At 38.2% G+C, this 227265-nt stretch overlaps 9 protein-coding genes and 2 long non-coding RNA genes across 20 annotated transcripts; 4 read left to right on the forward strand and 7 right to left on the reverse strand.

Annotated features, from left to right (window-relative positions):
• Nucleotides 1–18941: 18941 nt before the first annotated feature.
• LOC309473947 (protein unc-50 homolog) lies at nucleotides 18942–25742 on the forward strand. 2 transcript variants are annotated; one of them, XM_082136235.1, is made up of 6 exons: nucleotides 18942–19077; nucleotides 20334–20611; nucleotides 20689–20809; nucleotides 23517–23653; nucleotides 23738–23845; nucleotides 25286–25742. In XM_082136235.1, the coding sequence occupies exons 2-6, from the start codon at nucleotides 20338–20340 to the stop codon at nucleotides 25420–25422; spliced, it is 777 nt and encodes a 258-aa protein (XP_081992361.1). In that variant the 5' UTR covers nucleotides 18942–19077; nucleotides 20334–20337; the 3' UTR covers nucleotides 25423–25742. The 2 variants fall into 2 exon arrangements, with proteins under 2 accessions (XP_081992361.1, XP_081992362.1); XM_082136236.1 differs by having other exon boundaries at nucleotides 20337–20611.
• Nucleotides 25743–26094: 352 nt separating this feature from the next.
• Nucleotides 26095–40677, forward strand: slc25a12 (solute carrier family 25 member 12). Its single transcript, XM_082136142.1, has 18 exons — nucleotides 26095–26140; nucleotides 26909–26962; nucleotides 28036–28181; nucleotides 28874–28989; nucleotides 29428–29567; nucleotides 30710–30856; nucleotides 30930–31068; nucleotides 31168–31261; nucleotides 31928–32012; nucleotides 33514–33598; nucleotides 34530–34688; nucleotides 34798–34850; nucleotides 34942–35022; nucleotides 35097–35237; nucleotides 35371–35509; nucleotides 36541–36699; nucleotides 36777–36867; nucleotides 39754–40677. The coding sequence occupies exons 1-18, from the start codon at nucleotides 26129–26131 to the stop codon at nucleotides 39959–39961; spliced, it is 2049 nt and encodes a 682-aa protein (XP_081992268.1). The 5' UTR covers nucleotides 26095–26128; the 3' UTR covers nucleotides 39962–40677.
• A 2027-nt stretch (nucleotides 40678–42704) lies between these two features.
• dync1i2b (dynein, cytoplasmic 1, intermediate chain 2b) lies at nucleotides 42705–62095 on the reverse strand. 4 transcript variants are annotated; one of them, XM_082136146.1, is made up of 17 exons: nucleotides 61959–62095; nucleotides 57876–57984; nucleotides 57553–57667; nucleotides 56053–56143; nucleotides 54103–54162; nucleotides 52818–52933; nucleotides 52662–52748; nucleotides 52394–52556; nucleotides 52210–52309; nucleotides 51331–51456; nucleotides 50375–50521; nucleotides 50165–50278; nucleotides 46925–47058; nucleotides 46692–46836; nucleotides 45233–45373; nucleotides 45038–45163; nucleotides 42705–43969 (listed from the first exon to the last, which is right to left on the reverse strand). In XM_082136146.1, exons 2-17 carry the CDS (start codon nucleotides 57981–57983, stop codon nucleotides 43856–43858), a joined length of 1887 nt encoding a protein of 628 aa, XP_081992272.1. In that variant the 5' UTR covers nucleotide 57984; nucleotides 61959–62095; the 3' UTR covers nucleotides 42705–43855. The 4 variants fall into 4 exon arrangements, with proteins under 4 accessions (XP_081992272.1, XP_081992271.1, XP_081992274.1 ...); XM_082136145.1 differs by having other exon boundaries at nucleotides 56053–56194; XM_082136148.1 differs by lacking the exon at nucleotides 54103–54162.
• A 6992-nt stretch (nucleotides 62096–69087) lies between these two features.
• On the forward strand, nucleotides 69088–98126 carry tlk1b (tousled-like kinase 1b). 2 transcript variants are annotated; one of them, XM_082136132.1, is made up of 22 exons: nucleotides 69089–69404; nucleotides 74694–74812; nucleotides 76674–76745; nucleotides 76872–76910; nucleotides 78386–78461; nucleotides 78696–78739; nucleotides 78940–79029; nucleotides 79112–79198; nucleotides 83603–83695; nucleotides 83816–83926; nucleotides 84016–84152; nucleotides 88479–88664; nucleotides 88986–89052; nucleotides 89671–89768; nucleotides 90246–90327; nucleotides 91310–91401; nucleotides 91478–91567; nucleotides 91661–91830; nucleotides 93635–93770; nucleotides 95296–95407; nucleotides 95496–95603; nucleotides 96312–98126. In XM_082136132.1, the coding sequence occupies exons 1-22, from the start codon at nucleotides 69269–69271 to the stop codon at nucleotides 96474–96476; spliced, it is 2310 nt and encodes a 769-aa protein (XP_081992258.1). In that variant the 5' UTR covers nucleotides 69089–69268; the 3' UTR covers nucleotides 96477–98126. The 2 variants fall into 2 exon arrangements, with proteins under 2 accessions (XP_081992257.1, XP_081992258.1); XM_082136131.1 differs by having other exon boundaries at nucleotides 69088–69404; nucleotides 76674–76910.
• Nucleotides 98127–102558: 4432 nt separating this feature from the next.
• On the reverse strand, nucleotides 102559–110207 carry gorasp2 (golgi reassembly stacking protein 2). Its single transcript, XM_082137474.1, has 10 exons — nucleotides 109857–110207; nucleotides 109154–109234; nucleotides 108473–108676; nucleotides 108143–108229; nucleotides 105832–105962; nucleotides 105620–105752; nucleotides 105415–105538; nucleotides 105234–105320; nucleotides 105002–105133; nucleotides 102559–103375 (listed from the first exon to the last, which is right to left on the reverse strand). Exons 1-10 carry the CDS (start codon nucleotides 109917–109919, stop codon nucleotides 103116–103118), a joined length of 1302 nt encoding a protein of 433 aa, XP_081993600.1. The 5' UTR covers nucleotides 109920–110207; the 3' UTR covers nucleotides 102559–103115.
• Nucleotides 110208–110528: 321 nt separating this feature from the next.
• On the reverse strand, nucleotides 110529–114381 carry LOC309473912 (uncharacterized protein). The gene is made up of 3 exons (XM_082136173.1): nucleotides 113508–114381; nucleotides 112555–112696; nucleotides 110529–111961 (listed from the first exon to the last, which is right to left on the reverse strand). Exons 1-3 carry the CDS (start codon nucleotides 114074–114076, stop codon nucleotides 111200–111202), a joined length of 1473 nt encoding a protein of 490 aa, XP_081992299.1. The 5' UTR covers nucleotides 114077–114381; the 3' UTR covers nucleotides 110529–111199.
• A 1329-nt stretch (nucleotides 114382–115710) lies between these two features.
• gad1b (glutamate decarboxylase 1b) lies at nucleotides 115711–140191 on the reverse strand. Of its 2 annotated transcripts, XM_082136158.1 has the most exons (17): nucleotides 139853–140188; nucleotides 138676–138803; nucleotides 136855–136917; nucleotides 134240–134383; nucleotides 132742–132984; nucleotides 132296–132386; nucleotides 124071–124183; nucleotides 123733–123848; nucleotides 123496–123575; nucleotides 123310–123364; nucleotides 122956–123072; nucleotides 122781–122845; nucleotides 122603–122681; nucleotides 120904–121053; nucleotides 118391–118498; nucleotides 118202–118291; nucleotides 115711–118120 (listed from the first exon to the last, which is right to left on the reverse strand). In XM_082136158.1, exons 2-17 carry the CDS (start codon nucleotides 138749–138751, stop codon nucleotides 117947–117949), a joined length of 1764 nt encoding a protein of 587 aa, XP_081992284.1. In that variant the 5' UTR covers nucleotides 138752–138803; nucleotides 139853–140188; the 3' UTR covers nucleotides 115711–117946. The 2 variants fall into 2 exon arrangements, with proteins under 2 accessions (XP_081992284.1, XP_081992285.1); XM_082136159.1 differs by lacking the exon at nucleotides 136855–136917 and having other exon boundaries at nucleotides 139853–140191.
• A 507-nt stretch (nucleotides 140192–140698) lies between these two features.
• erich2 (glutamate-rich 2) lies at nucleotides 140699–147359 on the reverse strand. 4 transcript variants are annotated; one of them, XM_082136226.1, is made up of 11 exons: nucleotides 147177–147359; nucleotides 146065–146116; nucleotides 145871–145910; nucleotides 145658–145694; nucleotides 145450–145542; nucleotides 143878–144000; nucleotides 143509–143600; nucleotides 142496–142653; nucleotides 142202–142259; nucleotides 142023–142094; nucleotides 140699–141633 (listed from the first exon to the last, which is right to left on the reverse strand). In XM_082136226.1, exons 1-11 carry the CDS (start codon nucleotides 147182–147184, stop codon nucleotides 141473–141475), a joined length of 894 nt encoding a protein of 297 aa, XP_081992352.1. In that variant the 5' UTR covers nucleotides 147185–147359; the 3' UTR covers nucleotides 140699–141472. The 4 variants fall into 4 exon arrangements, with proteins under 4 accessions (XP_081992352.1, XP_081992350.1, XP_081992351.1 ...); XM_082136224.1 differs by having other exon boundaries at nucleotides 142496–142662; XM_082136225.1 differs by having other exon boundaries at nucleotides 143509–143603.
• Nucleotides 147360–147726: 367 nt separating this feature from the next.
• LOC309474042 (transcription factor Sp5) lies at nucleotides 147727–150406 on the reverse strand. Its single transcript, XM_082136292.1, has 2 exons — nucleotides 150222–150406; nucleotides 147727–149462 (listed from the first exon to the last, which is right to left on the reverse strand). Exons 1-2 carry the CDS (start codon nucleotides 150252–150254, stop codon nucleotides 148530–148532), a joined length of 966 nt encoding a protein of 321 aa, XP_081992418.1. The 5' UTR covers nucleotides 150255–150406; the 3' UTR covers nucleotides 147727–148529.
• Nucleotides 150407–153545: 3139 nt separating this feature from the next.
• Nucleotides 153546–163297, reverse strand: LOC309474019. The gene is made up of 3 exons (XR_014197183.1): nucleotides 162280–163297; nucleotides 158140–158327; nucleotides 153546–153675 (listed from the first exon to the last, which is right to left on the reverse strand). It is a non-coding gene; the product is annotated as an uncharacterized lncRNA (long non-coding RNA).
• Nucleotides 163298–200298: 37001 nt separating this feature from the next.
• Nucleotides 200299–202079, forward strand: LOC309474848. The gene is made up of 2 exons (XR_014197439.1): nucleotides 200299–200756; nucleotides 200956–202079. It is a non-coding gene; the product is annotated as an uncharacterized lncRNA (long non-coding RNA).
• Nucleotides 202080–227265: the final 25186 nt, after the last annotated feature.

The following is a 227265-nucleotide window of genomic DNA, read 5'->3' on the forward strand; positions in this document are numbered from 1 at the left end:
CTGTGAGCGACACATATGAGGTGTTTCTGGGTGTTTCTCCCTCATATCTGCTTCGAGGTCTTGATTGTGGCATTTCTTTGAGGTTTAGGTCCAGTATTCCTGTAATTCTTCTGTCTTTTATGAATTTAATAAAGAACTCTGTCTCGTATTCAGTCCAAATATAGCGCGTCATCTATGTCAGGTGACCTGTAAATGCGCAAAAACGGTTTCCATTGCAGTTTTGCGAAATATTTCTTTTTCGAATTGCCTGAAAAACCTCCTCATGCGAGCGTAAACACTTTTTTGCGATAAATGAGAGTTTTTGCGAAATTGACGTTTCCATTGGGCGTATTTTCAATTCGCAATTTCAATGTGCGCAATTTGAAGAGTAATGGAAACGCGGCTAATGACATCATACCCGCGTTACCTTCGATTTCCGGTTTTATTTAGAAGAAATGATTAGCAGTAGAAGAGTTAACAGTTACTATTAGTAAAGACGCTGTTACCAAACACTTTTGAGAGCTGCACAGATTCATGTAATTCACACACTTTAATCAATCAATCAATAAATCAATCAATCATCAATTATTCCATACTTCTTACTCTAATTCTTTCATTGATTTTATACTTTAATCTTTTTTCGGAGCTCAACAGCCCTTGTTCACCAAAAAGTCTTACATTTTAAATCAAATCTTACCAAACGCATTTTGTCTTGTTCTACGCAGACATTTTCGCTTATTTTAAGCTTAGGTCTAATTAAATGGTGGAATTACTGTATTTTTCCCCCCCATTGTAATCAACAAAAATTACCATTTCTAGGATAATTATGGTTCTAATTTGGTTCAGTCTTCACTGACTTGATTAACCTGACCTCAACCTTTACTGTGGCAGCTTCACTTAAACCCAATCATGCACTAACTACTTTATATTAAAAAGACACCTGCTATGTTACACACACACATAACTGTTCAACGCAGAGATAAGTCTAGTAAAACTCACAAATCTTGTCCAATTCCTTGTCCAAAAATAATAATAATTGTAGTTTTGTAAACCTATTTATATGTTGCCACAATTTATATTTGTCCACAAAGCTAATTTCAAACATTTAGGCATAAGTCTTTAAGATCATGAGAAACATCATTTCAGTCAGGTAATGTTGGACTGGTTTCTTTTTTCGTATACTCAAGTTTCTTGATAATTGCACATCTAGCTGAACAATTGAATGAATAATACATTCTGATTGCACTGATCACATCTTATACCTTATTTTGAGTCCCATGCATAATCTCTACATTGTTCCACATGAATATTTACCAGGGTACTCATGCATAGTTCTGTAGGAAGCATATTCATTAACTTTAGTAGTTTTAGTGTAAAGCAAAACGATGACCTTGAAAAATGAGTTGGCACGGAGGCATTGACTACTGATCACGTTCATGAACACTGCAAAAATTCAAATCAATTGTCTTGTTTTTAAGAAAAATGTCCTAAATGTCCTTCACTTCAGAAGCTATCATTTCATAAAGCATTTTTAAGAGATTACTGAATATCTTATTTAGACAAACAATTTTTTGAATGATATTACAGCCATTTTCCATACAATGAAAGTTTTAAAAAAAAGTGACCAGGGCATGTCATGATGGCAAAATGAACTATAACAGTTTCATGAAAGACTTTTATATTTATATATACAGAACTATAATCCTCTGTGTGAGGGCAAGAGAGAAATGTTCATGGTTTATGAGTAGAAATTATACTTTTATGTTGCTTTTTTGTCATATTTGGAGAATGACAGCACCAGAAATATTGGGCTTTCGCATATTTTAAGCATAAACTTCACAAAATTTTGGAATTACTGCCATTTTTCTAGAAGTGAGCATTAAGGCATACAGTGTGAATATAGCAGTATTCTTGTCTCCGGTTTATATCTATTTAAATACTGTAATGTAATTTATTTCCAAGTGAAACCTGACCAGTATCTAGACATATTATTACAAAGACTTTTTTTTCTTGAAAATAATTTTTTATTGAATTTATTTATTTAATATATTTAGAGTTTCCCCAAAATATATCTATTAAACAGCACAACTGTTTTCAACATTGATAATAATCAGAAATGTTTCTTGAGCACCAAATCAGCATATTATAATGATTTCTGACGGATCATAAATGACATCAATATACAATATATTAAAATAGAAAACTTGTAATAATATTTCACAATTTTACTGTTTTTGTATTGTGGATCAAATATATGCCAGCCTTGGTGAGCATATGAGATAAACATAAAAAAATATTTTAAACGGTAGTGTATAACGTTAATATATAATGTTTCTAACAAACATATATATTCTTTTAAAACAACCATTATCGGTGAAGTTTAGCTTCAAGCTTAAAGTTGACTGGTCCATTTTTAGTGAACAATTTGAGGTGAGCTTCAGCTTCAAAGATTCCTGCGAAAACAATCTCAAGATATTGTGTGGGCGATATGGTGTTACAGTTTTTAATCATACCTTCAAATCCACACCTCATTCTAATTCAGATTCTCTTCTATTCACCTGAGAAGAGTGGACATCCACTTCAAGGAAATTCTCCTGAAGTCTTGTGTCTTGTGCCCTGAGCTCAGGGCATTTCTGATTGATTCCACATAAAATAAGTGTGTCTGGGACAGCTAATGGACTGGCGGCTGCTGAATGATGATTTAAATCAAGACACCGAGTTCGGCTGGCTCTCTGAAACAACCTTGAGGTTACGAACACTTTCAGAGAGCAAGTTTTCCTCCATGTCCTTGTCCAACTCTGCAAGGTTTGCGTTTCTCAAATTGCACACAGTCTCCACTCTAGTGACTTGCCGAAGCCAGACATGAGAGAAACAGAGAGCGAGGGCTGACAGAATGGGGTTGAAGGGTCATGTCGAGGAGACTAATTGAGCTGACAGAGGGAACTCTCTACTTTTGGTATCACATTTCAATGGTGACCTGTCAGAATCACCCAGACTCTACAAGGGTCATAGAGCCACTTTCTGACAGAACCAAGTAAACTTTTTAGTTTAAAGGTTCTTGCTAGTGACGCTTGCGTTAAAGCTACAATATATAAAATCATAAAATTCGCTGCTAGGTTCGCTCGCTAACCTCTTACAATAACAAATGCGTAGATTGATGACGCAGTGAATAAGCGGAATTATGGAACTTGCTTTCATGCTGATGGATCTAATAAGGTTTATGGATGAGTGAAAACATTCATGTCACACATTCAGGTGATTTTTGCCTTTATTGTGATAGGATAGTATAGAGTGGACAGGAAGCGAGGTGGGAGAGAGACGGGGGACGGGATCGGGAAAGGTCCACGAGCCGGGATTCGAACTCGGGTCGCCTGAAGCACAACGGCGCTATATGTCCAACACATGTCAGTTTATTAGACAAATGATACTTGTGAGGTAACGCAGCGCTGTTTCACTTGGTCTACACTATCACACTAAACTGCATTTGAGTGTGTTGAAAGGTCTAACGTTATTCTGTGTGTTAGTTTGTTGGCTGTATGAGACTAGCAGTAAGCTAGATCAACATTAGAATAACATACTGATCATATCCTAACATTTCATCATGTTGAGCTATATAACATTGATTTGTTTTATGTACATTTGCTCACCTGTCTAATAAAGTACATGCAAGAGCAGCGTCTCTGTCAAGTCAAAGTTTGCCACGAAGCTCTTGCCATCTCGAAAACACCACGCCGATACTGATCCACGTTTTAGTTCTCCTTTTATCCCAAAGTCTGCTTGCCATGATCCATAATGTTTGAACGAAACAACAACAGCGTGAGCGTGCCGCTATAGACGTAACGCAGTTGCCCACATCTGTCGCCATGGTTACTATAGTACAAGCGGAAACCAGGGATAACGCGGATATTACGTCATTGACAGGCGACAAGTGAAAAGGGACGGGCACTATTTAAAATTGTGAATTTCTCTGAATTTACAAATGATTGGAAACATTTAGGATAATGTCAGTACACAATTTAAAGAAATATATAATACTGTGCAAGTGGTTTTTGGATATTTTGATACATAATTCTTACATATTGTACCTTTAATAAAACAACTTGTGAAACTATTGATTCATTAAGGCAAAAGCGTCACTAGCGCTATTGCTTAGTAGCAGCAACCACCTGTGTAATTGAATCCCTTTAAACTTATGTAAGCTTCCATTCTATCTAATATTTCTAATAATCTATCTATCTATCTATATCATCCATCACTCCATCAATCCATCCATCCATCAATCAAACAATCAATCAATCGATCCATCTATACATCTATCCATCCATCCATCCATCCATCCATCTTTCCATCCAACCAACAATCCATCCATCAATCATCCATCTATCTTTCCATCTATCCATCCATCTATCCATCAATCAAATAATCAATCAATCAATCAATCAATCCATCTATACATCTAGTATTTCTAATCTATCTAAACGTTCAAACTATTTCACACTTAAAGCTACTTCAAACTTTCAGGCTATAGACTTTCTCAAGCCAAAATCAAAATTTGTTCACAAATTTTACTCGCCTAGTTTGACCTATTTTGCTTCCGTTATGTGACATATTTCCTAGTGATATTCAATAAGAGAAATGTTGGACCGAATTTTTTCCTTCAGAAATCGATTGGAGTATAATATATGCACTGATGAACTGTTCACATTAACGCCAGGAAGGGGGTGATGATTTAACATCAATTAAAAAATATTTGTTTAGAATTAAAACATTAAATATTAATTGCATAGTGCATACATTAAGTAAATGCATCAAAAACCAACCATGAACATTTCTTAACATTTACATGACATTTAAAGCGGGTAAATTTCGGTTTGTTGTCATCATTCGATAGCTTGACTATTGGGTCAGTTCTGTTCATTCATCCCAGCATGAAACATTCATGATTTTGTTCTTGCCGCAGCAATAATTCATGTAACAGACTTTTAAAATGCAGCTCTAAATGTTTGATAACAGCTGGAATGGTGCTCACGGCCATTGGGGAATATGGTAACTGGGGTTTTCTTTATCCGGGTAACCCCTGTACTAACCCAGATTACAGCTGATTACTAGTGAGATGCACACATATTCATTTTAAACCACAGCCGCTGATTAGCATATGAAAAGCATTGTCTAATAGCTAAGTTTTACACACACGATGTGACAGTGTGTTTTGTTCAGTCGGATTTTATTCACTCAAAATCACAAATCTCTTTATTACCGGTTCTTTCTCCTACACAGCAATGAGATTAAATAGAGAGAATAAAAAATTGAGTTTCAATGAAGTCTCCTCCTGCCTGAGAAAAAAAGAGTGCATGAATATCACGTGTCTTTATTAGCGTTTCAGAGGAGATCTCAATAATGTCTCAAAATATGCTCAAATTTTCCAAGATAACAAAAATCTGAGCTGCTATAATCACATTAATTTATAGCTCTATCCTCTTACTGTAAGTCAACAATCTCATATGCATCTTTTTTGCTATGTGAGACTTTATTTAGATTTATTTACACCGTTTAGCAAATTAATGCATTTGAAATTTACAGTCTTTCTCTTCTGGGAAAACAGGTCGTAATTATTGAATAATCATATTTTTGGTCTGTATGGGAACATATACAGTACAAACTGTCCACTAAAAAACCCTATGGAATGACCGTAACAAAAACTAAAGGCTCCAAATTCTCGTTTGAATAGTAAACACAAGAAGAAAGGAAAGTAAAATGTGCTCCTCAAGACATTTCATAAGGTTTCTTAAGCATGATGGAATGCACTATAACAAATAACTTCAGTACGAGCTGAAGAGGGCCAGGGGAGAAATCACATGCAGAGGTAATTATGACAAGGCCAGAGGTTATGCTGTTATTAATGAAAATATGAGGGTGGTTTGTCCAGATGTATGAAAATGAAATTGGGATGCTGGAACTCTGCATCACATAAACTAAAACCAGCTTATGCTGGCAAGATAAAAAAAATGCCCTTTCATGTCTATAGGCTACTGATAAAACTACATTTTCAGTGTGCAAATCATGCCATGGAGAATTACTGACTGCCATTATAAAAGGTCTCCAATTCAAACCATCCAAAAGCCACCTACATAATACTTCAAAACTTAATTAAGAATACAAATAATTTATATGCAGGGTACAACGTTTATTAAGGATAAATTAAACATAAGCATAACAAATGCAGACTAATTATAAATCATGGCAGGAGATCAATCAATACAGTGCTTAGAATTATAACAACTGTTGACTCGCTATCGCCCTCTAGTGACCTGGACTTACATTACTATTTACACCGCAACAATTACATCTTCAAACAATCAGTGTTATTAATTGTAACGTGAATAAACAGATTTAAAACAGATAAAGCCACAGGCAACCACGTTTTCAAAACAATGAAAAAATTATAACACATCAAGGAGAACAATCTCCTGAAACAACTTTTTCTCAAACTCAGTAACGAGCGTAAGTTATCTTTAATACGCGGGTCTGCTCGTAAACATTGCCACATTCTGCACATTGGCTGTAAGGAAACCCACAGCAATGATCTTACCTCTTCAGTCAGGTGAATCCAGGAGTAGTTTCGGTGTGTGTGATGTTCAGAAGAGTGTGTGAGTGTGAAGGCATCTGTGTGCTCTCCGCCGACAGCACCGCCTCACACCGGGACGGGACGAACCAACTACTGATGCTGCTACCGCCTGGCTCATGAATATTAATTAGGTCGTGCTGCCATTGCTCCGTAACTTGCCTATTAGGAAGGTGTTCTCATGAATATTAATAATTTTATGCTGGCGTTGCTTCGAAGCATCCCTATGGCTACGGTTCGGCTTATTTACATAAATAACAAACATTTAGAACTAAATTCCCCCCTGGGACAAGAAAACAAAATTCATCCCCTGTCAGGATACAAATAAAAGTGCCCTCGGTGGAACAGGCTATAATTGATCTTAAACTATTTAATTACAAATGAATTGTTGTATAATTATTATAAATGACATAGCCTATTAATTGTGATTTGTGAAACTGACTTTCATTGTAATGTTTGTAATTTAACTAAAAGATTATAAAAAAAAAAAGAACAACCTGGTGAACCATTCATATGGACATTTCTTCACTTGTAAATAAACTCTAGTTCACAAAAAAAATTTAAATTCTGTCATCATTTAGGCCTACTCACTCACCCTACAGTTTTTCCAAACCTGTATGAATTTCTTTCTTCTGCTGAACACAAAAGAAGATATTTTGAGGAATATGGGTCACCAACAGTTGATGAGCCCCCTTGACTTCCATAGAATTGTTTTGTCATTCTATGGAAGTCAATGGGCCCCATCAACTGTTTGGTTACCCATATTCCTCAAAATATCTTCTTTTGTGTTCAGCAGAAGAAAGAAATTCATACAGGTTTGTACAACAACAACTTGAGGGTTGATGACAGAATTTTAATTTTTGGGTGAGCTATCCCTTTAAGAAAGTTAACTCTCTTAAAGGTACATTATGCAAGTATTTTGGCCCTCTAGCAGTAAAAAAAAAAAAAAAAAAAAAACCTGCCTGCATTTTGCAGAAGAACATTGTTTTGGTTGTGCTTCGGTTCTGCATGACATTGCGGATGAATATCTTTCGCGGCACACAAGGAAATCCAAAAATGATGTCATCATCCGAGCATGTAAGTGCAATATTTTATTAATTCACTGGAGATATAACCAGTTGGTTCAAATAGAAAGGATCTCAAGCGGCTTCACCTTTCTCGCTCATCGTGACAGAACTAACCTCTGCCACTCTCACACCATAAATGCATCAAACTTTTCTCTATTTATGGATATGACGAGACACGCATGGGAGAGTGATGTTGCTTGGTACGCAATTTCCCCAAAAACCCATCCCGACTGGTCTGAAATATAAATACTTAGTTATAATAGGCTTACCTGGTGAATCTGGGTAAGAGAAAAAACATGTTTTGGAAGAAATGGTTAGATGATGTATTGACTCATTATTTAAATTTTGTTACTTTACATACTTTAAAAATTGACAGTGTACTTTTAAAACACACTTTTCACACTTTTATTACTTTATTGACTAATTAATATTTTATCTTGATTTTACTTTGAATTCTTGATATCTCCCATTTCTCATAATTGTCTCAAATGTCTTCATCTCAAGTCTGCTCTTCACTGACACTGTTGTCTCCATATTAGAAAAAGTATACGCTACACTAACCCAAGTGCCAAAAGCTGATGAAACACTCCCATATAAACTTAACCTTAAAATGTTGAACATAAAAATGCATGTCCATATTATTAATTCACATTGACAGGCAATATTAATCCTAAATAAAAACATGTATCACCATTCAGTGATAAAAAGAAAAAAGCTTTGACAAAGAATGAGCAGGTTCAAAGGCTGAGAGATCATGTGAGGTTGGATAATGTGGTATTTGGCACAGGAACTGAGGCAGGTATAGTGGGGTTCAAACACTATTACAGGGAATTTGCCAACTGGAAAGTCTTCAAGGCTCTTTTTACAGTGTAATCAGATGCTTTTAAAGGATTACATGAACAAAAATTCTGAGTAGGCAATGAGTACTGTGGAGAGAGGGTATAAGTATAGGCCTATACAGATATGTTTTTCATTGTACTCTCTCAGAAATCATGTGCAATGCATTTATCGGAAGTGATGCCCTCAGGCAAAAACATGCTGTAACATAGAATACACTATACAGTACAACAAAAATCTGCCAATCAACAGAGATATGCCAGTTATTACAAAAAAGATATTTGCATTTGCACATGAGACTGTATTGCAATGACTGACAGGTTGACTCTACTGAGATCTGAGAAAATGGAGATTAGAAATCAGCAACTGTCCGTCACAATAAGTGCAAGCACTTATGTATATTTGAAATGAGAAGTATAAGTGCGCATAAAATGCTAGTGAACGTTACAGATTGAGCTGTCACTAGGCTTCCACAGGTGTATTGAAGCTCACATTTCTGCAGTAAATATTAGAATGATGAAGTTTACTTAAACACCTGGAAACCACATGCTGGGGTGAGAATAAACTCAGCCTGCAGAATTAAAAGCAGATCTCTGTATACGAACAGTCTATCAAAGGACGATCGACAACCAGAGCTTGTCTTTACATTATTTTATCTACAATTCATCACAGATCTGAAGTTGCTTTGAAGCTCATCTTTGATATCTGATTGATGATCATGTGTTGGTTTTTTGAGCATGTATAAAACTGTGTGTGTGTGTGTGTGTGTGTGTGTGTGTGTGTGTGTGTGTGTGTGTGTGTGTGTGTGTGTGTGTACTTGTACAACTATCTTTGTGAGGACCAGTTTGAGTTTTAGACCATTGGAGTGAGGACAAAGAGAGTAAAGTGAGGACATTTTGGCCGGTCCTCACTTTCTGAGAGCCCTTTAAAGGCCTGTTTGAGGGTCAAGACTTGGTTTTAGGGATAAGGTTATAATGAGGTTAAAGGTAGGTTTAGGGTCAGGGTTCGGGTTAGGCACTTTGTTGTGATGGGTAAGGTTAGGGTAAGTGGCTAGAGATTGCATTGTGTCAATGAATGTCCTCATAAAGATAGATGTAAGAATGTGTGTGTGTGTGTGTGTGTGTGTGTGTGTGTGTGTGTGTGTGTGTGTGTGTGTGTGTGTGTGTGTGTGTGTGTGTGTGTGTGTGTGTGTGTGTGTGTGTGTGTAGACACGGTAAAGTTCATTACCGTCATATTGACGAGTAACGTTATAAGGTTAAACTGGGGTGCACAAACCTGTCAACACACACAGAATGTTTTGTACCTTGCTAGCTTTTCCCAAATCACTGAAGTGACCTCGACATCCGGGTTAGTGGTAGCATTAGCCATCAGGCAAGTGTTATTTAAATAAACTCCTGATGTACTTACAAACTTTCCAATGTCTCGTTGTATGAGTACAGAACCTATTTGTACTACTGTAGAAGTTTGGTACCATTCTAGGCATTATTAGTGCGGTAATTTACGAGATACAACCTTGGTTCCATTAGCGCCTGCACTAAACCATCCGGCTGATATCTCTAAATAAGCTCTAACTTTAATAATGTTCGACCAAGGGAAAAAAAGCTTCTGGGGGGGTGTTTGGCTCGAGCTCATGGTGCAAAGGACCCTAGGTTGAAATTACGCCGAACTATCCCTTTAAGCCTATTTATTTAGCTATACAAACATTAGCTTTTGACTATTATGGTTTGTTATATTTTGAGCATTTGCCAGACCTGTGACCCATTTCCCGATTGTAACCCACTGATTGAGAACCACTGATGTATAGTCAATGGAGATCTAAGAGTGTTCACACATACAGGCACAGATTTCCGTTGGCTGAGAAATCCTGATGGATGATTATTATAGGATGTCCGTCTTTGCACCCACACACAGCACTGATGCCCTTCTATTTTCAGTGTTGAAGTGATTAGCCTCTTTAATCAGAGCTGACGGTGAGAGCCAAAGAGAGATGTCATATTGAAATACTGCACAGATGGATTGGAGCTGGAATATGTTTATGAGTGGCAGAGGCGTATGAGCGTGTGACACTGCCAGTAGAAAAGAAAGAAATATATAATTTATAGGAGTCAGTGTGAATATCATGATCTCACCATCCCATCATACACACAAACTCTCTGTACGAGAAACTCTCTAAAGAGAAATGATGCAGTTCATCTTCCCTGCCCCCCCTCCTTCATCATTTCTTGGACTGAAGCTCCTAAATATGATTGTAATAGTTTTTTTGATCCCTCTCCAGGGATGTTTTTGATTAAATGGTTGTGTAGAGATGTGTTGGTGTTTAGATCTGACAGTATGCAGAAGTAGGGCACAGAGGCGTCATTAGGAGGTCAGCACTTACTGTATCATTCTCTCCTCCTCTGCACTTACATGGCATTAATATTACATGAGAACGAAAGATAGAGCGTTAGTCCTCTGAATGTATTCGGCACAGTTCACCACTGTTCTCTAACCTTATGAAATACATGGAGATTTATGAAAGTTCATTGTCACATGATTCAGCCAGTGCCTTGCAATTAGCCTTCATAAGTAGTCATTCAATGGATGAAGCTTTTTCTGGGTGAACTTGAGGCGCTGAGTTTTGAATATGCATAAGCACTATCATATTTGAGAGGAGCTTAGATTTTGGACTTTTGTGTTTATGCTTTTTCGATTTTTTTTTGGAGCCTGGCAGGTCTTGTTCACTAATTTATTATATTTAAATTGCATGAAAAAACACAGCTTGAATATTCTGTGTATTCCTGTGTTTCATGGAAGCAATAACACATGAGAGTAAGTGTATGAGTAAGTAAATGAGGATTTTTTTCAGCTAACCATCACTTTAAATGCTATTAGGTGTGTCCGACTTGAAGCGGCGCTGCACAGACCGATCGGTGTGTGACGTCAAAGTACCGCAAGAGCGATTATATTGTTTCAAAGCAGCTTTACAGTGACTACGTTTACATGCAGCCAATAACCCGTTCAAAACCGGGATATTAGCAATAACCCGGTCGCGCACGGCCATGTAAACACCGGCAAAAACCCGGATATGCTCATATCCCGGTTTTTAAAAACCCGGATATTATACCTGGGGTACCCCCTTTCTAACCCGAATATTTGGTCATGTAAACGCGTATCGGCATATCCCCATCAAAAGGGACATTGATTTGTGTTCTGCGCATGTTCTATTCGCAAGGAATCTTGGTCTTTTGAGTAGAGAAACTTAGACGGCGCACACAAAAACCCGCGTGCAGTATACCGGAAGTAAACAAGAAGTAGAGGTAAACATGGCGAGACGCAGCACAGCACCACACTTTTGGAGCGAGGAGGAAAGCGCAAACAAAGGCGATCGCTATCTGCCCCGAACTATTCATTATCCGCGTGCTGCTGCTTTTGTTGTTGTCTTTGGATACAGGAAAAAGAATCGGAAATGACGCATATTGCGTCTTAAGGAAGTCCGTACGTCCAGACGCTAACCGTGCGTCGCCGTTTACATCGGGATATTGCAAATTCCATGTATACAGGAGTAACTCTCTCTGCTCACGCATGTAAACGCGTTATTCCGAATGTTTCAGAAACCCAAATAGTGACTCTAACCCGACCATAACCCGGATATTGGCTGCATGTAAACGTAGTCAGTGATAACAGCAAAACAATACCCTGGAAATCCAGAGTTCTCACGAGAGCACAAGTTGAATTTGCTCTGCAAGTTTACTCTGGCGTTGAGTAATGATGCTCATTAAATATGCCCTTGTATCCGAGCTGCACCAATCACATCGGGTTATCTGATATAGGCGGGCCAGAGGCGAGCTAAAGATGACGACATCGCTGTGACGTCGAAGTCATTAGTAAACATTGCAAGATGGTTATGGATGAACACTAGTTGTTTGAAACGGCTTTGGCCGCTACAATGAACGAGTTAGACTTGGCTTTTAATCTAAAAGAGGAACAGAAGACGGCGCTCGAATCGTTCCTTTGCAAGAAGGGCGTTTTTGCTGTTTTGCCGACCGGATACGGCAAGAGTCTAATCTACCAGTTAGCTCCGCTGGTAGCTAAGCGTATGGGGCTTATTGTTGTGATTGGTCGTATTGTTATCCAATTGCGTGCAGTGAGATTTTCAAATGCATGCTTGGTGCCGCCCCTCGAACTGGCCGATTTCCATTAGTCAATGCCAGACCATTAATCTTTCAGATTTAGGTCTGGATTTCCAGGCTAGGAAAATGATGCAACAGAGTTTGTTTCTGCTGTACAGCAGATCTAGAAGAAAACACACCTATCGATTCCTTTTGCCACAGTTACATTACCTCGTAGTTTTTTAAAATAAATTAATACTTTTATTCATCAAGGAAGTGATCAAACTTGACAGTAAAGACAGACTTCTTTTGAACTTTCTATACATCAAAGTATCCTGAAAAAAAAACATTTATCACAGTTTCCGCAAAAATATTAGGCAGCACTAGTTTGGTGTGCACTAGGGTTCGGACGGCAGCGTTCACACTTATTCAAGAGCAATCGCACCAGGGTTCGTTTTAATCCAACCAAACATGCCAAGTAGCAAAGGCTTTTTCCTGGCATGCCTCCCATGCAGGTCATCTCTTTATGATTGTAGATGCAAGCACTTACTAGCAGATCCGTGATGAAATTTTGGGGTTCATGGAGACTTCTTTTTGCTGACTCTTGACTCTCCTCTTGGGCTGAATTCACTGGGACGGCCAGTCCTGAACAAATTGGCAGTCGTTTGAAATCCGCACCACTTGTTGATTATTTGCCTCACATTGGAATGTTGTGTTTCAAAATAATTTGGAGATCTTCATAAATCCCTTGCTAGACTCATAGGCATCCACAGCCTTTTTTGTCTGAAGGCCTTGCAGAACTCTTTAGATTGTGGTATAATGACAACACACACATCAATAGCAAAAGGAACACCATTAACTAGATATGAAAGGTTTAAATAAAACCAGTTCCAGGTGCTAATCACTTTTTTTTTTATATATTTTTTTTTTATTGTGAAATTACTATAAAATGTCATTTGATGGAGTGTATCATCTTTTTTGAAAGGCACTGTTTCAAAGAGGATTGAAAGTTTGCTTGTCAAAATATGTCTAAAAAGCCAACTATTTCCATGGGATGTACTTATTTTTTCACATGACTATAAATGTAACTTGCCACAGTGTCTGAAACAACTTATATCTATAGGTTGTGTGTGTAACTAACTAGCCAAAGTCAATCCGGCAGTGTTTCAGGAGGCCAGAAGTCCACTGCCAACTCAAATAACTCTAGTCTCATAGGCCTACTTGGAAGAGTTTGCTGGGTAATTCTCAGGCCAGGCTGTACAGTCTGTGATTAATACAAGCAATGTTGAGTAGTCTCTTAGTGTTTACATATTGATCATTCCTTCTCAGTCAAATCGTGAATTATCCATCAAACTTCCCTCTGGATCTGGGTGGACAAATGATTAGTGAGCCATTACAACTAAATATTCTGTTATTCATTTTCATAACTAATGTCAATGTTCTGAGCCTGTCAGCAGTTTAGAAAGTAACTCTGAGGAAAATTAAAAGAGAAATGTCATGAAAATATAAATAAGCTGATGGTGTGGCATGCAAAAGCTGAGACATTTTTAAAGGGATAGTTATGTTGGCTTTACAAAGCATACTCAAATCCTGTTTCGTCTTCTTCGGCTAAATTTAGTCAATATCTCCTACAGAGCTTTAAAGCTACAGCAACAAATTCGGATCAAACCTTCAGACTGTTCTGGGTCAGGTTGATATATCTTTTCTAACTGATCAGACTTACGTTTTTCGTTAAACGGACAATCAAATCTGAGTAGTATATTTAAGCTTCATCCACCAAGTATCTATCACTAGCAAACCTAGCACCTAGCTTAGGACATGCTAGCAATGAGTTAACTTAAAACATAGCAGTCACATGCTAAATAAAGCTAGCAATGTGTTAAACATGCTTGCAACATGTTAGCAATGTGCTAACTCATGCTAACAAAATGCTAAACCATACCAGTAATGTGCTAATGCATATTAGCAATGTGTTAAAACATGCTAGCAACATGTTAATTCATGCTAATGTGGTAATACATGTTAGCAACGTGCTCATTCATGTAAGTAATGTGCTAATTCATGCTAGCAACATATTAAAATATGATAGCAACATGCTAAATCATGCTAACAATGTATTAGAACATGATAACATGTGCTATTAATATGCCCATAAACATGCTAGCAAAATGTTAAATTATGCCATAAATGTGTTAAAACCGGCTAGCAACATGCTCATTCATATCAGCTACATGCGAAAACATGTTTAACCACATGTTAAAACATGATAGCAGTGTGCTAAAACATGTTAGCATGTTAAAACATGCTTGCAACATGTTAGCAGTTGGTAAGACATGCTAACAACGTGATAAAACATACAAATAAAAAATAATAACAATGTTATGACATATAGTAGATGTCTGAACCCCTTTGAATATAAAAAATATGTTGTTGATTTTCTCTGTCCGCAGATTTCTACCACATCAGTCTCTGACCCTTGTGAGAAACAAAGCTGTAGTCAAAAGTCAAAAGAGAGCTGTTTTATGCAATGTGAATCATAACTCGAGTCATGCCGCTGTAAAGGGACACAACATTGCTCTCGACATGGGAATTAAACAAGAGCAAAACAGGTTAATCTTCACCTCTCTTTCCTTTAGTCACCTAATACTATGAAAGGCGACTGGATTTGTGTGATCAAACAGGCTCTTAACATGTGTCGACATTAATATCACAGTCACAGGAGCAGTGAACCCCCTCAACTCCAGATTTCAGGAGCAGGGAAGACTCATGTCTGCCCCATTTCCAGAGGATTTTTCTTTCTTATTGAAGTAAATATTAGATTGTTAATGGCATGTTGTTTTGTGATTTGCTAAACCATCACATGATTCCAAAAGGCATGAGGGCCTGATAGGAATAACACTGCCTTTTCATTTATATTTCTGGAGTTTAAATGTGCTGTAAATTTAGCACAAGCTAAAATAACTGCCTTGTTGATGATGTTCACGTGTCTCTGTGAGAATGAAGTCATTCTTCACTGCCTTGCGTTAGATTCCTGTTCAAGAATTCAATTTAATTAAGCAACATTTAGAAAAACTTTTGTAGAACTTGTTCTGTTTTATTTTCATATTTTCCAGGTGGTTTCAATACAGCGTGGTTTAGCCAAGAACGAGTGTTGTTTGTAACATATTAAAGGGTTAGTTCACCCCAAAATGAAAATTCTGTCAGTAATTACTCACCCTCATGTTGTTCCAACCCCGTAAGACCTTCGTTCATCTTCAGAACACAAATTAAGATATTTTTGATGAAATCTGAGAGCTGTCTCACTCCTTCATAGGCTTCTAGGTAATCGATATCTGCCAGCCCAGGAAAGTTAGTAAAGACATTAAAATAGTCAGAGTGACTACAGTGGCTCAACCTGAAGTTTATCAAGCGACGAGAATACTTTTTGTGCGCAATAAAACACAAAAATAATGACTTTATTCGAATATAAATGTTCTTCTATGTTCCTCTGAGTGAGTTCACGTAGTGTAACAGCGCAGCGCTTCTGGGTTGTACGTCAGAACGTAGGCTCACTATTGGCCAGCATCCCACGCATCACACACATGACCAGCGTCGGCCAATAGTGAGCCTATGTTCTGACGTACAACCCAGAAGCGCTGCACTGTTAAACTACATGAACTGCTTAGGAGAATGACATGGAAGAGAAGAGATGGTTGAATAAAGTCGTTATTTTTGTTTTTTTGTGCACAAAAAGTATTCTCGTCGCTTGATAAACTTCAGGTTGAGCCACTGTAGTCACTCGGACTATTTTAACGATGTCTTTACTAACTTTCCTGGGCTGGCAGATATCGATTACCTAGCAGCCTGAAGGAGTGAGACAGCTCTCAGATTTCATAATATCTTAATTTATATCTTAAAATATCTTAATTTGTGTTACGAAGATGAAAGAAAGTCTTACGGGGTTGGGACGAGGGTCCGTAAATTTTTGGGTGATCTAACCCTTTAAAACATTACTAGCAAATGCTCTTCATTAGCAAAGTAAACAGCATCAGGAGAAGTGAGACTCTACATCATTCTGCATTTGAAACTCTTTGATTTTCATTGCTCTCTGAGGAAATCCTTCTGCGCCATTCATCACTTGTCATTTCACAGAGCTGCTTTGCTCTGAAGTATTTGAAAGCATGTTAAGCTCACCAAAACAAACTACACTCTCATTTTGGCTGAGCTTATGAACGTAATCAGTTTGATGCTTTCGGTGGGTAATAATATAAATAAACGTCCCCTAATGCATATACAACTGATCTTTAAATTACATGTAGCCTAACACAAGTCAAATGCACTCAAGAGTGTTCACACGTGGCAGGTTTGGTTCGATTAAAGCACAAGCAGACTGAGCTTGCTGAAAAGGTGTGTGTGTTTTTGTTTGTATCATTAGGTTCGGTTTTAAAAATAACAGTGTGAGTGCTAAGTGAACCAGGACTAAATTTATCATTTTCTTTTTTGGTCTGGACCAAAAGAACCAAAGGGAACAAAACAATAAGTGTGAAATAAAGTTTCCAAAAGGTTTTTTTATTTATTTTTACCAGTGAACATTTGTGTGTGTGTGTGTGTGTGTGTGTGTGTGTGTGTGTGTGTGTGTGTGTGTGTGTGTGTGTGTGTGTGTGTGTGTGTGTGCATGTGCATGGCCGTGTGTGTGTGTGTGTGTGTGTGTGTGTGTGTGTGTGTGTGTGTGTGTGTGTGTGTGAGAGAGAGCGAGAGAGAGAGTATGTTATGTATGTAAAATATGTTTTTATATAAAAGTATTTTAATAGATGGATTTAATAGAAATTATTTTTAATGTTATATACTATATTTTCAACATTTGTAGCACATTTTCAACACATTGTGGTGTCTATCCTATAGTCTTATTTGTTTCAAATGTTTTTTGAAAAGAATTTTTGTTTTTGCCATATGGAAAGACTGAATATATATTTTATTCATTATGATGACATGCCCTCCAGCAAAACTGTCAGCGTTCCACAACGTTAAAATAGCATGAATGAAACTAGTTTCTGTTCGCTTGTTTTCTTCAAGTGATGTGCAAAGTGTTTTACAATCCACCATAGGAGTATCTGAGGGTCGTAATGAAGGAAAACAGAATGTAGAGATAAAAGAATGATGAGGTGGTAGGTGGTTATTAAATAAATATGAGCCAAACCGCAAGCTGTGCTTTTAAACGCCCGTGAAAGAGGAGCAGGAGCACCTGTGATGGACACATCGCTCCAATGACCTGCAAGAAATCTGCAGGTAAAAATAAAAACTATTCTCCGCTCACTGCTTTTAAAAGTTTACTTTTAGTTTTAGAAACATAGACTTAAAATAGAGCAATGATACAATACGCTGTGCATTTGCAGGAGAAAACATCCTTTTTGAAAAGTGAACACACTGGTGCTAAACTGTTCTACGGTATTGTTTTAGGATTATTTATCAGAATTGCTTATTTGCAAAAGCCATTTTTGCTTTTTTGACCATTTAAAAGTTATGGAACATGATGGATTAAAAAGTTATACCAATGTGAGAGAGAGAAAGAAAGAAAGAAAGAAAGACTTACACATTAGCGCCATCTGTCGTTTCTAAACATTATTGTACCAGCAAACAGAATTATCAACAACAAAAAATGTTTTTATCTTCACAATTGTGTTATGCAATTATCGAAGCCTGCAGTGTATTTTCAGAATATAAAAACTTTTTTTTTTTAAATCTAAAAAATAAAATAACCAATTAAAAACAAAAAATAAGTGAAAAGGGTTCCAATAAAAATGGAATACAACGAATACAATAAAAATTGAATACAACGACTAAAGTAATTATAAAATATAAATAATATAGACTAATATAAAATATACAAAATATGTATTACAAAATTTAATATTTTCATTTCTGCTAAAAGCAGTTTCACCTAATCAATTTGGTTTAGGCATTACAGTTTATCGAAATATCACAACTTTATATGCTTGTGTTGTCATTTATAGAAACATTGATAAAATATAATGTCATTGCATATTTCAGAAATGCTCAGTCACTTGTTGTACATGATTTTTACTTAACCAAATGGTAAGAAAAAAAGACAGGATACAAATACAATTCCAAAGTTAATCATCGCTCATGAAGGATTGATTAATTTTTTTCTTGCTTGTTTTTGCTGTTGTTTTCCCAACCAAAAAATATTAAAATAAAGAAATATTAAAAAGGAATAATGATTGTAAGTAGGAAAATCCTACAATTGATTAACAGTTAAAACAATATTCTGTTTAAACATTTTGATCAGAGATTGTAATAAACACTACACTGTCCCAACACTACATTTCCCAGAAAGCATTGAGACCGGAAGTGGCGTCACTGTGTAGGTTGCGCTGCTACGTGTTCGGACAAGGCAGGAAGTTGACATGTCACAGTTGCTGCATTGTTTTACACCTTGATTAATAAGAGATTTGCTTCAATAGTTGCTGATACTGCTGTCGAGCGGGTGAGTGTCAAGTTTTTACACACTGAGAAGGAGCATCATTGTAGCGAACTGCTTTACCAGGTTATCATGTAGGATCGAGCCGAGGCCCAGGTAGCAGCAGCATCATCATCATCATCATCATCATCACACACACACACACACACACACTGTTAAGCTTTGGGTTTTCCATTGTTTATGCTTAATAAAGCGTCTACTTTTAGACTAGCAGGTTAGTTACTGTATCATTGCTGTCAGTTGTCATCCAAGGCCAGATTGTCTGTGTAAAGCAAGTAAGAGTGATACGACTGATCTAGGATCAGATTCAGCACTGCATGTTTACATAGCAGGTCATATTTCTATAGGAAGCACAAGAACTAACGAGCTGATTGATTATTAAGCTTGACCAATAGATTATATCTTAGTGTTCTAGAAGTTTTCAGACCTACTGTACAGTCTATGTACTGTAATTAAGTTGTAATTGAGTTTGACTTGTTATTCTTTTGCCAAAACATACTAAGCCATAATTGTTGATAACGATCCAGCCACTCAAAAACAGTCACATCATTTAGTCCTAATGAGATTCACAAGATTTGTATGTTGTATCTGGACCGGTCAAAAGTTTGGAAACATTACTCTTTTTAATGTTTTTGAAATATAAATCTTTTCTAACAATATATATCTTTACTATCACTTTTTATCAATTTAATACATCCTTGCTAAATAAAAGAATTAATTTCTTTCAAAAAAAGAAAGAAAAAAAAATACTGACCCCAAACTTTTGAACTGTAGTGTACAGTATATTGTTACAAAATATTTATATTTTAAATAAATGCTGTTCTTTTTTCCTCCTTTTTTAAAACTTTTTATTCATTAAAGAATCCTGAAAAAAAGTATAACCGGTTATAAAAAAATACTAAGCAGCACAACTGTTTCCAATATTTATAATATATTAATGATTTCTGAAGGATCATGTGACACTGAAGACTGGAGTGATGATGCAGAAAATTCAGCTTTGATCACAGGAATAAATTGTATTTTAAAGTATATTCAAATAGAAAACCATGATTTTAAATTGTAATAATATTTCACAATATTACAGTTTTTTCCTGTATTTTTTGTTAAAATAAATACAGGCTTGATGAGCATAAGAGACTTCTTTCAAAAACATTAAAACTAGTAATGTTTCCAAACTTTTAACTGGTACTGTATGTCTTATACACAACCAATAATTTGCATGTTGTGTTTTTTGTCATAACCAAATTTCTCTCTCATCCCAGCAGTATGTTGCCGACGAGCTCCCCGCAGATCCAGCGAAACGGCAGCCTCAGCGAGCGGGATGCGGCGCGGCACACGGCCGGAGCCAAGCGCTACAAGTACCTGAGGAGACTCCTGCATTTCAGACAGATGGACTTCGAGTTCGCCATATGGCAGATGCTCTATCTGTTCACATCACCGCAGAAAGTGTACCGCAACTTCCACTACCGCAAGCAAACTAAAGACCAGTGGGCCCGGGACGACCCTGCGTTCCTGGTGCTGCTCAGCATCTGGCTGTGTGGTGAGCTCTTGCAATTGATACATGTGACAGGCTTTGGAAATTAAACCTTCATTTGCTAACTAATGTTATCTCTGCAGTGTCGACGGTGGGCTTTGGTCTGGTTCTAGACATGGGTTTTGTGGAGACGTTGAAGCTGTTGCTCTGGGTCGTTTTCATCGACTGCATCGGGGTTGGATTGCTCATTTCCACACTCATGTGGTAAGGTGCCACACACACACACACACACACACACAGGTTTGCATGCTGACAAAAATGTGAGTAATGTCCTTAAAGTCAGCCTACTGCGATTTTGAGTGAGGATCACTGCTATAATCATGTCCTTAAAGGGATACTTCACCGTTTTTTCATATTAAACTATGTTATTTCCCTTAACTAAGATGAGTTGATTGTTGATACATACCTCTCTCGTCTCAGTGCGTGCACTCAATCGCTCTGGCGCACGGCGACACTTTGATAGCACTTAGCTTAGCCCTGTTCATTCATTAGGATCCAAACAGAGATGAAACTAGAAGCGACCAAACACCTCCACGTTTTCCCTATTTAAATACAGTTACACGAGTAGTTACACGACCAAGTATGGTGACACAAAATAAAACGTGGCGCTTTTCTAAGCAGGTAAAAAGGATAACTATAATGTATGGCGGAATAGCACTTGGAAGCACTTCAACTCGGCGCAGTAAAAAGTCACGTTGGTTCTAATGACAGAAGTGAGAGGGGGAGAGGATTTTTCAGGAGTGACTTTTTACTACGCCGAGTCGAAGTGCTTCCAAGTGCTATTCCGCCATATGAACTGGGCTAAGCTGGGCATGAATGAACTGGGCTAAGCTAAGTGTCGCCGCGCGCCAGAGCGATTGAGTGCACGCACTGAGACGAGAGAGGTATGTATCAACTCGTCTTAGTTTAGGGAATAACATAGTTTAATATGAAAAAACTGTGAAGTATCCCTTTAAAGTCATCAAAATTGACAGTTCTTATTTTTTTACAGAATGTTGCAGTGTTTATTATAAATGCTTTATCTGTGAACATCATTATCATCATCATTATTTCAAATTCATATGCCCTGGTAATCTTAAAATCTCCCCTCCCTCTTGAAAATGTCATCTGTTCTCTTCATGATGTGTGTCTCGGCAGAAGGTGGGACTAAACATCCTCCACTGCTGACTGAAAACTTGAAACTTCCTACAATCCAATCAATTCCCAAGGACAAAATCAAGTCCCTTCCTAATAATAATGATAATAAATAATGATCCCCCTACCACCAACAGTAGATAGTTTGCACTTGGGTAATACAAGCAAAACTCTCAGTACTCAATCTAAGAGTACGGGCAGGGTGTATTAATTGAATGCGATACACAATTTTTTGTTAAATGCAAGGGCACGAGCAACTGAGCTTTGATTAGTGGGTAGGCCAGAAAACAAAGAGTTACAATAGTCTAGAAGCGAGGTTATAAAAGCATGGATAACAGTTTCGGCATCTTTGAGATTTAGCGAACATCGTATACGGACAATGTTGCAAAGGTGGAAGAAAACAGGATTTAACAAGCTGGCTGATATGGGATTCAAAGCATAATCTAGAATCAAATTGCGCATTTTGGGTGATGAATGAACTATAACTCCGTCAATATGAATGGAGAAGTCATGTTGGGAAATGACGAGGGATTTAGGGCTTACTAGCAGGATTTCTGTTTTGTCAGTATTCAGTTTTAAGAAGTTTTGAGCCATCCATATTTTGAGCTCTTGTAGGCAGGAAGTGATGGAAGAGGGAGGAAAAACAGAATCGGGTTGAACAGTAAAATAGATTTGTGTATCATCTGCATAATTATGGAAATTAAGACCATGATGCTGTGTGATCTGAGCAAGAAGGAAGCATCTAGATTAGAAATAGAAGTGGACCAAGAACGGATCCTTGAGGTACACCACAGGAAACAGTGACAGAGCAAGATTTGTGTTTATTAATGCAAATAAATGGTTGCCTGTCTGAGAGATATGAAGTTAGCCACTGAAAGACAGTACCAGTGATACTGATAGCAAGCCAAAAATAATAATAATTCCAGAAGCCATTTCACTCGGATATACGTCACAATAGGGAAGAAAAGACTATCGCAACTTTCATTTCATGCCGACTTTAATGTTGAACTTGCTCGTATGATATTGATCCAGTTTCTGGAGTTTTTGTCTTTTTTTATTGTTAATTTTTAAAATGAAGTGTATTCTCCATTTTATTTGTAAAAAGAAATGTAATAGTTTTACAAGTTTTCATGAAATAAACCCAGACAGCACGGTTAGGACCCATTAACTGAAACTAGAACTATTATTAATCATTTTTTGTAATTGAATGAAAGTTCGAATTAAATAAATACTGGATGAAAAACTTAAACCTTTTATTGGATTAAAAAAAAGTGAAATGTTGCCTTGGCAACTGACTGAAATATTAAGTTGAAGAACTAAAATTTAAAAATAAAAAAAGAAGTAATGAAAATGCCAAAAGCACATAACAAAATTACTAAAACCTAAAAAAAAACTGAAAAGCTAAAAATAAAAGCCAATTCAAAATGTTAATAAATACTATAATACTGTATAAATAATACTAATATAACACTGCACAAAGCTGATGGTCCTGACTGGACATTATCCTGCTTCATACATGATTTCTTACCAAATTAATAAATGGACATGAAATATTGATCTTACTTATTTTATTATGTGATTATAATTAGGAAAACAATTTCTTGGGGTTGCCTGAATGTACAGTTTAGTGGTTAGTATTAAGCTATAATGTTTGTCGCAACTGACCAATCAGAATCAAGTACTTTAAAGAATGATATAATAAATCAGCATAATTTTACTAGAAATTTTTTTTTTTTACTGTAAAACTGTACAGTAATCCCTGTCTTTTCTTCTTCAGGTTTGTTACGAATAAATATCTGATGAAACCGAGCAGAGATTATGATGTGGAGTGGGGCTACGCGTTTGACGTCCATCTAAATGCTTTCTACCCTCTTCTGGTCATTCTGCACTTTTTACAGCTATTCTTCATCAACTGTAAGTAAAGATGTGTATACATGTGTAATGAGCTGTACTGTTTTCAGTTATAGACTTTGTTAACACCTCTTGCTCTCTTGACAGATGTTGTTGTTACGAGTTCAGACTGGTTCCTGGGTTATTTTGTGGGAAACACCTTGTGGCTTATTGCAATCGGTTACTATATTTACATCACATTCCTGGGCTACAATGGTAAGTATTGTGATAGCTAGTGTATTTTTACCAGGGATGCACGATATATCGGCCACCATATCGGTTACCAGCCGATATGTGATCAGTTTTAATGTTATCGTTATCGGTCGGATAAGATATCTTGAAGCCGATAAATAACGGATTATTTCCTTCAGCTGAGACACTTCAGATGCGCACTCTTCGCCACGATGGTTTTGAATTGCTTAAAATATGATTGGAATCACTTAAAAAAAAGGAAAATACAGTAAAGTGCAACATGTGCAGTGCTTGTCTATTATATACAGTACAGGTCAAAAGTTTGGAAACATTACGTTTTTTTATATTTTTGAAAGAAGTCTCTAATGCTTATCAAGGCTGCGTTTATTTGATCAAAAATACAGAAAGAAAAAAACAGTAATATTGTGAAATATTATTACAACTTAAAATAATAGTTTTCTATTTGAATATACTTTTAAAAAATTATTTATTCCTGTGATGCAAAGCTGAATTTTCAGCATCATTACTCCAGTCTTCAGTGTCACATGTGACATCCAGTCTATCACATGATCCTTTAGAAATCATTGTAATATTCTGATTTATTCTGAGTGTTGGAAACAGTTCTGCTGCCTAATATATTTGATGAATAAAAGGTTAAAAAGAACTGCATTTATAAAAAAAAAATAAAAAAAATTCTAATAATATAAATCTTCTTTACTATCACTTTTTATCAATTTAACGCATCCTTGCTGAATAAAAGTATTGATTTCAAGAAAAGAAAGAAAAAAAATGTGTGACCCCAAATTACTGACCAATAGTGTATATTGTTGTTACAAAAGATTTCTATTTTTAAAAAATGTGCTTCTTTTTTAAATATTTTTATTTATTTATTTATTTTACTTTTTATTCATCAAAGTATCCTAAAAAAGTATCACAGGTTATGAAAACATATTAAGCAGCAGAACTGTTTCCAACTTTGATAATGAATCATCATATTAGAAGAATGATTTCTAAAGGATCATGTGATAGACTGGAGTAATGATCCTGAAAATTCAGCTTTGATCACAGAAATAAATGATAATTTAAAGTATAATAAATTGAAAACCAATTATTTTAAATTGTAATAATATATCACAATATTACTTCTTTTTTTTTTCTTCTTTTTTTTATCAAATAAATGCAGGCTTGATGAGCAGAAGAAACTTCTTTCAAAAACATTACAAATAGTCATGTTTCCAAACTTTTGACCTGTACTGTAGGCTACATAAAATTGTAATCAGACTCTCAAAAATTATATAAAATTATGGATTTAGATTTATCGGCCAACATGTCGGTTATCAGCTTTCAAATATAAACAATTATCGGTTATTGTATGGGCCAAAATTTTCATATCGCTGCATCCCTAGTTTTTACCATCCATAAAGTCTCTGAACATTGTCTAATTTAATCTTCTTGTTTCTTTAGCGCTCCCGTTCTTAAAGAACACTGTGGTGCTTCTGTATCCCTTTGCTTTGCTCGGACTCCTGTATGTTCTCTCCATTTCACTTGGCTGGAACTTCACTAAAGGTCTCTGCTGGTTTTATAAGCACAGGGTCCAGTAGAGGACGCCAGAACGCATGAAGGACATTGCAGTGCACTTGTGCTCTTAAAGATGGGTGGAAAGTTTGGTGTCGCTCTTGGGACTTTTTGAAATTTTGTATTATCTGTAAATATCATGTTTGGTTGTAGAGGACAAGAGTTTCACTTGTTTATGGTGTCATGCCTTTTTTTTTTTTTCTCCTTAATTTGATACTCAACCCTCATTTAATGTTGTGATGTGGTTTTGAAAATGCAAACATGGGGAAAAGTGCATAATATGTCTGCTTGGATGCTGCACTTTTTACTTGTGAGAATGTGTACAATAAAGATATTTTTAAAGAAACGGATTTGTAGTTTATTCAAATATTGCCATCTAATGCATGAAATGTAAATGTGTGAATCAAATATATTTTCCATATTTTCCCTTTGTAGCTGCATATATGGTCATAATATATTCTTGAAAATTGTAACGTAAGGGATTGTTTTTTTTATTGAATAACAAAATGGTTCTAACGAAATTTAACAAACAACAAAAATCCAGATAAAATACAATACTAAATATAAAAAAATATTTGTATGGATAATAAAATGAATACATTTTGAGGGCTGCTTGGAAATCTTGCGAGGTGTGACATCACAGGTGCGCGAGCACCTCCTTTGGATCTTCTCGCGCGCACTCAGTCATCGGCCACGCGCCTGCGCGACCCACACGTGACGTCAGACAGCAGCATGGCGGCCAAGGTGACTCCAGCGACACTGTATTTGACTGAAAATTTATGTTTCTCATTTTTATCTGACGACTCTTAATTGCAGTTGGTGTTTATGAGCGGGAGAAAAACTAATAGATGTAGAGATGAGATCAGTAGAGAGAGAGTGATTAAACGTTTTTAACGGACCGGCGCGAGCATCACTGAGCTTATCACTACGCTCGGGCTGAGACTTTGACAATTGAGTATCTGTGAGGATCATAAAACCATAAAAAATATCTGAAATCTGCGTTAAACCGTATTAATCAGCTCTCCAACAGCCTTTTGTGTTGTTAAAGATTAGCTTTTGTTTTTAAAGTGTAGTCAGGCGTGGAAGGATCATGCCGTGTGGGCGAAATTGGGATCATTTTATTCTTCAGGGACTCAATGGCTTCATGTGTGTTTGTGTTGATGAATTAGTGACTGGTTTATTTATGGTTAATTTGTGCTTTTTAAAAACTTAATTTAGTTTTGCATATATTCTGTGCAATATTTGTGAGCCAGAAAGTCCCAATAATATTGAATGTGCCCTTTAACCGCGTAGAGTATTTGGTATTTACGTGAGAATTTGGGAATAAATGTTAGTTTTCTCAATATAACCCTAATGAAACTAACGAGACAGCTAGATCTGTTTAGTTGAAACATACCATACATGTCACTAGATAAGGGTAACTTAGGGCTGTTGTGACTATAATTATGGGTAAAAACACTTTAGTTTCACATTCCTTGCCCTTTAACCTTCTAATTATTTTGTGGTTTACAGGTGCAGTCAACCAAAAGGGCCGACCCTAACGAGCTGAAGGTCATCTTTCTAAAGGTAAGATAAAACAGAAGAAATCCTTCCTTATTTTGGTCTAATACCAGGTAATGATGGTTGGTTTCTTCCTTTATACTGTAGTAAATTGAGTCCATTGAGCAGCTTTGCACCGGCTGTGCAACCTTAGATGCAAAAGTCAATAGTGTCATGACTTTGGTCTGTCACTTAATCTTTATTTCCTTAGTCACGCTGCATTTTTAACTGTCGCGGTGTTGTCGGTAAGTTTAGGATGCTTAAGATGTCAGGTACACTTCAGTGTGCACATCATGACCGATTGGAGCTGTCTCCTTTTTCCAAAAGCAACACAGAGAGAGACTTGCATGCTTGGGAACGTCTAGACGCCTGTGTGTGATTGTGGGTGAACAGTGTGTGTGTGTGTGTGTGTGTGTGTGTGTGTGTATACACTATCTTTCTCCGTCTTTAAATGTCCTCCAAGGCTTTTTTCTGTTCGTGCAGGGATTTGTGATCACTTCCGCCGTTGAGATCTTATGGGTCTGTCAACCGAGAGTAGTTGTTTCTTGGGCCGCTTTGGTGTCTGGTAACAGTGACTTGTGTGCGATGTGGCTCTATTAATAGGACTCAAGCATGTAAGATGGATATATTGGAGGAAGACATGAATGTCAGGGCAATATATGGATGAGTGAAGAATGTATGATAAGGTCAGAGGGCATCTCCGGTCAACACTTTGTCCAGATTATTTTTCTCAAAACTGGAAAATATACAACTTGCTTGGCTCGTGAATATTATGTCACCTTTGCCTAGTTGTCCCAGTAGACGGATGTTGCTACTTGATAAATAAGATTGTAGCCGGCTTGTTGCCAAAAACAGTTGCCAGTGTTATTTTACACGACTGACAACAGTTTTGTTTCCTTAACACTGGGGGAATGCAGCATAATACTCTTAAAATATAGTTATAATGTTTGTTAAGCCCTGTTTTATGTATTGGTTCATGACTTTGATTTTTAAACCATGTTTTTGAGGTTTCAAAAATAGCATCACACATGTTTAATCATGCTTCATATCCAACACAAATGCTGTAATTGTGTGTTTTTTTATTTATATTTTCTCCTCAGTATGCCAGTGTGGTGGAGAAGGATGGAGAGCGGTACATGACACCCACTGATTTTGTGCAGAGGTATTTGGGCCTCCACACGCAGCTCCACTACAACCCTAAAACTGTGCAGCTGCTCGCCGGAGTGGCGGACACCACAAAAGATGGGTGAGACGAACATCATATTTTCTGATTCTGCACTTATTCTGTGTTCTAATTATTGATGGTTTGATATGAAGCCTGAACCTTCAGATCAGCTCAGATCTAGAAGTTCACTCACTTTTGCATTATTTTCTGCTGTAGCAGCCAGATGCAAATGGGATAATTTTGAAAATGTATTGCACATACACTCCTGTTCAAAAGTTTGGGGTCGTACGATTTTTAAAAATGTTTTTGAAAGATCAAGGATGCATTTATTTGATCAAAAATACAGTAAAAATATTAATATTTTGAATTAGTACAATTTAAAAGAACTGCTGCTCAATTTGCTGCTCAAGAAACATTTATTATTAGTAGTATTATTATTGAAAATACTTCATATGCTCCTTCATATTTTTTGTGGAAACTGATATAGAATAGAAAGTTCAAAAGAACAGCGTTTATTTGAAATATAATGTTTTTTAAATGTCTTTTCTGTCACTTTTGATCAATTTAATGTGTCCTTGCTGAATAAAAGTGTTAATTTCTTAAAAAATAAAAGCACTTTTGAATTGTAGTGTTCATGGCATAATTTAGAAAATTCTGTTTTGTACATAAAATCATGTAGAGTTGCAAGTGATCCAACTAATGTTGAGTTTAATAGAATTAAAAATTGAGCTTGTGCATGTCCTAATGTATGATTTTTCTGATTTTTCATTAAGGCTGATCTCGTACCAAGAGTTTCTGGCCTTTGAGTCAGTGCTGTGTGTGCCTGATGCCCTCTTCATCGTGGCCTTCCAGCTGTTTGACAAGACGGGCACTGGAGATGTGTCCTTCGGTGAGAACAGTAGTGACTGTATATAAATGTTTAGTCTTATTTCTTCTGTACACTGTATTTGTGTGTGCTATGTATTTTTACATGCTAACATCAAACTCCATTAAAATCAAAACAGAGTCCAGTATTTGTGTGGTGATGGAGTTTCCCCATGTAGGTCGTTCTTGTCAAATCACTTACGAGGTTTCACTTAATGCTGCCTATGTAGACAACAAGGCAGCTCACAATGTTTTTGAACAGAGCTGTAGTGTTTTATTCCCCTTTACAGAGTCAGCTGATAATAATATAATTATGCTAGAAAAACAAGCAGCTTAACCTTGAACACACAGTCATTCATTCACACACACATGTTCAGCAAAGCTATACAACACTATCAGTAATGCTGTAACGTCTAGTATGGACTGCGGGAGTGTAAACCTGTCCATGTCCGTGTGTTTACAGAGAATGTGCGTGATATCTTCAGCCAGACGACCGTGCACCACCACATCCCCTTCAACTGGGACTGTGAGTTCATCCGCTTGCACTTCGGCAATAACAGAAACAAACGCCTCAGCTACCTGGAGTTCACCCAATTCCTGCAGGTACTACGCCAAACATTTACACATAAGAATAAGAATCTTTATTGTCATTGTATGCACACAGTAGTAGTACACATCAACGAAATGGAGTTAGCAGTTCTGAACAAGAGGCATAAAACAATAATAATAAATAACTAGTAGAATAAAATAAACAATATAAATATAATTTAAACAATACACAGTATTAGTGCAACCACAGTATAGTGTTATTGTAAAGTGAGGTAGTGCAAGAGTACTTTAAAAACAACATCAGTATTAGGGATGCACGTAATATCGGCCACCATATTGGTATCGGCCAATATATGTTATTGTTATCGGCCTGGTAAGAAAATTTGGCTGATATATTAAAGCCGATAAATAATGTATTATTTCCTTCAGCTGAGACACTTCAGATGCGCACTGTTCGCCATGATGGATTTGGATTGCTTGAAATATGATTGGAATCACTTCAAAAAAAGGAAAATTCGGTTCAGTGCAACATGAGCAGCACAAGTATGTCATATCGGCTATATAAAATTATAATGAGAACATTTTAATTGTGTGTTTGGGACATGGCTTTTAATGGTAAGATTTTTGTTTTTGTAATCAGGCTCTCAAAAATTCTATAAAAATTTGGAATTAGATTTATCGGCCAATATATCGGTTATCAGCTTTCAAATAGAAAGAATTATCGGTATCGGCCAAAATTTTCATATCGGTGCGTCCCTAATCAGTATTACAGGTACGTGCATGATTGTAAACACTGTTCATAGTAAAACAGTATATTATGATGGTAAACAGTACAAACATTAATGCAGCAGCACTATAATAACTAATAATGTTCACTGTTATGTGCCATATGATGTATGTAAAAAGGATGCATTACAGATATGCAGATATACAGCTTTGTAGTTACATTCTTTACCAGCAGGGGTGAACAGGTCAACGCTAAACATCCAAATCTTGACCTTTTGGTCTTTGGCAGTGGTGAATTTAGTCATGGGTGACATCTTGATGGGGGGCGGCCATGCAAAAAATTATGTTTTGTGACAAATGATGTAAGGGGGTGGCAGGGGTTGGTTCGCTCAGGGCGCCATACTAGCTATAACTGGTCTTTGGCAAATTTTAAGTTCATCCCTCACCCTTCTGTGCTTGCATTTTCATAGGAGCTGCAGCTGGAGCACGCAAGACAGGCGTTCGCGCAGAAGGACAAGGAGAAGAGCGGCATCATTTCATCCTTGGATTTCAGTGACATCATGTCCACCATCAGACACCACATGCTCACGCCTTTTGTGGAGGAAAACCTTGTGTCTGTAAGTGTGCAGCTCTCTTGTGGATCTGCTGAGATGGAGTTTGTTGTAAAAGGTTTATGTGTGTGTCTCCTAGGCAGCAGGGGGCGGCACCTCTCACATGGTGAGCTTCTCCTACTTCAATGCCTTCAACTCTCTCCTGAACAACATGGAACTGATCCGTAAAATCTACAGCACTCTCGCTGGAACTCGCAAGGATACGCTTGTCACTAAAGGTTTGTGCTGTCCGTAATAATCAGTTCATCTGCACATCAGAATAAACGGTTTCATTTTGCTAAATTGTCTTAAATTTTCTTTCCTCTCTCCATCTGTAGAGGAGTTTGTTCATGTTGCAAATAAGTTCGGTCAGATTACCCCTATGGAAGTCGACATCTTGTTCCAGCTCTCTGGACTGCACTCCCAAACAGGGTACTTTCCTTTTTTAAAACAGGTTCATCCACATGTACATTAAAGCAGCATTATCAGCTGATCAGGTCTTCTGCAAGCCCCTCCTTTCTATTAAACATCTCTTATTGAACTGTTCTGCTTTAAATCTAAGTAGACAACTATTTTATTTAGTATAATCTCTTAAAGGCACACTATGCAGGTTCCGTTTTTGTCAAACAGCGACCCCTAGAGTCGCTGTGGAGTACTTGTATTTAACGTTACTGTCGTAAATACCACTCACGCAGAGCCGTCTCTGCACTCTTCCGACCGCGCTTTCTTCGTTTTCTTCGTCGACTCTGCCATGATTCACGTCTGAAATGCATTTGTCTATGGACATCGTTCATTCCAAAGCCGGTGCTGGATAAACAGCGAGCGTGCGTGCTGCGGTAGGCTACATTATTTACGACAGCGTTAATGGACAATTCCGCTTCCAACCTGTAGGGGGACCGAAGAGGAAAAGTTATTTAGTGTTGCTTTAAGCAAACCGTCTACTAATACTCTAATGAGAGTTAGTTGACATGTACTTGCAAAGTTACTTATAGTTAGTAGAATATCTAAAGTGGATCATTGAAATAAAGTGTTACAAAAATCTCTATTGCCTACCTGCCTATCATCTGATCAGGTGTTTATGTATGTTATGATGTATAGACGATTAAACCTGGCTGATATCGAGAGGATAGCGCCACTGGAGGAAGGAGCGCTGCCATATAATCTGGCTGAGGTGCAGAGACAGGTGAGTTAATCTGTATAGACCAAGCGGCAACCTCCCCGTCTCTCTCTTGAAACCAACACGGAAGTGAGTTAAACTGCAATTCATTGACTGGCCGCTTGGGCTGGCTGCAGAAGTGAGTCAAATCTGTATCTCCCCCATGTTAAAATTACCAACTTTACAGCAGAAAAAAACATGTTTACAGCCTGGATCTCTATGTGGCTTTGGTCTATACAGCTAATTTTGCCCTTCATAACAACTGTGAGGGGGGTGAATTTTTTTATAACTCATCCGTTTAGTTGATTAATATTTAAAGTTCTGCATAATTTAAGGGTGTGGCCACTTGAGTGACAGATGGATTCCCGCTGATGTCATTGCTAGCCGTTTGTCTGCTGTTGTTACTAGCCGTCACTTCACCTCAGCAAATTTTAGCTGCTGAACTTGCCATCTCTGCAGTGTTTTGTGCTTTTTTCCGGGATTATTTCATACAATTTAATACACCCATTACTTCGCCCACGGCTTAGGATTCCGTCGTTGTCGTCGAGTATCGTTCGAGAGAAAAACCAGCGCAGTATTTCAGTTGTTTTCCTCTGTGAACATGCACTAATGGATGTCTGACAATTTCGTTGCTTTTTGGAGTTTTCGGATTTAAAAACGTCAATAAAGGCTTGTTCGTTCTGCTCTCACGGAACAGATAGATTATAATATCATATGCTTATGTACCGTCAGATGAAATCCTGCAGATGTCGGCGCTTTCTCCGTCCATGCAATAAATGCACATCCATGAATGAGCGCGGATTTTCTAGCGCATTTACTTGAACTTCATAGGCAATATATCTATGGTTTAACCCATTTGAGAGGCGGCCAAAATCAGAATTTAAAACGGACTGAATAAGCTCTCTACGAACTTGAGCGATGCCGCGCTGACGCACCATAGACTATAAAAAGAGAGTGACTGACATGTAACGTTAAGCACATAAATCACTGTCACACACACACTCTCAGAGTAATATTAAGTTACTGCATAATACATTTTCAACTAGCAGAATAGTACAGAATCATAGCAAGGCTCCTCAGCTCCACTCACGCCCCGCCTCTTTGCCTATTTTCTGTTATCCGGGAGTGACGCAAGGCCAAGATGGCGACGGCCGGCTCCGCCTACTTTAGGCTTCAAAAATGCTCTTCAGAAACCTACGGGTGACGTCACAGACACTACGTCCATATTTTTTTACAGTCTATGGTATAGACGATCAGATAAGAGTCTTTTAGTGTTCATTTAAATGTGTATATATATATATATTACTGTGAGAAAATTGTTATCAGTGAGATTGCCTTGGCAAACACTGCTAATTATGGCACAAAACACCTTTTTACTTTGGGTTAAGGATTTGAAACCACTCTCACTTTCTTCAGAAAATGTAAAAACCTGGTTTAATCTTATTATTCCGGCTGCTTTCATATGTCTAAATAGACAATATGATGCATTTATCTTGATAGCTCACATGCTGTTGTTCTCTGTGTGCAGCATTCGCATGGGGATGTATCTCGCTCTGTGTGGCTGCAGGCAGCAGAGTCCGCGTACAGGTTTAGTCTGGGCTCCATCGCTGGAGGTAAGATGTTACACCACGAGTTGGATCGAGGACTGTGTTATGTATTTTCTTATGACAAAAGAAGGTGGTAGCAGGACATTAATCATTCGCTCTTTTACTTCATCAAAGCTATAAACCATGATTTGCTACTTGCAATTGTTAGGTGGTATTAGGAGATGGCCAAACATTTGGATATGCCAGCCAGTGTACAAGATGACTTTTTTCCTAGAAGAGATGAAATGCACTTAAAATCTACAGTACACGTTAATTGTCAATTTTTATGCGTATGTTATCATATTACTGCTTATAGAAATGGACTAAAAACCACTAACATCCAATTTCATGGGTTTTTAAAAGAGTTGTGTTTCATAGCACACTATCAGGCAAAGGTTTGGGGTCAGTAAGATGTTTTGGTCACACTTTAGATTAGGGTCCAATTCTCACTGTTAACTACAACTTTTGCCTCAATAAACTCCTAATTACTGCTTATTAATAGATAGTAAGGTTAAGTTTAGGTATTGGGTAGATTAAGGGATGTAGAATATAGTCATGCAGAATAAGGCATTAATATGTGCTTTATAAGTACTAATAAACAGCCAATATCCTAGTAATATGCATGCTAATAAGCAACTAGTTAATAGTGAGAAATGGACCCTAAACTAAACCGTTGCGGATCATGTGATGCAGTAATGATGCTGAAAATTCTGCTTTGATCACAGGAATAAATTACATTTTAAAATAAAGTAAAATAGAAGACAGTTTTTTGACAAATACATGCATCCTTGGTGAGAATAAGAGACTTCTTTCAAAACAAAAATCTACTTTTATTTCAGAAGATCAAGAAAACAGTTTTCCATGTCTCGTTTAATGCACTGGTTTTGCTGGTTTAAATTGATAGTATATACAGTATATGTTTGAGTGTACACACTTTAACCTGTGTGTTTGTTTATAGCCACTGGTGCCACAGCTGTGTACCCCATAGACCTGGTCAAGACCCGCATGCAGAACCAACGCTCCACTGGCTCCTTCGTAGGAGAGCTCATGTACAAGAACAGCTTCGACTGCGCCAAGAAAGTCCTGCGATACGAGGGATTATTCGGCTTTTATAGAGGTTGGATTTGTGTTACGTTGACATCCCTGCTTCAGAAACACCATGTTAATTACCACTGATCTCGCTTTCTTTGTCCTACTCTTCTTCTGTTTGTGTGTTTCCCCTGCAGGTCTTGTTCCCCAGCTCATCGGAGTGGCTCCAGAGAAAGCCATCAAGCTCACTGTGAGTCTCATTAAACTGCCGGTAGAAAGCCGTTTCTGAGCCGCTGACGCTAAAGCCCATTACATGAGTTTCTGTGTTGTCTTTCTTCCAGATGAATGACTTTGTGAGAGACAAATTTACCACAAAAGATGATACGATACCTTTGGTTGCTGAGATTCTCGCCGGTGGATGTGTGAGTAACACAGAACTGTTAAACTGGGTTGTGTTGTACTTCACCGGCTGAACGATCTGTCTCTTGTCTATCAGGCTGGTGGCTCGCAGGTGATCTTCACCAACCCGCTGGAAATCGTTAAGATTCGTCTGCAGGTTGCCGGTGAGATCACTACAGGCCCCAGAGTGAGCGCGCTCAATGTGGTCCGAGACCTCGGCTTCTTTGGCCTCTACAAGGTGGGATATGCGATGCGTCTGTCTTTAAGACTTTGAATCCAAGCAAAATTGACATTGTAGCTTCTCACTGCTTGTTTGTGCTATGCCTTAGCGTGAACTATAACACATAAATGTGACTGGTTTTCCTCCACAGGGTGCCAAGGCGTGTTTCCTGCGTGATATCCCCTTCTCTGCCATCTATTTCCCGGTCTATGCTCATATGAAGACACAGCTGACGGATGAGGACGGGAGACTGGGCCCTCTGCAGCTGCTGACCGCTGGCGCCATCGCAGGTCAGAACATGACTTCAACTTTGTGATGCTGGCCCAGTTCAATTTCAGTTAAGGACTGGTTGCACCCTTACAATAACATTTTTAATACATTTGATTTATTTTTTAATTAATAAGGAATTTTTCAATTTTCATGGAAAAAAAATTAACCTTATCTATTATTTTTTTAAATGCATGTTATTTGTTTTATTGTGAAATTAATCATTCGTTTATTTTTATTTAATTTTTTATTTGACCTCATCATTTTTCTACATGTCTGTTTTGCACTCTTGATGTTGCACTGTTTGTTTGTGTGTGTGTGTGTAAGTGGGAGTGTCCATTTTGAACTCTTGATGTTTTAGAGCTTATCCACTTTTTTTTTACTTTTTTTTTATGTATATATCTATACCCTGAAAATATAGCTTTTTGTTTTCATATTTTCTATATTTCCATTAATTTCCTATGGCGGTCATATTCGACTGTGAACAGCACAAGTATGCCTATTTTTCAAGACCATTTAGTGTTTTCAATTTTTTTTATGTTCTCGTAGCAAGTGACACACAAGTCAAGTTTCGTAACATTCAGATGCAGTAAAACATTTGAAAAATGCAATAAAAAAAAAATCCGTCTAACAGAACCAGAGGCATATTCTACCATTATATTAATAACCATTTTTATATATTTTTTTTTAATTTCCATTCAAAAGAAAATTCACCCTATCTATTTTTATTGCATGTTATTGGTCTTATTGTGAGCGATTCATCCGTGTACGTATTTCATCTTTATAATTTTTTTTGTGAATTTTCTTCTGTGAAATTACTTCTCACTGCCAATGTAATAATTTATTCTGCTTAAACCCCGCCTCTGCATCTCATATTCATCTTCCTGCAATTTTGAGTGCAACAGAATCCAAACAACTGAAACATAAAAAATGAAAAAATGAGGGCAGGAACTTTGTTCTAGACAAAATGAAACTGCATCCGAGCAGATTTCCTGCTTTACGTTCAGATGTTCTATCTTGTATTAATAGATGTCGGAATGCTTTTAATTGACAGGTGTACCCGCTGCTTCACTTGTCACCCCTGCTGATGTCATCAAAACACGACTGCAGGTGGCAGCCCGCGCTGGTCAGACCACTTACTCTGGAGTGATCGACTGCTTCAGGAAGATCTTACATGAGGAAGGCTTCCGGGCACTATGGAAGGGAGCTGGAGGTACACACACACACGTCACAGATTTCACTACAGTCTCGTCCATATTCACTCACAGTCCTCTCTCTGTCTTCTCGTAGCTCGTGTGTTCCGTTCATCTCCTCAGTTCGGTGTGACCCTGGTGACCTACGAGCTCCTTCAGCGATGGTTGTACGTTGACTTCGGAGGACAGTAAGTGTTGATCATGTTAAACACACTTTTTACTGCCTGAAACTGGAAGTATTAAAGGGATACTCCACTTTTTTTGGAAATAGGCTCATTTTACAACTCCCCCAGAGTTAAACAGTTGAGTTTTACCGTTTTCGAATCCATTCAGCCGATCTCCGGGTCTGGCGGTAGCTACCACTTTTAGCATAGCTTAGCATAGATAATTGAATCGGACAGGACCATTAGCGTCTCTCTCAAAAAAATGACCAAAGAGTTTCGATATTTTTCCTATTTAAAACTCGACTCTTCTGTAGTTACATCGTGTACTAAGACCGACGGAAAATGTAAAGTTGCGGTTTTCTAGGCTGATATGGCTAGGAACTATACTCTCATTCCTGCGTAATAATCAAGAAACTTTGCTGCCGTACCATGAGTCCAGCAGGCGTAATGATATGACGCAGCGCCTGAAAATAGTCGACCCTATAGTCTACCGAGCTGGGGACTATTTTCAGGCGCTGCGTCATATCATTACGCCTGCTGGATATGCATTATCCCTGTAAGTTATGTGTTTCACCAGAGGAGTCACACAGCATGAAAGACATCATGCTTAATCTGATAGCTGATGTACGCACACATTCATTTGAATTCTGTATGAATGTGCCAATCATAACGTTGATTGACTGAATAATGTTGACTAACATGTAGGGCAGGGTTTTGTTTTTGAGCTTTTGGTCAAACATTCTATTCAGTGACTAAAAGCCCTATTTGGACGGGATTAGCTTTACAAGGGTAGATGGAGTGATGTCATTTTACCACAGGATGTCTGTGATATTAATGGCCAATTCGCACGGGATAAGAGATCTCAGTAAAACTAGCAGAAGTGGGAGGAGTAACTCGATTTATGTACCGCCGTCACCCTCCTGTCATCATGTGTGTATTACGTTGCTTCCTGATATCATGAGCGCAAACACATAACCTATATATATAAACAGTTATGTCCAGTCGAACGATATAATAATTAACTTCAGATTGGATTGTGTTGGTAATAGGCACTTACCTAACGCTAAAAGATGTTTCGTGCCTCTAACAAGTGCTTTCGATCTTCTCTCTGATCTGAATGTGGAAAACACTTGAGTTTTGCCACAGACTCGTCCCAGCGTCTAGAACGCAACTGAATGCTTTTTCAAGCGTCTCCATACTTGGAAAAACCGCGGAAAACTACTTTAAACAGGAAATGACAGAATATTTACGTACATATTATAGGACTGTACTGTCCCAGTCGATTAGTCGATTAATTGGTCGATACATTCTGGTTCGACCAAAATTCTGATTGGTCGATTTTTTGCCGCGTTCATTTCATCAGTTTTGCTGCGTTTATTTCATCAGTTTTGCCGCGCTGAGGCGCGCTCATTTCATCAGGTGGAAAGCACTAACTGCTAATGGGGGTGTTTTCAGAGTACCCTTGTTTCACTGTAACAGTCTGTCTTCAGAACAACCCCCTTGTTTTCACCTTTTTTGGATTAGCCCAACCCAAAAGAGAGCGATAACTATAGAAGGTTTGATGCTGAATATTATTTATTTAATTGTGAGAGCGTTTAATAGTCAGTCCTCTTCTAACATGTCAACAACAAAGAAATCAACAGTCTGGTAGCATTTTGTTAAAATTGATAACAGGAAAAAGGTCGAATGCAAAGTTTGCATGCAACAGTTTTCCACAGCTCGACGACAAACATGACATATCATCTAAAAGTGGTAAGCTCACTTGTCTGCGTTAGCTTGCCCTGTCTGTTTTGAGTAGGCTATATGAACATATCAGAATTTGCATATTTCAATGTTTTAGTGTTATAACCTAACTTTTTTATTTGGAGCCTAATGCGCAATTGCGCTGTGCTGTTGGTTGTGTTAGTTTTGAGCCTAGGATGCTTTATTTTTCAGTTATGCACCTTATTTCGTTTCTGCTCTTGGTTTGTTTAATAAATATTCTTTTTTTTATGAAAGTGGACGTGCCTTTTGTGTTTATTAAGAGTAAAAGCTTTAAGTTAATAGTCTATTCGTGTCTCAGCTGCGAAGCTGAGCTCATGTTCAGCCTCGCTCGGTGTGAGGACATGAACGGTGAAATGATAGTGTCTGACAGTTATAACTTATTATTATAACATATGACAAAAATAATTGTCTAAATTATGTTGCATATTCCTCAACAGTTCTTGTGATGATATCACTAGTTGACAACATAGTACTGTTTTCGGAAAGCATAAGCTATGATATTGCGCAGGTGCTCGTGATGCAACGCTGTCAGAGCCGACAGACTCGAGTGTCAGACTCATTTCAGTGCAAAATAATTAGGTCAAAAACGATTTAATATACTGCAAATAGCCTACTAGTTTTTTATGTTTATTTATAATTCATTTAGGCGGACAACAAGGCTACCAAGTACTGCGCACAGTGCGCATCTAATTAACTTAACGTTTTTTTTTTTTTTTACCGTCATTTTTAGTCGATTTTTTGTCGAAAATTTCAGGACTTCAGTCGACCAAGATTTTCTTTGGTTGAGTACAGCCCTAACATATTCACAGTGGGTCTATTCGCATGGGATTAGTATCACCTGAGGTCATTTTTACAGACCTTTTTATTGAAGGTAAAAGTCGCTGTGACCTTTACTGACATTGTCCGTGATCATTACTGAGATGCACATTCGGACGGGACTAAACACAGGGAAGCTCTGGTGATTCTTACTTCACCCCACCTCTCCATGTTAAACTAGTCCCGTCCGAATAGGACTTCAGTTTAGTGGCAGTGAACAAACTCCTGAAATCGATTACGGAGCCTTTATCTGGAAAAATATTGCACTTTTGAGTTTCTTTGCATTAAAAGCATCAGCTAAAGCAACAACTTCTTTTCTTCCCCTTCCAGTCGCCCTGCTGGTTCCGAACCAACGCCCAAATCCCGGATCTCCGAGCTTCCTCCCGTCAGCTCTGAGCATGTCGGTGGTTACCGTCTGGCGGCCGCCACCTTTGCTGGGGTGGAGAACAAGTTCGGACTGCACCTGCCCAAGTTCAAATCCTCCGGGGTCACGACCATTCACTCCGAAACGCCCAAGGAACAAGCTGGCGCATCATAAAGTCAAACCCCGCCCACCATGGCCTTGTCCTCCAATGGCTGCATGCCTCCCTCCCATTTGCCTACATTTTTCCACACTTTATTTTCTCGTTCATTTCTTTCAGTTTTTAGGTGGGGGACATGGGAAATTATACTCGTTTTCAGAGTCTTGTTGCTTTAACCCATATCAGTGCCTCAGTTCTGATGAAGAACACTGGTTAGAGGTCATAGTGTGTTTGCTAAAGCACAGGGTAGACGTTTGCCACACTGATCAAGACCTGAAGCGACACATACAGTGAATTATCCATCAAGGGTCCTAGAGAAGTTCATCAGCCGCTGGTTAATAGTGAAACGACTGAGCTAAAGAGCTTTTCATGAAACACTCCTAAAAGAAAAACCACAACACGATGATGGTTTTCATGTGTCTCCATTCCCCAAGACGCACATACGCTGCTTTTGAGTTTTAGCCTCATGATTTCTGATGTATTGTTGTGATTGGAAGCATGCTGTAGTGCTTTTCATTTGCTCATTCGGCTTTGCGTAGCTTTGCACATGTACTGTATATACATGTACATCTCGTGCACAGAGACGTCCCTCTCTCTGCGTCACACTGACTGATGTACAGAGCTTTCAAAACTTGTGATCAAGGAAATCATGGTCGATTTGAAAAGTAGAAAATAATTTAAATGCATTTAATTCTTGTATTTTATGGAAATAAATCAACATGGTTCAATTTTATTTCTAGTTTGTGAAGGTTTTATTGGGTTTATTACAGCAAGTTACAAAAGAGGTTGGATAAAGTGAATTAGTGAAATTGTTGCAATCATGCAAGAGCATTCAGTCATCCGGCAAATCAGGGTTCCCACACATTTTGATCAATGGATCGTCAGTTACGTTTCTATTCATGATTACTGGATGTTAAATTTTTTTAAAAAATAATTACATGTACAAAGTGCAATTTCTAGCTATGGAAATACGATTATGTGATAATTCATACAGTGATCATTGTGCGCTTGAAAGTCCAATTATATTCCCATTCAAATAAGGGAATTTTAAACAAATCCACACTGCCCGGCCAAACAGAGTCACTGATTGGATTTAAAGAGGCAAATGCTTAAGAGTCTATGATTGGATCATTATGGCTATGATTATTATGTTTTTAGTGTGTTAGTGTTAGGCAACAGTTCTTCTAACCCTTATTGATGGAGTGTGTAGCTTTTCATTTCTTAAACATGTAGGAAGACACATCATGGCCAGATTCCAGGATGACAATGTCCAGATTCATCAGGATCTGTGAAAGAATGGTTGGGAGGAGCATGAAGAATCATTTACACATTAATTGTCTCCTCTGAGTCTTTGGGATGTTCTGGAGGAGACTTTACACAGTGCTGGACTCTTGCATTGACATTACAAGATCTTGAGCAAATATTGATGCACATCTTGATGGAAATAAATGTTGTGATGTTATTGTCATCCTGGAATATGGCCATTATGTGTCTTCCTAGATGTTTGTCTTAGAAAAGAAAAGCTACACACTCCATCAGTTAGGGTTAAAATAACTGTTGCCAAACACTTACATGCTAGAAACATAATATTCACTGCAATAATGATTTAATCATAGACTCTCCAAGCATTTGACTATTTAAATTTTGGCCAGGGAGTGTAGAAATGAAATATGCATTTTATGTTTCAAGGTAATTGTGAATAAACTATGGGTATTAACACAAAACTCTTTCCTGACAGTGTTATTTTATTATATTTGTTTAAGTTGTCAGCCAGCGGCAGCATCTTTGATCATTTTCACGAGATTTTCATGACCCCCAGAATATTTTGTATGAATATCTGAACATACAAACTATCAAAAGAAAGAACAGAGCCTCTGCTGTTAAACAATCAAACAAAATCCATTTTATTCTAGCTTCATGCATTCTTTTTTTTTTTTTTTATCAACATTTGAATATGGGTAAGTTTCATTAAAGCAACATTTTGAACAAAAAGCTGAGAAAGTCAAGTTTTTGCCAAAGACTACGCCTGGATCGGATTCAGAGCGATGATCAAAACATGGAGTCCATCAACACCCAGTAAGCTTGTACAGTCATGAACCTCTTTGGGTTCAGTAACGTTATGCAGTTTTAAATGTATATGCTGTTTTATGACTGTGTTAGTTCACATGTGTGTAAGCAGTGCTTCTATCGCTTGTTTCTGCTGCTTCTTCACTGGTTTCGACTATTTCTCAAGATGCATAATAGCGTCCCATGCTGTGTAACACTCAAAACATGGGTTGCCGGAGCCGGAAAAACTCGACAATGGCAGGGAAAGAGTTAATCGCCAGCCATAAGCTCATAATCATGAAATCCAAAGCTATAGAAATTTCCAGGACTTCTTTACAAGATTTAATTTACACAAATTTTCTGGACCAAAATCAATTTTTAAATTCCCTGATTTGTCTGTGTTTTCCATGACTGTGGGAATCCTGATGACTGTAATGAGACGTCAGATACAGAGCTCAATATCTAGAGCTTCCTTCATTTCACCAGTCATAAAACAGAAACACAACACAAAGGAAACAGACATAAACAGAATAGCTTTGGTTCAGAATGTGTCGAGATTAAGGCAGGTTTGATTTTCTGGGCTGGTTCAGGATTTTTTTTTTTTTTTACAGTTTCATTTTAGATGCTCTGAACTCTTTAATTGGCCTAAAGTCAAGGTTCAATTCATGTCGTTTAAAAACATTCTAGATTGCCAATGTTTTTTTTTCTAACAGCAAGATTTTAAGCTAAACATTTATGTGAAGATATAAGGGAAGCTCTTTTCAGGTCTTGTCAGTTACACTAATTAATGTTGCTTATATAATGTCAAGAAAAATACATAAATTAGATAAATACTACAAAAAATCCATAGAAAATGAAAAGATTTATATATTTAACATTTCTGTAAGAGCACTCACGATGTGAGCCGGGACGTCGCGAATTTGAAACGTTAAATTGCAGATTAAAATGGTACAAAAAAAACTAAATATACCAAGAGGCAGACGTGGACAAGCCGGTTATTAATTACTTGGCTTAAAATATATTAGTAAAATAAATGGCAAAATAATAACACTGTGTATTAAGTCTAAATATTTGCCCAAGGGAACTTTTAAGTTTAGACCAACAGGTTTCGAGATGCTAATCAAGGAACCACAGCCCCTTTAAAAATGACAAAACACTGAGCATTTTTTACACTTTCTGCAAAGGCAAAAAAAGGTTTTCAGTCATAAGTGCCAGAATGAACAAGCACCAGAAGGACATAATGCTGTGTGATGGAAGATTGTGGATAGGTGTGTGTTCTAAGGTTCGCTTTAAGGCATTCAGAAGTAAGAACTGAGATACATGTTGGAAAGTGTGTGCGATTTGAGTTATTACAAACGTACATGTTCAGTCTTTATGAGCTAAAAACAAAACGCATTTGTTAAAAAGCTATAAATATTCCAATAATGTGAAAGTTTGTCCAGAAGGGAATGTTAAAAATATTCCGCCTCTTAAAAACCCATTTTTCTGCAGTTCCTCTAGGTTACGTCAGTGTCTTAAATCGTTATAAAGATGCTGTACAATAGTTTGCATATTCGTAGTGCTAATGCTGCTGTCCAGCCTTTCCTACAAATCAGCCTCTAATCTGATAAATATATAAAAACATTATAATTCACACCTGATAAGATCTACGCTAACCAACTTTACCATCCCATCCCACTACGAATATTACTTCGCAACACTAAGTGCTTAATTTGTTAAAAGCTAAGTCTTGCTTTCTGAAATAATCCATTTTAGAATTAAAAAGCCCTAGATTGTCATCCAGTAACACTAAAATAACTTCAGAGAGGGTGGAGATATGCAAATGCGGGGGAACCGTCATTGGTCGGCAGGGGTTGCCGTGGTGATCATGCAGCCAATCGTTGAGCAGCCAGTTCCTCCACATCCTCCCGGTTCTCGTTGATCTCTGCGAGCGTGCGCACAAACCGAGTCCACTCGTCCTGCCGGGGCACTGCAATTTGCTGCAGACAAAAAAAAAACAGATGAGTTTCAATGACAATCGTACGGAAGCTTGTTTCCACCAGGGAATAAAACATTTAAAAAAAGTAATTGCCTTTTGCCCCCTCAGAATTTGCAATTTTATATCCACAATTATTGGAAAAAAATCTGAATTGCGATATATAAAGTCAGAATCTGATAAATAAAGTCACAAATGCAAGAAATAAAGTCAGAATTGCAAGAATAAACTTCCAAATAATTTTTCTCTCTCGATTACGAGTTTATATCTTGCAATTCTGATTTATTTTCTAAGATATAAACTTGCAATTGTGAAAAAAAGTCATCTTTTGCTAATTTTTATCCCACAATTATTGGAACAAAGTCAGATTTGCTGTATATAAAGTTGCAAATGCAAGAAATAAAGTCAGAATTGCAAGAATAAACTTGCAATAAATTTTTCTCTCTCAATTACGAGTTTATATCTTGCAATTCTGATTTATTTTCTAAGATATAAACTCGGAATTGTGAAAAAAAGTCATCTTTTGCTAATTTTTATCCCACAATTATGGGAACAAAGTCAGATTTGCTGTATATAAAGTCGCAAATGCAAGAAATAGTCAGAACTCCAAGAATAAACTTGCAAATAATTTTTTTCTCTCAATTATGAGTTTATATCTTGCAATTCTGATGTTTTGTTTAAGATATAAACTCGCAATTCTGAGAAAAAAGTCATCTGGCAATTCAGATTTTTTTTCTCAGAATTGTGAGATATGTGGTATGTGAGATATGACTTTTTGTGGAAAAAGTCAGCAGACAAAAGTTACTATTCACTCAGCATTTTCACTGGAAAAACTGCCATATAGATATTTTTTTATATTATCTCATAATTTGGCAGCAGGAATATTAGGCTGCTGTCACTTTAAGACCTGATGCACAGATCCATTACACTGTTTCCTTTCTCAAATGTTTACATTCACTTAAAACATAGAGTATGGAGTATTCACATAAATACAGTCAACTTAATTTATATTTATATATAAAAAAGCAAGATAAAAGTAAAAAAAAAAGTGTTTCAGCAGTGTCGTCCTCACCTCTCCAACATCGTAAATGTGCACCTGTCCCTCGGAGTCGCCGACGGCCACCTCTCGTCCCGAGTGAGCCCAGCGCACGCGGTTCAGCGCAGGGTTTCCTTCCACCATTACGCTCGCTGTGGGGACCTGAGGCAGCACATAATCATTCAAGATCTGGGGATCTGTTCACATTATATTTCTGTGAGATTTGTGTACCTCAGTTTCATTGTTAAGGTTCCACAGGTCCAAACGTCCGACCCCGTCCACACAAGCAAACAGAGCCGGGTGTGTGGGTGACCACATGACATCATACACGTAGTCGGAGTTGTCCTCAAAAGAGTACAAAGGCTTATTGTTCTGTCAGGAGAGACACACAGAGCAGTGTTGCTACTGTTCACTAAAACAAAACTATAAAAAAAAAATGTGTGCATTTAAATAAAGCTAAAATCAAATATAAATATTAGACTAGAAATTAAAAAACACTGAATAAAGTAAGTTGAAGTACTAAAATGACTAAAACTGAAATAAAAATGAATCAAAGCTTACAGATTTATCTTTCCATCCCAGGATACCGATATAGCTGATGGGAATGCCATTTATCAATAACATTTCTCAAGTGTTGACACAATCTTTTTTTGTTGAACTTAAAATAAGTTTAGTTAAAGTAAAAAACTAAATGACTAAAAACTGAATTAAAAAGAAACTAAATCTTATTATTCTTTCAGGAGAGACACGAACAGACCGGTGTTGTTACTGTAAACTAAAACTATTAAAAAAAAAATCATTAAAGGTGGAATCAGTCGTTTTTTAAAAACACTTTTGAAAACTGTGTTGGACCGACTACCAAAACACACTTGTAACCAATCAGCAGTAAGCGGCGTGTCTACTGATGATGGGGAAGAGAACGCTCAGTGAACGCTTACAGAAAGAGAGAGATGGCAGATAAAAAACTAAAGAGGAAAATGTCTGCTGAACTTAAAATGAAAAAGAAGGCTTACGATCCGGTGTTGTGCCGAATTCCGACCCCCTGCAAAATTATTACCCCTCCTAGTTGAAGTCAGTACCCGATTGCCTAATCCTAACCCCGCCCCTAATCCTCCCCCCTCCCCCACAACTAATCCTAAACCTACCAATGCTAGGGGAGGTAATAATTTGGCACAACACCGGCAGGTAGAGCGGATTCCGCTGTAGTCGTTGCCTGGGTTACGGTTGCGTAAGGAAGTGTGGGGCGGAGCTATCAAATTAGGGGCGAGATCATTTTGGGGTAGGGGCGTGTTTGTTTTGGTGATTTCAAATATCAACATTGGCCAAAAGTGTTTTTCAAAAACTACTGATCCCACCTTCAATTTAAATAAAACTCAAATTGATGAAAACGTAAAAACCTTAAAAGAAAATAACAAACCGAAATAGAATAAGTTGAAGAACTAAAATGTATAAAATGCTAATAGAATCAAGCCAAACAGAATAAAAACAAATTTAAAAAAGAGAAAATGACAAGCACATAACAAAATTATTAAAATTAAAACTAATACTAACTAATAATAAAAAATAAAAAATAAAAATATATATATATATACTATAATAATATATAAATAATACTTAATAAATCCTCCATCGGATCGGAGTTTCCACTTCATCAGCAGTGTAGATGTTTAAAACAGTAGTGTATTATCACCTTGGTGCTCCAGAGTTTGACGGTCCAGTCAAAAGAGGAAGTGACGAACAGGTGAGAGAAGTCGACCGGTCCTGACGCCGTGTGGCAGTCGAGCCCTGTGATTGGTCCATGATGACCCTCAAACATCTCACTGATGCCCGCTTTACTACAACACACACACACACACACCAACAGAAATCAAAGACTTGTGCGGATGTGAAACTGACACACACAGTCCTGGCTCACACTCTTACCTGCCATGTCTACAGGAGGTGTAGATGGACCCGTCCTCACTGCCCACAACAAAGTTATTGACATCACCCAGAGGAAATGACATGGAGGTCACGGCAACTGACTTGGACTGTTTGAATACGAGCTCCAGACTGTCCTACACACACACACACACACACACACACACACACAGCAGGAGTGAGTTTGACTCTTGTGTATCTGGATGAAAGAGAGCAAATGGCACTGTTTCAAACCCTAGTGAGTTTCCTACCAAGACTTTTTTGTCAATGTTTTTAGGATTCATAGAATTTTTATATTAATGCTCTTGGCAGACGCTTTTATCCAAAGCGACTTACATTGCATTCAAATACATGTTTTACCAGTTTATGCATTCCCTGAGAAAAAAGTTTGGGGTCGGTAAGATTTTTTGAGAGAAGTCTCTTCTGCTCACTAGGGCTGCATTTATTTGATAAATATATATTGAAAAATACAGTAAAAACAGTAATGTTGTGAAAAATTATTACAATTGAAAATAACTGCTTTCTTTGTGAATATATAGTAAAATGTAATTTATTCCTGTGATCAAAGCTGAATTTTCAGCATCATTACTCCAGTCTTCAGTGTCACATGATCCTTCAGAAATCATTCTAATATGATGATTTGCTGCTCAAGAAACATTTATGATTATTATCAGTGTTGAAAACAGTTGTGCTGCTTCAAATTTTTGTGGAAGCTGTGATTTTTTTTTTTTCAGGACTCTTTGATGAATAGAAAGTTTAAAAGAACATAATTTATTTGATAAATGTTATAACATGATTTATGTCTTTTGACAAATGTAATGTGTCCTTGCTGAATAAAAGTATCAATATCTTAACAAAAACAAAAACAAATATTACTGAGCCCTTGAAGGGCAGTGTATGTAGATGGCGTGTGTGTGTGTGTGTGTGTGTGTGTGTGTGTGTGTGTGTGTGTGTGTGTGTGTGTGTGTGTACACTTGTACAACTATCTTTGTGAGGACCAGTTTGAGTTTTAGACCATTGGAGTGAGGACAAAGAGAGTAAAGTGAGGACATTTTGGCAGGTCCTCACTTTCTGAGAGCCCTTTAAAGGCCTGTTTGAGGGTTAAGACTTGGTTTTAGGGATAAGGTTATAGTGAGGTTAAAGGTTGTATCAGCGATTTCAGGCCCAAAAAAGGCCCAAACATAAATGATCACATTCATCGAATCTTTCCTAACGATCTGCTAGCTGCCCGCCCCATAAGCGTCTCTGTAAGCAGCCTAGGCTCTGAGATCTGCACACAAAAACAATTGGTTTCACCAACCACTCAAAAACAAAATAAATAGTGTTCCAACCAATCACCGACAGGGGAGGGTGTTGTGAGGTTTTGCGCTCGTACTCGGCTGCACGCAAAGTCAGAGCTGAAGAAGAAGCCAGCGTCTATCAACGAACAAGAGAAATTGAACATGGCTGAGACAATCCCCAAGAGGAGGAGGAGGAGGATTAGGGCGAGGGAATACCATCGTGTTTATTCCAAGACACGAATAGTTATCGGGAAGGCTTTTGAAAGGTGGAGAGAACTAAAAGAACTGACATTTTTTCAATCGGACGCCGAGGTTGCACTGTTTCTTCTGGAGAGGTGAGTAGCTGCTAGTGCTGACTTGTTTGGATGTGAACTGTGTGTGAAAATAGGGATGTCCCGATCAGGTTTTTTTGCCCTCGAGTCCGAGTCCGAGTCATTTGATTTTGAGTATCTACCGATACCGAGTCCCGATCCGATACTTCTATAATACATAAAAAAAGAATAAAGAAGAGCGAAAAAACAGATCCAGGATGTTCCTTATTTTTTATTTAATTCACCTTATTTTAACATTCAACAACTCTGTTAACAAACAGAGCACTTCTGTGAGGTAGCTTGAACAATCAAGTAATAAATAAGATAAATTCTTCGCTTTTGGACTTTAGTGCAACAGTAAATATATAAAAAAGTCTAATATAAACAAATAGCACCTCAACTTAAAATACCCGGCAGGCATGTAAACAAATAAAATATAAAAGTGCCACAGTGTTTGCAAAGCCAGTAATGTGCTTTTAGGAACTGCACTCCTAACTCTTACGCCGGTTTCACACTGCACGCGTATTTAATTTTTTTTGCCGCCCATGTTAACAGATTAGAGCATTCACACCGCACGCAGAAGCGGCGCGGCAGTGCGTAGCAGAGCAGAGCAGCAGTGCCGCGATCGTTTCGGCGCCGAGTCTATTTTTGCTGCGCAGCTTACGCTGAATTAAAGTGACAATGCATTGATCATGGCCAAAATACACTGCAGTTTTATCCAAAAGTTGCATTGATGATATCTATTGTGTTTTAAACAGTCAATCAAATGACCAACAGCAATTTAAAAAGAAAACAAATGTTCAAAAACAAACTTGTTGCCAGAACAATAAAAACAAAGATGAACCAAAAGTTATATAAATGAAATTATTAATAAAATAAGCTTCTTGACAAGTCTTTTCTCTTAAATGTATTTGAAAACGAAATAAAGCAATGCCAACTTATCCATTATAGAGTACTCTGTCTGTACACAACCCGCGGTTCAGCCGCGCGTGACAAACGCTGCCAGTGTGAAAGCAAAACGCGCGTGTCCTGCTCCTGCTCACCATACGCACTGCTCCTGCGCTGCAGTGTGAAACCGGCGTAACTCTGTGCCACCGCATAACTATAGATGTGTTAAAAAATAATGAGAATATACATATATATCCGAGTCCTGATCGGGAGGTAACGTCCGATTCCGATCGAGTCTGAAAACACGTGATCGGGCCCGATTTCCGATCACATGATCGGATCGGGACATCCCTATGTGAAAATATCCTTCTTGAAAAAATATGAGCGAAGCTCGACTAAACTTGGGTAAGCTCTAGCTAACGTAGGCGACATTATGCAATGAGCCATCATTGAGGTAGAACATCGATCTGAATATCGTGTGTCTGTCGCTTTAAGAAATGCGCGTACATGATCGTTTTTTCATGATGCACGAAACGGGAGGGAGGGGCGAGCTAACTTGGTTTGTTCTCGCTTCAAACTCAAACATAAGTGACGTCACCCACAATCACTGATACAACCTTTAAGGGTAGGTTTAGGGTCAGGGTTCGGGTTAGGCACTTAGTTGTGATGGGTAAGGTTAGGGTAAGCGGCTAGAGATTGCATAGTGTCAATGAATGTCCTCATAAAGATAGATGTACAAGAATATGTGTGTGTGTGTGTGTCACCTGTGGTGTAGACAGCATGTCCAGACTCCAGGAGCACATCTTCCCATCCGTGGAGATGCTGATGAGATTGTGAGCGTTCTGAGTCCCCACCACATTCACACAGTACACCGGGTGCTGGAGAGAGAGAGAGAGAGTGTGAGAGAGAGAGATGATCCACCGGAACAGTGTGGATGATGATGATGTATTGCAGGGGTGTTTGTGCTTGTGTACCGTGTGAGCTGAGGCTGAGAGCGGCGTCCTCTGCACAGGTGTGCGTTTGTTACTCCGGTTGTCCCACAGCACGATCTGACCCGAGTACGTGCCTCCAACCACCAGATTCGGATGAAACTGTGCAAACGCTGCTGACATCACTGCAGACTGAACAAACACACATATTCCATGAGCCACGTGACCTTTGAACCTCAACATAATAATATATTATTATTATATAAAATTATGTAATATATAATATTTAATAAAATAATAAGACTAAATAATTGTTGTTATTAACAATACATTTAGTTCATTATGTACTTGAGCAGGATCAAGCCTTCCATAAACCTGTAATTCACACACTGACTGGGCACATTTAACCTCTCAGGATATTCATTTTTAAGAATTTCAAGGTTTACTGTGTGATTTGTTTATGCATGCATGTATGCGTGTATTTATTTATTTATTTTAATTAATTTTAATAATCCACCCATCCATCCATTCTCCAAAACTAAAATGAAATGAAACTAAAAAATAATGAATTAAAATCATTTTATATTGTATTATTTTTTATGTAATTATTTATTTTAATAAAAAATATTTATTATTATTTTGTTTTTCAATCTCAAACTTTTTTCAGTTTTATCCACAATCTTCTTAATTTCCATGAGATAAATAATGTGTGATCTTAAGACGAGATCCTAATAAAACCAAGACAAAATTAGGTTACACTTTATTTTAAGATGTCCGTGTTACAGTGTAATTATACATTTAAGTACCGAGTAATAATAATAATTAACTACATGTACTTACTACTATAGGGTTAAGGTTAGTTGCATGTAATCACAGATCATTTAATGTTATTACTATAGTAACAACATGTAACGTGTAACGAGGACACTGTAAAATAAAGTGTTAGCCAAAATAATAATAAAAAAATTGTAATGCACAGAGATATGCACTGAGATGGTCACCTGGCAGTGGAAGACATATTCCGGTGTGGTTTTCTTATATTTCATGTTCCAGACCAGAGCCACGCCGTCCGGCTCATGTGGCGCGTCCTCATTACTACAATATGATGCCAACAGCAGCTCAGGGTACTGATGGGAAGGAGAAAACAGGAACAGTGAGGGGAACTACACTGAAAAGATAGTATTTAAAGGGATGGTTCGGAGTAAAATCAACCTAGGGTCCTCGAACATTATTAAAGTTAGAGCTTATTTAGAGATATAAGACGAATGGCTTAGTGCAGGCGCTAATGGATCCAAGTTTGTATCTTGTAAATTACCCAACTAATAATGCCCAGAATGGTACCAAACTTCTACAGTAGTACAAATCTGTACTCATAAAACAAGGCATTGGAAAGTTTGTAAGTACATCAGGAGTTTATTTAAATAACACTTGCCTGACGGCTCATGCTACCGCTAACCCGGACTTCGAGGTCACTTCTGTGATTTGGGAAAAGCAGGAATTTCCAGGAATGCACTAATATTTTGTTGGTAGTACCAGTTTGCAACAATTATTAGTTATCACGAAGTCAACACTTCGGAAAAAATTATAATTCGTCGTTACACTACATCCTTATGCATCGCTTTCTGCCAGGACTTTTACGGGCTTTGGACAACCTTGGATCCATTAACGCCTGCACTAAGCCATTCGGCTGATATCTCTATATAATCTCTAACTTTAATAATGTTCGACCAAGGGAAAAAAGGCTTCTGGGGGGGTGTTTGGCTCGAGGTCATGGTGCAAAGGACCCTAGGTTGATTTTACTCTGAACCATCCCTTTAACTAAATACACACTATCAGTCAAAAGTTTGGACACACTTGACTTGAGTTGCATGATCATGTACCTGTGGTGACCAGTCGAGACACGTGACGACTCTGTGTTTGGACCAGCGTTCGTCCGCAAACTGCCTGTTCAGGTAGAGTTTGGCCCCGGCCTGCGCCTCCCTGAAACAAACACAGTCACACGTCACACACGACACACCAGAGCCGATCCACATCTGATACCAGATCAGCGAACACTCTCCTCACCCCTCTTTATCCTGAAGGTCTCGCCCGCTGTAGTCGAAAAACACATCCACCTGCTCAGAGAGCGCGCGCTCCATAATCCGAGAGCTGTGGTCAAAGAAAGTCACGAACTCCGACGAGTGAAGAATCTGCTGTTTCTCTTCCTCCGTCAGCTCATGAGGCAGCGCTACACAGAAAAAGGGTCCTCCATTAATATTCTGATTTCTCGTCTAATGGAACGATGTAAAATGAATTGTTTGATTTCTCTTGTTGCCGTGTTTTAGAGCGCTACCTTCTTCTTCCTCTTTTTGAGGGTCTTTCTCCTCTTGAGGCTCCAGAACAGGCTGTGTCACGCCCGAATCTTCCTCCTCTTCCTCATCTACGGACAGCAGAGAAAGAGTTTAGTCTCATTACTGCTTTAAAGAAAAGCAGCGTGTGTGTGACTTACCATTTTTGTGATGAGTTTGTGTGGGCGTCTGGGTCTCTTTTGAGTATGACACCATCTCTTTGGGCGGGAAGTCCACCTGCGTGACCTTTGACATGCCCAACTTCAGCGGGCCACGTCTGCAGAAAATACAGACACATATGTTGAGACGGAAAAATGCTGTGGGATACACATAAAAATATCTGTGATAAAATATTACATTAAAAAATAACAAATAATTTAATTAAAAATATTAAACAATTAAACTGAAAATTATAGATAATTTAATTTAAAAACAATAAATAAATAAAGAATTACAATTATAATTAAACTAAAAACAACAAATCATTAATTCATAATAAGTAAGTTAATTAAAATGACTGAAACTAAAAATAAATAATTATATAGGGAATAAATAAATAAAGTAAATAAATAAATAAATGACAAAAATCAACATTAAATGTATAAAAAATATATATATATAAAAAACATGAATTAATAATAAATAAATAAACAATTAAATAACTTAATTTAAAAACAACAAATAAACAATAAATTAATTAATGAAATAATAAAAATACTTAAATCAAAATAAATCAATTAATAAAATAATTGATTAAATTAAAATCAACAAATAATTAATTAATAACTAATTCTAAAACGAAATTATTATATAAATTGTACATGAATAAATAAAATGGGGGGGGGGAATATACAAAAAAAATTATAAAATAAAATAAAAAATTATTAAATTAAAATAAATGAAATAAATAAATAATTAAAGACTGGAAATAATTAATAAATAATAAACAACAACAAAATTACTAAAAACTAGAAATTCCATCTGCTGAGGGGTGATAATGTGTCCACAAGTCAGTACGATAGTTTAAGCATCTTAGAAAGTACATACTAAACTACATGTAGTTTTAATAGTTTTAATTCAATGTTACATAAGGTACATTTCATGTTGGTCTGAATGCTTTCCGACAGGATATAAGATTGTATATTGATAAATCCTGGGTCACTCTACCTGGACTTAAGCGGGGGGAGACTAATTCAAACATGTTAAAAAATAATAATCTGAAATTACCTTTAAGGTAGTTAAACATAATTTAGCTAGTTATGCTAGGGGAGCCACAGTGCATCACACAATTCACTATTTGGTTCATCATGACTGTCCATGTAAAAAAAAAAAAAGGCAGCAGGAGTGAGAGGACACATGTGAAAGAAGGATAAATGAAGGAGAGGCAGGTAATAAAGCAGAGAGTGCGCAGCAGGAGTGATATTAATGAGAGCGAGACAGCAGTACCCGAGCTGAGAGTCTGAATGGAGCAGTAGAGTAGAGGGGTCAGAGTCCCAATGAAGAGTCCTGTTAGAGACACATGCATGCACACGGTTACAAGGCAGAGTCGCTGTTACACACGTATACATGTGCATGCAGATGACTTCCACATAGTACACAGCGCAATACAGACAATAGAAATCAAACCCCAAAGTACTTTACATATATAGTTTATATGCATGGCTTTATGAAGTGTTTATGGAGGGGGGGTGTGTTATGATGTAAGATGGTAGAAATGTGTCGACTGTTTTTCTGCACATTTTCATCTTCTCTTGTTATGCTGTCGACTTGCAAAAATGCATTCAATTATATTTAAAATGCTTTTAAAATGTGAAAAAAAGAAGATGTGAATACTTTCTGAATGTACTGTATATGTGATGTGTATATACAATATATATATGATATGTGATGTGATGTAGATATTTTGATATATACAATTTATTTGATATATACAATTTTACAACTGAAAAAGTGCACTTTTTATAACACTCTTTTTTTCAACTGCTGTTAAATAAAATTATGTTGAATCTCGGAAAAATCAAAACATAAAATAGAAATGACAGAAAATATTGCGTCAAATTAAAAGAATGGGAAAAATAGATGAAAAGATGTTAAGACAATGATGAAAACATATTTACAGTGAAACATGGAGGAATGTGAAATACAGAGTGTGAAGAAAAGTTAAGTTGTTGATGCTTTCCAGGCAACATTTTAAAATAATGAAATGTTATACAATGTGAAGCTGTTTTTTTTCATCATTTGTGTCATGAATTAAAAAAAACAGGATGAAGAATCTTTTATTTGTTAGTTACTTAATACCCTTCATTAACCAAAAACAGGCAATCACATGGTTGTTTAATATACATAATGTATTAATATATATATAACCATATTTTAATAGAATTTTAAGCAAAATGAACTACACTATCTTTCAGAAGTTTGGGGTTGGTAAGATTTTTTAATTTTTTTAAAACTTTTTTAGTTTTTGAAAGTCTCTTATGCTCAAGTCTGCATGTATTTGATCAAAAATACAGTAAAACTGTAATATTGTAGTAACAATAATAATAATTTACATTTTTACAGCACCTTTCCAAAGCCCTAGGTTGCTTTACAAATTTAGGTTAGAGGAATACAGACAAAATACAAACATATACAAACATCCATAACAAAGTATAGTTCACAGACCAAGAGCTGAAGAGTAATATTCAGGGAAAAAATGTGTTTAAGAGGTTTTTGAAAGACAGAAAGGGAGGATGCTTGATGGATATCTTGAGAGCACAAACTGGAACACAAACGTCCTGTTCACAGCTGGTATTAAGATGCGTTTTGGTCGATCGGATCACAAGTAGAGACGTTTAATACAGGTGTAAACAGGATCTAAAACGTTTTGAGCTTGTCCACTTTCAGACACTTTCAGAGGGAGTCGAAAACACATTCGTAGTGAAGACACTCATGTGATCGAATGTGTTCAAACAGCCACAAAACACTGTCTACTCTCCGTCTACTGAACTAATGCGTGAACATTATGGGAAGAGCTCTAGCCAGAGAGACAGGATTTAAACTTTGTCGGCTGAAGATCCAAGTTTGGTTTGAAGATGAAAAATGTACCAAGCACAATGTTCTCTCCCCATTCCTGATTTCTAACACACACTCACAGCGTTCGATCGACGTGATCATTTATTTTTCAGGATTCTTTGATGTATAGAAAGTTCAAAAGAACAGCATTTATTTGAAAAAGAAACATTATAAATGTCTATTTATCCTTGTTGATTAAAAATATGTTTTTTTTTTAAAACCTTACTTACCCCAAACTTTTGAATGGTAATGTACTGTATATACATTTCCTGTGACGTAAGATCTTGGTCATTCCCTCCACCTGTTCTGTATCATGTACACGTGTGTGTGTGTGTGTCTCACCTCGGCCCCGTGCCACCGTCTCCCGAGTCCTGGCTGCCCGTTTCGCTGGGTGTGCCCACTGATTTGGCAGAGGGGGACATGGGAGGGGGGACTAAATAGTGAAACAGACACGTATCCTCTGTTACCACACGCAGAGGTTGCACTACGCACACAAGCATAAGCGGGGCGAAGGGGGGGTGTTTGGAATTAAAAAAGAGCATAAAAACATCCAAGTAAAAAAGGATGAATAAAAAAGTAGGTAAGCAACAAAAAGCAAGAGGATGGTGCAAGAAACATGAAATCAAAGAGGATTGAGTCACACACAAAAAAAAGAAGACAAAAAGTGCAGTGGTTAATATTCATGCAGGATCCTCATTCCAAACCAAACCAAACTATCATGTTAAGAAAGAAAGAAAGAACAATGAACGATAAAACCAGAGGAAATGGATAACATAATTATGAAGGTTTTGGGTTTTTGTCAGCTGGTCAGGCAAAACCAGCAAAACCAGCTTAGGCTCATTTAAACAGGTCATATATCAGCTGGTCATAAATCAGGATTCTCCCTCTAACTAAACAAAATAACATCATATCCTTGAGGTTCTGATAATGTTAATTGATGCAGTCTATTTAAAATGTTGAATGAATCTGAATTAATTATTTTTATTGAATGATTCAATGACTCACTCATAAATACTTCACTCGTTTCATTACGGGATGAATCAGCGTTTTTTAACGAATCTCTTGAATGAATGATTCAATGACACATTTTTTAACAGTCACTAGTCGCCACCTGGTGGCATAACACCATAACAATGTAATCGTAACGTGACGCACCGTGTTACTTTCAAAAGGAGATTTGCTCTATTTCGATCGCTATCGTAGAAATCAGTGTTTAGCTTACATCTGAACTATAAACTTCTGTGACAATATGAATGATTGTAACACATAAATAACGAAACTGCGCGGTTAAAAAGACTGTTTGTGAAGCTGATTCACACCTATACATGAGTACTGCTCTCTCTGGGTCAGCGGCAGCGCGAATACAGATCTGGATGTTCGCTGTGATCAAACTTGTCAAAGGTTTATTAGATATTCTTATATCTAAGAATGAGATCGTGTGGGTGTTTTCGATCTTTTAACGATTAATCGTGCAGCTCTAATCTATACATTAGAAATAATAGCTTTAATGTCTCACATAGACTAAGTGGACAAGTTTCTGTTAATGTGTTAATGTGTAAAGTTAATGTGTTAATCTGTTTGATCAACAGAAAAAGGTTGTAAAAGTCGTAGAACAAGTAATATTTGCTGTATCATTTCAATAAATATAGTCTTTTCTCATTGGAAATAAGGTTTTGCGTTCTGAAAGTTTCAGAATGTGCATCAAGCTCTAACATGACCTCTTCATGATATAATTGTATGTAGATGTAGATTACTAATACTGTAAAAAAGCATGCTTGTTGTGAACACATGCTAGTGACAAAAACCAAATATAATTTCCCATGCTGCTTTGTTGTTTCATACCCATGGAGGCATCCACTATCCCCATGCTCTGCAGCAGAGCCTCTGCCTCCCTCCTCTTCCTCTCCAGATCAGAGTCATCCTGCGGAGGAGACGCTCCCTCCCTCCGGCCATCCAGCTTCAGGAGAGAGGGAGAGAGAGAGAGAGGGGAGAGAGAGAGAGAGAGAGAGAGAGAGAGAGAGAGAGAGAGAGAGAGAGAGAGAGAGAGAGAGAGAGAGAGAGAGAGAGAGAGAGAGAGAGAGAGAGAGAGAGAGAGAGAGAGAGAGAGAGACGTGTTTCAGTGTAACAACCACAGACATCAAATCACAGGTTAGTCCACAGCTCACCTCTTTCTTCTTGCGTTCTTCCTCTTTCCTCTTCTTCTCCTCCCTGATCTGGGCCAGGCGTTGTTTCTTTCTCTCTAACTCTGCTTTCAGCTCACTTTTGTCAGACATTCTGCAGACAGACAGACACACACATTTAAAGTCCCCCTGTGGTGAAAATCAAGCTTTTAAAGTAGTTTATAAGTCTATGTGGTGTTTTTAATATGCTTTATGACAAACCATGTGTAAATTCATAAGTCGACAGCATTGCTGAGTATTTTCTCCTTAAAACCGCAGTGAACCAAAGACAGTCTCAGAAACACGGATTGAAATCGCTGGTGTTTCTGACGTCACAAACTACCTTGTAACCAATCAGATCAACGAGTGATCGTCAACGAGTGGATCTCTGAGCTGAGTGAGTGAGTGGAGGCGGGGCTCATTTGCATATTCATAGAACCGCGTATACTAAATGAGGCAAGGGTGTAGAGTTACATTCAAGCTATTTTAAGGCATAAGACTTTTTATTTTTCAAGGAAAAAACACTTAAATATGTAATTTTGGTGATTAAAGATGAGTTTTAAGGGATAAAATGATTGACTACAAGGGGACTTTAAGTCTTGTGAGTGTACTTTCCAAGAAAGCCTTTGGACGCTACAATTTTGTTAGTAAATCTGCTTTATTAGAGGTTATTATTTAGGACATAAAACAATTACAAAAATAATGCAGACAACACTTTAAGACATCTTCCATTAAAACTGAAGGGTGTCGATTTTGGAATAAACTGCTGCTTCAATGTATATGTAATGAGTGATTATAATTAAGATATTAATCAATATTTTTCCTTCTAAATATCACGAGTTGAATGACTTCTCTAGGCTTGTGAGATTTTACTTTGTTATAGAAGTTACCAGTGTGATCACTGAAATGTTCTTTTCATGCATTCTCTAATGTCTGTATTTGATTATGAATGCAGTAACAGTGCTTCCTCATTTAGCCCGGCTTCCAGAAATTAAATATGGAAAGATGTTTTGTTTTGTTAAGAAAGGGCTTCAACATGTGTCAATGATTACATCTGTTTTTCTAGGGTACTCTGACAACTATGGTCACAGGGGTCATTGAAGTCTATAGTTTAAAGGTGCACTGTGTAATTAGCGGCATCTAGTGGTGAGGTTGCGAATTGCAACCGACAGAAGTGAATACGGTGGCCGACAGGAGAAGATGTCTCGTCTGAGACAGCAAAGAGTAGCCAGTTAAGCAATGAGCTTTCTTTACAAAGATAAATTAAGAAATTAGGTTTACTTAATTATTCAGTAAAACGATATGTTATTGCAAATATTACTGTTACTTGTTCATCATTGTGTTTAGCTTGCTTCTTTGCACGAAGAACAACATAGTGACGAAACGCGTTTGACCGTTTAGGGCCACTGTAGAAACATGTCAATGTAAGGGGACCCGCGATGTATATAGATAGAAATGGCTCATTCTAAGGTTATAAAAACATAATGGTTCATTAAGTAAGGTCTTTATACACCACTGAAAACATAGTTATGTATTTGATATTGCATTTCTGTCCACAGATCCTCCTAAATATTACACAAATATTACACAATGCACCTTTAAGGGAACCTTTCTCAGTTAAAGCCTTACTTTCCAGTCAGACTAAAGTGTAGCTCTCCTTGAGAGAAAGAACGCATTATCTTGATGTTTTGAGAGGACTCTCCTGTTTATAGTGAGAGTCTGGCCAAATCCATCCTTGGAAAAGCTGTGTGTCGGTGTGTGTGTGTGTGTTAGTCTTCTTGGTTGCAGGTTAAGGAACCACTGGCATTACTGGAGATTGTTCTGGACACAAATCTGCGACCTGGAAGGTCACGACGTGCCTAACTTCAGGGTCCGAGTGTCAGCCGCATAATCGATGGAGATATGCTTCAATCTATCTGTAAATGTGTGGAAAATTATTATGTTTATCTATTTCTTAGCCAATCAGAAACTGCAACCTGAAGCAAGGACGTAGCAATGGCCTACGGACTCCTGTGTGAGTCTTGAAGCTGAACTTCTGCTGATGAAACTGCAAACTATCTTCAGTAAATCTTTTCTTTAATTTATTATAATTCTGACTCCGGGTCTTCATTCATCATATCTGGTTCTGGGTCTTTGACTGTTAAACCCCTTACAAAAACTAACAAATTATAACTAGCTTGTTTTATTTGCTAGTTGATTCATCTTACACGAGCGGCTTCTAGTGGTCACTCAGGGAATATCACACACATCTGAGGTCATTCTGGTCCACTCCACACCCATGATGAGCAGAACACCACTCCTCCACCGCCTCATCAACAGCTTCACTCGGGTCTGACGAACACGACTCAGTTTGAATACTTTAATGTTGCAGAATTGAGCAAAAGTCTGAATTTGAGAACTGGATATTTTCGATTTATGAGTGTGAACTTGAATTGGACACAAACCACAGGTTTTTGATCTGGGATTTGAAGGGGAATGACAGGAAGAAGAATTTACTGAATTGAACAAAAGCAGGTGAAAAAAAAAGTGCCTTAAAACTTCCTAAATTATTTGCACGATATATTGATAAACCCCTCTTAAGTTTAATTTGATTTATGCTGTAATTTGCTTTGATATATTTCATTATTTATTATATTAATCAATACATTATTGTAATAAACAATAATTACTAAATGTTTTTAAGTGATTATTTTTGTTTTAGTTTTTACATTTTTATTTAAAAATATTTTTATTTTTCCAAGCGATCCTGGCTGGATTTATTGTGCTCGTGTTAAACAGTGATAATGCCTGTTTGTTAGAGGAAGTCCATCACAAGTTTTAACAATATAATATTAATTGTGACAATTTATTCTCTGACATGTAAAATACATTTTCTGATTTAATATATTTCTCTAAACTAAGTTCAACATTGTCTAAATATATATATATACATATATAACACACACACACAACAACAACAGATTATATAACAAATATATAAAATATTATATATAAATAATACAGATAAATATAAGTATAAAATTATACATATAAATAAAACTATATATGCTTATATAGTCACCAATTTAAATATATATGTATATAATTTCTTTTATTTATTTTTTTAATAGGTGACATTTGAAATGATACTAATGTTATATAATGTTTATGGAATAATTTTGTGTGTAAGATTCATTCTGTTATACAAAAAAAAAAAACATTATTAATTACAGTAGTTATATTCATTTCTTTATATAAACCCAGTTGTGTTTTAATTCTACTACCTTACACCAGACTCAAAATTGTATTCCACAATTCTCTGTGACTTAAAATTAAATTTAGGAACTGAACTGGAAAGTTCTACAATAGGGTTTTCCAATACCGAATGAAACACATCACTGTTTTTACAGTATAATGGAATAACATTTATCAAAGATAGACCTATTTACCAACAAATATAATTGAATAATAGAATAGAATAATATATATTCTTATAATAATCGTACATTATATAAAATGTTTATTATTTTTGTTTACTAAATGACAACTCGCTGCGGCTACACATGTAGTCTGAGAAGAGTGTGTTTATCCCAGTGACACACACACACACACACACACACACACATACACACGCACACACAAGGGACACTCCTGTAAGAGTCCCGGATGGTCAGTCAATATGGCTGCATGGCAAACCGGCCCGGTGAAAGCATAAGCTCGCAAACTAACATGAAATCATTCGTTTAAAAAGCATAATTACTTTTTATTGATACAATTATTTAAGCTGCGCGCGCAGGACTGTTGATCCGAAAGAGCATTCATTAATGTATCATCATTTGTCTAGTTGCATCAGCTGTGTATTTATGTTTCTTTTTCCCCCCAAACCATTTGAATTGATGTTTAATAACACAATGCATTAGGAATTCATTTTGTGCTTTGTGTTAAATCAATTTCAGCAAGACTGTATAAGTTATTATAACATAAATGACAGTTAAAGCGCACACGTCAGACGGCCTCATGAATCAATGCAGAAACACCGCCTTTAAAACACACAAATAATTCATTTTAACACCAGAAACTCTACAATAATAAAGAAAACATTGTTCTTACTTGAAATAAAATGTTAGCGGCTTGGGGTCGGTATGAGGAGGATTATTCTTCTGTCAGCGGACTAATAACTTATTATCCTCTTTCTCTGTTGTGACAGCAGCGGCAGTGCTGAATCTGGGATGCGGCTACGGGTGCCGTGAGGTGCTTTTCTCAAAACAGAGCGGATGCGGCGTTTCGTAAAGTGACCACTAGATGGCGCACATTAACTTGACAGATCAGTGATGAACTTCCCTTTTGAACCCCTGTTGAACCCTATGTTTTGAACCGTAGACTGTAAAAAAAATTGTTTTGAACACACAACACAAATAAATACCATTACCAGTCTCGCGATGACGTCCTGGATTCAATCAGAGATTTTAATTAAATCCCAAACTAGACGCGTGATTTTTTTAGTATTAGTTTTTATTCGATTTTCTTATACAAAATAATCTAAATAATAACATGCAAATAGAAAATAAACCTAAACCCAACAAAAAGAAATGTACAAATTTATGAAACGTTTTGAACAATATTTAGCTTAAATTCCATATCTAAGGGCCAGTGATAGTAGTCAGAAATTAAAATGATAAGGAACATGAAAGAAAATAATAAAATAAATTATTAAAACTAAAGGATAAACATTAAGAAGTGTTTAATAAAATACACTTATAAAATATAACACATAAAAATATAATGAAATGTTTGTGTTGCATTTGCATGCTGTAATAAAAAACTACATAGTACATGGTATTTACTCCTAAGTCTTGAAGTTATTTTCTTAGTTGTTAGATCAGAGAAATGTTTTCATGTGTAACCGATGTATAAGCATGACGTTTAAGCAATGAATAAGTAAATGTTTTTTTACTGGTGTGTTCAGCCATACAGTCTGGCACTTTCTTATTATAAAAGGAAAGATGAATATGTGTAGGCGGTAGATGCAGAGCTCTATTTCTGGCTCTGGTTTTATGCTTCGTCAGGTGTGATTGTACTTGTTCAAGTGTCTTGTAAGGAAATAAATGTAAGTCTGAATGTAGTGTGTTTTCAGTTATATGAAACACTTGTGCATAATCCGGACTGACATGTGAAAGAATGTAATGTTGATGCATTAATTTATTCTGCAATCATTCATTACAAGAGAATATAAATCAATAATTCACCAAAAAAAATTAAAAAAGAGAGAGAGAGAGAGAGAGAGAGTTCTGTCAATATCAGCCTCATGTTGCTCCAATTATGGATGCATAATTTTTTTATATGCAGCTCTTTTCCATATGACAATATGGAGTGCAGTTCACAGTGCTTACGAATATCAAACAACAGCAGCAAAAACAACAAAAAGTCCTAAAATTAGTCCATACAGCTCATTCTACTTCTCATGTTTTCTAAAGTCATATGATATGCATATTCAAAATGGTGTACTGTGTTATGACTGAGCCTATGCGAGAACCTATACTGCATTATTGTGTGAATGACACCAAAGCTGGCTAAAAACAATACAAGTTACAATAAAACTGTTATCACGTCATTTTTTTCCCGCACCACACCCTGTTTGCCAATGCAGTTGGTGATTTCATTCATGAACTGTTGTGAATTTGATATATGAGGGGAAATATGACAACCTGGGTATGAGTATGTGTGCATGCTGGTGCATGTGCTTGATTCAGGGACTGTGTGTGTGTGTGTGTGTGTGTGTGCGCGTGTGCGTGCGTGTGTGTGTGTGTGTGTGTGTGCGTGCGTGCGTGCGTGCGTGCGCGTGTGTGTGTGTGTGTGTGTGTGTGTGTGTGTGTGTGTACGAAATGAGTAAAAGCCCTGTAACCCACATCTCCTTTGTCTTTTGCCATATGACAATGGCTGTAAAGGGCCGTTGTAGTTTCCATGGCAACATGTCTGTGACTAAAAATCGGGTTATGGGTTAGCAGGTGCATGAACATGCATATGTGTAGAGATGTTTAACTATATTTTATCACCCCACATCAATCACACTTCCACGGCATCAGAGGAAATATATCTGCAACAGACACAAACGTCACCTGTTACCACATTAGTTTGGGTAGCTTATATTGTCTGATAGTTGAAAGGCACAAAATGCACAGATATATCTTGAAATTATATACAGTACTGTGCAAAAGTCTTAGGCATGTTAATATCCCCCGCCCCCCAGTTAATATCCCCCTCCCCCGCCAGTCAGTTATTTATATCTTTTGCTGTAGTGCAGGGATGGGCAACTTCGGTCCTGGAGGGCCACTGTCCTACAGAGTTTAGCTTCAACCCTAATCAAACACACCTGAACAAGCTAATCAAGGTCCTCAGGATTACTAGAAAATTACAGGCAGGTGATTTTTTCAGGGTTGGAGCTAAACTCTGTAGGACAGTGGCCCTCCAGGACCGAAGTTGCCCATCCCTGCGTGTAGTGTGTCAGTAGGAAATATCAGTTTACATTTCCAAACATTCTTTTTGCCATTAATTGTAATAATCCAGTGAGATTTGTGTATGCACAAGGAGTCTGACAACAGCCAGGATGATCTGATCTCACCATCATCGAGTCCATCTGTGATTACATGAAGAAACAGAAAAAACTGAGACAACTAAATCCAGAAGAACTGCGGGAACGTCTCCGAGATGCTTGAAGAAACCTTCCTGCAAAGCTACCTGAAAAACTATGCGCAACTAAGTGTACCTGGACAAGTGCCGTTTTATACGCAAAGGGTCGTTACACCATATATTGATTTGAATTAGTTAATAGAAGTTAAATCATAAATAAATTCAATTTGTGATTTTATTTTTGAAAGCATTCTCACTTTATAGCATTTTAACACGAGTGCCAGTGCTTTTCACAGTTCTGTAGCTTTGCAGGAAGGTTTCTTCAAGCATCTCGGAGACGTTCCCGCAGTTCTTCTGGATTTAGTCTGTCTCAGTTTTTTCTGTTTCTTCATGTAATCACAGACGGACTCGATGATGGTGAGATCAGATCATCCTGGCTGTTGTCAGACTCCTTGTGCATACACAAATCTCACTGGATTATTACATAAAGTAATAACATGCCTAAGACTTTTGCACAGTACTGTATATGTATATAGTTTTAGACTCTTAAGCATTTGCCTTTTTAAATCCAAACAGCGACTTTCTTTTTGGCCGAGCAGTGTAGGATCTAACAGATCACAGAGCTTGCTAAGTTTCTTAGGTGCTTTAAACAAAAATTTCAAGATTTTAAAGATATGACGCCACAAATCTGATAAACTTGATTATTTCTTTCTCAAAAAAATGCTCATTATGTACAGCCGGAACTGTGTAAACACAAGGAGGACTAGCTGGGGGACCTATTATGCCCCTTTTTACAAGATGTAATATAAGTCTCAGGTGTCCCCAGAATGTGTCTGTGAAGTTTCAGCTCAAAATACCTCACAGATCATTGATCGAACAATGTTGTAAATGCCAGTTTTTGAGTGGAAGGGAAAGCATGTTGTTTCCAGAAGAGGGCGGAGCCTACAGCTCGTGCCTCGAAAAAAACACAAAACATCTGTTTGGTTTTGATTATCATCTCTAAGGTGGCCACACTCACATTATCTGCATGCGTTTTATAGCCATTATCAGTCTAAACCTCTGATATATGGTTTTTTGAGCGCACACATCCGAATCACACGCACAGAAAGCTGGATGTCAGACGCAGCGTCCCGTGAGGATTAAAGGGATAGTTCACTTTGAAATTAAATTTTGGTATGTTTTAGCTTAAGTTACCTCAAGGGCATCCATCCAAGATGTAGGTGTCTTTGTTTCCGCAGTAGTTTCAATTTTGATATTTTTAGGTCAAACCGTTCTTGTCTGTCAGTTATTAAACCGTTATGAACGGTTTGACCTAAAAAAACCCTGCATTATATGACTCATATAATGCAGGTCTATGGTCACCACCTCAAAGAGCATGCACAGAGAAGTCCAAATTAAACAATTCCCCATCGTAAGTACACATTGATGGCCTAAGACACGAAACGAGCGGTTTGTGTTAGAAAACGAACAGTATTTATATAGTTTTTACCTCTTGTACACAACCACGTCCAAGTGATCTGCTTGTGCAGAACGCGCGCACAGGTCACACACCAGGAAGCGCGCTCGCCCTCAGATCACTTGGACGTGGTTGTGTACAAGAGGTAAAAACGATATAAATACTGTTCGTTTTCTCACACAAACCGCTCGTTTCGTGTCTTAGGCCATGAACTATCCCTTTAAACTGAGTTCTCTTTCCCGTCTTATTGCGCTTAAACTATCAAAAACACACAAAGTTCACATTGTGTTGGTTGTGTCTGTGAACGTAAACAGCAGGGAAAGAAATCGCATGTGTATTCAGTACCTACTGCTATATATGCCTGAGGGTTATTCAGCCTGAGGGTGGCGATCTAATGATGATTGACAGACTTTAGTACACATGTCAAATGCATAGAATGCCATCATAGAATTGCTTTAAAGGGATAGTTCAGCCAAAAATGAAAATAAGCCCACACCCTCAAGTGATCCTAGGTGTATATGACATTCTTCTTTCAGACGAATACAATCGGAGTTATATTAAAAAATGTCCTTGCTCTTCCAAGCTTTTTAATGGCAGTGAATGGCCGTTTATGTTTTGAAGTCCATAAAAGTGCATCCATCCATGATAAAAGTGCATCCATCCATGATAAAAACCGTTTTAAACTTCTAATTTGTGACCGGTGTTTTGTTTTGCTCTTTCCTCTGTGCTTCCGTGTTCATCATTTCATTGTGCGTCAGGTCAAGGATTACTCTTTCGCCGTAAATCGATGCGTACGGCCGTCTGCCGGAAGCTAGTTATTTTAGTCGATAAAGTTTTAAATATGGATATTTTTCTTACACAAACGCATTGCTTCGCTTCAGAAGGCCTTTATTAACCCCCCGGAGCCGTGTCACGACAGAGTCCGTCAGCAGTCGTGGGCGGAGCCTAAGCATTTGTGACGTCACAAAAGCTACAATCTGCAAATGGCTTTTTCTGAGACACTGCTTTGATTTAAGGGGATTAAAATGTATTAAAATACTACAATTTAAATTAATAATTTGATACAATGCACTTATTGTGTTTTTACATTGTACTTATATATTTTTTTAAATGGTAACACTTTATTTTACAGTGTCCTTGTTACATGTTACATGTACTTACCATAGTAATAACAGTAAATTATGCATAATTACTTGCAACTAACCCTCAACCAAATCCTAATCCTACCCTAACCCTTAAGTAAATACTTGTAGTTAATTAATATAACTCATACTCGTACTTAAATGTATAATTACATTGTAACAATGACACCTTAAAATAAAATGTAACCAAAAAAATACCTGCATGCAATAACAGCTGTAATTCATCTCTGTAATTACATCTATGACCTTTCCCTTACATCTTAACCCATGCACCTTAAACCTAACCATCCCACCAAACCTGTACTAACCAGCCGTATACACCTCAATAGCAGCAAAAGACTTTTGCAATACATCATTAACACAATAACAATAAGTTAATTGTCCCTAACACATTTTTATTTATTTATTTTTATGTAAGTACATCAAAAGAAGGTAAGACGGTAAAGAGGTTCTTTTCATCAGACTGTGGAGTGGACAGGGTTAATGGGCGTCATCTGAGGAAGAGAGTATTGTACGTTGGACATGGTTTGGTATGTAGCATATTACTAAAGATTGATAAATGCAACGTCTAGTCAAAGAACAAGGCATGATGACTTATACTGTAACAGCATTTTACCCTTCAGCAAGTCATTTAATTCAGATTACTACCTCAATAGGATAAAAGTGTCTGTTTTTTTTTCTTTACAGCTCTGTGTGAACAGCTAATGCATTATTTTCCTTTTAATAACTTGATGGTGGGGGTGAAATTATGTCTGTGGAAATTTTAGACTCTGTGACATAGAATTTTCCAAGAACACCTTCAGATTGTGAAGGAGGAGGAACCTGACACATTTCCGGTCAGATGGGAAAAAGCAGTTCCTCAAAAAAGAATCTAGTGTGATTCAGCAGGATCTATTCATAAACCGATCAACCCCATGAACCGATACTGCTGTCATCTGTTGATGTGAAAAGGCAGAACATTTGCATTTGAAATTTTCTTCAGTTCAGCAGAATATATAATGTGTGCTCTTACTGCGGTGAATTCCTCTGTGGTGAGTTGAGACAGAGGAAGATAACTTTAGTGTGATGTGTGTTGTGAAATATGTGTCTGGACTGGAGCCGTTCAGAGGGTAAAGCTCAGTTCTGGGCAGATCTCTGAGTCAGCAAATCACAGATCAAGATGTCTGCGTAAACCTGCATAGACAACCACACACACACACACACACACACACACACACACACACACACACACACACACACACACACACACACACACACACACACACACACACACACACACACACACACACACACACACACACACACACACACACACACACACACACACACACACACACACACACACACACACACACACACACACACACACACACACACACACACATTAGGAAGTTTCATCCATTAAAAAAACACACTTTACATTGTTTTGTTTTGTATTGTTTTATATATTATGTTTTGCATTATATTTATTTAATAGTGATTGTTGGTAACACTTTATTTTACAGTGTCCTTGTTACACCTGTTACATGTAGTCACTATATTAATAACTAAAACTATAGTACTATAGTAAAATACTACAAGTAGGCTACATGTAGTTAATTAATATTACTCAGTACTTAAATGTAAAAGTACACTGTAACAAGGACACCCTAAAATAAAGTGTTACCTAATTGTGATCTTAAAATATTTTAATAATATCATCAAATATTTCGGAATAATTATTGGACAATAACTATACAGCTGAGCTCGTGTCCTGTTTCTCTTTGGGAAAACAAAAATATCAAGTCCACTCAATATCATGTGTGTTGCATATCAATCAATATGTTTATGGATGCAATATTTGGTGAGTATTAATGTCTGCTTATACATATGCTCATAGGCTACTTATGATTTTATTAATATTTAATAGAATTTGCTAGAAGGGTTGAAGCATCAAACGTGGATTTGAAGTTTTGCACTGATGTGTGTGTGTGTAACCTTTGCAAACTGGCGTCACGCATCGGCTACACACACACACACACACACACACACACTGAGAGTGAGTTAGTGAGGATCTCAGTGCGCAGTGCGGAGCTGAAAACATGAGCAGCCTTGCATTGATTATCAGTGTTCGTGCATGATGCATTAGACACACACAGGTGTGATTTGACGGAGATCATGTGTGCGATGCGCTCTTCGCGGGGGAAAGTGTCTTCATGAGTGTCCAAAGTAACAGCAACAGCAGTGGAAGTTTGGACGGAGCGCCATCTTGCTCTCAGTTCTCGACTGGATCTCCGACCCCGGGCTCACTTTCTCCGCTCGATATCTGCGCTCCGAGGAGGCATAAAGAAGGTAAAACCGGTGTGAATATCAATTTAAAGTCTGGTCATGTGAAATCGGTCGGGATTGTGTTAGATTGACGTGTGATTTTGAGTAAATCTGGTCTTTAATCGAAGCGGTCGTGTCGGAGGCCGCTGATCTCTCGTCTGCTGACTGTGTCTCTCTGTGTTTTTATAACTAGCATCGAGTCCTAGAGATGAGCTGGTGTGTTTTAAACCGTTTGCGATGGAATCCTGTCGCTTTGTGTGTCGATAACACGGTTAATTTGACGTGAGGATGCCCATGGTCACATATTAGGGGACTCAGTCACTGGTTGTGTCTCAACCTAGCGAGACGTCTTCTCAGACTGCATTTTTGGGCATCATAGGTGCTTATTTTTGTGTTGTTTTTATGATGCCCACAAAATGCTGTCTTTGTGTCTAGGTAACGTTAGGCAGCTCGCTAGATTTTTAGAAACAGCCAGTCTGATTAAAATGAGTTGATGTTTTAGAGGCTCAGAGTGTATGTTTATCTTTTATGTAGCTTATGTCATGCAATGGCTCACAAATGAGACACAGTCTGTACCTGATAAACTTAAGAATGTTTATCACCCATGCATGAAATGCAACGGCCCAAAAATGCTGTCTGGGTTGGTAGACACAGCCAGTACCTGACAAGCATTAGCTGACATTTTTAAGGTTGACAGTATGTATTTGTCACTTATGCATGCATGCAATGCAATGGCACAAATGCTGTCTCACTGTTTACTAGCTTTTGAGACACAGACAGTAAAGGATACATTATATAAGTTGATGTTTTTATGCTCTTATGCTAGAAATTATTCAAAAATAGGTTGGCGGTTCAATATCAACACAAGTTGATGTTTAATCTGTGAGAATGAAGTCAACAATGCACATAGAGAACTTGCTGGATTTCATTACAATAAACATGATTTTGTGTTTTAATGGTTAAGTATTGATTTAATTATCTAGCACTTAGTGCATGTCATGCAATGGCTCGCAAGTGAGAGACAGTCTGAACCTGATAAACATGAGAATGTATAGCCTACTGCATGCATGGAATGCAACAGCCCCAAAAATGTTCGGTAGGTAGACAGAAACTCGCTGGCTTTTAGGATGCTTTCAGTATCTGATGAACATGAGTTGCTCTATGCATGTCATGCAATGGCTCATAAATGCTGTCTAGGTTGGTAGACACAGCCAGTACCTGACAAACGTTAGTTGACATTTTTAAGGTTGACTGTATGCATTTGTCACTTATGCATGCAATGCAATGGCACAAACTGCTGTCTTGTTTACTAACTTTTGAGACACAGCCAATATATGATAAATTATGAGTCTGCATGCAATAACAAATGTTATAGGTAGGCGGTTCAATATTAACACTATTAAGTTGATTTTCAATGATTGAGAATGTCAACAATGCACACAGAGAACTTCCTGGATTTTATTACAATAAACATGATTTAGTGTTTTTCTGGGTGAAAGTATTGATGTATTTATCTAGCACTTAGTGCATGTCATGTAGTGGCCCAAAATGCTGTGTACTGGCAACAGACTAGGTTTTGAGACACATCTAGTACACATTAGTTTATGTGTGAGTGTTTTGTGTGCAATGCAATGGCTCAGAAATGCTTTCTAGGTGGGTACGATTTTGGACACATCTGATAAACGTGAATTTGTATGATTGAGTACAAATTGAGTATCAGCCTATTTATTTATCTAATTCATGCAATGCTCAAAAAAATATGCTTGTGCTGGAGAGCTGTTGGCTCTTTATGGTCATTGTAGTATTGTAGGATTGTGTTTTGCAGCTTGACTCGTAGGTTTTTCCCTGAAATCATCAGGATGACTTTGATCCTCTAAGCAAAAGACCATCTGATACACATCTGATTTTAAAATCAAGTGCTTTTTCAAATTAAGTTGTTTTGCAAAATTTAGTTTTTGATGTGTTTTTGAAGAAATTAATGAACCTGTAAGTGTTTCACCGGATGTTTTCTGTGATATTGATCAAGTCCACCAGAGACTGGTCAGTGTAAATATGTGCTGTAAACACATGCATATGTGCACTGATGAGTGTAATATCATATGTGTGTTAATGCATTACTCAGATTCTCATGTCCAAGAATAAGTTCTCAGCCATGTAATGCATGCTCTGCCTTTATTTATTTTTTTAAATGATTCGAAAGAGTAATCTTTTACCTGCTTGTCAAACCAGAAAGTACAATGGTTAAGGATGTAGTACCATTTTTTATGGATATCTATACTGTATAATGTTAAATAAAAATGGAACTTTCTATTCATCAAAGAATTCTGAAAAAATGTATCACTGGTTGAACAAAAATATGAAGCAGCGCAACTGTTTTCAACACTGATAATAATAAAAAATGTCTCTTGAGCAGCAAATCATCATATTAGAATGATTTCTGAAGGATCATGTGACACTGAAGACTGGAGTAATGATGCTGAAAATTCAGCTTTGATCACAGGAACTAATAATATTTCACAATATTACTGTTTTTACTGTATATTTGATTATTTAATTGCAGCCCTGGTCAGCATATGGGATTTTTCACACACAAAAAAAACTTCTTACGAGCCCAAACTTTGAAGCAGTAGTGTAGGCTATGTTGAAGTGCAATGCTATTAACGTCTGATACTAATAGAAATTAAGTGGAATTATGATTTGCCCCAGGAATTCATTTTTGAGCATGTAAAATAAATGGTTGATGTTTCATCCATTTATTTTAAATCCTTCACTTGAATGAATGAATGACTGAAATAAATTCTCAATTTAAACATTTGGCTGTTGTTACCTATTAAAATCAAATCAACAATCAGATATAAAAGTATAACTGTAAAAAATGTGCAAGATCATAGGAAATATAATACAACCTTTGTTGTTAAAGTTAGGTTATAAAAATACAACTGTTCATTGTTAGTTCATGTCAGCTCAGGTCCATTAAATATAATATTAGCACAGACAGAGACTGTTGGAATTAAAATGAAAGTTTAATAAATGCTTAGTTCATGTTAACAAACGTAACCTTATTGTAAAGTTTTACCATGTTTTTTTAATAATCATCCATAAGAAGGTGGGTTATTATTATGCTATAGTATGATATCTTGATGGCTCAGTCACCTGTGCATCGGTGCACAAACTAGGATGTGGTTTGTTTGTTTCCTGGTCATTTGCTTGTACTCATTTCCCCACTCCACCTCCTGCATGTTTGGATCTTATGCAGCCAAGCAGTACTCGGGTTATTTGCCAAACCAGACGTGGCCTTAGGTTTGTGCATACTCATTCCTAAGTAGTTTGATTTGTCATTTATGTCCTTTATCTGGGCAGCTGTGCTCTTCCTTCCCTGTTGACCTTCATAATTTTTCCACCCCTCCACCATCTTGGGATCTCTTTGGCTTGTAGCTCTTTCTGGCACGAATCTTATCATGGCAGTGGTGTCGTTCGCTTCCAGTGCGCAGGTTATTATGGCTGGAGAACACGAGTGAACCTGGGCTGTTTCGTCTAGTCACTGTAATGAGGTTTGAAGACCAGATGATTCTTTGAGACAGGTTTTATAATGATGATTCATATTGGTCTTGTCGGCTGCTGATACTGTATTCTCATGTGCTGAAGAAACGGGGCCATTTGGCTGCGGATTCTGTCATCGGGCTTCTGGTGCCAGATCATGTCAAACATGTTAAACTAAAGGAATGGTTAATTCACCCAGAAAATGTAATTCTTTCATTATTTATTCACACTCTCATGTTGTTCCAAACCTGTATGCTGTCATTTTTCTGTAGAACACAGTTAGTGAAAATCTTTCATAATTTATTTTTCCAAAATTTGCAATAATTCCAAAAAATGGCACAAAAAAACTCTATAACTAACTAATGGACAATGATATGTCTTATGAAGTCATACAAGAGCTTTGTGTGAGGAACAGACCCACACATTTAAATTGTTGTTCATTGAAAAGAACAGGAATAGAATTTTGAATTCATCTCTTTCCATCAGAATTCTTAGAAGAACATTATTACTTACTAAAGTTACATTTATTTGGTCAAAAATAAAGTAAAAAAAAGGTATTTTATTCCTGTGATGGTAAAGCTATATTTTCAGCATCATTACTCCAGTCTTCAGTGTCACATGATCCTTCAGAAATCATTCTAAAATGCTGATTTAATGATCAAGAAACATTTCTGATTATTATTAATGTTGAAAACAGTTGTGCTGCTTCATCATTTTTTGGAAACTGTGATGAATGTTTTTCAGGATTTTTGATGAATAGAAAGTTCAAAAGAACCGCATTAATTGAAATTGGATGTTGAATAAATGTATTATTTATTTATTTTTAATTTTCCTGACCCCAAACTTTTGAACTGTAGTGTGTGTACAGTAGTCTGTCACTAAATTGAGTGTGTAATATTGAGGTCACAGTGGCATGTGAAAAATACTCGTTGTATTTACTTGCATTTTATTTAGTTTTTTTGTGTGGATTGTGTCGTCATTATTTTCTGAGACTAAAATAGATGAATGAAGCTAAACTGTCAGTGGCATCAGCTGATAATGAGCAGGAAACCTCTCATTGTACTTCCTGTTTGTCATTTTGACTCCCGCAGGAAGAGGCTGTGCTGAAGTTTGCCATGAAAAATTAAAATGGCTAAAAGAGCAGATACATTTTTTTTATTATTTTTTATTATGAAGCTTGAGCATAGTCAGATCTGAAGGATGGTGGACGTCTCGAGGCCGGGACACACCAAGCCGACGTCAAAGAACTAGTGACGACGAAAGCTGACTGTGTTGTCGGCTGCGTCTCGGCCGAAAAGCCGTGCTTGAACAACTAGCGACTGTTAACTAGCATGTGCGTTCGTGCCTGCTTGTAATGTATGATGATGTAAAATGTAAAAAATTCCGTCGCGACGCGAAATATACGTAATGAAAGACGACCAATCAGTTTGTGAACATATCCCTATGCCTTTAGGTTCAGTATCTTTAGGTTCGGTGTTAAAATGCCAATGTGAATGCCAAGCGGATCAGGACTAAATGTTTTTTTTGTTTTTTTTGTTTTTGTGAACAGAACTACAAGTGTGAACACATCCTAAGTTCTTGGTGTGCCTTTAAACCAGTAATAAGTATTATCTTTTGGCTCTTTTAGGGTGGCATATGATCAGAAAACAATGACTTGATGGTCTCGTAAGATTCCAGGAGGATGCGTCACCATGATCACACCCCTCCCGAACCCGAAGCCTGAGTACCTGTGTGTGAATGTGTTGAGCGTGACATGTTTGTCTGTGTTTGTAGGAATGGATGAGCTGCATTCCCTGGATCCACGTCGGCAGGAGCTCTTGGAGGCACGTTTCATCGGGGCAGTGAGTGGAAACACAGGAGGAAGCACAGGGAGCGCGAGCGGCGGACCTAAAGTAATGCACACGCATGCAAACACACACATGTGCAGCATCATGTAATTATAAGTTATTATTTATATTTAAAGGTATAGCGGAGGATGTTTTACTTCCTGGTGGGTAGTCTAAACTATTGGTCCTCCTAATTGTCAATCATTCTGGTGAATCAATCAAACTTTTCAAAAAGTGGAGAGGGCGGGTCTTATCTAAAATTTGGAAAGATCCTCCGCTATACCTTTAATTCATTTGAATTTAATTTAGAATAGATATGTTGATACTTTCTCTAAAATGGCAAAATGGGTTATTTTTGTTTTCTTTAAACTGAATCATTCAAGCATCATTCAACTAATTAAACAATGTTTAATGTATAAAACAAGTATAAAGCTATTTGCAATGTTTTTCCGACACTAATTTCGTTTTAATTTTTCACTAAATGAACACCAATAAAAATCTGCTCATTTTATGTGCATCAGTTCAACAATAGATAGTAATAAAAAGCAAAATGTAAAGGATTGAAACGTCCAATGCATGGACTTTATTCTGAATCATTGAATAAAAGATTGAATCGATTCACTTTGAAGTGAACTGAACTTACCAAGCCTAACACAGTTTTAGCTGTTGTAGTTTAAATCAAAGACTCTACTAAAACCATATTTCGTAACACTCACATAAGCCGCTTTTCGACCGGAGGAACCTTTTCACAGTTCCTAGAACTATTGGCTAAAGTACCCGGATGTCGGTGTGTTCGCACCGCAGGAACTAGGAACAATTTTAGTTCTAGGAACTCCATTTGGAGGAACTAATTTAGGTCCTACTTCAGAGTAGGGTCTAAACCAGCACTATAGGAACTACCCGTGACGTTAGTGTACGCTGATTGACCGAACGCACGCGGAGCCGTCTAACACAGTACTGTTAGACAGCTAACTAATAAACACAGAGAATGCGAGCATTGTTTGCTCTGGCGTTCTCAGTGCCGCCAAAATAAAGGTCCGTCGCGCCGTCAAAATAAAAGTCACCGTGCTTGCGTCACTCCCTTACCCCTCCTACCAGTTCCTATGGCAACTTGGCCAGTGCGAACGCAAACAGCAACAGTTCTTAAAACTGTTTAGAAGTGGACAGTTCCTAGAACTAAGTTCCTGTAACTACTTGGTCGGAAAGCGGCTATACTTGCAAGAACCCAAGATGAAACTATTGTAATGACATTATAGTCATAATATTGACCTATTATGTATTTTTTCAAAGTCTTAATTATGTTTTGGGCTCTGCTAGAATAGGTTTTCATGCTTGAATGTAAAAAAAACACAACCTAATTTTCACATATTCGACTTTGTCGTAGCGAGCATCTCTCTTCTCAGTCTGTCAGTAACGCTTAGTTAAGTTCCTGTCTCTATGAAGCCCCTCCTGAAAAGCGCGTTGTGCTCTGATTGGTCAGTTGGATCAGTGTGTTGTGATTGGTCAACCTCTTCAAGCATGTTTGGGAAATGTTACGCCCCGTACCATAACAGCGAGTTTCAACACACTACTAACGCAACTCAGGCCTCACCTGCATATGCCTTGGGCAGGAATCATTTAAATGAGGAATATTGTGACGTGTTCATTCCTGGAAGAAAATTCAAGACTACAATGGAGGCGTTTCAGGGAGTTCAAGAGAAAAACAGTGACACTGATATAGAGAATAACACCCTTCAGACTTTTTCATGCTCAAACAGCAACATTTCAACCTAAAGAAAGTTGAACATGTAAAAAAGCATTTAGGGGACCCCTTTAATTTTGTTTTACCAGTGAAATCGGTGTGAATATTTTGAAGGATTTTGAGCTCTCTGTCACGACCTGGACTAAACCTGCTTTATATTGTTTTGATCTTTTCTTTTTTTTTTAGGGTTTGAACAATAACGAATGTTCTAGTCACAGTTTTGGCAGCCTGGGGTCATCTAGTGACAAGGAGTCCGAGGTGAACTTTATGGACATGTATACTCAAAGATTTGACATTTATATTTATAGCTTTATATTGATTGAACGGATATGTTTCAACAGTTTGTCCATGTGTTTAAAAAGTACTTTTTTCATTCCCATAAAGAACTCTGACATAAAGAAAGGAGGATCGCCTGCCTATTCAGTAAGTTTGACGATTTTCACTTTGCTGTGTGACTTTTAATTTTTTTTATTATATATATATATATATATATATATATATATATACACATACAGTACAGGCCAAAAGTTTGGAAACATTACTATTTTTAATGTTTTTGAAAGAAGTTTCTTCTGCTCATCTAGCCTGCATTTATTTGATCAAAAATACAGAAAAAAAATTTAATATTGTGATATATTATTACAATTTAAAATAATTGGTTTTCAATTTATTATAGTATACTTTAAATTATAATTTATTTCTGTGATCAAAGCTGAATTTTCAGGATCATTACTCCAGTCTTCAGTGTCACATGTGACATCCAGTCCATCACATGATCCTTTAGAAATCATTCTAATATTCTGATTTATTATGAGTGTTGGAAACAGCTCTGCTGCCTAATATATTTGATGAATAAAAGGTTAAAAAGAACTGAATTTATTCAAAATAAAACAATATTTTCTAATAATATAAATCTTCTTTACTATCACTTTTTATCAATTTAACACATCCTTGCTGAATAAAAGTATTGTTTTATTTCAAAAAAAGAAAGAAAAAAAATTTGTAACCCCAAATTACTGACCATTACTGTATATTGTTGTTGTTTTTCTTTTTCTTTTTTTCTTTTTTCTTTTTATTCATCAAAGTATCCTAAAAAATTATCACAGGTTATGAAAAAACATTAAGCAGCAGAACTGTTTCCAACTTTGATAATGAATCATATTAGAATGATTTCTAAAGGATCATGTGATAGACTGGAGTAATGATCCTGAAAATTCAGCTTTGATCACAGAAATAAATGATAATTTAAAGAATAATAAATTGAAAACCAATTATTTTAAATTGTAATAATATATCACAATATTAAAAAAAAAATCTGTATTTTTGTATATCAAATAAATGCAGGCTTGATGAGCAGAAGAAACTTCTTTCAAAAACATAAAAATGTTTAATGTTTCCAAACTTTTGGCCTGTACTATATATATATATATATATATATATATATATATAAAATACAGTTATATAATATGATATAATATCTTAGATGTTAAAGTTGACGTGCCATAATTTGAAAGCTGTAGTGGAGAGAAGATTTTCAGTAAAAACTTATTTTTTTTAGTTCCTTCCTCCTGCAAAGCAATTTTATTCTTTGTTTTCTAAGTGCATAACTCTTATGAATTGCTTTTATGATTGTTTGACTGCACCTGTCCATATTCACATTTATTGCATTGAAAAGAGCAGGATAGTAATAAAAAAATGTCAAATGGGTTTGGAATGACATGGTAAATGATGTTTGGAATGCAGAGTGTGTGTCTGGAAGCCTCTTTGGTGAAACTTTTACAACTCCTTTGAGGCCTGAATTCAGCTTTAGATGGAACTTACCCAAAGCATTTATATTGATTTAGTGAATTGAAGAACTGATTGAATAAAATAGTAATGCTTTTTCCTGTTTTCCCTAGACTCCAGAGAAGAAGCACTCCGAGTCATCCAGAGGAAGAAAGAGGAAGGTTGATAACCAATCAGAGAGCAGTCAAGGTAACGTTGACTTCCTGTGCTTATGAATGAAGCATTTCTTAACGAGACACAATAGTTTGTTTGACAACTACATTTTTCAGTTAACAGACCTGCATTTTGGAAACATCCAGGATCAGAGTTTGTTGGGAAACACAGCATTTAATTTTTAGCATGGAAATAATGCAGTGCACTCACAGAAAAGTGATTGTATCCAATGACCATACTTTCTTTTCTTTTCTTTTTTTTACCTTTCAGGAAAGTCTTCCGGCCGAGGGCCCAAGATCAGCGATTATTTTGATGTGAGTAAAGCTTTGTGCGGATGACTCTGCGTTTAGTCAGCTGTGTATTAAATGTCAGTCAGGTGTCAGAGAGCTTTTAGTCAGAGTACTGCTGCTTTTTCATCGTGTAATGGCTGCTCGCTTTAGGAGATGTTTTGACTTGTAGAAGTTGTGAAATTGGTAACATTGTGATGACGCCACATCATATCTCCTTCCTGAAGTTCCAAGGAGGAAACGGATCAAGTCCAGTCAGGGGTCTTCCTCCGGTCCTGCGCTCGCCACAGAACTCTCACTCTGCACCCGGGGCTATCGTAAGTCGTGAGGAAGATCTAAACCTCAGCATGGATCCAGTGATGCTTATTTTTATTAATGTTGCTGTTTTTCACTCTTCAGGTCAGACAGAACAGCTCCTCACCCACCAGCCTGTGTTTCATAGATCACATGATGAATTCAAAACAGCTTGGCAGCAGAAGTGTCCAGGTAATACTTGCGTCACTATTGCTCGCACGCTATCGAATATGCTCTGCTTTTTCTGATTCTGTTAAACTTGTCAATCTGCAGGACACTGTTGTGCACTGCTCATATGTGTGCACTTTGAGACACTGATAAACGTGTACTGCGCACTGATACTCTTAAGGGATTAGTTCACCCCAAAATGACAATTTCAATTTCCTAATAATTTACTCACCCCAATGCCATCCAAGATATCCATGTCTTTCTTTCCTCAGTGGGAGAGAAATTATGTTTTTTGAGGAAAACATTTCCGGATTTTTCTTCTAACAATGGACTTCATTGGTTACCATCGTTTTTTAAGTCCAAATCAATGCAGTTTCAAAAGTCTTTGAAGTGTTTAAACGGGGTTAAACGCGCGATCACAGCTGAAGAATAGGTTGTTATCTAGCGAAACAATAGGTCATTTAAAAAAATAAATATATAATTTATAGACTTTTTACCTTCAATAGTTCGGATTGAGCTGATCAGAAAAAACGGACAGGGAATAACGTCATCACGCTGAAAGGTCACGGCGGCGCCGGCAATACTATTTGAACTACTATTCATGTTCATCAGAATGTTATTCATGTACTATTCATATTCACTGAATACTATTACTATATATATAATAGCAAACAATACTATTTGAACTATCCTCCTACGTACGGTCGCATTGTAAACAGTGGGGCGGTACTTCTGCCGGCGCCGGCGTGACCTTTCAACGTGATGACGTAGTTCTCTGTCCGTTTGTTGATCCATATCTTGGATGGCATTGGGGTGAGTAAATTATTAGGAAATTTTCATTTTGGGGTGAACTAATCCTTTAAACCTGTGCATTGCACGCTTGGACAGTGAAACGTGCGCTGCACATTGTGACACTGCAAAACATTCATTGCACACTGCCATTGTTAAATAAGCACTGCATGCTCTGCTGTTAAATGTATGCACTGTTAAACAAGGTCAACATGACACCGTTGTACAATGCTCACTGAATATTACTGTCACTGTTTAACTTGCACTGCACACTTCATCACTGTAACATACACTGCACACTGACATTTAAATGTGCACTGCATACGGTGACACCGAAGTAGTTCAAGGTTATTTGTCACATGTGCACTGCATGCTCTAGCACTCTAAGCTCACTCTCACACTGATGCTCTTAAAAATACACACTGTACACTATAATCGTTTACATTAATAATTGCACTGTACAGTGACAGTTCAACAGGCACATTGGGACACTTTTAAAAATATTGCTATTAATCGTGTGCATGCCTGGCATTGATAAACAAGGTCAACATGGCACTGTTTAACAGAAGCACTGCATGCTCTGAAGCACTATATAGTGACGCTGTTAAGTGGTTCAAGGTTCTTTGTCACGTGTCCACTGCATGCTCTGGCACTGTTAAATGAGCTCACTCTCTAAAAATTGACACGGTTACATCATAATTTGCACTGCACTGTACAGTGACAGTTTAACAGGCACACTGTGACACTTCATTGCACGCTCTGACACTGCAAAACTTACACTGCACACTGGCACTGTTAAATAAGCACTGCACACACTGATGCTGTTAAATATGTGCACTACATGCCCTGGCACTGATAATCAAGGTCAACATGACACTGTTTAACAGAAGCACTGCATGCTCTGATGCTGTGAAATGTGCACTGCACTTAAGCACTATATACAGTGACGCTGTTAAGTGGTTCAAAGTTCTTTGTCACGTGTCCACTGCATGCTCTGGCACTGTTAAATGAGCTCACTCTCTAAAAATGTACACGGTTACATCATAATTTGCACTGCCCAGTCACAGTGACAAACCGTTCACTCCACACTGACACTGTTAAATAAGCACTGCATATGCAGATTAAATGCATGCGTGCTCTGGCACTCTTAAACAAGTTCACTCTCAAACTTTGATGCTGTTAAACATGCGCACATCTCTGACACTGTTTTTACACCTTTTAAATATGCACTACACACACACACCAGTGTTAATTTAGTGTAAAATTTTTTCACAGACGAAAACGAGACGATAACTAAATAAAAACTAGTTTTGAATGACAAAAACTATGACAGAAATCTATTGACATTTTCGTCAACGAATAAAAACTAGACGAAAATGTTTGATAGTGACGATTTGGGAAGCGATCCAGTCTGATGTCCTGCATTTGTGGTAGATGCGCACAATTGTACTGTAACGTGATCTACCCAGCGGCACACGAGTTGGCATGCGCTGGATGTCTCATAAAACGTTCAAACATGTAAACGTCTGGGAGAATGAGTAGAGCAGACATGAAGATCTGAATAAGAGTGACGACGCAAAAAAAGAGCTCTATTCGGTACGGTTTTCTGTGCGCACACACCCGACCCGAAGCGTGCAGCCATTCACATAGACACCTAGCCTATACAGCGCGCGAGTACAGAATTGAGCTCTCTTTCGTGTCTGAATGGACAAATACACACAAATATTATGTCTAAATGTCCGTTTTGGAGAGTATTCACGTAAATTATGTCGGTTATGTCTTAAACAGTTGTGAGTGTATCGTATGTTCATCAGTGCATTGGATCCGCATTTCATTGGACATGATCCGATGTCTTAAAGTGACAGTGGGTAATAAACCTAATGCGGTCTGTGTCCTTAATATTGATCAAGCAACAAAAGAAAGAGAGAAAAGCATTCACTGCTCGTTAATAGCTTTAATAAGGATTAATTATATTTAATTCATACAAATAAATATGTCTGCTTGAAAGAATAGAGAATGATGTATGCAAGTAGTTATAAAGAATTCATATATCATTCATTGAAAAGAAGACTGTCTTCTACTTTGGGAAAAGTGGGTTTATTTAATTTTAAGATATTTTTTTAAGTTACAGTAGTTAAATCTGTATCTGTATTGCACGTTCAAACTTTAAAATCATTCATATTAGCAGGTTAATAGATGTTTTCTCCGGGAGTATATGGGTTTGGAAATTTTTGAGAAATTCTAAATAAATGCATTTAAATTTAAACCCATTATATTTTAGTCGACTAAATCTACTGTAGATTTAGTCGACTAAAATCTTATTGTATTTCGTCGACTAAAACTAGACTAAAACTGAAACAATTCAGATGACTAAAATATGACTAAAACTAAATGGCATTTTAGTCAAAAGACTATGACTAAAACTAAATCAAAATTTGCTGTCAAAATTAACACTCTCACACACACACACACACACACACACACACACACACACACACACACACACACACACACACACACACACACACACACACACACACACACACACACACACACACACACACACACACACACACACACACACACACACACACACACACACACACACACACATTATTAAACCTGCACTGCACATACTCCAAATACTACATCCTCTGACTAGGAATGTCCCGATACCACTTTTTCACTTCCGATACGATACCGCAGCTTTGGCTGTTTGCCGATACCGATATCAATCCGAAATTTTATTTGAACTAATACTAATAATAATAAAATATATGGAAGCACTTCGCTCAATTAGCCACATAAGAACATCTCTCAAATGGAGAACAAATACTTCTCCCGTATATAGTCCAAAACAACAGTTGATAATGAAAGACTGCCACCCTTTATTTAAAAGACCTTGAGATATGTTTGGTAACCTGAATGAATTTAAAATTAATTTGCTGTATTTCTGATCAATATATTTGTTTCCTTAAGATTTTAATTAACTTTAACTTTATTCTCATCTGAATTATAAATAATTTATTTCTGTATAAAATAATACTACTTTTAAAAACACATTTGATTTTCTTTTTTAATCAATGTACAATGTGTAAATTAAAAATAAACAGATTAGTCTGTTTTAGGACAAGAAATGAAAACCAATGCAATATGATGAATGTCCAAAAGATGAGATCATTTTTGCTTTTAAACAGCGTGTGTGTGTGTGTGTGTGTGTGTGTGTGTGTGTGTGTGTGTGTGTGTGTGTGTGTGTGTGTGTGTGTGTGTGTGTGTGTGTGTGTGTGTGTGTGTGTGTGATTTTGGTTGAGTGGCAGTTACAGTTTGACAAGAGTTTACAGTTTGACAAAAGCACAATGTTGTGTTTTACACAAATATAAGGCTAAACACTTTTTGCAGTTTTAATGATGTCCTGTATGAAAATGACGGAGTAGCCTATGTTTTTATGTTTCCACTGTTCGATCGCGCCCGCGCCTCTCGTTATATGTGTGGTGTACTACATGTTCTGATGCTATTAAACAAGCTCGCTTGCACTGTATGATGCACAGACTTGATAACACATGATGACATGGAAAGGATATTCTCTCTCAATCTGTTGTTATTTTCATTCTTTATTTCTCTTTCCTTCTCTGCTCTCAGACGGATTTGACACTGTTGAAACTGGCTGCACTTGAGAGCAATAAGAATCTTGACCTTGAGAAGAAAGAGGGCAGAATAGATGATCTACTCAGGGTGAGTAACAAACAGACGAGCATCTTGAGTGTCACCTGTCCTTGAGATTTCTTTTTATGTAGAAATCACAAAGTGCCATTTGAGTTCAGAAATTGAGTGGTTTTTATATTTTCTCCCCAGGCGAACTGTGACCTCCGCAGACAGATAGATGAGCAACAGAAGCTGCTGGAACGTTTCAAGGAGCGTCTGAACAAATGCACTACGATGAGTAAAAAACTCCTCATTGAGAAGGTGAGCTGTGTTTGATATGCTCACAGCTGCTTATTTCTAATGTGTCAGGGGTAGTTGAGTGACTCTTGAGTGTGTTCTTGTCTTCCCAGAGCACTCAAGAGAAACAGTCCTGCCGGGAAAAGAGCATGCAGGACCGGCTGCGCCTGGGGCACTTCACCACAGTCCGGCACGGAGCGTCCTACTCAGAACAGTGGACAGATGGATATGCCTTCCAGAACCTGGTCAAGTAAGAGTCGCACACAGACGCACACTCAATCTGTGTGGCTTTGTCTGGGACGGAAGAAGTGCAGAAATGGACCGTCATCATTTAGTGCTTCAGTTTGACGCAATGAAGTCTCACAACGTAACCAGACCTTCAGGCTGACGGCAGAAGGACTAGACTCCATAGCAGCTTCCATTGGCCAAGGACCGCCCAGAGGCAGTCTGACTGACACGAAAAGCAGCCAATCACAGTTCGTTTTGTTCAGCGTCATGTTTAGGGGCTTGAAAATATAAAGTCAATGTCCCAATGATAACAGACATTGATTCTTGGACGTCTTTTAACGGGTCTATGCCGTGAACTTCACATAGTTTTGAAAATCCAGTGTTTAGTAGATTCTGATAAGCGCTTATTGTCGCAGTTTTAAACTAGATGGATTTTTTTTTCTTTCATGAGGTGCAGGACTTGACATGACCTTTTTTGCTCACCAGCCACTGTGACTAGTGGTTTTCCATAGTTACTAGCCACTCAGCATTTTCATTGACCACAATTTTAACATCGATACCATAGGGGAAAACCGCCATATAGATCAGGGCTCCAGACTAACTTTTTTTATTAGGAGCGCTGTAGCCCCTGACTTAAAATTTTAGGAGCGCAAGCAGAAAATTTAGGGGCACATCTTAAATCACCTTGCAATGCAATTATTCACATTTCCCCCAAAAATAACTGTATTACTGACAAATGCTTTGATAATAAATAGACTTAACGTACAGAAATTACAATGTGCAGTTTTATTTTAAGTTCACAGGGCTCCAGACTAACATTTGAGGGCAGCGGCACTAAGTTCTACAGAAAGTATCTGGTAGCACTGTGGGATGACAAAGCACTGAGCTTAATTTGAGGTGTAGATAAAATTAACTTGAACTATTATCATTCATAATGTCTTAATATTAATTCAATAGCAAAATGAGTGACAAAATAGATATTAGGGATTGAAAATAGCCAATAAGCGCCCTCAGCAGCTATGTTTACAATGGTAATTTAATTTTATTTATTTTTTTAAATAAGTGTGAGTTTTCCTACTTCTTGAAACTTTTAGTTTTATAAATAGAGACAATCTTTAAAGGTTGAACAAAAAATGTTTTGGTCAACACATTAAAAATAACATTTAAATATGATATTATAGTTTTGAAGTGCTGGAAAAAGATATGTGTAGGCTACTGTTATAACCACAGTATACCGTTACAGTTAGTGTTACTACATTAAATCCATGGTGAATGTTGCTGATCTGTGGACCTAAAGCCTTCTATAACTTGTTCGTTCATGGCACATGTTTCTCTAGGTTTCCACGTTAGCGCTGTTTGATCTGATATGGTTTATAACAGAGAATTCTGTGTTGAATCTGAATGTTTCTCACTGGATCTCGCAACGATGTTATTAATTCTGTCGCGAACTCAATGGATTTCTTCACTGGATGTCCACGATGTAACGGTGTTGCGTGATCGAGATCCGCCCGCGACTGGCGAGAGAAGCTCTGCGCTGTCTATTATTGGTTCGAACTATTAAACGGTCCGTGACGCAGAAATGAGTAGCGCAGTTTTTTTCCGCTTTCATTTTGTTTTGATTTATTAACATGTTACGGAATACTCTATGCTTGAGGCTGAGAATGTGTCTAACTAGCATATTGTGTTTAAACTGCGAAGTGCCTGCACTGTCTGCAAACTTCATTTTCCCCGCAGTTCTGGGGTAGCGACTGCAACATTTGCAGTTCATTAAGTTCGTCTCCTTACAGTACCTCAACCAGCTGAATTCTCGCAGCCAGTCTTCCCGAAAATGGTGGGTTCGGGCCTTTATCACCTCACAAACCTCTGATTCTGAATCATCATCCGGCTGTGTCTGTGACATTGATATTTGTCTCCGTCTCCTTCCCACGGACGTTTACGCGCGCTCGATTATCTCTAGGACCCTCCCCCTCCACACATTAGCCAGTTACAGTGGCCATTCCCAATTCTTCTCACACTCATTGGCCTGCCACACATTCCGGATTCACTGACGCGCCCCTTCCGTTTAACGTGTAAAAACAAAACAAATTTACTGGTCGCACATGTGCGACTGGATGAAAAATTCAGTCGCACACTCTCAAATTTTGGTCGCAAAATGCGACCATTTGGTCGCAGTCTGGAGCCCTGTAGATATTTGTAATATTATCTCATAATTTGCCAGCAGGAATATTAGGCTGCTGTCACTTTAAGACCCGATGCACGGATTCATTATTCTGTTACACATGCGTTTTCTTTCTCAACTGTTTAAAATAAATAAATCCATCCGCATTAGCCCTGATGAGGTGGTTTGGCCATCTCTGGTTTGGCGTCACAATGACTTTAAGTCTGTCTAGGAACACACACGTCTCCCAGAGATCCTGTTGAATTCAAACAATCAGATGACGACTTTGAAACTCTCAAAATGTTTCCGTTTTCGTGTGCCTTTAGCTGCGTTCACACTGCCGTCGCTGCATGTCCTCAGTTCAACGGCGTCAACACAGCGAGTACCATAAATTATAGGGTAGTTGCTGACTGCTAAAATTAACCTGTCCTCCATCTTGCCTTTGGGTGCTTCTCATTTCTTATTTGTGCATCTTCGTTCATTTCCTCGCGTCTTACACCGTGTCCTATCCAGATGCGATGCGATAAGATTCCAGTGACAAATAATTTGTCTGTCCACACTAGACGCGACGCGACTGAGAGATGCGTCGAAAATCAATCAAAACCCACAGCCAATCAGAACAGCGTGTGGGCGGAGTCTTGGCACGGCACCAGAGAGTAATCTTGACGGCACTCGCAAGAAAATGGATAAGTAGTTACATAATCAAATTCACAAATATTACACCATTTAAACATTATTCAAATACATAGGCTACTGTCAGATAATACACTTGTTTGTTCACAGTTTGAACGTTCTTGTTTCCATTTGTTTAATTTCAAGATCTGAGGTGAATTATCCATTGTTGGTTTTACAGCTCCAAAGCTGGAGCACTAAATGATATTCAAAGTCACATTACATGCTTTTAACATTAAATAAAGCACACAAACAGTACCTGAGATTATCATTGATTATCTTTGTGTTTGTTGTTCCAGTGCGACGTCGCCAAAAAATAGAAACTGTTTCTAAAATAGAATTGTCGTGTGTCGCCGTCGCGGCTGGTTAGGACAAAAACTCTGATTAACATGGAAAATATACCTTAGTTAGGACACGGTGTTAGCTCCACCCCCTTAAGATGCGAGGGAAGGATAGACCTGTGTGTCCTCGCTCATGACTCCTCAGAAAGCATCCTCACTCCTTGTGGGCCAATTAGAGAATTGAGATGTCCTTAAAGATGGCTGAGTTTGATCGGTTTCTGGGTCACGGGCTGGAGGACGTTAGCATGGTCCTACCAGACACTCGACGTACATTTCATTTGTACAGAGAGTCTGGCCACTCACCATTGACTAGCGTTAACTTCCTTGAAGGCGGGTACTCTGTTGAAGTTTAAAACTATTGGATCTGCCCAGAGCCACTCTGGTTGTGACGTATCCCTACAACTCAAACTAGCGCACGACCTCAACGTCATCATTCTCAGCCACTCCCTCTGTTCGCTGATTGGACTGGTAAAAATTTGGCCGGGTAAAACCCAAGAATATACGGTATGTCACGGGCTGGAGAACGTGGGAGTGAGGAAACGAGGAAGCATCAATTTGAGTATTGAGAAGCAACCACTGACACTCTACTACAGGATGTAGTGACGGGTCACATGCACTCCACTGATTTCATTCCTATTGGTTGTCGCTTCTGAAAGTCGCTCTTCATTTGCATAAAGTTAAACATATCTCAACTTAGTTGCATATCTACAAGCTACATCCTGTCGCCGGAAATGGCTAGGTCTCCATTGAAATGAATGGGATCATGTTGCTTTGTCATGCGTGTCGTTGGTGGTGTGAACCGAGCTTTATGCATCAGATGTTCAGCCAAAGGTCGGGGCGTGACATCTGAGGCTGAGACTAGACGAAATGTGACATAAGGCATAAAGTTAATGCACTGACCTCAGCCCTAACCCTAATTTTCAGAATTTGACATTATATTTAGTCTGTAAATAATTCTATAAATGAAATCCAGATGGGATATTGGTGAACTTTTAATGAATTAATAAAATATATAATTTTTGTACAAACATTGATGTTAATGCATTGTACATTTAGTTTGGATTAAAGTATCTGCCATTGTAAATAATAAAATAGGGCGAGTCTTTTCTGTCCTGCATTTGCCTGTTATTATTTTTTTTATTTGGGTTTTAATATTTTTCTATTTCTGTTTTAATAGGCAGCAAGAGTGGATAAACCAGCAGAGAGAAGAGATTGAGAGGCAGCGGAAACTTCTAGCAAAGCGCAAACCTCCCAGCACCCCCTCCTCCCAGAGCCCGACCCCCAATGAGTCCAAACAGAGAAAGACCAAAGCCGTCAATGGAGCTGACAATGACCCCTTCCTCAAACCCAGCCTGCCTACGCTGTGAGATATTAACACACACACACACACACACACACACACACACACACACACACACACACACACACACACACACACACACACACACACACACACACACACACATACTCGTTTCTTGCCTTCGAAATGCAGACTTCCCATTGACTTCTAATGTTATTAAAATGAGATAATTAGGACACAATTCATCATTTTTAAGATCATTATACAAGCATGGATGATTTATAGAAGCAGAAAAGGCTGATAAGGGAAAAAAGTCAAATGTTTTCTGCAATATTGCCTTCAAAATGGTTCTATTATTGAAATGCTTCTGTATTGAATGTGCAGATTGACTGTGGCAGAGTATCATGAGCAAGAAGAAATTTTCAAACTGAGACTGGGTCATCTCAAAAAGGTTAGTCTCTCTATATAAACAATACACACACACACACACACACACACACACACACACACACACACACACACACACACACACACACACACACACACACACACACACACACACACACACACACACACACACACACACACACACACACACAGTCATGAGCATCAGAGTAATATGGTTAAAAAGCAGTGAGGTGCTTCATGCAAAAGCAGTCTTGCAGAAATGATGTTTTAAGCTTTCTTTTTGTCCTTTCACTGGAATCTGTCATTCATACTTGAGTATGTTAGTATGTGCTCAAGTCTGTGTGTGTGTGTGTGTGTGTGTGTGGTCCAGGTAAATCCTACGGAATGGTGACACAATGTCCCCACAAAGATGGCAATATCCGAAATCCTTGTCCTTGTGGGGACATTTTTTGGTCCCCATGAGAGAAAACAGCTTATAAATCATACAGAATTATGTTTTTTTTTTAAATGTTCAAATGTAGAAAGTTTTGTGTGATGGGTAGGTTTAGGGGTATGGTTAGTGTAAGGGGAGAGAATATACAGTCTGTACAGTATAAAAATCATTGTGTCTATGGAAAGTTCTCTTAACGCATGAAAACCCAACGTGTGTGTGTGTGTTCAGGAGGAGGCAGAGATTCAGGCGGAGCTGGAACGGTTGGAGCGCGTGAGGAATCTGCACATTCGAGAACTTAAAAGAATCAACAATGAGGACAGTTCTCAGTATGTCCCGCCCATTACATATAATTATTTCAATGAAATCTTAAGTATTGTTTTTGGAGATTTGAAATATGGGGATGGAAAGAGCAGAGAAACACAGCAGATAAAATGCTCTGCCTACATGCATGTAAATGAAGCGCTGCATCAGAGACACACTGAGCCGCTGTCGGTTATTGCATGTGTTTTTTCTATCGGCTGTACACAAGAACAACTTTGAGAGTGTGCTACTCTGTGCTGAATTAAAAAGTCTGGGTCAGCATTTTCATGTGCATTTTAAAGACAGATTGCAGACATGATTATAACTTAAAAAACTGAAATTGTAAAACATACCCTTTTTTTTATTTTTTATTTTTCTATTGCCATTTTAGTTTTCTTTGCAACAATTGCTGTTTGCTCCATAACGTGCTTCTGAAAAGAAATAATAACACTCTTAATCTCAGAATATCTTTTAAGTTGTGAATATGCCTGGTGTGTTTGTAGGTTTAAAGACCATCCAACCCTTAATGAAAGGTATCTTCTGTTACACTTGCTGGGAAGAGGAGGTTTCAGTGAAGTTTATAAGGTAGTTCGTTTTTTATTATTAGATGCACGCACTCACTTTCATACAGTTTGTATTCTCTCCTGTTCAACACAGAAATATATTACTGTTCAAAAGTTTGGGGTTTGTAGGTGTTTTGTTTTTTTTATTTAAAGAAATTAATGCTTTTATTCAGCAAGGACACATTAAATTGATTGAATGGCAGATTTCTGTTTCAAATAAATGCTGTTCTATTGAACTTTCTGTTCATCAAAGAATCAAGAAAACATGTTTTCATGGTTTCCACAAAAATTTGGAGCAGCAAAACTGTTTTCAACATTGATAATAATCAGAAATGAGCAGCAAATCATCATATTAGAATGATTTCTGAAGGATCATGTGACACTGAATACAGTAATGATGCTGAAAATTCAGCTTTGATCACAGGAATTACATTTTACTATATATTCACATGGAAAACAGTTATTTAAAACTGAAATAATATTACACATAATTACTTTATTTAAAAAAAATAAATATAAAGTCAACAACAAACCATTTTCACAACCCATTTTACTTCTGTGATCTGACAATATTTCGTTGAGAAATATGTAGAACAGGACTTGATTTTATCAAATATCATTAGATCATGGAACTGTTACATAGCATTTTTTATAGCATTTTGTTAAAAAAATGCAGATATTTATATTTAGCATTTATATTGTGAATTATTCTCAGTTATACCAGAAATGTATATATTTGTAAAGAGAAAAACTGATAAGCCTGAACCATTGTAAACTACACGCAGCTTTGCATTGCTTAATGCAAACGGCAAATGCAATATCATAAAAGACACCAATTTTCAATTTTCATGGTAATATAAAACATATGGTTACAGCTGTGGCATGAAACACCCAATCATTAGAAAATGTTCACAGACAGCATGGAATTATTAACCTTACTTTATATGTGTTGTGAAAAATTGGGTCTTATTGCCTAATGAACCGTTTTCTGTTGTTGTGTGAAGGCATTTGACCTGTTTGAGCAACGATATGCTGCTGTGAAGATCCACCAGCTCAACAAGAACTGGAGAGAAGAGAAGAAAGAGAACTACCACAAGTATGTCACCCACCTTTTTTTTTTCCGTTCTCTCCCTCCCAAGTTTTTCACGCTCATTTGTTTGCGTCCACTCCAGACATGCCTGTAGAGAATACAGAATCCACAAGCAACTGGACCATCCCAGAATAGTCAAACTTTACGACTACTTTTCTCTGGACACTGACACGTAAGCATTTTCCATATTAGTCTTGTTTGTGCATTTTACTTGCTCTAGTTTTTGCAACTATACAAATGTCGACTCGATGTGTTTCTGTTGTAGATTCTGCACTGTTCTCGAGTTCTGCGAGGGGAACGATCTTGATTTCTATCTGAAGCAACACAAGCTGATGTCTGAGAAAGAGGCTCGCTCCATCGTCATGCAGATAGTCAACGCCCTCCGATACCTCAATGAGATCAAACCGCCCATCATCCACTACGACCTGAAACCGGGTGAATGCAACACGCACAATTTACCTTTGTGTGGTGCGGGATGAAAGATACTGGGGGTGTGTTCACACTTGGCATGTTTGGTTGGATTAAAACGAACCCTGGTGCGATTGCTCTGTTAGTGCGGTTCATTTGAATAAGTGTGAACGCTGCCATCTGAACCAAACAAGTGGACCGAGGCGCTGAAAAGAAGGGTTTCAGAACGCAACACAGAGACCAAAGACATGTAAACGAACCAAAAACAGAACATGATATCATAAGATGTGACCCTAAAAAGGACAGAATGCTCAAACATACCTGTTTTTTCTCATCATAGTCGTGATGTTGCTCATCACAGTTCAGTACAGGCATCAGAGCCACGTCTCCTCGCTGCAGATCTTGGTTTGTGTGACGGAGGGATTTCTGACGCTGTTTTGACTCCTTTACACATTTTATAAGCTCTTCACGAGTTCTCAGCTGGTCAAAATACCATCATATGTAGCTTCGCACATACAGCGAGTGCATTTATCCCAGCACTCAGCATTTTTTTGGATGTTCGGTAAGTTCTGTCATGAAATATATATGTACCAAGCCAACCAATCAGGTTGTGAACATATCCCTATGCCTTTAGGTTCGGTGTTAAAGTTTTTTGGTCCGGTTCAAACGAGCAAGTGTGAACACACCCTAGTATGTGTACGGGAAGCGGGAGAAAGAAACGACAAATTATAATTATCTAATAATAACAGCATGCACAAGTCTGTCACTGGAGATCTGAAGCATCATTTGTGTCTGGAAAGTGGCCTTTAGACACCAGAACAAGACAGAATCCAACCGGACCGGGACTGCGTAGACCTCTTCCTACGGGCTTTTGCGGGCGGGAACGGGACAAAACGGGAGTGGGATCAAATCTTAACATATTTTTGACAGGAGCGGGATTGAAAAATCCTTCCGGCACAGAGCTCTACTACAGAACATGGCTGTGTCCGAAAGCTAAAAGACGCTGCTTCAATAGGCAGCATACGGTGCTACGAAGACAAGAAGGCACGTCCGAATCCAATAATCGTGTCAAATCCTGTCTGAGATCCCTTCATCTGATCGATGAAGGCATTTTTGAAGGCATCATAGATGCATCCTTCCCTGCCTTTAACATCCCACAATCCTGTGCGTTCCATTCCATGGCCCTTGAGCTAAAAAAAATAAAGATGGCGCATGAAAGTTGCAGTTGATGGTCAGTTTGTGTGTAAATGTACATTTTTGACCATCTTTTTCCACTCCATTTCTAGTAAGAAATTACTATTTTAGTAATTCAATATTCGCTTAGTTATCACCAAAGCTCTCTCTGTTGTGTTGTAGATCATTAAAGCGTTACGCCGCCTCAGAAGTCTGTCTGAAATCAGTCTCGTGAGGAACCTTCGTGCGCAAACGCTGCCTGGCAGGTTATCGCCTGATAGGACAGCGAGGCGACAAGTCCCTAAGCTTTCGGACACAGCCCATGATCTCTTTCATTCACACACGTGAACTCTTCTCAGAGACTAGCGCAGGTCTTGTAGCTCATGGTGTGAATGGTGAATTGCTGCAAAAAATGCTCCTTTTAAGGATGGTCTACATTTTATGCATTTGGCAGACGCTTTTATCCAAAGCGACTTGCATTGCATTTCAAGGTACACATATACATTCTTATCAGTTCTTGCTTTCCCTTGGGAATCGAACCCATGACCTTGGCGTTGCAGGCGCCATCACTCTACTGTTCGAGCTACAGGAAAGGTGTTGATTGTTATTTGTCATGTAGGCTGTATAGGAAGTATGTTTTTTTGTTTTGGTTGCTCAGGAAATATCCTGTTGGTGGATGGGACAGCGTGTGGGGAGATTAAGATCACAGACTTCGGCCTGTCTAAAATCATGGATGACGACAGCTACGGAGTGGACGGGATGGACTTGACGTCACAGGGAGCCGGAACCTACTGGTCAGTGTCCAGCTAAAAACACAGTGCTTTCTAGTGCATATTACTTCTGTGTTCCTCCAAGAACTCAATCCCATGTCATTCCAAACATATTTTGTTTTGTGGAACAGAAAATGTAGGAATCAGCTCTAAAGCTCCTAAATGGACGAAATAGCTGCATAAATTTGTGAGGAACAGAACAGCTGTTTTCCACTGAAAATGGTTCCCTCTGTCATAGCTCTCATATCAGATATGATGGCAGGGATCAGGCTGAATGACAGTCACGTCATGCATCAAACATGCATCTGTTTTTACATTTACATTTATGCATTTGGCAGATGCTTCTATCCAAGGCAGCTTACATTTGATTTAAGTTGCACATTTTTATCTGGTCATGCATTTTTCCTGGGAATTTTCATATGACATCAGAAGAATTATATGGACCACCTTTATATATATATATAACATTTTAGAGTGAAACTTAAGATTTTTAAATTTCTCTTTTTGGTTTTTAGAAAAAACATTCAAATGTATGCATCAAATATGATTCATCAGGCTTATGAGGAATGTTCATTTGTTCTTGTCAATCATCATTGTATTGCATTATACATTTTGCTCCCCAGAGTTAAAACTGCAGAGCTTTGATCATAAAACCAAGCATAGAGTGACAGCTGATATTTAGGCCCTGTTTACTCCTGGTTTTAAGATGCGTTTTGGTTGATCGGATCACAAGTAGACGAGGGAGACACAGTCCCGTTTACACCTGGTGTTTTAATCCGTCTCTTTTACAGTCCACTTTCAACCACTTCTGTCCTGATTTCTTTAAGTAGAGGGTCTATGGGTGGGTAAATGTATGGGTTTTTTCAGATCTTTCAGTCTAATGGATGAAATAAACTTGGGCAATTTACATATGAACGTGACCGGAGACGATGGAAACACAGGCGGAGAGCAGCATAAATACGTTTCGTCTTCAAACCAAACTTGGTTCTTCAGGCGATAAAGTTAAATCCCGTCTGACTAGAGCTCTTCCCAAAATGTTTACGCATTAGTCCAGTAGACGGAGAGTAGACGGTGTTTTGTGGCTGTTTGAACACATTCGACCACATGAGCGTTTACTAAAAGCAAGTGGTCAAAAGTTTAATGTCGTCTACTTGTGATCTGATCGACCAAAACGCATCTTAATAACAGGTGTAAACGGGGCCTTGTATGCATTTTATGCAAGTAGTCTGTTATACTTTTACAAATATCTCATTGATTTACATTACAAGCTACCAGAATTTAATCTTACTTTTTGGCCATGTTATATAAATATCAGCATCTGCAGCAAAAAGTATATTTTTGCTCCGTTTGAGTTCCCCTGTTTTTAACTCCACTATTATGAGCTCCATATTCTCACTATGTGAACCATAAAAGTTTTGATGTATCAAATATATAAAACATGCATTTTATTGTCTTAGTTCAATAAACCGTTCCATTAAAAAAAGTAAATATTTTAAATGTATAACAAAACCAAATGTTCTATTTATTTATTTATTTATTTATTTTGTAGGTATTTGCCACCAGAGTGTTTTGTTGTTGGTAAAGAGCCTCCAAAGATCTCTAATAAAGTAGATGTGTGGTCTGTGGGCGTCATCTTCTTCCAGTGCCTGTATGGACGAAAGGTCAGTCTCAGTGTTTAGAAACTGCACGGCTATTGATCTAAACCGCATTTTAGGATGAATCTGCATTGAATCTTTTGTCTTTCTGTAGCCGTTTGGCCATAATCAGTCCCAGCAAGACATCCTTCAAGAGAACACCATCCTGAAAGCCACTGAGGTGCAGTTTCCTGCCAAACCCGTGGCTAGCAACGAGGCTAAGGTCAGTATTGCGCGTTTGTATGTTAACGCATTAGGGCTGCACAATTAATCGCAATGAAACCGCACGTGATTTGGCAAAGGCTGAGATTATTTAATGCGCAGCTTGTCAGTGAAGTACGGCTGATCGGTAGTAAATGCTGCTCCATCTGAACACCAGAGGGCGTCACACACACACACACGCACACGCTAAATATGCCCCACAGCAGAAGTACAATAACACATCATTCCAGGACATCCCTATCGGGCATCATCGCTGAATAAACAGAAGATTGAAACACTTTGATTGATTAAACATGACTAAGAAGCACATCATCTCACAGGAGGATGAGCTCAACTGTCATTATGAAGTGAGTTTGGAGTAAAAGCATGTTAGTAAATGTTGTCTTTTGTTGGAAAAGAGGTTTTTGAAAAAATGTGTTGCTTTTTCAAATCCAATCCAATCCAACTTTATTTGTAAAGCACATTTAAAACAACAGGTTGACCAAAGTGCTGGACATTGACATGATTTCGGACAAAAAAGCACGTTATAAGTGACTCAAACTCGCAGTGCTTTCAGATGGAGCAGCGTTTACAGAGCCGTACGTCACTGACAAGCTGCACATAACAAATAATCACAGCCAAATCGGTTTAAGAACGATTACATGTAAATTACGATTAATCTCGCAGTCCTGTGGGAACGACTGTCTGAGTTGTTTCTTGTCCTCCGCAGGCGTTTATCCGCCGCTGTCTGGCTTACAGAAAGGAGGACCGTTTTGACGTCCACCAACTGGGCAGTGACTCGTACCTCCTTCCTCACATGAGACGGTCCAATTCGTCGGGGAACTTGCAGGCCACGCCCGCTAGCCCTGCCTCTTCAGGAATAATCTCCTACTGATCTCATTGGCTGATCGATCGTGATTGATGGTTCTGATGGTGATTTCCCTCCCTTCAACACCTCGGGGTGGACAGGAAGGGGGAGGAGCTATGTATCAGCTGACAGGCTGTAGGACACACCCACAACGGCCACAGTGACTGCCATTGATATTGGGGCAGGAATGACTGACGTCATTTCCTGTGTGGATCCAGATGTCAGTCAGAGCTAGAACCATTTGAAAATGGATATTTGTTTGTTTTTTTACCCGAGGCATTTTGTGGAGTAGATTTGGGAGGGTTGCGCTAACGTGTTAGCTTCTTGTTGATATCCTCCCTGAGCTACGCCTCAGTAAAGGGGTGTTTTGTTTTGTGTAAGTGTGAAATTTAGAGGCAATTAATTGTAGTGTGATTGGAAATAGACGAACGAGTGTTTTAATGTGGCACAAAGGTGTCCGTAAGAATTTGTGTGTGTGTGTGTGCACCTGAGAATGGATGTTTTACGCCACAGCGTTATATGTTGGCTGTTCATAACATACATGTGTGTTGGCCACAGATTGCAAGGTGTGTGTGTTTGTGTGTTACAAAATACTGTCTGTTTCACTTCAAAGCAACATGTATGAACATTGTCAGCTTATGTTTAAATGGGCGCAATATTTAAAAAATGTGGATGAATGAATCTATACAAATAATGTCCAGGTCGTGTTTCACCCCAAAAACAAGCGTGAAAAATTAATTTTAATATTACATTAAAGAAATGAAGGCTGTTTCAGGACCATTACAGATTTTGACACAGATTTACATATATTGTGACACTGTTTTGATTGAGTTTTACTGTTATAAAGAACTTTTTAACAGTAAAACTCATCAAAATAGTGTCACAATCTGTCTTTTCCATACATTTAATTGCCATATATTGTCAAAATTGTGATTCATTTTAAGTCGCATAATTATTTATTTGGATTTTGGGGTGTAAAATGACCTGCACGTGTTCTATAGATCAGTTTGATGAGACCAGTTTCACCTGGGCGTCCTGCATGTAGGAGGAGACGCCGTAAAGAGAGTCGTCTCAGTAGACCTCTCGAACCACGCCTGCGTATTTAATGAATCCAACCCTGAGCAGGTTTTCATATTTTCTCCGTTTGTTTGTAGATTTTGTTGTCTGATGCAGCATCACCTCGCTGCTACCTGATGTTGCTTTTAGTTCTATGATTTACTCAGAATCCGACCAAATATAAATTTGATTTACCCGGAAACAGCATGAAAAACAAACTCCATTGTGGTTGTGAATGAGGTGTGCTGTGAGTCTGAGGGTCTGAGCGTACGAGTGTGTGTTTGAGCAGACGGAAGGTGGGCCGGACCCCACCCTTGATCGTTTAACCCCTTTATGCCCAGACCCAGTGCTGTCATGTTGCTTAGCAACCCTCGCTGATCCCGGAGCCTGAGTCAGGTCAGCATCTCCGAATGACGTGGACCGGACCGCGATCAAACTTGTCAAAGCTTCCAGAGTCTGTTTTCAGGGGAAGAATCTCAGCTTTTGTTGTTTCCTCTCTCTCTAAATACTCTTTCAAACCCCAGAAGCAGTTTTCAGCTCAACATATTGGTGATCTGTCTCTAAAGTGCTGCTGCGATTGTAGAGAATGTAGCCAAAAGAGAAATAAACATTTTGAAAATATTTGGATGCATGTGCTTTCTTTCCTTTGGTGTTTGTGGTGACATGTTTTTGTTGTGGACATTTTCGTGTGATATCAGATCTCCTGTTGTTAATGCCGGCTCTGATGGCTTTCAGGGCTCCTGCTGGACAGAACCAAAAGTTGGACCACATTTCACAGCCATGTTGAGTGATCAGTCCACAACTGACCAGTGAATTTACCAGCTGTTTATAATTACTGACAATTAAACAAATGTATAGCATGGAAAAACACTTAGAATGAAATATGTGTAGGAAAAAAATTCACTAAAGAAATGTCCATGACTTGATTTAATTGCATTAATGTATGTGTATACACTCACCTAAAGGATTATTAGGAACACCATACTAATATTTTGTTAGAAAATATTCGCCTTCAGAACTGCCTTAATTCTACGTGGCATTGATTCAACAAGGTGCTGAAAGCATTCTTTAGAAATGTTGGCCCATATTGATAGGATAGCATCTTGCAGTTGATGGAGATTTGTGGGATGCACATCCAGGGCATGAAGCTCCCGTTCCACCACATCCCAAAGATGCTCTATTGGGTTGAGATCTGGTGACTGTGGGGGCCATTTTAGTACAGTGAACTCATTGTCATGTTCAAGAAACCAATTTGAAATGATTCGAGCTTTGTGACATGGTGCATTATCCTGCTGGAAGTAGCCATCAGAGGATGGGTACATGGTGGTCATAAAGGGATGAACATGGTCAGAAACAATGCTCAGGTAGGCCGTGGCATTTAAACGATGCCCAATTGGCACTAAGGGGCCTAAAGTGTGCCAAGAAAACATCCCCCACACACCATTACACCACCACCACCAGCCTGCACAGTGGTAACCAGGCATGATGGATCCATGTTCTCATTCTGTTTACGCCAAATTCTGACTCTACCATCTGAATGTCTCAACAGAAATCGAGACTCATCAGACTAGGCAACATTTTTCCAGTCTTCAACTGTCCAATTTTGGTGAGCTCATGCAAATTGTAGCCTCTTTTTCCTATTTGTAGTGGAGATGAGTGGTACCCGGTGGGGTCTTCTGCTGTTGTAGCCCATCCGCCTCAAGGTTGTGTGTGTTGTGGCTTCACAAATGCTTTGCTGCATACCTCGGTTGTAACGAGTGGTTATTTCAGTCAAAGTTGCTCTTCTATCAGCTTGAATCAGTCTGCCCATTCTCCTCTGACCTCTAGCATCAACAAGGCATTTTCGCCCACAGGACTGCCGCATACTGGATGTTTTTCCCTTTTCACACCATTCTTTGTAAACCCTAGAAATGGTTGTGCATGAAAATCCCAGTAACTGAGCAGATTGTGAAATACTCAGACCGGCCCGTCTGGCACCAACAACCATGCCACGCTCAAAATTGCTTAAATCACCTTTCTTTCCCATTCTGACATTCAGTTTGGAGTTCAGGAGATTGTCTTGACCAGGACCACACCCCTAAATGCATTGAAGCAACTGCCATGTGATTGGTTGATTAGATAATTGCATTAATGAGAAATTGAACAGGTGTTCCTAATAATCCTTTAGGTGAGTGTATGTACGTATGTGTACACATACAGTATCGATCAAAAGTTTGGAAACATTACTATTTTTAATGTTTTTGAAAGAAGTCTCTTTTCACCAAGTCTGCATTTATTTGATCAAAAATACAGTAAAAACAGTAATATTGTAAAATATTATTATAATATAAAATAATGGATTTCTATTTGAATATACTTTAAAATATAATTTATTTTGGTGATGCAAAGCTGAATTTTCATTCTCAAAGTTTCATTTTCAAAGCATCAGTCCATTACTCCAGTCTTCAGTGTCACATGATCCTTCAGAAATCATTCTAATATACACTACTGGTCAAAAGTTTTAGATCGGTAAGATTTTTTATGTTTTTAAAAGAAGTCTCTTCTGCTCACCAAGGCTGCATTTATTAAAAAAAAATTTTTTTAAAAACAGTAATATTGTGAAATATTATTACAATTTAAAATGACTGTTTTCTATTTTAATATATTGTAACATGTAATTTATTCCTGTGATCAAAGCTGAATTTTCAGCATCATTACTCCAGTCTTCATTGTCACATGATCCTTCAGGAATCATTCTAATATTCTGATTTTATGCTCAAAAAACATTAATTATTATTTAAATGTTGAAAACAGTTGTGTAATTTTTTCTCCCCAAAATTCTTTGATGAATAGAAAGTTCGAAAGAACAGCATTTATTTAAAATAGAATATTTTCTAACATTCATTTCATTTTCATTTCATTTATTTGTTTATTTTACAGGGACAGTGCTCATTGATTAACAGTAAAATAACTGTAAATGAGCCAGAGTTAGCTCAACAGGCTAATTTTCATCTGTTGTCCCTGGCCAGTTATTATAAAGGCAACCTAAAATCAGCATAATAAAAAAACATAAAATGACTTTTTACAGTCCACAAGTAATAACAACATAGAAAAGTAATAATAAAAAAACAGATACAACACACCACAATAAATAACAAGCAACGTCAGCACACAATATAGGCTAAAACATAATGAGAGATTTCAAAGTCTGACACAAGACAATCTGCTAACAAGCAACAATTCTCAGTAGACAGTCAGTAGTCTAATGTGCACATATCTGATGATCAATTAGCCAGTTCTTAAGCTGACCAGTAAAAGAACGATAAGTGTCTGTTTCTCTTATCATCCTTGGCAATAGATTCCACTGTTTAGTTGCTGTTACAGAGAACGCTGACTGACTAAAGGCACTTTTTCGAGTGGGAATGATACAGTCCCCTCTTGTGATACCTCTGGTGACATGAGTGCCTGCTCTCTGCATAACAAATCTCTTCAGTGGAGGTGGGGCCGTACTATGCAATATCTTATAGACTAGACAAAGATTACTGTAAGTGATCAAGTTTTCCCAACTCAGAAGTCTATGGGTATTTAAAATTTGACAAGTGTGAAAATTATTTGGTTTCTGAACTAAAACTTTAAGAGTATGTTTATAAAGACTTTCAAGTGACCTCATTGTAGACTTATTAGCTTGTGCCCAGCTTGTCAAACAATATGTAAAATGCGGGATAATCATGGCATTCATATATATCATAGCAGTTTCAAAGGTGAACAAATCCCTAACAAATCTAAAATTACTTACATTAAATCTAACTCGTTTACACATATGTTTAACATGAGTTCTAAAACAGAGATTCGAATCAATCCAAACACCCAGATACTTATATTCAGTCTTATATTCAGATACTTATTTTAACATTATAAATGTCTTTACTGTAACTTTTTGATCAGTTTAACTCATCCTTGATGAATAAAAGTATTGATTTATTTTATTTCTTTCCCCCACAAATAAAATTAAAATTCTTACTGACCCCAAACTTTTGAACGGTAGTGTTTAATGTTACAAAAGCTTTAGATTTCAGAGAAATGCTGTTCTTTTGAACTTTCTATTCATCATAGTATCATGAAATAAAAATGTAAAAAACTGATAATAATCATAAATGTTTCTTGAGCATCAAATCATCATATTAGAAGGATTTCTGAAGGATCATGTGACAATGAAGACTGGAATAGACTCATTTTGATTCTGCTCTTGACTGGATAGTCTTCACTGTATAAATTTAACAGATTAATCCTTACTAAAAAGTTACAGAAGTTGTTCAGTATTAGTTTACAATTGATTTATTCAATGTCTCTACCAGAAAACTACTGTTACTTGTCTTTAATAATATTTTACATTTATATTAGTCAGACTAGTTTCAGCTGTGGTATCGAAATTGAAAAAGAGAATTATGCCTGTAAAAGATATTTATGGCAGGCAAATTTTCTTGTCATCGGCTATTGGCAGGTGTGGCAAAAAGTTACTTTTAGGCCTTGTGTATGTATATAATATATATAGTATATATATATATATTTTAATCTGACTCTACATTATCACATACACCATGCTCTCTAAATATTAGCATAAACTACTGAAAACCTCATCGCTTGACTCCGTTAAAATAAGGAATTGCAATTTGACACACACACACATACATATATATATATATATATATATAAACAGGTGAAACTCAAAATTTGAATATCGTGCAAAAGTTCATTTATTTTAGTAATTCAACTTAAAAGGTGAAACTAATATATAATATAGACTCATTTCATGCAAAGTGAGATATTTCAAGCCTGTATTTGTTATAATTTTGACAATATTCTAATTTTCTGAGATTTTGAATTTGGGGTTTTCATAAGCTGTAAGCAATATCAAAATTATAACAAATAAAGGTTTGAAATATCTCACTTTGCATATGAGTCTATATGTACACACACACACACACACACAACAAACTATATTTATACTTAACTGAGATAGATTTATAATCAATTCATAAATCCCTCATTTAGATTCAACAGACAGAGACGGTGATAGTGTAAAACTGGGAAGTTTATTGCTTGTGTATGTTTGAATGAGAGATTCCTTCACAATCTTCAAACTGCACAAGCGCACATTCATCTGAATTGTGTTTCCGCCCATCTTGACGGCAGAGCTATCTTACAGAGAGTGTGTGAGCGAGAGAAACAGAGGCCCAGAGCCCAGTCTGACCACGTATAAAGAAAAAAACAAAAAAAACAAGCATTCGAAATGTGGCGCAAAGAAAGAAAAAAAGGCCAGACGTTACATTGTAAAATCACATAGCAATTGGTAATTACAGGGAATGCTATACTAACGTTTGATTACAGGATATACAGAAAGAAAAAGCACGAGACGGCACAGATTCTGAGGAGAGTGTAAACCAGACGTACAACAGTCGCTTTTCATTTTACTGTATGTTTTAATGTTAGATATCCGTCGACACGCTCCTTACTCTCGGACCTCAGACACTGGCATCTCTCAACAGAACCGTGTTTATCTCTGTGTGTGTGAGTGTTTGCACACTGGAATCTTTTTGTACTGAATAAATACAATAGAGACATACAGGGTCGTTACGAGGACTCCGGGGTCGTCTGCTGTAAGAGGGTCTCGGAGGGTACAGGCATGTCTTTGACCGCAGGGTTAGGTGTGGCATCCAGTATGAGCGCTGGAGTTTGCACGTTCGCTAAGGAGATGGGCGGTCCGAAGTCAGATGGTGCCAGGGAAGATGGCAGCGTGACGCCTGGCATGCTGGGAAGTGTGGATGATAGAACGGGGTGCATGGGCAGAGGAGAGATGCCAGGCAGGTTCAGAGGAGGAAGAGGGGGCAAACCTACAGAGAGACACGAGCGTTTGCATTAGTGTGATTAAATCAGCGCCTTCTCAATTTAAATAAATCACATTCATTTGTATCACCATTACTGCTTTTCTGTCCCAACATTTAAAACCTCTTAAATTGACAATTAAGGCCCCGATCACACCTAACGAGGTGTAGAGAACTGCCCCATCACACAGAACGAGCAGTGCGCTGCGTTTTTTATGTTGCTAGGCAACCACTGAAACAGCTGTCCTGTCAGTCAAGTAAACGTCAAATCAGCCTTTTATTTAGTTACGGTTTGTGAAGTCGTTAAGCTCCTGGTAACCCGTGAGAACACCACAAGTTTATCCTCCATCATCGCACACTCCAGGCGTTCAAGCAACTGTAGCTTTCATCACTAAAACCGGAAGGCCCGCCTCTCCATTCATTCGATTGGACAGTGGAAAAAACACGATGACGTTGGCCGCTTTTTCCGCTCGGAGTTGCTTTTTTTTTTTCAACTGCAAAAACGCCAGGCGCATAAACAGCGCGCAGAACGCTCACTGCCATAGGAAACCAATTGAAAAAAGGCGCCTCTCACTGCAAAAAACGTGTTACGTGTGATCGGTGCCTAAGACTTTTGTATTACTATTTAAGATATTTAATGTGCTGTTTTACATGTTCATCTTGTAATGTTGCTGTTTGAGCTTGAAAAGCTGAGCAAAATTAAGAAGTCCCTCCAGCGGGAGTTATTCTCTATATCAGTGTCACTGTTTCTGAACTCTCTGAAACGCCGCCATTGTAGTCTTGAGTTTTCTTGGGGGAACGAACACGTTATGATATTCCTAATTTAAATCATTCCCACCCAAAGAAGTTAGGCACTCTTTCAGGCATGAAAACCTATTCTAGTAGACTCCAAAAACAAAATCAAGGCTTTGCAAAAGAGCATAACTGGTAGTAGGTTCCCTTTAAGACTTTAAATTTGATCAAATTTAAGAAAGACTTTGAAATTTGATTGAATTTAAGACTTGTAAAGACTTGAATTTAAGACTTGTAAAGACTTGAATTTAAGACTTGTAAAGACTTAAATTCAAGTCTTTACAAGTCTTAAATTCAAGACTTGTAAAGACTTGAATTTAAGACTTGTAAAGACTTGAATTTAAGACTTGTAAAGACTTGAATTTAAGACTTGTAAAGACTTGAATTTAAGACTTGTAAAGACTTGAATTTAAGACTTGTAAAGACTTGAATTTAAGACTTGTAAAGACTTGAATTTAAGACTTGTAAAGACTTGAATTTAAAGGTATAGCGGAGGATGTTTTACTTCCTGGTGGGTAGTCTAAACTATTGGTCCTCCTATTTGTCAATCATTCTGGTGAATCAATCAAACTTTTCAAAAAGTGGAGAGGGCGGGTCTTATCTAAAATTTGGAAAGATCCTCCGCTATACCTTTAAGACTTGTAAAGACTTGAATTTAAGACTTGTAAAGACTTGAATTTAAGAAATGTAAAGACTTGAATTTAAGACATGTAAACAAGGACCCGTGAGGACCTTGTTTAAATGTCAGTCACACACGTCAGTTCCTTCCTGCCTAAGTGGCCGGTTCTTAGTCAGAATAAGCTGTAACATGGTATAATGTCTTTAATGTGTAATAATGTATACCTGCTGTATTATGAGGTAACCCACTGATTCCAGCTAAAGATACAGCGCTAAGGTTCGGTAATGGTAGATTAAGGTTCGGGAGGTTAGGCAGGTTTGGCAGGGGAGGGAGACCAGACGGTAAGGACATCAAACCTACAAGCACAAAATGAAAATCATTTATTCACATAACAGAGAATGTGAAAAGAAACTTTTCTTCCAGCTTATATTACTTTCACAAGTGCATGTTCTCTACCTGGTACAGTGGTGGAGGGGTTGACGATGGGAAGGGGACCCAGCCCTGGGGTCACCTGAGTGGGCAGCAGGGGGACTGTAGGAACACCTGCAGAAAATGACAATATTTGTATTATGTTAATATTATAAATTCTGAGTGATGTAGAAAAAAATATGAAGGAGAATAAATGTAGACATTTCACCTGTGTGGAGCTCGCTGGGCATTGAGGGCTGGGCAGAGCTGAGTGACAGGCCGGACAGACTGTCCTCAAGTCCTGTGGGAACAGGCTGTGACACAGGGGGCGGAGTCACAGCCGACAGCTGAACCTACACAAAACATCATCGTAGTCAAACGGCAGACCAAATATATTCAAATACACCATGTGAAATGCACATACACACACTAACCTCTGTGAAGCCGTCTTTCAGAGGGCTGGCGGGTTCACTGGGGGTGTGTCCGGGGAAGCTGATTTTCTTGCCCTCTTCGAAGGGCCGAGTTGGGATTCTGTGCAGGTAACCATAGCCGATACCGCAGCCGAGACTGAACGGAGAAAAATAATCACGTCAGACACACACACAGAGGCAGGAACCAGAGGAGAGAGCACGAGAGTTTCACACACCTGCCCTCTCCACCCCAGGCACCGTTGGGTGTTATGACCACTTCTCTGCAGTTGTCCGTGTCGGTGTTGTAGACGTACAGTTTCAGGCCTTTGCCCTCATGGGTTTCTATCAATGAGAATAAGTCCTCTGACTGGAGAAAGAGCACAGAATGAAGAAATAAAATAAAAATCACTGAAATGCATCTTGATTTGTTTGTAATGTATTCTACAATGTTGCAAATTCTGCTGATTTGTCACTAAAATAATGTCATCTAATTGGCTAAAGCAAAGGAGTTGGTGATTTTGCACAAGAGGCCTCGTGACAATCTTGAACAGTTATTTTAGTATTATTTACATTAAGTATTTACTCATTTTAAATGGGCATTTTTTGTATATTTTCAGATTTCAAGTCATCTTTATTTATATAGCGCTTTTTACAATACAGATTGTTTCAAAGCAGCTTTACAGTGATAACAGGACAATAATGCAACAAAGTTTGTTTCTGCTGTACAGCAGATCTAGAAGAAAATAGCGTCATAGTCCAGCTTAAAGGGATACTTCACCTCTGGAAAGATGAATGTGTATTTAAAATAGGTCATTTATGTAGAAGAAATGTGAAATTATTTTTGAATTTGGAGCTTTCTAGACTGAGAAAAGCCAGAAAATGTATTTTTGGCTTATGTGGATGAAAGACAACAACTCCCAGAATGCACTTGCTTCGCTGCCCTAGGAGGCCACGCCTACCGGTAAAGAGCGCAGTTGAAAACAAGGCTGGGCAACTAGTGAGACTCCGTGACGAGTCTGCATGGGATTTCGAGATCGCCCAAAATGTCCGGGATTCGGCTTTTGCGCTCTACAGTCGCCATTCATCATGTTTACTGTGGTGAGCAGGACGAGACTGAGGGCCGCGGGAGAACGGCGCGAGGCCGGTGGCGTCATTACTGAGACGCGCCGGTCTCGTATCTCTCACAGAGGAGCGGGAATTTTCTTAGCAATGTTAAAACGCACATCAACCGATCACTTGTTTAGCGTTCATGTAAACACTACATTCAGATTCACCAATCGGAATGAATTCAGTTAGATTGAAACAAAAGGTGTGCATGTAAACAATGAATGGCGACTGCAGAAACCAAAAGCCGAATCCCGGACATTTTAGACGATCTCGGCGGCCGGACATGTCCGGGAAAAAGAGGATGGTAACCCCTACTACTCAGCTTTCTCCACAGAACAAGAGCCTGCTAGCTTAGCTTCCAAAGAAAGATGGCTGAAACTATGTGTACATTCTGTGAGTGAGATCCCACCTCTTATGGGCGGGTTGAAGACATGTGGAACAGCTCCTCCTACTGGCTGTAGTCTTTAGCCTCTGGCCAAAAAATCCTCCGATGGCGCAAAATGACGATTTTCATCGGAGCATTTTTTCCAGACAAAAAATACATAAATCTCTCGTCTCAGGGGGATATGAGGGTGGAAAGCACGGTAATTCGAAAATACTACAGGTTTTCTACTGATACAAAACTTAATGCTAAATCCTGAAGTATCCCTTTAAGTAAGTTCAGTGATGGTTCATTTTCGTTGTAAAAGTTATTAATTTAGTTCTTTTTTATATATATATATATATATATATATATATATATATATATATATATATATATATATATATATATATATATATATAAATAAAAAATGCCGCTCTGGAGAAAACAGTGATGTCATCGTCCAGTTCAGTTCAGTTCTCATATATAATGGTGTTAATGCAGGCAGATCAAAATAATACTGTTGAATATTACATTTTGGTTTCAGTTTTAGTCATTTTGTTACGCGTTTATCATTATTTTATATTTTTAGCAATTTTAGTACCTAAACTTAGTTGCCAAGGTAACGTTTATCAAAAACTTTTTCGTTAGTTTTATTTAACAACAACAACACTGGTCCTGAAAACATAAGAATGTGTTTAAAACTATAAAACCAATCAGTTTTCATGTCGTTTTTTTACAGAAAATGTGTGCTCATGAATTTATGGAGTTTATTATAGCAGATTAATTCACAGCTTCTTTTTCTTAAAAAAAAATATGTAGTGAACGAAACATTTAATGAAAAATCTAAATATTTCTAGCAAATATAAAAATGCAAAATGATAAAAATATATTTTATTAACAGATGATGAGCACAGCACTTTTTTGTCATTTCAGCTCTGAAGAATCTGCAAGCGTTTTAATCTATATTTGAGCTGCAGAGAGTCATATTAATTGACAATTTATCCAAAATACAGATGTTTTTGCACAATCATCATGACGTCTGAAAAGAGTTTGTGATGTGAATGAGAGAAACGTACCTCGTTCATGACTGTGTCTGCGCCGATGATGTAGTCGGTGTGTGGTCTTAATCCTGCTAATGCTGCTGGAGAATTTGGTTCCACCTCCTACAAAACAAGTGAAAAACGAGTCAAGGCGCACATTTCTTACAACTCGACCGACCGGTCTGTTTTACACGAACACACCCATGCTGAACCACGACTAATTGACCACAAGTTGTTAATCAGTTCAAAGCAAACGTGCTATTTTCATCAAATGCAACCCCGCCCTTACAAAAATATGCAGTGTAAATAAATAACTCATTTCAGCACTTTCTCTGATTGTGTTTCACCACTCTTTCATTTACTCACCAAAACATGCCAGACGTTCTCATTGGCTCCTTCAAAGCTGCAAAAGCGGATGCTGACCCCCAGAAGACCCTGGCCGCCCCACATGTTGCTGGGAGTAACAGTGGCTTCCCGCAGCTCGAGGGTTTTGCTGCTGTACACCAGCATCTTCACAGGTTTCTCAACACTAGCCTTCAATATGTCTTTCAGCGTGTCATTATCCTTGTTCTATATAAATCAAAGCAAAAACAACATTAAACAGCAACAAACATACTAGGTAGGATTGTGTAAAAGGATGCTATATAACACCATACAAAATGAATGTCAACCACATATTCATTTTAAACTGTAAATATTGTACAGTCCAGGTGTGCATATATCAGATGTTTTACAATGGCTTCAAATGTGGTTCGTCCAATCAGATTTTAGAGTGAGAACTGTCAGTTTTAAAAGCATTATATACTACCAGACTTCATTCCTAAAGTATCTAATTCAATGGATTGTCCCAAAATTGGTATTATTACATGGCTATTCAATATATAAACCAATTTTCCATTTAAAGTACTAACCCCAGTTCATATAAGGCAAATAAAGCTTGTTTTTTTATCGGTTTCTCACATGCTTGTAACTTAAAAACACTGATGAGGTTCGATAAATAGTCAGTTAATTGAAGAGATGATGGATGACCATATGCAACAAACCTACCAGTCTAGTGTTGTTGATGGACACAATAAAGTCAAAGAAGGGTTCGAGACCTGCTCTGTGCCCGGGAGAATTCTCCTGCACCTGCGTAACAGAGAAAGGAGACTGGTTATACCATAACATTCAAATAAAAATACCAAACATCAATATCTGATGGCAAAACTCTAAACTGATATATATGTGATCATGAAATAATGCTCTTTGCATCAGGAAAATGTCAAAGTTAACACTTTACAACCTTGACTGAGATGTCAACCTACAAAATATGCAGTCATGCATGTACCCAAATATCAAAATGGCATGCTGCTCTTACACACATTATGCTGTTTCTTGAGTAAATTGCTTTAGTTTAGGTCAATTTGAGTTGTGGCAGATGAAAACTGAAAATTTTAACAGCTATGCATAATGAAGCTATGGATAAAGCTTCTTCAACAGCCCATCCACACACAAAAAAATGACATGGCGCAGTAGGATAAATAAAGACTTGCAGGCTATCAGTCTTTGCATGTCAAATGCTGAAAAGAAATCTCTTGACAATTAACAGCAGGGATTTTCATTTAGCCGCGTTAGCATTTAGCCAATGTTAGCAGGCCGCACTGATATCCCCGCCCTCGATTTGAACTTTCCGCTGCCTGAGAGTCGCGATCTCGCGTATGAGTGAAAGAAAGAGACCGATAGAGCGGACGGGTCTGTAAAACACACTCACTCTGAGAACGTGATAGCCCTCCGAACCACCTCCTGGAATTTCCAAACTCTGCGATCCCCCCATGATCCCCGCTTCGTGTCACCTGTGAGAATATAATCAGTTTTATTATTTTTCTCCCAGCTGCCGGTTTTGTGGACAGACACGTCGGAGTCTTCCAGAGATGCGCGCGACGGTTGTGAATGACGTGGCAGCGCAAGGAGGGCTCGTGCTTATGTGGCGCACAGGTGAGACTGCATCGGTACACACACACGGAGGCATTGATTTTTCATATTATGAATCAGTGAAGCAGGGTATTTTTCTCATTTTTAAGCGTAAAGCAGGTAAACGATTGGCTATGCAAGCAACCATAACGCCAGGATACACTAGTGATGTCCGGTGATGAATCGGATCTTTTTTTAATGAATCGGTTGAGCGGTTCACAAACCAGTCTGAACGATTCGTTCACGAGCAGTTCTCGAGTTGTAGGAAATCTGTTTAGGACAGTCTTCAAAAATGCCCCACTCGTTCTCTCTGCTAATAAATAATACATAATTATTTTTGGTGCCTCGCATCTCCAAAGATTAGATTAAGATGATAAGTGGTGGATGTATTTGCTAAATATCATTAAAGGCTCCATGAAATCAATTGAACAATTTTTTATTATGAAATTTACCAGTGTTTGTTATAAATGATTTATCCATGCACAACATTAGTATTTTTTAATTATGTGCCCTCATAATCTATAGTCAAATAAGTTCCCCTCCCTCCTGCAACAACATCTCTACTCTGGTAACGTGTTCACTGGCTTGAGGGCGGGGCAACCTGTCACTCACATGGGATCGCAGCAATTACAAACAATGATCCAACGAACCAATCAATTCCCTTATAGTCCAAATCAAGTCCAGTTCTATTCAGAATCATGTTTAGGGGCATGAAAATGTAAAGTCGATGTCCCTACACTAACAGACCTTTTGGTTTTGTCACAAAGATGGATGTCACATGGATATCAGTCCATTGTCACAGTTGTAAACATGATGGGCGGCAGAAGGACCATGAACAAAGAAAAAAAATATATTTCCTAGACAGATTTATTTGTTAATGACAAAAATCATTATAACATTTTATAAATGTATCACATTGTGACTGTATAAAATATGTTTTCTGATTTTATATATTTTACTAGATATAAAACTTAATGAAAACTTTGACAAACAGCTTGAACTCAAAACATAACTTGTTTTACAACATAAATATGCATATCACATCTGCAACACCAGTCCTTTTTGAAATCGTTGTGTAGTGTTAAGAACCAGAACTGAGGGAGACGAGCAGATCTGAGACAAGCATCCAGTTTCTCAGTGAGGTTAACACAGAGTCAGTTCTTTGGCCCAAGCCTTGACCAGTGGCTTGTTTTGATAGTTTGTTAGGAGGCAGGCTACTGCAAAAAGCTGGTTGACACTGGCAGAAATGCTCAGAGGGATAACGGTGTCAAACAGATAGATACCTTTTATGCGCTGAATTATCTTCTCCACATGCATTCTTAACTGTGCAAAGTCCTGAGTGACCAGCACTTCATCGTGAGACAGATGGGATTTGTCACAAAGCAGTCTGTGAACTTTGCAGGGCACTAGGTCATCGATTCTGAAACCCTCGTCCACCATTACAGCCATGTCTTTATCCAAAAGAGGGATAATTTCAGATTGCCTGAACAATTCTTTGTCACTGACAGATCCAGGATACAGTGAGGAAACAAAAGTTACAGCACCATGCGGTGACACACCGATCATTCCTTTCATGGTAGTGTGGGACTTACACTGAGAAAACGTCTCACTCTGTACGAGTAAAGATGAAGGCATCTGACATCTCAGCTCTGTATGGTCAATGATGACTTGGGTGTCAGAGTACTTGCTGAACACACTCGGCATCGTGGCTCTAATTTCCTCAGGAGACATCCATATTCTGACAGCGCCCAATAAGGTGTACAGAAAATGGACCCAACTTTTGATTATCCTGCTGACGGCAGTCTGATGAATGTTAAAGCGATCGGCCAGATCTTTCTCCTTCAGACCCAGCGACAGGTACACCAAGAACAGGAACAGTTCATCGATCAGTGGAAGACATCGGCTCTGGTAGGAGGTAAAAGTCTTAGAGTTAATGAAGATAATCATTGCCTGGTCATCATAAATGTATCTACGCATTTTAAATTAGATTGACTTCGATATCAGTGTTCTTTCGGCTGCTGATTTATCAGCAAGCTGCTTTTAAAAACAAAATGTTGTAGTATAAACCAGTGTTTCTCAACTCCAGTCCAGACCAGAATGTCTCTCAAATTAAAACATCTGATTCAACTCATCAGCTTCTTAGGATTTGTTCACACTTGTAGTTCGGTTTGTTTAGTCCAGACAAAAATTTTTATGACGAGTAAAAACGTGTGCTTGAGCATTCTGTCCTTTTTAGGGTCGCATCTTGTGACATCATATCCTGTTTTTGGTGCGTTTACATGTCTTTGATCCGATTTGCGTTCTGAAACCCATCTTTTCAGCGTCTCGGTCCTCTTGTTTGGCGCACCAGGATTCAGATTGGCAGCGTTTACACTTATTCAAATTAACCGCACTAACAGAGCAATCAATTATTGTGTGAACACACCCCTTAGTGCGTTATATAGGGAGACATTTAAAACATTCTGGAGTTGAGAAACACTGGTATAAATGATGCTTACCGTTTGACGAGATGGATCAGCTGCTTTGACAGGAGCTTCTGTTGAGCTGGAAGTGGATGGCTGTGTACCAACACGCACAATTCTGCTGGTTGCAGGTTCAATCTGCCTCCAAAATGCCTGTAGATGTCGGTAGCTGGCAAATCTAATAGAGTGAAACGAAATGATTTCCTTTAAATCCAAACATAACTTATTATTGAGGATAGCCCTGGTAGATCTAGGCTGTTTGTTAGAATAAATTCCAGTATGATCTGAATTTTTAATGGCTGCATTGTTATATCAGCAGTCCTATGTGTTCATGTTAATCTCATATTGCTTTTAATCATTATGGGACCCTAAATTCAATTTGTTCATCATATAAAGTGAGTGAGTCACTTAAGAAAATGTGTACTTAAAGGGATACTCCACTTTAAAATGAAAATTCTGTCATCATATGCTCACCCTCATGTTGTTTCAAACCTGTATGAATTTCTTTCTTCTGCTGAACAGAAAGGAAGATATTTAGAAGAATATCAGTAACCAGACAGTTTCTGGTCCCATTGACTTCCATAGTAGGAAAATATATATACTATGGAAGTCAATGGTACCAGAAACTGTCTGGTTACGGTTATTCTTCTAAATATCTTCCTTTCTGTTCAGCAGAAGACAGAAATTCATACAGGTTTGAAACAACATGAGGGTGAGCATATGATGACAGAATTTTCATTTTAAAGTGGAGTATCCCTTTAAGGTTTGGAACAACATGGGGGTGAGTAATTCATTTTTGTGTGAACTATCCCTTTAATATGCTCCTGTGTTCATTCATAGGGTGCCCTAATAACAGAGTTGGTCTCATTGGTCACACACAGTATAAGGGTTATCGATTGAATGAGTCAACACAATCTAGGTCAGCAACATAGTCATCATAACCACAGGAGTATGCAAGATAACTATCAACTATTGACACAAATACGTACCTGGTATAGAATCTAATGTCATCGTCCGATGCTGAAAACCTCTCCAAGCCAAACGACTGCTTCAGTGTAACTTCTTCCAGCCTCTTTTGCAGCTCTTCTATCAGCAGCTGCTGGGTCTCTATTTTCTCATATGCTATATCCAACGCTGATGGTTCAGGTTTTGCATCGTAATCGTGGCACTGAAGCAACAATTCAACATCCATGTTTTCCTTTTCATTTCCTTCATCCTCCGGTCGCGGTCTTCTCTCCCAGACACTGGCTGCCGGTAAAGAGTAATCGTTCCAGGCGAACAACACAGGCACAGCCCCCTCTCTCAGGTGTCGTCGCCCACCCTGAATAACATCCGTGGAAACGAAATGTCTACTACAGACTGTCGTGGTCCTCTTAACTACCAAATTCTCACGTCTCACATTTCGCATCCATAGTTTCCTTAAGGTTTCGTCCTTTGGGATGTGGTGGAAACTAACGGTCGAGTTGAACCTTCCTGACACCGCGCATTTAGGCACACAACAAAAATCGCTGTTAGGATTATCCCGCTTCTGGTATTTTGGTGGTTTTGACGAAGACATTTCCCTCTCAATAACATTCAGATGTTAAAATAAAATAATTTAAACATAAAATGAACTAGCTAGGTTAGCAGATAAGTTCATGGCAATGCGCCATTTTTTATTATTTTTTTGGTCAATGAATGCGCAACAACTTCCGTTTTCTGTAAAACAGGTCGCATCACTTCCGGTTCAGGTGAGCTTTTCTCAAGATGCATTAAAACAAAGCATAACCGATGTCCACCGCATATGCAGATTCATTAAAAAAACAAAAAATTCTTCTCAGAAACATTCGAACATTTAAATCGAATAAAACGACGACAATAAAAATAACTTTAGGTTATATAATTAGAACAAAGATATCGGGGTCATTTCACTTTCTCCAAACCGGATGTGTTGAGAGCAGGTGTCCGGTTTTTATTTATTTATTTATTTTTACCCTTGCTACATATTTGTTTCTGTGAGTACTGTACACTTGTTTTGTTTGTTCCTTCTATTTCTGTGTCTACACTGCCTTTATAAAAATAAAAAGCAGTTTTCCGGATTTGTCACGTGACAATCTTCGACATTTAGCCTACATTCAGGAATAAATACGCTACAAGTAAATAAGTAGGCATTAGCCTTTTATTCTGAGAGTGTAGTAAAATAGAGATTTTTGGAAATGTATAAATAAAACTTAATAACATTTTTTTATTTTAAATACCAATGTGCGTGTACTACTAAATAAAAATGATGCTTTTTGTAACTTATCTCTTACATTAAATTAAATACCTGTATAATAAAGTTGTAGTATCATTATTCTACACGTCAATGATTGTCCAGTAGAACACAGACAACGTTCTCACATTTTACCACTTACCAATTTTATGCTACCACATTCTATGTTGTGGTAAAGGGATAGTTCACCCAAAAATGAAAATTCTGTTATCATTTACTCAAAGTCAAGTTGTTCCAAACCTGTTTGAAAAAGAAGATATTTTGAAGAAAATCGGTAATCAAACAGTTGTAATCCATAGTATGAAGAAAAAATCCCATTAACTTTTTGGTCACTGACATTCTTCAAAATATCTTCTTTTGTGTTCAGCAGAAGAAAGAAACTCATACAGGTTTGGAAAACCTTTGAGGGTTAGTAAATGATGACAGAATTGTCATTTTTGGGTGAACTTTCCCTTAAATGTTAATGTGGGGTTCAGCCTTTCTTATACTGTCTATGGGTTCAGCGGCCTCTGGAGGGAGTCACATGTGTGCAACATGTTTTCTGGGTGACACTGCCTCCCTGTGGCTGATGCATTACAGTAGAAGAACACACAGGCCAATAAAAGGAAAACACAAGTGATCTTTTATAGAGTCATGCTTTTGCAAATGTTTTACAACTAAACTTTTCTCTAATCTTTGCATTATTTATACTTAATTTGGCTCCTCGGCTCTCTGATCTGATAGTCTGATTATTCATTGCTATATGAAACTTGGCATATGAATATGGTAATATTTCAGCAGTGCTGGGTACATTACTTAATAATTATAATCGCAGCTGGTTAAAATAAAAATGAAATAAAAGGAAACACAAACAATCTCAAGTGTGAAGTGTATAAGCTTTAAAATAAAAGAGTCAGATTTTACATGTCAAAAAGACGACTAACAGAACATTTTCTTATAGTTTAATAGCTTTTATTGTGTTAATAACAGTTTACATATAGTGATTGCATTTTAAAGTGCCAGCCTTACTGAGGAGACCAGATCGCCCGCCTCACATTCAACATTTACAGTCAACAAGTTCAACAATTTACTGCAATAGAGGAAAAAGATTATTGTGCATTTGTCAAAAACATTGAACATTAAATAGTCATCTTTCACATGTTCCAAAGACAACAGTTGAATCTTAATACAGCAGTGAAATATCAATAAACCTTTAATAAATATTTATATTATTAACACAATCTTCCAGCATCTTGAGGACATCATTTCCATCCTTCCTTCTAAGTTTGTGCTTTTTGCTTTATTGTTTTCTTTTGTGGTTTCTTCTCTTTATATATATTTATATGATGCTATAATCGCCTGAGTTGAATATCAATAATCAGCATTAAACATCTGGTTACTAACCTTCAGATAATTGATAGGATTGCTTGTAACATTCAGTCAAAGATACACACAATAACATTATAACACTAACACACTGATTGCACAGAGTCAAGGGCCTGAACAACAATAAACATATACAATATATTCATATTTACTGTATATAAATGTCTATAGATTCATACTATAATTTATATGCTTGCTTATTTCAAAGAATATCGAGTATATTGTAAAATGTATGGCACTAGTTCTGTCTTTGGCTCACAAGTACACTACAGGACTATTAAACATGAACCTAAACTTTATTGATTATATATATATATATATATTGTCTTAAAGTACAAATGAAGAACCATTACAAATGGGAGAAATACTGAACCTTTAAACACTGCTCGGCTCACAATATAAATAAAGGTCTTTGTTTATCTATTTTTATATAATTTCAAACGGAAAATTCTTGAATATGTTTCACCTCACAAAGGTGTTGATTAACCACTTTACATGACCTACTAACAAGGTAAGTTCTAGAAACACAACACTAAAATACAGATCAACCACTGGTTCACACACACAGACCCCACTACTACACAGAAAGGGCTTCGAGCTTCATTAAAAGGGTGGTGCGCCTTTGCTCGTCTTTATCTTGTATTTACAAACCCGAAGCACCGGCTGTTACACATGATCCCAGTGGACTTAAACTGTGCTGTAAGGTGACCGTGTAGTTATACTAGGGAAAAGCTTGCTTCCGCCATGGAATAAAACAATAAAGGTAATTGCAAAAAAAAAAAAAAAAAAAGTGCTAATTTTATATCTCACAATTCTGACTTTATTTTTTGCGATTCCACATTTTTATAACTCTCAATTCTGACTTCTTTTTCCTCAAAGTGTGAGATATAAACTCAGAATTGCAAGGAAAAAAGTCAGAATTGTGAGATATAAACTTAATCGCAACTTTTTTCTCGCAATTCTGACTTTTTCTCTCGTAATTGCAAGTTTAGGCTATATCTCACAATTCTGACTTTTTGCTCGCAATTGTGAGTTTTATTTGTAATTGTGAGCTTTTCATAATTCTGAATTTTTTTTCTCCCAATTATAAGTTTTATTTGTCATTTTGAGTTTATATCTCAAAATTCTGGGAAAAAAGTCAGAATTGCATGTTATAAACTCGAAAATTGCGAGAAATAATGTCAAAATTGTGATATAAACTCGCAATTATAATTTTTTTTTTTTTTTTTACAATTATGATGTTTTTCTCGCAATTGCAAGTTTATATCTCTCAATTCCAACTTTTTTAAATAACTCAATTCTGACTTTTTTTTTTCAGAATATAACTTTTGTGAGTTATAAAGTCTGGATTCTGAAATATAAACTAACAACTGCAACAAAAAAAAAGTCAGAATTGTGATATAAACACTTTTTTTCTTACAATTATGATGTTTTCCTCGCAATTGCAACTTTATTTCTCACAATTCCAAATTTTTATAATACCTCTCAATTCTGACTTTTTTTTCTCAGAATATATCTTTTGTGAGTTATAAAGTCCGGATTCTGAAATATAAACTAACAACTGCAAAAAAAAAAAATCTGAATTGTGAGATAAAAATTTTCTTTTTCTTTTTACTCCAAGGCGGAAACAAGCCTCCATGTTAAACAGGCTATGCAATCTGTAAGTGAAAGATCTACAGACATTGAGAAGAAGGACAGAACATATTGGACCACAACACGACGTCGAAACATAGCCATTAAATGTGTAGAGCGCACGACTGTCCCGTCGAGTGCCTGAGCCTCTATTACACACAGAGCTGCAGTTCCCTGCTCCTACACGTCATGACCCAGCCTCTCGATCTCGTCGATCAGGAAATCGATGTCTGACATTGTGACGGCATGATTGGAGACCACCATTCGGAAGAAGTTGACTTTGTCTCCCTGTGGTTGGTATCCTACCATGGTTGTACCGCACTCCATCATCAATGCCTTGATCTTCGGCGCCACCTGCAGGGGAAAACAGGGTAATTACGACACATGTTACTCTTGTTACTCTTGATTTGGTAGTTATATGAGATGATGAAGTACCCTGTGTAGCTTCTCCCGTCGTTCGTCTCCGTGTGGCATGCCACGCAAGCTTGGTGGAATATACCAGAAGCAAACATTTGTGTGCTGGGGCTGTAGAAAGCAAAATAAAAGCAATAACAAAAGCCATTACATCCAGTGTTAGGTAAGCAGTTCTTTCAATCTATAAATATGTGTGTTCCAGATACAAACCTGGCCCTCAAAGACCATTTCATATCCCTCACGGTTCTTGATTTTATTGTAGAGATATTCAGAAAGCTCCAGGCATCTGTCAATGTGCTGCTCAAACCCAATTGTGCCCTGCATGGATAAAATTCACCAGGCACAATAAAAGTGTTTTTCTCGACAAAATACTTGAGCCACATAACTGTCTGTATATTAAAAGTTGAGATAACACTTAATTTTAAGGTTACTGAGCTACATGTTAATACATGTACTTAACTATTGCAATAACAGTAAATTAAGCATAATTACAACTAACCCAAACCAAACCCTAACTGTAACCCTATAGTAATAACTATAGTTAATTAATACTTATGTAAAGCAAAATATACTATATTACAAATCTCAGTTTGTGTTGTCGCAAACATGTACCTCTCTCTAAATAAAGTGGGATAGATATTATATATATAAAAAATTCACATATATACAGTATTGCATGGTACAGCAATATATACTATATAGCAAATCCAAACTCTTCGAATGTTTACATCATCATAAAACGTAACTGTATAATCGCATAGGTCTATATATAAAGTTGAATAATCAAGAGTTCAGATGCAAAAGCCTCTAAATGCCATCTGAAATTCTTATAGAATGATCATTTTTATCAAGCTTGTGTATTTAAGTTCAGTAATTTAACTTAAATGACAATTAATAGGTAATCTTCATTGCCATTTAAGTGAAATTATTGAATTGATATACGAGCTTGATAAAAATGATCATTCTATAAGAAAATTTCAGATGGCATTTAGAGGCTTTTGCATCTGAACTCTTCATATATATATATATATATCCCTCTGATGGTCCTCGGTCATTTCTGATCGAATAATTTTCTGTTTTGAATTTCTAAAAATCACAGCTTCATCGGAAGGTTATGATACTTGGTGACTTTTCTGGGATTAGGTATGTGAATACAAAAAAAAATTGAGGTCATGATCCGAGCATGCTAAGTGGTCGTAAAAAAAATAGTCACACTCGTGGTCTTCGGTCAAAAATGACCGACCCATAGGAAATGAATGGGAAATTTACAAAAACACAAAAATTCTCTGAATTTTTGTCTGTACAATCTACAAATCGGACACGATTCTAAAAAAAAGTACACTGTAGTAAATGGGTGACACTCTACAACATCAAGAGTGCAAAAAATTCACACCCACCCACACACACACACATACAAACACACGTTTATACACATACACACCAATAAATTCAGATTACAAAAATATGTTTTGAATTTTTAAAAATCACAGCTTCATCAGAATGTTACGAAACTTGGTGACTTTTCTGGCATTAGGTATGTGAACACACAAAAAAATTGAGTTCATGATCCGAGCATGCTAAGTGGTCGTACAAAAATTAGTCATGATTTTGGTCTTCGGTCAAAATTACCCCCATAGGAAATGAATGGGAAATTGACAAAAACACAAAAATTCTCTACAAATCAGCCACGATGCAGAAAAAAAGTGCTCAGCTATGAAGGGGTGAAGCTCTAAAACATCAAGAGTGAAAAATATAACATAATTAATAATTATAATTAATATATGTATATATAATTAATATAATAATTATTACAATTATTAAAATAATAATTAATAAAATGTTATAAACCTTGGCAAAAAGTATTATTTGAGAATTTCTACAAAAATACATTAAATCCACATCTTAAAAGTAAGTAATTTGGTCCAAAAACAACTAGAATTCACAAACATCTCCATTTAGAGCTATACAGGCATCTAGTGGTAAACCCATGCAATAACATGTTTTATTTAATTTTATGTTTAATAAATTGATTAATTTTTTATTTTTTTTTATTTTTTCTGAAAGCCTAGTCTCTATTTTACCCGAAAATACTGCATAGAATTTTTTTTATTAAAAAACAAAACAAAAAACAACAACATTATTTCCAATGGCAAAAAATGGACTATAAATATTGCATAAATATTAATAAGTTCAATCAAATTGTCTCAAAATTCTAAATTAAAAAGAATAAATATTATAGAACAAAAATAAATTGCATTGGTTTTTACTGGGATGGAGGAAGTTTCATTTTTAGGTGTCCGGTCATTTATGACCGGGAAGGCCCCCACTGTGACTGCTAAACGAAGACCATCAGAGGGATATATATATATATATATATATATATATATCGTACACACAGTACACTCATGTAAAACAACTGCATACATCAAAAACCTGATTTTTTATTTTGTCACAAAATGCAACTATACTATTGCCCAGCTCTTTATATAAGGTTGGATGTGTCCAACTTTATCCGCATGCGTTGATCTCAACTGCTTGATTGCTTGTATCGTGGAGAAATGTAAACTATACTCAGCTCTAATCTGCTGAATGTGACTAAGACATGAAGATACTATAAACACTGAAACATGATTTTCTTTAAAGTTCTTTCAAAACAATATACATTGTGAAAATCGCTATGCAAATAAATTTGACTTGACATAATAGCGGCTGCTGTGACTCACCTTGGCCTTCCACATGAGCCAGAATTTGAAGATGTCTACATGTCTGCCACACTGGATGGCCTTGTCTCCGGTGTCGTAGTTCACGTCGTACTGTTTGTCTGGTTGGAAGAGGTATCCGGCACACATGGAGTTGCAGCCCTGCAGAATGCCCTGAAACAGAAGCACAGCGTATTCAAGTCCCTCTCAGATGTGAAACTTGATCTACATGCATTCATTTAGCAGATGAGTGTATCCACATGAGTTAGGTGTGTAACTGCATTGCCAAGATTTTTGTTTAGACTTGTACACAGGGCCTGAAATGAACACTCGACAAGCGCCATGCAAGTAAAAATCGGCGTTGATGACGAGTATATGAAACGGTGTCACTCGCCGGTTGGCCAGTAAAATTTTTATGAATTCTAACAATGCATGAACTTGAACAAACTTGAACAACGCTCGGGACAGCGCTGCATTGTCACAAAAGTTTAAGCCTAGACAATTTAAATATTCAAGCGCAAGAAGATGCAAAAGGGATACATTTCGTTTCTCGCTCTATGTGGAAAGTTGTGTTTGCGAACCCATCTGAAGCACGCGCACAAACACTAAGCTAAGCTCTCTTTCATGTCTTCTTGCACTGGAGCAGACAAATTCACACAAAATGATGTAAAATAAATAGCAAGTATCCTAGTAAACACAGTCAGTTATGTCGTAAGTGAATGTAAACAGTTGAGAAAGTAAACGCATGTGTTTTAGTATCAGTATATTAGATCTGTGCATTCGCTCTTAAAGTGACAGCAGCCTAATATTCCTGATGCTGTCTGTGTTTTTAATGTTAGTCAAACAACAAAGGACAAAGAAGAAATCACTCACTGCTCTTGACTAAATAGCTTTTGTAACTTTAATAAGGATTAATACGGATGTTTAATTTATACAGTGAAGACTATGCAATGTTGTTTTACATTTGCAAACTTTTAGTACATTTGTGTAGCCTACCTGAAAACTACTGTCAGACCTGAAAAGCTCTGTTTATTTAATTTGATTCTTTGTTATATTGTATTTATTTGTCCTTTTGCTTGTAATTTGATTATTTGTTCTTATTTTTTTACTGACTGTTTGCTTTAAATTTATATTAGTTAAGCTAGTAGTTTTAGCTGTAGTATCGAAATTGCAATAGAGAATTGTGAATTTTCACTTGTTAAAATATATTTATGTAAATATAAAATATATAAATATATATATTTATAAAAAATATTTATGGCCGGTACATTTTCTTAAGTCAGGTGCAGAAAAAAGTTAATTTTAGGCCCTGCTTGTACATGTTCACTACTGTTCAGAGGTTTGGAGTTGGTAAGATTGTTTAATGCTTTTGAATGAAGTCTCTTCTGCTTATTTGATCTTATTACAGTAGTTCTTTTGAAATATTATTACAATTTAAAAGAACTGTGTGAATATATGTAACTGTAATTTATTTCTGTGATCAAAGCTGAATTTTCAGCATCATTACTCCAGTCTTCAGTGTCACATGATCCTTCAGAAATCATTCTAATATGATGATTTGATGCTCAGGAAACATTTCTGATTATTATCAATGTTGAAAACAGCTGTGCTGCTTCATTTACATTTTTTCAGGATTTTTTGATGAAAAGACAGTTAAAAAAAGACCGTTTTTTTTTTTTTTTTTTTACAATAGTGTATATGTCTGTTTATGTCCAAGTCTCACCTTGTCTCTAACCAGGATGGCTGAACATTGCAACGGTACACCCATCATCTTATGAGGGTTCCATGTGACAGAGTTTGCCCTGAAACAAACAAACGAGTGGGGTTTCAGCTCACACTGCACCTTACCTGTGATATACAGTCACTTTAGCACCTCATCATCACCTGTGGTTTTTACATACCTCTCAATGCCGCTTAGCTTGTGACGGTGTTTCCTGGACATCAACAGTCCTCCGCCCCATGCGCCCTGGACATTTATTCATTCATTTATTCAGTGATATATTCATGTATTTAGTTACCATTTCAGCTACTCCTGAAAGCACTGATTGAAAATGCATGCGTTTGAGTCAAACTTACATCCACGTGCAACCACAGGTCGTACTTCTCACAGATGTCGGCAATGTCATTGATGGGATCGAATGCTCCATATACTGTGGTACCAGCCGTCGCATTCACAAACAGTGGCACGTAACCCTAAAATAAACATTTAAAATCACATTCACTGTTGATAGTGCATGGCCTAAAGATAATGCCCTAACAGCAGAGTGCCACTTCATTAACAGAAGCACAAGAAGGTCAAATCATCCGTCAGCTTGAGGATACCTGTCGCGGTATTGATCCACTGAACTCTTCAGGAACAGAGGTTAAATACGCTCACTCACTTGTCTCAAGAGCACAGAACAGAGCAGTGTAGTGTGTGCATTTACACACCTTCTGTTTAGCATCAATGATCTTGGCCTCTAAGTCAGCAGGTATGACACGCCCCCTAAACAAGACAGCCAATTAGGTATAAGTGGGAGGGACTATAAAAGTCCAAGTGCACACACATACATATATAATATAGTTTTGAGCTTTTTATTCTTATATAACTGACACAGAACTGTACTGTCATGATACCTCTCATCTGTCTTCAGGAGAATGACGTTTTCTTTGCCAAATCCCAGTACAGCTCCAGCCTTTTTGATTGAGTAATGACTCTGCAAAAAAATAAGCAAGTGTTCCCAGTCAACCAAAATGACCAAAATAGTATAGATAGAATACAATTAATGTAATCATTCACACTTACACGACAAAAATAAATATATGACCCCCAGAGGGAGACAAATCCTCTGTTTAACTGCTGTGTGCACTTACATGTTCAGATGTGAAGAGCACGAGTCGTGGTGCTGCTGACATGCCTTTGGTTTTGACTTCTGGGAAATACTTATACCGTGCGACCATCACACTGTACATGTTTGAGATGGCACCACCTGTGAACAGATGAGCATTCAGTGTATTTCAGCACCACTCACAGCTGTGTTCAATTAAATGTGTCAAAGGAATTAAGCCAACATGAAATATCATCGTTACCTATTTTTATGCATAATCTATGGTCATTGTTTTATTATATGTTTTTGGGTGAACATCATACGTTTGTAATTGTAATATTAAATCATTTTGTTTGTTACGGATAATTTCGACTGATTATTTACCTGGTGAGAAGAGTCCATCGCCATCCCCGTTCGGCCAGCCAATCATCTCTCTCATCTTCTTTAGGGTCAGCTGCTCCATCAGAACAAACACGGGCGCGATCTCATATGTGAACCTGAACACACAAACACACAATGAAATTTGGTCAATATGAGATTCGTTTGAGATTCATATTTAGTATTTTTAATCACAAGTAGAAACATATTTTTGCTTAGTTTAACAACCAAATCACAGTGTAAAGAAATTATAAATAATAAAATTAAATTACACTTAAAAAACAAATAAATCAAATTCACATTATTTTAATTGGTGGTTTTTGATTGGTGAGTTAGTTTCGGAACTCGATTCTGATTGGCTTTCCAAGAATGCTTATGCTGATTGATAGCTATATGGAGTTACGATCATGGTTACGATAACTCGATAAGCTTAAATATGGAAGCTTGTTTCCGCCACAGAATAATAATAATAAAAAAATTAGCCTAATTGCGAATTTTTATCCCACATTTCTCACTTTTTTTCTCAGAATTGCATGATTTGACTCACAATTGCGATTTATAAAGTCAGAATTACGAGGCTACAAACTCGCAATTGCGAGAAAAATAATTTCGTCAGAGTTTACTGAAACAAGCTTATTACTGTGTGGTGTTTTTATTTTATTTATTTATTTTTAATGAAATTTGACTTGGTTATGAGGTTCGTTTGAGATTTATATTTATGACATTCATAGCTACTTATGTTCTGCTTCTCCAAATCGTCAAAATCAGGCAACAGCTACTTCAGAGATTCACAGTCCCTGCAGACATTACACACTGTTCCCACGGAGGAACATTCTGTCCCTCTCGGCTGCTTTGAATATCGCTAATTAAAAGACGGCTGTGATAGACTAGATAAGGGCTCATTTCAGGGTGTTTTAATGAAGGGAGTCAGTATTCTGATGGCTATCTGTCCGTCTAAATGCAGGAGTAACTTCAGTCTGACGGGGGACAGACAGCGTGTAAATGAGGGGACGGCTGCGCGCGCCTGATAAGAACACACTCCCGCACAAATCCATCTCATTCAGAGAAGAGAGGGACGAAAGTGTGATGAACACAAGTAGGACAGGGAACAGCCCCGGGCAGACTCATTGTTCAGCTCCGTCACAAAAGGAACAAAGATTTAAGACAGTAAAAATAACCGAGAATCATCAATAACATGCAGCTAAAACATGATTCCGGCTGTCATAATGTCATTTAAATAGAACAATGTATTTTCCCGCAGATCTTACACTTGTTGGATTTGACAAATTGCATTTTCATGTACAAAGGAGGAGAAACCAACCGGAAATTGAATACCTGTCTGAATATTGTGGTGGCACATTGTATATCGGGACCTTTTACCATTGCACTGTATATTATGAAATTGTGTCATATAGCCTACATTTGCATAACACAAAGTCATAATCACATGCTCACTATAAGCACAATATGCTGATCAAAAGAACAAGAGATGATCCATCATTTTTGTTGTGATTGTCTTATTAATGGATAATACATTTAATTGAAAAGTGATTTTTGAGTAATTGTGTAAAGTGTTTTAATTCTTAATTCAGCATCTCATTTTCTGTATTATGCACTGAATATATCAGCATTATATTTGCCTATATTGGTCTCTAGATATCAATATCGGCATTAACCACTGAGAATCGTTTATCATAAAGACAAAAGGGCTTTTAGCAACACCCTAGCAACACCACACAAGCTCGTTGAAATCCCAAGAAACCTGCCAAAACACCACTCAAATTTAATGTAAAAACCTATTTTTTGTCTTTTATGTGAAGCTATTTTGAGGGTGTATGGATAATTCTTTGTGTGTGTGCGTGCGTGCGTGCGTGTGTGTGTGTGTGTGTGTGTGTGTGTGTGTGTCAGTCCATTAGCTGCCGGTCAGTGTGTGTCACCGCTGATGAGAAATAATGGGTCTAAATTAGCCACGGTGAATAATGACAGAAGAAGCAGCATTTGCAGCCTGTCCATTCACTCTTCTTCTCACAAAGCCCTTTGTGTGTGTGTGTGTGTGTGTGTGTGTGTGTGTGTGTGTGTGTGTGTGTGTGTGTGTGTGTGTGTGTGTGTGTGTGTGTGTGTGTGTGTGTGTGTGTGTGTGTGTGTGTGTGTGTGTGTGTGTGTGTGTGTGTGTGTGTGTGTGTGGCAGCAGCTGAAGCGACAATCTCAGCAGTGCAGAAATGAAACATTCTAAAACATTGCAGGTGAAATCCTTCAAAATGGGGCAGAGAGCAGTGGGAGGCGAACACAACAGCTTTATCCCTCGAGCTACAAGACGGCATAATGTGGGAGAGAAGGAGAAATGTTTATCCCGAGATTCTGAGCGGCTGAAAAAGAACTAATCAACAGAGAGACTCCCACACTCTCATCTAGTGAACTAACACACCTCTGCCATTAGTACTTCATGTAAAAGCACTGTCATGACTCCATCTACCATTGAATACAAATATAGTGGTTTTTAACATCATATCCATGCTTTAACAGGAATAAGATATGAAGAAAGGGCAAAATTCAAGGTTTTATACAGGAAACCACCCAACACCATCGATCACCTCTTGACTTCTCAAATGTCAGCAGCACTTGTGAATGTTTTTATTCATACTGTTAAAAATAGCATAAAGCAAATGTCACAAAGAAAACACTACAGACTATAGTGAGCTGCCTTGGTGTCTACTTCATAAGAAATAATGTGAATAATGAATTCAGATATGGTGTTCATATTAGGATTGGGTTCATATGGATGTAGTCAGTCAAACAAATAGTGTTATTCATGCAAAAAAGCAAAATTGTAAACACAAATATTGGGTAAAATTGGGTAAAGTTGTTGCTTTGTCAGGCATATTAAATGTTTTTTTCACTGAGCTTATCTCTCTGGGAATGCCTTTGTTATGTGCCCTTCAAGTGGAGTTGGAAATATTGGAATTCCGAGTTCTAAGCAGATTAATGACTGAGCAATGTCATATTTACAAGTGGGAAACTCGGAATTCTACCAGTTGCCAAGTTGTGATGTCATAAGGGGCATGTCAAACTGAAACATCTGATCTATAATATAGATAATAAATGAGAAGCAAGTCTATCCACCTTATTCATAGACATACGATTCACGAGCCGCTGTAAATAACTATAAGAATAACAAAGTGCAGTTAATAGTAAAAGTGTTTATGATTATGATAATAAATTAAAATAATATTATATATCAAATGCCAGTTTGCAATATAAAGCAGCATATAGGACTTGGTCAGGTAAAATATACTCAAAAAATGATTTATTGATGGCGTTCACTTTATTTAAATAATTAATTTTGTTTGAACTCTATTGTATCAGGTTTCTCATTCACACACGGTTGCATCATGTTAAACTGTTTTCATGTTGAAAGAACAATAACTCGATCAAATATGGAAAACAGCATTTTCATTTCCCATTGCACGGGGCCGGATAGGAAGAGTAAATGCTAAAATAAAGTGTTATTTTATGCATTTTTAGGAAGATGAGAAAATGTTAACGTTCTATTATGTTGTATATAAAATAGTTTGTTATGTTGATGCTGGAAGTGAATCGCACATTTAAGTTACAAATGGCCAAACCCGCTCTTCCGTTAAAAATGATGTAAAGTTAATCAGTTTGCTTCATGCAAAAACATTTAGTTGTGATACCATGGATAAAAAAGTGCATAGAAATGAATCATTTTCACAATTTTGAATTCAGATAGTTATTTGGGTTTATTCGCAGTAAAATTATTTTATTTTGTTTAGGCTACTTCCATTATACGTTTCCGACTCTGAGGTTCATGGCAGCATTACATGTTCTACTGCTTTAGATTTAGTCCAAAATGGGATATAGGGCAAAATAAACAGATTTTATGTCAGAGGAGTATCTATGATGCCCTAAAATACTGCTATAGGCAGCTCACTTTATTGAAACAGACCCTATAAGTTCTTTAATGTTTTCAGCTCTGCTCTTTTCTCTCTTCCTCTTCGTATGTGGCATGAATTAGCTTAAGAGGATATTAATCAAAGTAATTCCCTATTGCAAAAACCCATTGTTCATAGTAATGGCTATTTAACAAGGCCTTTCTCATCGTAAGTGACTTCTATTATAAGAAGCTCTCTGTTTATATTAAGAAAGACAGCTGTAATGAAGTGCTCGGTCCTCTGAGATCAAAATGGCCTCTGGGAGTGAAATGCGATGGCCAGACTGTTCAGCCCGCAGGGACACACACGCTCTCCGACTGGCTGGTCCCAGCTGGCACACACTTCCTACCAGCCCACAGTCACACACAATCAATGGGCTGTTAAATAGATTTGGTACAAGTCCATTCTGTGCTTTAGTGTTGTAAGACTCTTCAGTGCTGCACAGGCTCAGTCATAAGCTTCATGAAAAAAACCCATCAGCTTTATAAATGGGATAAAGGGCTCATTTTCACCTGATGAAGTGGCTATATCTAAGTCTAGTTGCACAAATCCTTGTTTTTTTTATCAGTGGTAATAATTTGGGTGTGCACTTCTGCTTCCATCGTCCCAATGTCAATGGGATTTTTGTTAAATGTCTGAAATACGGTTTGTGGTGAACACAAGCTCATGGTATTTACACGTTTTATTCTATACATCAGTAATACTCCACTTGTGATTTGTTAAAGTTTTACTTGTTTTGAAAAAGGTGGTTGCTGTCAAGTGTCTCAATGGGACTTTAGAGGTTGTCGGGGACATTAAACACCATCAGCCGAACAGGCAAACTCATCTACTCACTAGTCGCTTTCACAGCCTTGTTGTATTTATAATCATGCTCCTGCAAACTGTTCTAACTCAAACTTTCAGGGAAAATGCTTTTAAATAAGTGCTGAAAGAGCTGTTGGATGCTTAATGGTGGTGATGTTGAAGTCATGTGGCCGTGATGTAGTTCGTTCGTCAAAATTCATAAAAGTTGTAAAGGTTATCATGATGGAATCATAAACTTTTGTTGGTCACAGAGTTTGTCGAGTGTGATGCTAACTTCCGGGTTGACCAACAAAAATAAATCATCATTGCAGCCAGCGCTCTATGTGTTTTCTGCAACTTAAAAAAGAAAAAAAAAAAATCTATGTGTCAGAGCAATCTATACTATCGTTTCTTTCCTAATCACCTTTGCACTTCGCATGAGCAACTCATCAGACAGAAATGTCCAATAAAACAGCTCAAGTCAATTTGCTCTTTATATCATGTAGCGCAGCGGCCAAATGTGTAACTCTATGTGCTGATCAATATGCAATCTCACACGCCTGGAGGGCACCGGGTGGTTACAGCAATCAGAGACATCACTCGATGCAGAGTTGACAAAGACAGCGCCTCTAGCCATAGCGTTCAAACAAACCCTTTACATAACCTCAGAGCAATGGAAACACTTACATGTGTATCACAAACAACACGTATCCACTGAGGGGAGAGGACAGAAGAAGAGAGGAGAGGAGAGGAGAGGAGAGGAGAGGAGAGGAGAGGAGAGGAGAGGAGAGGAGGAGAGGAGAGGAGAGGAGAAGAGAGGACAGGAGAAGAGGAGAGGAGAGGACAGGAGAAGAGGAGAGGAGAGGAGAGGAGAGGAGAGGAGAGGAGAGGAGAGGAGAGGAGAGGAGAAGAGAAGAGAGGAGGAGAGGAGAGGACAGGACAGGACAGGACAGGACAGGACAGGACAGGACAGGACAGGAGAGGAGAGGAGAGGAGAGGAGAGGAGAGGAGAGGAGAGGAGAGGAGAGGAGAAGAGGAGAGGACAGGAGAAGAGGAGAGGAGAGGAGAGGACAGGACAGGAGAAGAGGAGAGGAGAGGAGAGGAGAAGAGAGGATGAAAGGAGAGGAGAAGTGAGAAAAGAGAGAAGAAGAGAAGAGAGGAGAGGAGAGGAGAAGATGAGAGGAGAGGAGAGGAGAGGAGAGGAGAGAAGAAGAGAAGAGAAGAGAAGAGAAGAGAAGAGAAGAGAAGAGATGAAAAGAGAGTAGAGGAGGAGAGAGGAGAAGAGAGGATGAGAGGAGAGGAGAAGAGAAGAGAGGAGAAGAGAGGATGAGAGGAGAGAAGAGGAGAAGAGAGGAGAGGAAAAGAGAAGAGAAGGGAGGACAGGAGGAGAGAGGAGGAGAGGAGGAGAGGAAAAGAGAGGACAGGAGAAGAGAGGAGCGGAGAGGAATAGAGAGGACAGGATAAGAGAGGAGAAGAGAAGCGAGGAGAAGAGAAGCGAGAAGGAGAGGAAAGGAGAAGAGAAGGGAGGACAGGAGGAGAGAGGAGAAGAGAGGAGGAGAGAAGAGAGGAGGAGAGGAGAGAACAGGAGAAGAGAGGAGAGGAGAAGAGAAGGGAGGTAGAGAGGAAAGGAGAGTAGAAGGGAGGAGAAGAGAAGAGAGGAGGAGAAGAGAGGAGAAGAGAGGAGAAGAGAAGAGGAGAGGAGAGGAGAGGAGAGGAGGAGATAACAGGAGAAGAGAGGAAAGGAGAGGAGAAGAGAAGAGATGAGGAGAGGAAAGGAGAGGAGAAGGGAGGAGAAGAGAAGAGGGGAAAAGGGAGGACAAGAGGAGAGGAGAAGGGAGGACAGGAGGAGAGGAGAGGAGAAGGGAGGACAGGTGGACAGGTGGACAGGAGGAGAGGAGAGGAGAAGGGAGGACAAGAGGAGAGGAGAAGGGAGGACAGGAGGAGAGGAGAGGAGAAGGGAGGACAGGAGGAGAGGAGAGGAGAAGGGAGGACAGGAGGCGAGGAGAAGGGAGGACAGGAGGAGAGGAGAGGAGAAGGGAGGACAGGAGGACAGGAGGAGAGGAGAAGGGAGGACAAGAGGAGAGGAGAAGGGAGGACAGGAGGAGAGGAGAGGAGAGTAGAAGGGAGGACAGGAGGACAGGAGGCGAGGAGAAGGGAGGACAGGAGGACAGGAGGAGAGGAGAGGAGAAGGGAGGACAGGAGGACAGGAGGAGAGGAGAAGGGATGACAGGAGGAGAGGAGAAGGGAGGACAAGAGGAGAGGAGAAGGGAGGACAGGAGGACAGGAGGAGAGGAGAAGGGAGGACAGGAGGAGAGGAGAAGGGAGGACAGGAGGACAGGAGGAGAGGAGAAGGGAGGACAGGAGGAGAGGAGAAGGGAGGACAAGAGGAGAGGAGAAGGGAGGACAGGAGGAGAGGAGAAGGGAGGACAGGAGGAGAGGAGAAGGGAGGACAGGAGGAGAGGAGAAGGTAGGACAGGAGGAGAGGAGAGGAGAAGGGAGGACAGGAGGAGAGGAGAAGGGAGGACAGGAGGAGAGGAGAAGGGAGGACATGAGGAGAGGAGAAGGTAGGACAGGAGGAGAGGAGAGGAGAAGGGAGGACAGGAGGAGAGGAGAAGGGAGGACAGGAGGAGAGGAAAAGGTAGGACAGGAGGAGAGGAGAGGAGAAGGGAGGACAGGAGGAGAGGAGAAGGGAGGACAGGAGGAGAGGAGAAGGGAGGACAGGAGGACAGGAGAGGAGAAGGGAGGACAGGAGGAGAGGAGAAGGAGAAGGGAGGACAGGAGGACAGGAGGCGAGGAGAAGGGAGGACAGGAGGAGAGGAGAGGAGAGGAGAAGGGAGGACAGGAGGACAGGAGGAGAGGAGAAGGGAGGACAGGAGGAGAGGAGAAGGGAGGACAGGAGGACAGGAGGAGAGGAGAAGGGAGGACAGGAGGAGAGGAGAAGGGAGGACAGGAGGAGAGGAGAAGGGAGGACAGGAGGAGAGGAGAAGGTAGGACAGGAGGAGAGGAGAGGAGAAGGGAGGACAGGAGGAGAGGAGAAGGGAGGACAGGAGGAGAGGAGAAGGGAGGACAGGAGGAGAGGAGAAGGTAGAACAGGAGGAGAGGAGAGGAGAAGGGAGGACAGGAGGAGAGGAGAAGGGAGGACAGGAGGAGAGGAGAAGGGAGGACAGGAGGAGAGGAGAAGGGAGGACAGGAGGAGAGGAGAAGGTAGGACAGGAGGGGAGAAGAGATGAAGGGAGGACAGGAGGAGAGGAGAAGGGAGGACAGGAGGAGAGGAAAAGGTAGGACAGGAGGAGAGGAGAGGAGAAGGGAGGACAGGAGGAGAGGAGAAGGGAGGACAGGAGGAGAGGAGAAGGGAGGACAGGAGGAGAGGAGAAGGGAGGACAGGAGGAGAGGAGAAGGGTGGACAGGAGGACAGGAGAGGAGAAGGGAGGACAGGAGGAGAGGAGAAGGGAGGACAGGAGGACAGGAGAGGTGATCAGGCTGATTTGAATAACTCACATGTTAGTGTTGGCAGTAGAGGTGAGCCATTCTCCAGCGAGACCAATGATGTCCAGTCCAGATGAAAGCTGGTTGAAAAATCTAGGATGACCTGAGAAGAGAATTTACAGGAAAGATTTAAAGTAAATACTCTTCAATATCATAACATTAATCAACCAGATCAAAAATACTTTCTACATGTCAACTATACACTCCTGTTCAAGAGTTTTTTATGTTTTTTAAAAAAATCTCTTATGCTTGGATACATTTATTTGATCAATAATACAGTAAAAAACAGTAATATTGTGCAATATTATTAACATTTAAAATAATTGTTTTACATTTGAAATTATTGTAAAATGTAATTTATTCCTGTGATGCGAAGCTGAATTTTCAGCATCATTACTCCAGTCTTCAAGATAAACTAATGTTATGTATTTGTGAGGACGGCTGACACTGGCCTGTACCTGTTCTCACTCCATACTTGAGCGTGTCTCTGCAGTCCACCAGGATCTGCTCCAGCGACTCTGGTTGATCCGACAGCTCCAGGTTGAAGCCCTCCATTCCCTCCAGGAGCTGGTGAGGGTGATGGAAGTCCAGCACTTTGGTGGATCTGTCAAAGGTCTTGCGAACATAATTGGTGAGGATCTCCACCACTTCGAGAAGAAACTGGATCGTGGGTTCCTCGCCATTTTTAGCAGGCAGTAGATCTAGAATAGAGGCAACATGTAAAGATAAGAAGTGTTTTCATTTATACAATTGAAATTTTAGTGGAGTTGAAGCGGTGAAAAGTCTGAACCCACACTGAAAATTACACTGGGATTTTTTCATCTAACATTTCTAGGTCACTAGTCAATCATGTGAACTCTTTGTACTTGCACGGAATCAAAGAAGACTCTTATGCCCATCAAGCCTGCATTTAATTTAACAAGAAAATACAGAAAATTAATATTGTGAAATATTATTATAATTTAAAATTATGGTTTTCTATTTTGATATACTTTAAAATATAATTTATTTCTGTGATCAAAGCTGAATTTTCATCATCATTACTCTCATGATCCTTCAGAAATTATTATAGTATGCTTATTTGATACTATTTGATAGTTATTATCAATGTTGGAAACAGTTGTGATGCTTAATTATTATAATTTTTTCAATCTGTGTTTTTTTTTCTATTTTTGAACATTTATTCAAAATTAAAATATATATATTTTCTATATATAAATATAGCTTATATATATATTTTTTTTTATATATATATAAATATTTAAGCTTTAATTATATATTTTTATCAATTAAACATATCCATGCTGAATAAAAGTATTCATCAAAACAATTACTGACCCCAAACTTTTGAACGGTAGTGTATATTGTTACAAAATATTCTTTTAACTTGTTATTTATCAAAGAATCCTAAAAAAGTATCACAAGTTCTAAAAAAATATATTAAGCAGCACAACTGTCTCCAACATTGATAATGTATCGGTATCAAATCATCATATTAGAATGATTTCTGAAGGATCATGTGACACTGAAGACTGGAGTAATGATGCTGAAAATTCAGCTTTGCATCACAGAAATAAATTATATTTGAAAGTAGGCTATATTAAAATTGAAAACCATTATTTTAAATTGTAATAATATTTCACAATATTACTGTTTTTTTTCTTCTGTTTTTTTTTTTTTTTTTATCAAATAAATGCAGGCTTGATGAGCATCAGAGACTTCTTTTAAAAACATTCAAATGGTAATGTTTCAAAACGTTTGACCGGTACTGTACATTATATATAATGATTTTAGTTTATATATACAATGCGACCGTTCAATTATTTTTCTCTATCTTCTAATTGTTAGGTTTTATAATGAAGCAACAATGCGTTAGATTGAAATGTGGCATTAAGAATGAGAAGGACCATCCTTCTCATTCTTAATGCCACATATCAATCTGGAAAGGATGGTCACCTCGAGCGAACAGGTTGGAGAAGTCCGTCTCGTCGCGCGTGTAGCGCTCGCTGTTGTCGCGCGTCAGCTGGTTCTTCGCGCTCTCCTTGAAGGCGCCCACCATACGACTCTTCTCATCCAGACTGTTGTTCTTCTGCAGGAAACCTGCATCATTACAACACGGGGGAGAATTGCAAAACATATCCTCAGCCTTGGTAATGGATGCTATGGAGGAAAAAGTAGTAGGCTATCTCTAACCAGTTGCTTAACATCAGCAACTAACAGCAGGTTTGCGCGCTGATAGTTATACCTAAGGGTGATTCCAGTGACTGGGGTTTTAGTGGGACAGCGCTATTTATGGATTGGTTGAGGTTCAGTTCAGAGGTGCTACTGTAGCCATGACATCAGAGGACATATGTGTTTTGTTTTTTTGGATCATGAAACCCTGTTGAATCCCGATTGAGTTTGGCTCTATCATCCTTCACAGATTCCGCGTGACTGACCAGATGCTCACGTCATTAACTGCCGACAGGCACATTCAATAGATCCATCGAGGGTGTTTTATTGGAACATCCAGCATGAACGTGAACAAACATGTTTAGGCAAAGCAGAAAGACCTACTTAAGAGAGTCAAACACCAAGATGCCTCCCCACAAAATTCAGTTTTTCGTTCACAATTTTGCATTCTTTATTATTTCGACTGATTTTATTTATGGAGGTCTGCGTATAGCTATTGTAAAACATGGGTCACAGATGGCTAGTAAGATTCTAAAGAATATTTTTCAATATTTAACAGCATATTTCCTTAGAGCATCCGTCTTTCGGTCACGAGGGCCCGGTTGTCTTATCTCTTTCATTTTGAGCTGGACAATCGCACAATATTATCAGAGAACGCAGGCCTGCGTTAATACTCCCCTCTGCCACCCTGCAGCCCATCTCTCTCATTCAGGCTCGGTTCTGATAAGAGCTAATGACTATTCGATGCCGTGAATCTTTGGAGATGCGCTCAACATCAATAGGCGACACGATTTCATTGCGGCTATCAAATGGATTTTTTTTCTGTTTTCTCTCATGCTAAAGACCAAATCTCTCTCTTTTTCTCATGCTTAAGGATTTTTTTGTCTTCACAACCACGTCGAGCATGTTTATTGCGCATGCAATTAAGATAAAAATAGCAAATTATTTACGTTTGATATACGCTGAATCTTTTCATTAAAACATATGATTTTATTTGAGCAATGGTTTACACACTGGATAAGGCATACATTTCGTTTCATTAAATCGTTAAGATGAGTCTATTCAGGTCAATTTCTGCATGAGCTCTCTCTCTTGTTTTACACTGTCATTGTCACATATGTTACATGTAGTTAGTAATAACAATAAATTATGCAGAATTACATGCAACTAACCCTAAACTAAACCTAACCTAACCCTATAGTAAGTACATATTACTCAGTACTTAAATATATAATTACAGTGTAACAAAGACACCTTAAAATAAAGTTTAATCAAAATAAAACAAAACATAAATGAAATCATATAGAAACAAATTAACAAAAAATATAGATAGATAGATAGATAGATAGATAGATAGATAGATCAGAATTTGACTAATTATTTACACGCTTATTATATGAGCTCAAACGACAGCAGAATATGCAGGGCGCGTAAATTCCAGATATTGTTTATACATCAACAATTTTAATGACAGAATGATCATTCAGTTTTTTCCCCTTAGGTTTTAGCATGCAATACATATTACTACTTCGATTCATGCGGTTTTGCAATAATCAGGGCATAATTCTCATTACATGTTCATTTTTTAAAACAAAAAGCACATAAGGCTAAATTAAATGGAGAGGATCTGGCCTTGAGATACACAAGAGTAAAACGATTTAAAGTTCAGCAGGAGTCAGGATGGCCACATCCTCCCAGACGTCATCCTCTTAAAAATACCCAATCCTCTTCACATCTTTTAGCAGGCTATAAAGAGCAGTGTGGCGGAGAAAGACAAGTCGAGAGAGAGAGAGAGAGAGAGAGAGAGAGAGAGAGAGAGAGAGAGAGAGAGAGAGAGAGAGAGAGAGAGAGAGAGAGAGAGCACCACCCACCAGGAAACTAATAGAGAGCAACACAGGCAGCCCCTTTTTTCTCCTGATATATAGTGTTTCAAATCCAGTTAAGAAAACCTGTCTAAGTGACCGTGAGAAAATATTTCCATCCAGACACTGATGATTCACACTCTCTACGGGCTATTTTTCACTTCTCTTGCCTAACAACCTACAGAAATCGTGCCTGGCATGAATCTCTAACTCGGGGCTGATTTCTATTCCTTCCTTTGTCAGTTATTTATTTATTTATTTATTTTTGTGTCCAGAAAATAAGAATGCGAGTGAACAAGGGGTGATACGGGGGAACAAAAGACTAAGACCCTGTTCACACACTCGCCTACAGGGTAAATAACAGCTCGCTGACCTTTAGTGTGATGGAAACACGCAACGACAGTCTCTTGCTCCGTATCTAGGGCATATGTATTCACACCTGGGTCAACAGAGCAACACCAGCATGGATAAAGGTGCCCTCCACTTTGGCACCTTGACTGACCTCAAGACTGAGATAGTGTTGGCACTGTAACTTACCACAGATCTTCATGCCCAGTTTCCTCGTGCATCCGTGCGCAACCCCGTACCACGCGTCGCCGGCTAAAACGAGACGTTTGGAGAGCTGTTCAACATCCCAGAGTTTATTCTATTCTTAATGCTATGGGTGATGCTGTAGAAAGCGCAAAATTAAGGGTCAGCATGCATTGACGCAGAAGACAATGAATGTGCGCAACAGATTCGGGTCTTTGCCGAACGTGTGGCTTTTCAATTTCAGGTTTTTTGAAAGGGCTTGATTTTCGTCAAGCGATCAATAGAGGCTATCAGAGAGGCAGGCCGCTAATAGATGGTGGCACACATCCGGCAAAGAGGCGGTTTAAAATAAGCGGGCATGAAATGAGGTCTCGGAATTAATTGAGTGAAACGCTTGTGTTTGACTTGCCAGCCGTCACACAGTGAGCCGAGAGAGAGAAAACACACCACTCGAAAAAATACACGAATGACCTCTAGCATAAGTGACCAGACAGATGCAGCCATAAAGTTCAGATGCTGATACAATGAAAATGAAATAAAATGAACACACACTCACAGCAGTAAGCAAACACGAACAACACTATTCAGCAAGGACAAATATCATTTATATAAACAAAATGGTGCAAGTGTGTATATAAGAAACGAAGGTGAATTATTATTATTATCATCATCAATAGTTTGAAATGAATGAATCTCTGGGGTGGGTTTTGTCTGAGGGCAGATCTAGCTCTATCTGCCCCAGGCGCGCGCTGTCAGATGAGGCAGAGACAGCGCGCGCCCCTCAGGTCAGTGAGCGTGAGATAGAGCTTGGCAGGGAGATAATAGCAAAACACGCGCACACACACACTCACACACACACACACACAACAAAACAGCACAACACACAATGCTTTTTACAATTTATATCAAAATGTATAGCTAACATAAAAAACATATATTGGTACTACATCTTATATTATTATTTTTTTTTTAGCATGACATTTTTATTTATTTTGCATCTTTCTTAAACCTGATAAAATCAGATCAAACCAGTTTCTTTTATGTATTTTTGACTCGGGCATTTTCAGCATATTTACAAAGGAAAATGTGAATTGGACCGTGATGGCGGGTAATTTTTGTAATTGCGCTATTAAGGTGGGTCTGTCGAGAGCAGACGATGGCTGATTGCTGTTCTTCAAGCTCCCATAAAACGAGGCAAAATGCAGAGCTATTGTTATAAGATCGGGATCATAATTACATGCAATTAGGCAGAAGCAGGATGCTCTTATGTGAGAGTAAAATTAAGAATACAATTTGCATGCTATTTTCATTTGTAATCTGCAGAATTGAGACTAAAACTATCTCTAGAAAAATAGCTAAATTAAAATAACGGTATAAGATTATAGTTATTATTATTATTACATATATATACATCGATCTCCCTTGCAAATGAAGAATTTACATTTCTATGACGAAAACTATAATCAAATATAATTAAAACTATAATATCTTATTACAATAATCGTTTTTGTAATAAAACGATAATCAGGGGTTCTCGTTTTAATATTCAATTCAAAATTGCTTTACTGGCATGACTGTAATCTATCTATCTATCTATCTATCTATCTATCTATCTATCTATCTATCTATCTATCTATCTATCTATCTATCTATCTATCTATCTATCTATCTATCTATCTATCTAAAGATAATTAATAATTTGTCTCTCAAGCTGTCAGCTAATAGACATCTCACACGGCGCGGTGTGTTTTTCAGGGCAGTGATGAACATCGCCACCCCACGGAGTAAACAAGCCAAGTGAAAAACGCGTTATCCAGAGAGACCTACTTGTGGCAGGTTGTCGTAAATTAGCCGTGTTTGGGTCCATATCACCAGCCGAGGAAGAAGGTGCAGAAGACGCCATCAGTCCTGGAGAAACACCTCACTGCTTTCAGACTGAAGGGAAAAAAAACACACTACACACGGAAAATGTGGAGAAATTAGGAGAAACAAAGTGATGGCACAAATAACAGTTGCTTATATGTAAAAAAGACTGGCTAATATCTCATATAAAGTACATAGCTATATAAAAATAAGCGTTTTTTCTAGCACAATATCACGCATCAAATTCTCCTTATGAAATGGCAGTAATTCACTCCGCGTCACCAGGATAATTTGTCTTGCGCCACGCGCGCGCGCTCAGTGTTCTGTCATGTTCAGAAATGCGCTCTGACAGAACAGCGCACATTACAGCACGAGAAAACAACACACACAAAAAACAGCACACCTAAGAAATAACGAAAAGAATGCTAGGTAAGTTCTGAAGATAGTCCGACCTATATAAGTTGGTATTTTGGATGGCAGTGTTCTCCAGACGCCCCTGTGAGCTCCAGCGCGCAGCAGACCGTGAAGTCTGACTTAATTGGCTCTGTAACGAGGTCTTTAAATCGAACCATTTAAAACGAAGAATCTGTTCACTTCAACCGCAGCATAACAAAGGCGACGAAGTCTGGACAGAAATAATCATCTGAACCTATTATTAGTGTTGGTGACGATGATAAATAATGTTTCTTTGTTACGGATGATTTTACAGAAGGTCAGAAGCTTAAACGACTCTCGGCCAAAAAATAAATAAATAAGAAAGAAAGAAAAGAAAGAGAGAGAATGTATAGAAAAAAGAGTGACTTATTGATTTCTCAATTAAGATGATCTTTGAATATCCTCAAATTATGCGCATCAATCACTGTCGGAGTTAGTGAAATATGGGCAAAAAATCATTGCGCTGCTCATGTGTTAAATTACACCATGTTTTTAGATCATTATTTTGCCAGACGCGTTCCAGTATGAACATAGGATCATAATACTGGCAGAAACTGGTTTAAATCTATACATGCATTTATTATAACTGAATACAAAAGGCACAGTTCAGTTTCTGCTCTTCTTTCTCATATTGTTATCTTCCCAATGTTGTAGAAAAGAAAAAAGGGCTTACATTTAGATCAGAACGCAGAAGGTGAGCGCTTACCTTGCGAAGTCACAGGTGTCACAGTAAAATCCAGAAAAATGGCACGTGGAGGATGTTTCACAGCGCGTGATGTGGCTGTGAGACACTTGATATTAGAAAACCACAAGAGTGCACAAGAAAATAAAAATCCATCCAGCGCCAAATTCCTGATTCAGTGTTTATCCTTCCAAAGGCGACAGGAGAATCTCCAAAATTCACTTCAGCTGTATTTTTCCACGGGTTAATATCCACGGGTACTTTCTGAGGATTATTATATGGACTCAAGTCATCAGACACATGAAGTTTAATTCTCCAAGTAATATATACACACACGTCAAAATAGCGTGGGAGTGAGAAAACGGTGAGTGAGAGAGAGAGAGAGAGAGGGAGAGAGAAAGAAAGGCAGATTCATCATGAGGACGAGCTCACATTTTTATTGTTGTTGTTTTGGAGGGACGCAATAAACAAATGAAAGCATTCCATCCTAATGTAAAGTATTTTTTTTTATTTTTTTTCATTTAATGCACGACTTGTGGATCAGCTCCAGTCATCACCTATTCGAGACATCTGGAAGACATCCACGAGGTGGCAACAGAGAACAGACCAACTTGAACTTGAATGAAGGATTTTGGGCAGCGCCCTGGAAAAACACTTGAGCTCCTCTGTTCATGTCTGTAAGATCGTTCTTTTTTAAACCTCCACCTATCCAGCGTGTCAGTACTGGTTTCCACTGCCGCAGTTTCAGCACCTGGACAGCTCCACTGGGTCTAGAGACCGGGGCTAGTTGGCACACCTTCTCACTCCAGTCGGATTTTTTGATAGCCAGTGTCTGTAAACGCATACATTAAAAACCTGACAACAAAAAAGCATTTGAAAGCGTATATATCATTATCTTAACGCATGCAACGATCGGTTTTATTGTGTTCACCTGTGCAACAGCTATTCAAAACAATTTTTTAATACATTTTATTCTAGAGGATAAAAATTCACAAAAGTTTACAAGACTTTAAGACAAAAAAGCATTTGTAGGCTATAATTGGACTTCTGTCTCAAAATATTATAGTTGCTGAGATGATGCACAGGCTTCTTGTGTGACAACTGGCCTCGGTCATATTTGTGAAACTGTCGTGTTCATTTTCCTCCATCAGATGGCGCTAAAATGTCTTGCGCTCTCTGAACAACTAAACCGAAAAAGTGAAGTAGGAAAAAGCTATTTTATTATCCTAAGACATATAGGCCTGGTTTCACAGACAGGGCTTAAGAGTAAACCAGGATCAGGCCTTAGTTCAATTTAAGTAGCTTTTATCAACGTGTCTTAGAAAAAAACATTGCTGGTGTGCATCCTGAGACAAAATAATGGCTCTGACATATTTTAAGAAGTGCCAGTGCAAGTTGCGTTCAGTTAAAACAGCTCTAACACGCATTTTAGCTTGAGGCTTGTCTGTGAAACCGGGGGTTAGATTACAATTCACGCAGAATATAATTTAATGTCCAGTCAATATTTGACATAACTGCGCATACATAATATTCTGGACACATCACACATTGTTTATAGGCATAAGATATATTAAAACAATACAGTGCGTGCTTATAGGACTGTGGGAAACACACCGCACTAGATAGTTTGTTGTTTATTTATGATTAAGATGATAATGTATCGTCTGTGCTTTCAGTGGACTCTTCATCTGTGTCAGAGCTATCTGTGGACTCATCGTCATCATCCTCAACGTCATCTTCATCATCATCATCATCAGATGTGTCAAATTCATCATCATCATCATCATCTGATTCCTCCACCGCTTCTAGAATTAATGAGGATATCCAGATGAAGAAGGTGAATTCAACACACTTGAATTTCATTATTAAAGTTACCCATTTGGAACATTGCTTTTATTAAATTTTCATTCAAGCCTGGAGTGCTTCACAAAACATTTTTGTTTAGAGATACATATATCTATGCTAATTTAAAAACTAAAGAGGAAAGTTGTAGTGAAGCTTGATATTGTCATAAAAATGTAAATGCTTAAATTTGAGTGGAAAACCAAGCGGAACTACCATGTCAAAAGTGGGTGGATGGATGGATGAATAGATAGATACTATATATATATATATAGATAGATAGATGATAGATGAATAGATTTATATATAGATAGATATATGATGTATGATAGATGGATAGATATGAACTCACCTATCAGTAACTTTTCTTCAATGAGAGGCAGGAAGCTCTTAGCCTCTGAGTTTTGGGGCTCATAAATTAAAACTACATTTAAAGAATGACAGAGAATGATGAAAACATTAGTATCATGATGTAAGAAATGCCAAATAATAATACTATAGTAAACAATACTAATTCAAATGGCTGCTTACTCATCTGACAGAGCTTCTTGGCGAGTTGATAATTCTTTGTCATCACAGCCTGTAGAAACTGGACTCAGAGAAACACAAACAGAACATTTGTTTAACTGCATCTCAATGAGCCAATGACAACTCTCCAAAGTTGAAGTGAAATAAAAAAGTGTGTTTGACACTTGCAGCTGTTTTTAAACACATCAGAACTACTATTTCTTAATCTAGTGGGCATTGCTTTTGTTCCTCTTTTGAAAGTCACTTTGGATAAAAGCGTCAGCTAAATGCATAAATGTAAATGTACATGATGTGTACCTCTGCAAACAGTTCTAGAGGCACATGTCCTTCTGCGCTCTCATTCTCTTCCTCTTCACTTTGGGCCTCATGAGGATCCTGGTCATCTGCAGACGGCACTACTTGAGGGGCCTGGATATGTTTTTCATGCACACTTTCTGACTGGACTTCACATTGTCCTTGCTTTTCTAATGTTTAAATAAGAAAAATTAAATCTTTTTTGTACTACTACTGTAGTTTTGACCCTACTGTATTTGTACAGGAGCCCATGGGCGTCACAAAATGCTTCAGGAACTCTGAGACAAATGGGTTGAACAATAAATGCTTTAAGAAAGAATAAGGCACTGTTTACTCCTGGTTTTAAGATGCGTTTTGGTCGATCAGATCACAAGTAGACGAGGAAGACACATTCCCATTTACACCTGGTGTTTTAATCCGTCTCTTTTGTCCACTTTCAACCACTTCTGTCCTGATTTATTCGATGGGAGGGTCTATGGGTGGGTAAATGTATGCTTTCGATCTAATGGACGAAATAAGCTTGTGGAATTTACATTTGAACTCACTCGGAGACAACAGAAAAACACGGTGAGCATCAGCTTTAGTTTCTGCTCTGACACACACAAGACCAGCCGAACGCTGTGAGTGTGTGTTAGACATCAGGAATGGTGAGAGAACATTGTGCTTGGTACATTTCTCATCTTCAAACCAAACTTGGATCTTCAGCCGACAAAGTTAAATCCCGTCTGGCTAGAGCTCTTCCCATAATGTTCACGCATTAGTTCAGTAGACGGAGAGTAGACGGTCTTTTGTGGCTGTTTGAACACATTCGACCACATGAGTGTTTACACTACGAAAGCAATCCGGTCACATGTGTTTTCAACTCCCTCAGGAAGTGTCTGAAAGTGGACAAGCTCAAAACGTTTTACACCCCGTTTACACCTGTATTTAGCGTCGTCCACTTGTGATCCGATCGACCAAAACGCATCTAAACACCAGCTGTAAACAGAGCCTATAGGATAAAACAGATTCAGTACCTGTCATAATAGGGTGGACCTGTTTAGGTAGTTTATGTCCATGCGTGGTTACATTTCTGAAGGACGGAGCTTTAGAGGCATTATACCCTCTGCTGCTGAAAAAAATGGGTGATAAAAGGTAAACTATTAGAGATCACTGGAGCGAATGAATGCCATCAGCTTCCCTGCTTTATGCATGTACGGCCCATAAACCACATCCCATGCATGACCCAAAGGGCATGTTGACCGGAATACAAAAAGCCACTGATTCAATCAAATTAAAAATGAGGATTTTTCTTTATTCCTCTCAGTATTATGCATCTGTCCAAATGATCTAGTATAGAGAAATGTCACTTTTAGTTATGATTGTCAGATATCAAATGCTTTTACCTCTTGGAATTGTGTACTTTGTGTGAGGTACTTGATGTTTCAGAGTTTAGGGAAGGTTTCCCCTCGGTCTGTATAGAGGGATCCTGCTCTTCTCTCTTTTCACTGGGTTTTGCTTTCGTTTGCCTACACAAAATCAAACCAATGCATTTAAATGATTGTTAATTCTGTCATGACAACTGTAGGAGTGTTTGGCATGGTAATGGATATGACAATGTTGAAAAGTTTGGTCTTGGCAGAATAGATCTGCTACACTTGCTGCAGAGCAAGTACGGGACTTGCTACTGCCAATACACATGACACGCTGCTGTGAGCAAGTAAGTCATGCTGCTGCTGTACAATATAGTGTACATGAATTACCCGTAGCAGATCTGTACAGGTGGAGCTGGGGAAGGTGGAGGGTTTATGAGAGCATGCTGCAAACTGCTACAGCAAATGCTGACCAAGTATTTAAAGGTTGAGCCGCGAGCTCATTGGCTACTCATACAATCAGCTGTGCCCTATAGACCCCTTTTCAGTTAGTGAACATCGTGACTTGTTTTGTGGGCGGAGCTTAGGTGGAGGCAGAACGATTCCCCTGGCCGCTTTAGTGTTAGTTAGCAAGTTTTGTTAGCTTGTTTTTTTAACGACTGGAGAAAATCCGATTTTATCTTAATGTGTAAGGCCACTCACTGTCCAGGACAGCGATTGTTATTTAAAAAAGTTAATTTTAATGACCCGTACACACTCACTCAATGGATGGACGATCTGACAGGTTTAACGTGACCTCGGTGAGTGGCCTGACATCTACACCTACCTGACAGAGTAACCGAGCGTAAAGAGAATCTGAGGGCGTATAACTCTTTAGATGCCTATAACTATGTGCTGAATGCTCTAGTACAAGACTTGTGTGGTACGATCCGAAGTTCTGCCTAGTCAGCGCCAAGGCCAGAAGACGACCATGTAAACAGTGACGTTACAGTACAATTTTTAAAGATGTGAATATTTTCTAGAAATAAAAATTCCAGATACAGCAAATTAATTTTTGAACTTTATGTATTTGATTATTCTTTCTTACCAGGTTCTTCAAAAAGTTTAGTCACAATCAATCACAACAATGTATACAGATGATTCACAAATAATCAAAATAGTTTAGATAACATTGTGTGATAAAATTTCAAATTGGAGCCTGCACTCCGTTGATTATTGCACCCAACAACACAACAAGATGACATTTGAAGCTCCTTATGTATCCGAATCTGTGCTGGTTTGTATTGGGTGCCTCCAGTTTTCCCTTTGTTTTGCCTCCAGCTACCGAACATGATGTAATTGTGACGTCGGCGCAAAAAGGGTCTATAGAGAATGATGTGATTGCAAGCAAACTGAGTTAAGGATCTAATAGTCTGCGTCGTCTAGAGTTTCATGACACAACTCTGTATTTAATACATCAAAGTACAGTATATGAGCATTCTTACTTCATCTATGCAGGAAAACAAGTTTAATTGTAAATATTGTGGGGCTTTTACAATGTTACCTGTCGACTGAGAGCTGCATGGGCAATTCATGTTCATTAATCACTGTTATAAAATGTTTTACCTTGTGGAACTTGGAGCTTTGATATTTGTTGTCTCATAGTTTATAGATAAACCCTGTCCTCTGGTCTTCCCACTGGGTCTTGGTTTCTGCTGCCTATACATCAAATCAAACCAAAGCACCAAATACAGTTGATGTGAATGTGGTTTTTAAAGCAACTAAAGCATACTGTATATAATATCCAAAAGATAATCTGAAAATCGAAACCTACTTTGGTTTCCATTCCACTGATTCTTTTGCCACTGGATCTACAGAACAAAGGACATAACGTCATTCAACCTTTCAGATGAAAAATAACCCTTGAGGAAACCAAGGCAGACTGTCGTCATGTGTGTGTAACTGCTTAATGTAAAAAAAAACAACAACAGTTGCTATAGTGGATATGTATTGATAGAAATTATTTCCGGCAAATTGATTATTGTACCTGCTGAGCTGCCAATCACTGGTTTTAAGGGCGCAACCTCCTTTAGAAATAGAAAAAACACTAAATGTGAACAAGATTAAAGCCAAATCTCTATTATTTCTCTATATTACTTAAATTGCAAAATGATCAAGACACTACAGTTTGTCACATGACATGAAACAAAGCACAATATCCATCCATATATAACCACTGACCTTTTCATTGTCTTTTGATGAGACTTCTGACGGCCGCCCAACACACTGTAAACTTAACATTAATAATAATAAAAAAATATTTAAAATAAGTATTTTGATGTTAAAGAAATGCAGATATAGTAAAGCCACTGTATAGAGACTTTTAAAGAGTAATGGAAATTATACAAATGTTTATGTTGAGTTAATGTAAAACTACACATGAGCCCAGTTTTAACCTGTATGTGCCCTGATGTTATTTGAACATTATAGCTAACAAGTCAGGTGTATTAGTCTTAGTCTTAAGGGTTAGTTCACCCACAAATTTTTAATTCTGTCATTAATTATTACTCACCCTCATGTCGTTCCAAACCCGTAATACTTTCATTCATCTTCGGAACACAAAATAATATATTTTTGATGAAATCTGAGAGCTTTCAGTCCCTCCGTTGACAGCTGCGCAACTACTACTTTGATGCTTCAAAAAGTTCAGAAAGAGATCATAAAACTAATCCATATGAATTCAACGATTTAGTCCAAATTTTCTGAAGAGACAATATCACTTTATATGATGAAGAGATTTAATTTAGGTTTTATTTACATAGCCATTGATCAGTATACAAAAAGAGAAGCTCAACCAAAACTCATTGGTTCTTGCTGAAGCTCAAACGTGCTGCGTAACGCGAGAATGAGCCTCATTGGTTCTTGCATGTCACGCAGAAATGCCTGAGCTTCTGTTTACCACAACTGATGTGTGACTTGATGAATGTTTATATAAAAGCCTAAATTCAAAAATGTTGGAGTAAATAGCTCAAAAGATCTTAATTTGTGTTCAGAAGATGAACGAAAGTCTTGTTCGTAACGTCACTAGGGGAGAGTAATTAATGACAGCATTTTCTTCTTTGTGTGAACTGTCCCTTTAAGACTTGATGCGATGCCTGTAACTCAAGATTCTGTTGAATGTTTTAAGCCTTATTCACTTTCAGTCACATTCTATTGCAACGTTTACAGACAACAAAGTGAATGTTTTAAATGTAAAAACGGGTATTAACTGTTTGAAAAATAACGTAGAATAATGTAACTTATATAAAACATGTAAGATAATAGATTAAAATGCCATATATGAGCGTCCTTACCTGTTCATCTGTGCTTTATTTATTTTTTATAGGATCTATCGACTGTAATCGAGAGCTGAACGAGTAATTGTAAAGTCTGTCATACAATTTAAGTCCTACAGTAACACTTTCAGAAGTTTCTTTTGACTGTCTGAAGCCCTGTCGCAGTTTGAGAGGGCAAGCGCGATGATTCCACAGCAACTGGAGGCGTCACCTCAAAATAATCCGAGTGCAACATTCTCCTTCCGGAACCAACCTCCTTTGGCAACACCGGCGTGCACTTGCTACTTGTTTTACACAAAATGTAACAGCATACAATCATGTGTTCATTATTTAACAATAATAACGATAACCAACAATATACATTATTATTAGGCTATCATACTTTTTGTTCCATGAGGATTTTAACTTCAAATTTAATAAAAAGAGACTAAAATTGTGCATGTTCTAAATGATCAAATAGAGTAGTCAACAAAATGTGTACATTAGATAATCATGTAATGTCTTTTTGAAAAAGAAGGCAATTACCAATGAACATTTTTACTTTGGTTTTTGCCTGTACAATGACATCATATTGCATAGGGGAAACCTTGGCTGATTGCAACAATATTTTTTAATATTTCTTAGGGTCTGTAGAGACAATTTTCTTACAATAGAGTCCTGACAATACAAAAGCTCTGAACATTAATTTTAACACATTTTAAGCATGTTGTAACACATGTCTCAGTGGGTCCTACCATGCTTTTCTGCTATGTTAAAAACATTCTGAAACTATTTCTGAAACAGCAAAAAAGTAAAAACACATCAATGTGAAATTACTTAGGGATGTGCGATATATTGGCAACCATATTGGTATCGATGATCAGTTTTAATGTTATTGTTATCGGTCTGATATGAAAATCTGTCCGATATCTTAAAGCCGAAAAATAATGGATTATTTCCTTCAGCTGAGACACATCAGATGCGCACTGTTCAACATTATGGTTTGTAAATTGCTTGAAATATGATTGGAATCACTTCAAAAAGGAAAATGCAGTGAAGTGCATCATGTGAAGCACTAGTCTGTCATATAGGCTATACATAACAGTGTAAGCAGGCTCTCAAAAATGATCAAAACGTAGATTTACCGGCATTCAAATATAAAGAATTATTGGTTATCGGCATTGCCCAAAATAAATGTAATTCATATATTGTAGGCTATATATTTATTGTATAACATTTAAACACAACTGTGACAACTTGGCCCAATTGAATGCAACTTGAATTAAAAACACAGCTAGAGAAAATAAACTTTAACCCCAACATTTTATATTTACTGAGATAGTAGTATAGCTCAATTGTGACAACAAGCCCTGCTCTCCCACTTTTAACAATCTAAGACTTCTGTTGAAGGGTTTTGTTGATGTGATCCAGCATGGGATACAGTGGTCTGCTCTTCCTCATCAGGTGTGTCTTCAGGTGTTTGGCCAGATGGTCACTGCGCATGAAGCGTTTGTTGCAGTCCGGGCAGGTGAAGCGCTTTTCCCCGGTGTGTGTGCGCAGGTGTCTCTGGAGCTCATCGGAGCGCGTGAAGCTCTTCCCGCAGAACATCCAGGTGCAAACGAACGGCCGCTCACCTGTGTGCCCCCTCAGGTGTGCCTTCAGGTGCGACGTCTTTCTGTACACCTTCCCGCAGCCCGGCATGTGGCACACGTGCTGCTTTCTCCTGCCCGGCGCGTCCGTGCTCTTCTGGCAGTTTGGGCACATGCATCTCCGACTTTTCCGAGACTTGGAGTTTAGCAGGGTGGCGATTTGGGACTGGTACTGGCTGAGCTCCGGGTGACCCAGAACCCACCCGTGAGGGATCCGCTGAAAGTGATGTGTTGAGGAGTGATTGGCAACACCGGCGTCTTGTAGGGTCCACCATTGTATATCCTCCCGTGCCAAATGTCTCTGTGGATGATGCACAAGTCCAGTGTGTGTGGGAGCGTAAGCTGACGTGGGAAGAGAAGCGTATGAGGAGGATGCTGACGGACAAGGCAACATCTTCAGCGGTGAGAAGTCATAGTGTTCAGCTGGAGGAGTCAGTGGCACGTCGTGGTGTGGGTTTAATGAGGTCTGGATGTGGTGTGACATCCTCATGCCACAATCAGAGGAGAACGATGCATGTGTGGAAGCATCACTTCTCCAGGGATGGAAGAGCTTGGGTGGGGAACCTTCATATATGGATCCAGATGCACAGGAATGGCCGATGCGATTGCAGGTGTCTTCCAGCAACATCAAGGGCGATCCTTTGATGGATTCTGGGGTGGAGTTTGGAGTCCGATCCTATGAAATATCAATATATATAATTTATGCTCTCTAATTGGCACTCTAATTCAGTCCTGTTTCTGGCACATTTATGACGTCTCCCTTATTTAAAGGGATAGTTCACCCAAAAAATGAAAATTTGTTGTTAATTTACTCGCCCTCAGGCCATCCAAAGATGAAGATGACTTTATTTCTTCAGTAGAACAGTAAAGAAGATTTTTAAATCGTGGTCCTCTATGATTCATTCAATGCGTGCCGTCACATTCAGATTAAAAAAACATATGCAGACAAAACTAAATTAATACCCGCGGCTCCTGAGGATACATTAAGGTCTTAAGCTTACTTTAAATTTGTTTATTGTATTTTGTTTAATGTGTTTATATTTTGCATACTGCATGGTTTCTTTGTATATGCTCAATGTTTGATTGTACAGCACTTTGGTGCAACTCACTTTGCTTTTAAATGTGCTTAGAAATACATTTTGACTTGACTTAAGAAGTGAAACGATCAGTCTATGCCAGAAACTGAACATAGAGGACCACGATTTCAGCTTAAAAATCTTCTTGACTGTTCCACTGAAGTAAAAAGTCGCCTACATCTTGGATGGCCTGAGGGAGAGTAAATTAACTATCCCTTTAAGGAGATTTAGGGAGTGAGAACCAAAGTGAATGCTTATAGCCTAATAACGAATCCCTCTCAAATCAGCATGCAAGCAAAAGACATCAAAATGACACAAAGTTTGACACAATTCACATCAGAGAAAATCTTTTAACGCACCTGAAGGAAAGCTTGCAGTGGGTCATTGCGCATTATGGCGTCCGCAGTTATGCCACACCAGTGAAGACTTCTCGATCTAGATCCCCAGCAACTGTGTTTGGCACCGGTGCGCCTCTTTAATGCCGTGCAACAACACACGGGATAATCCTGTAGCAAAGTGAACACACTGGCATCATTTCACTGAGTTTGATCAGAACTCCAGCCAGTCAGAATGAAGCGTTTTGCCTTTGAAGATTACCGCTGCCCAATCATCACGGAATAACGAAGAGCTCAAGTCCTTTGAGTGTTTGCTGCTTTGGATAATAAAAGAATTGATTATTTGGAGGGTGAGATGGGGAGAGATGAAGGAGGTGCAATTAATTCATCTGGATTAAGTGAATGGATCAAAGAAATAATAAAAAGATGGGGTGTATGCCACTATAGAGATATTTAAACGCTCAGTAATTGTTGCTTATGTCTATGAGGCTGTATAGAAATGTATACTTCTTTTCTTTGGGTAATGCATATTAGTTGGATAAAGTTGATCCACAGGGTTTCACGGTTGAAAAATTGACTTGTCAAACATATAAAACAAAGGTTTGATACACATTGCACACACAACTTAACTTTAATATGGTATTTAGTATATATTTTATCCGGATGTTGTTAATTGTTTTCTCCAAGTATTTTTGTGAAATTTAAGATTTGACACGATTTTTAGACTTTAATGATATTAAAAGGAACAGCATGGAAACCTGCCGACCCATTGAGAGCGAAGGACGCGGGGAAGAGGCAGCGTGTGGGAGGCTCAATACCTCTTGAAGTGCTTACAAGGGTGTCTAGAAGTAGAGCAACATCTGTGGCTTTCCACAACAAAGCAGAACTCTGTTCCCTCAGCGCACACAGCTTTGAAGTCTCATGAAGACAGAAAGCAGCCATTGTTCTCTCAGGCCTACATGAAGGCCCTCCAACTTGGGTCTCTTTAGTTTAAAAGTTTCCCCCAGTAATGTGATAGTTCTCTCCGGTTTCCCTTGGTGAACCTTTGAGGTGAAGCCTGGTTTTGTGTTTAAAAGCCAGAGTCGTTTAGCCCTGGGTTATGAACTGTGGTGGTTAGTGTGTGTGTGTGTGTGTGTGTGTGTGTGGTATGATTTGCACGTCCTGCTTAAAGGTGTGTGTATGGTCACTTTGGACTGTAAAGCCAGTTGACCTCAGATGTTTCATCAAATCTCTTCAAGACTGAATGATTTGAGCTATGCTACCCATGTTAATTACTGTATATAGCTCTATAATTTTAACGTGTCAACATGTAGTCTAATTTTTTTTTCACCTAAGAAATATTAGGAGAAAACTCAGAGGTAAAGTTCTTAAGTTAAGATGCTTGAATGAGAACTCAACCTCTGAGCAATACAAAACTTCCTCTGTATTTGAAAATGTTAGGTTTATCGGAAATTCAACAATTTCATTTCCAACTAAATTTAATTAATTTTCTCACGCTCTTTATTTACATATGATTTATTAAATTTGCAGTCACACAATCAAAGTGACAAAAAATAAGAATATTAGGACTTCTTGTCAATATTAAAATAATTGTGCAAAGTAAATAAATAAACATCAAAATGTACATAAAATCTTAGAACTGATTGTCAATATCAAAATAACTAATTGTGATTCAGTTCCTCAGAGAAATAAAATAAAATAGTCAAGTCACCTTTATTTCCTCAGCTATTGAAGCTGGTTTCCACCACAGAATAAAACAATTTCAAAGATAATTGCGACCTTTTAACTTTTTTCTCACAATTGTGAGTTTACATCTCGCAATTTTTCCGACTTTTTTTCCACTGAATTACAAGATATAAACTCGCAATTGTGAGATATAAAGATTTAAATTCGCAATTGCTTTTTATAAAGTCGGAATTGTGAGAAAAAAGTTTGAATTGTGATTTATACCACACATTTCTAACTTTCTAACTTGCAATTGCGACTTTGTATAACATAATTCTGAGAAAAGTCAGAATTGTGAGATAAAAAGTCGTAATTACCTTTTTTATTTTTTATTCTGTGGCGGAAACAAGCTTCCATAATTATCGCTTTATGCAACAGAGATCGTTTCAAAGCAGCTTTACAGAAAATGACGATTGAGTGATGCAAACAGAACTAAATTCTGCTGTAAAGCAGCTCAAAAAAGACAACAGTGTCATTGTTCAGCCGAGGTCAGTTCAGAGTTGATTCAGATTGGATCAATAACTGTGTAAAGTTGATCAATTATACAATGAGTTCAATTCAGGTATTAAGCAGCTCTGCAGAAAACAGCTCAGCTCTCAATAGTGTCGGTGCAGTCAAATCAATAATACTGCTGAATATTATAATGTGTGTAATGTGTGACTCAAAGAGCAATAGAAATGTTCAGATATGCTTTGAAGTGTGAATCTCTAAAATCAAAACCAAATTCAACCTATAAACAGGAAAGTTGGAACAGAAATATTCAACCCTGGGCCATTTAGTCTAAAGATGAAACACACATGGAAACGTCATGTTTTTAAACACTATAAAACAAATTTCATATGTAACCTTATTCATATGCAAGCCAGAGGGAAGCATCCGGTAATTGGAGGGCTGGATGGTTTATGCTTTATTGCAAATGTTGGAATTCTCTTGGCATGACAATTAAAAATAAAAAAAGTGTGTTATCGGGGTCAGAAGAGGCTGGGGAGGAAGATGCCTGTTAATAGAACCAGAACGCTTCCAACAAGCACTCCAGGGTGTGAGAGCGACCCATTTTACATCGGACCTTTCCTTTGAGGGACACTGAGAGAGACGCAAGAAAGAGGAACGAGCGAGAGAGAGAGAGAGAGAGGGGAATGATAACATTGAGTCTAGTCTGTAATTATATGGTAATTATTAGAGCAGATCGGACACAGACCAATCAGAAGAGTTCTGGGGCAATTAGCGTCATTTGTGTGAGTGGCATTTATAATATATTGCCTGTGATACTTGACATATACTATGATATGACCACCGGTCAAGTGTCTTTAACGACTATAGATGAAGATTTACATTAATCATTTGATACAATGCACTCAATATTTAAAGATAGGCTACCTGCATGTAATTCCATCAATAATTACCTACCCATACCACCATACCTGTCCTTAACCATACCAAATCAGCATATAGTGATAGAGAACTGGGCGGTGTGTAAATGAGGTTGTTCAGTATCTGACAGAAGACGCTAATGATGTCTGAACCGGTTTTGATGAGCACATTTCCAAATTCCCCAGAAAGCACATCAAAGTCACAATCATCGTTAATTACAGTACCAGCCATGGCCTTCAACAGAGTTGCAGTGCTGCTTTTCCACATGCCTTCACTGAGATGATGTGCAGATGGTGGAGGAGCTGAAACCTGCATCTGCACACCCTTCCTTCATTTTCTGGGCTGATTTTGTGGGACATCTGGGAAATTCTGCAGATTTAAACTGGGAGCATAAAGAGATGAGAGCATTACATTTTTATTAGTAACTGAAAACAATCAATAAACTAAAATATGAAATAAATGACCATACATGGGGAAGGCAATGTTTTTGTGAAAGGAAGGATCAATGATGGACTGGACTGTTGTTTTGGTAATATTATTACTTCATGAGTTCACACGTACACGAAATCAAATGTAGTATATTAAGCGTATTTGGCATGCTGTCCGGGAGAGGGCTCCGAGCTTGGAATTTGGCCCGAACCCAGAGTACTCCCCCTTTTACTGGGATAGAAACCAGCCGAGAGTGAGGTGATGGGCTGGTGGAGGGATGCTGTGAAACTTGACATGAGACAGAAGTGAGGAAAGGCTTTATTTATACCGGCTTCCTGTCACAGTGTCTGGTTTGTGTTCCCTGGGTCACCACTAGATGTCCTCCTTCCCCACGGTGTCTGTCACATTCTCGAACTGCATTCCCCACAATCCTTGTCTATACCCATCACTGTATCATTGCACTCAGCTGTTCCCCATCATCATTGCACTCAGCTGTTCCCCATTATCATTGTTAGTTCTGTTATATATACCCTGCCTGTTTAGTGTTTGTTACGGAGTCCTTGTTGTTTATCACGCCACTTCTGATACCCTGTGTTGCCTGTGTGTTCTTGTATTTGGATTGCCTTATGGATTACGACCTATTGCCTGAACTGGATGTATGATTACGGATTTCCCCAATAAATATACTGCTATTGGATCTACCTGTTTCATTTGTGTGTGGATCGTGACAGAAGGACTCCGTCATGCAAGGATCCAGCAGTACGGGTTTCCGAATCCGTCCCCCTACCACCAAAGAAGAGAGGAGGGGACGACTCAGTAATTTAATGGCTTTACGCCAGCAGGGACAGTCGGTGGGTGGACTAGCTCAATTTTTTTGGACTCTCTCAAGAGGTATGGGTTACAATGAGGCGGCACTAAAAGACCTTTTTAATAATTGCCTTGATAACCCATTACCTCGATGTGAGATGATGGGGCTGGAGACTCTGGACTTCTGGGGGTTCACTAATTATCTGCAGAGACGTAGCCGGTGGATTACGTCAGACCGGTTTGTTTTTTCTCCCAGGATGACTGAGTCCACATCGGCGTTTCCTGACGGGAGGGCGAACCCTGCACCTGTGTCTCCGGAGAAGATGGCCACCGCCGAGCCAGTGTCTCCGTCGGCCGCAAAGCGAGACCCTCCGCGGAGCGAACCATCAGCCAGCACGGCTGCCTCCATTGGACCCAACCGAGGGTGGAGTGGACTGGTGTCCAAGCTGGCCGATTGGCCGCTGGCATCTGTCCGAACAGCCGGTAGCCCGGGAATTTTACGGGTCTCAGCGCTATCAATTCCCCAGACCGCCAGGCCAGAGTCTCGTTCCGCCGAGACTATCGTCCAGGAGGCCGTCCCCGAACAGCCCGCTGTCGTCCCGGAGGCCGTCCCCTCCGAGCAGCCCGCTGTCGTCCCAGAGGCCGTCCCCTCCGAGCAGCCCGCTGTCGTCCCGGAGGCCGTCCCCTCCGAGCAGCCCGCTGTCGTCCCGGAGGCCGTCCCCTCCGAGCAGCCCGCTGTCGTCCCGGAGGCCGTCCCCTCCGAGCAGCCCGCTGTCGTCCCGGAGGCCGTCCCCTCCGAGCAGCCCGCTGTCGTCCCGGAGGCCGTCCCCTCCGAGCAGCCTGCTGTCGTCCCGGAGGCCGTCCCCTTCGAGCAGCCTGCTGTCGTCCCGGAGGCCGTCCCCTTCGAGCAGCCCGCTGTCATCCCTGAGAACGTCTCGGAGTCGCCCACCGTCAGTCCTGCCACGGCCAAGAGAGTGGTCTTCCTTTTTTATGCAGTGGCGGTACTGCAGGCGTGGAGGAAGCACAGGACGTCTGCCGATCCAGAGACTGTTCCTGAGCCTGTGTCTTCGGACAAGATGGCCGCCGCCGAGCCTGTTCACGTCATGCCTGCCGAGCCTGTGTCTTCGGACAAGATGGCCGCCGCCGAGCCTGTTCACTTCACGCCTGCCGAGCCTGTGTCTTCGGACAAGATGGCCGCCGCCGAGCCTGTTCACGTCACGCCTGCCGAGCCTGTTTCCCCTGACAAGATGGCCGCCGTCGAGCCTGTGTCTGTTCCTGAGCCTGAGCCGGTGGGGTCTGTTCCTGAGCCTGAGCCGGTGGGGTCTGTTCCTGAGCCTCCGCCCTGGCCGCCCGAGGGGTCGTCTCCGCCCTGGCCGCCCGAGGGGTCGTCTCCGCCCTGGCCGCCCGAGGGGTCGTCTCCGCCCTGGCCGCCCGAGGGGTCGTCTCCGCCCCCGAGGGAAAGTCTCCGCCCTGGCCGCCCGAGGGAAAGTCTCCGCCCTGGCCGCCCGAGGGAAAGTCTCCGCCCTGGCCGCCAGATGGACTGTCCGCTCTGCCCTGGCCGCCCGAGGGGTCGTCTCCGCCCTGGCCGCCCGATGAACTGGCCGCTCCGCCCTGGCCGCCTGAGGAAAAGTCTCCACCCTGGCCGCCCGATGGACTGTCCGCTCCTCCCTGGGCGCCCGAGGGAGAGTCTCCGCCCTGGCCGCCCGATGAACTGTCGTCTCTGCCCTGGCTGCCAGATGGACTGTCACTCCCTGTCCCCGTTTCCCTCCATGGACCTGGCCCCCCATCCCTCCCCCTGATCCTCCACCAGTCCACCTCCCGCCTGAACTTCTGTTTTGTCTGTCACGTCTTGGAGCGTCTGGTAGCCGCTCCGTAGAGGGGGGGTTATGTCACAGTGTCTGGTTTGTGTTCCCTGGGTCACCACTAGATGTCCTCCTTCCCCACGGTGTCTGTCACATTCTCGAACTGCATTCCCCACAATCCTTGTCTATACCCATCACTGTATCATTGCACTCAGCTGTTCCCCATCATCATTGCACTCAGCTGTTCCCCATTATCATTGTTAGTTCTGTTATATATACCCTGCCTGTTTAGTGTTTGTTACGGAGTCCTTGTTGTTTATCACGCCACTTCTGATACCCTGTGTTGCCTGTGTGTTCTTGTATTTGGATTGCCTTATGGATTACGACCTATTGCCTGAACTGGATGTATGATTACGGATTTCCCCAATAAATATACTGCTATTGGATCTACCTGTTTCATTTGTGTGTGGATCGTGACACTTCCTCTTGAGCTGATTGGTTGATTACCTGAACGTGCTCCTCCCGAACTTTGTTACATAAATTAAAATAACTGTTTCCTATGTGAATATAAAGTCAAATGTAATTTATTCCTGTGATGAATTTTCAGCATCATCACTCCAGTCTTCAGTGTCACATGATCCTTCAGAAATCATTCTAATATGATGATTTGAAGAAACATTTCTGATTATTATCAATGTTAAAAAAGAATTGTGCTTGTGGAAACCAATTTATATTTTGATTATAATTTTTTTTTTTTACCGTCACTTTTGATCATTTTAATGCATCCAGAATTCCTTTCCTTTTTTTAAGATATACTGTAGATTGCACACAAATATTTAAAGCTTATGTGAAAATTACAACCTCTAATCTGAATAGTTGCATGTTTTGATCAGTTTTTTTTCCCCATGTCAGTTGATTATTTTCACAGATATCAGATCAATCTGTGGTTTAATACTTCAGATGTTGGTCATGCAATCTCATAGGACAAACTTTAAAAGTCTTCCTATGTGAGACTAGTAGTCATTTAGCAGACGCTTATCCAAACTAACTCACAGTAAATTGTGGCGTCGATTGTCTTCACTGTAAAAAAAATATTTTCATGATTTATCATCACACCTTTTTATCTTTTGTCAAATCAGCTTAGATAATTAATGTGGTTCATAGCATAATATTTTGAGTTTCTATTAATTAAATCAATTTCCTTCATTGTATTTACTCAAATATTTTATTTCAATGAACTCAATATTTTAAGGCAACCAGGTAACTTACTTTTTTAAGTTAAACCAACAATAATTGTTTACAGTGTTTCTCAAGGGCACAACATCCATTTGATTGGAGCAACACTGTCCAAAATTAACAGTTTTTTTTTTTTTGGTGCACAATTACTGGAAATGTCCAAATTTTGAAGCCAACATGACAGTAAAAGTGATATGTACATGAATAGAAATGAGTAACGAGAATCTAAATCTTTCTTTAAAAGTTACAGCTCGTTCCTCTGAAACGACATCAACCCGTTCATGCGCAGCAGGAAAAGCTAAACTGTCTCTTTCTAACTTTTAAGGCATCTTGGATAAAAATTTTGTCAGCTGGTTTAAACATGTTTGCTTGAAGATTTACTCCAGCGGAGGACGTCTGCATTCAGAGGCTGATCAAACTTGTGTAACAGCATCTGCACTTTCTGTCAAAGAAAGGCGCTTATGGCGACAGAACTGAGGAACATGCAGGAAAACGACAGAGAATATCCCTCCTATCTCACTGACAGGTGAGGGACATTCAGAGGAACTCTGTGTGTGTTGGCAGAAGATTACCTGCGCGCAAATCTGACGGGGTTTGACGATAAGCACTCAGGCACTGGATCCTGTTAACATGTCTCTGTGATGCTAAGAAGATTCCCCAAATGACAAAGACTGTGGTTCCTTTCATCTGGTTTTAAGTTGGTCTCTACAGATCTGTTTCCCTGAGCCAGGTATTTAGTCGCCATCGCTGGTCAAATAGCCTAAAAGTTGACCAAAAGATGAATTGTAAGTAGAGCGCTGGATGATTGTGCGCTAGCATTGAAATCCAGGACTTCGGAGCTTTACAGATTAATAACATGCATGCAAACTCAACAAGAAGGACAGACTGTCTTCTGCTGTCTTCAGCATCCAGTCCAAATCATTCAGTCTGCTGTTCAGGTTAGTGGCATTTAATAACCGATGATAGAAACATGCAGAAAATGACTTTTGAACATGAATTGGAACATTTTTTAAACATAATTGGAATATTCTTTAAACTTTAAGAATATTATTTGGACCCTTGTTACTGCAGTTTGAAGGACAAGTAAAAAATATAATTCCATTTTTCTAGTTTTTCGCACAAATTCTTTGTTTGGTGGATTTTTGGACTGAGCCGGTTTGTTGATAAAACTTTAAAGCAACACTAAGGAACTTTTCCTCTTCGGTCCCCCTACAGGTTGGAAGTGGAATTGTCCATTACCGCTGTCGTAAATAATTTCGCCGCCCGCAGTCTACCGTCGCACGCACGCTCGCTGTTTATCCAGCACCAGCTTTAGAATGAACAATGTCCACAGACAAGGTAGAGCATGTTGTATGATTTCATGAAAGTATGATGTATTGCGACATCAGAAACGAAGAAAAACTAAATAATGACTATTGTGACGCTTGACGTAAAGAAAGTCAAATTTGTAGTTTCTTATGTCTCATTCGAACTACAGAAACGCGACCCGGTTTGGCAAACTTGCATAGTGTGGTTATAGCAGATGTAGGGATGCAAAGCGAATCCAGAAGTGCTGTTCACCCTGTTACGACTTGATGAACCACTGATACGATTTTGGAAACATTATTTTAAGGTAAAAAATGTTCCTTAGTGTTGCTTTAAAATCCCCAAATTGTGTCGGCTAAAATGAGAAAGTGTCTGTCTATCATAAAAACACGCTAGTATAACCTAATAATTCCGACCATATATTTAAGATTTCCCATTCACATTCTATGAAGTTTGTCCACCCCTGTTACATAACATTTTAGGCTTATGAAGCCAATTATTAGCTAGGAAAGAATAACATGCTAGCAGAAGATTTACATTTTATCAATTTTAATAAAATATATTTAAAAAAATAAACAAACATTTTCATCTCCAGTATAAACTCACACAACAGGCTGTACATGTTATGCTTTACGCTTTAGATAAGTCTTCTAAAAAATGAGGAAAAGTTTATGACTTATTCTTACTTTGTTCTTGGAGTTGCTTTTCCTCCAAGGAAATGATGTCACTTCTAGCAAGTCATGTGATTTAGTGCATATGGTAAAGATTTTACAGGGTAGCTGGTACCAATATAACAGGCTGGGTGAACTGGAGTTTCAGGGACACAAACTAATTCAATGGCTTTACACATAAAAAAAAAAAGGGTATCACAATAAATTATAATTTATGTTAAAGAGAACAAGTAAATGTGTATGCTAATAGCCGCGTTTCCATTACCCTTCAAATTGCGCAAATTGAAATTGAAAATTGAAAATACGGCCAACGGAAACACGTCAATTTCGCAAAAACTCACATTTATCGCAAAAACGTTTTTACGCTCGCATGAGGAGGTTTTTCAGGCAATTCGAAAAATTAATATTTTGCAAAACTGCAATGGAAACAGTTTTTGTGCATTTATAGGTCACCTGACACGGTGTAACGGTCACCAGCTGGAGTGCCCTTGAGAGCCACCAGAGGGCACTCCACATAAGACTATTATCACTCACAAACTACATTTCCCATAACTCACTGCTCGGACTCATCATCACTTATCACTGATCACATTCACCTGTACCTCATTCACTGATTGCATTCACCTGTGTCACATCATCCTGTTAGTCTCAGTCTATTTATACCATGTTTATTCAGTCACTCACGGCGAAGTCTTGTACATTATTCCACTGCATTTCTGAGCATTTTCCCTGGTTTTCATGTCTCTTGGTTTTTGGATTTCTTGCCTGTTCCCTGGATTACTCTCTTGCCTCTGACCCCTGCCTGTTTTGTTTGTTTGTTTGTTTGGACTGCCTATCTGTGTATGACCCTTGCCTGTACCTTGGATTACGCCTCTGGATTGCCCATAATAAAGCTGCGTTTGGATCTAAACCTTCGTGTCTCAGAGCAGATCGTAACACACGGTGTGTTTGGACAGAATACGAGATAGAGTTCTTTATTAAATTCATAGAAGACAAAAATAATTACAAGAATAATGGATTCTAAACCTCAAATAAATGCCACAATCAAGACCTCGAAGCAGAAATGAGGGAGAAACACCCAGAAACACCTCATATGAGTTGCTCACAAGTATAATAAGGGTCGTTCCTTACCATTAATGCGTGGAAAACACACACACATCTCCTTCAATTAATAATAATGGCTAGTGCACTGTCTGGGATATACATAATCCTACCAACGTCCGTTGCCATGATTTTTGGAATGATTTGACTTATCGCGAGAGGAAAAAATGAAGTTTTAGTCGCATAACATCGGTTAATGGAAACGCCGTCATTTCGCAATAGTTTTTTGTTGACATTTAGAAAGAAAAAACGCAAAAGTTTTGCGCAAAAATTTTATGGATACGCCTATTGTGAGTCAACTATTTCACATTTATAACATACTGTATCTCCCAAAATCTCACATTTGCCGCCTGCCAGTCTGGGTAATATTGTTAAAGTCTAGCCTGGGAAAACCCAGACAAACTTCAGGCAAATTTAGATTTGCTCTGCAAGTAGTCTGGCAAAGAGCCCATTCAAGCCGATTTCTAATCCGTCAAAAATGAGGCACCAATCAGAAACGTTGAGGCGGGCTTTACACGATGACGATCGCTCTGATTGGTTTTAGGTCTATCCAATTGCGCCCAGAGGCATTTGAGCGACGTCCGTTGGTGACGCCCCTTTGGAAATGAGTTATTAATGAAGCTTTGCCAGACCATAACTCAGTTACTACTGAGAATGGTCTGGTTTTAACCAGGCTAGTTAAAGTCACCATGAAATGCAAACTACAACCATCCGATCAATTCCCCATGGACAAAATCAAGATACGCCCTACATTTTTTCATGTTTTCTTTGGATATATACAGTGCTATGCATAAGTTTAGACACCCATGCTAAAGTTGACTAAAAAATCATCTTTTGGAAATTGAACTTAATGCCTTAATAATTTTTTTTTGGAAAAATCCAACCTTTAAGGACACCAATTTTCTTTGTGAATGAATAATGTATTGTATATAAATAAATGTTCTTCCTTAAAATACAGGGTGCATAAGTCTGGACACCCCTATGTTAAATTCCGATAGAGGCAGGCAGATTTTATTTTTAAAGGCCAGTTACTTCCTGGATCCAGGATACTATGCATCCTGATAAAGTTCCCTTGGCCTTTGGAATTAAAATAGCCCCACATCATCACATAGCCTTCACCATACCGAGAGATTGGCATGGTTTTATTTCAGTTAGCCTAATAGCTGGTTTGATTTGCATTGAGAGATGATCTTATGGAAAGTACTCCATGCCAATCTCTAGGTATGGTGAAGGCTATGTGATGATGTGGGGCTATGTTAATTCCAAAGTCCAAGGGAACTTTATCAGGATGCATAGTATCCATGAAGTAACTGGCCTTTAAAAATAAAAATCTGCCTGCCTCTATGGGAATTTAACATATGGGTGTCCAGACTTATGCACCCTGTATTTTAAGGAAGAACATTTATTTATTTACGATACATTATTCATTCACAAAGAAAATTGGTGTCCTTAAAGGTTGGATTTTACCAATTTTTTTTAATTAAGGCATTAAGTTCAATTTCCAAAAGATTATTTTTTCCCCCTCTTTTTAGTCAACTTTAGCATGGGTGTCTAAACTTATGCATAGCACTGTACGTCACAATAGGTAAGAAAAGACTATTACGATGTCCGTTTCATGCTGACTTTAATACTCACAATATTCAGGATTTCCTCATGACAACCTTGTCAATCTTCTCCCTTCACCACTTCTGCACTCTGGAAACCTACAACACCCAAAACCCTCGTACAAACATGAACAAACAAACAAACATGAAAGTGCATTTCCAGCATCCATGAGATAACGATTTCATTAAATAACCCACTTCAGCTTATCTAGGCTAAGTAGGCTTTTTGCATGTTTCTAAACAAACCGCCTTTTGAATTAAATATCAAACACAGTTCAGCACAACAACTCGACAGATTTGTCACAAAACAATGATTTTTAATTCATTGTGATCTCAAAACATCTTCGACTTGTTTCACATGAGCTCAATAGTTTGATTTAAAGTAAATGCACAAAAACGTGCTCATGTTTTAAACAGTTTTGTTTTCTAGGACAATTGCACATTTAAAGAGGTATTTAAATGCTTTCCAGTTTCATTCTTACTTATGAACTGACAAATAAAACAATACTGATACAATATATTGGATCTCCATATTTCAGCATTCTCTCTTTTTCTGTCTCTTTTCGGATGTGCACACACTCCCTCTCTCTAATTCAGCATGAGATTACCCTTCATCATCCATTAACCCTGACTTTCCCGCGAGACTGAGAGGTTAAGGTTCCCGAGTGCCTCTTGGGGAATCACAAACTCTATTCATTTTCTGTCTCTCGGGAGAGCTGCTTGTTTTCTGCCCTCCAGCCAATCACAGCGCTGCTTCTGAATTGACTGTCAATTCATTGTCTATTTTGTCCCTATTTGAATATCATTTGAAAGCTCATTGACACAGAGTCCATTTTGGATGAAAGTTATAGTTACTTCTAAAAGTGCCTGAATATACACCCGGTGATAAAGAAGAAACAGTGGGATCAATAGTCCTCCCATCTCTAATCCACATTTTTATCTTGTTCTCTACGCTTCATTAACTTCTGAAATGGAGAAATGTCACTAAACTTCATCTACTGAGTCTTTTCATATTTTTTCCACTTTTAAAAAGATGAAAAACACAAGGTAACTTCTGGAGTAACCAGTCTGCCTCCTAGACACTGAATGATACTACAATCAGTAATAAAGACACTTACATTTCAGCAAAACTTAAACTTGACACCGTACAAAATAATTCAATGCACATTATTAACTCTTATAGAATAATAGTATGATTCAGTGGAGTCAGAGAAGAGAGATGCTGGTGAAACACAAGAATATTAATTTAATTAACTCCCTCCTAATGAATTTGCACTGTGTGTGCATAATGTACGCTGGGATCGAAAAGTCCACATTAAAAAAAGTATCATGCTTTGGTAACTTATAATTATGACATTAATTAATAACAAATTAATAACTATGACGAAATGATAAGATCCTAAGTCCTAATCATGATAAGCCATACTGATAAAATCTCAAAATTATGAGATATTAAGTAATAATCCTGAAATAAAATCTCAAAATGATAAGATACTGTCATAATCATGAGATAAAAACTCAAAATTATGAAGTCAATCATGAGATTTAACCTTAAAATTGACATACTAAATCCTATAGGAAATCAAAATGATTAGATACCACATCATAATCATGAGATAAAACCTCAAAATGATAAGATACTAAGTCATAATTACGATCAAAACAAAATTATGAGATACTAAATCATAATTATGACAAAATTTGAAATTATGAGATAATAAAATCATTGACATCAATACATTGATTACATTTTTTCTTAATTATGACAGAAATTCATCATAATTGTGTCATAATTTAGATTTTTTTAAATCTATCTTTATATATAATGACTTGGCATCTCATCATTTTGACTTTTCGTGCATGTCATAATTTTGACCTATAATTATGGTATTATTTCATTAAGTTTTTATCTCATAATCATTACATCATCTCATAACTTTTGTGTCAAAATTATGAAGTCAATCATGAGATTAAACCTTAAAATTGACATACTAAATCCTATAGAAAATCAAAATGATTAGATACCACGTCATAATCATGAGATAAAACCTCAAAATGATAAGATACTAAGTCATAATTATGATAAAAACACAAAATTATGAGATACTAAATCACAATTATGACAAAATAAGAAATGATGAGATAAAATCATTGACATCAATACATTAATAAAAAAAAACTTAATTATGACAAAAAATCATCATAATTGTGTCATAATTTAGATTTTTTTAAATCTATCTTTATATATAATTACTTGACTTTTCGTGTCATAATTTTGACCTTTCATTCTCATAATGGCTTAGTATCTCATCATAAATTTTTTTGCCATAATTATGAATTTATTTCATGTAGTTTTTATCTCATAATCATTACATCATCCCATAACTTTTGTGTCAAAACTATGATCTAATAAGGCATGACCTTTATTTTTCATATGTGGTGGAGGAAATGAGCTTCCATAAGGAAAAACTAGAAAAGTCTAAAGGGTTAAAGTCTGATCATCTCAGAATTTTGGGGAATTAAGACTTGCATCCTGTGAGACTCATTCCCTGAACCATACCTTACCAGCAGTCAGAATTGCTTTTATTAATACCGGTTTGTCTAAAAGCACACTATAAATAGCGATAGTCTTCAAAGTAAATAATGCAATCCAATCACAGCATATCCCTCTGAGGATTAATCTCAGAATAATATAGGGATGATTTTGAGATACTGATTTCCCCAAAATAACGAGGTTTCATTGATTTAGTTTTGTCTGGGTGTTATATGTGATTTAAATCTTGATAGCATCTTTATTACGGTGTTTTATTGGCCTTGAGATGTCGTTTACCACAGTGAGGGATGGACGGTGGGTTACAGGCAATCTGATCTGAGGGACGGTGATGATTACAGAAAGAAACACACTCGTGGAGAGCTGTGGTGCAAAATAACACACACGTTATGGACAGGCTGTGGCCCGGGTGTTTAATTCATCACAGGCCACAGACGAATGGGCGACTAACGTGAATAAATGAGTCAATTACAGAAGATGTGCTGCGCGCGTGTGCTTCACCGGCCTGATATTTTCATTATAAATAATGGAAAATACAACCCTGTTTTTTTTCTCTTTATGTTACAGTCCTAGTAACGAGCAAAGAAAGCAAACACAATATTGTACATCACAAAATGATGCCAGTCTTTACAGGAATGATTATCTGCATGTTTTGTGTCGTGTTTCACTCAGATTGGAAATTATAGGAACAAAAGTCTTGAACAAAGGAACAAAAAAAGGAGAATTTCTGAGTTGCTCTTTACGAAACCAAGAGACCGGCTATAAAGCACTGTGAAGTAGTTAATGTGATATACTTCAAGTCTTCTGTAAAGCCATATGATTGCTTTGTGTAAGGAAATGAAAAAAGCACAAATTTAAAGTGCCCTTATATACTATCTTAAAGTCCCTCTGTAGTCAATCATTTTATCCCTTAAAACTCACCAAAATTACATATTTAAAAGTTTTTCCTGTGAACAAAATATTCTTCATGCCTTAAAATAGCTTGAATGTAACTTTACACCCTTGCTTCATTTAGTATACACGGAAACATGAATATGCTAATTAGCCCCGCCTCCACTCACTCATGCCAGCTCACAGATTCACTCGGCCAACTTACTGAGTTTTACAAAGTCGAAAACATAACAGTAATTAATAGGGCTGGACGATACACCTATCTCCCGATTCGATACTGTCACGATACTTGGGTGCTGATTCGATATGTATTGTGATTTTTTTAAGAATTGCGATTCTACAAGTATTGCGATTCGATATTGCAATTTCTTTTTAACATTAGACCATCGGGAAAAGTTAAATCATACACTTATACAGACTGTACATGATGTATAAGATGAGTCATATTTACAAAAACAAATCATTACATCTTTCTGACTTTTATTTCAGAAGCATCATACACTACTACATTCTCTTTAATAAATGATTCAATAACAAAAAGTCACTTGTCGCCATCTAGTGGTGAAACAATGTCATCGATAAATACGTTCTTTTAAGCACCAAGTGTCTCTCAAAAGCTGATTTTGATCGTTATCGTAGACATCAGTGTTCATATTTGAACTTTAAACTTTTATCCAAGTACTTCTATTATTTTAACTATTGCAAAAAGACTGTTTGTGAAGCGGTTTCATGACGACTCTCTCCTGGTCAGCGCCAACACAGCTTTGAATGTTGCGATATGATTTAGTCAAAGTTTAATAGACAGACGAATTGAAAGATCGCGTGTGTGTTTGAATGGAGATCACAGTCTTGTAAAGATGAATGGGGCAGCTCTACTGTCTTAACTCTCTCTCAGCACATGAGCAGCGCGAGGGCTTTTCAGTGCGTTCAGTCTCACATCTCTTCCACGCGTCCACTTGGGATATTACGTCACTCAACACTCATAGATAACGAAACATTTCATCCTCTGTTGGAACGAAAGTGGCTAACTTCGGTCAGCCTCGTCTACAAGCAAGGACAAAAATAAAGCAATTAAATTTGAATTAATATGGATTCTGGAATAAAATAAAAAAGATTTTAGAATCGAAATATATCGCGATAGCTAGGTGAATCGATTTTTTCTCCCAGCCCTAGTAATTAATATGATTAGCCTTTTGCTTGACTATGATATCAAACAGTTAATAATGTGTTGCTAATGTTTCACAAACCATGTTCCCGTTCGCATCTCAGAGTCAGACAGCTGCCTTCTAACAATCATCAGAAACGCTTTGAACAACTCAGAACATCAAAGAAAGGCATATAGTTCATCATAACATCGTAATATACATCATACACCCGCTATATTGCTAAATCTACCCGATTGTTCATATCAGCAGAAAAATATACCAGGATAACCTGGCTTCTCTCGAGGCTTTGCTGGTAATGATATGCTAAAGCCCGACGCCACGTTGACCTGATTATTTTGTGATGTCAGAAACCTTTCAAACCGTGTTTTTGAGACTGTCTTTATACTCAGTAATGGTGTAGACTTATGAATTTGCACATGGTTTGTCTTAAATCATATTAAAAACACCACATAGACACATAAACAACATTAAGAAAACAGATTTTCACCACAGGGGGGCTTAAAGTATTTTGTTAAAGTTGTTAAAATGTTATATTTGCAATATGCAAATTCCCTGTATACATCCACACATGCAAAACCAAACAAGTTTTGAGTCTGTGCGCTAAAGCTAAAATAGTTGCATAAAATTGTGAAGAAGAAAAACAGAATGTTTGAGGAATATCAGTTTCAAGCGCTGTAATGAGTGAATCTGACTGCAGAGAAATGTTAAATAACTGTCAGGCTCTGTCATCGCTATCCTTCTTCATACTGAGCAAGCAGGTGAGTGACAGGTTAGACAATTATTTAGTTTGACTGGCTGTCCGTGTGCATCACAAAACCAGCAAAGCCCGATGGACAGAGCTCTCAAAGCACAAATGTAAAACGAAAAAGTTCTACACATTCATTAGTACCTTATAAAAAACCTTTAGAACATAAAACCGTTGCCTTTAAAGGGTTAGTTCACCCAAAAATGAAACTTTTGTCATTAATTATTACTGTCGTTCATCTTCGGAACATAAATTAAGATATTTTTGATGAAATCTTTCTTTCTGTCCCTCCATTGACAGCAACATCATTGCAACTTTCAAAGCCCAGAAAGGTAGTAAAGACATCATTAAAATAGTAACTACAGTTCAACCTTAATGTTATGAAGTGATATTCGCGTGTAGAAACCATAGACAGTATATAAACTGGACACAGCGACCCCATAGGTTTCAACGGAGAAAAGTGAAGCAAATAGGAAGCCCTTACTTCCTGATGGCTGAGCGTACTGCGCAGACTCAAACTGAGCTTGACGACGTGGATGTGACGTGAGCAGCCTGCCTGACAGTTGTAAGTTTTCTAGTAGCTGTGCCAAGCGAAATCTGAACCATTCCCTTCCGAATCTCGCAGAGACGGAGAGCGTGAGTAGGAGCTGTCCATGAGCTAGGAGCAGGAGCAACGTCATGACTCTCTATGGGCTTCTCCTTTGACTTTATCGGACTTTATGCCTCCACGTCCCCCCGATTGACTGCGAGCTTCTCTTCCTGTCTCTACGGTAATTTCCAGAGAGTCGCGTGGTTGTGACGCAATCGTTAGCCTACTTTTACAAAAACTGCTTCAACGGGGCCATAACGTAAGATACAAGGTAATGGAGCCTTTTATACATTGTTGTGTTTCTTTAGAAATAAACAATGGACAAATGGAGTCTTTGGGCCCTATTTTAACGATCTGAAACGCAAGTGTCAAAGCGCAAAGCGCAAGTAACTTTGTGGGCGGGTCTCGGCGCTGTTGCTATTTTCCCGGCGGGATAAATGACTCTTGCGCCAGGCGCAAATCTAAAATGGGTTGGTCTGAAGTAGCTTCATTATTCATAGGTGTGGTTTGGGCGTAACGTGAAATAAACCAATCAGAGCGTCATCTCACATTCCCTTTAAGAGCAGATGCGCTTTTTCCATAGCGGATTGCTATTGTAACGGCGGATTTGCCAGGCGCGCGCCAGCAGCGGTTCACAGCCAAGGAGAGCAACGCTCTCGTCACGGCCGTAAAAGAGAGAAGTTACATTGAAATGGAGAAACCCACCCAAATTAACTTCGGTTAATTTGGGTAAATGTGTAAGCTAGATGTATGCTTTTATAATAAATTGTTTATCTATCTATCTATCTATCTATCTATCTATCTATCTATCGTTCGTAATAATGTATGATTTGCAAAAATGAAAACTGCTGCTTCTGTGTAGATGAGAGAATCAAAGTGCGCGTTGTGCACACGCTACATTGATTATGGCCAAGCATGCGCCCTTAAAATAGACTTTAAACTATTTTTTCCTGGTTAGTGGTGCAATTGTTTTCTAAACCTGCAAAATAGCAAGAAGGAACGTTTGCGCCGGAACACGCCTCCTCTTTGCGCTGATCCGCCCCCGGGAGCGCAAGTGTATTTCTTAGTTAACCGACGTGCTTCTGTGGAGGGAAAAGTCCGCTTTGCGCGGGTGCAAAATAGGAATGATACATGCGTCGGTGTACAAAGTCACTTGCGCTGGGTGCAAGATAGGGCCCTTTAAACGCCTCAGATGTAAAGTTATTCGCTGTCAAAGTGACCCCAAAATGAATGGGAGTTAATGGGATGCTAACAGCAGGTGAAGGCTTGTTAGCCAATGGCGGCTCCAGGGGGTGGTACGGAAATCGATCGCTCGATTACCCCCCTGGTAGAAACGAGGGCGCTGCCATCTTTAGAATATTGTATTTGAACTTCCGTTTTTGCGGTCGCTCTGTATATTTCTATGGCATCGCTGTCCAGGAGTAATTCGATTTTGAAGTGGATTTACTTAATATAAAGTTAACGAAAGTTATCATGAGGATTGTAATGTTTAAAGCAGATGTCTTAACAAATGTAAGTAGACCGGGAAGATTTTAAAACGAGCCATTCATTCATAAATAAGCAAGATCGCTGTGAAAATACAGACCGGAAGTCAAAAGACAACAAGCGCAGCGCTGAAAAGAGGCGGAGCTACATAAGCTCTATACCATTCTTGTTTTGAACTTCGGCATGTTTATTGAGTGTTAAATAAGTTAATAATGATAACAAGACTGTTTATCATGGTGATTTGTACAGAGGCTTCGTGGATTTTCACTTAAGCCTAAACAGACAGTGAATAAGATCGACTGAGCGCGTGCGATTAGGCTACCCGCGTCTGTCTTCGAGGCCAAATCATATATTCGTGAAAAGGTTGCCGTGTCCAAGGAAAACGAAATATTTGTATTTACCATGAATAAAGGTGGTCAGAATTCGACGGTGCGAGGAGTCACGCATTGAATCAGTAGGGGTTCAATAGGGGTGGTTGTGGCGCAATGGATAAGACACATGCCTTTGGTGTGAGAGACCCGGGTTCGAATCCACTGTGAGACACCAATGTGTCCCTGAGCAAGACACTTAACCCCTAGTTGCTCCAGAGGCGTGCGACCTCTGACATATATAGCAATTGTAAGTCGCTTCGGATATAAGCGTCAGCTAAATGAATAAATGTAAAATGTAAATGTAAATGAATCAATGCCATTGGTCTCTATTAAGTGAAGCATCAGCTTCAGCGTTACCCATGCGACGCATTGGTGGTCAGCTGAGCCTTGAAAAGTGGAGCTCAAAGTTAAAAAATAATTAACACCTTGTTTCATTACACCTATCTTTTAATGAATCAGCGTTTTTGAACGTGTTCGTTGAATGAACGGTCTTGACTCACTCAAAGACAGTCCGTTGCTGTAACAATATAATTTGCACGCTGAGTGACAGCCTTTCAATGCGCTGTTTAGTTTAGATTCCTTTGGTTACTGAAAATGTCCTCGTTTTTGTGCATGCTGACCACATCGTAACACTTATTTATATACACTCACCTAAAGGATTATTAGGAACACCTGTTCAATTTCTCATTAATGCAATTATCTAATCAACCAATCACATGGCAGTTGCTTCAATGCATTTAGGGGTGTGGTCCTGGTCAAGACAATCTCCTGAACTCCAAACTGAATGTCAGAATGGGAAAGAAAGGTGATTTAAGCAATTTTGAGCGTGGCATGGTTGTTGGTGCCAGACGGGCCGGTCTGAGTATTTCACAATCTGCTCAGTTACTGGGATTTTCACGCACAACCATTTCTAGGGTTTACAAAGAATGGTGTGAAAAGGCAAAAACATCCAGTATGCGGCAGTCCTGTGGGCGAAAATGCCTTGTTGATGCTAGAGGTCAGAGGAGAATGGGCAGACTGATTCAAGCTGATAGAAGAGCAACTTTGACTGAAATAACCACTCGTTACAACCGAGGTATGCAGCAAAGCATTTATGAAGCCACAACACGCACAACCTTGAGGCGGATGGGCTACAACAGCAGAAGACCCCACCGGGTACCACTCATCTCCACTACAAATAGGAAAAAGAGGCTACAATTTGCACGAGCTCACCAAAATTGGACAGTTGAAGACTGGAAAAATGTTGCCTAGTCTGATGAGTCTCGATTTCTGTTGAGACATTCAGATGGTAGAGTCAGAATTTGGCGTAAACAGAATGAGAACATGGATCCATCATGCCTTGTCACCACTGTGCAGGCTGGTGGTGGTGGTGTAATGGTGTGGGGGATGTTTTCTTGGCACACTTTAGGCCCCTTAGTGCCAATTGGGCATTGTTTAAATGCCACGGCCTACCTGAGCATTGTTTCTGACCATGTCCATCCCTTTATGACCACCATGTACCCATCCTCTGATGGCTACTTCCAGCAGGATAATGCACCATGTCACAAAGCTCGAATCATTTCAAATTGGTTTCTTGAACATGACAATGAGTTCACTGTACTAAAATGGCCCCCACAGTCACCAGATCTCAACCCAATAGAGCATCTTTGGGATGTGGTGGAACGGGAGCTTCGTGCCCTGGATGTGCATCCCACAAATCTTCATCAACTGCAAGATGCTATCCTATCAATATGGGCCAACATTTCTAAAGAATGCTTTCAGCACCTTGTTGAAACAATGCCACGTAGAATTAAGGCAGTTCTGAAGGCGAAAGGGGGTCAAACACAGTATTAGTATGGTGTTCCTAATAATCCTTTAGGTGAGTGTAGCAACAAATAAATATAAATAAATAAATAAATAAATGGCAATAATACCGCATATTGCACTATTGAGATACTCAAAATTACCGCAAGGGAAATTCCTTCACCGCGACAGTCCTAGCTTTAACGTGATCCTTGAAACAATAAACACTCTTGCACACTGAAAAAGACAGAAGAGGGAGGAAAGCGGGAAAGGGTGAGCAGTGATAAATGATATCGACTCTGGTGGCGCTGACAGATAGAAGCTGTTAACAGGGGGTCAGAATTAGTCTCTGTCGGCCGCAGTCATAAACCTGACCCCTCATTAGAGAACGGGACAGGCCAAGGAGCTCGGAAACACCTGGAGAGAGCTGTTAGCACAGGAGGAATTCCCAGTCCAACTGCTGATGCTAACCAGCCAAACTGGGACAGGCCAAAACTGAATTCACCTGGAAGGAAATTAATACTTTCATTCAGCAAGGATCCATTACGTTGATCTAAAAAAGGACAATTAAGACATTTATAATGTTACAGAAGATTTCTATTTCTAATTCTATTTCTATATGCTGTTCTTTTGAACTTTGTGTTCATCATAGAATCCTGAAAAAAGTATCATAGTTTCCATAAAAATATGAAGCAGGACAACTTCTTTCAGCATTGACAATAATTAGAAATGTTTTCTGAGCACCAAAGCGCATTTATATATATATATATATATATATATATATATATATATATATATATATATATATATTAGGGCTGTCAAAGTTAACGCGTTAATAATGCGTTAACGCAAAATCATATTAACGGCACTAATTTTTTTAACGCAGCGCGTATTTTCTGTTTGACCCGTGGCCCAACCTCTAGTTGGAGAAATGGAGATACACAGTGTTGCCAACTTAGCGACATTGCAGACCCCTTTAGCGATTTTTTCCCTTCAACAAAGCGCCCAAACCTTATTTAGTTTCTGAGAATCTACCGGTACCACCGGTACTGCTCTATCAGCACGCGCGCGCACCTCCCGCTCTCTCTCGCTCGCTCGCTCGCTCTCTCTCTCTCTGCGTCTCGCGCGGAGGAGCAGCGCTTTAATTCAGTTAAGCACAGATATTATGTTGCTTCACTAATTTTACAATTATAGCCGAAATCAGAGCACAGATATTGTCTTTATCTTATGTGAATTTGATTTCACCAGACGACGGCTCGATTATCAGAATTGTTGTGCAGATTAACTTAACATCTTGGAAGGGAGAGCTGGTTATGTCTTAATGGGTCGCGTTTCAGTCACCATTTCAAATTCATTCCGTTGTTTGACAACAGAAACAGTAAAATATACCAATGAAAACAGTTTTATTGAGAATTTAGCTTCATCAAAATGGGCACAGAGAGAGACAAACTACAATGTAATAATAAATAATAAATGTACATTTAGCATTTTCAGAAGAGCTGCCCTGTCATGCAAAATCTAAACATGTTTGTGTTAGTAAATTGCTCAGTGCAAAGAAAGAGAAGTAATGGTAACCTGGCTTTTTTTTTGTTCTTTCTACATGTGTCTAATAGACATGAACAAGTTCTTTGAAAAACATCTATGACCTTTGAAACATGTCTCGTCCTTATGCTCTATATTGACTATGGTTTCAATAATAAACATACATTTGCATAAAGCATCTATATTTATCCATGCCCACCTTGATTAGAGTATTACAAACTTGAAAAGTATTAATTTAAGGTACATTTAGAACAAATAAAAAATTTTGCGATTAAATGCGATTAATCGCGAGTTAACTCATGACAATCATGTGATTAATTGCGATAAAAATTTTTAATCGATTGACAGCCCTAATATATATATATATATTTAGTGCCGGGCAACAATTACTCACGATTGATCGCATCCAAAATAAAAGTTTGCATTTACATAATATATGTGCTGTGTATAATTATTTTGTATATATAAATACACACACATGCATGTATATTTTTAAGAAATATTTATATACTGTAAATATATTTACAGAATTTATATTATATATAAATATAAATTTTATATAAAAATAACGTTTTTTTCTTAAAAATATACATGCATGTGTGTGTATTTATATATACAAAATAATTACACAAATATAGTACACACATATATTATGTAAACACAAACTTTTATTTTGGATGCGATTAATCGTTGCCCAACTCTAATATATATATATATATATATGAGATTTTATTATGTTTTATATACACAAACCTTTTGCTTAGTCATATTTGAACTGAATCTCTCATTCAGTTCCCTTGCTGTGTGTGTGTGTTGGCATAGATGTAGGTTATGTATAAGAGTGGGCTATAAAGTATCATCTGCTATAATAATGCCTCCCACACATCAATTATTATCCATAAGTGGTCTTAGTATTGAGTAATTAACCTTTTTTTCAGCTGCTCAGCAGTCTGTGAAGTGTCTGCAGCAGGACCAGAGGGTTTGCTAAGTGATCAAATATGAGGTTGTTTCAGAACAGATCAAATTTCAGAAGAGCTCAAAAAAATAAAAGAACAAAAAGTAACAACATAATCTCTGACCTATACTGCAAAAGTCCTTTCAAAACTGTAATATTAGATTCAAATATCTGCATGATTTGAGGGATCATGATGTCTGTAGCATAAACAGTGCAGGATGTGTTACTCGCTGATGTTTAATAACTCGATTTCGGAGTTTAAGAATGAGACGCATCTTTTTCGCAAACACTTGACCCATTAATACTAACACTTACTATTCTATATATATATTTAAAAAATGTAAATAAAAAAATAAAACCCTTGCTACGTGTACTGTGATAGACTAACTCAGACTTGCTGTCCTATTGTTAGTTTGATTGCTTCTATTGCTCTCCTCATTTGTAAGTCGCTTTGGATAAAAGCATCTGCTAAATGATTAAATGTAATAGTAATTCCTAGCTATTTTCTGAAACTGTGTAAACACTGTATCCATTATACTTTATCTAAAAAACAAACAAAAAAAACAATTCACTTTCGAGTTTGATGTGACAATGAAATTGCTTCCAAATCCCTGTCAAAGCTATAGTGTTACCTTTTTCTTTTTGCCTTCCAAAAAAATGTTAGAATATACAGAAACAACTTGCGATGTGAGAGGCCACGGGGAGCCATCACAGCCTTCTCACACACAGCATGCAGAGCCGCCGTGTGGATGCTGGAAGTGTGTGTGTGAGAGAAATGACACTAACAGAATCATTTCACGCTTGGTTGCACTCGCTCCCAGACACACAGATGCGCGCGCGCACTCGCACTCGCACTCGCACACACACACACACACACACACACACACACACACACACACACACACACACACACACACACACACACACACACACACACACACACACACACACACACACACACACACACACCGGCTCTGTTCCAAAACCTAGTGAGCTGACTAGCAAGGTTATTATAGCTAACTAAATCTATGTATATAAAAGCCATTTTCACTATATTTGAAATAAAATCAATGTTAACCGAAAATAAAATAAAAAAACATGAAAAAACTTAAACTTAAACAACTAGTTGCCAAAGCAATCACAAATAATGAATAAAATATTCTTTCTAATTCAGATTTACTGTTGTAATCATAATGGTTTAATACTGGATGAATTGCAATGTAATAAAGAGCTTATTTCAATGCATTCTAGGATTTTCCATAATTGACACATGCAATGCTACATTAAAATTAGTTTAAAACGTTGAATTTTATTAGTTCCTGTAGATGAACTTGTAAAGCATGGGTTTGCGACATCGATGTTTGATTTCAAGAGAAAACATTAATTGCAAAGCTTGAATGTAATTGCATTGGATAGAAGCCTCCACCATTTGGTAAACATTGAGGGATCATGCAAATGACCCCTTAAAATCCTGCCTATGTGAATAGCTCTCTAGGTTTTAAAACAGCCCTGTTCTGTCTTCTCCCCCACATATACACTTACCTATATTCACAAGGATTTCCACTTACCCCTCACCTTCCTACTTTGCGTATTACGTTTTCCAGCACATATGAAAACAAAGCGATGGAGTTCAAGAGTGCACTATAACAGAAAATCAAAAACCTGAAGATTAGAGAATCAAAAAGAACAACAGTTTGTTGCAAAGTGCAAATATCCATGCCAAACGCACATAATCTGTCATATGACCTCTTGTTTCTCAATTATGGCCACCATCATAAAACATATACACACAAACTCTCTCGTAATGCGGTGTTTGAGCTTGCCGTCTTCATGAATGGAGTTAATTGCACGTGAAAATTACCATCAGGCGCCATCTGTTATGTAAATGCACTGTGATCGTTTCCTTAAGCACTTGCCAAACATTTATACCGCTAAAGTCATGGTGAATGCATCACAAACCTGCAGCAGAAAAGGGTCAGTTTCATTGAAACCATTAGCTTTATGTGTTTGCAATAAACTTCTGTTTCAGCTCGAGTGCATCGACAGAGATTGGGTTAGATGGTTCATTTCCACTGTGCAAAACATGTCCCAATATTGGATAAAAATACTAAAGTCACGATTTTTAAAGATGGAAATCTTTATAGTTTTCTTATTTATCACAAAATCAAGATTAAATAAAAAATAAGGGTGATTTTTATACGAAAAGGAAATATTGTTATTGTTAATTTATAGTTTATACCTCCCTTGTGTCTTCAATATCACTTTCCACCCTGTTAGTATTTTATAAAAAATCTACATCAGTATCAAGTATTAGCAATGAGTTTTCTTCCACTTCAATCCTACCAAAAATTCAACCCTGTTTGCTAAAAAAAAAAAAAATCACAGAAATCAGTAAATATTTTAAAGATTTGTTAATTGAATAATGTTATTATTCCTCATATGCTATCTCTCTCAATCTCTGAGCAATAACTAACTTTGGCAATGAAAATAATCATGTAAGTACCTGAGATTGACTAGAGAAACCCCCCTTTTGAACACAAAATACAACATAGTCATATTCATTTTTAAAAGATTACAAAAGTGTTTCAGGAATGGCACAGATAAAGTCAGATGTTGGATGTGAGCAGTGTGTGAGCAACACGCCACCTTGTGGTATAAATATATCAGACATATAGCGAAATGAATGAACATCCACACTGAAGGAGAGCTGTCAATCATAGCCGAGTCTCCAAATATCCCTTACATAACTCAAGCTGGAAGTGCTGAGAGACGACCGCATACATCTTGCAACAAAAAACAGCGCTTGACGGTCTCTTCAAAGAGCAGATAGACAATATAATTAGAGTGGTGAAACCCTAATGAGTGTGTGTTTGTGTATGCGTCTTATCTGTGGCCACAGAGCTGTTAAACAGAACCATTCCTTATTTTCCATTATTCACCACGAGACAAAGCGTGCCTAAAACAACCAGGCTGCTGTCACTTTAATTGCCTTTCCTCGGGCTGCCTATTATCATATAAATGGAGATCAGTTAGTGCAGAAGACATTTCCTTCCTCTGAGTCACATGTCGAAGTGCTTTCTCGCAACTGTATAAATGCACGTGTGTGAAGCACCCATCAGCCCAAAGGAAAAAGATTCCTGTGATGCCAAAAATCACAGTGTGTGTGTGTGTGTGTGTGTGTGTGTGTGTGCGTATCGAGTGAGACGCCCACTTATTAACCTTGGTGTGACCTCTGCTTTTGATTATGTGCAGAGAGGAATACCAAATGATGAAGAGCAGCCTGCTTATTTCTTCACACAGATTTAGGCCTTCACTATCTAATAGAGGACATACAGTAAACGTCTATCTATCTATCTATCTATCTATCTATCTATCTATCTATCTATCTATCTATCTATCTATCTATCTATCTATCTATCTATCTATCTATCTATCCATCCATCCATCTATCTATCTATCTATCCATCCATCTATCTATATATCTATCCTCTCCGTTTTGGCCTTTGTGCACGTTACGTTTACACAACAACGATGTACTAAAAACTGAAAGGTTTTTCTATTGTGTTTTTGGTGTACAGACGTCGTCACATATCTGTGAAAACGACTAAAAACGCTGTATTCTGCTGCCAGGCCAGTAGTTGTCGATGTCACTTTTGTAAAGAAACTAGTGCTGTCAAACGATTAAAATATTTAATCGTGATTAATCGCATTAATGTCATAGTTAACTCGCAATTAATCGTACATTTTTATCTATTCTAAATGTCCCTTGATTTCTTTTTGTCCCATTATTTTTTTCTCATTGTAATGCTCTTATCAGCATGGAAAAGTGGATCGGCTTGCTTTGTGCACGTTTTTTTAATTTAAAACAACATAGTCATATACTGTAGTGTTCAGTTTCACACTAACATTCTCACTTGGAGCAAATAATCGCATCAGAGAATTCGCATTCGCGTCAAGTGGTGTTTCAGACTGGACGTGCTGCGATGATCGCTCAGTTCACAACGACGAAACACACAGGTCACTTTGGTCTTGTCAATGGAACCATTTGGCAACTATTTAAAAGTAAACTTTCCATTCAGAATCTTATTGGCATCCATTTCGGCGTCTCGCGCTCGCCATCCACTCAAAGCGTAACGTTAGCCTACTACTCTTCGGCCGGCTCGCAAGCCCAAACAAGTCAAGTCAAGTCAAGTATATTTGTATAGCGCTTTTCACAATACAGATTGTATCAAAGCAGCTTCACAGTATTAAATTAAAATAATACAACAACGTTTGTTTCAAGTGGAATTTATTGATTGATAAAATTAAATTAAATATCCCCAAAATATCCCCAACTGAGCAAGCCAAAGGCAACAGTGGCAAGGAACCGAAAAACTCCATCAAGTGACCTAATGGTGTCCTAAAACTCCATCAGGTGACCTAATGGAGAAAAAAAACCTTGGGAGAACCCAGGCTCAGTCGGGGGCCAGTTCTCCTCTGGCATTTATGAGCTAGAGGCCGGATTGTAGTTTGAACTGTAGGATTATATGAATGCCTGGCTGAAGAGATGCGACTTTAATCTAGTTTTAAACTGGGAGAGCGAGTCTGAGCAACGAACAGTATCAGGAAGACTATTCCAGAGTTTTGGAGCCAAATGTGAAAATGCTCTCCCTCCTTTGGTGGTTCTGGATATCCTAGGTATGACCAAAAGCCTTGAATTTAGTGATCTTAAAGAGCGCGATGGATTATAGGGCGATAGAAGATCCGTTAAATAGACTGGAGCTAAGCCGTTTAGGGCTTTATAAGTCAGTAGCAATACCTTGTAATTAATACGGAGCTTTATAGGTAACCAATGCAGTGATGATAAAATCGGTGTTATATGATCATATTTTCTTGATCTAGTAAGAACTCTAGCGGCGGCATTTTGGACTAACTGTAGCTTGTTTATTGAGGATGCAGGACAACCAGCTAATAAAGCATTACAGTAATCTAGTCTCGAGGTCATGAATGCATGAACTAATTTTTCTGCATCAGAAACTGATAGCATATTACGTAGCTTAGCAATGTTTCTAAGGTGGAAAAAGGCTGTTTTTGTAACATATGAAATATGATTTTCAAAAGACAGGTTGCAATCGAGTATAACACCCAGGTCTTTTACTGTAGAGGATAAAGTAACAGGACATCCTATGATGTTAAAGTTGTATTGTGCGAGGTTTTGTGGGCGTTTTTTTTAACCGATAAGTATTACCTCTGTCTTGTCTGGATTTAATAAAAGAAAATTACGCGTCATCCAATCTTTTATATCTTTAACACACTCTGTCAATTTGGAAAATTTAGCGTTTTCATCCGGCCATGATGAAATATATATTTGAGTGTCATCAGCATAACAATGGAAACTAATTCCATGTTTCCTTATAATATTTCCAAGTGGCATCATATATATTGAGAATAACAGAGGGCATAACACAGATCCCTGCGGCACTCCATAGTTTACTGGAGTTATGATCGATTTTTCTCCATTTAAACGGTCAGATAGGTCAGATAGGTATGATTTGAACCAGCTTAATGCTTGTCCTTGAACACCAGTATAATTTTGTAGTCGATCTAAGAGTATTGTGTGATCTATAGTATCGAACGCAGCACTAAGATCAAGTAAAACTACATACAGCCTTGGTCAGAAGTTAAAAGTAAATCATTTGTGATTTTAACGAGCGCAGTTTCAGTGCTATGATGCGGTCTGAATCCAGACTGAAACTTTTAGATATAATTTTGTTGCAAGAAAGAGCCCAGTTGAGCGGACACCACGTTTTCTAATATTTTAGACATAAATGGAAGATTTGAAATGGGTCTATAATTTGCTAGGTTATTATGATCTAATTGTGGTTTCTTAATGAGAGGTTTTATAACTGCCAGTTTAAATGTTCTTGGAACATGACCTAAAGATAAAGACGAGTTAATAATATTGAGGAGAGGCTCTTCCACAACAGGTAACACTTCTTTCAATAGTTTAGTTGGTATAGGATCTAATAAACATGTTGTTGTTTTAGATGAAGTGATAAGTTTATTTAACTCTTTTTGTTCTATAGTTGTAAAGCACTGTAATTGTTCTTACGGGGTGATAATTGAGGCTGAATTATAAGGCGCAATTGAAGATTGAACGTTTACAATTGTGGTTCTGATGCTTTCTATTTTCTCAGTGAAGAAGTTCATGAAATCATTACTACTGAACTGTAACGGGATATTTTGTTCGAGTGACGTCTGTTTATTTGTTAGTCTAGCCACGGTGTTAAATAAAAACCTTGGATTGTTTTGGTTGTTTTCTATTAGTTTGCGGAGGTGCTCAGCCCTGGCCGCTTTTAGGGCCTTTTTATAACGTGACATACTGTCTTTCCACGCGATTCTAAAGACCTCTAAATTAGTTTGTTTCCATTTACGCTCTAAAATACGTGTTTCTCTCTTTAAAACATGCGTAGTATTGTTATACCATGGTGCTTTCATTTTCTCTCTGACCTTTTTTAATTTAATAGGTGCAACCACATCCAATGTTCTAGAGAGAATGGTGCTCATAGTGCTAGTTAGTTCTTCTAGTTCATCTGTTTGTTTGGGTTCAGGCAGCAGCTGAGACAGATTAGATAAGGAATTGGAGAAATTATCTATGGTGGATGGAAGGATTGTTCTGCCTGGTTGATAACGCGGCGCCGCATGACATATTACAGCAGTACGTAATATGCAAGTTACCATGTAATGATCAGTGACATCATCACTTTGTGGAATGATATCTATATCGGTTGGATCGGTTCCATGTGATATAATTAAATCGAGTGTGTGATTAAGACGATGAGTTGGTCCGGTGACGTTTTGCTTGACCCCAAATGAATTTAATAAATCTGTAAACGCAGCCCCAAACGCATCATTTGGATTATCTACGTGTATGTTAAAATCTCAAACAATTAATGCTTTATCGACATTGACTAATAGGTCTGAGAGAAAATCTGCAAACTCTTTTAGGAAATCAGCGTAAGGCCCAGGCGGTCTATATACGGTAGCCAAGGCTAGAGATAATAGGGATGTTTTTCTAGCATCTAAGAGCGTAACATTTAGTACAAGTACTTCAAACGAAATAAACTTATAACCCTTTTTCTGAGTAACATTGAGGATATCTCTATAGATTGTTGCAACACCGCCGCCACGACCAATCAGACGGGGCTCATGCTTATAACAGTATCCTGATGGAGTAGACTCATTTAGACCGAAATAATCATTTGGTTTAAGCCAGGTTTCAGTAAGGCAAAGTACATCGAAGCTATTATCTGTGACTATTTCATTTACAATAACTGCCTTAGGTGTGAGTGATCTAATGTTTAGAAGACCTAGCTTTAGAAATTGTTTTTGTTTACTAATAGCAACATTTTCTGTTTTAATAATAATTAGATTTTTCCTAGATCCTGCAGTAGATTTATTATTTGATCTCACTAAACAAGGAATAGACACGGTTTCTATGCAATGTTCTACACTACTATTTATATCAGTTAAATTGGTGGAGCAGAGACTATGATTTGGACTTTTGGTTACTAGTCAAACGGTATTTAACATTTTGGAGATGTTATCCGACAGAAGATCTGCTCCGAATTTGCTTGGGTGTAAGCCATCAGCACGGAAAAGCCTAGGACGCTCCCAAAACAGATTCCAATTATTTACAAAGAGCAGTTTCTGCTCATTGCACCATGACATTAACCATTCATTTAGCGCAAATAATCTGCTGAACTTTTCATGCCCTAGTCGGTACGTGGGAAGCGGTCCTGACACAATGATCGTTGTTTCAGGCGATGTGCTGCATACCGTATCGATCAGGCTCCTGAAGTCTTTCTTCAGAACCTCCGTCTGGCGCAGCCTGATGTCGTTCACTCCCGCGTGCAGGACCACAGTTCCGACGCGCTCGTCACCGTTCAGAATCTCGGGAACGCGAGCAGCGATTTCAGAAACACGAGCACCAGGAAAGCAGTGACTGTGCACCTTACTTTTACCTAACGTAGCGTGTACGTGCCGAACGATGGAATCGCCGATGATCATAGCATCGCGTTCTGTTTCGCGAAGAGGGGAGAAGCGGTTTTGTGTGGATAACTCGAAAACCGGGAGGGTCGGAGAGAGTCTTGGTCTAGACCTGACTCGCGTCTTCCGCTGCGGAACCACCCAGGCTTCGTGATGGCGTGTTGGTGCCGGAGTGAACGAGACCATGGCTGATCGCGACCGATGCTGAGAAACGCACGGAGTAGACGAGGTCGGAGTCAGCGGGATAGTAACGTTAATCACTGATTTGTGTACATCGGCGCGTGATGTGTGTGCGGCGTGCCTGTGGTTTTGTTTCCGGTCTAGCTAGATCCGGTGTGGTGTTGTAGTTTTTCTAACGTTACTAGTTGTTGCAACAGCATGTGAAAAAAACGACAAAGTTTGCTAGGCCAAAAAGAACGTTAATCTCGCGATAAAAAAATTGACGCCGTTAAAATGGGTTTGCGTTAACGCCGTTAATAACATGTTTAAGTGACAGCACTAAAAGAAACACTACACGCCTATAGACTGAACACGTAATACGCATGTGCATGACCTCACTGTTTTCACAAATTCGGGTTTTTGTAGTTCGTAGTCGATAACGGTATTGTCTTCAAAAACGTGCACTTTGAAACCTGTTTTCAAAAGCTTGCGTTTTCAGGCCCCCAAAACAATGTTGTCGACTTGTTGTGTAAATGAACGGCCAAAACGCATACAAAGTTTTCAGTAGGGCTGTAGTACTCGAGTACGGTCTTGGACTCGAGTCCGCACTCAAGACCGTTTTTTTATGGTCTCGGACTTGTCTCGGACTCGCTGGTATTCAGACTCGGACTTGTTTCGGTCTCGGCCACTGGGCTTGCCAAATATGGCTTTTGGTCTTGACCGAGTCCAGGTGTCTTTATTATGTTCCCAGTAAGCACACATACGGCTCTTTAAAAAATAAATGTTTTAACTCGCTTAAAGTCCACCACAAGTGCAACGTGAATATTCACATTTTTAATTGTCCATAACCCGAAAACTTACCTGCTTGCCTTGCACATCTAATTAAGGGGCTAAGTTTTCCGACTTTTTTTCTTACCTTCTTTTTAAAAATTTTTATGTGGATATTATTGAGCTTGTCGAAGTTTAGCTCTTGCGTTCTTCTGAACATCTCGCTGAATGACATCTGAAGATTGCCCGATGTAATTTCTGAGTCATATCACTCCATAATCTGCCTTTCTTTTAAATGCATATTTCACGAGTGGTAGACTCCAATTACTGGCTGTTTTAAAATATAGCTAATATCGAAACAAAATAACCCAGGCAGTCTCATCTACGAGACGTTTAGGCCTCCTCCAATAGTACTGACAGCTGGGCTCATAGCTTGCAGGTTTGCTTAGTGGCAAACTTTTTTCATTTGATTGGTTCAACCGCCACTCGCCCGAATTTAATTAAAATATAATTTTTCGTCACGTCATCCGCCGATCCGCGGTTTATCCGCATTTCTAGAGTGTGTGTGTGTGTGAGTTGGCTCGGCCCTCCCTCATGCAGTTTAATTGGTTGACATCGCGTGTATGATTGACAGGAACAGAATGTGAGGCTGATCAGACAGTCGAAACGAATGTGTGTGCGCCTTTAGGCCTATAGAATGAATGAATGAATGAATGAATGAGGCATTTATATAGCGCTTTCATATGTACTACTGTACACCCAAAGCGCTTTACAATCATATCAGGGGATCTCTCCTCAACCACCACCAGTGTGCAGCATCCACTTGGATAATAATTTTTTTGTTGTTCTTTGAATTAGTCAATTATTTTAAATAAAACAAAATTCATTCATTATTTCATTATTACATAATGATTTAATTTCTATAGGCTATATTTTTTAAAATAGAGTCGGCTCTTTGACACTGTTTTTGCTTTTAGATCAACAAATAATAGGCCAAAATGATTGTCTTGATAATGTTATGCATAAGACTTTTTTTTTTTCTGTCCTGGACTCGGTCTTGACTCGGACTCGAACCTTTTTGGACTCGGTCTTGTCTTGGACTCGAACCTCTTTGGTCTTGGACTTGTCTTGGACTCAACAAAGGTGGTCTTGACTACAGCCCTAGTTTTCAGTTTTTAGTTGAAAACGGTGTCGTGTAAACGGCCCCTTGGACTGCGTTTTTGTCCTGTGAAAAGTAAACTAAGCTTTCCCAAGTGGATAAATTTGTAAACGCTGTTTTCGCGTCATAGTGGACTGTGAAAACGGAGGCTTTCGTTTAGTCGTGACGCACATTACACCAATAGATATTCATGTTTATACCCAGTGCCTGTTACGTGCTATTCCCTTTCACACTGTTGCTAAAGATGTTACTTTTTTACACTCTTCATATCACAGTCCTGCAAAGATGACAAAATGTTCTTTGCAATTGCTGTCCTGCGGCAAAACATGAGAGCAATTGCTAAATAAAATGATCCTGCCAGAAGAATAGGGTGAGAGCTTTATGTCCTGCTCCTGTCTAATCTCAGTAGACTTTCATAAGATTTTACGCATGCGCAGTTTAGGTGAATTTCACGTTTTCTGACATTTCAGTGTGGATAAGAAAATGCTGTTTTAAAATGTATCCGGGTTAATGTAGACGTAACCCAGTGTGCCTATAGTAAGACCTTGGTTAGCTGGTTCAGGTGCGTTTCATTGGAGTTACAGTTGCCCTCCAATAGGATTCCTGGACACTCCTGATATAGACTGTAACCCAAACCATATCCCTAAAATTTTTTTTATTTTTTATTTTAGATCAGATCTAGTATCCGAAGGAAGCTTTGTGTCATCGAATTCAATGTTTCCCTTGTTGTCCCGCTCAATCTCTTAGGGCTGTGCAATTAATTGAATTTCAATTTTGATTTTGGCTCCCAACGATCACCAAAATAGTACAATCGAGTAAAAATGATTATTTTGCCATGTTCTGTTTTGCAAGAACACTCTTATTTTGTCTTGTGTTCTGAATGACACGCGCACATCCGCCCCTCCCGAAGCCGTAAACTCTCTCAGCTTGAATGTTTAAACTGATAAGACTTAAAGAAGTGAAAATGATCAACTTTAGTTACGATGCAATGCTGGCCCGATTGTGCAAGTGACAATTCCGTCATGTCCCGACTCCTAAACGCGAGAGTGTAGTTTCGACGCTTGCCTTGTCCAACCCATTTTGAGAGACAGAGAGAGAGAAGACGCGGCGCCGCTGAACACTCTTTGCGAAAGTTTTAAAATTATATATTTGATTTTATAATCTGTGTGGATTAATTTAGGCTACTCATACAATCTACTTGCTAAAGTGAATCAATGTTTGTGGGGGAATTTCCCGCATTATAAGTGGTAGACCTGCGGGAAAATTAAAATACTTGTTGAAGTATTATCTGTTATATTATTTATTGTAATAGTTCAAAAAGTACAATAAATGTTCAAATGTAAAAAATTTAAGAATTGTTGAAAGGTGTCTTTTTAATAAATGCAACACGTTCCCACAGTCATGTGAAATAATCGTGTTACATAATCGTGATTTCAATACTGACCAAAATAATCGTGATTATGATTTTTTTCCATAATCGAGCAGCCCTACGATCTCTCAATGATTCTTTTCTCGAGTTCAGGCGTGGAGTAAAACAGTCCATTAGTAAAGTCTATGGACTACTCAATCTACACAATCTGACTGCCTTAGAATCTTTAAAACAAAAATGGGAAAAAGAAATGGAGGATCAAATATCAGATGATGTTTGGCAGGCAGACATTCATCCTCTATTAGTCTCAGGCACACGATTGTTCAGTTTAAAATTGTACATCGTCTTCATTGGTCTAAGGACAGTTTAAAAGTGATGCAGACCCTACTTGTGACCGATGTAAACAAGCTCCTGCTACTTTATATCATATTTTTTGGTCATGTCCGAAATTGCTAGAATACTGGGGCTCAATTTTTGAGACCTTTTCTAAAATGTTTGGTAAATTCATTGCTCCAGCCATGTCGACAGCAATATCTGGAGTTGTTAGTCAAGATTATTCTAATATTCATTCTTATCTGTTCTGTTATATTCTTGGTTCTTAAATGCATTTATGTATAATGTATTTTCTTATTCTTTTAGTAAAAACCAAACAAAAATTTGAGATTCTCCCGACAAATCTTGCGAGAATCACGACTTGCTTTGCGGCACGACGTCACATACATCAACAACATATGAAGCAGCCTCTATGGAAGACACTAGCACGCATTTCAGACGTGAATCATGGCAGAGTCGACGAAGGAAACGCGGTCGGAAGAGTCAAGGAAAAGAAAACGAGAAAGTGAAACACAAGAGTCCCACTCGGTCAGGCTTTCACTCGCTGGCGAGAGCTAAAAAGCAGCAAAGGATGCAACAGCGATGCTGACCTGGCGTTCTTGTTGATGGACTAGTAAGTAAATCTCTTATTTGTAAACTTGCTTTCATTCTATGTTGTTGCGCTTGCTTGCTGTATGTAATTTTTACAAAGTTGGTCATTCATTCATTCATTGTTGATAATAAGACCAGTCCACTAATTTCCATACATGTCTACCTAGCTGTCGATTAGCAGAGCTATTAGCAGACTTGATAACAAACACTCGTTTCTCTTACGTGTTTTTGCGTTATGTTTTATTGCCCAGCTTGCCTCACGAGCAAGTTTACCAGCTGAACTCAGGTGTTGTGATGTGTATTTATCACAAAGTCCTTTGTCTGGTTCTGGTTTCGTATGGCATGTGTACTGTGCTTATGCAAACTTTAGCTGGCATATTTGTATTAAGTCGTGAAACATTACCTCATCAGTAGACATCTTCGGAGGCTTTCTGTGCCTGCTCGATGTCCGACGCTTCAATCCTACTGAACAGGTCCCGGTATACGGGGGGGGGGGGATCAGGTCGTGAGTGCAGAGACGGCTCTGACAAAAACAGAAAACTGCAGAGTGTGCCTTTAACATCCACATTATTGTTTTTTATTTTTTGAAATAGAAAGGCCTGAAAAGCATCTGATGATAAATTCACTCAAGCAAACAGAGTAATATAGGTATTATTGTATGTGCTGTCAGGATAAAACATCATGACATTTAGTTTGTTCAGCGGGGGTTCGATTTTCCACATGAGCTGTACAATTAAAGCTCGCCCTGAGCTGCTCAGAGCAATCAGGACTCTACTTATTATGCAAACAGGAACATTGTGCAGATTTAGCCAGAGGAGGAGCGTTAACACACTATACATGAGCACGGGAAACAATACTGGTGCTTATGGTCAGAGAAACACTGCTTTAAACAGGGGCAGTCTCTGTCTGGATATGTTCAGCTTACTACTCACGACTTCCACTGTACACAGTATGTCATTTTCTGTATAATCCCTGGATGACCTACTATACTTAACAATATATGGCATATACCAGTAGAGCACAATGCATTGCACTTAACTTCTATTTCCACTGTGACCAAGTAAAATCAGCTAATCGATTCTAACAACATTAAAGCTCTTTTGTCCACTTTCAACCACTTCAGTCGTGATTTCATCCAGGGGAGTGTCTAGGGTGGATAAATGTATGTTTTTTTTCAGATATTTCAGTCTAATGGACAAAATAATCATGCGCAATTTACATAAGAACACGCTCGGAGACGACGCGAAAACACAGAGACATCCGCTTTCGTTTCTGCTCTGAAGCCGCAAAATCAGCCGAACGCTGTGAGTGTGTGTTAGAAATCAGGAATGGGGAGAGAACATTGTGCTTGCCACGTTTTTCATCTTCAAACCCAACTTAGATTTTCAGCCGACAAAGTTAAAACCCGGTCTGGCTAGAGCTCTACCCATAATGTTTATCCATTAGTTCAGTAGACGGTCTTTTGTGGCTGTTTGAACACATTCGACCACATGAGTGTTTACACTATGAAAGCAATCCGGTCTAATGTGTTTTCAACTCCCTCTGGAAGTGTCTGAAAGTGGACAAGCTCAAAACATTTTAGTTTATTGCACCTGTATTTAGCGTCGTCCACTTGTGAATCGACTGAAAGATCGACCAAAAACACATTTTAATACCAGGTGTAAACAGGGCCAAGGACATTAAGGACACAGCCTCACTAGGATGTAGTCTCTCGTTTGAGAAGCACTCATTATGTGATCTGTAGGTATCCGGTAGCTTGTAGCAGATTATAATTAATATGTATTCCGTGCACATTGTGTTATTTATTTAATGTATGATGGTTTTATGTATACTGTTTATGTGACTCTACACTGAAAAAAAACAAAAAACAATCAGTAAAATTTACTTAATTTTTCTTTGCCAAGTTTTTGCATGAATATGTTTAAAGTAAATTTCACATATGGAATTAAGTAAACTCTACTTAACTAAGTTAAGTAAAAGTAACAGAAAATAAGTAATTTTAACTAATATCTATTTAGTTGAAGTTTCCTTTCCAATATATTTCACTCAAACAATATAACATTGAATTAAACCAAACTGTTGCCAAGTATATGCTTTACTTAGAAATATCTAAGTAATTAATATAATAGATATTGTGTGAGACACCATAATTAATTAATTATTCAAGGCCCAGTGCATGATGGGAACACTAGTATCAGAAAAGTTGAGTAATTTTACTTAATTTTATAACTTTGATATTTACACTTTCATTTCTACACTCTTGAATTGAATACTAATATATCATTTACTTCGTTTTTTTTTATTCTTGCCTGTACTAACTTTTTCATGTAAATTACATTGTTTTTTCCAGTAGTATTTACTTGACCACAAAATCATTTTTTATCAGTGTACGTGGCCTCATTAATTGCCCCTTTGGGACAAATAAAGTGTTTTGAGTTGAATTGAATTGAATTACTAACGCAACTCAACCTTTATTTTGCACATGCCTTGGGTGGGAATTATTTAAATGAGGAATATTGTGACGTGTTCGTTCCCGGAAGAAAACTCAAGACTACAAGGCGTTTCAGGGAGTTCAGAAACAGTGACACTGATGTAGAGAATAACTCCCACTGGAGGGACTTTTGGATTTGGAACTTTGCAGAGCTTTTTCATGCTCAAACCGCAACATAACAAAAAATTTAATAAAAATAAGACCCCTTTAACCTTGTTTATCCAGTTAGTAGCCAACAGCTTTATTTCAATTAACAAAAATGTCTGACAGTTCTAGTTTTTGTTTTATTTAACAATGAAAACACTGCAGTACATACTGCACAGTATGCAGTTAGCAGTGCACTACAGTGAGAACTCATCATCACACACATGGACACACAGATTTTGGCACAGAGCAGCTTCAGTCAGCATGTGAGAGAGCATGAAGAAGGCAGCTGTGACGAGAGAGAAGGTTAAAGATCTGCAGCCCAGGGGGAAAGAGAAATGCTATTCAGTCACCACTCATTAGCTTAATATTTCCCCAGCATGATTACAGCAATCACTGACTGTCCCGCTCCGACCCCGCACCGAAATACCCCTCGCTATGACGCCTGTGCAACTGCTCCATTTTGTTGTCATGGAAACAAAACTATTTTACCCCCATCAGCCCGTGGTTTCTGCATAAAGTGTGCATCTCGTGTCCTCTGAAACAGAACGTTTCAGGGCTCCTCTAAAGCAAAGTAATGATGCAATCCAGATTTCCTAACGTACACGACGCATGTATCATTCCTATTTTGCACCCGTGCACAGCGGACTTTTCCCTCGACAGATGCACGTCGGTAAATTAGGGAATGAACTTGCGCTCCCGGGGGCGGTTCAGCGAAAAGAGGAGGCGTGTTCCGGCGCAAACGTTCCCTGGTGCTATTTTGCAGGTTTAGAAAACAATTCCGCCACAGACCAGGAAAAACTGGTCTTTAGTCTAAAGTCAGTGGCGCGTTATTCAGATGCTATTTTAAGGGCGCATGCTTGGCCATAATGTAGCGTGTGCACAACGCGCATACACTTTGCTTCTCTCATCTACACACAGACGCAGCAGTTGACATTTTTGCAAACCATACATAATTACAAGGAAAAATATTCCACATGAGGGAAATCATTGTTGTGCCCATCAAGATGAAAAAATAGGCATAAATCCAGCTTACACATTTACTCAAATTATTATACGCCGGTTTAACCGAAGCTAATTTGGGTGGGTTTCTCCATTCCCATACAATGTCACTTCTCTGTGTTTTACGGCTCTGACGAGAACGTCGGTCTCCTCGGCTGTGAACCGCTCCTGGTGTGTGCCTGGCAAATCCACCGTTATAATAGCAATCCGCCATGGAACAAGCGCGCCTGCTTTTAAAGGAAATGTGAGATGTCGCTCTGATTGGTTTATTTCACGTTACGCCCAAACCACACCTATGAATAATGAAGCTACTTCAGACCAACCCATTTTAGATTTGCGTCGGGCGCAAGAGTCATTTATCCCGCCGGTATAATAGCAACAACGCCCGAGATCCGCCCACAAAGTTACTTGCGTTTTGCGCTTGATACTTGCGTTTCAGATCGTTACAATAGGGCCCATTATACTGATTCTTATTAAAGCTACAAAAGTTATTCAGCCAAGAGCAGTGAATGATTTTCTCTTTGTCTTTTGTTCATGACCCCAGTTATTGCAAGCCGTTGCGATATGCGTATTGCAATATATACATTTGCGATATTTCGATCATTTCAATATATTGTGCAGCCCTATCTCTAATAAATGCTTCTCCATCCCCATTTAGATAGCTTATCATCTGAATGTCAAGCTGGTACTACAGCTGAGCTGACTCAGGAAAGTTCAAGAGTTTAACAGCCAGAGAGAAACTACATCAGTCCCTCCCGAACATAGGGAAGGTTGGAGAGCTTATAGTGCTGTTACAGGTCTCCATCGCATTGATTTGTACTTCGAAATGTGTTTAAAGGTTGTGAAATTGTCTTGCCGCCACTCAATACTCAACAATCACCAGATAATGTGGATCAATTGAAAGGAATGGAAGAAACAAACTCATATCTATGCATACTGTGGGCAAACTGAACACTAAGGAATGTTCATTTACACTTATATTATCATGCTAACAATACAATTTACTGAGAAATGGAAAATGTTTAAATCATCACAGAATAGAAAATAAAAGCATTTTTTATTTTGTCGCAAAATGTGACTATATTATCACCCGGCTTATATCGTTATACAAGTTATATCGTGTGTATATATATATATATACACATACATGCAAGTCAATACTTTATTATAGCAAATCTCCACTGCTTGATTGCTTGCATTGTAGCAAAATGTAAACTAGTGGCCAAAAGTGACAAATTGACATCTTTACTCTTTATTCAAATAAAAATGTGTTAAAGATTTTGTAATTATATTGTGTATTTGTGCTTGGAGTCAATTGTTTTATTTGTGATATTAAGGCAATGAAACATGCCAAATTATTCAGAAATAATGTTTGGTAAAACCTGTAGTTGTTCCTTAACCAAATTGAGTGTTTTGTTCTTCCCTTCAAACTATATTTACAAAATATGAAACACACATTTACCTCATATTGTGATAGTTTAATCAAACTTCTAAGTGCATTGAAAACAAATATTCCCTCCAGACATCACTTTTGGCCACTAATGTATATTATCACTCAGCTCTAATCTGCAAAATGCATCAGTAACACTTTATTTTACTTGTTACACACATTTTAAATTTTCATCAAAGTCCCATATATAAAATCTTTGGTTATATGTAGTAACTATAAATTATGCATAATTACATGAAACTAAAACAAACCCTAATCCTATAGTAAGTAAGTACATGTAGTTACTTAATATTACAGTATAATAAAAGTGTAACCAATGCAACTATAAGTCTGCCAAATGCATAAATGTAAATGTAAATGTAAAACTATAAGAAATGAAGATGAAAAAAATTTAAAAATGATAAATATTGCGATAAATAAATTTAACATGATTTGACATTTCTCAGACATTTGAATACCAGTGTTTATACTGTACATATTACAGTAGATACTGTATTATTGTAAGACAGTCTTGTAACTGTAATACTCGTGTCATATCGTGTAATTTATTTAATATGAAAGGAACACTGTAAAAAGTGTTTACAATTTCACAAACCTAGAAAAAAATTAGATTAGCAAAAATTTGGTTTTAATCAAATAAAAAATATAATTTGAACAACAAAAGTCAGAGTTTGATGATGTAGAAATAGATCCTTGAGTTACATGAATAGAGCTGAGCCTTTCATTGCACGGCACAACAGTAAAATACATCCAACGGCTCAAACACACAAGACAGAAGCTTTGCTTGACCATCATCCTCTACTTCTCTATTGCTTTTCTTTTAAACATGAACAAGAAAAAACTGCTGATGGCAAAATGTGATGTAACCAACTAACAAAATAGGTCAGAACAGAGCGTGGAAAAATACTGGACCCTGTTTGCATTTAATTTATGCTTCCTTTCTTTTTATGCCTGAAAATATATATTTATGCATACAAATATAGAGGAGGCAGAGGCTGGCTGGCACACTCTTTAGCACAAGAAAGATATTGAACATATATATATATATATATATGAAAAAATATATATGCGGGGCATGTTGTCACAATATACACTACAGGTCAAAAGTTTGAGGTCAGTACGATTTTTAATTATTTTAAAAGAAGTATCTTCTGCTCACCAAGGCTGCATTTATTTGATTAAAAATACAAACAAAAACAGAAATATTGTGAAATATTATTCCAATTTGAAACAGCTGTTTTCTATGTGAATATACAGTAAAGTGTAATTTATTCCTGTGATCAAAGCTGAATTTTCAGCATCATTACTCCAGTCTTCAGTGTCACATGATCCTTCAGAAATCATTCTAATATGATGATTTGCTGCTCAAGAAACATTTATGATTATTATCAATGTTGAAAACAGTTATTTACATTTTTATTTCATGATGTTATGATGAATAGAAAGTTCAAAAGAACAGCATTTCTCTGAAATCTAAAGCTTTCGTAACATTAAACACTATCGTTCAAACGTTTGGGGTCAGTAAGAATTTTAATTTTATTTTGGGGGGAAAGAAATCAAATAAATCAATACTTTTATTCATCAAGGATGAACTGATCAAAAGTTACAGTAAAGACATTTATAATGTTAGAAAATATTCTATTTTAAATAAATGCTGTTCTTTTGAACTTTCTATTCATCAAAGAATTTATAATTTACAAAGAATAATAATCAGAAATGTTTCTTGAGCAGCAAATCATCATATTAGAATTATTTCTGAAGGATCATGTGACACTGAAGACTGGAGTAATGATGCTGAAAATTCAGCTTTGATCACAGGAATAAATTACAGTTTAAAATATATTAAAATAGAAAGTCATTTTAAATTGTCATAATATTTCACAATATTACTGTTTTTTTTTGTTTTTTTTTATAAATGCAGCCTTGGTGAGCAGAAGATACTTATTTTAAAAACATTAAAAAATCTTACTGACCCCAAACTTTTGAACGATAGTGTAGCTATTGAACAGCTTACTGTAGGTTTTCAATAACATTTAAAGGTGCTCTAAGTGATGTCACGCGTTTTTTAGGCCAAAACATTTTTTGTCACATACAGCAAACATCTCCTCACTATCCGCTAGCTGCCTGTCCCCTGAACACACTGTAAAAAAACGCGGTCTCTCTAGACACCACAGGCTCCACAAACGGCAACAAAAACAAACTGGGCTCACCCGCACCACGAAACACAACAAACAGTGCTCCAGCCAATCACCGACAAGAAGTATTTGAGGGGTGTGGTTTGGGGGTTAGTGCGCGTGCACATGAAGGGGGTGTGGAGGAGAGATGAGAGAGAAGCATGAAGAGGGAAGTTTGAATTATGGCCGACACACGACTAAAGAGACGACGTTCCGATGAACAAATTGTAAAGAAGAGGGACAAGGATAAGGAACGCGCGAAGTCCCGAATTTACATCGGAAAAACCCTCGAAATGTGTTGAGAACTCCGCCGGCAGAAGGGCTTCCAATCCGACATTCAGTTGCTCTGTTTTTGCAGAACAGGTCAATCCATTTTTCTTTCTAAATTGACGTTCATGTTCGCCAAACCAACACAAGAATGTAATTAGCTAGAACTATGCAGTCAGCGTTAGCTTTGGTGAATACAACATATATGTTTCAGCTAGCGATCAATCTCTATTGTAAATGATCAAGCAAATTCACAGTAGGGCGACAATTTGTGTGAATGATTGTTTTCACCCACTGTTTGTTATGGATTTGAATGTTCACTTATAGGCTATTGACAACTTTGACTAAATTTGTTTACGCCGCCGCCGTTGTTTATGCTCACTGGGAAACGCGAAGCTAACGTTATCTTGCTATTATTGCGTCCTTGTATGGGAGCTAACGTTATAGCTTCAGGTGGCGAAACGATTTTAAGACAATGTTTCTCTTTTTCTGCATTCTGTTCTGCAATATATAAAAGCATTTATCTAACTTGGTGACATTACACATTGAATGAAGTATCAGTAAAACTTAACTTTGTTTTTAGTGACTACTTTGACTTTCCTTTATGCCGGAAGGGAGAAGAGGAGGGAGGAGACGGGATGAGGAGGGAGGGTCTAGCTAGCCTCCGTTTTGTTTGACAACAATTCGAATGTCAACACTCCCGGCATCACTTAGAGCACCTTTAAACAGTAAAACTATTTATAAAAGGGAAAAATACCAAACTATGGTTTCGCCAGAAAACTGTAATTAAATCAACTGTATCAATTTATAGCATTTGAAACATGAGTGACAACTTGCAGCAATAATCAAAAAAAAAAAAAAACATTTATTGAAACAAAAACACTACAAAACTAAATGTTGTACATAAAAGTACATGGACGAAGCCTTTGACAACTTCTAGCCATGATAGATCTACACTGCAAGGTTCACATCAACATTTCTCTGAGCCATATTTCCTGTCACATTATTTTACATGTCATAAAATGTCAAAGACAAATGGCTTTCCTGCCCAACAACAGTGCAATATTACAGTAAACAACTCTTTAATAGCAGCCACGTTTTGGTCAAGGCAGATAAAGTTTCAAGATCATTTTTAACCAGGCTTAGATGGATCCTGAACGTGTTTTAGTGGTTTACAAGTGTTTAACAGATAATAAATCTGTGATAGAAACCACAGGGTGTGTTATGCAGTGAACACACACTCACATTTCATTGTTGTTATAATTAAAAGCAGCATCTCCCCCGGGACATCGCATCAATGAGTTAATGAGCTTTACTGCTATTGAACGAGCGTGTGTGTGTGTGTGTGTGTGTGTGTGTGTGTGTGAGAGAGAGAGAGAGAGAGACTATTCAAGAAAATAAAAGTTAATTCATTATTGTTTTTATTTGTCTGAGCATTTTACAATGTCTCACACAACACTGGTTGCAGATTAATTAATTTTATTTAAAGCAGGGTTATTATCATTAACTAAAACCATAAAAAATAACTGTTACTTGAAACAATATAAACGTTAAAGTCATTTTATTTCAGCTAACTGCTAAGGCAACATTTCTCATTTTCATTTAGTTTAATTTGAAGTACTAAAACAGTAACACTTTACAATAAGGTTTCATTAGTTAACATTACTCAACTACTTTAGTTAACATGAACCAAGACTTCTACAGCATTTATTAATCTTATTATTAAAATCAAAAGTTGTATTTGTTAACATTAGTTAATGCACTGTGAAGTAACACGAGCAACTGCATTTTTATTAACTAATATTAACAAAGATTTATAAATACTGTAACAAATAACTCATGTTAACAAATGAGACCTTATTGTAGTGTTACCCTAAAATAACTAAAACGATAAACAAACAAAAACTAATAAATAAATACTGTAAACATTTATAAAACTGTATAGACATAATATATAAAAAACAAATAAAATGAAATTACTAAAACTTTAACTAAAATTTAAGTACAAATAGTACAATTTAAATCTAATTTAAAATATTAACAAAAACTTTAATAGTATATCAATGATACTAAAATAACACTGATTTAAAGTACAGTGATATTCATTTCTGACTTTTTGAGGCCACTGTAAATACAGAAAAAATATACTTTTATTGTTGAAAAATTATAAGGATGAATGAATATGGACATCCCATTTCTCTCAGTCATTCACCCATAAATTTGCCTTTTTCTCTCGTTCTTCACTAGAATACAAATCTGAAAACCAGTTTCTTCCACTCAGTTTTGCCAACAAATCTCTTCTCCACCTCTCTCTCTCTCTCTACTTTACCTCTCTCTCTCTCTACCTCTCTCTCTCTCACTCTCTACTCTACCTCTCTCTCTCTCTCACTCTCTACTCTACCTCTCTCTCTCTCTCTCTACTTTACCTCTCTCTCTCTCTACCTCTCTCTCTCTCTCACTCTCTACTCTACCTCTCTCTCTCTCTCTCTCACTCTCTACTCTACCCCTCTCTCTCTCTCTCTACTTTACCTCTCTCTCTCACTCTCTACTCTCTCTCACTCTCTCCACCTCTCTCTCTCTCTACCTCTCTCTTCTCCACCTCTCTCTCTCTCTCTCTACTCTACCTCTCTCTACCTCTCTCTTCTACACCTCTCTCTCTCTCTCACTCTCTCCACCTCTCTCTCTCTCACTCTCTACTCTACCTCTCTCTCTCTCTCACTCTCTACTCTACCTCTCTCTCTCTCTCTCTCTACTTTACCTCTCTCTCTCTCACTCTCTACTCTCTCTCACTCTCTCCACCTCTCTCTTCTCCACCTCTCTCTCTCTCTCTCTACTCTACCTCTCTCTACCTCTCTCTTCTACACCTCTCTCTCTCTCTCACTCTCTCCACCTCTCTCTCTCTCTACCTCTCTCTCTACCTCTCTACTCTACCTCTCTCTCTTCTCCACCTCTCTCTCTCACTCTCTCCACCTCTCTCTCTCTCTACCTCTCTCTTCTCCACCTCTCTCTCTCTCTCCACCTCACTCTCTCCACTTCTCTCTTCTCCACCTCTCTCTCTCTCTCTACTCTACCTCTCTCTCTCTCTACTCTACCTCTCTCGCTCTACCTCTCTCTCTACCTCTCTCTCTTCTCCACCTCTCTCTCTCTCTTACTCACTCTCTCCACCTCTCTCTCTCTACCTCTCTCTTCTCCACCTCTCTCTCTCTACTCTACCTCTCTCTCTCTACTCTACCTCTCTCTTCTACACCTCTCTCTCTCTCACTCTCTCCACCTCTCTCTCTTCTCCACCTCTCTCTCTCTCTCTACTCTACCTCTCTCGCTCTACTCTACCTCTCTCTCTCTCTACCTCTCTCTCTCGCTCTACCTCTCTCTCTCTCGCTCTACTCTACCTCTCTCTCTCTCTTCTACACCTCTCTCTCTCTCTCTCTACTCTACCTCTCTCGCTCTACTCTACCTCTCTCTCCACCTCTCTCTCTCTCTCTCTACCTCTCTCTCTTCTCCACCTCTCTCTCTCTCTCTCTCGCTCTACCTCTCTCTCTCGCTCTACTCTACCTCTCTCTCTCTCTTCTACACCTCTCTCTCCACCTCTCTCTCTTCTCCACCTCTCTCTACACTCTACCTCTCTCGCTCTACTCTACCTCTCTCTCTACCTCTCTCTCTCCACCTCTCTCTCTTCTCCACCTCTCTCTCTCTCTCTCGCTCTACCTCTCTCGCTCTACTCTACCTCTCTCTCTACCTCTCTCTCTCCACCTCTCTCTCTTCTCCACCTCTCTCTCTCTCTCTCGCTCTACCTCTCTCTCTCTCTCTCTCTCGCTCTACTCTACCTCTCTCTCTCTCTCTCTCTCTCTCTCTCTCTACCTCTCTCTCTCTCTCCGAGCCCCAGGTGGGATCTGACTATTCCATCATTCGTCAGGCCGAGCGGAGGAAGAATATCTGTCATCCCTCTCTCACATCATTCCCTTCTCTGTTTTTCTTTCCGTGGAGAACACATCCTTTATCTGGACACATATGATTTAATGCCACACACACACACGTGCACTCTCACACACGCTCAGGCTTTATCCATCTATGCTTTAGTACATTATTTTATTTCATTCAATATAGATATCAAGTGAGAGCTGAAAGTTGCCCTTATATTCAACAAAGATATCACATATAACAATATATCATAGATCATTGTGACAGAGAGAGGATACACTAGCATTTCTCCCTCTCTCGTTTCACGCACACACACACACACACGCAACCTTTTCCCTCAGACGTTATTCATCTGTTTCTTAACCAACTTGATTCAAAGAGATATTTTTATTTATTTATTCAGAGAATAAATTGAGAGACATTTTGGTCGGTAAGATTATTTTATGTTTCTAAAATAAGTATGTTATGCTCACCAAGGCTGCATTTTGTGGGTCAAAAATACAGTAAAAACAGGAATATTGTAAAACATTATTAACATTTAAAATAACCATTTTCTATGTGAATATATTTCTAGTCTTCAGTGTCACATGATCCTTCAGAAATCATTGTAATATGCTGATTTGAAGAAACATTTCTAATTATCATCAATGTTTTTTGTGATCAAGTTTTTATTGAGTTACAAAATATTATTGTACAGAAACAAAAAGTAAAAATAAACATCATTCTAAACACTTTTTTTCCCCTCCCACATTCCCAAGGCGACCATATTTTATTAATAAGTAAAGGCATAGAACCAGTTTATTTGTAGTGCATTGACAATAGTTTTATATAATTAGTTTATAAATTAAATTAATAAAAAGACAAAGAGACCTTGAGATATGTTTGGTAATTGTACCTGAATGAATTTAAAATTAATTAGCTATATTTCAGATCAATATATTTGTTGTCCTTAAAATTTTAATTAACACTAAATTTATTCTCATCTGAATTATAAATAATTAATTTCTGTATAAAATAATACTACCATTAAAAACACATTTGATTTTCTTTTTTAATCAATGTAGAATGTGTAACTTAAAAATAAACAGATTAGTGCTCGGTTTTAGGACAAGAAATGAAAACCAATGCAATATGATGAATGTTCAAAAGATGGCACCCACAGACTGTTTTTAAATCGGGTTGGAAAAATATTTTGTGTGTGTGTGTGATTTTGGTTGGGTGACAGTTGTAGGTTACAGTTTGACAAGAGTTTACAGTTTGACAAAAGCACAAAGTTGTGTTTTATTGCGAGTGTACACAAATATAAGTAAACACTTTGCAGTTTGAATGATGACAGAGTATGTTTTTATGTTTCCACTGTTCGATCGCGCCCGCGCCTCTCTCTCTCTCTCTCACACACACACAACATATTCCAGAATTGCAATCTTGACATGGAAGCCTGTTCATTATAGCCATGGAGCTTCAGAGCTAAAGCGGGGCTACAGATTAGGTGTCCCTAAAGAACTCGCGTATCTAACAGTAGTTCCGCATTACATTCATTAAATTGTTAATTTATTTTATACGTATTTTATACGTTAAATAAATGCGAGTTTTATTTATTTTTATACCGTGTATTCTCTGTGTATATTCATCCACAGAACCGTGACGCCCGTACCGTTTCGGTTCAATACGAATACATGTACTGTTTCACCCCTACTAGAGAGTGTGGAGGTTTCCAGCGCAAGGCAAGCATTTTCTTAGCAGCAGTAAGTCCACAAAAAAAAAAAACTTTTTCTGAGTTAGAGAGAGAGTATAAGAGGAGTCATCACATAGAAGCAAGAGTCTTGGACAGAATGATATCTCCAACTCCAAAATGTCCTTCAGCATCATGGAAAACCTGTCCCCAAAACTCACTGACTTCAGAGCAATCCCAAAACATGTGCATATATGTCCCTATGCACCCACTAGAGCACAAGCCACATTTACGAGAGGTGGAAAGCTTCATTAACCCATTTAATCCCACTGGTCACAATAGTGACCGTAAAAAAATGTTTCATTTCTAAGGCTATAAAAATGTTACTGAATGATCTATCAATGCATTTCCAGCAGATATTGAAATAATAAAGGGTCTCAATTAGGGATGCACGATATATCGACCACATTTCGATATCGGCCGATAAATGGTAATTTTTTATGTTATCGTTATCGATCCGATAAGAAAATAAGGCCGATATATCAAAGCCGATATATAATAGATTATATACTTCAGTTGAGAGATGCGCGCTGTTCGCCATGATGGTTTTGAATGATTGGAATCACTTCGAAAACGAAGATTTAAGTGCAACATGTGCAGCACAAACCTGTCACATAGGCATCATAACATTATAATAAGAACACGCCTGTAAAATAATGTTGTGAATTCGTGTTCGCCAGTGTTTCAGCGCGACGAGCGCATTGTGGCGGAAAGAGCGTGTATGGAGTTAAGCCTTCATGACAAACACAGCCAAGTTCGCTTGAGCATTCACAGCATTTTGTGCCATTGTAAGTTGTAATATGTTAATTATGTGTGTATATGTCTGATTAATCTAACATAGGATGCGTTTGGTTGAGTTAATGAACGATGTTTTAGTTGCCGTGTTTCAGCGCGTTGTTGTGGGAATAGCGCGTCCAGAACAGGAATTACACGTTCTGACCAGCAGAGTTAAGTTCGCTTGTGCATTCATGTCATTTTGTGCAGATATATGATAAGTCGTAATATTTTGTTTATGTAACATAAATATCTGATTAATCTAACATAGGAATGCGTTTGGTTGAGTTAATGAACGATGTTTTAGTTGCCGTGTTTCAGCACGTTGTTGTGGGAATAGCGCGTCCAGAACAGGGATTACACGTTCTGACCAGCACAGTTAAGTTCGCTTGTGCATTCATGTCATTTTGTGCAGATATATGATAAGTCGTAATATTTTGTTTATGTAACATAAATATCTGATTAATCTCACATAGGGTGCGTTTCGGTGATTTAAACAAACCTGCTAGAAAAGTTATTCAGTTTCCAGGTGCTCGTTCTCTTCAGCTTCATCGCGCGCATGATCAAACGGCAATGCAAAACATTAAAAGATATGATTGGGACTGTCATATTATTATAATTGTATACACTATTCTATTGTAATAAAAAGTTGTACATTCCTTGGTTTAGTTGCATTCTTCAGCAACCGTTGAGTTGATTAACCTTCTGGCAAAGCGATTCAGTTTAATGTTCGTTGCTTCAGTGCGCGCAGCTCAAACCGCAATGATGTCATCTGAAACAGTAAGCCTAATATTAAAGATGTTTACTATTACTGTAATAGTAAAAAAAAAAAAATTCTATTTCAAAAACATTGATGCATTATTAATAACTATAATTTTTTTGTTCTCGTTTTATTTTCATCATCAATATGGTTTGATTCAAATAATTTCCTTATTGTCCGTGCGGAGGCGATTCCATTGTATTTATCCATGGCACATGCATTTTGTTTCTTTATATGCAGCCCAATGTTATCCAATGACTTGTTTGCATTATTTAGTTTTTTTTGTTTTTTGTTAGGCAATACTTTTTATTTAAAATTTACATTTTATTTATTTTACTCCTAAAAACTGAAGTTTGAAGTCTGAACTTAAAAATAAAATGTGGCACTGGCATATCATTTATTCTCCAAGTGAAATAATTTACCTATTTTTCAGGGGTGAATGTCTGTCTACATTTGTAAAATGATACATTTATGGTAGAATCAAATGTTGTTTTGTTTGTCTTGTGTATTGCCTTATCTACAACACATGAGTGTAATACGGTAAAGGCAGTACAGGAGACTGATTTGGATTTCTCTTCAGTAAAATTAAAGTGTAAATATATCAGGCGAAAAATGTGTATATACATCGGTATCGGTATCGGACAAAATTAGTTTGAAAATATCGGCATATCGAATATCGGCCAAAATCCAATATCGTGCATCCCTAGTCTCAATGAAATATGTGCAGTGTCGCATGTTTACTGTAAATTGTCACATGACCAGAGCTGTTTACTTTCTGTTTGCGCCAAGAGAAGAGGATGGCAGCAAGAAAGCTCCCAAAGAATATGTTAGTAAAGTATGTTAACATAAAGATAGGACATAGAATTTTGGTACACATGTTTAAGGTGTCTACTATTGATATATGCATTTGCAATTACTCAACTTTTTTTAATGTGGTCAGACATAGAACTCACAAACATGTCAACGGCAACAATAGTGACCGGTGGGATAACCCATTGTATCTACATGCTAATACACATAGGCTAACTGTTCTACCTTACTTTCTACTGCTACCTAACTTTCTACCTAATTTTACACACAGACACACACACAGAAACACACACACACGCACACGCACACACACACACACACACACACACACACACACACACACACACACACACACAGACCCAAGGAAGACTAGCTAGCTAGCTAATTCTGCTAGCTAATTCTGCTGCTACCTAACTTCCTACCTACTGCAACTTTACACACACACACACACACACACACACACTGCCCATATTGAGTCCCAACATGTCAATACTGTCCTCTGTATCAGTCCCAAAAATATCCCTGTGCCAAATGTCCGTAACCTTTTATAAGAAGCCTCCAAAAACAACAGGTACAAAATTATCATCAATAGGTGCGTTTCCATTACAGATTTGCACGATTTTTTTCTAAATGTCGTCAAAAAACGATTGCGAAATGACGGCGTTTCCATTAACCGATGTTATGCGACTAAAACTAAATTTTTTCCTCTCGCGATCAGTAAAATCATTCCAAAAAACATGGCAACGGACGTTGGTAGGATTATGTATCCCAGCCAGTGCATTAGCCATTATTATTAATTGAAGGAGATGTATGTGTTTTCCAAGCATTAATGGTAAGGAACGACCCTTATTATACTTGTAAGCGGCACATATGAGGTGTTTCTGGGTGTTTCTCCCTCATATCCGCTTCGAGGTCTTGATTGTGGCATTTATTTGAGGTTTAGAATCCATTATTCCTGTAATTATTTTTGTCTTTTATGAATTTAATAAAGAACTCTGTCTTGTATTCTGTCCAAACACACCGCGTCATCTACGTCAGGTGACCTGGAAATGCACAAAAACTGTTTCCATTGCAGTTTTGCGAAATATTTCTTTTTCGAATTGCCTGAAAAACCTCCTCATGCCAGCGTAAAAACTTTTTTGCGATAAATGGGAGTTTTTGCGAAATTGACGTGTTTCCATTGGGCGTATTTTCAATTCGCAATTTCAATTTGCGCAATTTGAAGGGTAATGGAAACGCGGCTAGTTTTGTAAACTTATTTTTGTGGAAAACATGCTTAATTTCCAGGATTCTTTGATAAAAACAGGATTCTTTGAGTATTTATTTGAAACAGAAAATGTTTTGATCAATGTAATGCATCCTTGCTGAATAAAAGCATTAATTTATTTTAAAAACAAATCTTACTGACCCCAAACTTTTGAATGGTAGTGTATGCTTTACATAAACTGCTCTTATTAATATCATAATTTGAAGGAGAGTGACAAGGAATGTGCTTGCGCATCACAAAATGGATTTTGATTTTGATTTTCAATTTTGAACCACTTTTTTTCATAGTAATACAGTGCAGTTATGAATATCTGATATATGCAGTGCAGAGGCGTTCAGGAAGAATGTGTTGAGTCATTGAGTGGCTGTTGGTTCATTTGTTTTCCCCGCACTCTTTTAACTCTTAGGGCGTAATGCTCTTTTAATAGAGTTCTGATAAACTCACACGCTGCTCTCTTTTCATCCCTCATAGTAAATGCCTCGGAAACCTAATGATGATGGATACCAGTGCCGACTACAGCACTTAACATGCTCGTTTAAACCTCACGCATAAATTCAGCCGGTAACGGCTCTAATGATTGGCTAACGTGGGGACACGCTGCTGTTAAAGATAAGGAGGTTACTTACAGCAAGTTTGTTTTGTGGACCAAATGAATTGAAAGCCATGATGCTTCCAGCAAACCCTGAAGACAACGGTGGAACCGTGAAGGAGATTTGACAGCTCAGAAAACTGGAAACTGGTTTCTTTTCCTGACCTTGACAGCTTTTACATAACGTAAACAGTGCGAATACGAGAACCCCTCATTAACCACTCGATAGAGGAAGCAATGGGGTGCAAAAGAGACGAGTGATATAAAGCAGAAAGAGTCAGAGAGAGAGAGAGAGAGGCGTTTTCCGACTGTCACGACTCTCCTCCATTAATACAGATAATCAGTGGCCTGCACACCATCCCAAATCTTTCACTTCCGTCGAGTGATTCATTTCTTGCTGACGGGTCTCGTTCATTTAAACCTGTGTGTGATGGTTATCTTGTTTAAATGAAGTATTTTCTCTCTCGCCTGCCTCGTTGAAGAGAAGCCCTCAATCTTGCTGCTATCTCGAGGACAAAATCTCTGTGATAGAAATGTGAAAACTCCTGCTCAGCTTCAGCATCCTCATCTCATCCAGACACTGATTCATCCGAGCCTCATTTAATCCCTCAAGGTTTTAAAACACATTGTGCGACGGACGACAAGACAGTGTTCGCTTCAGGATTTCGGAGACATGAAACCAACTGGATAACTCAACACCAACCGTACCATGAAACACACAAATATACACAACCATGCAAAAGTTTGGGGGTCGGTAAGATTTGTTTTAATGCGTAAAGCCTCTGCTTATCAAGGCTGCATTTATAATAAAAATACAGTAAAATCGGTAATATTCTGAAATATTATTACAGTTCAAAATAACTGTTTTCTATTTGAATATATTGTAAAATGTACTTTATTCCTGTGATCAAACCTTCATTTTTAGCATGATTACTCAGTGTCACATAATCCTTCAGAAATCATTCTATTATGCTGATTTGATGCTCATTTTTTATTATTATCAATGTTGAAATTAGTTGTGCTGCTTCATATTTTTGTGGAAACTGTGATAAGTTTTTTTTTTTTTTTAGGATTCTTTGATGAATAGAAAGTTCAAAAGAACAGCATTTATTTATTTGCCGTTCACTGCACGCCATGTCGTAATTATGAGATTTTGATTTATTTAATTATTTAATTCTTGTCGAACTCGAAAAAAATCTTTTTTAACGATAACATAAACATTTAAAGACAGCCTTAGTGTGAGCTAAGAAGTTGTTAATCGATAGTATTTGCTTCTGTTGAAGCCATCAGCCAGCATTATTTCAGCTTATTTATGAAATAATCGTGTTTAACAGTGAAAGTTGAGGTGAAAAACTACATTACCCATGATGTTGTACAGAAAATTCCACCAATCAGAGTCGAAACAAGCTAAATGTGCCAAAAGATCTCGTTAGCTCCGCCCACTCCCATGAAATACTGTGCATGATGTAATCGAGTCGGCCTCCTTATGCTGGGTACACACCAAAATATTTTTTACATCTTATACGATTTTCAAAATGTGATAGACCACAAACATGAGGACAAAAAATCCTAGATTTAACCGTTTTGCTCCTATAGTGTGTGGTGTGCCATGATGATGTGACAAAGACAGCACACCACACATTAACAGATTTTCAACCAGAGTCTCGACTGTGAACACAGGAAATCTCGCGAGACCTCAGAATAAGCCTGGTGGACGATATGCAGGAAGAAATTGCGATGATAGAGTTTGGAAAGGTTTTACACAACACGTTATAGCTGATCCTCCATCTCTGCTGTCCACATCAATTTCACTTTGTGCTGCGCCATTGACTGCGTTTGTTATTCTTCCGTCTTCCATCATCTCGCTTTCTGATTGGATATTGTTTCGTTTCACGTGATAATCTCCAGAGCGTGCGCACGTTTGTCCTCGGGGTTCCCACCACACATCAGGATTTCTGATCGTAAATATTAAACATGTTGAATATTTTCGATTCGCGATCGGGGCGGCTCCGACGTTCTTCCGATCAGGTTCGGACACTCTTAACACACCTCACACCAAGGGGAAATCTGATAAGATAATCTGTAGAACCATCAAGATAATCGGGACATAGCTAGGATTGTCGGAAAGGGGGAAATCGGCCCAAAATCATCCCGATTATCTTTTATCGTCACACGTTGTCATCTCATAATTACGGCAATTACGACATGTGGTGAACGCAGCATTTAGAAACATAACATCCTCACAATTCCATTCTGTTCTATTCATAGCCTAAAGTATACTCACAAAAATACCAATTCATTCCCTTCTTAGTCACAAATAATCTCCTGAATGTACTGCACAAACACACACAAGCCAGCACACGAACACAAGCACACACACACACACACAACACACTTGAAAAAAGTTGACCTTTTCATCTGTGCATTATCATTACACGTCACATTCTGCTCTGCTGACATCGGGGATTCAAGAGATATTTCTGCATCTGAACAGAGAGTCACATGTCAGGCCTGTAGGACGGGAAGAGCCGAGAAAAAGCGCTGAATTAACCGCTTTAAAGTGCCCTGCAATTTGCCAGGTGCAGCAATTACTTGTTTCTATGGCAACCAGGCAGGACAGTTTTGTATTTTTTCGCAGAAGGATGAGAGGATGGGCTAAACTAAGACCGCCTGCATCTTCACTGTTTTTGTAATTGCGCATTCTGCGTAGTCAAAGAGACCCCCGAAAACTCAAAATAAACCCCAGGCGCTGTAGCTGAGTGTAATTTGCTTTTAAAGAAACCTGATTGGATTGCATGCCCTGAACTGAATAAGAAAGAACACAGTCAAATGCATCCATAAACCAATTTACACACGCCAAGATCTTTCTGCTCTACTGAAGGCCGGTCACTTGTTGTAAACTGAAATGTCACAGCAAGTCCACGACCCACTTATTAAAACTTTCAGAACTGCTTTTACTTACAAAAATCACAAACTACTACTCAACTGAAAATTAAAGGTCAACAAACCAGAGAGAAATATTCTTATAAATGTCATATAATGATATGTTTTATTAAAAAGGTCAGAAGAAGCTGCCCAACATGAGGACAATAAAATGAACAAAAGAAAAGAAATAAGATCTATTGTTTCGCAATATGGCAGCACAAACTGTTTAAAATGCATTATGTATTTATGCACCAGGGAAACGTTAATGTTATGTAAATATTAAACTTTCTGTGAACTGTGTGTCTGAAAAATCAAACTGTATTATGTACTTTGCATTAAGGTTTTGAGAGTGTGGTTTATAATGTGTATATAAATGTAAAACTGTGTTTTGTAATTGGAAACGACTGTAAAACAACAAATATGGTAAAAATGTATAAGCTATATGGTAGCCGAGCACTTTGTCTTGTCATGCCCGAAATAATCAATTTATGCAAACATTTATAGGCAGATAATCAAAATATAACAGGTAGTGTAGACAGCTAATATATAACATAAAGAACAGAATACTAAATACTTAAATATAAGTATAATAAACACAAGAGCAGTGATTCTCGCATGGTTCAAACACAGCTGGCTATCGAAATACAGCATATAAACCTTAAAAAAGTTAAACTAACTTCTCAATACCAGACTAAACAGGTTATACATGTTCGATTGGATACAAGGGTTTTAGTCCACCAATAAAAATTCAGTTCTGCATTTAGAAAAATATGGAAAATTTATATTATAAACAAACCGCAGCACTTGAGTTTCTCTCCAGCCTGATTTGAGTCACATGACTTAGTCTACCTATAAATAGTGCAGAAATATTTATTTGATCGTAACACTATAATGTCCCTTTATTTTACATTGTTCGCAATACTAATTGTTTCTTCATGGCATTGAACCCCAGATTTTTTAATACCCCACTGTTCATGTCTGATTTATACTCACAAAATGTAACCTTTCATGAATTGTGTATATAAATATAATAAAACACTTATTACTTGGTCAGCATTTGCTGTAACAGCTGCAGCACGCTTTCAGAAACCCTCCTCTAGGGCTGTCACTTTACGCTCGAAAATCGACTGCACAATCGATCGGACCAACCAACACAAGTTTCGAAAACTAAAATAGGGAATCGATTTTACCGGTCTTTACTCTGAGCTCGTCACGATACGCCCGCAGCGAACACGCGTCACACAGCAACTGCAGGCTCTGACAAACACACATAACAGCAAATTATACACTTAATACATAATATGTCTCTTTTTACTACAAAAATGTGAATTCTGCCGATATTCAGACAGTCTCATGCATACAGATACAGATTCGGGCAACAATCGCCTGCGTAGGCGAAATTTGTTTGACATTTCTAATCGTAAACACAGCCATGTTGAAGCCTGCGGTAATGTTTCTCATTGATGTTATGGCAGTCCACGCTGCTCATTGTTTTTCGAGAATGTTGCACGCCTGTTTGTCATTGTGCACGAAACTTCACACCAATAAATCATCAGAAATATTGCTGACTTGTGCGCATCTCAAGCGCCCTCTTTAAGTTCGTCCTAATGCCTGTTAGTTGTCTGTGGATTTGCCTATATTTGGCGTTTAAAATGGAAACGTCTTTAGACATGGAAAATCAATTTTACAATCGATTCAATGAACACTTATGTATCAAAAATCGAAAAGGATTTTTTCACAAAAGTGACAGTCCTACCCTCCTCCTTCCCCAGCTCCACCTGTATAGATCTGCTACGGGTAATTCGTGCATGTTATATTGTATTATATATATTAGAGCAATAAAAAAAAATCACTGCAGAAGTATTAGTCCTGCTAGTGTGACATCATGTGCGATCAAGAGGAGAGCTAAAAAGACTAGAGGCCCAAACAAACGTGTATCACAGACACACACACACACACACACACACACACACACACACACACACACACACACACACACACACACACACCTGCTGTCTGGTACGTTCTGTTCCAGTGGGCATAAAGCTGAGCTCTGCTGCCACCTACAGGCAGAAGGATTGACACTGTGCATCTGTAGGGTTGAACATGTTAAAACAGGCTTTCCTAACCAACTAATGCCATGACGTTTTTCAGAGTCGTCATCATGGATGACGCCATCATCGTTGCCCCCGCAGCGCCCCATCATATGCCTTTGTGTGTCCGTTTATCATGAAGGATTCTCCTCTTGTCAAACTACTTTCTCTTGTTGTGCCTCAACATGTCAAAATCTATAACTTTTGATTGTTTGTTTGTGTGTGTGTGTGTGTGTGTGCGTGTAAAGCTACAGCAAATGCACAGTAGGTTTCCATATAAATATTAAGGACAAATTATACACAATATATGAAGCAACAAATGGTGGGCAATGAACACTCTCACACTCACATTTCTGTCACGCTTATGCTTATAGATGTTGGTGTTTTCTTCAATCAGTGTCAAGCTCACAGTGACAATGAGGAGCTGCGCAAACAAATATGAAATAGATGCAAAGCTAAACTGACAGTTAAGCGCGTGCACACACACAGACACACACACACACAAAGAGAGAGATGAGAAACACAGTGAGTTTAAAGCTATAGTGACAGCTAGGCAGAGAGAGAGAGACTAAGCTTTTCAATGAGTCATGACAATCCGTGTATATTAAGGAGAAACTACCTTATTCACAGACACAATAGCGAGAGACAATTACATAAGCGCTTCAGCTGAAAGCACAACATGTTTCCTTGTCTAAAAGGCTTTATTTAAACAGCCCATGTTTGGTATTTTTTAAATAATACTAATATCAAGATGTAATAAACGAAAAATAACATACAATAAACACATTACACCAAATCTCTAATATTTATGGTTAGTTTACATTTCTCTGGATGACATAAAATTAAGTAAACTAAATTAATAAATTGCCAAACAAAATGTTATATATATATATATATATATAAATTCATTTTCATTACATAAATTAGAATTTGGTAGATCTTGCCCTAGAATTAGGTGAACGAAAAATAAAGGTTTTACTGATATTCCCAGTATCAATTTTTAGATATAATACAACTGAGATCGATGCATTTAATTAAAATAATGATATAATTATTAAAAATATTTCATAGGAGACCGAAATCCATTATCCTGATCTTTTATCCTGAATACAACTAAGATTAATAAATGATTAAGAAGTATAAACTAATGCTTAGTGTTTTGTTCTTCCCTCATTTTTAAAATCTAATAATAATAATAATAACAACAATAATATTTTCCTCATATTATTCAAAATATTTCATAGGAGACCGAAATCTATTATCCTGATCTTTATAGTTCCATATATTAATGAAACACTTTATCTTGTTTACAAGACAAATTAAACTTTGAAAATGTGCTTTCATGTTCCTAAATCAAATTATTTTAATATAGGCTAAGTAAGGCATATTAGATATTGTGAACATCTTAAAATGAATACACTTGCTTACTATTAGTGGGAGGGACCATTTGATTATAGAGAGCATTTAATCGGACAAAAATATGTTAAGTACAACACAAGTTATCAGTGTTTTTGGCCCATTTTCCTGGAAGAGAAACACTCTCATTTTGTTTTCATGGGGTCTTTAATGTGAGCACTATTTAAAAACAAATGCAACCCTCCATCATCCTATAATTGAACTGATGATGGAAGCATTTGTACTGAGGTAATTTTGGACCCTTTGTGCTTAGGGTTATTCTTCTGGTTTTGTTTGTAAATGTATGACCTTGCACAAATTTTCTAGCAATCTTTCCTTCAAATGGAGACCTCAGGCCTTTCATTATGTGTGTTTCAGTGCTTCCTAAAATAAGCTGAAAATGGGTCGCTGGTTATTCCAGCGTCTAATTCTGCTGAGCGGAGGAGAAGAGGATAATCCTCGCTATCCTGCCGAGAGAAAAGCCAATTTTACAGGCACAGGGAGAGCATCTGCGGAGAGCTGATAAGAGTCACACACACACACACACACACACACACACACACACACACACACACACACACTGAAGAACACAAGCGAGGATGAGAGAGGGTAAAGTTCAGAGGTCACTGGTAATGGTGGATTAACACTAGACATTTGTGGTGTGCAAGAGATGAAAAACCAGAGGAAAAGATGCTCAGATGTTGCTCTTTCATGGCTCAGGAAATGTAATGGTGTTATAAATTATGTTTAATTTAGGTATCAACTTTGCCTCAGATGTTTCTCCTAAAAATGAGAAATAAAAATGATACAATTATTGACATTTAGTAATAGGATAGAGCAGCTGAGATCCTTTGATCTAGGAAGAATTCAAAGAGAAATATTTGAATTCATATTGAGATATCTGACCATCTTTAAATCTGAGCACAGTTAGAGACATTAATGAGAAATCTAGAGGTGACGTGTGATTACTGGGCTTTTCCCTCACAGGAGAAACTAATGAGAAGCACCTCATAAGCTAATATCTCCACTTAATACAATTTGAATGGTCACACACACAGTATGACATCCAGTAACACTTTATTTAACACAGACAGTATTTAACATTAATTAGTGCATTAACAATAACTAACTATGAGCAATACATTTGTAACAATATTTATTTATTAATACTTGTAAATGTTAGTTTATAAAAATATAACTGTTTATTAATATTATTAGTGCATGTTAGCTAAAGTCCATTAAATAACATTAACAGATACAAATGTTGAAATTAGAATGAACTAAGATTAATAAATTATTAAGAAGTATAAACTAATGTTAAGTTTTTTGTTCTTCCCTCATATTTAAAATCGAATAATAATAATAATAACAATCATATTTTCCTCATATTTTGATGGATTAATCGAATTACTTTTGGCCACTACTGTATTTGAACTTCTGTATGTTGGCTTTTGATGTGAATGAGTTATGAAATATCTGACATAGATGAGGGCCTCCAGCTGGACTGGGCATCTGTATCACAAACCATAGGAAATCATTTTAATTGTACGATGTGGGAAAGGCTCAGCTCCTAAGAGGAGCATATTCATATAATCCTTTGAGTCACGACGCACAACTGCATACGTCACGACTTCTGACAAGTGCTGTCGGCATCTTGTGTCAAGAGTTACTGGTATACTCTTAGTCACTTATTTACAGACATCAAGCCAAACATGTCTAAAGTTGCCCCAAATCCCTATTTTTCTTAAACACAAATGCCACTTGCTCTGATATTTTGTGTATATATTGGAGTGACTTTTATGCACACCTTAAATGTCAAAAATATTTTTGGGGTCCACATATGCACATGAAAACATGTGAATGCTTTAATTTATTTGTTTCAAAAAAGTATTCTGTGTCTATATGCTATTGCATGTCGAACATTTTGGTCAGAGTATTTGATGCCCCTTGATGTTAGAATAAAACTAATGACATTTAGTAGATAAAATGTAAAACAGAGCAGCCACTTTGACGCTTGTAACTCATAGTGGATCCTATCTGAAAGCCCTTCATCACACTGACATCTCAATGACGCAAATAAGTTCGAATATAGAAGAGATAACTAGAGAAAGGCAACGGAGAGGCAAAGACATGGGACGCGTGACAAGAATGAAGATGACGTCCAAAAGGACACAAAGTGATTGGACGGGAAGAAGTGGCATATTTTAATCATGTGCGTCACTCACTCAGGGCTTTTCTGTGCAAAATGGGCGTGTCTTTGATGTCATAAGCCTCTAGGGCTTCCTCTCATCTGATTGGCTACTGTTATGCCACTCTTCTATTGGATGATACGTTCCACAGAGTCACTGCCCTATGCTAATTGCACATGCTGTTCTGGCACCAACACAGCAGCTTGTATTTATATTTCATTTGCATTTGCAAGGTATTTTATTGGTTGAAGCCAGTGGCATTTTTCGTCAGGACACAAAATCAAACATTTGCCAACAATTAATAATATGACAATATTTAATCATCAGTAGGACAGAAATTATAATGATGATGGGATGTATATACACATGGAATAAAAACCTTCAAAATAAAAGTATTAAAAATATCTTAATAGTCTAGTGTTTGTGACTGTAATCATGATGAATCTTAAGATTAAAAAAAGGGAATGGGACGAGGACTCGACAATCAGATTTGGGCTGTGACCATTCATAGTTGTTATGCACACATTATTTGTGCATGCTAGCGTAAAGCCCGTTGTAAATAGCTGGAGAGGATGTTAGCGTGAGGGTTAGTTAATCGCGGTAGACAGCTATCATGGCACATTAGAGCAGCCGAGAGGTGACCAAGAGGCCTTTTTGTGCACAAACCAAGGTAGAAATTTCTATTTGGGGACAAGGACCTTTGATTTTCAGAAATTATATAAAATAAACAGCAATTATTTAATCTATTAACTGAACAAAATATATGCTCCGTAGCTTTAAACGTTTCTTATGCCATCAAAGACATGCTTCCAGATGCTAGGCTATAAGATAAACCTAATGTTGGCCAAAATCTAAAAGAGCATTGCATATGTACTTCATGGATAAGGCAATCCCAGAATGCACTGTGCCTTGCTCATTGAAAAAAGACAAGGCAAGAGAAAAGCTGATTATAAATATACAATTCAAAACTGAAATGTGTACAAGTTCAATTTGAATACAAATTGACCAAATATTTATGTAGGCTATGCCTTGTATTTTTAGGCTTAATGGAATATTGCTGAGCAAACTGCTAATGGCAAACTCAAATGCTATCAAATGTGAGAAAAATCCCCCATGCATTTCATGCAACAAGCGGTACTTGTGAGTTTCTGCCTGTGTAAAGCGTTCCAAATCAGTCACCTTTGCCTGTATAGGCTGTAGACGGCAAAGCAGCTCAGTGCTGTGGAGCTGAACCATAGTCAGAAACACACTCCATGATTCATGCTCTCGCACACACACAAAGACACTGAAATTATCTCTTTTTCTGCCCAGCAGGGAAACCCACTTATTCATTCCCATGGCAACCGCAAGAATGGAAAAGATGCCCATGATGTCTAAAAGAGAAATGGCCTGTCAAAAGTCAGCCATTTTCATTTACTGTGTGCGGCTCGGGACTCAGTGTTACTTTGTCTCACATGGACAGGTTAATCTTGCCAAACACGCTGTTGGAATCAGCATACGCGCATGATTACAGCACATTTGAGCTGGTAACAATGATTATACATAAACGGGTTCGTATATAATCATAATGTACACATAAACAGTACTGATCCACGGTTTTCACTTTTGAAGTCAGCATGAAATACAAAATGCAAGCTATTTTACTTCTGACAATTCTGAGTGAAACAATGGTTCCCTTTCGAGGGAACTCGCACTGCTTCAATGATGACACTGAGGAGAACACCCCTTAGCGTAATGCATCTGAAACATGAATGAAACTAATCCAATCCTATTGGCGTTGCGTGATGACGTGGGGCTTAACAGAGAGGATTGAGACTGCTTCGGCACTTTCTCGGTCCTCATCTGATAGCTCAGATCCCTTCACTCCCAGTACGGAAGGGGACTGGGCATCCCCCCTCTCTCGGGAAACTGGTGTCAGCCTCCTGCCGCCACTGGCGCTTTGGGACACATCAGTTTCCAGCGAACGCACGCTGCTCTGTCCACCCGAAACGGCTTGCGGTTAGGCAGTGTTCGCGTCCACACACCGAGAGTCATTTTCGATTATTCCCTGCTGGTCCTCCGCTTCAGGGTATCGTGAAGGACTCTCACAAAACACTCAACACCAGCTCAGAGGATCCCTTGGTGAATTTTGTCGAGGCATGGCAATGCCTCCCCAATATATCTCCATGGGTCCAGCGCACGGTAGAAAGAGGGTACAGGCTGCAGTTCTGGATCCACCCACCGAAGTTCAACGGGGTGGTCAGGACTGCAGTAGACCCAGAGCAGGGTCGGGTATTAGAACAGGTAGTTCACTCGCTGTTGGTAAAGGAGGCCATAGATTATGTTCCTCCACTAGACAGGAAGTCCGGGTTCTACAACCGATACTTTATAGTTCCAAAGAAGGATGGAGGGTTGCGTCCAATTTTAGATCTAAGACATCTGAATCGGTCTCTGAGGAGATTCAGGTTTAAGATGCTCACCATTCCCATTATCGTGAGCCAAATCAGATCTGAGGACTGGTTTGTCACTATTGGTCTAAAGGACGCATACTTCCACGTCTCCATCCTTCCATCTCACAGGAAGTTCCTGAGGTTCGCTTTCGGGGGGCAAAGCGTACCACTATCGGGTTCTTCCATTCGGCCTAGCACCCTCCTCTCGCACCTTCACCAAGTGCATGGATGTAGCCATGTTGAGGCTCCAGGGCATCCGTGTGCTAAACTACATCAACGACTGGCTCATTTGGGCCCAGTCTCAAGAATTGGCAGTTCGGCATCGAGATGTTGTCCTTGGCCATGTTCAGAGCTTGGGGTTGAGACTCAACACGAAAAAGTGTTGACACCCTCCCAGCGGACTACGTTCCTGGGGGTGGTGTGGGACTTGACTATGATGCAGGCACGAATGTCTCCTGCACGTATCCAGTCCATGCTGGCCATGGTGACCAGGATAAAGCTAGGCTGCGCCATCACTGTAAAACAGTTTCAGAGACTGTCGGGGCTCATGGCAGCTCCTTCCAACGTGATACCTTTTGGCCTGCTGCACAGCCCTACAGTGGTGGCTGAAAACCAAGGGGTTTTCCCCGAGGGGAAATCCGTTCCGCATGATAGGGTTATGCGTAGATGCCTTTGTTCCCTATCAATGTGGAAGAAACCTTGGTTTCTGTCCCAAGGTCCTGTGTTGGGAGCGTAATGTCGCCGGAAAGCCGGAAACTGTTGTCTCTCAGAGTAATGTATGTCCCAGGGGACCAGAATCGGGGAGCAGACATCCTGTCGAGGCAGGGGCTGAGGCCCGGGGAATGGAGACTTCACCCAGTGGTGGTGGAGTCGATATGCGAGAGGTTCGGCCCAGTGGAAGTGGCTCTGTTTGCATCTCGAGAGACGACACACTGTCAACTGTGGTTTTCTCTCACGCATCCAGCCCCTCTGGGTTTGGATGCCATGGTGCAGGCGTGGCCGAGGCTGCGTCTGTACGCCTTTCCCCCGATCGCTCTGCTCCCAGGAGTTCTGGAGAGAGTCCGTCACGACGGGGTCAGTTTACTACTGGTAGTCCCGTTGTGGCCGGCCCGAGTATGGTTATGGGAGTATGGTCCATGGGAGATTCCCATCAGGAGGGACCTGCTGACGCAGGCAGAGGGCTCAATATTCCACCCTCGCCCAGAGCTGTGGAAGCTATGGGTCTGGCCCCTGAGGGGTCACAGTACCTAGAGGCTGGCCTGTCAGCAGTCGAGACCATACTCAGCTCCAGAGCTCCGTCTACCAGGAAGCTGTACGGCCTAAAGTGGAATGTTTTCACCACTTGGTGCAGAGAGCGCGGCATGGGCCCAGTTAACTGCCCAGTGGCTTCAGTGCTGGAGTTGCTCCAAGACCACTTCTCTGCTGGTCTTACCCCGTCCACACTCAAGGTATACGTGGCTGCCATTGTGGCTTTCCACACTCCTCTGAGTGATGGGCCTCTGGGAAGACATCAATTGGTCTTACGTTTCCTCCATGGGGCCTGGAGGATGAGACTTGCAACCAGGACCAAAGTACCCACATGGGACCTGGGAGTGGTTCTTGAAGGGCTGGTTGAGGACCCCGAGACGTTTTCAGGGTTTTAGGACTTCTAGTTCCTGCCCCCTTTTTCAGCAGTGCTAGTTCTGGAAGTATTTTGTCCATTTATTTTTCCCATAGGGATAAAAAAAAAAAAAAAAATTGTTAAAGAGTTATAAGCCCTGAAACAAGCTAATCAACTACGAGTTAAAGCATAACATGAACTTTGATTTGAATGTGTTTTGATGAGCAAATACCATGGATTAACAACCTCGTAGCTCACAGTAGGCCTGTCTTTACAGGTATAAAAGTTTTTTTTGAAGCGGATTTATGAATGAACCGCTCGTTTTAAAATCTTCAAAATCTACTGACATTTCTTGTGACGTCTGCTTCAAACATTACAATGTTCATGATAACTTTCGTTAACTCTACAATAAGTAAATCCACTTCACAAGCTAATTCCTCTTCGACAGCGATGCCATCGAAATATACAGAGACACAAAATGTGTGCGCTTGTTTCTCTGTATTATGCTAATGCTGCCCCCCAGATTGATCTGATTGGTCCATTGCTTTACAAACTGACAGTGAGCCACTGCAATGTCAAAACTGAAGCTATTTTTTAAATTGACACATCATAAACACACCATTCATGACATGAGATGCTAAAAAAAAAAAAAGCTACTTAACAGACAAAGCACGTCTATATACACTGAAAATTAAAAAATAAAGAATGCATCAATGAATTGCTCCTAAATCCAGTAAATATGGTCAATTCTGCCCTAGGACACAATTCTGCCTGGACACGCTGTGCCTCATTATTTGGAGAATAACCTTCTGACGTAGAACATTATGACAATCATCTCTCTCTTTTGCACCTCCTCTCGGTGCATTTATCTTTCTCTGTCACAGTCTCCCACCTCTCTTTTTCTGGGTGGTGATGGGGCAGAACAGTATTGACAGCCCCTCCACGGCCCACTGGTCAAGAGTGAGCGCTTTACGCCCCTCATCTCCCACTTCCACAGGCCAGAGGAGGGTTGTCATAGAAACAGACTCAGCGGAGTACGTGCGCGACTCTTCCGTCGTTTCTCTCTGCAGGTTGGACCACTGAAAAATTGGGTCAGCACTGAACCCTTATTCTGCCATTAACATTTGCCCACACAGACAAGTTGGTGGGTTGCTGTTCTGAGTGGTTGTTAGATGATTGCTTACTGGCACAGGTCAAAAAGAGCCCAAGGGCCAGATTCACTAACAGCTTGCTCCAGCGCAAACCCTTTTTTGGCGTTACAACACTACTGTCAGGATTTACTAAAGACACGCAGTGAAAAATGAGGTTATTTTTTTAGCTGACTTTATGTATACGCATTTGTAGGAGTTTCCCTTTCAGACGCAAAATTGATGGGAGGAAAGTATTAAAATGAATCATACAAGGTGATTTACTAAGGTTTGCGCTCGTCAATTTACTGGTATTTGTGCCATTATCCAATGCCCCCCCCCAAAAAAGCATGTTTTAAACCAGACACTAATTTGCGCTGCTCTTGGTAGATTACGTTGGTCATTATGGAAATGATCCGGCTGCGTCTGTGTTCATTAATTTGCGTGTCGTCAGTAGATCACGCGCTGAACTTTCCACTCCCATCGGCACTTTTATGGGATTGTACGCATGCTAATTTTCCCTGTTTAGTAAATCTGGCCCTAAGTCTTTATGCACTCAGATTCCTCCTCCAGTGACTTTTGGGAATATTATCATTCACAAAGTGAAAATTATACATCCAATTTCTCAGAAAAGTAATAATACAAAATGATAATCCACATTATTTGCATGAAATGTTAATAGTTTAATGGTTATAGTTAACACCAAATCCTAACCAGACATGACAAGCAGTAAAAGTGATTCTTCAATCAATGTAAATCCACACGTCTTGCTCCATTTACACTATACAGTTTAAAAGTTAGAGGTCAGTGTTTTTTTTCCCCAAAGAAATTAATACTGTTATTCAGCAAGGATATATTCAATTGCTCAGAAGTGGCAGTAAAGACATGTATAATGTTACCAAAGATTTCAATTTCAAATACATGTTCTTTTGTATAGAAACAAGGTCAAGGATCAAAGCCACCTTTTTCTTGCTTCTATAAGGAGGAGTTGAAGTGTCTTACGCGTCAAAAAAAAATACACGGCTAGTCCGTTATTTTCACGAACACAAAAATGCAAAAACATGGAAAATCCTTGAAATTCTTTTAGCCAATACTTCCAAACAGCGCTCAAGTATGGCTTCAATTTCTTTGAAATCGTACATTTCTTAAATCCGTACAAGATCTTCCTTATATTCCCATTTAGACAATTTTCTCATTTTTGACAGCCAGACGGTAAGATAACCGTTTCACCTTCTCCTCCTACCTCTCTTGAATCCCTTTAGATCAAACATCATATACTTTTATGCATAGGCGTCGATTACGGGGGGGACGGGGGGGACGCGTACCCACCAGATTTCGTCATGAGTCATTTTGTACCCACCACTTTTAACTTCCGTCCATATTAATTTGACTTTTGGTTCAATTTTTTTGACCGTTTTCAGTGGTTATGAGGAGCAATATGAGAGAAATTTGGTAATCATTGTCTGACCCAACAAAAAAAAATTATAATATTAATTTTATTAAATTTTTCGTGTTCGCATTTATGAGGGAAAAAAACAACGTGTCAGTTCTCGGACGTGAGCGCTCTGAAAGCGACCGCACGCATAAAGATTGCCACAAAGAACCGGTAAAAGTAATGATTGTGCGCTTGAGTGCGGCTATATTACGTAAACGCTCATTATCCTGTTGGCTATATAAGTAATTCAATTAATATAAAGGGGAGATTTGTCCACGAATGACTTAAATGAACAACTAGCCTACTAGTCGACTAAAAAAAAAAAAAAAAAACTTTTAGTCGGAAGCAGCCCTTATTCCACATATTTTCGAACCAGGCAACAGGACATCTGGGTTGAGCGAGCGACCCTGCGGAATGAACGAGCGGAGCGGAATATTCAGAAATGCGCTCTCCACTCACAAGCTCTGATCGGAACAAACCCGAACCTCACTGTCTGCTGAACTTGCGCAGAAACATCAAAATATAACCAGCTTTTTAAAATGGTTTTTAAAACTAAACACTATTTTAGCACAAATTATGAGCTTATTGGCGATTTTTTTAATAATTATTGACAAAATTAGAATATAGTCAAAAAAAATAAAAACAAATTTTTTTTTTTGGAACGTTTTGGATGGGCCTGTTGAAAAGTGGGGCCGTGCCTGAGCTACAACAGGACATCGTCTTTCAAAACATAACCTGCGCGAAAGAGAGAAAAAAATTAATGCGTCATTGTACCCAGCACTTCTGAAAATGCACTTCCGAATGCTTCTCTGTCCCCAGCACATTTCAAACCAAACTGACGCCCATGCTTTTATGAACATATAAGGCCTAAAAAAAAAATTCCGACCGACCCTGTCCATTTATGTGCGACCCAAATAAATTTTATGAGCTTGGGGAAGAAATAATACAAATTAAATAAATACACAAATAAAAAACTTTGAGGTGAACTATAATTTACGTTTTTGTACAGCACCGTTTTTGTGTAGCACTCTTGCGATGCAAGATGCCTGTTGTCCTCCAGCAATGCTAACAAACGAGGCAGCTACACGGTCGTTCACACATCGTTGTCGTCATTTACAAAGGCACTGGTAACTTTTGGTGTGTTCTGAATAGTTGCCAGTAGGTGGCGAGAACGAATATACACAGTAAATAATGTATAATGTGTAGAAGGAGAGTAAGAGTTGGAATCACCCATGTGAATTATATACAGTAGCCTAACTTTAGCCCAGTCCTTAATGTATCAACACAATATTATTCTTTATTTTACAATGATGGACATGTGTAATGTGTCGATTATTTGTCCATGCAACACTAGCATGTCAACCAAAATTGTGAGATTGGGTTTGTGTGTGTGTGTGTGTGTGTGTGTAACATGCTGGGACACACAAGGTGGTAGAGAGTACATGTAGTACAGATAGGCTATGTTATGAAAAAATAGAGTATCCATCGCTCGCTACTGTAAAGTAAAATAAAAAATAATAATAATAATTTCCTACCTATCCCTTGCTGCCACTGAAAAAAATAATAACTCCCTACCGACCCATGACCTCAAATGACAACCAACCGGAACCAAACTTTTTTTTTTTTTTATGCCTAAGGAGGAGTGGCTTTAAAGCAAACTTCAAGTCAAATATACAAAGACAACTTTAAGTAAATGCCATACAAGAAAACTTCTAATTTCTATTCAAGGAAAACTTTAAATAAACTCTTATATACTACATCACTGTACATACAACAGAAATAAGTGGAGAATAATAATAATACAAATTGAAAGCATATTGAATTGGCTCTTACATTTAGAATTTTCTATTCACCAAAGTATCCAAAAAAACACAAATGCATGTTTTTCACCAAAATATGAAGCAGCACAACAACATTCAACAATGTTCAACATTGATAATAGCAAGAAATATTTCTTGAGCAACAAATCATCATATTAGAATGATTTCTGAAGGATCATGTGACACTGAAGACTGGAGTAATGATGCTGAAAATTCAGCTTTGATCACAGGAATAAATTATATTTTACAATATATTCACATAGAAAACAGCTGTTTTAAATTGTAAATAATATTTCACTATTTGACTGTTTTTACTGTATTTCTAATCAAATAAATGCATGCTTGGTGAGCAGAAGAGACTTATTTCTAAAACATTAAAAAAACACTGAATATCGAATACGACTGGCTGTAATTTCATCATGCAGATTTTTCAGACAGAGTCACTGGAAACTGGAGATGCTCAAAGCTTAACTAGGATACAGCATTAGAAGACTATTCAAAATCCCTCAAATTATATATGAGCAATAATAACTGAGAATAAAGGGAGAAAAGCAACATCATATTGAAGTAAATGTGTTTTTCAGTAGCCCTCCATGCCCTAGTTACACAAAATGAATGTCAAAAGTGTGTCGCGCACAAACACACACTCTGTGACCATCCGTGAGTCTCGCCACCCAGACGCTCCTCTTTCAGATGATGAATGCCTTTGTGCTCCACCGTTAAACATCTCTCTATTGTCTTTATGATTATGGCCGCACAGATAACAGCAATATTTCTGTTCATTGGCTTGCCTCTGCTTAGCGTCGGTGTGGTCATTAATATTGTCAGGATGGCTGATAGCGACCCCACTGCCATTTATCAAAGCAAAAACTCGCTAATCATATGCACATACGACCTGGGCATTAATATCACTACAGCTGCAATAACTGACAGCAGAGAAAAGCCCAATGCAGAGACATCTTCAGCTGACCTTGAGACTACAGAGTGCGTTTGTGTGTGTGTGAGACTGAAGAACTGGGTAGAAACCAGACGTGACCACACACACACACACACTACGCTGGTACATGCTATGAAATGGAAATTCACCTTATCTATTTTGTAAATGCATTATCATGTTGTGACCGATTCATTCATGGACTATAGCTTGCTGACCAGCTAAAACCACGTGCTTGGTCAGACTAGAGAACCAAGTGTTTAATCTGTCATTGTTCATAAGCGGAGAGGAATCAGACTGCTATTTAGTTTACATTCCCTGGAATTTATTAGAAAATCCATCAATCAATCAATCAATCCATCATCCGCTATGACAGGTAGGTAAGCAATGTTTGGCTAATTTGTTAAAGTTAATCATCTATTTAATTAGTGGCAGGTACAGAGGACAAGCAACCAGATACTAATTACCTGCTCAGATACACAGTGATACGGATGTGGTGTAATAGAGCCAAACGGGTCTACAGAATTAACCAGATTTGTATATTTTCCCATGCAAAAATTGCCTCAGTGATGTGAGGAATTTTGCTAGGTCTCCAGTTCCTTCTTCAACTCGAAAAATGTGAATACCGTGCAAAAGTTCATGTATTTCAGTAATTCAACTTAAAAGGTGAAACTAATATATTATAGACTCATTACATGCAAAGCGAGATATTTCAAGCCTTTATTTTGGCTTACAGCTTATGAACATTTAAACAAATTCTGAGATTTTGAATTTAGGGTTTGCATAAGCTGTAAGCCATTATCATCAAAATTATAACAAATAAAGGCTTGAAATATCTCACTTTGCACGTAATGAGTCTATATAATATATTAGTTTCACCTTTTAAGTTGAATTACTGAAATAAATAAACTTTTGCACAATATTCAAATTTTTCGAGTTTCACCTGTAAATTAAATAAAAATTTGGATTTAGATTTATCGGCCAATATATCGGTTATCGGCTTTTAAATATAAAGAATTATCAGTGTTCATATCGGTGTATCCCTACCAGTAAGTAATCTATGCATGGACGGAATTTTGCTAGGTCTCTAGTTCCTTCTTTGAACATTTTGGCCGATACTGAAATTCTTTATTTAAAAGCCGATAACCGATATTTTGGCCGATAAATCTAAATACAAATTTTTATTTAATTTACAGGTGAAACTCGAAAGATGTGAATATTGTGCAAAAGTTTTAATATATTATAGACTAATTACATGCCAAGTGAGATATTTCAAGCCTTTATTTGTTATAATTTTGATGATTATGGCTTACAGCTTATGAACATTTTCAAAATTTCTGAGATTTTGAATTTAGGGTTTGCATAAGCTGTAAGCCATAATCATCAAAATTATAACAAATAAACGCTTGAAATATCTCACTTTGCATGTTATATATATATATATATATATATATATATATATATATATATAATATATAATATATTAGTTTCACCTTTTAAGCTGAATTACTTAAATGAACTTTTGCACAATATTAAAATTTTTCGAGTTTCACCTGTAAATTAAATAAAAAATTTGGATTTAGATTTATCGGCCAATATATCGGTTATCGGCTTTTAAATATAAAGAATTATCGGTGTTCATATCGGTGTGTCCCTACCAGTAAGTAATCTATGCATGGACGGACACAGAATTCAGAAAAGTTAAATATGTTATTGCCACTTATTTGACATTTCGAACATTGTCCTTTAATAACTAAAAGGACGGAGACATTTCATAATATGATTTGAAGACAAAACTTGCTTGGTAATCAAAAGAGACCGCTCACATCTTTTCAAGACTTGCACCAAGTAGAGATCATAGCATGACTTTTGTGTTCTGGACAGGACTAAATATAGAAATTAATCATCTTGTCAGTGCGGTGTCAAGACAGCCTAAGGGAGAGACGAAAGAACCCCAATTTGATTCGCTGCCCTTGTACGTCTTATGTCAAACTACATCTCAGTCAGATACACACGTCCATACATTCATCAGCTGCACATTTTGCACATGACCTTGAATAGAGGACGTTCCCCATTTCTTGCGCGCAACACACATGGTTCTGTTCATCTAACCTCTACAACACTACATCAAGTTAAAATACGGCTGCACATAATGCACTGATGCTGGAATTAAACCTCCGTTATCAGGCTGATCTCTCCCTGTCCATTCATCTCTGAAAGCCCTCGCCACCCACAGTTTCTCTCCCTAAAGCCCTGATCGCTCAGGTATTGACCAGCGCGAATGAGAGCGAGCTTTAGGTGTCCGTCAACGTTATTCTCCTGCATTTTTCAAGGACATGCAACAATGGGTGTCCATCAGCAGAGTGCATGCTGGGACAGAGTGACGTGACAGTTTCCATCAGTGCGACGCAAGGTTGCTTACATGCAAAAAGGTCATAACAACACACACAGTAATGGCCAACAGTGAAGTCCGGAGGGGATGCTTGGGTAACACTTTATTAGACATTCTACTAGACTGACTACATGCAACTTTGCAACTACATGCATATTATATTAGTAGACTGTCTGCTTAATATCTGCTAAATAACACACACTTTATTTTAATGTTCCACCAACAGAGAACTTATTCTACTAACCCAAACCTGACAGCCTACGTCTACTAATACTCTAATGAGAGTTGGTTGACATGTTGTTGCAAAGGTACTTATAGTTAGTAGATGTCTAAAGTGGACCATCGAAATAAAGTGCAACCTATATTTGTTTTTAATAGTAAACCTATAAGTTTGATTGAAACATGAAAATAATGGGAAAACTTTTAATATTTTTTTCAATATTTTCAATATGAGGATAAATCAAATCATTTACAATCAATTTTGAGGAAATATAAAAATAAAGTGTAACCGATATTTGTTTTTTAATAACAACCCTATAAGTTTGATTTAAAAAAATCAAAACATCAAAATATGAGGAAAACGTTTAATATTTTTAAAATATTTTAAATATGAGGGAAGAACAAAATGCTAAACTTGGTTAACATATTTATCTGACAAAATGATTTGGCAAAAAAGGCAAACTACAGCTACAGGTTTTATATTACCATGCAAAAAATAAATTAAAAATGCATAGAAAAACAAAAATCTCACAGGAACATTGACGACAAACAAAATTTATATTTAATTGGTTCTCTCTTGTTTTTGCATGTGTTCATAATTTCTTTGTATGACAGCCTGGCCAAAACATTATGTCCGCACATTTGGCATGTTTCATTGCCTTATTGCAAATTAAACTCCATGCAAAACTACACAAAAATGTAATAATATCTGAATAAAGGGTAAGGATGTCGCAGAGCCTGATTTCACCAAGTGCAACATGTTCCTGGATCAACATCTTAGTCAACATTCCAATCAACCAATCAGATTTGAGGGACAAATTTACAGTTTATGCCAAGTTTAGGCTTATAACCAGGGTTAGGTGCTTCTACATCAGTGTTATCCACATATCATTTCCTTCTGATATTAGGGATGAGTTATTAGGTTTAGGAGTAGGGATATGGTTAGGATTACATTTTCAGACGGGAATCTTGTTCCAGGATAAACAAAATATGTTGACCCAGGCAGGAACGCATCAAGATGTCAGTTTTCCCAGGTCGGACATCACTTTTGGCCACTACTGTATAATAATACATGATATCCAGCCACTTGATAGCTTGAAGAATATGTCTACCTGACTTCAACATGTGCTGCGAAATTCCAACTGATGCATTGAAGATATTGGATTGTGTGTTATATGACAAACAACAACCCATTTGTTATCAAACGATTCATGTCACGTTACCGTGGTTATCTCTGTAAACGATCGTAAACCCATTCGCATTCATTTCACATGCTTTATGTGCCTTGAATAGCAGCAGTTTCGGTGTCACCGTCAAATGTTTGACTTTCAGTTGCTGCAGACATTGAAAGACACCAGGGACACTCGTTGACACGCTGACGACTGCGTGTGCATGCAAAACAAGGCTGACAATAGACCGCGCGTCGATGCATGAAGACCTGTGTGTGTGTGTGTCATATGAATACCGTAAGCTCCTCGATGTCAAATGACGTCAAAAATGGGGGGAAAGGGAAAAAACATACGAAAAATAGTTAAAATCTTCTAGGAGATTTCAGAGGAAAAACATCAGAAAATTATTTTTAACATATTATGAGTGATGTTTGCAAATGTAAAACTCATCGCCATGTTATTAGAGTGATTCCATTGGTAAAAAGGCTGGTTTTAGAAGGTTTATGTCAGCTGGCCGACCAGCTAAACCAGCTGAAGAATGACTTGGCCATGCTGGAAGACCAGCTTAAACAAGCTAAGACCCAGTTGAAGTTGGTTGCTAAAGCATTGTTATGCAGTTTTAGTGTGTTATGTATTTGCGGGTTGTTTCTTACTGGCCCAAGCCTGTGATATTCTTGACTTCCGCACTGGTTTTCACAGTGGAATGAACATCTATATGGACCAAACAGTATGAGGTTGCTCAAACAGAAAGCTCAACAAATGAGTCTCACATGCCATTGTGGACGAGCTCAAGAAACTGCAATGCGCTGATGCAGTAAGCTGAGGATCAACAACAATTTACTGGAAATTTGGTTTGCTTCTCAACAGTGACAACACTGCGTCAAAGGGACAACACAGACAGTAGAATTGGCATTCTCACTCAAAAAGCAAAACGTTAAAGGGCACAACCACCTCTAAGCAAAGCAAAGCCTGAATTTAGCATGCAAAAACTGCAGTGCTGGACACTAAAAAAGGAGTCATCGCGCCCCCTGCTGGCTGTACGCTGGTATCACAATAAAATGAAAATTTAACCTCTAAAAGACATTGAGCTTTACACTTACTCCCTTCAAAACTTTCATTTACTATGTAAAGTCTTATGGAGGTCATAATAATGTAAAAGTTTAGGTTGGCATTCTTTTAAAAGTGACTTTACAGGTCGTAGTTGAAACAATGTTGATATGCAAATAAAAAGAACTTTAGACTTTAGACAGACTTTGTAAGTATAATTCTTGAAGGATACATACACCATATTTGCTTTAGAATTACAAACATTTATTTTTGTGAGTGAATGCAGCAAAATTGCGAACATATGGGCAACATTAAATGCGATTTCCTCAGATTCCAGATTTTCAAATAGTTGTATATCGGCCAAATATTGTCCCACCATAA

The sequence above is a fragment of the Leuciscus leuciscus genome, assembly GCF_965113295.1.
Source record: "Leuciscus leuciscus genome assembly, chromosome: 14".
NCBI classification, from domain to species: Eukaryota; Metazoa; Chordata; class Actinopteri; order Cypriniformes; family Leuciscidae; genus Leuciscus; species Leuciscus leuciscus.

Bases quoted from the DNA above. Each gene is read 5' to 3' on its own strand.
- slc25a12 (XM_082136142.1), top strand. The intron at 29,568-30,709 runs GTACTACGCCAA...GCATTTTCATAG, and splicing joins AGTTCACCCAATTCCTGCAG to GAGCTGCAGCTGGAGCACGC. The intron at 35,023-35,096 runs GTGAGTAACACA...CTTGTCTATCAG, and splicing joins AGATTCTCGCCGGTGGATGT to GCTGGTGGCTCGCAGGTGAT.
- dync1i2b (XM_082136145.1), bottom strand. From the start codon at position 57,983: ATGTCTGACAAAAGTGAGCTGAAAGCAGAGTTAGAGAGAAAGAAACAA. The intron at 56,195-57,552 runs GTATGAAACAAC...TTGTGTGCGTAG, and splicing joins GATAGTGGATGCCTCCATGG to TGCAACCTCTGCGTGTGGTA. The intron at 52,310-52,393 runs GTGAGGAGAGTG...TGTTTGTTTCAG, and splicing joins GACCTTCAGGATAAAGAGGG to GGAGGCGCAGGCCGGGGCCA.
- gad1b (XM_082136158.1), bottom strand. From the start codon at position 138,751: ATGGCGTCTTCTGCACCTTCTTCCTCGGCTGGTGATATGGACCCAAAC. The intron at 132,985-134,239 runs GTGACCATCCTT...CCTCTATTCTAG, and splicing joins CTCCAACCTGTTCGCTCGAG to ATCTACTGCCTGCTAAAAAT. The intron at 132,387-132,741 runs GTACAGGCCAGT...TTCTCTTCTCAG, and splicing joins CAAGTATGGAGTGAGAACAG to GTCATCCTAGATTTTTCAAC.
- LOC309473912 (XM_082136173.1), bottom strand. From the start codon at position 114,076: ATGTCTTCGTCAAAACCACCAAAATACCAGAAGCGGGATAATCCTAAC. The intron at 112,697-113,507 runs GTACGTATTTGT...TCACTCTATTAG, and splicing joins GACATTAGATTCTATACCAG to ATTTGCCAGCTACCGACATC. The intron at 111,962-112,554 runs GTAAGCATCATT...ACCTCCTACCAG, and splicing joins CTGATCCATCTCGTCAAACG to AGCCGATGTCTTCCACTGAT.
- LOC309474042 (XM_082136292.1), bottom strand. From the start codon at position 150,254: ATGCGCAATGACCCACTGCAAGCTTTCCTTCAG. The intron at 149,463-150,221 runs GTGCGTTAAAAG...GATATTTCATAG, and splicing joins CACTGCAAGCTTTCCTTCAG to GATCGGACTCCAAACTCCAC.
- erich2 (XM_082136223.1), bottom strand. The intron at 144,001-145,449 runs GTAAAACATTTT...GATTTTGTGTAG, and splicing joins AAAGCTCCAAGTTCCACAAG to GCAAACGAAAGCAAAACCCA. The intron at 142,095-142,201 runs GTAAGCAGCCAT...CTTTAAATGTAG, and splicing joins CAAGAAGCTCTGTCAGATGA to TTTTAATTTATGAGCCCCAA.
- gorasp2 (XM_082137474.1), bottom strand. From the start codon at position 109,919: ATGGGGGGATCGCAGAGTTTGGAAATTCCAGGAGGTGGTTCGGAGGGC. The intron at 108,677-109,153 runs GTAGGTTTGTTG...TGATTTATATAG, and splicing joins CCATCAACAACACTAGACTG to AACAAGGATAATGACACGCT. The intron at 108,230-108,472 runs GTGAGTAAATGA...CTTGTTTTGTAG, and splicing joins AGAACGTCTGGCATGTTTTG to GAGGTGGAACCAAATTCTCC.
- tlk1b (XM_082136131.1), top strand. From the start codon at position 69,269: ATGAGTGTCCAAAGTAACAGCAACAGCAGTGGAAGTTTGGACGGAGCG. The intron at 78,740-78,939 runs GTGAGTAAAGCT...TCCTTCCTGAAG, and splicing joins AGATCAGCGATTATTTTGAT to TTCCAAGGAGGAAACGGATC. The intron at 89,769-90,245 runs GTATGTCCCGCC...GTGTGTTTGTAG, and splicing joins AACAATGAGGACAGTTCTCA to GTTTAAAGACCATCCAACCC.
- LOC309473947 (XM_082136235.1), top strand. From the start codon at position 20,338: ATGTTGCCGACGAGCTCCCCGCAGATCCAGCGAAACGGCAGCCTCAGC. The intron at 23,654-23,737 runs GTAAGTAAAGAT...CTCTCTTGACAG, and splicing joins ACAGCTATTCTTCATCAACT to ATGTTGTTGTTACGAGTTCA. The intron at 23,846-25,285 runs GTAAGTATTGTG...TTGTTTCTTTAG, and splicing joins CACATTCCTGGGCTACAATG to CGCTCCCGTTCTTAAAGAAC.